Source organism: Cygnus olor, chromosome 6 (genome assembly GCF_009769625.2).
Source record: "Cygnus olor isolate bCygOlo1 chromosome 6, bCygOlo1.pri.v2, whole genome shotgun sequence".
Taxonomy (NCBI): domain Eukaryota; kingdom Metazoa; phylum Chordata; class Aves; order Anseriformes; family Anatidae; genus Cygnus; species Cygnus olor.
The window spans coordinates 922-285296 of record NC_049174.1 but is presented as its reverse complement, the minus strand read 5'-3'; the positions used below and the strand labels follow the sequence as shown (position 1 = coordinate 285296).

Below are 284375 nucleotides of genomic sequence, written 5' to 3'. Positions count from 1 at the left end.
CATAACCTCTCTTCAGAGGAGTTGTCTGTCCCTGATTATGAAATAAACTATTATATGTTCTTTTAAAATATGTTTTAACCGTTACCAAAACAAAAGGAGATTTCTGACAACAGAAAGTACAGTTTTCTCTAGTGCCTTCCTCTGTAAATGCCATTATGGTAGCTAGAACAAAACATAATCTATGAGTGTAAAATCTTCACAAAATCAGTTTCATTAGTATAGTGGGGCCTTTGTGTCCTGAAACAGAAACCACTATTTGGTGAACTGGAATTTGATTTAAAAAACATACCAGCCATATATGAAGTGGCTTATACCAGAACTGCTTTTCCAGCATTGTGAAGTCATTAAATTCCTGAAAGGAAAAAAAAAAAAAAGATTTTGGCATGTTTTCTTACTTGCAGATAAGCTCAAACAATGTCTTCTCTTAGTATGTTTCCCTATGATTCGCTTCATACTTCAAGAAAAGTAAAAAACAAAAAACAACGACAAAAAAAAAGAAAGAAACTAATTCTAGCAAATGTTTGTTAAAAATTATGCTTTTTTTTTTTTTTTTGGACAATGATAACTTGTTGTGGTTTAGCCCGGCTGGCAGCCAAACACCACACAGCCGTTCGCTCACCCTCCCCCCTCCCTCTCAGGGATGGGGGAGAGAAACAGGAAAGTGAAGTCTGTGAGTTGAGATAAAGACAGTTTATTAAGACAGGGGAAAGAATAACAATGATAATAATAATAATAATGATAATAATAGTATTAATAGTAATAATGTGTACGAAATAAGTGATGCACAATGCAATTGCTCACCACCCGTTGACCGATGCCCAGCCTATCCCCGAGCAGCCGGCCCCCCCCTCCACCCCGGCTAGCCACCCCTATATATTGTTCAGCATGACGTCAGATGGTATGGAATACCCCTTTGGCCAGTTCGGGTCAGCTGTCCTGGATCTGTCCCCTCCCAGCTCCTGCTGCATGCCTAGCCTGCTCGCTAGCAGGACAGAGCGAGAAGCTGAAAAGTCCTTGGCTTGGTGTAAGCACTGCTCTACAACAATTAAAACATCAGCATGTTATCAGCGCTCTTCTCATTTTAATCCAAAACATAGCACCCTGCCAGCTACTAGGAGGAAAATTAACTCTGTCCTACCTGAAACCAGGACATAACTACAAGGAATAATAGATCTGTTTTCTTTAACAAGGACAATCTATGCCATTGATGGAATTTTTATTGCCTTTTTTCCATTAGGATGACTTCATTTCAGCCTTCAGACACATTGAATGTCAGAAAAAATGCTTTGTCCATAGTGAATTCTGGATTGCAAGTCCTCTTCAGTCCAGGCACAGCCACAATTGTAGGTTGAACTATTTTATATGGAGGCATTGGCTCAACCACACTCAGTGTAAGAAAGTCCTGTGAGAAGCTAGTAGGAAAGTACTACGGATGTCTTAATGTAATTAAGCAAAAAGCAGGAGTTACGGTGTGATGTATGGGGTCTGTTGGATTCTGCTATCATCAGTTTCTTACAGTGTCTCTTTTACCAGTCCTCCTGAATAGGTTATTTCTTGATATAACTTACTCTGATTTACTTACCACTTCCAACATACGTCGCAATAGTTTTAGCTGTCTTTTATTTCTAAGAGGTGTGGATTCATGCTAACCTATTCTTCTACCAGGCAATGGAATGATCAGATGCTGAATGAAACTTGCAAACTGGTTCTGAAGGAAATTTCTCTCCCTCCAACAGCTCCGAGTGGAAAAGTGGAATATAAATGAACTTTGCTTGTCAGCTTCCTATTCAGACTTTACCCGGAAGTGTTACATGGTTTACATAAGATGGTAAGGACTGGACAAGAACTGCGTATCCACATAAGCATGCGGGCTGCAGTAAATCTCTGCTTTTTTAAATATTTGGGAATGGGAGATAGGGGGAGGATAAAGGTGCTATGCTTTATTTCAAAATATGTGAGGGGAAAAGCTTTACTTTAAAAAATAAAGGTCTGACAATACTGCTCTGACGTCACCTTCCTTTCAGTATCGCTACAGGTATGCTGAACTTTCACGGGAGAAGAAGAATGCTTTGGGAATGCTACAAAGGGGTGTTCCCCAGGGTGTCCAATTCTATCAGGTGAGGTTTATGTTGTATCTGTAACTGCCACACACTATCTTATGACAGTATGAAAAGGACATGCAGCTGGCACATGATAATGTTTGCTCAGTAGAAGATTTCAGTTTAAAAATATCTAAAATTTCATCAAGAAATTTCACCCATATCTTTGTTTTGTTGCAAAATCAAAAAATAAAAAATAAAAAATTTTGCTTAGTATCAGTTTTTCACCAAAAACTTTCAGCTTCAGCCAAGAATTTGTACTGTTCGCTTTTGAGAGATTGACTTTTTTGAGAAGACGTGTTTTACAAAGGACTTTCTACTCAGTAAAAGCCCCCCCCAAAAAAGCACAGAAGTTGGAAGACTTTTCCTGTCCCCAACAATAGTCTGTTTCAAACTGATGTGAATTATCAGAAACTCAAGAACAGAGAGTACCAAAGCTGTATTTTCATTAAGTATGACTGAAGTACTTTCAACTCCAGGCTCTTTGAAGTATTAGAGGGATTTGATGGGGATCTAATTAGCAGAAACCTGGATGAAGCTGTTTTTTTGTTCTAGTCAGCACTGTCCAGAATACAAATTTACCTGTCTCCTTAGGAAGATGGACAAGAAGAATTTAGAGATCTGAGTATAGCCGTGATTTCAGATATATTTTCTCCGAAGTAAACAATGTGAAACATTATTTGTTTAAAGCAGTGTTGAAGCTGAAGTCTGCGAGTGTGGCTTGCTTGGGGTGCTATCAGAAGCAATACAGACCCAGCAGACAGGCTAGCTAAGATCCAGAAGGTTTTAGCTCTAGTTTGCCATAGTTCCACTGTGTGAACAAGTAGTTTTGTCCCTTTTAAATCTCTGTATCTGGATTTTTATTTTTTGCCCATTTATTTGTTGCAATCTTTCTGTGGAAGAGTCTGCCTTTTACTAGAGATTTGCATGGTATCTAATGCAATATATTTCTTTGACCTCAGGCAGAACACTTTAGTGCCAATAGAGCACAAACTATAAAACTGGAATTAATACTTTCTAATGTTTCCCATTAATATTGTCATAAAATCTAGACCATTTTCACATGGATTGTATCACAAAATGATCACAGAAAATGTTTGTAAGTCTTTATAATTACTGTGCTGTTCTGAAGATGACGTTCCTATTTGCAGGATGTTGACCCTGGACAGACTCCACAAAATCCTGTGGGATGTCCCATCATGAACCAGTCTGATATTAAGCATGCCACTGGTGAAGCAGTTTACATTGATGATATTCATCCAGTGGAAAGAGAACTTTTGCTGGCTGTGGTCACCAGTATTAAAGCCCATGCAAAGATTATGTAAGTATGAAAAAACTATATACGCAAACGGTTGTTTAGAGTATTCTCTATTTTTAATGTCTGATTTGGCCATATAATGAGGTATGCATTACAAATGAGTTAAGAATGCCCTTACCATGTGCTTTAAATAATGTCAGATATGGACAGAAGAGTCTGTATTAATGCATTCACCCCTTTTAGTTCAGAAAATGTAGGAAGTAAATATGTTCTTAAATTCTGAAGATACTGGGACTAGAATTTAAAGAGCTATTTATGCAGTACACACGCAGATGCTCATACTTTTAATTTTTTTTGCAATATGCTAATCAACACTTTTCCAATTTATTCTCTATGTAAAGGTTTGTGGTGAGAATACCAAGGGGATTATTTTTCTGTCCTGAAGTTTGTGAAATTACATACACTAGAGAGATTTGTACAGTGTATGATGGTCATTTATGTGTGCGCTCTACTTTCCAGGTCACTTGAAACATCAGAGGCCTGTCAGGTGCCAGGAGTGGTTGATGACAGTAAAAGATGTTCCAGGGCAAAATGGCAATGATGAGCAAACATATGCAGAAGACAAGGTATTTCTTAATTTGGAGGAGTGCCTGGACCTTTTGCTTCAGTTATATAAAGGGAAGAAAAAAAAAAAAGGAATGGAGTTTTTCAAGTACTGAAATATACGGGACCTGGGCAGCCAATGTGACCATACAAAATGTCCCAGGCCTCATGCTGTCTGCATCACAGGTGACACTGCTGCCTGGTATTTGCAGTGGCACAAGCATAATTCTTAGTGTGTTGCTCTTACCCCTCTATTCTTTCTTGTATGAGTTTCACTCATTTCTGAGAATAGACAAGGAAAGCAGTCTGGGCCAGATGGGGTTTTACTTGACACAGCATCTGGCCACCTCAGGACAGCCACAGGGAAAATGTTTATGATCACTGATGTCAGCAGCATTTTTCATGCTGGAGATGTTGCAGCAGGTGAAGGATGCCAATAGCATTTCTCATCTAATGAAGTTAAGTCTGCCCTGGAATAGTATTCTTTGAGCAGAATATAAATAGTGGCATTGGAGCATAACCTATTTGCACAAAACAGAATGTTCCTTCTCTGTAGAGAAACGTAACCACTACTTCCCCCCCCCCCCCGCCCCTTGGGTAATGTACATTGGTGTGTGACAGATGATTTGCATTGGACAGATAATCTGTGCTGTGGTTGCAGAGTCACTGACTCAGGCAAAGTGTGGAGCTAAAAAGGTGAAGATAGTTTATGAAGCCATCTGGAGCCAATTCTGGCTATTGAGGTAACAATCCATCTTCTCTTCCTTGTTTGATAGATCTCTTAAGTCACCTCATTCACTACTCACCTCCTTGTGCAGATATTTGCCAGGCTTTGGATTTTTATTTTATTTATTTATTTATTGGCTTGAGATGTGAGTTTGTTTCCAAAGGTGAAATGTAAAAAGTTTATAAAAGTCCTCCAAAGTTTTATTTTTAGAAACATAAAAAATTCTTGTTAGGTACCTATTCATCCAGTATATTAGAAGCTGAAATTTGTAGATTTAGGTTGAGATTGCAAAACAAATATTCATAAAGCATTAAGGGAGCTGGTGGGAGCCAAATTCCCAGCAGGAGTAGATCAGCATAGAATTAAATTTGAAAGCTTATGTTTGCAGAGGCTCTGGAATCCTACATCCAAGTTCTGAAAAGCTTCAAGTCTGGCACATTTTCAGTAGCAAGCAATCTGATTCTAAAATATTTTCAAGGGCTCTGAATGCCATTAATAGGTATTAAGTATTTCTAATCTAGGGGAATGACAAAATGAGATGAACAATGAAAAATAAAAAACAGAAGCTCTCTGATAATGAAAGGGGAACAACTGTCCTGGTCTTTCTAATACTTAGCTGCAACCATCTGTCCATCTGAAAAAAAGGATCATGCAAATGATTAAAGATTGTACTATATAAAAATCATATGACAATTACAATTAGCATGTTTTGTTTTCATTTCTTGCTGTAGCATGCAATAAAACACAATGCATACATTACTGAAGAAAGGAAAATAGAAAAAGGAGATATTGAGAAATTATTTCATCAGTTAACTTAAATCCTAGAAGGTAGTTCATGCATGCAGTGCATCAGGCAAGGGAGGGGAGTCATGCTAGTTCAGAATCTATTTTCCAGCTGGTAGCTGAATTCAGATTTCTATTCTCTTCTCAACTAAACTTACTCTTGGTGATTTTTTTGCCCCTTAAGAAGTAATGGAGATGAAATGGCCACATTTAATGAAGCTTAACTATCCCCTGCTAGGAATTTTTCCCAGTGCTTCACCATTCCTATGATTAGAAAGATTATCCTCATGACTGACTGAATTTGCTGCAAGTTAAGTACTACTACTTGTTCTCTCTTCCGTGGGTGTGTAGCACAAGCTATTCTCTTCCTCTTTGTGGTAGCTTTCCATGAATTTCAAGATTCATGTATTCCTGCATTTTTTTGGGTTGAGCCTCCTCTATATTGTCAAACTCTCCATGCAAGTTCATGATTTCTGATAATTTTTTTCTCTTTTCCTTTGGACTTTTTCCAGCTGTTCCTCATCCCATTGTATCATCCTCTAGTGGATTCAGTTCTGATCCCTACTACTTCTGTGTGAATGTGTGTTTTAGGAATAACTGCTAGGGAAATTTTGTCAGACCTAAGGATGGCATAAAGGAAAGATCACACAGAACTGACAGAATTAGTTTTTGTTCTGTGGTGTCCTGACGGATTCCCCTCTCTGAATGGAAAATTGTACAAAAGGAAAGTGTTGGATAGAAATGGGCAGAAACAGTGAAAAAGGAGAAGGACATACTGATGGAAAGAGGATAAAAAAGAAACTAAAAAGGGAAAGCATTCCCTCACAGAGTGATTTAGAAGAGAATAGATTATAATCATATTATAACAGATGAGATACTGCCTCCTTAAAGAATAAAAGGCGTCAGATATTAAGTAGATTTTGATCTTATCCTGGGGAAATAAAGCTATACAAGCTTTAGGTGATTGAATAATTTTCCCCTAATAAACAAATGGTCCCAAAAATTGTAAACCTGAGATACAAAGAAACCAGAAAGAAATTAAACTTCATTTTTCCTTCTGTGAGAGAATGCTTTTTCCCCTGATACATATATATACAGGAAAATATAAATTCTCTCCCAGTTCATTTGAAATGCAGCTTAGATTTTCCTATAATTACATACATAATAGGTGAATTGCACCTGGGAGAACAGGAAACCTTTTACCTGGAAACACAAATAGTGTGCTTGTTATTCCAAGAGTGGAGGATAACGGAATGATGTGTCAACTCAGCGTGCAAAAGGCGTACAGATAAACGAAGTATTAAAGACACACGTTTCTTACCTTCCTAAATAACTTTAAAGCTGAACTACATCTGGAGTTACTTTCAGTCTTCTGCGCTTCTTTTTAAACTCTCTAATGCTGTTCCCAATTCAGATTAATTGACTTGAATGGTTTTTTTTAATGAAAATCAGAGGCCTCACTACTAATGATGAAGCTGAATGTAACAGTAATTCTCCTGAACAGGATGCTATTTGCATTATCCAATCCAGTGCAGGCACAAATGAGCAATATTACTATGGGATGGACAAAGGGTGTCTTAGATAAATAATTTGACTTTAATCTCACTGAGAAAAGACTAATTATGTGTTAGGTATACTGGCTGTATGAATTATATGCAATAATGTGGAAAAAAGTTAAGAAGTCCTAGCTGACAGCAGAATTGAATTGCAACTCCGTAGAAAAGAACAGTTTCAAAGAATGTATGTGATTTCTACATGTTTAGTATTAGCTTTTGCAGTTAATTACTGGCTTGCATTTTTTACACTTTCCCTGTCAGCCCTACAAGTTAAACCTCTATTTGCATTTCTGGCAGCACTGTCTGAGGAAAAATTTTCAGAATGCAGTGGTCTGTCAGCATTTTAACTTAACTCTCTACTGTGCTGTAAACAATCGCTCTGTTCCATTCAGTTTGATATACCAGTGGATGCTTTATATCTAGCTGCAGATGAACTTTACCATTCTATATAGAGTTTATCACATCTGACATCAAAAAGTCAAACTAGTTTATGGAGCTATTGTTCCATTTCCAATATTCTTTAAAGACTGGATAGTGCTTTCATTAGCATCTCTGCTTGTTTGAAAGCCTTTTTTTTTTTTTTTGTATCTACAGCAACTCCAGTTTTCTGCTCAGCATTCTTAAGCCTGTTACCTTCTCAAATATAGTTAGCCATGGAAAATAGGCATTTTTAATGTACTTTTGTATGTGACAATTCTTAACAAAATCCTGGACTTTCACTTTTGCAGGAATTAGTGGCTTCAGCTTTAAACCTCCAGTCCAATAAAATTATGTGCTATGTGAAACATGTTGGTGGAGCATTTGGTGCCAAGATTACCAAGCCTTCACTCTTTGCTGTAACTGCAGCAGTGGCAGCCAACAGGTAAATTAATCTAACTAATCAAATGAAGGATTTAACTAAAACAAACCAGAGATGACATGGCTGAAGTAAAAAGGAACATCAGACCTGAACCCTGCCCGGGAGGTTGGCTTGAAGACATGATCTTTCTTATCTCTTTGGCAGTAAATCTTGGATTAAGACTTGAAAATTATCTGGGCTTCTGGCAATGGAATTCACTTACTATCTGATAGTCAAAAAATGGTGTTCATGCAGTTTCTCTTAGGGCTGATCTTCAGAAATCCCAGCTTTATCCAGGACTTTTCATTTAGATATTCAGTGAAAGTGTTTTTAATCCTAATAAGTAGGTGTGCTCACATCAGCCCATTGTGCCATAGTTCTCCTTTACTCTGGCTTCCTTGCCATGTAATGTGCATGCTTCATGGAGCTTGCATCTTCCTGTTGAAAAGCTAAAGGCAAGTCCCTGAAAAGATCTGTACCCCTGCCTTGTTTTTGTAGCCAAATAAAATAAAATCTGCTAAATCAACCTAAATTAATACATGGTAGGTTAATAAGAAACTCAAACATAGAATGGACTGATTTACTGCCGCCAGTAGGAGTTTGGCCATATATATGTAATATCTCTGCAATCTGCATGGATAGACTGTAACAGAAGTAGAGTTTTTAATGTTTACTTTAGGACCAGGCATGCAGTCTGTTTTGCCCTTGAAAGAAATATCGATCTGTTAATCACTGGTGGACAGCCCTAGCCTTTCCTTTACCTGAATGCAGTAACTGCAAAAACTGCATGAAAGTCTATGAATTGCTTAACTAGTTTAAGCAAAAAACAATCCCTTGCGAACACCACTCATCTTAGCCAGGCAGCTATAATAGGACTTAGCAAGCAATAATGTTCATCATCTTTTATCTTCCTATTCTTGATCCTGATGGAGCTGCATCAGTTTACATCAGTTAACAGTTCGGTTCCCAGTTGTTTTACAGTTTTCTGTGATTGTTCCAATTTAAATACTATGAGATAAAGCATTAAAATATAAAACCATATATAACTTTTTCAAAGAAGAAGAAATCAAAACTAAAATTAAATTTGATGCATGTTTCTGAACATATAATAAGACAAATATATGCACCATTTATTCATTTTATTCTGCCATATGGGTGATGAAATTATCAGGATGAAAGGTGATTACCAAATCTTCAGAAAGCAGAGTAAGCATAATCATAGTTAATATTTTGTTTAGTGATTTTATTGATCTTGTCATCTTCCTTATGGTCTCTGTTCATGCGGAAAACAGTGCTGAACAATCTTTTCAGATTCTGTGTGAGTAAAAGTATAGTCAGTGTCTAGGTGGGAAAATAGCTTTGTGGGCATCTGAGGCATTCTGGTGATTTGTGGCTTTTATATGTATTTTGCTCTCGGTTTGTGTATTCAGATCCAAACTGATGCTATCCTTTAGACAGAAATGCATGCAGGTCTTTTTTTCCAATTTGGTGGCAAAAAATCCCTTGTGTTCTGTAGTCTGAATGTCAGGCTGTATTTGTTAATTGGTTAGCTTATTTATAAAGAGCAGCTTGAACTACATGAGAGGAAAGACCTCTCATGCAATGGTTGCAATATTACAGGTTGGATTTGTGAATGTTGGTAGAATCATAGCTGCAGATTTTCAGTGCTATCTAAATTGTGGCTTTTCAAAAGATGAGTCTGAGTTTGTAAGTTCTTCACTGATAACACAATGACAGAACTGGTCACAAAAAGAAAATAATAGCTCTCTGTTCCAATTTATTTCTCTTAACAAAACACCTGTTCTTGGTAGATGCAGCTCTTACCTGCCTAAAATAGAAATGCATCTGTGACCCAGATATGGTTTAGAAAATACCATAAAGGAAATACAGTATTTCCTGTCAGGTGATATTGGACATTGAAAATTCAGGACATAAAAAAATCAGATCTGTTCAATGAGGACAGAGATACAAGAGGTTTTATTAGGCAGCCTATTATGATAAATTTATCCATTAATTTCCCCTGAAACTGAAGGTCTGATTTTTTCCTCAGTAGTACTATTGTAATTCCTATGATTTATATGCAATTTCTTTGATTTAAAGGCAGTTTACTTACATTAGTGTAAAAAAAGGAGAGCTTTCAGGCCTCCTGAGTATAGTTGTACTCCACCTTAAAGCAATTATATCTTGTTGGTGTCTTGAGTGTCTTTCACAGCTTTCACTGTCTCTTTAAAGGAAATAGAACCATTTGAACAACTATAATCTCTTATTGCGGGTGATTGAGTACATTGTGTTGAAAGTGGACAATGCATTTACAGCACCATGTAAATTTGCTTACTGTTTAGGTTAGGGAAATACACATGTACAAAGGAGATAACCTAACAGGCTTCAAAGAAGAGTTTGATGTGGAGAATCTGTGGAAATGTTGGGAAGAATGTTTGGACAAGCCTGACGACTGCAGCCAGAAAGCAATGGTGGAAGAGTTGAACAAGAAAAATTACTGGAAAAAGAAAGGGATTGCCATTGCCCAAGTTTTCTGTTGGTTTTAATGTGAATTATTTTCACCAGGTAACCTCTTCAAAATGGTGCTTTTACGATCTTAGATCTCTATTTTTCTCTCCAAAACCAGGAAGCATAATCTCTACAGGCAGTAGTGAAAGAGAAAAAGAAAAGAATTCTTACTTGCTAGACTAACATAAAATATCATCCACTGAGGTATATGTACTCCTTTTCAGAAAGATCACTGTATGCAGCTGACCTCTTCATAAATGCTAACTCAGTATAAGAATATTCACCTCACAGAAACCTGGGTTTCTGGTTCCCAGCGTGCTATCTTAACCCAGCAAAAAGCTAAATCATTAACTGTCAAAATGTGGAACTTGGAACCTTCCGTAATCTAGTCCGTAATGAGGGAAATGACCACTCCTATAATTTAAATAGCCTCTGCTATGTAATAAGTTAAACCCTGCTACTGGAATTTCTTACTGCTCAAGATGATCTGTTTTTCTGGGAAAATTTTTCAAGGCTTTGGTAGTTTTTAAAGTTTGTTTTTGTTTGTTTGTTTGATTTTGTTATTTTTAATTCATGCCTTGAACCAAAAATTCTTTCAAATTGGTTTCAGGTTCAGACAAATACTATAATTTGTTTATGAAGAACAAATGCATGAAAAAGTAAATCCACGTGGTTCATAGCTCAATTTCTTTGTTGCATCTCTTGATTATTTCTGGACAAATTCATAGATTAAGAGCTCAGAGAGAGATTCATATATTTCATTCAACAATGGTCTCATGGTAAATAAACACTGAATGTAGGGATCACAATTCACTTGATACAAAAGATCAATAAGAGGCATAAATAACAGTTACAGTTCACAACTCTTCAAAATAAAGCTCAGGCATTGTGCTGACTTTCCAAAATCTAGATCTAAATCTTAGAGAATAGATTTATTGTTTACTCTGGTCTCTGTGAGGTGAGACTGACTGACATCAGCAAAATGTTACCTGATTGCAAATGTCACAATTTGGCACCAACAAGATCACATGACCATTATTTCTCAATGTAAAATTACTTAAAAAAAATAAAAATGTTTCAGAGGCACTGTATTTCACAACACCTCTTGGGCTCCCGTGTTTGCTCTCTGAGTGTCGGGATCTGATTGCACACTGCACCAAAATGTCTCATTATAGAATCTCTAATTCTCTTTCATATCCACTTGTTCCTTCATAGGTTTGGGTTGCTTGTTAGGGGATTGATTTCTTTCATCACCATTCCTTTGGAAGTTATTTGTACCTGCTTTTACCCATGAATGAAAGTTCATTACTTCCATTTCCTTCTGCTTTTTGCATTTCCCCTATTTAAAATAGCTATTTACTGGCACAGGGCTGCGTCAAAGTACAAAGTGAATCAGGTTCTAAGCCTCTTGACAGCCTACAAGAGAGAATGGAAAAGTTGTTGTCATTGCTCCATCAAAATTATATACTGTGAACATCAGTTTTATTACTTCCCTCTGTGGATACATGCAAACAAAAAAAGTTAGGACTAATCCCTTGGTTTCAAAAGGCAAGACTACAATTCTGCTACTCTGTTTTAAAAGAAAAGTTCTGTAGATGTTCATATTAGGAGATAACTTGTCATCTGTCCAAAATGCCTTTGAACCAAGTTCAAAATCTGCTCTGTTCTTCTCTTACTGAGGACGAGCAGGGAATAGTATCTGGGGTTGCAAATATGTTACAACTAGAGACAGCATGTATGTGTTCACCCAACTTAAGAAGAAGAAAGATGTGCTTTTCTGTTATTTGAATGAATTACTGTGATCCTTGCAGAACTCATGTTAATAACTACTAGCTCATTTAGAGTCCACCTAGAGTAGTGAAATTTGTTATTGTCAGACTATTGGAGAATTTCCACTCGCTCTTAATATACTAATTCTTGCAAAATAAATCTCTTTGCCTTCTTCTTTTTCTTACGCACCTTTGTTCAGTGTGGTAAGAAAATCACTATGTTTCTGTGTCTTCTCTTTAGGCTGGTGCTCTTGTCCATATCTATATAGATGGGTCCGTACTAGTCACTCATGTTGGAATTGAACTGCATCTAGAAATTCACACTAAGATGTTACAGGTTAGTTAGTTACTATCTGAGAGTAAACAAAATACAAGAAAGATAACTGAGCCAAAAAGATGAACAGCACTAAGAAGTGCAACAGAAAAATTCTATAGGTATAAGAAAGCCAAGTTTAATGTTGGATAGTTTCTTCTGAGTTACTGATGAAAACAAAACTTGGGAAAAATATAAGCTATAAACAAAGTGATCTTTCAAGGTCTGGATATGAGCTGAACATCTTCATGGGATCCATCACTGATATCAGGATAGCTAAGGCACAGACAATATATGCAAAAAGGATCCAACATTTTTTTTGCAGAGGGAGACGAAGTGCTGAAAATTTAACTTTGTAGTATATACAACACTGATGATAACAGCAGACCATTTTTATGCATTCTGGTGTAAATAGTGACAAACAAAGCCATGTGCTAAATAGGTAATTTTGGAGCTAAAATGAGACCATTCCTTCAAAATAAGCTGAATATTAGGACACTGTGAAAAACAGTGAAGTGGGAACACAAACTAACAAAGCCATTTCAAATGAGCTAGAAAGGAAAACATAAACATAAGATTTGAAAATCCATGAGGAAGAGCAATTAACTGTTCTTAAAACCTGATTGAAAAATTTCTGTATGCAACTAAAACCTGATCTAAGAGACTAAGATACTAACTCATTAATGGCAAAACACATAGTATTGCATTGTGTTATTTTATCCTATCTTCTGACATCTGAATTTAATAATTATTTGATTTACAGAATAATTGCTAAGGAAGACTTCAGCATTGTCCTACTTGTAGTTTTACTGTTTAATTAAATTAGGTCTTTTCTCTGTGCACATATATAGAGAGAGATGAATGGCAATGCTTTTTTTTTTCCAGCCTGAAACTACCACTTCAAGTGTGACTAGATATCTTTTTGTTTACTTTTATTACAGATTGCCAGTCATGAACTGACAATTCCACTGTCATATACACACTTCTGCAAAACAAGCACAACTGTATCTAATGGCAAATATACAGCAGGATCAGTTGGAACAGAAGTCAATGCAAGCGAAGTAGAGGTTAGACTTATTACCATTTTTTCACATGATCATCTGTTCTGTTAAATAATGAATTCCCCTCTAAGGTTTTGTAACTTCATTTTTTATTTTTGAGCAGCCTTCAAAAATCATCAACTCCTTTATCTCAAAGTCTTTCTTGATAGCTTTTTTTTTTAATGCACAGTTTAAAGTAAGGTAAATTATAGAACACAGTTAAAAAGGGTTGCTTTGTTCTTTACTGTATCGGTTCTACAATTTTTTTCTTTTTAGTTTGAAGTTAAAGAAATGTATGGATCTATCTTCACTTTATTCTGAGCATTTAAACAAAATTAAAATGAAAATTTAGCATAAGTTATATTTCAGGTACTTTTTAGTAATCAAACTGAAATGCTCTTATCCACTTGAATGCTTTAGGACCAATTATACTTTCATTTATTTCAGAAAAAAATCATTCAAACCAGTGGCTTTCTATCTAGTAAATCAAAATAGGAAGGGAATTAGGCCCTTTGTCATCTTTTTGTTTATGGTTTCCATGATTGCCTAGTGTATGAACATTTCAGTTAGGCTAGAACAGATGCCAATGCAAGTATTTGCAAAAAGTGCTGCTTTGTAGCTGGCAGTTAGCAGAGGAAAGGTATTGCAACTAAACGAAGAGAGTCATGGCATTCAGAATGAATTTGATAACCCAAGTCAACCTTTCTTTGAGTTGTTACCAATTAAGGGTAAAACAGAACATGTTGAAGGAATATTTAACAAATTCACTTCACTAAGAAAGAGCTTGTATTGCTTTGAAAACAGCAGGTAGATTTGGTTTTGTGGTGCCTAGCTTTCTTCCTATTGAGGGTGCTTGTCAAATCCTTTGGAAGTGCTTGGTACAAGCACGATCATCAGCAGTTGCAGAGCAAGTCCTTTTCAGCATAGATACAAACTTTGTGGAAAATTTAGGATTTATTTATTTTACAAGTAGCTAGAGCCTCTATTGTGAGGCTGCATAGTATACTTACCCCCTCTCCCCCAGGCTTGTAAGGTAGTCATGTACCTATGGAGACTTGTAGAAAAGGTGGAGGATATGCCTGAGGCGCATCAAGTTCTAAGACTGATGCAGATGGTTAATCAAAGACAGTTTTCTCAAGCCTTGTAAGAAACAACTGAAGCATTTTACCTTTTGAAAACAAAAGAACATAATCCTCAGCCTAAGGCACACACCAGATGTGTAATTTTTTCATAGTTAAACTATGTTTAAATTATGACAAAATTACAATCAACAGAAAATGGGCCTGTACTGAAAAATGCTGGAAAAGTCTAGTAGGTGGTGTGTGCTACCTGTGCTATCTATAAACAACCCAAGGAAAGAGTACTCAATTCATGTGCATCTTTTTTTTTAAAGTGCTACAAATGCTGTCCAGTGTGCAACCCAATGTGAGTATGTGTATATAAGAATACTAAGTGATGAAGTCCGTGTTTTGAAAGAAATAATGTTGCAAAGATCCTGGATTCAGAGTTAAAGAATGTTTTTGTAAATAAATGTGCTTGTAATGAGGAAAAAAGCACAGAAAGTGGAATATATGTAAATGTGCCTTGGCATATGATTAGGAAAATTGTTTTGTGTCTATTATATTACATAGCACTGATAGACACCGCTGCTTCCCAGTCTCTGAGAATGGCACCTTTCCCGGAGCAATTCCTCCTTCTCAGACAGTCTGTACCTCTTACAGTTCCTTGCTTTTGCCCTTGGTGGTGGTATCTTCAGGAAGTTTCTGGTTCTTAGGTACCCTTAGGCAGCACTTGCAGGAGGCCAGCAGTGCCTTCCAAGGATACTCCAGGTTGCTAGGCCCAGTTCCCCAGCTGGCAGGCATTCTCTTCTGCCAGGCTTTTAGGAGACTTTTGCTGTCAGCCTTTTTCCCAGTTGGGCCAGGTCACCTTTGTGGCTGCTCCCATCCCCAACAGTTTCCCATTCCCATGATGTCTTATCCCCCAAATGACTTCTCGTCCCCAAGTCTTACTTGGAGACCTGCCACCCACAGCTGTTTCCCATCAAGAGCAGACATCCCCAAACCAATTTGCGGCACGGGCAGCAGGAGAGGGCTGTGTTCAGTCCCCCCCTGCTGACCGATGCAGGAATAAGTGCAGGCAGAGGCCTGCACTTAGAAGACTCAGCTCTCTCCACAAAGTCCAGGCTGAAGAAGGAACACGGGGCCCCAAGTAGAACTTAATTAAGTTAGCTGAGTTTATAAAAGATCAAAACTGCTGAAGCAGTTAAACAATGACTGAGCATGTGCAAAAATGGAAAGGCGAGAAGTACAAGATGAAGAAAAGTATGAGCCTTCAGCAGAAAGCCCCCAAAGTGCGACCACCAGAGGTTACTGTGCCTACGACAGTAGGAGGGACAATATGATGATTAGGTCTGAGAAACCATTAACATAAATCCTGCCCCTTTCTTGTGAATTGCATGAATATGCATATCACTGTACCATAAATAAGTACTTCTTGTCTTGCTTAGGTGTACGTGTTCGGCAGAATTATCCCCCACATACCCATCGCTGTTAATAAAGAATACCTGCTTTCTGATTCTCCAAAACGAGTCTTGGAAAGTTACATTGCTTTTTGTGTTCCACCATTGATAAGGGCACAATAAGAAACTAAGGAACAACTTATCACCTGGGAAAGTGGAAATCGGCCAAAGACAGTGGGAACATGCATAAGAAATCTGGGATTGTTTAGAAAAAATCAGGAAGTCATGCTGTGGAGGGGCTGCGCTCCCTGCACCTGGGTGAGATGCTGCGGGACCCGTAGCTGGAGGCGCTCCTCTGCTGCTGCACAATAACTCCAACCAGTGCTACAGGCTGGGAGATGAGTGGCTGGAAAGCTGCCTGGCAGAGAAGGACCTGGGAGTACTGGTTGATAGTCGGCTGAATATGAGCCAGCAGTGTGCTCAGGAGGCCGAGAAGGCCAACAGCATCCTGGCTTGCATTAGAAACAGTGTGGCCAGCAGGGCTAGGGAAGTGATTGTCCCCCTGTACTCGGCTCTGGTGAGGCCGCACCTCGAGTACTGTGTTCAGTTTTGGGCCCCTCGCTACAAGAAGGACATCGAGGCCCTGGAGCGTGCCCAGAGAAGGGCAACAAAGCTGGTGAGGGGTCTGGAGAACAAGTCTTAAGAGGAGCAGCTGAGGGAACTGGGGTTGTTTAGCCTGGAGAAGAGGAGGCTCAGGGGCGACCTTATCGCTCTCTACAGGTACCTTAAAGGAGGCTGCAGCGAGGTGGGGTTTGGTCTATTCTCCCACGTGCCTGGTGATAGGACGAGGGGGAATGGGGTAAAGTTGAGCCAGGGAGGTTTAGGTTGGATATTAGGAAGAACTTCTTTACCGAAAGGGTTGTTAGGCATTGGAATGGTCCGCCCAGGGAAGTGGTTGAGTCACCATCCCTGGAAGTCTTTAAAAGATGTTTAGATGTAGCACTTAGTGATATGGTTTAGTGGAGGACTTGTTAGTGTTAGGTCATAGGTTGGACTTGGTGATCTTGGAGGTCTCCTCCAACCTAAATGATTCTATGATTCTGTGAAGCATCTAGATCCTATCTGAAGAGACAATCCTAATGGCAAATGGGAAGACTGGATGAATCTCTCTCTCTTTTTCTTACTATTAAATTGTGATGAAACCATGGGTGTAACGTGAAACCTGCCATTGTTCTGGAGGGAGGAAGGGGCTTCCCTGCCTGAAGTAAACTGGAAGAGAAGAGAAAGAAATAGTGGAAAAACAAGTAGTGCAACACAATGTCTTAGTAAATCTGGCCAGCTTTAGAGAATGCCTTTTGCAACGTGTCCCTTTCTAAGTGCCCGTCCAGGGCACGTGGAAATGTAAAGCTTTCACTTAGGCCTTTATTTTCTTTAAATGATTTTTTAAAGTTTCATTTTTTCTTCAAATGTGATAAAAAATATCAGAACAAATTTTTAATTTTATTTCTTTAATAATGAATATACCTCTTAAAGATCAGTGAAGCTCACAAGCGGAGCATCAGCCTTTCAGCTACAGGCTATTTCAAGAAAAGACAGTTGTTAATCTTTTGATCTCTTGTCATCAGAGGTGCCACTTTGTCAATATGTTGCAGGAAGTATAAAACTGTTTCCATTCAACCTTTTCAAGGCCATATAAGATGCAGCACACAAACAGATCCAACAGACCTCATTTGGAAATGCCTTGTAGGATTAGGACCCTGAACCTCCTTGTGACTTTTTCCTGATCAATTTACTCTACCCCAGAATTGCTGACTGAGGGCTAACTCTTAGCTAGCTGCAGGGCACTGTTGACTTCAGCTGTATTAAGAAATTCAAATATTGTGGAAAAAATGGACATGGACATGTCTCTTATATCCTTGTATTATAAATTCAACTAGCTACATCTGCAGACAAACTGAATAGTGACAAAAGCAGTCTCACTCAGTAGTAGTTTGTAAATGAGAAAGTAGTGTTGAACTCAGAAATGCACAAAATATGTCATTTCTTTGCAGAGTCAAAAGAAACACTCCTAAGAATATGACCTAAATGCAAAAGCCTTTCTTATCCTGTTTATTTATCCTACTACAGGCTCATCCTTGTATACTTGCCCTTTGCCTAATTGTTTATGTTCATTTTGCACATTCAAGGATTGCCAAATCTGTCAAATCATTCTTTCTTAGCAGTTAAATGCTATGTTCATCTTGCACCAGTGTTTACTTCACTACTGTGATAGCCCAGAGGGCTACTCATTAGCTATTCCTTCCTACTTTAGGTTGTCCTGTGGTATTCTCTTCATAGCCAACCTATCAGCTATTTGTGTCTGACAGGTTTTTCATCTAAAATAAATTTAATTAGCTATCTGCAAATCTTTATAAGAAAATATTAGACTGAGTAGACTATTTATGTGGTAGTCCCTGGGCAAATATCCTCTCATTGGTGTTCCTGTGACCAATAAGCTTTAATCCAGTGGATTTCACTCAACTCATTTTTGCCAAAGCAAATCAGAGGCAACTGCACTAGTTACAGTGCGTTTAGCCAAGAATAAGAAAGAGTAGAACTTGAGCCAATGAAAATATTTGTGTAAGTCAGATGAGGACAGCTTGGTCCTATTTTTGTCTACGTTGGCTAACTTCTACTTTTGAAGGAAAGGTCATGTGTAGTCTTAAAAAGTCCTATTCTCTATACATATATATTTATGTTTTGAAATGACTAAAATGACTTTTGTAAAAGTATACCTCTTTCTTTGTGTGGATTGAAGGGGCCTTTATTCAGGGAGTTGGTCTTTATACATCAGAAGAAATCTACATTTCCCCAGCTCACTCTTGGCCAAGATACATATAAAATCCCTACCATCTGTGACATTCCTGAGCAGTTCTGCGTCTATTTACTTCCAAATTCACACAACTGAATTGCTATCTATTCATCCAAGGTAAACATGCCAAACTCACTGTTTTCAAGCTCACCAGGTGTTTCTGCTGCAAAACCTTAGGTGGCTGTAGGGTATGGTAGATATTTTTTTCCCCAAAGTTATTCCAGTTTCAGCTATGGAACAAATTGTACTTAAATGGTGAAACACTGTTGTTCTGAGTTTTTGGACTAATTTTCTTCCCATGATTTATTGGCCTTAGAGTAGCACTTAAAAGCCCTAATCAAAATTGAAACCTTTTTGTACCTAGCTGCTGTGGTATGCATTGAAAATGAGAGTCCATGCAGAAGAGTTTAAACTGCCTGATAGGAGAAAGGATGGAAGGAGGAAATCCTATGATCCTTTTTAAAGGTGGAGAAGTCAATGAGATGAATGAGAGATTATGTGACTTTCTAGAATCTCACAGAAAACCTACAGGAAGAGAGCCTAGTTCTTCTATTAGCCGTGGCAGAGCACCAATCTTTGTGTTTTAAGGGTATGTTATTCTCTGAGGAGGCACCCAGTTTGTAGCCTCAAAGCAAAAGCAAAAACTAAGTACCTCAAAATTAAAGGTGAATTAGAGGGGTGTGTAGGCCTCTGGCTACTAAAAGACAAGAATTGCCACTGTTACAGCTTTGAATCTAGAGTAAGTATGATAAAGTAATGGGAATTTCCAGAAGAAAGTCCACTCCAATTGCTTACATCCTTACCTGATATAAATGAATAAAAAAACCCTCTTCTACATGAAGAAAATACATATAGAAAAAGGACACATTTATTTTCAGACTTGGATGGCACAAACTTCATCCAGCAAGAGGGGCTAGGAGAGGCTTTCTTCCTCAGTTTGATTACTTTGATACAGAAAAAGTAGTTTGTGAGAAGTCATGAATTATTTCGTGGTTATATAATGTGACAATTGTAGTCCCAGCATACAGCTTTTTTGATAGTGTAGCTACACTGTGAATTTTAAAATGGTTCCCACCAGGCAAATCCAGCCTTCATGGTTTTCCAATTTGAACATTTTCAGAGATGCAAGGAAAGATGTTGAATCTGGATGTACTGGACTTTGCCAAATACTGAGCTGATGTGATTCAGTGTAATTCAGATAACTATGGTGGAGATGTGATAGTTTAACTCTGTCCAGAGTTTTTGAGCCTGTCTTCTAACAGAGCACGGGCGAGGCTGGACTCTTTCTGGGAAGCTCATTGTTTTTTGCAAGATGTGATGCAGTGGCTGTTGTACGGAAAGAAAGAGGACTGCCCATGGACTTCAAACTGAGCAGCCCCTTGACCATTGAGCGGATTCAGATGGCCTATAATGATGTCTTTACTGAGATGGTAACAGTGGTATTCACTGTACAGGCCTAAACTGTCCACCTCCCTTCATATAAGCTCATTCTCTGTGTCGTCATTATTATTAAAAAAAAAAAAAGAGGCTAGCAATGATTCTTCTCATTTTACGATCTACTTCCAGCTAGGTTTATGAGAGCCCTCAACCTTGACCTTTGGGTCATGCTCTCTCTTCTGTGTTTTCTGGAATGAAGTGGACACTGAAATGATGAGGCCTAGGTAGGACAATGGCTTTTAGGTACTCCAAACTGTTTACATGCTTTTACTAAGGCAGAAAATAAGCATTTTGCATGTTATATCAGGTACCGTAATTACTTTGTAGATTTGATGTGTAGGTTTGAGAACTGTACAGCTCTCCAGTTTGAACAGCAATACAATGCCAGCTCCAGCTGATTTTGACAGACCCTTATCTTCTAGTATCTTCTTTCTCATACAGATGAAGTAAGGACCCACAATGGTACATGTCTATGGAAATTTTCTCCACAGTCACTGAAGTTATTTGGATAGCCATCTGTGTACTCTGCCTCTGCTTTCTTTCTAAAGTAGTACCTTTTTGTTCTTGTATCTTGTCCTTTTCTCACTAGGATTTGGCAGGACAGAACAGTAGCTGCTAGAGAGTACCTCCTTTTTGTGAGACTTTGAGGTAGTAGCCAACTTTCATCCCTCTGTCTGACCAACCCAATGATGATCATTCAAAAGAGTTTCTTCACAAAGGAGGGGAAGATGGGAATGATCAAATTTTTTACTGACTTACTAGCTTTAGGCCACTTCAACTGGTTTTCCACTGCACTCATCCTTTTGGCATTCTAAAAGTGGATACATCTGGTGTTGCTTAATACATTGTCACTTGCCCAAAATTTCTGGTTATTTAGAAGTCAAAGGAAAAAAAAAAAAAAGAATAAAAAAAATGAAAGGAGTAAAGCATGGGAGAAATTATCAGACAGATACATAGCAAGGTTTTAGCAGCCTTTCCCGACACAATCCATGTCCAGTCAGAAGCGAACTAGACTAATGAACTCTGTGGTATAGAAAATAGGAAACACCAGACCAAACTGTGACAAGACACTTTAATTAAATCTTTCAACTTAAATCATTCCCCTACTGAGAACATATTTAGTGTTGCTGTGTTTTGACCCAACTTATTTTTGGTAGAGCTGATGAGCCAGAAGGCTGTAGCCTGTGCTAAACATGAGGGACACCTTTCTGGCATAAAGTCGGAACACAGGGCTGCACAGAAACTACTTTCAGATGTTCTCTGGGTATCTGAAAATCTTCTGGTACTCAAGAAAGCTATTTCCAGTACTGTTTTCAAGTTAAAAAGTGGTACCATACAGTACAATATTTCACTTTTATAAAAATAAAAAAATAAAAAAAAATCAAACCATCTTTGGAAACCTAATCAAAAAGCCCTTGGAGTTGAGTTTGAGCAACAGTGTTTTACCACAGGCTGAAAATTTCTTTATGAAAAGGGACTGAAGTTGGCTCAGGCAAACCTGTAGGCACCTCTCTCTTCCAGTGGCAGCTAGCTAAAGACATCCTGACCTCAACATTACTGGAGGTTGGGGCTGTGAATTCCATACCCATCCACTTTTGCTTCTTTCTGTGCACAATATCCCTTGATCAAGTTTTTCACAGTGATAGAATTTCTCATATTAATAGAAGTCATAATCAAAATCAAGTACCTTTGTTGTCTAGGTGTTGTGCAAACACTTAGAGTTTAAATGAAAGTGCAAGTTTTTATCCTGTCAAAAGGAGTTGATATTTTATCTCCAGAAATGCCCTCAGAAATGTAGGATTTCCTTGCAGACATCATGGCCTTTACAATTTAATGCAGTTCCATCAAACCATGTTGCACAATGGAGCCTAATATGTCAGTTCCTCCTATAAGATATCTGAAACTTTCAGGCTGTGAGCTCACCTGTACTATAGAGATATGTTAATTAACTGTTGAAATACAACTATGCCACAGTCAACTACAGGTAAGTTGGTTGATTTCACAACCCTTAATAACATGAGAAAGTATGGATTTGTTCATGCAATGCCATTTAAATGGTTGAAAAGAAAGCATGCATTTGTCAATTAGAGAAAGTTTTCTTTCCACTTAGCAAAATTATGTTTTCTTTACGTTTTCTTTCAGATTCCAAAAGATAAACCTGGAACCCGGTAAGCCATGGGCCAATGATATATATGCTAATGTTGCTTTTCTAAGTATGAAATAACCAGGTGATTCCTTCAGCCACTTACTGACTGAAAGCATTTCTGCAAGAAAGAAGTAGAACTGTCAATGTATCAATATTACAGTAGATCAGAGTTCCTAAGAGTACATATTGCTAAATGTTTTCTGGAAAATGATATGTTATTACTACCATAGTAACCATAGTTAATAGTCTCGTATTGCTTTTTGCTTCCTGGCAGTCCATCTCAGACCTGCTATGTACCGTGAGATCTCTCTGAAACACTATGAATTTTGACCTCTCTCAGAGCTGGAATAACATCACTGCTATCTATTCACTGCATTGTCAGTGCTCAGTCCTCCTCTCCTTTGCCTTACCCACAGTTTTGCTCCTTCTGTACAGTGAAATGGTGAAGTGGGATACAGCTGATGCATTCACTTGTAGGGGAAGAGAGGGCACCAGGTACAGGAGGTATTCTCTACCTACCTAAATGAAATATTTCGTTTTGAAATGGGGTTGCCCATTGCAATGATAAGCAGGTGTGTGTAGCAGACATGCAGCAGGTGACTGAGAGGAAAAAGCTGGAGGGGAGTAGGGCTCAGAGGAAGCAATGACAGTACAACAGTTTGACATGAAAAACAGATTTATTGTCTCATTGTTTAACTCAGCTGTGCCAAACAATGTGTTCCTGGCACTCTGAAATACATCATTTTAAAAAGGCGGTTTTTAAGTGATGCAGTGGTAAGCTACATGAATCTTGATGGAGTATGTCCTCATAAGGAAAGGAGATTGAGAAGCAAGTGTAAAGATGTTTCAGAGAGAACAAAGGAGATGTCTGGGCAGGGCTGAGCTGACCCAGGATGGGTATCCATACAAATGTATATTTTGTTTTCACATTTGATAATTCAAAGTAATAAAAGTAATAGTAGTAATGCATTTAACAATATCATTTACCCAAAACACTAACATAACTCTGCAGAAAATCTACAGGTATTGTATTAGTTCAGATCCTGCTCTCAGTTACATAAACATATACCTCTAGGCTAACTTCATTTACTTTTATGGTGAGACTGCAGGCTTAAGTTAGCACACTGTAGAAGAGTGTAACCTGCACGCAGCATCAAATACGCCATTTAAGTCTGTAGTGGTACAAGTTTTTATTCCTTTACAAATAAAATAATATTGCAAGTAATGAGAAAATGGATTGCATATGTCGGTAAAGTTTTCCTTTTAATTTCTCTTCATAAATGGAGACAATACATCTTAAAAAAAAAAAAAAAAAGCTCAACTGGCAATATGCTTTGCAATTTCATAATCTGAAAGACTTTAGTTTCTGCAGTCAGGTCCTTAATATGTCTTTGTGCTCCTGTCCTTAAAATGAGATTTTCATAGTCTGTGATTTATCATCTTGGCTTTTCATTTAATTGTAATTTAGACAAATGCTCTCATTTTAGAATGAGTACTAAAGCAATCAGTGCCTTGGGATAAAATGAGTGAAAACTACTTGCAAATATTAAGGCGAAAATCCTACCTCTGAATGAGATCTCACGCAGGGTATTTTAAAATGTGATATTTTGGGGATTTCATTGGGCTGTTAACTGGAATTTGCATAAATATGTCTGTCTTCAATAAAAGCATACTTGTAGGGCACTGTCCTGCTATTTGTGACACTGTTCTTTAACCAATTCTGTTTCAAGGAAAAAATAGCAATGAAAATGGTGTGAGATGAAATCTGGCTCCTATTGACGGTAAGAATGGCCAGTGTTTGGACTTAACATTCAAAATGTGTGACTTGACGAGCATGGTGTTTTTCCATTAATCTGTCGCAGTAATGAATTTCATAGCAACAGATGTATTCAGGAGGCTTTGTAGCACTCTTGTCCTACATCTATAAATAAAATTGTCTTTTCAAAAATCAAAGTACCAAACATACTTAAAAGATACTATTTGCAGAGTATTTGCTCAGGTTGTGTGATAAAAGCCTTGTCACCACAACCAACAAGGAGCCCAGAGGCATGAGGACAGGCAGGGGAACCCCAAACACCCTGTTGGAGAAAGGAGGCCCCTACCCTGGCTATTCTTGAGGTTGTCACAGGGAGGTTATTACCCCCATGGGCCATAGGGATGCCCAGTGTGGTGACTCTGCAGGAGAGGCTGTCCAGAACACTGCCCAGACCTGGGAGGGTTACAGCATAACACAGTATGGGATTTAATATGGGACGCAGGGAAAAGCACTGGGGGTATGTACAAAACTTACAGTGGTGTGATTATGGGAGGATTCAAAGGCAGGGTAAGAGACTCAAGGTTGTTTAGGGAGGAACAAGCATAGGAAGAGTAGGTAAAACAGGCTGATATGAGTAAATAGGCCAGCACACTTGTCTGGTTGTACTCTGTGCCTGATCAGCACAGTCTGTCTGTAATTAAACTCCATGCCTAAGCATTTTTTTGGGTGAGGCTTTCATCATTTTGCATACCTGTGTGTGTGTCTGGAGGTCTAAGTGCCAGAAACTGAAATCAGACCAACAGGCGTACATGTGGTGCCAACAACTGGAGCGAGCAAGGGTACATCTACCAGTGTTATCACTAGCAAATATTGAGCTGGATTGACCAGCTGCCTGAGTGGAATCCATAGTGCATGGGTGTGCATGGCAGTGTGCATGGGGAGGTCTGTGTACCAGCAACTGGCATGGGGCCGTGGGCCTTGGGGGCTTGTTTGTCCAGGTGCCACCAATCTGGGAATCTAGATCTGGGAATGGATAGACCTGTCTAATGCCAGCTACTGGAGGGGTCTGTGTTGTATACCCTGAGTGTACTTGTCTTGTAGAATGAACAAAATATTGATTTTGCTTTTTACAAGTTTTATCCTAGTTTTTACCTGTGAGGGTAGTGTAAATAAATGAATGTTGGGTTGGGTGACAGTGCAATGCCTGTAGTCCGCAAAAACAGACAGCAGAAGGTAAGTAGCCTTGCTGGAGATACAGCCTGAATTTAAGATAATCAACTGGATAAAGCAACAGGATTAAATGCAAGTTAGCTAGTTCTGCTTGGATGAAAGAATGTCACAGATAAAAGCCAAGATTACTATTTTCCAGGCTTTAGGTGTAATTGCTACCTCTTATATGAATAGGTAAAGAATGCTTATTTGTTTTCCTAAACGTAGATATATGCCAGAATATGGTTTTCAAAGGTCACTTAGTGTGTAAGAGCACAAAAGGATGATACATCTCCTTGCTTTCTTCTGAATATTTCCAGTGTAGCTGGGAGGTGCGACAGCCTCCTTGCTGGGCCAGATGAGACATGTAAGATTCACAGCCAAGAAAATGTTTTTTGGGGATAAAAAAAAAAGAAAGGGGGCTAGCAACAACATTAATTAAAGATATGGCTGTGCAGGTGATCCCACTTTCCCTTCATAGAGCATAATGACTTGCTCTGTTTATACGCCTGGCAGCTTAACAGTTCAAGAGTTTTAGCCAGGAGAACATTATACGTTACACGTGGTGGAAGGTTGGCAGCTGTGCGAGGTATAGAGGGAAACTTGTGATCTCTGGGTTAGTTCACTGGTTCACCACTTTGAGGAACAAACAAATGAGTGGTAGTTGCTTCTTCTGTCCTGCATCAACATGGACAGCATTGGACTGCATTCAGTCTTGCAGACATCTCCAGTTAAGTGTTGCTGTGTGTGTTTAGCAGCATATGATTTTTTAACTTTATATTAACATACTGGTTTTGTTTATGCTGTCTTCTAATAGACAGACTGGTCTACAGACTGAAGATAAGAAGGAAGACAAGGCCTGCAGTCCTGGAACTCAGAAACCTGGTTTGAAGTCATATGTGAGTAGCTTTTAACCCATAATTTTGTCTATCTAGACTGGAATACGTGGACTTTTTATAAGGTGATATTATAATCAGGATCTGAGGAAAGAAGAAATTATGACAACTGTAATAGTAAATTTAGGAACTAATAGTGCAGCAGGTATTGAATTGACATAGGTGTAAGTGTGCCTTTTGGAATAGTCTGCTCTTTTTATATATATTTACACACTGTATATAGATTTGTACGGCACCTATTGCTAATGTTAATCAAGATCCTGATAAAGAACTGAAGTTCTGGGCATGAACTTAACACAGTAATCATTAACATTTCTGATTTTCTGATCACTCTAATATACGCATTGAGTAAATTGTACGAAACAGCTTGTCACATCTGAAACTGGAATATTTAATCCATTTGAAATTGAGAATAGGGTCTAGGCTAGCAGATTTTCTGCCTGCTATTCTCTATTTGGATGATCGAGAATAATGGCTTGACATAAGCTTTGTATAAAGCTGTTTTACCAGTCTGATTTTTTTAAGCTTTAATCAATTATAGGACATCAGCCCCTCCACAGTCAGTTTACCTTGGCAGGGAGCTTTACAGCTTTTAACGAATAATCAGGTGAGTGGGAAAGAAGATACTATGACTGATATTTTTCCTTTCAAAAGCCACATTTCTGCTCAAGTAATTCTGAGTGAAATCTTACAAATATTGGAATCTGCCACAACCCTCCCTGTGCTATTAATAGCGCCCTATTTTCAGCCTCGATGTCTTAACTACTGTGCTGGTATCTCATTAGTTATTCTAATTACTGCTGTTTGCCTGATTGTGCAGGCTTCCCGTTTTTACACGTTTGATCAATTTGCTGCTGAATATGTAAAGCCTGCCTCAGCGAAGACCAAAACAAATTACATAACTTTTCTAGCAGCTTGGAAAAGAGACTGCGTGTTAGTGCTGCTAGATTTATGAAATGCACCCGTCGCACCGCTGGTAAACAGCTCTCCCTGCACGTTCTGGGGGCAAATAAACAGCTCTTTGCCTGGCCATCAACTTTTACGGGAACAGTCGAGCGCTAGGACAGCGGCTGCCCCGCTGCCGCCGGCCTACTGCCGTTTTTTTTAGGGCGGCTTTGCAGGGTAGCCTTTTCCAGCGCCGCGGCTGCTGTGGGGCTGCCCGCTGTACGGGGGCGCCCTGCCCAGCCCTAGTGGCCGGGTCCTGCAGCTGTGCCGGGCCTTGCCCGCCCGCCAGGGGGCGCTGCCCCGCGCTGCTCGCCTGGTCCCCACCTGCTGGGCTGTTCCACTCTCCGCGCTGTCGCGAAGAGGGCCGCAGCAGGCGCCTGCCTGCGTGTGACGCGAATCACGAGGGCGGGGGGAGCGGGCGCGCTTACTGCCGGCCGGGGTAGGGGGGGCGCGGGCAGCCCCGCTCAGCGGGAAGGGGGTGCCGCGGGCCGGGCGGCGTTAGGCGACGGCGGCTCCGCAGCGCGGGGCCGGCCGCTGGGGGCAGGCGGCCCCGGCCCTTGTCCCTGCCGCCCGCCCGGGCCGACCCCGTGCCGCCGCCCTCTGCGGCGCTGCGCCATGGTCCGGCCCGGGCGGGGCGCGCCCCTCCCCCGCCTTTTGCGTCGGTTCCGCCCGCAGGATTCCAGCCGCCGCCGCTGCTCCTCGCCGCAGCTCCGGTCCGGGCCGCTCGGGCGTTTTCTCTCTGCCTTAAAGTCGGTGAGGAGCCGGCCGCGGGCGGGCGGCGCCGCCGCATCGGGCCCGGCCGGGCGAGGCCGTAACGGTGGCGCCGATCGCGGGGGGCTAGAGGGTGGGCACGGGCCGCTCGGTGCCCCCAGCGCGGCGGTAGCGAGGCCGCCGTCTCCGCGGCGAGGAGCTGGTCGCGGGGCTCGCCGGGGGGGAGGCCCGGAGCGCGCCGGGCGAGGCGGGGCAGGCCCGGCCGTGGCCCTGCGGCGGGGAGAAAATGGAGGCCGGGCGGGAGGAGCGGCGGTGCCGCGTGCGGGGCCGGGCGGCAGCGCGGCGGCGCGGGGCGGGCCGGGAGGGGGCGACGGAGCCGGGGCAGCGCGGGGCGCTGGCGAGCTGCTGAGGCGGGCTTTTCTCTGCTTCCGCACAGGGCGTCTTTTATGAATCAAAAGCAGCAGAAGCCGACGCTATCGGGCCAGCGTTTCAAAACTAGAAAAAGAGGTAAGCCGGGCGCGCACCGCCGGGCCCCGGCTCTGCGCCGTGCGTGCCGCCTTCGGTACAGAGCTCCCGGTGAAAAGGCGGTTCTGTCACTTGCCAAGCAATGCCTTTATGCGCTGCTTATAAAGGAGACCACACCGAACAGAGTCTTGATACTGACTCCGGCTGCTGGAATGTTCTGTGCACAACTCCAGCTGCTGGAATGTTCTATGCACAACTTTTTCCTTCCCTTCCCTTCAGAATGTAGCTGCATTGTCATAACAGTGGCTTAGGAAGCAGTTATTCTTGACCTATAGTGAGTGTATTTCACGTGAAAGCGTAAGCGCCCAGTACTCCAAAATCATAGGGGAACTCCAACACAGGCTTGTTGTAGGTATTGCATTCATCCAAGGAACATGTAACCTAGGAGGAATTTCAGTGTTAGCTGCTGGAAAAGAGTTGTATTGCCCTTTTAATTCTATAAGAGTACTTGATTTAAAAACAGAGAAACAAAAATGAACTGAAATATGCAAGTGCATGTGTCTGTATCTTGCATGGTTACCCGAGCAAGCAGAGTTACTGACTGAAGAGGTGTAATGAGTAATGTGGCATTTTTTAGTTACTTGTTTTACGTTAAAGAGGAAGTGAGGACAGTTCTTACAATTTCTGTTTGATCATGTTTTATTAGTATGCAGGCAGTGTTACAGTTCACACTGACAATGGTAAGAATGCTTCGAGCACTGAAATAGTAATGAAGAGGTACAGAAGTACACGTTAGCTTGGAGAACCTACTTTAATGTTGAAGTAAAAGTATCTGAAAAACTGTTGAATTGAGAGAATGGGATTTGGTTGGTCTGACAGACCACATGCTAGCATCCTGGATTTTTGTCTCTTGAAAGCATTGAACCACAGGCAACTCTGAGTAACGAATTTCATAAATCTATCCTGGAAAATAACTGATCCAGTATTTTCAGACTTTCACCCAACTGTTAAAGACATGTTGAAACTTGCATTGAATGTAAGGACACTAATGTGCTTCTTACAAAATAGTTCATACAGATGCTAACAAAACTAGCTAAGATGTTACAGACAGTGTGCTAGTAAAGATTTGCAGCTGAGCTCTTTCTTTGGAAGCTTTTCTTCCCATGGTTTGCATAGTCTAAGGACAAATTTATTCATAGAATCATAGAATATCCCAAGTTGGAAGGGACCTCTAAGGATCATCAAGTCCAACTCCTGGCACCGCAGAGGTCTGCCCAAAATTTTAGACCATGTGAGATTAGCAGAACTGAAGACCTCTCTCATTTTAAGGCTATTAGTTATGTGAGTACGTTTGTTGCATTTTAGCTGTTCCTGTAGTGAAAAGGCTACTAATCAAGTGATTTATCTCAAATGTGAAAATGTATTCTGCTTTAAAATGATAAAAAAGATGCTGATTAGGCATGCAATTATAATGCATAATTTCATATTGTTTTTCTTAGTGAAAGTACTGAGAAATTCAGTTAAAGGTAAATAAGGAATGTTTTAGCTTTTGATATCCTCGTGCCACCCCTTGAATGAGTAGGGAAGTGAAAGCACCAACATTTATTACTGTCGTGTTGGCCATTTAAATGCATTTTAGGCTAGATTCTTAAGTCACTATTAGTGTTAAGAATGCCTGTTGTCTTCTGGAATACCGTTCCAGAAGACTGGAATGATCTCAGTTCTGTTTAACTTAAGGCTTGCCAGTGTCTGCATTTGTTTTTGTTTTTATAAAAGAACAAACTCCTCATGTTTGAATACCAAATAAATGCGTGTGCCGACTTTAGTTCAGGAAACACTTGGTCTTCGTCTTTGCAGATGAAAAAGAGAGGTTTGACCCTACCCAGTTCCAGGACTGTATTATTCAAGGTTTAACTGAAACTGGCACTGACTTGGAGGCAGTAGCAAAGTTTCTTGATGCTTCTGGTGCAAAACTTGATTATCGTCGCTATGCAGAAACACTTTTTGACATCCTGGTGGCTGGTGGAATGCTGGGTAAGTTCCCTTTGATGGGGCTGCTGTCAGCCTTTATTTACTTTACTTTTTATAAAAGCTTGCTGTTTTCTTTCACCGTAAAAAAACCTCTTCTAAAGAGCTTGTTGAATATGTAGATCAGGGTTTGAGTTATCTGTGGGAAACCATGTGACTATGTTAGGGCCTAACTAAGCAGTCTGATTATTGTAGAAGCACTCTGTATACTGTACCATGCTTTTGCTTGAATTAGTTTGCATCCTTGAAAGCATAGACTATAAAAACTTGGTTTAAAGGAAAGTATATTGGCTGAGAGTGGAACTTTGTGTAAGAGTTCATTTCTGCTAATGAAAAATGGGTGAATGCTAGGTTCAAATGCCTCTTCTGTGGTTGCAAAGCCAGTGGTGTTGCCCTGGAAGATTCTGACATGATCCTGTGTTTTGTGCACCGTGCCCTGTTACTCTGGAAAGTATTGTTTACGGAATTATCAGATGTGCTTAGTTTTGGAAGTGCTGTTCTAAATTGTGTTGTTGGCAATTGTGAGGGGAGGGCTTAAGCTCTTCTAGTAAGAGTGCGAAATGAGGTGGTAGCTAAGTTGGCAGAAAACACAAACTGAGGAAGTGAAATGTGATGACTAACGGTGTTGTAAACTCATATCTGTATTTTGGTGTAAAGAGTAGAAGGGATGCTGACCCACCAGGTAAGAAGTAAATGAAGCTTAATGAGTTGAAAAGTGCTAAGAAAGATGCAGTACTTCTAGATTTAGACTATTAGACCATTTGTTTCTTACTTTCCTGCTCTTCAGTGAGAAGGGATTCAAATGGCAGAGAACCATGTAGAATACAGGGTGTGAAGAGTTATGTTGTCTGCCTAGCCTGAAAAAGTACGTTTCAGATTGTAGCATTTGTTATGCCATAATTCAGGGAAGGGGAAAGGACTTAAATGAGAAATTTGGCAGTTGCAGAAGACTTTCTGTAATATAACAGAAATAGAATTCAAATGACCTAAATGCAGAGGGGACAAAAAGGAAATAACTGATTCTGGGCTACAGCCAGACTGCATGGCAGTTCTGCAGTGGAGTTTTTGGGAGAACATCTTTGCTGCATGTGCAGGTGGTCTTCCCACTGATGAGAACTGTTAGGTGGCTAGCTCAAACAAATGCTGAAAAACAAGGCTTTCAAAATGGTTTAACTTCATGAAGTACACCGGCTTATCTGAATGTCATGTATTGGAACTGTGTTATGTAGACTGAAGTTACTGTGTGATGTTCGTTTTGGCAAGAGACTCTTTTCCTTATGTTAGAAGAGCTGGCTGCATGAGAAACTGTTGTGACTTACTTGGTTATTGTGTGGACACTGACATAGAAACCAGCATTATCGCAGAAGATGCTAAAAATTTGCCAGGAATAAGCAGCTTTAGTGTTTTCCTTTAAGAGAAGAAGAGCCTGTATGGTCATATTAACTTGTCTGGCCTTAAACAAGATGTGTTGGCAATCCATTTAGCAGTAGGAGGTTGGAATATTTATATATTCATATCTAAGCTACTGATTTGGAGTTCAGTGCACTTATAGCAGTAGAGCAGATGGAAATGTGGGGGTTGTTTCTCCAGTGATCTGGTTCCATTCATCATGAAAGGACAACGCATTTTGCATATTACAGGTATTTGAATTCTTACCAGGGAGTTGTACCACTAATACTGAAACCCTTCTTTAGCCCCAGGTGGTACCCTGGCAGATGACATGACACGCACAGATGTCTGTGTATTTGCAGCACAAGAAGACCTAGAAACCATGCAAGCATTTGCTCAGGTTAGTTCTGAAATCAGTACATTTTAAGTTAAACTGTTCAGTAGTCAAAAAATGAGCTGTTTGTGTAGTTGAAAGTTCAGGTAAAATAAAAATTTATAGCTTTTAGAAGCCTTGTGCCTTTGTGCCTGGTAAAATGGCACTCTTCTAAGCTAAACTGCTCTAAAAGAGTTCAAACCAACTGTACTGAGCTTGATTTTTAATTCTAACTAAATGATAATTCAGAGCAATTCAGACACACGATCTCTTTTCAGGTTTTTAACAAGCTAATCAGGCGTTACAAGTACCTGGAGAAAGGCTTTGAAGATGAAGTCAAAAAGGTATGGAGTAGTTCCTTATTGGCAGAAAGAAAAGCCTTTAAATTCTGCTAGTTAATCATTCTATGCAGAATTATAATATACAACAGATTATTAAAATAGGACAGAATCTTGTTGTTGACAGAATAACAACAAGCTTGTATGACTAGTGGAGAAGGCTGCCAGTGTACTAGCACTGATGCTGGTTGAGTAGCTTGACTGAAACAAAAGTAAGCGTCTAGCCTGGAGGTAGCAGTTCTTCTTCCTCTTGCAGTTGCTGCTGTTCCTGAAAGGGTTCTCAGAGTCTGAGCGGAACAAACTGGCCATGTTGACGGGTATTCTGCTAGCCAATGGGACACTTAACGCATCGATTCTCAACAGTCTTTATAATGAGAATTTGGTAAAAGAAGGTAAGTGTTGTCCAGCCCTTCTGTTAGGGGAAGGATCATGGGAGACAGAACGTAAAGTATAAGTAGGTGGAAATTATGATGACAATAACACTCCTGCAGCTCACTAACTTCATCTGGTGATAGATTTACTTCAGAATTAGCAAAGGTAAACATGTTAGCTCACAGTCTGGAAGGTCTTGCTGAGACTATAGAAAAATAGAAAAAAAAAATATAGAAAAATATAGAAAAAAAAAAAATATAGAAAAATAGGCTCCTTCCTAAACTGCAGCAAGGAGAGTTGAGCTTAGTACAGGGAAGCCTTTACAATGCTCAATTGTGAGAGAAGTCCAGCAGGCTGGCAGCTGTGGTGTCCTTGGACAGAGGTATTGCAGACTGGGCAAGGGCTACCTCTGAGCACAACTGCTGCTGCTTTGAGCTGGGGTGTGACAATGTAGATGCCCTGTACTCGGTCCCTTTTAGTTTTAAATTTCAATACTACTACTACTGTTTGTGTCGCACAGGTGTTTCTGCAGCTTTTGCAGTCAAGCTGTTCAAGTCGTGGATAAATGAGAAAGATATTAATGCAGTGGCTGTCAGTCTTCGTAAAGTAAACATGGATAACAGACTGATGGTGAGTATCCCTAAAACTACTGATGTGCTCTGAGGCCAGTTTGGTAAATAGCATTTACCAGTAAAGTACTTGACAAGTTTCTCTTTTGAAAGAGTTGTTGTAAACTTTGTTTTCAGGAGCTCTTCCCAGCCAACAAACAAAGTGTTGAACACTTCTCCAAGTACTTCACTGAAGCAGGACTGAAAGAACTTTCCGAGTACGTTCGGAACCAGCAAACCATAGGAGCTCGGAAGGAACTGCAGAAAGAACTTCAGGAACAGATGTCACGGGGAGATCCATTCAAGGATGTAAGTATTTGTAGGCAAGGTGCACATGTGATTTCCTTCTGTAGGAATTTAGCTCAAATTATGTGAAATGCAATGGCATTTAATACCAATCTGAAGAGGATATATGCCTAATTAAATACTGAGCTTAGATACCTAGTTCCCACTAGCCATTACAATTAGTACCAGGGTGGTTTAGTTCTGTAGTTTTCCTTAATGTCCTGAATCTGGCTGCACTGAAGGCTTCTGAACCCAAGTTTTAATTTAGCTTAGTGTCATATGTGACCTACATGGTGACTATTTTGTCTGGCAGATAATCTTGTACATAAAAGAGGAGATGAAGAAAAACAACATCTCAGAACAGACTGTGATAGCCATAATCTGGTCAAGTGTAATGAGCACTGTGGAGTGGAACAAAAAGGAGGAGCTGGTAGCAGAGCAAGCCATTAAGCACTTGAAGGTATTGTAACCAAGCATGGGCTTTTGCATCTGTTGGGTAGGGCGTGGGCTTCCTTTTAAGCTTCACTTAAAGTGAGTTGAATCCTACAAATACCGTAATTCAGAGACAGCATTAGATGAGGAATTTTTTCCCTTGCAGCTGTAGAGTTGTAGTCCTAGTTGTTGAGGTATAAACAGTATGACTTCTGCAGGAATGCTCCTGGGAAGTGGGTGGGAATTGCTTCCCCGGTATGTGGGTTGTCAATTTTTAAGCAGTGGCTGATAAAAACTGAGTGAAACCAGTCTAGCCAGGCGATAGATGCTAAGGAATGTTATGTGTGTGTGTGCCAATTTGTTATTCCTGTTACAGCAATACAGTCCTCTACTTGCTGCCTTTACTACCCAAGGTCAGTCAGAGCTGACTCTTCTGTTGAAGATTCAGGAGTATTGTTATGACAACATTCATTTCATGAAGGCCTTCCAGAAAATAGTGGTGCTGTTCTATAAAGGTAACTCCCTGTGAGATTCTTGCTTTTTTTTTTTAAGCCTGGATTGCAGAATGGTTCCATCCTGGTAAGGCTTTTAGGGAAGATCAGTGCTATGACACTGCTTTTCATTAGCTGAAGAATTTTCTACTGTCAGTTTGCAAACATGGAGCTCTAAAATGCAAAGGTAGGTGCTTCAGTCTTTGGCACATGGGGAGTACTCCTCTAGATAAGAAGGATGTGTACTAGACCAAAGCTGAACTTGGATTTTAAGACTCTTTGGCATTTAGAACTTATGGAAGGATTGTAGTTGTGTGTTATTCCTAGTTCTCTGTCTGAACAGACCATAAATGGCCAGAGACTAAGACCACCAAGGTGTTCTGGGGTGCTATAGGGCCTCTGTTAAATGGCTGTTAAGAAGGTATTACTCAGAAACATGCTTGTGTACTTGTAGAACACCACAGAACAGGAGGAAACTTGTTAAACTGATTATATTGTATCTGTAAAATGTAAAACAATTAAAAACAGTTCCTGTGGTGTCCTTTGGACTTTAAAAAAAAAATACGCGTTCTTAGCTGTTGAGTGAAGTTTTCCTGCATATGGAATCTCAAATAGCTAGATGCAACGCTGAGAACAGCAACCTAGCTGAAATGCATGGTTCTCAGAATTTTAAAACAGGAGGTTCTCCTAGCACAAGTATGTCCAGCTGTGCCCAAGGAACGCGTGTTGGTGGAATTTCTAGGGGAGGCATCAAAGATTGCCAGTTAGGGGTTCTCGATAACTGTTATTTGGCGATCAGTACTCTTGTACATCTTACAGCTGAAGTTCTGAGTGAAGAACCCATCCTGAAGTGGTATAAAGATGCGCATCTTGCAAAAGGAAAGAGCGTGTTTCTAGAGCAAATGAAAAAGTTTGTTGAATGGCTCAAGAATGCTGAAGAAGGTAACCAAACCTCACAAACTCTTCCTCTTCATTTTGGGATGCTAGGTGTAAGAGTGCTTTGTTTTGTGGGGTGGGGGTGCTAACTGATCGATCCTCTGGGAGGAGTGTCCCCACTCTTGGCTAGAAAAGCTCCCTGGTGCAGTCACTGTGGTTTGGCAGCTGTTGTGCAGGATGCAGGGGCCTCAACAGGTGACTGGGGAGGAGCTGACCTGGGGGCAGCCTGTTGAGGTCCTCTCTCTGTTGCAGAGTCGGAGTCTGAAGCTGAAGAGGGTGACTGACCTGTGACACTGTCCTCAGTAAAGCAAACAGGAGCTGTAGATAACCGTCGTGTCTCATGTCCTTCTGATTCTTACATCCTACCTCCCTGTATCAAGCATGATATAAGGGCTCATGGCAAATTTATTTTAACTGTTTTCTATAGTCATTGAAATACTGGGTTTAGTTTTTAAAACCATGTTTTAAGTAGCTTACAGGAGTTACAGATTTGACTCTAACCTGCATTTGTCCTTTCAGTTATATTCTACCTCCTGTATTTTCTACTGTAATAATGTAATTTAAGGCCTTCCACAATGAAATCCATTTTACCCCTTGGATTTTCTATCTATCTGCATTTGAGTAGACATGATTTGGTAAACGAGATTTATGGCAGTTCTGTTTGCAAATTAAAATGTAAGAAGCCTCTGATGTGAAGAGGCTGTGGCTTGTGTGGTAACTTGGTGTGATACTTTAATCCATACTACATGCTTCAAATAACCCTTGATTGTCCATCTCCTCAAGGACTTTGTCAGCTCTTTTACTATACTTCCAGCATAAAGTAATGTTCTACTCCAGCTACTGGGAAAGGCAGCTGCCCTGCTTCTGGGCGCTCAGTATTCTACAGCATAGAAACTTCTAGTGGTGAACTCTTGTAACTATGGTGGGGTATGAAGAGTGGCATCTCTGAGCCTGCTGGCATAGCTGGTGGCCTAAGTTCCTGAGGGGCAGCACAGCTTGTCAGGCTGTCTTATACCTGGGCATCAATTCTAGGGCTCTTGCACTTGTCAGTCTCTTTGCAACTTCTCTGCAAGTACAAGCAAACAGTGCTGTCCTGAATGCAGCTGCCAAAGATTTTTCTGGAGTGCTGGCTGAAGCTGCTAACAGTGCTGGGGCAAGGGCGTGCCTTGTTACACGTACAACTGCTGCAAGGTAAGATGAACAAAATCCTATCCCTGCACCCCTGCCCCCAGAATGAGGTTATTTTATGCTGGCAGTTGACACGTTAAGATCATTTGCTTACCAAAACTTGGTCTGACTTCTTAAGGGCAATTCTCAGGACAGCTCATAATTCAGGAAAGATCTGGTAAAGGCTAAGTATACACTGTTGTAAACTAAAAAAATCAGCATTAACTGAAATACTTATAAGCAGAGTACACCTATTAAAGTAAAAAAAGAAATGGTGATGACAGTGCAATCTGTTCAGTACTAAAGTGATCTTCCTTAACTTGTAACTTCAGTTTTTTTAAAAAACAAATAAAAGCCATCCTTAAACTTAATGGAGAGGGTTGTCTCTGTTCTTAGCCCTCCCACCCCCCAAAAACATCAGCTACACAAAACAGTAAAACGATTTGAACTGTCCCCTCTCCCTCGGTGTTCTATGATTCCAGGAACAATTCAATAAAAAACGTAATATTGTTTTTCCTTTTTAGGAGAGGTCTATTTCATAAGATGGATGGTGCTCTTTCCATGTATTAATATAAAAAAATGTATTGAGATTTTATTAAGGAAACACGATCAGGTTCATCAGCATCTTTTTCTTAAATAACTTTTATGTCAGCAGCTAAGTTAAACTTAATTATCCAAAGAGAGGCATTAATACAAAATAGGGCATTTACAAAGTAACTGTACACAATAAATATTTAAAATCTTTTATGTTTCTTTGGTGGACTGATACCATCTGTATCAGCATGCTCAGCTATCGGAGACAGCTCATTTTTTTCTTGTTTGAAGGGGAAGAAAAACGGATGCTTTAGTGCTTCTTCAAGAGTAATGCGTTTGGCTGGGTCATACTCCAACATTTTTTGTATGAGGTCAAAGAGGTTCTCATGGTCAGAATCCTGGCATGTCATGAATTCCTTCATGAATAAAAGACAAAATTTTTTTTTAATCTCATAATTACAGTTCCCCTTTCCCAAAGCATTTTCCCTTCTGTCATTTTACCTTCAGTGGCTTACAGCGTCTAGAGACATATCTACCAGCAGAACTGTGTTCGTCCCAATCCAGCTGGTCACGATGGAAATATTTGCGTTTCCTCGAACAAATGAATCATGATTTGTTACTCAAAAATTCTGTTTTGCCCCCTCCCAAATATGTTTATCAGCATGTTACTCACAATGGAAAATACCTACGTGGGAATGTTCCACATTTTAAACATAAGTTCATCGGTTTGCCCTTCTCTTTTCTTTTCCCTTTCCTTTTTTCCCTTGTCTTTTCCCCTTTTTCTTTTCTCTCATCCATTTTTCTCATTCTTTCCTATTCCTTTTTCTTACCCTTTTATGTCTTGTTCTTTGTCTTGTCATGTCTTTTCCCTCATCTTTTTCTTTTCCCTCATCTGACTTGTCTTTTTTCCTTGTCCTTCCCCTTTTCTTTTCCCATCTTTTCTTCTCTCATTTTTCTTGTCTTGTCTTCTCCCTTGTCTTTCCCTTTTTCTTTTCCCTTGCCTTTCTCTTGTCCATCTTTTCTCTCCTTTTTTCCTTTTCCTTTTTTTACCTTTTCTTTCTTGCCTTGTTACTTCTGTCTTGTCTTTTTCACTCATCTTTCCCTTGTCTGTCTTCCCCTTTTCCCCTTCTTTTCCCTTCTTTCCCTTTTCCTATCTTTTACCTTTTCTGTCTTCTCTTCCCTAGTTCTTTTCCCTTGTCTTTTCCCTTTTCCTTTTCCTCTTTTGTATTTTTCACCTTTGTCTCTTCCCTTGTCTGTCTTCTCCTTTCTTCACTTTTCCCTCTTTTCTCTCTTCCTGTTTCTTATTTATTACCTTTTTTGTCTTGTTGTGTCCCTTAGCTTTTCCCTTTTTTCTTTTCCCTTTTCGTATCTTTTCCCTTGCATTTCTCTTGTCCGTCTTTTCCCTTCTTGTCTTTTACCTTTTCTTTGTTGCCTTGTCCCTTGTTGTCTTTTCTCTTACCTTTTTCCCATCTTCTAACGTTTGTCGTCTTTTCGCTCATCCTGTTCTTTTCCCATGTATGATGACTTTGTCTTTTCCCCTTGTCTTGTCCCTCGTCTCTTTCACCTTACCTTTCCCTTGTCTTTTCCTTTTTCCTCTTCCTCTTTTGTATCTTTTACCTTTTCTTTCTTGTCCCTTGTATTTTCATCTTTTCCCTCTTCTCTTCTCCCTTTCCTTATCTTTTACCTTTTTTTCTTGACCCACCTTTTCCCTTTTTCTTTTCCCTTATGTTTTACTTTTTCTGTCTTGTCTCTTCCCTCATCTGTCTCTTCCCGTCTGTCTTGTCCTTTCCCTCATCTTTTTCTTTTCCCTTGTCTTGCTCATCTTGTCTTTTCTTCTGACAGTCTTTCCCCCTTTTCTGTCTTGTCTTGTCCCTTGTCTTTTCCCTTTTCTTATCTTTTTCTTTCTTGTCTTGTCCCTTGTCCGTCTTGTCCCATCTGACTTGCCTTTCTCCTTTTCTTTCTATCTCGTCTCTTCCCTTGTCTGTCTTGTCTTTGGTCAGTCTTTCCCCTTTTCTTTTCCCTTTTACCTTTTCTGTCTTGTCTTGTCTTCCTCTTTCCCCTTTTTCTTTTCCCTCTTCTCTCTTACCTTTTTTGTCTTGTCCCTTGTCTGTCCTGTCATGTGTCTTTTCCCTTTTTCTATCTTCTACATTTTCTATCTCGTCTTGTCCCTTGTCTTGTCTTTTCCCTCACTTTTCCCTTGTCTTTTCCCTTTTCTTTCTTTTTCCTCTTTTGTCTTCTTTTGTCTCATCTTGTCCCTTGTCTGATCTTTTACCTTTTCTGTCTTGCCACCTCCCTTGTCTTTTGTCTTTTCCCATTCTTTTCTCTTATTTTCTTTCCCTTGTCTTTTCCTTTATTTTCTTTTTTCTTGTTTTCCCTTGTCTGTCTTGTCTTTTTCTTTTCCCTTTTCTTGTCTGCCTTCTCTTTGTCTTTTGTCAGTCTTTCTGCTTTTCTGTCTCGTCTTTTCCCTCGTCTCGTCCCTTGTCTTTCCTTTTTCCTTTTCTTTTACGTTTTCTTGTCTTGTCCCTTGTCTGCCTTGGCTTTTTCATTTATTTTCCTTTCTTTTCCCTTGTCTCCTTTTTCCCTTTTTCTTTTCCTCCTTTTCTTGCCTTTTTCCTTTTTTGTCTTGTCTTTTCCCTTCTCTTTTTTCCCTTATCTTTTACCTTTTCTCGTCTCTTCCCTCGTCTTTGTCTTTTGTCAGTCCTTCTCCTTCTCTTTTCCCTTTTAACTTTTCTGTTTTCTTTTGTCCCTTGCCTTTCGCTTGTCCGTTTTTCCTTTTCCCTTTACTTTTCCTTTTTTGTATCTTTTACCTTTTTTTCCCTGCCTTGTCCCTTGTCTTTTTCCCTTTTCTTTTCCGTGGTCTTATAATTTCTTTTTCACTTTTTCTTGTTTCCTTTTTCATCTCTTTTCCCTCATCTTTTTCCTTTTCCCTTGGATGACTTCTATTTTTCCATTGTCCTGTCTGGTCCCCTCTCTGTCTCTCTTATCCTGGCTGGCTGTCCCTCTTGCCCCGCCCATCTGTCCGTCTCTCTTGTCCTGTCTGTCTGCATCTCCTTTCCTGTCTTGTCCCGTCTGTCTCTTTCATCCCGTCTGTCTCCCTTGTCCTGTCTCTTGTGTCCCATCTTTGTCCCTTGCCTTTCCCTTTTCCTTTTCTTTTCCTTTTTCATATTTTTTACCTTGTCTTTCTTTTCCCTTTTTTTCTTTTCTCTTTTATTTTCCCCTTTCTTTTCTTTCCCTTTTCTGTCTTGTCCATCTTTTCCCATCTTTTTCTTTTAAATTTTTTTCTTGTATTTTCCATTCTCTGTCTTTTCCCCTTGCCCCTCTCCCTTGTCTGTCTTTTCCCTTTTATTTCCTTTTACCCTTTCTCTTTTCCATAGTCTTTTTCCTTTGTCTGTCTTTTCCCTTTTTTTCCCCTTTTCCTTTTTTGTATCTTTTACCTTTTGTTCTGTCCCTTACCAAACTTGTAAGTATTTTAATTTAAAAATGAAGTCATAAAGGTAAAATGTACTTACCTGGTTTTCTGTATCATGTGACTAGGCAAAGGCCCCAGTATTCGCTCCATCATTGCCAGGTGCTCTTTGCTGTCATGGGTCTGGAGGAAAAAGAACAACACATTTACCGTCGTTGTTAGAGGAAGTTACCATGAGCCACAAAACAACACTCCTCCAGCTCTGGACTATATATACCTTGCAACCAATAATCAATTTCTGATTAAGGAATAAAGAGAGCCTGTAGTTATCTGCTACCTGAACTGAGTTACAATGTACTTTTTTGTTTGTTTTCCTCTTTTACCCTGCTTTGCCCTTTTTTTTGGTTCATAAATTTCACCTTCCAGCACTACTGTCAGAACAAGCAGTTTGCATGCTTGAGTAATACCTGATGGCTCTGAGAAGAAACCTTGTTAGTCTCAGTAGAGTGGGATAACCTTTCATCAAGCTGGCTACACTGCTTACTGTATATAACCTGTAGCCTCTTCCAAGAAAGCTCCTCTTCTCCTCAACTTGGCACCACAGACCAGTACAGCACAGTATCTTGCACACCCCCCCATTCCACTCAATCAATGTCTAAAGGGATTTACTAAGTTGTGCTGCATCTCTTTGAGGTTCAGGTACCTACCGGAAATACAGTGAATCCCAGGTAGTATTCTATGAGGATACAACCAATGCTCCAAACATCACATGGCTGTGCCCATCCCAGTGCTGTGAAAAAAAATTCAGAAGCTCATTTTTACACTGTACTACAAACAGCTCAACAGCTTGAGCAAGCTGTATTTCTGGAGCACAATTCTAGTTAAAAGGTAGCGCTTTTCAATAGCATACTAAAAATCTTACAGATGAAATCTCATCAACATGACGGACTACACAAAGCTCGTTTCCACTATGAAAATAGGTAGTACTCCACCTAGCCAGGCTTACCTGCCTAGCCAGGCACATTTATAAACAAGACCTATTTTTTTTTTAGTCAGTTTTCCCATATGTGGTTCGTGCTTAAAATTATCAGCATTGAATTAAAAAGCACACAGTTCCTCTTGCACTGAAGAGACTTCTACTGACCTAGAATAACTTCAGGAGCTCTGTAATGTCTTGTAGACACCAAAGTACTGTGATGCTCATCATCGTATGTTGCACTCCCGAAGTCCACAACTTTGATGTCCGGATTTTTCAGTGTACGCTCATCACGTTTCTGAAATTAAACAGACAATGAGATTCAAGTGACAAAATAAACCCAGAAGGCTGAGGGGGGGATAGGGAAGATGACAGCAACTTACCAGTTTGGGGTTATACTCTTCTACATAATCAGACTTCACAAACAAAATATTTTCTGGTTTGAGATCTGTATGTGTCAGTTTGTTCAAATGCAAAACTGCAAGATAAATATCGTTGTTAGCAAAGTCCGTGAAGAAAATTTAACGAATAAAAAAAGGAATATACTTACAGTTCACAGATTTGCATATCTGATATGCCATCTGTCTAATGTGGTCCAGTCTAAATGGCAAAAACCCATTTTCCTTAATGAAGTCATAGGTACTGAGTCCCAGTAGCTCAAAAACAATGCAGACATGTCCATGGTGCTCAAACCATTCTAACATCTGGACACAGCGACTGCAGAAAGCAGGAAAACATACGAATTTCAACACTTAAGTTACATAATGCTGACACGTATACATCATATGACATAGTCAACTATGGCCTTTTAGAGGCTTAACATTCCCCTGCGTGTACACTAACCTACTTCAAGTAGCAGAGCTTCAAAACAATCAAAAACCCCAACAAATGTTGGTTCCAGGTGAGATGCTCCAAGTTCAGAATACAAAACTTTTCCTGAACTGAGAAATTAGAAACAGGAGGACAATGCCAATAACAACAAAAAACTTGCTGGAAGCACTGAGACCCCTTGCGATGACACTTAAAAAGCAGCCCTGGGAGAACTGATTAAGCTCTTCTAAACCACACAACAAGAACATTATAAGGGAGGTAGTACTTCCACTTGTGATAAATCTGCTCACGCATTAGTACAACTGCTCTCACTACAGCAGACTCCTAAATCAGTCTCACAGGTCTGAGGAAGATCATGTGAAAATTTGATCCAATCCAGAACTAACAGCTAGCGCCTGGCAAGGCTGGGCAGCCCTGTGCTGCACGAAAGCTTGCACTACCAGAGTGGCTGGTGTACAGCTGTACACACACATGCAAGAATTAGACCAGCCTTTAAAAGAAACAGCAAGGGCCCTCAAGATCTCTGAGACAGAAAGGAAGAAACCTGGTATGATTTAGGAAAAAATATACTCAAAGCTACTATTTAGTGAATTTGAGTTTGCGGTACTGAAAGTAGGGTTCTTGTTGTGTTTTGATTTTTTTTCTAAAACACACACACTATAGAAAATTAGAGTATTTTTAACGCCAAAGTAACGTACAGTCGTTTTTGTATACTTACTATGTATTGCTGGGATCTGATGCATTTAAATGTTCCAGTACTTGTATTTCTGAACGTGCTGCTTCGGAGTACCGATCAACGTTCTTTACTATTTTCACAGCTACATGTCTACCTCCCCTGAAATACACAGGTTTTAACAGTCACTAGAACAATGAGTAGTTTCAACTAAGAGTATTCAGTAATTACCATCATATACATTGTTTAATAACAAAATTAATCGGTGAACCTTATCAAGACGAGAAAGCATTTTTAAGTACATACTGACTCTCAATTGAAAAAAAATTATATACACAAAAGCACAACTAAAACTTGGTCTCTCATCAACTATTCATTTCTTAAACTTACTTGATACTTTGTACGTTGGTGGTATTCTTAAAGATTAAAATACTGATTTACCCCATATCATGTGTTTATGTATGCTGGACTGCTATTGCAGGAACTTCTGCCTCTTGCAGCCCAACACGACTGTCAAAAATGACAGGTTTTCTTCAGTTAAGTAACAAAAATTGAACTGAGATATCAAATGCCTTCTACACTAACCAGAAGACAACCAACCTAGTTTCATACTATTTTACAGAGAAAAACTGCCATCAAACAAAAATGAATTACTGATTTATAATATACTCTTAGAACCCAAAGGGCACTGCTTCACTGCAGATGATACTTGAATGTATGCCACAAAGTATCACAGGCCTCCTCCCTACTCAACAGAAGCATGGAGGTGCAGGGCCTGGGACTCACCTTCAGCCAAGTAGGTCTAGGCCACCCACCAGTCAGCCCCTTACCCTCTGCCAGGGACAAGTTCTCTGGCTGAAGATGCACCCAATGGCACCTCCACCAGTCCTGCCTAACCGTTAAGTCAAGGTGCTCTTTCTGCCACGATGTGCTAACATACATTTGGGAACAGCAACAGGAACGCTACCTGGCCACTAAAAGGGAAATTGTAATTGCAATTTTTCTGCAGTAAATGATCCGGCAAGAAGGCCTAACTGCAGAATGGGTTAAACTGGCTGGAAACAGAAATGCCAGGGACGGAGTGACTTCATGTAAGGGAATGAGGTTTCCCTTGCTGATAAGAAACAGTCGCAGCATTGCATTGTAGCAACTACAAAATGCGAATACTCAAGGCTCCACTTGGTGAGCAGAACTGGCACTGAGAAATGACCCAGATGACCCAAATGCCAGGCTAAGACTCCCCATGCCAAAGCTCACAGGACTGGGGCTGGTGCAAGTATATGTGAAGAATCATGACGCATCTTCACAGACCCCTCGTGGAACTGCTTACCGCAATAGTCCTCTGTCCAATGCACTGTTCACTTTTATCTTTTTATATTTAAGCACAAACGTGTGCTCACATTGCCTCAAGGTATACAATAAAATTTTTCTAACACCATACCATGTACGCTCCAAGGAACATGCAAGAAACCTTCCCCAAGGGGAAAGCTGAGTTAACAACTCGAACAGTTTGATCTCCAATTCCAACCACAAAGCATTCATAATTCCCATGCTGATGCCACTTATAAATCAAAAAAACCCTATTGTCTTGTTATGTCACAATGTAACGAAATACACAGAGCAGTACATGAGAAAGTAAAGGTAAACTCACAGAATCAATTTGAAAGCACCTCATGATATTCATACTGTGACAGTATCAGCAAGAAAAATTACAGGTATTTATTAAAAAAGACTTACGCTTTGTGATCGATGCATTCTACTACTTTTCCAAAAGCACCTTCACCCAAAGTAGCAACAATCTCATCTAAAAAGAAAAGGACTGTCAATCGCACAAGTTGTGAAGTTACTCAGCCATTAAAAAAACAAGCAAACAAAAATAAAAACAAAAATAAATACTATCACTGAAGATTATTCTAGACTGTGCATCTTTAAAAATGTAAACATCTAGTTTGAGAGATGTTACTGGACATCTCTCATCAAGGCACATTTACAGGGATCTCATTCTAGAACGTTCATTAACTTCATTTACTATTTTTGGGGGAAAAAGGGGAAAAAGAAACAAGAAATGCATTTAAGTTCTACAGAAAAAGAATAACAATCCCCCCACAGAACAAAACAAAAAAAGACAGAAAGAAAAGACTTCCAAAGCCCCCTCACATCTTATGCTAAAAGAAATTACTCTATCTGAAAAGTTAATAAGTTTTGAAAAATAGTCTATACATCTTGCACTTAGTACGTCTCCACTCTGACAGATCAGGTGACCCTCCTCATCATCCTCTACACTCCTGGATCTTTTCCTTCGATGACTCTTCTGGAACGGCACCAAGATCGTCCAGCCAATCAATAAACCCGAGTCAATTCAGGTCAGAATACGAAATTCATTCAGCAGGGAGATATTCAGGCATTCAGATACACGCCAGGCCACAAACGGTTGGCAGGAGCAATTTCAAATTCAGTCCCCAGAAATTCACAGGGCACATAGTTTATGTTACAGGAGAAAAACATGGCAAGGAACAGATTTTCAGATAAGATACTCAAAGTGGCAAGGCAACAAAAAATTACAACACAATTGTTTTTCTTTTAAAAGATTGGTTCACTGAATTTTGCTTTAGGATTTCAGTGTCCTCACTTCTTATAGCAAAAAGATTTAATAATTATCTTATATAAATTACCCTTGTGGGCAAACTAGAATACCCACCTTAAATAAGTTTAAACCTCTGGTCTAAATATTTAATCACAGTTTTGTGTTTGTTTATTCTTTTTAATCACAAAAATAGCATATCTATTTACTTTTGTCTGCCTCAGCTGAAGATATTAACTATAAATCCTACCTTCAGCTTTTTTAACAGTTAAATATATGACAAAGTTCAGAAAAACTACCCTTGCTACTGGACAGTTTTCGTAGTTATCCGATTCTACAGACTTTCACCGAGACCTAAAACATCTTAATCAATACCAAAAAAAGTGCAAAAATCTGACATCCTTGCTATTTCAGTGATACTTATTCAAAAGCAAGTTTGAAAGCTTGTATTTGGATTTTTAGGTAGGGCTCAAAAAAATAGTTGACGTAATTGTAAGTTTTTAAGGCATGAAAGTGATGCCTGTATTTCAAGTACTCCAATTGATGGTTTTTATTCATTGATCGGCTCAAATATATCCAATGAACAAATAGCAAGACTATGTTCTGTGGTATCACAAGCATACCTACAAACCATATGTTCTCACTAAAGAGGAAAAAAAAATAGCAAAAAAAATCTATTAATATAAACGAAAGAACTAATCTATAAATATTATCGACAGACTTCCCCAAACCCCCTCAATTACTACTGCCCAGATGAGAGATTATTTTTCTAAAATACAAAATCCTAAGTTAAAATTGGTCATACCACTTGTGAATGATGATGACAGGCACTGTGATGTGTCTTGTATTTCCTTTTGTAACTACTCCTCCCACTATATCCCGATGATTTGCTACTATGGTTGTGATAACCACTTTCACGGTCTCTGTGATGACGTCCATTATCATATCCTTGGTTGTACTCGTTTCTGTATTCTTCAACATAGCGTCGTTCATGATGGTCTCTCTCATTTATGGATTTGGATTCTGAACAGTTACTACAAACAAAAGATTAAGTAAACCTAATTACATAACTTCCAGTATCTCTATCAAGACAGCTTTTTGTTTTAGGGTGTAAGACACCTATCTTGAAATATCTCCAACTCAAAAAATGAGTATGTTATCTGATGACCAGATCAGAATAGTAAAATCTTGAATCACGTCCCTACTTGTATCAGAAATCATAATGTTATTTACCTATCAGGAAGTTTAGAAAGATCATGTTTGAAGTGCTTATTCTCCTGTGTACCACTAAACGATCTCCTCTTCCTCTTATGACCACTGTCACATCTTCTGCGATCCCAACTTTCTTTTTCATCCCAGTCAGGATAATTAGTTTGCCTGGAATGCCGCATCTGTAACTGAAAAAGTATTTTGCTCTTTGAAATAGCTTCCATAGACAAGCCATTACTATCAAACTGAAAGTATAATGACGATTTTTCCTCAACTACCCAACTTTCATTTTTTCCCTCCTTTCTCCACATCGTTTTAAAATTCAATTCATTTCAAAATGACTATTTTGGTATGTGAATAAAACCCAGTAAGCTACCTCTTAAAAATGAAAGCACTGTGGACCAGGTACCAAACACACACTGAGAATGTTACTTCTGCAAAGCTGCTCAAGCACCCTCGTTTATAATAAAAGGTGTGTGCACTGGGAAAATGGAAAGCTTATGTGTACTTAAAAACACATACAAAGCACTGGAATAGGCTGCCCAGAGAGGTTGTGGAGTCTCCTCTGGAGATATTCAGAACCTGCCTAGATGCCACCGTGCACAATGTGCTCTGGGTGATCCTGCTTGGCAGGGGGTTGGACTAGATGATCTTCAGAGGTCCCTTCCAACCTGGGCCATTCTGTGTGATTCTGTGTGAAATATTGCCCACTGTGCTTTATAAAGATTTCAAAGAGTCTGTCATGAACTTCTACCACGCTTTTCTGCAGATTCCTGGAGTATTTCCAGTGCTAACTCGAAGTGGCAGTAAAACTCATGCATCTACCAGGTACTTAATTACTGGCTTTCTAAAAAACGTAAGTCTCTTATCAAACATCTTTTCCTTCATTGTCCGATCGTAAATGGGTCACGGCTCGCCAGATGCGGCTCGGGCAAACGCGGCGGGGTACCGCAGCAGGTCGCTGACGCCTGACGACGCCCCCGGCCAGCTCGGCGCCCCCAGGTGACTGAGGCGCCTGTCTCAGGGCACTCGGTGGCTGCCATCGCCCCCGGGGTCCCTGCCCCAGGACGAGGCTGTGGGCTCCGCTCGGCCCCGCGAGGAGCTCCCTAAGAGCGACGGCCACAGCCATTTTGTCGGGGCGCGGCACTAGGCGCGGGCAGACAACATGGCGGCCGAGGGGAGGCGGGGGTCCAGCGCCCACCCGAGTCGGCGGGGCCGAGACGAACCACGCGGCCACGGGCTGCCCCTCACCCCGGCAGGAGGCCTCCCCGTCCCCGCACTGCGTCGGCGTCCCCCGGGCCGCCCCCAGCCCCTAGGCAGCTGCGGTGCGGCCGCGCCCCGTCCCATCCCGCAGCTCGCCCGCGTCCTTCAGCTCCCCCCCGCCGCCCGGCAGCGCTGCGCCCTGCCCGCCCGACCTCAGCAACTCGGGGTGCAGCCGTGCTCGGGGTACCCGCTGTGCTGCTCGGGGTACTCGCTGTGCTGGGGGTACCCGCCGTCCTCCTCCGAGCTGCCGCGAACCTCCACCACAGCACCGCCGCCGCGCCGCAGCTCGCCACAAAATGGCGTTGCCAAGGAACCTTCTGGAGCGCGGCCGCGTCACACGGCGGGGCGGGCCGGGCCGGGCCGGGCCCAGGCAAGGCGGGCCCGGCGACAGCGGCCCCTCAGCAGCCCCGCGACCTCCTTGCTGCCCAGGCCCCGCCGGCAGCGGCTTCACGGCAGCTCCTGGGACACCGGGTGGAAAATTTTGGCTCTGCAAGTAGCCCCGGTGTAAAAACCTTCCCCTGGGCTCCTGCCGAGGGCTTTTCAGCATCGCGTAGCGCGACGATGAAAACAATAAAGCTAACCCACTTTTAAGAGTGACCACCAGAAGGCTGCTTTTTGTGACTCTTCATTGACGTCATCATTTTTGCTCCTTGGCAAGAAAAGCCTGATTTTTTTTTTTTTTGCCTCTCTACATGCCCAGACAAATTGTTAATGCACATACCCAGTCAGCTTTAAAGCAGCACAAGTTTAAAGTACCACTGGTGACTAACAAATTACAGCTGTCTCTATTTTTAATGCCAATCATTTTTAAATGTTTTTAATCAAAATAGTTGGCCACCACTTTTTTTTGATGTGTCATGGAATCTTTTACTAGCTTTTAGTCATGTTTTCAAAGCTCGGTGGAACATAAATACCCACTGTAAAACAAAATAAATACAACTCTTTAAATAAACATACAGATCAGCCTTCTATGCCCACAAGACAAAAAAAAAAAAAAACCCTCCCACAAAACGAAGCCTTGCTTTCCTGCTCACTGCAGGCACGGGGGAGCAGTTGTACCAGACAGCCCACCTCCCCCTGGGTTCTGCTCACCTTGTTCTCATGGCACGAGCTCCGCCACCCATCAGCCACCACCTCAGCAAAGCTATCCAGTACCACACCTGAAATTCAGTTCTCCAAAAGCCCAGCTGTCCAACATCTTGTCTGCCATCTCATTTATGTGGGAAAAGCACACCTAAGGATAAAGGAGTCCTGAAACGCTGCAACAGTCTATGCATATCAGTTCTCTAAACCCAGATATTCCTTTATTCTGGGAAGCACTAAACATTCTGAAACACTTCAAAGCCTTTATAAACGACCCTCCTCGCTTTTAGGTCTTTTTCTTTTTTTTTTTTTTTTTTTTTTTTTTAATTTTCCCCAACTGACCCTATAGCTGTATGCAAGAACTAAACTGCACATATGCTGTACCCATCAACCAGCCCAAAAAATTACACTTCCACTCATGTGTCTCTCTTTCTTTCAGAAGTGGACGGGACCAACCCCACCATTATTTTTCCTGTTGTATTCCAAGTTCCCATGGAAGAGGTTCAGAACCATGAACAGGAAAACAAGCATAATATGACTCAAAACAGGATGCAAATCTGTCCCATGAGATCACTCCCCTTTCAATATGCAAGTTTAGATAAAAAAAGAAAGTATCTAAATTTATGTATCATGCAGAGAGCAAATTGCTTGCTGTTCCTGTATTTCACACATTCTATAAATCAGTCTTTTTGTGGAGGTAAAAAGCAGACCTGAAATTTTACTGAGTTCAGTGCTAGATGTCAGCATTTTAAATTAGAGGAACTATTAATTCCTCTGCACTGTAGGCAAATTCTCAGTATGTATTTCTTTCTGCATAACAGTAGTGGCAGTGTGTCAGCCCAACATGCAGTTGCCTGCTTCTGTCTACTTCCTGTTGTTATGTGCTGGTAACATGAAAAAGACAGGAAGAGCACAGAACTAAAATAATGAAATCCTTTACCTGACTGACTGACATGGTAGGGTAAAATGTAGGAAGTCTGGAGCAAGGGCTAGGAGCTTTACGCAATACCACATACCAAAGAGGCACAAAATCTCTTAAGACTTCTGCTGACAACATTTTGGCTCTTTCAAATGTCTTTTTTTTTTCTTTCCTTAAACACACACCTGAACTCCAGAACAATACTAAGAGATGCAACAGAATGGATGTATTCCTCATTCATTCATCCATACAGAAATTTTGTCCCAAAGAGAGGGTACTGATCTACTCTGGTGGACACTAAGCCTTTGCTCGTTAACTCCTCAGAAGCCTGTACATGCATACCTTTGCCTTTCTCTTGCAAATAATTTCACCTCTTTATTTTAAAAGGCAGAGAGATGGATGCAGAAATTGTGGGTGTCTCATATACGGTTGGAATTGGAAATGTATACTCTCACCTCTCTGTATTATAGCCAGAAAATGGACCTCTGTGGAAACAAATTGATTTTTCCTGCTTCAATAAAACAAACTGATGCCAAAATGCATTTTTTAAATCTACAACAAGGAGGTTTTCAGGGAAGAACAGAACACTGCTTTGCCTACCATACCCAAGGTGGAGAACTGCTTTTCTGATGCATTCAAATTGCACTTTTCCCTGCTTAAGTCAGTTTATTTTATGCTTACTATACTAAGTGAACTGAGCATTGGATCAGTAATATACATATTCGTACATATGTATGTATTTTATTTTTCCTTCTGTGCACTCAATATCCAGACATTTCTGTACCTTCTTGCAGACTTTTTTGAGTCCAACAACATCTGGTCTCAAACAGGACCAAAGAACATCTCTCTCTTATTTGTTCTTCAATATCACCTTGGCCATAGTATCGTTTATTATTTTGGGTATATCAGTATATTCTTGGTTAGAAGTCTGACCATAACCTTTCGGTCAATACTCTTTGTTGTGTTTACCCTCTACTGTTTGTGCAATGATGTGATGAAAAACAAGTTATAGTAAATCCATGGTTACCTAGTTTCAAACAACAGCTATATAAAGACACAAACACTCACTATTTCATTCCAAGAGTATTGTGCCAGAGGCTAAAGCAATTGTTTATGATCTACCTTCCAGGGAGGCTGAAGAGGTTACCATTCCAACACACGACAGTGCAAGAGCAAGAACTCCTCTAAATGTTGTCTTTAATCCACTAGCAGAGAAAAGTTTCCTCTATCTGTAACACTGCTTTCACCTAGGGGAAAAAATTACATATCTTAGTGAATTTTCTAAAAAACTGTAAAGTAAGGAACATTAGAATTTACATGGGAAAGTTACAGAAAACTGACACTATGAAATTGTAGCAAAGCCCATTGTTTCAACACAGTTATCACAGTGAAAGACAAGGCAGAAAACAAAGGTTTGCAAAAATATATGTATTTTTGAAAGTCTTTTCTTGTTTTACAAGTACAAGAAGCAAAGTTTAAAAGTCAAAATCAAGGAATATACTCTGGAAAAACTGTCTTCTGAAGCATGAGACTCCCTTATGACAACTCCCAAACAATGTCACAACATCTGAGAACCCTGCATTCAATGACCAAAGGTATGATCAAGGTTGAGTAACCCTTTTTAATGACACTCTAAACACCATAATCACCCAGCAGTCGACCTGACCAATCTCTAAAGAATGCATCAAGACTGTTTGTGGTTACACAGCAAAAGGGTTGGCATGAATTGTAATATCTTTAATGCGAACATCATTAAGAGGTCGGTAGGTTTTCTCATTCACAGGCAGCTTTTCCAGCTCATCCAGGGTCTCCAAGCCATCAATAACTCTGGAAGAAAAGCAGAACTGCTAGGAATCTCCTTCTAATAATGATTGAACTTTCACAATGGATGTATCTCAAAACACTTCACAGTTAGCTAGGTATCACAGTACAAAGACTCTGCAAGCAAATTATACAAATAAGGCAGCCAAAACTTTATATATGGCATATAACCTATTTTGAAAGGAAATGTTAATCATCCATAACAGGTTCTGATAAAAGAACGAGTAATTTCCACTGACCTGACAACATCGTATTTTCTACCAACCACATCTCTGTGAAGACCCTGGCTGCACTTCCTTGCAGGCAGGACTGACCAGTCAACTGACTGACAAGATACTAGCCAAACCAAACCTCACTGTGAATTACTGAAATCCCATGGCTGGAAAATCAACTTCCAAATGTGCAATTATAATTACTAAGCTTCCAGCACAAAGACAAGATTGGAAAGAACCAATAACTGTGTAAGTCTAATGGCACAACTGTGTTTAGGCTTTCAGATGCCCAGTCGGGCTGAAGAAGTGGTAAGAGGGATTATTCTAATAAACCTCTCACCTTTTGTGTAAGTCTTGGCAATTTATTTCCCAGTAATGGACTTTGCAGAAAACACATACCATTCACAGTTCAATTCACTGTCACATTCATCAGCTCTTTGAATCTTGGATGCTGAATTGTGGGATGGAGCATGGACTACATATTCTGTTCTGATTCTGCAACTGGGTCAGGAGTATCTTAAACTGCCACAGAAAATCTGGCAAAGTTAATCTGTCAGCGCCTCTACTCTTTTCTAAGGAAGATGTCCAAAAAACCCTTTCAATCACTTCTAAACAAACTCAGAAATGAAAGGAACACCTATGCTTATACCTGCCTATACCTTCCACCTGCCTATATACAAAGCAGGTGGAAGGAAATAATATTTTTCAATTTTCACCAGTTTCCTTTGAATATTTAAGTCTTTGAAAAAAACAGCTTTTTCTCAACTAGATTCACTTGCATGCTACAGACTTCTTAAGAACAAACAAAAGAAAAGATATTACCATGATTTTGAGAAAGAAAAAGCAGCATTTGAAAGACTCAAAAATTAAACATTTGCTTTAGGGATGGTATATTATCAGCAGCTTCTATTAACATAATGTTTTAAAATAATGATACATCTTAAATAACCTAATCTAATTTTACGAACTGCCAGTTCCGCAAGTTTTATCTGCTCAACAGGAAGTTCCATCTAAATAGAAGTATGACCATGTCAGTACTGCACCCATCCACATACCTAGTTCCAGATCAGACTCTTGCTTGTCAATAAACCCTACAACTGTGTATCCAGTTATTTTTGAGTTTGCTAAAAATTAGGATGCACCCATTTGGGCACAGTACAAAATGGCAAGCAGGAACAACTAGCTTAAAAAAAAATTATAACAAAAAAACTCAACCCAGCTCCATTCTTGAGGTAATTTTTAATATGCCTATTTCAATTGCATTCCCAACTACTAAGAAAAATGGAGCAGCATTTTAGGATAACTAATTCCGGTGACAGTGCAAGAGCATACATTTACATATACACATTGAATATTTTAAAGAGCTTTAGAACCCAAAGTTTCTAAATTTGTACTGCATCTGCCCTGAAATATTCACATCCGTCACACTCTATGGCTAGGAGGCAAATGGTTGGATCACTCACTTCCCAAAGACAGTGTACTTCATATCTAAGTGTGGTTGCTTGCCGTAAGTGATGAAGAACTGTGATCCATTGGTATTTGGGCCATTGTTCGCCATTGAAACCACCCCACGGACACTGTGCTGAAAGAGAAAAAAAATCAACATGAATAACCGCCTGTGAAGGCAGGACATCAACCTGTACCAAGTGCTCAGTGACTTATTGCTCTGCCTCAATGTCATTATTAAAACCCATTCTTGTTAATACCACATTCTATCACAACCCACGTTATAACAACTAGCTCCTCCAATTTGCTTTTACATCAAAAAATTATTTCTTTGCCTTTAGTGCATGAAAAATATTTTGTTAAAAATTGCTGCTTCTGTTCTCAGTAATGATAACCCTCAAATCTAACTTGCTAAGTATTACAGTGCCTGTTTCTATTTTAATAACGAGCTTTCTATCCCTTCCCTCTGGGATTATACTTTATTTCACAATTACAAAACAGGTAACTAAATCCAGCACAACACTGATCACTCTCCAGCCTGTAAAGAAAATTAATCTGAAAACGTAACTGCATATTGAGAGCACAGAAATACCTTTAGGTATTCACTGAATTCATCTTCAAACTTCTTACCCCAGATGCTGTTACCTCCTTTCCCAGTACCTGACAAAGAAGAACCGCAATATATTAATGATTTTCAGACTGGGATATGCAGGAATGAGGTACCATTATAAAATTTTAAAACAAAGGTCCCAGATAGACTCTATTTTGTTTGAGCCAGCGATCCTGTTCTCATGGCTTGATACTGAGCAGAGCCAGAACTCTATATAAAAATACTGATATATCCTCAAATTAAATTCAGTATGACTGCAGACAGACACACAGTTGAATCAGACATTCTCCTAAACAGTTAATAGCATCTGGGACATCTTCCCAAATGCTTTAGAGGCAGTGTAGCCTTCCAGCCAGAAAACAGAGAAACCACGATAGTTAACTGCTACTAGTCATATTTAGTGGAAAGAGCTGAAAAAACTCAAAATTTACAGAATGCTTTATTACTGCATTATATTATTTAGAACTGGATGCTCTTCTGTAACCTCACCACAGGAAACTTTCCAGTAAGCTCATATCATTAAAACCTCTATTAACAATACAATAATCTTTTTTTTTTTTTTAACATTTTGTTTCTATAATTATTGATATTTATAATTTATTTATATTTCTTGATACTTTGTTTTACTTTTATATAACTTTACTATAGAGAGACATTAACAGAAGAATTTACCTAATGGATCCCCTGTCTGAACCATGAAGCCCTTTATATTCCGGTGAAATATGCAGCCGTTGTAGTAGTTACTAGCACACAGAGCCAGGAAATTCTAAGGAAATGAAACAAATTGTATTAAAATATTCAGAAATAATGTCCTCTGTTACAAAAAAATTACTAAAATGCATTGGCAAGACTAAGAACACTTTTGCCTCTGCTTTGCACTGTGACCATGTAATGGCATTTGTCCACTGTCCAAGACTATTGTTGACTATTAAAAAATATAAATAACACTCAGGCCTCTTCCTTCCCTCTTCAGAGCTTGTCATTGCTATAAACAGTACCAAATGCAATAAAAATTATCTACAGGCTATATGGAAGTGAAAAAGGCAACGGTGAAACTGTTCACAGATAGCATGATCCAGGAGACAGATCTGATGAGGGATTCATAAATATTTTCTTTCATTTTGTGCAGGAACATGCATTTCTTTGAAAGGATATCTACACCTCACATAGCTTATGAAACATAATTTGGATACCTTTATCCTTACTGATAAGTACTGGCAATTAGTTTGCATGGAAAATGCCTTTAGAGAAAGACAATTTCACTTCAGTTCAAAGATGGACTGTTCAGAATCAAAGAAGCAGGTTTTGCACCTGAGATCAGGAAAACTCTGAGATATCAAATTTCAAAGCCTCAAACTAAAATAGTACTTAATCTGGCTTAAAGAAACATTAGAACTACAGAATTACAACATGAAGGAAAAAATAAATTTACAAGTTACTCTGCCATACTGACTGCTAAAACTATCTATGGATTAAAAAGTCCTGTGTGGCACCTATCGCCAAAAGAGAAACAGCTGTAAAAACACAATAAAAGTATTTTACAATATCTATTTCAATAGACTGCAGTTTGTGTTTAGAGCTCCTATTTCTTTTGTTTCCTATAGAAGAAGGTTATGACGGGTTAAAGAATCATTAGGTGAATCCCACAGAGTATTGCCACAGAACAGTCATACTCAAATTATGCTGGAGTTGCTCCTTTGACACTGTCACAGACACAAAGGATTTTAAATAAAGCTTTACAGCACAAGGCCATCTGACTTGAGGAACAAGCATGAGGACTGAAACATGATCATAAATATCATTTCCATTCAACATTTTTATTTTGTAAATGTGTTGTAATTTTGTAATCAATAGCTTCAAGCCTCTCTTTTTTTTCAATAAAAGTAACTGATTTCAATTTAAGCTAGTTATTCTTACTTTTAAGGAAAGTCAAATCTGACTCATTGCAGGCAAACCAAGGCAAATATGGGAATCCCAGGCCATAACCCATGTTTCACCTAAAGGGCAAAGGGCAGTTTGGGATACACCAAAACTTGGAGATAAGCAACCCTTAGCCAAACCTTATCTGGCGAGAAACAGGCAGCAAACCTTTAGGCACTATTACACAGCACCCAAGTATATGCTGCACAAGTTCCACACCAGCTTAAAATGCTAATATTCCATTATATTAAAAGATAAACTAGGACAGTCATTTCACCTTCTCTGTGGTCTTCACCCTTTCTAATGCGTTGCTTCAACACTAGACAGTCTCATTCCTGTTATTTGACTTACTTCACAAGTCTTCGGTGTACGCTCACAAAACAATTCAATTTTAATATCTCCTACATCAGTGTGCAGCGTGACAGCCTGAGCAAGAGTAACAAAAATAATTAAATCAGAAATTAAATGCTAACAGTTAATAGACTCAGTTTTATTTTCCAGTCCTATCGAGAGCATAAGCAAAATCCCACTGCATATAACCATTGTTTCAATCTTTGGCCATAGGCAAGGCTACTGTCGCAAACCTTTTGCCATCACCAGAAAACGCCAGTTTCATTTAATTTCAGGACAAATCAAGTTTGCCATTGAAATGCAGAACCTCTGATTCATACTGTTGCAATCCAGAAACACATTATTCATCTGTGAACTGGACCTACACAGTCACTTCACTGCAAATTTGAAGAATCGAGGTAATTATCTACTTCGGGAGGCCACACTGTGGTGCACATACCTCACTAGTTTACAAGCAGAGGAACAAGTGATGGGCACTACCTGATTACAGCCTTTTGAGCAATAGGATAGTTCTGAATGGCATTACATATAGTCTGCCCTTACAAACAAATAACTGTACAAAATCACACACTTTTCTTAAGAATTTATATGTAGTCTTCATAAAATTTAAAACGACAGTTACCTAGCTACCAAGGCAAATATATCTCTCTATATGCCCAATATATATCATAGTGCTTCCACAAAAAGTGCTGAGCTATGTGAAAACAATTACTGTAGTGGTATGCTAGGAATAACTGTACAGAAAAACTAATAAAAATCAGCATCATGATGATACTGGCCTACTGTTCCAGAAGTATAAAAGCAAAGCAGAGAAAATAGTTGTCTGCAATATCTTTGGAGACGTTACAAAGGTATATATATAGTTTAAGACAAATAGTCCTACCTCTAGTTCCTGATCTGCTAAGCTTTCAAAAGCCTGCAAGTATCTATACTTGCAAGTATACTTACAAGTATCTATGTTACATGCACTCAAGCAGGACTATGAGCTTGCAACTTGAACAATGTCTCTGTGGTAAAAGAAACAAACTGGACTATGAAGCATTAGCCAAGCTAGGATTAATATTTACTAACTGAGAGCTGAAGTCCAATTATATTTTAGACTGATGAAATTGTAAATTAACCCATTTCCCTTTTCACCGTATCTTGTACAAGTCTTAGATGGAAACCTGCACTTTTCATTAGAGATTCTTCACAGCATCAGAGTAAAATACGTAATCCTTTGAGATGCAGAACTGCTATTCACTTTCCAAGAAGCGAACATTTCAGAAAATATAAAAATATATAAAAAGTGCTATTGTTCTCACCATGTCTGCTCATCAAAACGCTGAGGTAATTTTGTATATAGCAATTGCCTGCAAAGAAAACGTGAAATTTGTTTTGTTCATTTTTCCCCCCAGCATTTTCCAGTTCTTTCCGATTCTGAAACATTTGTGTGGTTATGAGCTTTTTCACCATAGTTTTACAGTAATATTCAAGTGACTCTGTGGATAAACGTCTTACTTGCATTAAGCAACCACCCAGCACATAAAGAACCAGAAACAACAAAACAGCTTAGAGAAAGTGTGTGTGGGGGAGACCACAAAAAAAAAAGCCTTTCTTCAGATGAGTTTATACTAAATACTTACACCTTTTCTAAAGATTATAGTTTTATAAATAACGCAGATTCATTGAGAAAAAATACATGCCAGTATCTATATAGAAGCATGATCTCAAAGCCACCACCTGACAGGCGTCAGAGCCTCCAGCAGACAGGCACCTGCATCCAAGCACAGGATCCAAGGTGTTTTTTTTTTTTAACTTAATAACGACTTTCCCATAAACCATTCGGAATTACGATAATAAAGACGCAGCTGTGTGAAAATCAGACTTTTACACGCCAACTTCTTCTACCTTCATACCTCCCCCCACACGCAAAAAAAGAGGCCAGCTCTCTGCCTTGGCAGGCCGTCTCAGGTAACCATGGCGCCCGCGGCGAGCCCGGGCCAGCCGCCACGGCCGCTGGGGACGGCCACCAGCTGCGGAGCAGCAGGACCGGGACCCCCACAGGGCCCGGTGAAGCACCCCAGGGCCCTGCCCTGGGCTCCCGCCTGACCCGCACGGCCACGCTCCGATCCCGCGGACTTAGGGTGCTTCCACAGAACCCCCACCGCCGCAGAGCCGCGGCCACGCCCCTCGCCTCAACCTCCCGGGTCGCTCCCGCCTCGCCCCGCTACCGCCTGAACGCAAGGCCCGCAGCCCCTCCCGCCCCGCACCTCACGCCGGCGCGGCGCAGAGGCGGACCCCTGCCCCAGCCACGCGACGGAAGGGGCAGGGCCCGGCGCAGGCTCTGCCCCCTCGGCCCCAAGCTGCTGCGGCGTGAGGTGAGCGGCGGAACCGCGCGGTTCGAGGCTGCCCGCACCTCCGTGAGGCAGCGGGGCGGCGCTCCGAGCCCGAAGGCTCTGCCTTCGCGGCCCGGCAAGTACCCGCGCTCACCCCCCGGCATCTTCTCCCCTCTGCAGGTTACCCGCATGCTGCAGCTGGTGAGCCGACCTCTGTCTTGCATCCGTGTTGCGGGCCGCTTGCCTTCGCGCTCCCTTATGAATCTCGGGGAACTCGTTTCTGCCCTGAACGACTTTGCTTCCCTCTCCCTGGCTGAAAGCTGGGACAATGTGGGGTTGCTGGTGGAACCAAGCCCACCGCACACTGTGAAGACCCTGTTCCTCACTAACGACCTCACTGAGGAGGTAATGGAGGAGGCAGTGCAGAAGAAAGCAGACCTTATTCTTTCTTACCACCCCCCTATATTCACACCGCTCAAGCGAGTAACATGGAAGACCTGGAAGGAACGGCTGGTGGTCCGAGCTCTGGAGCACAGAATCGGGATTTACTCCCCACACACGGCATATGATGCCGTACCTCATGGCGTCAATAACTGGCTAACAAAGGGACTTGGTGAGATTCTGTTAAAAACAAAATATTGGTTCAAATTACTCATCAGTATTCACCATGTTCATCAAATTATTCTATGGGGGGATCTTCTCATTTTCCTTTCCTCTAGTTCTTGCAAATATGATTTGAGTATTTTTAAAAATTGTTATTATAGTACTTCTAAGTACCCATACCATATTTGAGGAAATTCATCTTGGTGAGGAATACAAGATACAAACACTAGATGAAATTTCCAGATGCATGGTTGTGTTATTAGATATAGCCAGAACTGGTGCAGCATATTTATTGTCTATCTTGGTTGAAGAGTGTAGACGGCTGACTTTAAATCATTGTCTTTATAAATTAAAGTACAAGATATCATTGTTTCTACAGGCCTTAAAGTATCTGAAATTTTTAGATTTTTATTTTATGTTGTGGCTAATAAATGAAAATAACTGTGTCTTATCCAGCCTGCTTTACAAACCAGAAACTATTTTTTTTTTTGGTAAAATCCTTAGGATAAAACTTGAACAGCATTAAGAATGAAAAATAATATATATCCATCAACTTCTTTGCACTTAAAATAGACTGTGCTTAATGGAGACAACAGGAAAAGAGTCCTCATTTCTGGTCAGGGAAAATAGATTCGAGTGCAAAATTTTCTCAAAGGTGCATGTCTTTTGGATATATGCTAAATCAGTATCTGCTACATCATCCAACTCTCTAAAGCTGCAGTCCGGTGCTGTTTTCTCAGGTGCCTGTAATTCCATCCCACTGCACCCATCAACCTCTCCAAGCTATCCAACTGAAGGCACTCACCGAGTAGAATTCTGTGCGGACACCGCTGAACATCTAGAGACAGTGCTCTCCAAAATCAAAGACGTCCAGGAGATCTTCTGTCTCACTACTTTCCCTGTCAGGTATCTGTTTCACTTTCTAATGTTGTGTTTTTTCTGTTGCTTGAACTGTATTTTACTGTTGTAACCACTTCATTCCTCTGTGCATTGCTGCTATTTTTTCAGCAACAGATCCAGAAACTTACAGGATAATCATCCCCTTCTGATCAATCCATGTTATACTACATGGTAACTAATTCCATGTAGCATCACACGAATTAGAAGTGGTAAAGAAGAGTGTTTACAAGAAGTTTAATGAGGACAGCTGAGTTAAATTCCTGTATCTGTTTACTCCAAGAAAGTAGACTACACTAGACTATTACCATGTCTGGTGTCTATTTTTTTTCCCTTTCTCTCTGGTAGAATACCCTCTCCGTGGTAGAACAGCTTTATTTTCTACTAATACGATGCTGAAATTTTATCCAGTCTCTTAGTAAACACCAAGCACATCTTTCCTCAGGGTTGAAGGTAAGGAGCAAACACGAGTCAGTCTGAACTGCTCTCAGAAAGCACTGCTGGAGGTGGTGGCATTATTGTCCCAGAACAGCCTTCTTCATCACAAGACTGAGATTCTCATATTACAAAAGGTAACAAAATCATGTATTACTTCCAGTGAATGTACTATTTGTGTGAGCTGACTGTCCTAAAAACTTAAGTCCAGCATTCACTGGCATTACAGGTTTCCTATGTTACCTGCCCGTGCTCTGAAATACTAGCCTTTGGGGATTTGAAGCCATGGACATTTTCCCAAACAATGAAAATAGCTGCGTGGTCTGAACTAATTCTAAAATCAGTTCCAAGAGCTAGTCTAGTTATTATGTTACATTTAAGAACATCACATACATGTTTCTTCATAAAGTACAGAGGTATTCATCCTTAACACCCAATATACTCATTTTTGTACATTAGGGAAAGCAATGTAAACTTCTGGAGTCAGCTCTCTCACAGTAATTTGAATTTCTTTTCTCCTCAGCCTCTTCTTCCACATACTGGAATGGGACGTCTATGCACACTGAGTAAACCAGCCTCCTTGTCAGACATTATCAAGCGTATCAAAAGTCACCTAAAATTACCCCACATCCGCCTAGCCCTGGGAACAGGCAAGACACTAGGTAAACAAACCTGCCAGTAAGACTGCCCCTTTGAACTAGTATTCCAGGAATACAAGTAGTGTGAGTGTATGTGTGGGTGTGTAAAATATTGCTGCCTTGGATAGGTTTATTTTCAAGTAGTATGAAGCACTGTTAAAGGCAAGAGTCAGTGTTTTAGATTTTCTGTGATACAGTCATGGAACAGGAACATCATCTGTATTTCTGACTGGCGATTCTGTATTATGCTGGTTGTCAGTGCGAAGGAGGGATACCACAAGCTGAGTATGAGACATACTTTTTCATAATTCCTATAATGACTAAGATTTCCCTCCCCAAGATACCAGATGCAAGTGTGTACTACCTCACTGTATGATCCCTTTTGTGACTGAATGTTAAATTTAAAAGCACCTTAAAATAATAAGTGCTTTGTGGTATCCTTCTGAACATATAGCCATCCATGCTTCGATGAAAAAGAAATGGTGACAGAGAAGGCAAACTATCGTGGCTCAAATGGTGGTCACTACTAAATCCTGGAACATGTATCCTCTTATCCCAGTTACCTATCCAAGATGCATAACTAATAGAATTTTTGAGAGCAAATTTGCTGAAAACTCTTTGCATTGTATGAGACAAAAGTCTTGTTACAAGCTTCCTATACTATCAATTGCACTAAAAACAAAACAAACCTATTTTGAAACCCGTCATTGTGGTGTGGGATTGTAGTGTTTGATTCCAGTCAAATCAACAGTAATTACATGGCAACATACTGTAAAACCTTAATAGAATTTGAAAATTCTTTGCCCACCCCACCTCTTGTACTGAACATACTAGATATGCACAATTAAATTCCTTGTCACTACCACATATGTAATAGGTTGGAATCAGCAATCATAGCAAACAGGCAAATTTTTTATGATGTGGAGGAGCTCTCAGTTTGCAATGAGACTGGCCTTCTGAAAGCTAAGAATTAGGAACCAGTTATAAATCAGAGGGAAGATGCTGCCTTAGTGGCATCATTAGTTTGGAAAACAAACACAGTCGAACTTTAGAGTCCTGGAAAAAGTAGCAGCGAATTAAAGAGTTCAGAAACGCAACCAACAACACCTCACTAGAGAGAGATAAGCTGCAGTAGCCAGCAACAAGTCTCCATGCTGGAGTTTTCCGCTAACTCTCACAATCCCTTGTAGAAAAATTTCTATGCATCTTCTTGGTACATAGAGGATTTTGCTTACTATCAGAGATGCTATGGGCCTATGACTCTTTCAAACTGACAAACACATCTCTTCCTCCAACAAATTTACATTGGCCCTAAAATCAAGGTAGTAGTTATTGTGAAACACTTAATAGCAATATTGATGCAAAGGCTGAACAGAGAGAAAGAAGTTTAATTGTGGCACCTTGTATCCTGCAGATTCACCAGTGAAGAAAGCTGCTCTGTGTGCTGGTTCTGGGAGCAGCGTCCTGAAGGGAACGGAAGCTGACCTCTACCTCACAGGTAAGAGATTATGTTGTTTCATTATCTTTATAAAAATAGGCACTACGAAAAAAGAAGAAAGAGTTGACTGTTGAAAGGTGTGGCCAGAAAAAGATTGCCTGTTAGAACTGAGAAATGATCAGTTACTGGAATGGCAGAGTAACACTAAAGTAGAGGTAACATAGATCGGATGGCTGTATGGCACACTGATGGTTATTTCAAGTAAACATTATTAACCATGCATGATTTCAAAATCAGTGTTTGATGGAAAAGTCTATTGCAACCTTCAGTGTGTTTCTCCTTTGGCAAGATACAAGGCATTTCCTCAGTTCCCTACAGAATTCCCTGAAGGAAGATGGAATGTAACAGTCTACAGAATCTTCCACTTAATGACCATAATAGTGTATCTGACCAAAGGGATACTTAGTCCATTGTCTTTTTTCTGATAGTGTGACAGGTAGTTCCTACAGCTTGCTCCACAATGCAAAAGCTGCCTTGCACTCTGTAGTACTTAATTCAAGCAAGCTCTTTGGCAAGGCATGTCCCATCTCCTCCTTTATACATAGCACTGCAGAGCTGACCCTCACACAGCTTCTTGACAAGCCTTCCTCAGTTGCTACCCTCCATCAACAGCAACCCTGTTGAGTAGATGCATGACATCTAGACAGTCCACTTCCAAACCACTCTGCACACTTATTTCCTGCCCTAAGTGGCAAAATCTACTATTATTCAAAGAGGGCATGGAGTTTCTGTGGTTTTGCTCAATTGTGCACTGGGGACATCAGCTGAAAGTCCTTCAAGGGACACTAGAGTAGGAGTGTGCCATGTTCTTACACTGAGCAGATGGCATTGCATCCCTCCTTATGGGCTACTTCCCCTGTTGCATCTTCCCAGTTTCTAATTAAGATTCTGCATACATTGCAAAGAAACGGCTTCCAAAACAGTATGCAATCTACCATGGTATTTCTTTCTCAAAATGGCAGGAGAGATGTCCCACCATGATATTCTGGATGCAGTTGCCAACGGAATAAGTGTTATTCTGTGTGAACACAGTAACACCGAGAGAGGCTTTTTGTCAGAGCTGGGTGACATGCTAACTATCCACCTACAGAACAAAATCAACATAATTGTGTCTGAGAAGGACAGAGATCCCCTCCAGGTGGCATAAAAAGAAAAGGAAAAGAAAAAAAAGGGGTGAGAACACAATCAAGAGTTTCATACTATTTTGCACAGACCTGTCCAAACGCAAGCTTAATGAAGATGCTCCGAATTGGTTCAGTATAGGATTGTATTATAAGTTCCCCCAAAGTCTGGGATATATGTTATGTCAGATACCTAATAAATGCTTGTTTCTAGCTACTCAAATATGATTTACTCAATTACTGGGTTGCACTTGAATAAAGTTACTGTTACTACATACTCTTATTAAATATATTTGATAACCACACCACTCAAGGGTTGGTTTGGGTAGAATATGAAAACCCGACTTTTCAGTTTCATCCTACTGTGGTTATGTCAGTACAAGTCACTGGCATTTTAGCTAGTAAAGCTCTTGATAATAGTTAATGAAAGGGTATGGATCACTAGTTTGCATTAACAGTTTTATTAAGACACAGCTCATATGCAAATACAGAGCAGAATTCAGGCATTTGATACTAGTATTCAATTGCAAAATCTACCATTAATGCAGCTTTAAGGCTCTTTAACAGAGGAACCCTCAATTAAAAAACCTTTGGAAGTTTTTTAATAAGCTATAACTCCCTTATTAATGTTGTAATTAATTTAATGTACTTTTTTTTTTTAATAAAAACAGCTTCTATACATATGGCTCTTAATTACAGGATTACTAAAAGTGAACAAGTAGCATTTCCACCATCAGTAACCTCTTGGGAGTTTGGATTGTGTTTTTTTTTGCTTTTTTTTTTTGTGTATTTCATTTTTTGAAAGAAAAATCTACCATTTGAATATCTTACCAACTCTGGATTATGTGCATACCAGCAGAATATTTAAACAAACTGAAAATACTTCCATCCCAAGTTTGTAAAGATTTCTTTACAAACTACATCTTTTTAAGTTGAATAAATAAAATGGGCTTATTTGGCAATGTCTTTACTGTGCTGCACACAGCAACTCAATGCATTGGAGTCCTGTACAACCCTAGGGCTTTGAAGACCACATGAAGACTAAAATCATGGAAAAAATCTGGGAAATATTTCCCCGTAACTTAGATATCTCCCTCTTTCAGCTAAGAAGGTAACTGAGGACTATGCTCCTCCTTAGTAGAGCACTACTAGAAGTGCCCAAGAGAAATGTCAAGAAGCTGCTCTGTTATTCAGACTTTCCCAGTGGTCCTAGACACTGGCTCCAGAACACTGATGTGATGTTGTGATCAGAGGCTTTCTGCCACATTGTGTATTTTAATACAATGTAACATCACCATTAAAGCATTTTAAGCCCCCTCTGGTATATCTTGTTTTGCGTTCTTGTTCAATGAAACAACTTCAAAACACGGAAATAGCCAGCCTACTTCATCTAAAGAATATATTACTTGTTCAGTCTTCTAAGGTATATAAAAAAAAAACAATCATTCTTATCAATACCATGAAGACCTTTGACTAAGCTGAGAATTGAAGCAGGAAGAAATTCCTTCTTCCCCAAATAAAGGAGGGAACTGTACAACTGATCCCTCCAAATAGTCCAGAATTGCTACAGAAGACAAAAATGCCACCAGATCTATACCAAACAGCCAGTATCCTTAGTATATGCACTGAATGCAAGAGGGAGAAAATCAATGCATAGGTGGAATAGTCATCCAGACAATCTGAAATCAAGCTGAAATACTTTAACAAGAAAACCACAGGAATTAATTCACAGTTATTTTCTTCAGCTTTCATGCTTGCATCACAGTATCAGCCAATAATTGATTCGAAGGTAACCTTTTATAAGACAAGTGGTGGTATTTCCTGCACTTGTTTTTGACTTGTATGGGCATCACTTGCATGATACTCTACCAAAACCATTAACTAATAAATCAGAGCACTTGTTCATGAACTCTAAAGCTAACTTACAGAGCTTGGGTAAGACACAATGCCTTGATCACAGTTTTAGTGGTTCTGATAGTAGCCTAAGTAGCAGCAGGCAGGATCTGATGTGTTTTGCTAAGTTTGGAATTGCAGCCGGTAAAACACAGATGCACATAATGCCAAAAGAGGATGTTAGTTGGAAAACGTTCTGTAGAAGGAAGGTGGAGAGTACTGCTAGCATGTACCAGTTTTCCCCCATCAGACTCTCCAGCAAAGTTAAATAGTTCTTACACTGAAGAATCTAATTGACAGTAGGATAAGTAGATATCCTGTGTTTTCCAATACAAACCAAAGTCAGGATGTAAACCTCTGTCCTGTGGCTTCTGTCAGTGAGGGGTATACCAGGTAACACCTGGAACACAGGTGACAGTATTATTCCATGTGATGCTTTGGTTCTTTTTTAACGCTATATACCGGCATTAAAAAGCAGGCAAACTGTTTGTAATTTTGATATCTTAAAAGACCATAAAATACTTTTGCTAATTAGTTTGAGGTCTTCTGCATGCTGCATGAGGATCTGCACAGATATTTGACATGATAATGAAAACGAGGCTTTCGCATAACTGCCAGAAAGATCTCTATCTTCCTATATCATAAAAACATTTGTGGAATACGAGACAAGCTAATGAAAATTAATAAAGTACTTTATTTGGTTGATATGTACTATTACAACATTGAGCTGTAACACAGCTACCAAGTATTAGACATAATGAGTCCCTGAAGTCTGGCTGGCAGACTACAGTTGATGAAACTATAGGACTTACTCCCACATACCTGAGAAACACAATGAAGAAAAGCTGCAAAACTTCAGCAGTCTCCCAACCTCTAAGGGCTACAAAAAGGGAGAGCTTGTAAGTGGCATTTAAGGCCTCCTCCATGATCAATGGACACTTCTGATGTAAAAAATACATATATACAATCAAGCTTTTTAAAAATAAATAAGCTTCACGGACTCTTCACATTCCTGGATTGCAAGTTGGAAAGCAGATGAAAGAGGCTGGATTTTCTCAACCTCACCAAGAGGCAACGACTTGAGTCCATTGCAATTTTGATCACCTAAATCCGCTTATAAAAGAATTCTAGCTTGGGGAAATCCTTCAGTTCTGTCGCCAGAATTTAATAAGTTACCCACAGTATCCCTGTCCCGCTCATATTCTCTTCCTTGTGCAGTCAAGGCAGGTCTCTTAGCATTATAAATCTTTACTTCTGTACACACTGGAAGCCAGTCTTGTCTAATTGGTAAAGGAGTACCAGAAAGCACTCAGTTGAGAAAAATTGCATCACGAATACAAACTAAAGCTCTGACCATCTGGTGGTTTGCACTTCCCATGTGAACTGCTCCAACCAAACCCTCATGTCTAGTGAGGTAATGAGCAGAAGGCACAGAGTTAGTTTTCCTGACTGTATGGTTGCCTACATAGGTACAAAGGTATCATCTGAGCTAAAAGACAAAGCGGACAAATCTAACTTCAGAGCAAGAAATACCTTGCTTACAGAAGTCATCATTCCAAACTACCTGAAGTAGCTGAACAAGAAGCACTGTTCATTACAATTATACATTTCGGTAAGTAGTCCAGCAGTTTTGGGGTTGGAAAGAGAGATCTGAGTATATGCCCCTCTCCAGCAGCCCTTGAGAGCAATTGCCGTAGATGTTTTGGGAACAGACAGACGTTATACATCTTCATCCTCTTTCTCTAAGAAGTCGGTCAAGGTACTGTCATCTACAGGAATTAATAAGTACTCCACACCATCAGCTCCCTGAGAACAGACATGCAACACACATTCTGTTAACACCAGTGCAATGCAAGCCACTAGATAGCACTGCTATGCTGACATGTACTTGCAGCTGGGGTGAGAGCTGTCCAGCATTCACAACAACATTTCTAAAACCAGGAATGTTTCCCTAGAGCAACACTGGAAATGTACAAACATCGAGAAAACTCGAAGCTTCTGGTGGGCTGTGCTATTCTGTCACTACATAGCTCCTCAACCTTTGCTCCCACATCTAGCACTGCTATACTGCCTCATTATTAGGGCTAGCCTGTACTCTTCTAACATGCAAATATAGGTAACTATGTGAAGCAGACTGGCAGCGTCCAGAATCCATTACTTCTCAAGGTCTTCAGGAAGTTGAGTTCCACAAAAGGCCTGTAGGTTGCAGAGTAACCAAACCACAACACATTTTTACAGCCCCCTATCCACGTGAAGGGTGTTCACAGATTGGAGTCATGAAAAGAGCTGCAATTACACAATTTCAGCCTTTGCTAGTCCCCAGGTGCTTCGAACAATACAGCCTCACTGTGAGCTGCAGACTTGTGTCTTAGGAATACTTCCAAGGAAGCAAGCAGTGTTTTGTTTAAGATAGCTGAATTCCCAGAATTATCTTCTTCCCCTGACTCACCCGTTTGGTCCGGATGAGCTTGTGGTCCCTGAATTCTGTCAACTGTGCCCTGAGTGTCAGGTCACTGTTTACAAGGAAAGCCTCCCGACACTGCTGGTAGAAGTCTTGGAAAGAGAGGCCTGGAGACAGAAAAGGGCAAGAATGAGAAACTGAAGTGGTAAGTTTGTCCCATGTTTCCAGGTCTAACAATACGTGTTATCTCCACCTACAAATATTGCTTTGGCTTACACCACAATGGCTACAGCACCATCCTCACTTTAAGTACACAACAAAGCTAGTATTTCAGTAATCAACAGAAAAATATGATTTAACATTCCAGTCACCCTGTCTGCCTAAAAGAATTTTAATAGGACCTTAAATGCACTTCTCAGCATAGTGCACCTTTCAGTTTCCAACTCTTCTATCTTACTTCTGTCTTTCTGAACATTAACATACTGCTCATATCCTCTGCAGCATCTGTTAGAGGCAATGACAGCGTATTCACATATATCCTAGGAAGCAGGTACACATCAGAGGTCATCTAGGAGCAGCATAGGAACTGAATATCCTCTTTTCCCCTAGTTTATTAGGTGCTAGTATTGTGCAAATTCATTTTATTCCCTGATTTTATTTTATAACTCCAGTCTCCCCTGAATGGTCTCAATAATGCCTAAACTTGAAAGTAGACAACAGTAAGAGGAGATCCTTAGGATCCAGCCACTCTATTGATTTCCTCTTACGGTGAGATTCAGCACCACTAGAAAGATAGTCTATACCACTAAGACTCACTGAACCAACAGTTACAGCTCTTCTGTTGCTGATGATGTAACCTGCATATCCAAAGCCAGTGCCACTGTGACTGAGCTTGCAACACCACCACTCCACTCCAAACAGATGAAGAAATGGTCCGTATGTACCTGGGTAAGATGGGTTGTCCTTGTTCTCCAGCTGGTACTGGGCAAGCAGTCTGAATATCCCCCTAAGTGAAAGGAGATGGGGAGGACAACAGGAAAAAAAAAAGGCAAATATTATATTTCCCTCACGACCAGGACTTGGTGCATGCATCTAGTCATTGGGTAAAGCTTGCTATCCAAACTGTTCATTTAAAGTAAACGATCACATGGAAACCAGGTCCCATCCTTTTAATCTTGAAAAACGCTGTCAGAAAACAGGGATTGCCTCCTGCTAGGTGTATACCTAACAGTTAACACAGAAGACCAGAGTAACCTACTATGGACTGGATCCTCAGTAGGTGCTGTTGTGAAGTGTAACAGTGCCTTACCTGGCATTCAGTGTGAGACTGCGCAGGACATGCATTAGGGAACTCAAAGCCAAAGATCCAGATTGCTGTACTAACAGTGAATTTTCATAAGACGTTTCTTCCACATAAGGACTAAAGGTGGTTGCCTCATACCAAAGCCAATTGTAGAGGCTTTGCTTTGCTTGATCCCACACTAGACAGAGAGGAAAGAAAAAGCAGACAATTAGTAGGTTTAGTTTTCTCAGGCATTAAGTAAGCAATATTAAAATGTACTGAGATCTACTACAATATTTGAGAAAACAATGCATGCTTATGAAATTTGCAGTACATGCACCCAGATAGTCACAGTTCAGGCAAGACAATTCTCTGCAACAGAACATTTGCATACATTCCCTTTTCATACCAGCTTCATGGATATGCTGTAAATCATTCCAGAATCAGCAGTGTGCAAAGAATTTCTGGCTGATAAAATTGTTCAGATGCAGTGACAGGCATAACATTTAATCTCCATTTCAGTAAGTCCCTAAGTCAAAGGGTGCCAGAAGCCTGGAGTCTTTTTTCTTTTTCATATATATATGTGTGTATATACATATATACATATATATATATACATATATAAAATAATCAAAGAGACTGGTAGTTTTCAGTATCTTTATACAGTTTTGCTTCAACAAGGCCACAGTCCCAATCAGGGCTTCTAGTTGCTACAACCATACATACATCACCAGGTCTATTTTGCACATCAAGAGTAATACGTGAGCTTATGAAACACACTCAGCAGCCCCGAAGTAGAATGCAGATTCTTCTCTTTTTGCTACATCAGGCCCAAGGGGACTCACTGAGGGGAGCATTGATGTGATCAATAGAGGCAATGAGGTAAACGCTAGGCAGAGAGGACAACTGTGCAAGGATCTGCTGACTTCTCTCTCCTCTCAACATCTGGCTGTCCAGGTTATGAATAAGGACATAGAGCTCCAAAGATGAATCTGTAAGGTCACAAAAAACAGCAGAGAACCAATCAAAGAAACTGCACACAAAGTGGTTTCCCATTCCCAGTGCAGCCTAGGACAAATATGTTCCACCACGCTTCACATTCACCACTCCATTATCAAATAACTTCCCTTGTACAGCTTACATTGATCCCTGTCCCACACTTGGTGTTTCTGAGCAGCTGAGAGGCTTTCTCTCAATTCACTGTATTGCAGTTCTCATCACAGCTACTATTCTTTCTGCATCTAAAGTTTTTAATCTTAAAAAACTTTCTGCTTGCTCAGTGCCCTTCCAGGAGTCACCTATGGTTTTCAGTGATTCCTGTGATTCAGGGTCATTCAAACATGCATTAGGAGGGAAGTCTAAGCACAGTTTGTTCAGCTGCTTTTAAGTTGCATGACTAGGATCCTTAAGCCCTTCCTCAAACAATGAAAACACATCTTCTATTCTATTCAGGACTGGATCCAAAGCCTACTGAATTCATTAGAATTCTTTCCCACTGAGCCCTCAAAGAAAGTTACAAAGACTGAGCTTGGATAATACAAACCGTAGACGTTAAGGTTCCCAACTTAGCTTGTTGCTGCTGTAGTCATCCCTAGGGAACAACTGTTTCCTGAGTCCAGAAATAATTAAGGAAGAGTAGCTAGTTTTTGTGCAAATGAATACATACTTGGCTATCACTGGAAACCAGAAGTTCCTCAGACTCCCTGTCAGATCAGCTATAGTGTAGTACATGAAACCGATTTATGTAGCTTCAAAAGGGTACTGCCATTAATCAGTCTTTTTCGCTCAGTCCCACCAAAACCACTAAGATAGGGATGGAGAAAACATTTAAACACCACCAAAGCCTTGTACAATTAAGATTACATGGCAATTTTCCATGTAGAAATAAGCAATACAACCTACAAACAAAGAGAATTCACCAAGCACTCAGTGTGGCAGTGCCCATTTAACTTGGCTTTTTGAAACCATTTTTAACCTGCTTGTTTGACGTTGCTGTCCTTTATTTCATCTTAACATCCATACGTGCATATATTAAGCTTACATGACGAATGCACTAAATCATGTACATTTAAGCATTAATCCTGCCTATAATGAAATTTATGGAAAGACACCTGCCCCAGGGGATGATTTTCCCAAGGGGCTCAAGGGACTTGGTATCCATCAGCAGCTGTCATTCCAACTCTTTGTTCTGTTCATCTCAGCAAGGTTTGTATCAGGTCCTCAAGCAGCCACTCAGAACCATGTTCCCTCATATAACTGGAATTTACCTATCCTGTCTTCCACCAGGGAACACATGGCTACAGAGGCACCATATGAGTAAAGCACAAAGGCATCATGCTAAATGCAAGAAACATGAGCATTTCAGCTTGCTAAAGGGCTGAGTAGCCTCTGACTTGCCAGAATGCTCATGTCCTCCTCCTCCTCTTTCCACAGAACTTAGTGTGTTAAACACTGACAAAGATAACAGATTGGGATCATGTGCACATGATCCTGGTGCACATTTTCAGAAGTAGCATAAACTTCAAGACTAGAAAACACTAGCTACAGTAGACTAAAACTGTAATAGCATATATGAAAACTGTGAGCAGAGAAAATGTCCAGGCCCTCCTAACAGTAAACAAACTCTGCTGTTTTTATGTACAAAAATTAGTCATTTTACCTTCTTTAAACCTTTTAATGATGAATTCAAGTTGGTCAAGGGGGCTGCGAAAGGTCCCTATATGGTCCAGTACCTCTTCTGTGATGGAGTTGAGAATCTGAAACAGAAAATAGCAGAGTCACCCACTGCCCCTTCTGAAGGGCTCTGGCACTGAAGAACCTAGTGCAGAATATCTGAAAGTTAGCCCTTTACTGTCATGATAGAGATACTCTGATTTTTACCATAAAATTCCCCAGTCAATGTAAGCCAAAAACTGCTACTCTTTTTCAAAACAGTGACATAAAATAACATTTCAGACAGATGAATATATTACTGACGAGAATCATAGCAATTCCTTCAAAAACGCATGGGCTCATTTCTTTAAAATCTTAAAAAAAAAAAAAAAAAAAAAGGAACTGCTCTTCATTCAAGAGTCTACTGCTATAAAATGCAAGCAGCTCTCCTTAACGTTTTACATTGAAAGATTTTAGAGGTATCTGTAACGCAGGATGATTAGGTAAACATATGAGCTTTTTCTTACACTTACAGATCTCACAGTGATGCTAGGGAAGTATCCATTAACTACAAGGTGAACGGAATCCTGGAGCATAGAGATGCGAAACTTCTCTAACAAATCATGCTTTGAGCCCAGTCCATAAAGCACGATGTTGAAACCCAAGCTGCAGGGAAGTGAGCAAATACACTGAATCAAAAAAAAAAAGTAAAAGTCCATTTTTAGGTTTATACATTCACATTTTCATTAAGCAAAATGATTGATTGCAATCTTGCCTCTAAAATTGTCACATTTTTAAGGAATTCGTCAACTCCAGGCTTACCTTCAGCTCACAGCTGACACATAAGGTTATCTGCAAGATATCCAAAATGCAGCACGTGCATCCTAGTTAAAGGAGTGTTTTAGCAGACTAGAGGACTACAAATTTAGCAAAACATCTATGGAAGAAAATGGTACTGTCCAAGAGTATGAGACTAGAACTACATCTTCAAACTAACAAAGACTAACAAAAATTCACATTTACTCCCTCACTATGTGATTATATTAAATGTTTACTAGGGGTCACAGTCACTAAAAGGAAAAAAAAAAAGCCTGCAAGGTGATTTTCTACTATTATCCACCGGCACAATTTTACCGCAAAATCTGTTTATTCTCATATCCCTTCCTTATCCTGATTATTACATAAAAAAAGCATAAAAAGAACATGGTAGGAATTCACACATCTTTACTTTGTTTTGAGGAGCAGGAAAAACATCATATTCACCAGAAATAAGTGTCAGGTTGCTCAAACAGCACTGGATAAAGGTAAGGTGTTGAACAACTGTCACTGACTTCAATATTGTGTATGGATTTGTTCCTTTTACCCTGCCACATACAACTCTAAGCATTTTTCCAGGTCACTGAGTCACAGAGAACTCCTCCTCCAGCAAGTCTCCAACTTTCAAGGCTTTTCATATGCTCTGTCACTCCCTATGGAGCACAAATTCTCTTTTAATCCACTCCCTTGCAAAGGGCTTTCTCCTCATGAGCATCTGCTCCTGCGCCTCAGTACTTAATTTCAGAGTTCGTGGCTTGTCTTCTCTAAGACAGAGTCTCACAGTTCTCTGTACTTCCCCATTTAATTTCTTGCTTACTCTTTTCTCCTTTCCTCCAAGATACATGCAAACCCAGATAAAATTAATGCTAACATTTTCAACAGCATTAAGGTTTCTTCTTACCTAGACCATTAGGTACTATAGAAACTCAGAGTTTACTGCTACACCACTAAGGATAGCCACATGCTGAAGAAACTGACAGTGGGCTACTCACTACCAACTATACTGTTGAAAGCATAACCTGCTGTTCAGAAATGTCACATTTCTCATCATTCATGTTCCCTATTTGTAAATGCCCTTTATCTTGGTTTACAGAGGAACAAACTAGTGAGGCAGAACGTAACCTCATTTCATCAAAATAATGAAATCTGCATCAGAAGAAGCATGGCCAGCAGGTTGAGGGAGGTGATTCTCCTCTTCTACTCTGCTCTCATGAGACTGAACCTGAAGTGCTGTGTTCGGCTCTGGGGCCTCCAGAAAAGAAAGACATGGACCTGTTGCAGTGAGTCCAGAGGAGGGCCATGAAGATGATCAAAGAGCTGGAGCACCTCTCCTATCTATGAAGACAGAGAGAGCATAGAGAAAAGAAGGCACTGGGGACACCTTATAGTGGCCTTCCAGTACTCAAAGGGGACCTACAAGAAAGATGAAGAAGAGACTCTTCATCAGGGAGTACAGCAATAGTACAAGGGGTAATGGTTTTAAACTAAAAGAGGGTACATTTAAATTAGACATTAGGAAGAAATACTTTACTATGAGGGTAGGGAGGCACTGAAACAGAGAAGCTGTGGATGTCCCATCCCTGAAAGTGTGCAAGGCCAGGTTGGATGGGGCTTTGAGCAAGCGGGTCTAGCAGGAGGTGTCCCTGCTCATGGCAGGGGGGTTAGAACCAGATGATCTTTAAGGTCCCTTCCAACTCAAATCATTCTGTGATTCACTTCAGTTCAAGAAGTTAGTCAGATATGATTTGGTCTACAGAAAATTTTATGCAAAATAATGTCACTTAATTTTAAATTAGAGCAATCAAAATAAAAAAAAAATTCCTTATCTCATCCCCAGGATGTTGTTGATATGAGGGTAAGTTTATGGCAATGCCTGTTTGCTAGGTCTCTTCAGCGGCTCTCACTGTATACTTACTGTAATTGCAACATCCACTTGGAAAACAGGGACTCATATTGCTGGTTTAGCTCTTCAATTTCAGCAGCATACGCAAGGGGAGACTTTTCCAGAAGGTCATGCAGTGTTTGCTGTGTTGAGAAAGATGTAAGATAACAGTAATTCAAAGCTGAGAAAAATAGAACATATGCTTGGAGTCCTTACAAATGCCCCTCTAGTATGTTTTCTAGCTAGAGGTTAGAATGGTTTTCACCAACAGTGCACTCAACTCATGTTTCTCCATGTACACCCCCTTTGAGGACTCTAAAAACAGTTTTGCTACTGAAGAAACAAAGCAGAAAGTAAATGACCTTAGTATGGGAAATGGCAGCCAGACAAGGACTAGAACTGACGTCTGTGCCACTACTGCACCATGTTTATCTCCTCCTGCTGAGTATGGGAATACCACTAAGGAAATAATGGACATGCTTAGAACTTAAAACAGCATCAAGCACGGTACTAGGGAGATACCAACACCATAACTAAGTTCACAGGAGCAAGGACCCCAATCAACATGTTAGCAATGGTTCATGTTTGTGTTTGTAACAGAATGCTCATAAACATAATCATAGAAAAGCACAATACAAAACAAATACAGCAGAGAAAGAAAATCACAACCGTAGAGAAAGCGTTATTTCAAAATACCAAGAATCAAAGGATTAATTCAGCTTTAAAGATGTGCTGGGATGTTGGTGTTTAAACAGCACAGTAGCATGACAAGTGACATCAGATCTACATTGGCCTCCCTTTCTATTCAATTTTAGCGGCTTTGCTTTTCACTCCCCTGCAGTAGAAGACAGCTTACTCTGGAAAGAGCACAAAAGGCAGCCGCAGTATACCAAACGTAAAGCATTGAGAGACAACTGCTAAACCTTCACTTTCCTTGGCGCCAGCAGTAGATTTAATACTGAAAGCCTTGATTTTGGTCTGGAGCTGTTATGAAAGAACTTGTTAAAAATCCAGATGTTTCTCTGGGTAGCAATTCTAGACAATACTAGGCATCAGGCAATTTGCATATATGCCATCTTTTAAAACCCAGATGGGTGCACAGACACAAGAGCAATTTGCATGTTTTACATGCTTCCCTGGTTCCTGTCTGTACATACCTGTCTCTCTAAGATACAATTGCTTACTTCAAACTGTGTGTAGAAGTGGCATATGGAAAAAAAATGTAGTAATTCAGTCACCACAATTAGACAGATTCTGTCTTCTAGGAACTGGAAAGGAACAAAGTGCATTTCACAAACTAGGTGACAACATTTAAAGCTGCCCCAATCCTGTACAGGGATCAACCCAGTAATGCACAGATGAAAAGGGCTCTCTCCATCTCTTCTACACATTATCAAGACCACTTATAATTCCCCATAGCATTTCATTGACAAAACATTGGTTTGATGATAATTTTTAGTGTACGTCCCTACAACTCCGCTTTTCTCTCCTCCCCAGAAATCAAATTTTAACCTGTTCTCATAACTGCAGCTTTCAACTTTCTCCCTGCATTTTCCCTACTGTCTCAGGTCCCAACAACTGGGCAATAGCCCACTGTCACTGTCCCTGCTTAGAGCAGGAAGGCATAAGGGAGACACAACGCTTGAAACGCTACCTAACCCCTGCATAAATCAGCATTACCACCAAGAACATCAGCAGCAGAGATAAAGTGAAAATAGCAACATCAGGCAATTTTGATGGGAGAGATCTTTACCAAATAAATCAAAAGCTCTGTGAGTTGTGCAATTCACTCTGAAGCGTACCTGATTCAATCTTCTCTTCCGTAACTTCTGCAGTGTTCGATCCGAAGTGAGCACTTTGGAACTACTGTGAGCTTCAAAGTATTCCACCACCAGGTTGCTCTAAAAATGGACAGCAAGGATCAGCCACACCTCTGCTAACAAGTTACCCCTCTCCCTTTGTACCCGCAAACATGTCTGAAGACAGTCAGTATGAGACACAGAGCAAGAACGAACAGAAATCCAGAAGACGTTTGTAAACATGGTTTCTACAGCAGCATTCTGCCAAAGCTAAACATTCAGATGGTTCTTTACCAGAGATAAAAAGAGAGAAGATATTCAGAGGGAGCAGAACACAGCAATAATACAGGGGGGAGATCCCTGGTGCTGGAGGGAAATAAGATGACAAAGCTGAACACCAAGCCAGAAAGTAAAGTGTGATTCTTTTGGTGCTACAGGAGTCAATTTCTTCATCATTTCTTAGGTCTCCTGTTTCACAGACATCTTAGAACATGTCATTCTGTAGCTGCTGAGAATACAGACTGGATTAGCCCATAGGCTCACATGATGCCCATCTAACAGGGATTGCTCAGAAATACAGCAAAAGCCGACCCAGCTGGTTTAATTTGAAATGAATCTAGCAGTTCTTCTCTAGGTGCAGTCACTGACAGCTTATTGTTAATAAACATCCCTTCACTCTTGCTGGCTCAGGAGTACATTTTCTGCACGCTCACCATCTTGTCCTTTTTTTTGGTTACTTTTTTTCTGGAAGGAGGTGTAGATGCAACCTTAGCTTTCGCTGGTGTCTTTTGACTTGATAAAACAGTGCTGACTTCTTTCTGGGTTTCTTCATCGTCCTCCTCCTCTGAGCAGGAAGCAGAATATTCACTTTCACTTTCTAAGTAAGCATCTGGAGCTGAAGGATAAATTTAAGGTTAAAAGCTACCAATGAATTCTTACATGTAACACATTTTGCACCATCTATCTCTCACATATATTCTCTAGGTGTTTTTCAAGCATATGATTCCTAAATGTATTTCATAGAAAAGTAACATCAATGCTTACAAGGACTACAAACACACACAGCCATTTCATTCCGTTTTCAACGCAGAAATTGTTTAGTAAAGCTCTGTAAAGAGATATAATCCTACCCTAAAAACTGACTAAAAGTAGATAATGTATTTCCCTATTTTTCTTAGCACCTCTGTATCAGTTTTCCCAAATGCCAATCATGCAAGCTGAGTATCTTCTGGTTCACACCCTGTAAGAAAGGTTTTGTAAAACACCTCTCTCAACAATGTTGATTGAAGAACACAGACAGAATCCGTCTCAGTTGTGGTCTTTCAACACAAGAAGAAAACGAACGTGAAATGTCACACACTGAGCTCTCCTCTGCACTCATTCTGAGCACATATAGCCAGCCAGTTATTAAAAATAATTTGCCACAAATGTCCCAACCATCAACAGAAAGTTTTATGACTTAGTTCAAGCAATTATACCAAACTGAAGTGTCAGCACAGGTAAGATAACTCGAAATTTTTCTTCTTCTGATCATGTCTCTGAAGCTCAGCAACTAGGTGCTTCTAAATCCTCCACTCCATTCCTATGTAGCAAACTTCTGTACGGAAAAGGTCTGCACAGGCTTCCCTGAGGACGTTTCTATACACTATACAGGATGAATCAGGCTGTTTCAGTCAGTACACTGCTACAGGCAGAAGACCATAAGCAGGTGAAGCACTCTCCTCTGAACACAGTGCTTCGCTGACTATAGGAGCTGACTACAGAGGTGTATCTTTACCTGCTAGCCTTTTGCGGAGTCTGTAAGGTGTGGTAGACACAAAATCATTCTTTTTACTCTGTAACAAGAACAAAAAAGGGCATTAGAAGAAGTCACATATACCTCCCCAAAAGAGCCCTTTGCTAAGCGAAGCATAGAATCAGGCTTCATTTCCAAGCTATTACAGCTCACAAGAAACCGGGAGAGCAGAGGCAATAAGTCTGTAGAGTTCTTATCTTGCCATTCACAATTAGAGAGAGGTAGGATCAGGATGCAAAAAGGGCTTAATTCTTTCAGCTAACGTCCTGAGGTGGACTGTAGAAAACTGAAATCTCCAACCAAGATGCTAACTTTGGCCCCTTCAGAAGAGTCACACTGAAGAAAGGATGAATTGGAAATGCTTCTGCTCCCCTGAGCAGTCATCTTCCACATCACAATGTCTACACAGGGTCATTTTGAAGCCCACCATAAAAACTCCCACTCAGAATATTAAATCCAAAAGGAGTACAGAAAATGGAATCTGAGCTGCCCAAGGTCACCAAGTTGCAGTGGCATGTCTTCCTTAAACATGTACAAAGCACACGCCTGACAAAGACACCAGATCAAGTTTGCAACAATCCAATCAAAGTGATGTGGTATCATCAAGGAGTGAATATGGCATCCCAAACCAACATCTCTTATGGGAATCTCCCATCTGGGAACCTTACAAAGGAAAAGCTCTGCACACATTTCTAGAACGATGCTATGATGTTTTAGAAAGCCAGCTGTTTCACAGCACTCTCTCTATAACCACAGCTGACAGGTGTAGACTGTATGTGTCTGTAGCATCACAAAAGGAGACATCAACTGTCAAGATATCTCCCCCGATATCACAATTCGCGTGTTTGTTTCTTTTTAAAATAAACCAATGATAATTTAAGAAACCGAACAGCATCACAGTTCTTGAATTCTGGTTCTAACAGCACTGCTATCCTTATGGTTAGGGTTGTTTCATCCTTTAATGAGAAATGGAAAGCTATGAGTTTAACTGCATATTAAGAGATTGTTTAACATCCTCATTTGTGTAATGCACAGAAATAATCTCCATCCATACTAATTAAGTTGTTAAACCCAGTGATCTGCACACTGACTCTAAATTCCATCGTCTTGATTAATGGTAGTTCTGGTTCTCACTTGAGCTACCCCTGCCCACTTGCATTAGCGGAGACAGAGACACACCTATAATAATGTGGGTGAGGTTTTTCAAGATCCATACTTTCCAGAACTGTAGTAACTGGCTAGTTCAAGCACTAAAGCGAATTAAAAAAAAAAAAAGTCACCACTCACCTTCTGCTGAACTTTGTTTGAACTTGAATGTTCTGCAAGACAAGAAACAGCATAACAGAATACTGCATATTTTCAACAGCAGCACATTAGAAAAATAGGCATCCACTATTCAAAGGTACGCTGCACCAGAGTATCAGCTCCCTGAGTGGTATGAGGGAAGCTCTTAGTTCCCCACAGGTAAATAATGAGATATCAAAGTTAGTCAATATTATTTTCACAGAAGGCAGCTTTTAATTCTGGTCACAGCTCTGGGAGGCCCTCAGCAGAACAGGTTGATAAAAAGGAGTTAAATGTTCCCACCCAAGCTCATCAGACTCCATTTCTGAGTACAAAGTAACGTGCTCTTGCCAATCTTGATCCACACTGACTCCTTGCACCTTTATTTCTCCCTACAGCATTAGGTGCTTGAAAACTAAATCATAAATTGCAAAGTTACATGTGAACACACATGCAATCCCACCCACAACCCATTTGGCACTCAACATACCAGCTCAGCTCAAAACTCAAGTGCAAGCAAGCATCTCTGTTGAACACGGAGGAAATGGTTAAGTGTGACAGCAACAGATGAGAGAGAAGTTACTGTTTTATCTACACCAGCAGACAGAACATAAGCTGCAACAGCCAGGTGAACAAGATGCCACGCAAATTCAGCCTACAAATTTGAACTGCCCAGAATTCTCAGGCATGACAGAATCTGGGGCTCAAGCATCTGCTTTACCACACAAAGATGAACATAACACCTATTAACTCAGCTTCAGTTTCCCAAAGCATCACAGAACTTACTGCTGCTTTGAGGGGTTTTGGTTGTCTTCTCAGGGCACTCAGAGTGATCAGATGCAACACTCTGTCCTGGTGTCTGGGCTAATTCAGAGGCTGTAGGGTATGGAAGGGAAAGAAGTTTCACATGTCAGGTACAAAACTTCTACTTAGCCAACAGTTAGCCTAGCAAACAGAGACAGTTTATGTAGGAGAAATCCCCTCCCACACAAAGCTAATACTACCTTTTTTTTTTTTTTTTTTTAAATAAAACTCTTTGCTATGCATCGAGTTACTCTCATACATCCTTCTAAGATACACACATAAAATGCCTGCCATCCTTTGGCACCTACATACAAATACTTCTCCCAGCATTAAAAAACTTCTACTTTCTCTTATGTATTTATTCATTATATGTATCTCTTATCCCCAACATGCCTTTGCTTTGCCCTAGTGCTAAGCTTTTGTTTCTGAGGAAGACTGATTCAGAGTCAGATAAAAGCCATAGTAATAGTGCAAACATATCTTTTGAGTGAACAGAAGAGTCAGATCATGTTCACAGGGATACTCAAAAAGACCACCAGCCAGGACAACAAGGAAAGAGGAAAACGTACCCAGCTCTGCCATTTTGTTGGAGCATTTGGGAGTTTGGAATGAGTAAACTTCACCACCACCTATGCTTGAGCCATTTTCCATTGAATCTAGAAACAGAAATATTACCTGAAACCACTTTAAAAGCACTGGTACATTTCCAACCCAAGAAAGATGGAACACAATACCATGGGGCTCAAAGACCTCTTTACACTGCAGGTGTTATAAGCACCATTAAAAAGAATCCTAGAAATCATTATCTCCTCCTCTACTTGTTACCACCAGCATATCTAGAACTAAGAGCCTTCAAGAACAATTTCATAAGCATTGTACAGGTTTTTAACGCTAAAAGAATCTTCTGAAGTAACAGCTGTGTTAGGTTTTCCCAGCCAATACCTTGAGCACATATGCCTAGGGCAGCAACATAGTCCTCTTCCAGGAACTCTTGAGCTTCATCATCTGAGAGAGTATCGAGCTTCTTCACAAATCTCTTCACATTGACTGTCAGTGGAGTTTTGTCTTTTCGTACTTTAATACCTAGAATTGTTATAAAAGCTTTTACTTTCTATGATTTCGATTGCAGTAGCATGCAGCTACCCCCTTAACAGACCAAGACACTGTTGTGCAAAGCACATATAAATACAAAGAAAAGATTTCCTGTTAAAAGAAGAGATGGTCTGTGCCATGGAGGTCAGCTGACCGTAAAGCAATTAGGGGCACCTTTACCTTTTGTGGTAAAGGCTTTACCTTTTGTGACTAGACATTGAAGTCAATTGTGAGGACGTGATCCCCATTTCGACACACACCTGCTTCCACAGATTGGGAGAAATGGCAGCGACACACACAGTAGTTCCAAATGCCACGTGAAGAAGGTGACATTTAGCGTCCCCTCTCTTCCCTAGGAAAACGGAGCAAGTCTAAAAGACCGAGCCTGTAGACTGCCAGTATGCTCACAGAGGAATTTAGGCTGAGACACCTCTGGACACTGTCCATCTGACCTCCTTGCTCAAAACACGAGCAACGGCAACGTTGGCTCAGAGTGCTCCGCGCCTTGTGCAAGTAAATTTCGAGCATTTTGCAGACTAAGACCCCAGCCTTTACAAGCGGTCAGAACTGCAGCCACAACTCCCCGTGGCGGCCGCCTCACGCCCCGTTTTGAGGTGGTTCTCGGGGCCTGCTGAAGCTCGGCGGGGCGGGAAGCGAGCCAGGCGACGCGCGCCGCTCTCGCAGGCCGTTACACACACGTCTCTGTGGAAGCACCAGTGCTCCCCTCCAGCCGCAGCTAACAGCACCCGCCCCCTCCACGTGCCGGGGCAGGCACAAACGGCGGAAGAGGCAGAGGGAGGAGAAAGCGGAGGCGGTGGCGGGCCCTGGGCTGCCAGCAGCCGCCCCAGGCTGTTCGCCCCCCCCACCCCGTACCTGCGTCGTCGGCGATGTGCCTCAGGACCGCCTCGTCGGGCACGAACTTGACTTGCAGGGCGGCGCCGCCCTTGCGCTCCGCCTGGCTCATGGCGGGCGCCCCGCGGGCACCCCCAGCCGCGGCCACCCGGGCCTCACAGCTGCCCCCACGAGGGCCGGGCCCCTGCCCCCCACAGCCCTGGCGGCTACCCGCGGGCTGCCCACTGCCCCTGAGACGGCTGAGGGGAGGCGGAAGCGCGCTTACGCGCCGCGCGGTGCTGACTGACGTACGTCTCTGCCAACCCGCGCCCCTCTTCTCCCCAGGCCCGCCTGCCAACGGCGGGAGAGGGGAGCGGGCGGGACTTCCGCTGCCAGCCACGCGCTGGGGCGCCCGGAGTTGCCGTGGCGACGCGAAGCCAACGCCCCCCGCCTCAGCTGACGTGCCCAACGCACATCTAAGTTACAAATACATACATAAATAAAAGTCAACTGGCACCCTACACAGCTCTGTTCAGAAACAGCACGATATTTATTTAACATCTTTATATATTTTTTTATATATATATATATATATATAATTTTTTTCTGCATTGCAGATTGTGTCAAGTTTTATACATCTCTATTTACAATGATTTAAAATAATTATATTTCATCTCTGGCGGGTATTTACAGAGTCAATAGTAACTACATTTCACATTTCAACAACAGTCAACAGCATTAACCAGTAAGACAGGTAAGATAATGGCTTACATGCACCAATAACATGATCTTTGATACGTGCCATCTTCAGGTCTAAGAATGAAGATTTTCCCTGGTCCCAGGTTAAAGGACATCATACCACACAGCAGAGGTCGTGGTTACTAAAAACCTGTTTGGTTTAGTCCCTCACCAGTACCGCATCCTGAATGCCTGGGGTTCACACCAACACGCAGGGCTACCTACCCTGGTGAAGAGAGACTTGCGCTACTAATCCATGCCCTTTTGTCCAGCCTATTTGTCCACAAGAAGTGGGCTACTTGCTGCTTATGCTCCTTCTATGACAGAGATAAGATTACATAAAGTAGTAAAAATCCTCAGAAACCTTAGTTCAGAGAAACGAACCTGGTATGACAGGAAAAAGTAAGAAAATAATCTTTTAACCCTTGCAGAATGTTTCTTTTTGCTAGTAAAATTGACAGCATATCCTGGACAATACAGAGCAAAAAAGATTCACTGTAAAATAGAAGAATTACAAATTTTAAAAATGCAGCATGGGGTACCTCGATTTAGTTTTATAGCAAATAAAAGCCACTCTAGTAAATCTAAAATGTATTAAGAGTATCTGATTTAATTATTAAAAATCTTTATTAGCTTTTTCCTGGAATCATTGATATGGAAAAAAAAATTAGATGACTCAATTCTATTTAATCATATGGTATTTCTTCATAAATAACCAGCTAGTAACATCCATCCTAAAAGTATGCACCTTCTGCAAGTAAACAGTAAAAAGTCTTGTTTCAAAGTAATCATTGAACATTGTCACACAAAAAACACACAGACGCACCCCAGTACTAGCAATCTATTAACACTTTGAGAAGTGGTTTATCTTCAGTGATTGCTAACTCACATCTACTGTATACTTCATAAAGTTTCTAATACTTGAATTTTTCATAAACTAACAGCATGGAAGTTCTAACACAATAGGAACCACTTAAACAGAAAGAACAGTGTCAACAGCCAGTATTTGTCATTCTTAAGTCCTACTTATTTTTAGAACAATTTTTCTTTGAAAAGGTTGCTTCAGTCATACTAATTTGTCTGTTTTGTGATCAGTTCTGGGAAGGATGAGGACTCAAACACACAGGACAGGATCCACTACCAACCTAAAAGAAAGATTCATTCCGTAACAAAGCAGCACATGGTCACTTTACTAGAAAGTAATCACAAACAAATCAGAAATCTTCCCTAATCACTTTTCCAAAAATCAAAAACCTCTGTGAAATCTATACCACATTTTAACGGGTAATTAATCATCTTTTCAAGAGTCAAAATTTGAAGTAGTTTAAAGACTACCAAAATGCAAAGACACTCTGCTCTAAATCGCTTACGTGTTACTGACTATAAAACACTGGGAGCTCACAAACAAGTAATTGGTTAATACAACTGGATTTAATCACTTTGCCTGTCATGCACAAGCTAAAATGTAGGCCAAGGTTTCACTGTACAGACACAAAGTTTTTACTGTACATGTGTTGTCACTAGCAGCTCCTCACAGGAATAGCTTAGTAATCCTTTATGATAGAACAGATAATTTATGGACCCGTTTTTGAATCCATTTGGTCCCCCAAATGTTATGTTTTGTAAAATCTGACGACCACAGTAAAAAAACACGTTTTTCTACCCTAAAGAAAATAAATGAAATAACAAAAGCAGAAATTATTGTAATTTTTTACATTAAATGTCTAATAAAGTCATATAACATGGGACAGATTTTTACTAAATCCATTCCTGACAGCTCTGAGGTACCTTAGACTTCTATAGTTTGCTTCTGAACTTCTAATGTATTAATGACAGCAGGCCTTGACACTTGCCAAACTTATGAGAAAAGTTTACCTGAAATGGCTACCTGCTATGTTTTGAAAGCTTGTTCCAAGACTTATTTTAAAATAAAATTTTATAATAACTAAGTGGAAATCATCATACATACCAGTCTTGCAAAACCCATTTACTGCTTTCTTTCATAAACTATTAATGAACCAAGTTGCTCACAGCTCTCCACTGTTTTCCATCACTGTATAAGAGGCAGGTGAGTATTTTTAGCTCTTCAGCTGGTCATGACATGCAAATTTGACAGACTGATGTATGCATTCACTAACACAACACTCATGCTGGTATCTGTTCCTCTAAATCATCTACAAAAAAGCTTTCCATAGTTAAGTTTACTCAAGTGACAGTGGGACAACAAATTAATATTAGTTCAAAAAGTTAAGAAAAATTTCTCTTAATTTAATAAGAAAGAGAAATTAAGGCCCACATACTAGAAATAAACAGCATTTAAAATACTGGAAAAAAAATAAAATGTTGAACATTTTGATATCAAACAAGAATGAAATACAAGTACATTCAGATCAGCCCTCTGCTTATGATGCTTGGAAAGGAATAAAGTTTTGTAACTTTATCATCCTAAACAAGCCATTAAAAAAAAAAAAGCCATGTTTACCATTCCAACACAAACTATTCCAATGATGTAAATGGATGTTACAATGAGATGTAGCTAATGGTTTTAAGTGCTACATTAAGCATGCCACGGTAGCAATATCTTTGGCAATGACAGAATTGCAGAATTTAAGGATAAGACTATCAGATTTACAAACATCAGAAACATCTTTTGGTTCACTATGCAGCACATCCATTCCATTCAAGCATGTTCAATTATGGTTTTCCACACCTCCTCCAGAATTATGAGTATAGTATCAAGTTTGTAGTGCTTGATTTTTAGAATTTTATTCAAAAAGTTATACTTGGTTCCTACTTGCTCTTCAAGTTAATTTAAATTTGTAAGCCTAGCCAAACAAAAATTTCTGCTTTGTGAGCAAAATCAAAACACCTGAACACTTAAAAGAGATGGTTATTGGTTCATGATAAAATAGGAAAAGTTTAAACTCTTATGTTAAAATACAACCATGGCATAAAATAATCTACTCCAAAACTAATTTTTCAAAATACAATTCTCTGAACATGTTATACATTAAATGTTGAGGAAAAGCTCCCTGGAGCTATAATTTTCCAGGAACACTAATAATGTTCATTAAAGAAGTAAAACAAACCACATACTATCTAGAGACAGAAAGGGGCAAGAGTTGGGGCCACCTTACTACTGAGCAGCTTTACCACCATTAAGGTGCAGACTTCCCCCTTAATCTTGAAAAATATGTTCATATTTACATACAGTATAGACACAGTTGAGGCAATTGATTGTCAACACGTGACAAATGTATGTACCTACCCACACACAAGTAAACCTCACATGGTGAGAAAAAACCCTGTCCCTGTAAACTCCAGTATTCATAAGTAGTGCAAATAAATACGTTGTCAGAAAACTTTTTTTTTCCTCACTCTTTTGCTGTCAAAACAAATGAATTTAATTATGTTAAAGCTAGCAGGAGTATGTTGGAAATTTTAGATTTAAGTAATTGAGACCAACACGCTTGCACACTACAAGTACTACATCTAATGCTTACTGGCTGCAACAACGTTCAGCATTACAGAATGAAGCAGGCTGCTAAAATTTTTCTCAAATTCACATCAGAAAGGGTGTTCAAAGAAATTTGCACTTAAAACAGACAGTGATATAAAAAGTCTCCAAATCGAAAGAATAATAAAGCCATTTAAAACTTCATCTTGCAACATTCATTGTTATAGGCATTTTTACCTCACTGTTTTGCTGCCCACAGGATGAAAACAAAAAGAGGCTCAACATTCAACCAAAAGCAGCTCAAAATAAACCCCTGAAAAGGCTAAGCAATGGGGTTGAGTCAGCAACCCCAACATTTTATATTTTCTTATTAAGCCCAAGAAAAATGAGTGGCAAAATGGCAGCATAATATGGTAAAAACTTTATCAAGGAATAATTAATTTATCCCTACTTACATGTGTATATACATCTATATATATCCCTCAGACCTCCTCACCTAAGAATTAAAAGTATGTGCACACATGCACATGCACAGGGGAAAAAAGAAGTAGTGTTCTGCTTTTTGACCTTCTTGTATAATGCTGCAGCTGCGCTGAAATGGTGCAGAAATCTAGATCTAGTGTCTCAGGTTGAGTACCAAATGTTCTAAAAACAAGACACAGCTGAGTGAATTCAGGATAAAGATGTTTAAGTCTAGATATTTGTCACAGGTATGAGAACATTTGAGCATGTTTTGTACTTTGTTTAGTATTTAACACATTTTCATAAAGAACACATTATTCTCTCAGCCCACATCCCAGACATTTCTAATTTTATTACTGCCAGAATACTTTCAAGTGTACTGGGCATCACTGTATAAAGTTTCATTACATCTTGACACACCTTGGCATAGTTTGAGACATGTAGAAACATTAAAGATAAACGTGATAAACAGCACTGGCAAAGCCTGTTATTTCAGCTGTTTTGTAGATGTGATGACTCATTTTGTAAGACATGTTGATCAGCACATGTCTGAAGAACGACAAAAGCTCCCACAAATGAAACACTGCACTGAAATGGTAATTTTGATAAGCTATGGATGTAGCACATAGCAAAAACTATATATAGTTTTTAATAGAGATAAATTTTAACTCTTTTTAAAGCTTCGTGCAGGTAGGAATATATATACACAAGAAGAAAACAAAATACAATGCATTTAACTATAACAAAAGGCACATCATCAACACAAGAACTGCAAAAATATTTTAAATTATAATTTGACTAAAGATTTAACTACAAATTTATACATGTACATTTGACTTCCCCATCTGGAGTCAGTGGGTTGGCTCACTTTCCTGAAATAGTTTAATTGTGTGTAACCCCACCCATAAGGGTATAAAAATTGTTTTGTGAAATTTGACCTAATTTAAGCGTCCAAAAACATCTATAGGAATGTTTATAATGGTAAAATCAGAAACTAGAGAACCTTGCTAATGAGCAATCCCATTTTTTAAAGGCAGAGGCATAATAAAAGTATAGTAATTCTTCAAAATACAGCTGATAATCCCAACCTTTTCTTTCCCAAAGATTTAAGCTAACCATTTGGTCCTTACCAATTTACCATGATGGGTCTTAAATAAAATTCCCTTTATGATGGTCTCTACAAAACAAATTTGCATTTTTAGGAAACAAACTAGCAAGTGAATTTCTACACAACCGTGACCTGCCAATTGTCTCCACCAGCAAAACTTGACAAAATAAATTAAGCAGAGTCAAATCATATATAGCTTTTGACATTCTTACAGAAAATCCCTCAATTTAATCTCACCTTTACCTTAGTTCTATCTCTGGTGGCCTTTAAAGATTAGCTTCAATTTTGAAACAGTAAGGCTTTCTTTCTGATGATTCTATTTACTCTAACTAAATTTCTGCATCAGTCCAGCTGCCATTTAATTCACTTCTTTATGAATGTGAGATCTGAAGATTAGACTGCCAAAGTGACTTGTCAAAGCACAAAAACATGTCAAATATTTAAATGAATTTTAATGTAAATTTGAAAAAAAAGTTCCATCTGAAAGAGGCTCAAAAGCAAAAAAAAAATACCAGCAATGTTACACCATGTTATTGTCCTGAATTTCTGACTATCTGTCATTCAAAGATAACCTGCTATTTTTAACAGCTTATGTTTACTCTTCACAGTGACAGTGAAACCTAAGTGCCCATGTGAAGATTGTAACTTTTCTGTGCATTTACAATTTGTAAACTTCCAGGATACCATACATTACTTAAGAATACAGGATGAACTTTCCCCTTTGCTCTCTAGTAATCCAGAGAGAAAGAGAGGATGACAAACATTTTCCTATGTAATTAGAAATGTGCTTCCACGCAGTGTTCTGTAGCATAAGTACCAGCCAGTGACCACTGCACACCAGTCATATACATTCAAGGCTTGGCTCAATGACATGAGTTTTGCATTTTCTAGAGAAGGGGCCTATCCACTAAAATAACAATTAAAAAACCTAACATATTAGATATACCAAGGCAATGAAGTGTGATCCTTCTGGAAAAAAGGACTATCAGTACCCCTTTGTGCAAACGGTGTTTCTAGATAAGCATTTCACATTAAAGCTTCAGTGTTTCTAGCAAACTATTGTCTCTATCCCTGAGACAGCCCCTTAAGAAGATGGTCTGTCTGGACTGCAAGATTCTTAAAGTGACTCCATGATTGAATTTAGGGACACTGAGAAAGCAGCTGAGAGAGTTGGGGATGTCTAACATCCATGACACCATAGAAAGCAGCCTGAGAAATACTCTTTACCCGAATACACCTTTCATCTCAGTGATCACCACCTCACAAGAAAAACAACAACAAGAACACCAATAACAAAAATGGAGCAAAGCTAGCCATTAGTTCCTGGGAAAGTAGTGTCTCCCTCCCATTTACAAACCAAATTGCTTTAACAGCATGATCTTGTCTAGATTTTAGTCTACATGCAGAATGACCCTGTGTCCTGGAAGGGAAGACATGTAACATTACATATGGCTACAACGCCATTAGAAGTGCATTGTAACCTACATTATCTACTTACAATCCTCTCTCTGAGGGAAAACAACTTGTTAATATGCATGTCTCAGTTGCTGAACATCAAAAGCTTCTGGGATGAGAGACCGGGGGCAGGCAAGAAAAATCTACCCTCATTTTAATGAAAAAGTGCTGTAAGCAGCCAGGAGCAGCAATGACGATCCCCTCCCCAGAATTGATTGCACAAACTCAGAGAGGTCCAAAGTCACATCAGAATCTCTGAGGCACTCCTGGTTCTGAGAAAGAAAAGTCATGATCCAGTAGTCTTTGCAGTACTGTAGACCGAGAAAACGAACCCGTTTCTATTTCTTAACAGAGCCAAAGCATCATCTCATAGGGATCACATTCACCATTTCCGTTGGTGTCTCCAGTCTCACAGTGTTGAAATGGGACTGATCAGCCTACGATGGATTGCACGTCACCCAAGGAGAAAGGAAGGCATGGAAATAGGCATACAGTACATTATATACTGCTTCACAACCATCTTTACAAGGGGGGGAAATGAAGGTGAGGGAAGAATTATTGCTGTTTCAGTAATATGGTATGATAGCTAGACCAAATCAAACAAGATCACAACAGTCAGTATTTTCACACTGCAGGATGATGGTTCTTGTTTTGCCTAAGGATGAACTTGCCTGGGGATTTAGGGGAAAGAGGGAGTCCTAATGAAGGGAGATAAAGTTACACCTGGGATATCAGCTGCATATTGAAACTTGGAGATCGAGACTGCTTTGTTAAGGGAGCTCCTGGGGGGAAAAGATCTTTACCTTCCCCAGCTTGGCCTAGTCGGTCCTCCTGTAGGCTGATAGTTGAAAACCGATTGCTGTTGCCAGCGGCTAGACTGGTAACACCTTCTGTACCAATGCCAACACTGGAGCCTGTTTGACTGCCATTGACGTAGTCAAATGATTTACTGGAGGAAGCACTGGCGGTCCTGATCAGGCTCAAACTGTTGGCTTTTGGCACCACCTGCCCAGCAGGCAGGCTGAGGTGTTTCTTAGTAGGTGTCATCTCAATTATATCTGTACCAAGGTCAGTGGATTGGTGTATGTACTGCTTCCGAGCTACTGAATCTCGAGGGCTCTCATTGGATTTTGCTGCAGAAGAGGTTTCTTTATCCTTAGCAGAACATCCACTTGCTGTTTTCCTTAAGCTGCCCTTCTGGGATACAGATGATTGAGGTTTGGTCCCAACTGACTGGCTGCTGAGGGAAGCTCCTGATGAAAATCCTTCATCAGCATCATTAAGGTTCACAGATTCCTCTCTTCCATTTACACCTTCAGCATCTATTAATAAAAAGGGAACAACCAAAAAACCTCAAACCAATCAGAACACATAGTAAGCATTCAGGTTACATGAATGCAGAGATACACACAATGTCAAAACAAATGTCATTTGCTGATCCACCTTGGTTTCAACTTGCTTAAAAATTCCTGATTCTCGGTAAATAATCTTTCTGTCATATAGCAGAATAAGCGAATCTGATGATAAAATAAGTACTTCTTGAGCTTCATTTGCCTGTCCTCTACATCATTTTCATCAGTCAAGAATATCTCCAAAAGTATATCTATAAACACAGAAGAAGAATAAGGCCCCATTTAGCTAATTTTAGTTCTGTCTGCACGTACTGGTGCCAACATGTTTTTTGTTTTAAAAAAGAAAAGTGAAATATGTGTGTGTGTGTGTGTATATATATATATTATATATAAGCCTTTCAGACTATTTTTATCTTAGTTTGAGGCAAGATCTGAGCACGTCCAGGAAATCTTCTGGTTTGTGCTGGGTAGGCTTCAGAATTAGGTTAATTCCTAGGCCTGCAACAATGCTCCAACAGAGATAGAAGGCTTCTGTTGTGTGTAGTTGGCACTTGAAACAATGTGACTATACTTTCTATTGGAGAGTAACCTAATTCCTAGCTCTCTCTCTCCCAGAGCTCAATCCTCTCTGCATTTCCAGCAATCCTATCCAGGTCCTTCCATCACATTAGCTTTAATCTCAGATCAAGATTTTTAAGAGGAAAAAAAATCTTGTAATAAAAGAAATTTAACCTTTGAAACACTTCAAGTTGTAAAAGAGGCTTTGTGTTTTGGAATGGTATTTTAAAGAAAAAAAGACTGACAAGCTTCCATCTTAAATCCTTGTTTTCAGTCTGATAATTTGATTAGGGCTGTAAACAAAGACTTTGTTGTGGTTTTTGTTTGTTTTTGTTTTTAAATCTTAATTCCAGTCCTTTTTCTAAACTCCAAATACTCAAAACAGGAGGTATTGTTTCAGTAGAAAACTGAGCCGCATTTAAGTTTCAAAACTGAAAATGGATCTTGGGTTTGATACTTTGTTTCTTGTTTTATGGGGTAAAAGTAGTGGCAAGGATCTCACAGATTCTAACATTTGAGTAGAACCTGGTCCATTCATACTGATTGCTAGCAGAGCACTACAGAGCATTTTACATTATGGCAAGCAGAACAGACACAAAGTCTTCAGTGTTTCTTCCTCTGTGCAGAAGGAACATGGGCTGATCCAACCTCACGTTTCTCAAGTGTAAGGAAAAAAAAAAAAAAAACAAAAAAAAATAAACCAGAAAGGTTTTAGTATTCTTTTGGTTTTAAAACTATGTTTCTTTTTAGGAAGCTTTGCCTTGGAATTACCATTATTGTGTATCAGTTTACAATGTTTAGCCTGCTCCAAATCAGATCATGCTCAGGCCTCTCTCACACCAATGCAATGTGAGATTATTCTGCAGTTTTATACAGTTCTACTTGACTCAGCCTTCAAGAAGCATAAAGGTTCATGTTACTACTGTCTTCCTTCCTCAGCAAAGCCATTAAGCTTAGAAAAAAAAAAGAAGCTTTTTAGGCTTTAACAGCCATTATTAAAGTGAAGAACACTTTACTTGCTTTAACTTCCTGTATCCATATTTAAAATGCATATACTTTTACTCCACTCTGTTTGGTCAAGCTAGATCATCATCTTCTCGTTGAGACATACATGTATTTTCTTACATTAGACAGCAAGATATTTTAGTCAAAACCCACCACATCTCCATTCCCCCCAACCTTTCCATGCATAATCAAAGACGCTAATAAAAGTACAATGTAACTGGAACATACTAAAAGCAAGAGCACTTTTTCAATAAACCAACATTTATGTTTCTTCATAATCATGCAAAGCTGGATGAAAGCATGTTTGGTTACAAGCAGCAGTAGCAGCAGCTGAAGTCCCCTCTCAATCCCTTTTATTCCAGCAAAAGATGTGTAACTTGCAAAATAATGTCTCCAGACAATACTGCTAAGCTTTTCATTATTACAAGAACACTGCTTCTTCAATGCTTCCTCACAGTTCATGTCAAAACATTTCTGAGTAACAAAATGCTAAAACTTATGTTCCTAGTCAGGGACACTGAAGCAAAGGAGTCACACAGAAAAAGTGGCATTTCATCCACAGATTTTAAAAAATAAGACTGAGAGGGGTTGTTGCAAGCTTTTGGATGCTGCAACTATATAAAGGCCCAAGCAGCTCAGCAGTGCTCAAAAATGAAGAAGATAGAGAATACAACATGCAAGAGAATTTCTGTCTAGTCAAATCCATGTAGCTACAGAAGTTCTCAGTATGACTGAAATAATTCAGCAAACACACTCTTTTCACAATACATGTTATTTTTCCTCTAAAATCTATCCTCAGAAACAAAAAATATTTCAATCTTTGCATACTCTGGGGGAAAAACAGGGTGAAGTCATAGAGGTTTATACGTTTGTTTCCAGTAGACCAATAAGATGATTTAACAAAAAGAACCTAAAAGCCTACTCCTCCCAAGTACTCTCTACTATAAGTCCAGAAGAGAAAGAGACAGCGCAACCTAACAGGAATCCCATTGATTGCACTACAGCGCATCTTTTGGATTCTCACTCTTCTTTATCAGAATAAATCTCTCTCCAAAGAATACATAATTAATGCCAGTACATAATTAACCCTGTAGACAGAGATACAACATTCTTCACTGTCTCAAAATAGTGCACAGTGGTAGCTGCCACCACCCAAAAGCAGAATACCTTGGTAAGGTATTACTGAGTCATTCTGGAAATCTTCTGCCTTTTTTTATTTATTGGGTCAAAACACTGATGTGAAAAGGATTTTATTACAGTTTTTAAAGTAACCTTTATTCTATTTATCCTTTCCATATCTGAAGTTTGAAGAGTCAATGAAAATGATCAGCATTCTCATTATATCATTTGATATCAAAATTATATTTACAAGAGGAAATTTTCTAACCAAAACTTGGTGAAGTCAGCATCAATAAAACAACAGACCACTCTGTCTACACACGATTCTATACTGATTATCAATCCAAACTCCATTCCTGGGCCTTCTCCCACATGCTGTCAACTGGCGGAATTCAATTTGCCCAAGCACATGGTTATATACTGCCAACATTTAAAGAAGTGAAGTATATTCAACCAATTTCAACAGAAATAAAGCATGTGGAGTTATGACTTCTCCAGTAACATCTCGATATAGGTGTTGAAACAAATTAAGACTAGCAGGCCACATCAACTTCTTTCCTACTTTCTGTCTCTCCCAGAAGGTTCTCTGCAGCTGAGGACTTCTCCATATCCTTCAGGTCATGCACATGCAAAGTTTAGTAAAATGAAGTAAGACCAACTGAACCAGTGAAGTTAGAAGACTACTTATTTACTGAGCATGCTCAAACTCACTATGCACCAAGGAACAGATTATAAATTTTTATGCAATTATCTTCTACTAAAGCATGATGTCTTAATTATTGTTTGATAGCACCTCTGATTAAGGGAAAGGATTCTCTGATAACATTACATTAAATCTCCAAGTTCTCCAGAAGAACAAATTTGAAGCCTATGTAGCTCCTATCCAAATCCACAAATAAATCTTGTTTATGATCAACTGATAGGCCTATAATTGTTGGAAATACCAAAACTGTTTGATAGACTGTTCAGATGGAAAAGGAGACTTAAAATAAGAAAACACTTGAAATTACGTTAAGTTTATAAGAAATTAATTCTCATCACTGAAGAGAATTCATGATCTAAATTCAGCGCTCAAATGCATGTTTTTGTGGAATAAAGATGAGAACATTAATAGATGAACTTAAGCAAAGTAAGTATCTGCCAGCTACTTTATCTGCTATTGCTGGTTGCAGAGCAGACATACGAAGCTCTACAGCAAAAACTGAGCAAAAAAGCAAATACTGTTTCTCAAGTGTTCAGAAACATGACAACCTGATTTATTCTTGAAAACACATGATTTTTCTTTTCTCTTTTGATAATTGATTTTAGAGCAGCCAGGTCATTCATGTAAACTAGTAAGTGTGTGAATCTTCAGTCAAAGAATGACTGGCAAATAAAAATATCACCAGTTGTGAACGTCTTAGATAGGCTTGTCTTTGCTCTTGGAAATTTAAAAAAACATGGACTAACAAGACACTATTGGAACTAAGTTGTAGCCAACCAAATATGGCTATACTCTATACTGTCTACTTTTCAGGACTAGATTCATGTTTATCTGGTGCATTTTTTCCTTCTGAATATTAAACATGCTCAGTAATAGAAAGTTTCCAAGCAATCCCAAAGCTCTTGGCTATTGCCCCTGTCATTTTTATTTTATTTTTTTTTGCCATGCCAAGCAGTCTTCCACCACACAGATGCAAGCCCCAGGCCAGCCCACGTGATAACAAAAGGTAGTACCTGACCTGATGTTAGGTATATAGGGGATGCGTGTATTGCAAAGAGAAGCTAATACACCCTGGGATAGCGGAAACACACACTAGAATGGAAAGAAGTTCTGCTTGGGGATAGGGAGCCAGGATCCTCCTCCAGCAACTGCCTCACTGACTTCTGCCTCCTCATCTCTGTCCTACCCTCTGTTGTGGCTGCTGCCAAGGTGGGCTCCAGGAAGCCATGCTCAGGGGTCCTGCGCATCAGCACCTCCCCCTCTTGCTCACGTTTGATCCCTAGGTCTGTGGAGCCGTGTTGGATCGGTGAGCCAGGTATGCTTGAGTCAGCCTCGTTTGAGAAGTCAAAGCCATCTGGGATTCAACATATAACATTTTAGTGCTTTTCTATTCCTTTCTTGGCATTCCAACCCAGGCAGGGAAAATAGAAGATTTATGCGGACATGGAACAAACAACGAAACACTACCCATGCTTAGTTAAGTTCGTGAGAACATCCACAGAAAGGGACAAGCGGGCTATGCTGTAGACCAGAGACTTGAAAATGAATGTAATGGCAACTACAGTAAAGACAAACGTGACCCAGAGTCCTGAAAACAGAAGACAGCTGCTTCTTGTCCTGAACATCCTGATTCAGTTGAAGACCAGAAGTCATTAAATCCTTTGGCACACGATATAGGAAAAAAAAAAGTATCACAGGAAAGATGTAATACTTGTTTTTTAGACTCTTGTACCCCCAGTTTATTTTTAGGTTATACTACTTTTTACCTTCTGCCATTTATGCAGCTTTTTAAAATCTGTTGAATATATGCAGAGACAAAGTTCTGTAGGCTTGACAAAATGAATTCAAAGCAAGCTTTTTGCTATAGCTACAACGAAGATTTCACCATATGAAAGTAAACATTACTACATATTTACTGGTCTTCATACAGTCAAGCACACTTCTATATGATCTAAATATTCACTGAAGAAAAATAAGGTATAATTCTGAACTATCCAAAGCTATTTTATGATATATCCCCTCTGTAAGGTGGGCCATATGATGCTAGGAATACAATGTTCAGCTTTTCCATCTCCCATTGCCTTCAGTGGTTGTAGGTAACTGGAACCCTGTCAAGGTCTGAATAATACCATTCATTCCCTCAGCTATTTATGATGTCGTGCAGCTAAGTTTCAGAGTGGATCAAAGAAAGAAGTCAAATTATAAACCAAACTCTGCCACTACAATTTTATGCTGTGCTACACAGAGAAAAGTCTTAATGAACTATTTCCAGCCTCTCCATTTATTTATTTAGTACCTACCTCAGGGGTTATCACCAAATCAAAACAAAACAAAACATCCCAAACCTTCATGTTCATGCAGTGCTCTGAAAATGTAAAATACTATACATTGTTATGGAGTATCACTTTTCAAAAGAAAAAAACAAAAACAACCACAACCAACTGTTCCGCAAACATTCAAACTCAGAAGCCATGTAACAGTGACGATGAATACAGTATGCTACAATATTTGCTGTCAGCAGAGAAAGCTCACCTTCTCTCCTCCAGCGGTGACGACGGATAGAAGCTGTTGTAATGGCAGTCCGAGAAATCCTTGGCACTGTTGGAGTAACTTCTACTTTCAGTACCTTCTGGCCTTCTTGTGATGCATCAGGAGCATCAAAGGGCAGTGAGTTCTTCATGGCATTTGCAACCTAAGATGAAAATAAAATGCTGTACTACTACCATCCTTGACTGCACAAATGGCAGCTTTAGATCTCTTTGCTGGATCCAGTACAGGAAAAACAACCAAGAACTGTCAATTATGCCAGATCCCATCCAGACGGATAGCCCCATCCCCAAGATTCACAGTTGGTAACTAAGCTGGGAAACTCATCACAAGCCTACTCCCAAAAATACAGTTGAATTTTCTCTACTTTTACTTTTTGATGTAATCCACTTTGTTCCAGGTTTGCCCGTGTACAGAGAGAGGTAACAACCTACACCAGAAATTCTCCATCCAAAGAAGATTGCAAAATGACAAGAAAAATACCACTTGTGTCGTATGACGAGAACGGTCACAAGCCGAGCCAATACAAATGGCACGTGGCCTCATACATGGGAGACACAGGACCGGTTTCCTTTCATGTCCCGTTTTCCCCCTCATTCCCTACCACCCCAAAAAAGGATTAGACTCTTGCAAGATTTTAAAAGAATTGCAACCTAAGCAATGGGCGTCAAATCATTAAAATACAGTGATCTTTACAGATCTAATTTTTATTGTAATTGTAATAGAGTAACATATTAGAGTAATATGTATAATATTAAAATATAGATCTAAGTATTGTACATATAATATTGTAATACAGATCTAATTTTTATTATAAAACCAGATGCTTTGTTTTGCATCTTTGAGATACAAAACTCTTTTGGCGTTGATGTTTTAACTGTACCTTTAAATTTACTGTAAAATGCTCTGTTGGATTAGAGATTTACTATTATTAAAGCATCTTTCAATTAATGTTTCCTAGTTTACAAGTAGATTGTTCTAGAAGTAAACTCATGTAGCAGCTCATGATAAGCAATTTACGTCTCTGTGGCACGTGCAGTATTCAGCAAAAATAAAGCTGCTATACACAAAATATGTTCTAAAACTTCAGAAAAAATGTCGAAGTGAACTCACCTTGATTTTCCAATCTTATTGACTTCATACAACCAACCACCATTAAAAACTTTAGAACATTTTAAATTTGACATGTCAACTTCATTCATAGATCTCTTATATTTCACAAATATTTGACTTGCTACATGCTCCTTAGTCCCCCTCTAAGGGGGAACACAATAGGTAAAATAAGGTCAGAGACAACCAGACTTAAAATAAAACAAGCATGGAAAATGTATCTGGTTAATCTCTATAAAATCCTACCTGCCAATAGCTGCCACAATAATTTGGGTAGTCTATTCTCCCAATTAGAGTTTACAAGAAGCATTATGAAAAGCAACTTTACATCATCTCCTTCTCTTGCATCAGAAAACGAAGTTTAAAATTAAAAAAAATCAGCAATGGAATTTCGGAGATCAGAATTCACTATATGACATGAGAAACATATCTCGAATATATACGGTCTGCATGTCTCAAATACACACGGTCTGCATGTTAACCCAAGGCAGGGGCATGTAAACCCTTTTTAAAGATACAGATAAGACTATAAGGTGGCAGTTCTGTCCACCCAAATGAAATACAGATCAGCTTTAGAATATACGTCTTTGCAAGATATTCCATTTTTCTGACAATGCATGAACTTTCCTTCCTTTCAGGACATATTGTTTTTCTGTTCTGTAACACAAATATGATCAAGCTTTTTTTTTTTTAGTTGTATAAAAACGTGTATCTAGCTGCTGGAGTTGATACAACTGTTTAGCACATGACTACAATCAAGCATTTCCTAGTTTTGTGCTGTAAGCAACATTTTCCAATGCTCCTCTCAACCTAGTGAAAAAATTAAGATGTGTTTAAACTTCATCAATGTTGTCTTGATATTCTGAGATTCCCAGAGGCCTCAGAAATGTGAGGGACATCCCACAAATTCCTTCAATTCCTAAAGCCCACATACACTAAATCTGCTTCGCTAATGAAGTCATCTTTACTTAACATTTGCAAAAACACAAGCTAGGAGAGATCTACTAAACCAATGGAACAGATTCTATTCGCAGAACTTTCATTGTATGATTTGTCTTGTGAAGACATCAAATAATGCTTGATTAAAAAATAAATTGATGCATACTATATGCCTTAAAAGCTCTGATTTACAAGTGTTTATCAGTACCACAGTAAAGTAAAAGTGACTTTCCCGTAAGTTCTAATAGGCAAACCATCCAGCAACCATGTGAAGAAATGAAACTCATTCAAGCATTAAAGCGGAGATGACAGGACGTTAACTAATCAAAGACTTTTCACTTCCTGGGAAGCTGGAATGGCTGTCCTATAGTCGATCCTGACCTTCTCCAGCTGCTGCTGTGATTCTGTAAATCCTCATTAAACACTTTCTCCATTGACTTCTTGCCCGACTTCTAACCAGCCTAAACATTCTTGGCACCAGTGTAGAAATGCTCTTTGTCATTCTGCCTTCCACATGCCCACCTCTGATTTGTCCTTTGCTAGTCAATTCTCTCAGCCTCACCACAATTGCTCTCCTATTCACACACAGGCCTTTTTCCATGCTGTCCTCCTGCAGTGGTACAAACCTCAGTGCTTTCACCCCATCCTTGATCTCATAAAAGACTTCAGAAACTAATTTCTGCTGTACTGACCCAAAGCAGATTAAGTTCAACTATATACAGTGGTTTATCTTCCAATCCTCTCCTTTACTAACGTTTCACCCTCTTTTGACAAGTACCTTTCTCAGTATACAGCATTAAAAATATGAAAATTAGTAGATTTCTGCATTAGAACCAGAGAAGTGACACAGCACTTTTACTCGAGGAGCTGTTTAAGAGCTGGCCCTTTTTAACAGCACAAATCATACTTCTGGGGACTGAGAAGAATCACATTGAAATAAAGTTCATGCAACTGTAAAGCAATCCGAACAGACAGTTTGAATGAAACACAGTCATTCTCCATCAGGAAAAAATGAAAAATAAAATCTGCAATACTTCAGGATGGAAAAAAACATTGCTTTCATTACATTTTAGGCTCCCTAACAACAACAGGCACTAATCCTGTACTAAAAGGTGGGAAAGCAAACCAACAGCAGAATTCAGATTTAGCAAGCCACATCTGCAACTGGCAATGACAAAAGAGGACTGGTTTCATGCCAGATAGCCACTCTTGCCCACCAGAAATAAGCTCTGACAAAAAGAACATGCAATAAAAGCAGTAAATACATAATAAAAAAGAACACTGGATAAAGGTGTTATTACAACAGGGACTTACTGATCCATGCCTCTATGGACCAGGCTAAGAACGCCTGTGCATCTCTGCGCTGAAGTAAAGGATTTCCTTCTGAAACAAGTGCAGAAGCTTTGTGTTCAGAGGAAGACGTTATTTGACTGGAACTGAGCTACTCACTCCTAAAGTGCAGCCTACCTTAGCAATAATATTGAATCACTTTGATTAGTTTCCAACTGTAGAAACTTTCAGTATTCGTGACTATAAAACCAATATCCAGTATTTGTTAACAGATTCCTTCCTTCTACCAGAAAAAGCTTTTCCCTTGCATTAATTCCTGCCCTTTCCAGTGCAGTCTCTGGGTAATGGTGAAAAAATGGCTTGGGAGACTGCTTCTATATCACAGACACTTCATAGATTCCTTATGCTGCTATTTCAGGATTTATTTTTATTCCACAGGCAATATAAACCTATTTAAATAAGAACATGGATTTACTATATTGTCAAAAATATTTCTCCAACAGACATACCCAAACACAGGAAGTGTGATGTTTCTCATTGTAATGACTGATAGTATTCTCATAATTACATGAATAGCCTCAGTACAGATATCTAAAAATAATCCTGCCATGGAGGATTGCCTAAATATTAAATGGACTTCAAAGAATTTGCTGCTGTTAGGCAATCCTAGGCAGAGACCAAACTTTAAATATATCTGGGATGATGCACAGATGATATTTTATTTGGTGCCAGTAACTGCAAGAGTTTAAAATACAAAATTTTATGTAGCTAAATCATATACATCTCCTGGAGACTACTACTAGGTAAAAGGACTCAATATTTGAAAAGGTCAAACGGTTTGGTTATACAGCATGAGGCCATAGACATGCAGGTCATTTTTTAATATGAAATGATAATTTATTAATGCTGCTTTTCAAAAACTGCAGTGAAACAAGATGGGAAACAAGGCAAAGATCAGGGCAAGAAGAAAACACACAGATATGCCTGCACATGTATGCATGAAAACCTGACAAGTGTGCAAGTGGAAAAAATTGGTGATACCATGACATCGCCAAAAAACAACAGCTTGGAGTGGCAAAAGTATCTTTTTAAGAACAGACATTCCAGAAGATTCTTACAATTAAAAGTCACCTCAAAAGACAAACTGATTTTAAAAAGTCCTAAACAATCAGGATTGAAAATTGTCCTATCATCAATTGAATTAGGTTCCAGATCCTCCTACACACCTTTTAAATGTTGTATTTTGATAGGGTGGCCTCATTCAGCAGTTTCAATATTTAATTTAAAACTCTCCATCTGATGGAGCAATGAGTCATTTCCAAAAGGAATCAGCTATTATAATAATTCAATGGATACCAGCCATTTAAAATGCAGAACTCTCAGAAAGCCTGTAGATAGTTTTTACAGCCAATATTAATTCATCAAGAGAATAATTTTACTTAACTTATTGGAGGAGAGAGGCATGTCAGACTGCCACAAAAAAAGGACTTTTGCCAATCCACTCCTTTCTCAGCTATATAAAAAAAGCCTTGAAATTCTACTGTTGGTAGTTTATAGGAGGACCAAAGGCTTCTGGCCACAATTCTGAGAAACTGAGATTATATTCTATTCAACTTATTTTCTCCTCTTTACTATTCTTTCTTATTTTAAGTCTCATTCCTACATCTGACAAAAAATAAAAACCTTCCATTCCTACTTCCTTTGTCAACCTCCTCATCCTCTCCAACCACATGGACCTACATTCAGCTTAGTTTCACCTCTTTCCCTGCTTCATTTCTTTTTTTTTTGTGACTGGGACAACAATTCTAGTGAAAACTGGGGGTAAAAAAGACAATTGATCATAAGAAAACCATTCTATTGATGCTCCTCTAAAGGAGGTAAAGATTAAAATGTGTGACTTTAATCAATCAAAATCCAACACTGACTCTGGAGATAAAACTCTTCTGCACTTTCAGCTCTATCCTGTTGCTGTTTTTTCTGCTGTGTTATCAGTTAAACCACAAAACATTCTAAACCCGTCTGAAGGTCTAGAAGCAAAGAATATACCTGTTTGCAACCAACGTCCTATGACATACGACCATTCAGTTAAGCTTCTTGGAATCACTCATTAGTAGCTGGTGCTAAAACAACAAACATTTTGATCCAACTGTACAACATTAGAAAATCCTAGCTTTCTGCATTAATGAGCTCTAGAAGACCCCAACACCCTAGCAGATAAAGCATGGTATAAATAGCTATGTTAAAAACACCAGCTGTTAACAACCACTTGTGTTTGGGAATGCAGTAAACAGCGACAAATGCTTTCATTACGAGTCCACTTCAGAAATGCATCCATATTCTTCTTAATCAAATCCATAAATTTCAATAGATTTTTTTTCTTACCAACAGAGGCTGTGAGTAAAGTTCAAGCTGTGCTCTGTAAATTATGTCCTCCAATACCTCCTGACCAAGATCCCATTGACCATTATATCTAAAAAGTAAAAAAAGAAATTTATCTTTCGTATCTTTGGAACTCACTGGTCTTTTTTTGCTGCCCAAATACAGCTTTTCACTTCTTATGTGGAAAGTTCATCTGTATACATCAAACTGTATACACACCCAGCCCCTCTATTTCTTTCAGAAGTATGGACAGAGTTTTGTATTACTCTTGTTGCTGTAATGAAAAAGGATGCTCCCTGACACCTCCAAGTGAAAAAAATGTTGATACCATAATCAGGACAAACTTAAAGAATAAAAAAATGGGTCAAGATATAAAGGTTTACAATACTTAGCAGGACTCAATTTTAATCAGAAATAGATCTTTGCTACCTCAGAAGCTACCGACATTCGAGAGGACTACACTTCAAGTTACCGTGGCAGCCAAGCTCATTATGCTTTTGAACAGAAGGTTATCTGAAGGTAGTGGAAGCTTAGGAAAAGATGATGCCAGGAGCCTCACTCGCTTCAGCACCCACTGCTGGTGTTTCACCACCTACTCCAATGCTTACAGAGATACTCACAAATTATCAGTTGGCTGACTGAGCAAGTAATGGGAAATACACTAATTTGAGTTAGATTCCTGTGTCCTAAGAGTTCAACTCATTTCTTTCAATTATAAAAACAACAAACGCTGCTATTTTAATTCATGTAAAACTAGCCATTTCTTCTTTTACAAAAAAAAATCTACTTACATGGCATAATAGACACCTGTGAGCAGCTGCACCATGAAGTCAGGGTCCAACACCACTCTACCACAGTGTTCTTTCCAGCGTTTCTCATGCTGCCGTGGAAATCCACTCACACACAGCCTGAAGAAACATACCATTGTAACAAAATGTTAACCCCAGAAATATTACAAACATCTTTACATCAAAGCGATTTCCTTTAATTTTTAAAAACTGTTTTTCAACATTTAAGTACACAATATAGAACACTTATGTTGCTCTTCCAACCATTAAAACAGTTTTAAAAGTGTCTTAAGAAATGACTTGCTGATAATCCAGAGTATTATTCCCATATAGCCATCAGCTGTTTTCTTCAAATCATAACCAAAATGAGGCAAGACATTCTCTACTGCCAGCCACCAAATACAAGGCTCTCCCAGAAACTCAGTAACCTAAACTAATTTTCTTAAAAGGAAACAGTTCAGTGGTATAGAGAGACAGGTCATCCCCCATCTAATGTATACTGACAGCATGCAATTACCTTTTACCTTTGGTTAACACAGATATTGTATTCTTGAGAGCTATTTTCAGCTGCCTTCTAAAAAAAAAAAAAAACAAACAAAAAACCAACCAACCAACAGCCTTCTGGCCCTTGACAAAGTGTCTGCTTTTTATACTACATAGCACTGACTCTACAGTTTAAAAATAAGATGAATTTATTCAGAACTTTAATACCTGAAACTCACATGTGGAATGTGGAAACAATACATGGCTACTAATACATTTAATGTACATTTACTGTTTCTCTAACCTATTTAGGATTTTGCTCATAAAAGAAAATAACAAGCAAGACGCCTTAAAAGCAACAGACATGCTAAAACACAGCATTTGATTACCTGTTTTCCATCAGACATCTGAACATGTAACTTCTACACAGCGCAATGATCCAGTAATGCCTAGATTAGTTTACCCCTTTAAAACTACCAAAAGGGATTGCATGAACTTCGTGAACACAAACTGACACTGATCAAAACAGTGAATGAAAATGCCAATTAGCCACCAAAAAATCCAAGAGGTTTCAAGGGAGGGGGGGGAGCAACCCACCTCTCACAAAAAAAGTATTTGTGTGTTAATGCTCTTTCCAGAAAATGACACCTTATACTTGTTTTTTGATTCTTCAAACAAAGATGAGCAAATGCATCTGGTAAAGAATAAAAGCTAATACCTAAAGGATCTCCCAGCTATCATCTTTAATCTAAAACCCATGCAATTTATTATTTTGAAACATGTTTTGCAGCCTCAGTAACAAAAACCGTGGCCCAAGTTCCTTTCTAGGTGACAAGCAGACAGTGCCACAATGAAAAGCAACTACCAGCTTGATATGGTTGGTGTACTCTTTCCACCAAGGCAAGCTGCATAGATCAAAGTATCCCAATGGTTCTGCAGGCTGCACTGCAGACCTGCACAAAAGCTTTTAGAAGCTTCACAGTTACACAAGGAGGATCCCAGAAGTTTCAGTTTCCAGGTTACTCCGCTCTTTGTGGAACAAAGTGACTCCTGCTTTAGGCATCCAATAACTACATTATAAATTATTATAGAACCTGTGAGTGTAATAACCAGAATACAAGTTAAAAATGAAGTTTACAGTAAAGTTTCAATAATGCATGCTTAGAAGAGCAACAATGTGCATAGCTTTAGCTAAATGAATACAGTTCTGGAAGTTGTATTTAGAAAATTAAGGAAAATGACTACAACTCAATAACTCAAGTTGAAAATGGATTCCTTTAATGTGCATGTTACAGAACTGTGACCACATAACACAGAAGACAAAAACGTGCAACTTTTACTCAATTCATCATAAAATAATCTCATTGTTGTAAATGGTTTGTTGCATCCAAACTATTGTTGCTGCTGCACTGTTCCAAACAATAAAAAAAATCCCTAGCCTATAAAATGTTCCCTCTACTCTCTACTCAAAGAATAGATCTGATTTTCAAATGCAGGGAAATTGAACACACTTGCCAAATTCAGCACAGTCATAACTCAAATGAAGACGATGGAAGCACACCAAGAATTAAACCACTGCCATCAGAAATTAGAGGAAGGAAAACAGACTATCATCTTAATTAACTTTGTGTGTGCATTACTAGAGAAAACACATTATCAGAAACTTGCCTGATCCTTTTTTGCCGTGCAACTGAATTGCATGTAATGTTTTTCTTTTATGACAGTATTGTGCTGAAGCAAACAAGCTAAAAATCAAACATACTTAAAGAGATCGCTCTGTTTGGGGATAGCAGGGAAGAGAATTTATCTCATTTTAGACAAAATTGCTTATAGAAACAGGCAGATGGGAGTATCAGAAATACTTGAGATTTTCAGAGCATAAAGCAGTGATCTTTGCCAACCAGATGCTTCTAAGACTATCCAAGCAGGAGATTATGTAAAGGACATGTATAAGAGTTTGAGAATTCACAGTACTGAATTCTCCAGAAAATGGAATGTCATTCCCACTGTGGAAAGAAAGGAAAAAAAAATAAACGAAACTAAAGCCCAGGATATTGTTTAAGCACTTTATATAAACCATTATTGGAAACAAGACACGTTTATATTTGGAAGCAGAGGAAGCTAGATGCATTCCTCACAAGATTTTAAAGCTGATCATACTGAAAAGTATTAGATTTACCTATCATTCAGACAAAGACAAATCAGTGTGAGCAAAGTTTTTTAAAAAAACACCTTATTTTCTTCCTCAAAGAACAGCAACAGAAAAGTTACGTAACTGGAATGAAACCCAATGCAGCAGTAAGATAATCTACGTGTTTTATTTATATCCAAGCATAGCATCAAATCTGCAATTAAGTTGCAGCAGGACTGACTAAAAATTACATGTTTTAGGTTATTAAATACAAGTAAATTCATTCTTTTTCGCTGGAATAATATTTAGAAATCTAGATTTACCCTGCAAAACTACATCAAAGGCAAATGTCTCACCTGGAACCCATCCTACAAAGTGATTGGTAAGAAGAGGCAGGCATATAGACAATAGCAGAATTGTAGCACAGCATGAGAAAGCTCAGCACCTCGAACCTGAAAAGAAACAAAACTCAGTCTCAAAACTGCCTCACAGGAAAGTGTGTCAGAAGTAAACACACAAATCCTGAAAACCTCTCCCATTATAATTCACTAACTTGAAATGGGACATTAAACCTTCACTTTAAATTGTTATTACTGAAAACCATTAACCTATGTAAGAATTATGGAGGGAAGAGCATATGGCATAAAATTTGGACAAAGAGCTACAGAGCTGGACAAATCTGTAACACTTAAATTTTTTTTTTTTTTAATCATTTTTTCCAGAGCTAGCTTTAAACACAGGTAAAGCTGAGAGTCACTAGAACAGCAGGGCATTGAAACAGCTAGTCATACAGCTCAGTCTGCTCTTCAACATGCAAGGGACCTGGCTAAAAATGCTGGCTACAGTGACTAATGATGAGTAGACTCCCAATCTTCCATGTCCTCAGGCAGCAGAAACAGGAAATCCAGCTTCTAGTATCACTTATCCCTAGTTCTATCCGTGCACTCAGCTTCATTCCCCTTTTCCTGTGGAAAAAGCAGTCCCAGTCTCAAGCGAGAGTTGATTTTTATTTTTTTTTTTAAACACTTCCAGGAACATTTGAGTTGACAGGAATAAACCCAAAGATACTCCTGACAGACACAGCAATGACAAAGAAGTTACTCACATCTAAATTAATAGTAAGAACACATGAAGTTCAACGCAAAAACAAAAAATATACCTCAAGACTACTAACTTGCTCTCTAGCTTTATTTCTCAACATTTAGCGCTTGGAAAGGACCAAATACAACCTATTTGGTCTTAATGTTTAAGGACTTGTTGACTGCTTAGCGAAGTACCTTGAATGTTACACTACATCTGATACCTACCGGTTCTGTGCTGTGAAGGTTTCTCTTTGAGGATGAAGATCACTGTAAACTACCCTGATGAGATCATGCTGACAGAGAGCTCCTTCAGTTAAAGCCATGGATCCAATTGTAGAAGGCTAGAAGTAGGTGATGGGAGAGGGAGAGTAAGTAAACCATAAGTAAAAGGTCTCCAAAAGCATTAAAACTCCTAACCACCCAAGCCAAAATACACACTTGTCTTGTGATCTATAAAAAAGAAAATTGTTTCAGAATACAGTAAATCTAAAAACATTATCTGATTTCGTTATCATAAACTGCAGTAGAGGTGGTGAGACTAGTTTTCAATTTTGATTGTTGCATAGTCATCTAATTGCACAGACCTCTTGTACAGTAACAGTAGAGAAAGAAAAACATGATTCCAAATTCAAACAGTATTAATGAGGAAATAGACTTCTCTTATCATAACACTTAAGAAGCAACCCATCTGCAACTACAACACAATTAACCTCTGTTCAGAATGGGCACTGTCAGCAAACATTTTTTCAACATTTACATTACTTCACTATTGCTATTATTGAATTGGATTACATTAATTGCTGCAAGACAGTGACATCAAAAACACAGTGCAACAGGGTGCACTTAAAATGGTCTGTTGCATCAAATGGATGCGGTTTTCATTGCTCTAATAGATCCAGGTCTCATTTACCATAGCAGTTCTCTTACCTCATGATATATGGAGGGTTTAGATAATGAAGGGATGGTGAAAGATAAAACTTTGTTGTTTCCATCTTTGTCAGCAATTTCCTGCATTTAAAAACAAACAAAAATAAGCAACAAAAAAAATTAAGTCAGGACATGGAAACTTATAGAACTCTTGAAAGGTATTTAAACAGTAGGAAGTTAGTTGCTCTGATCTAATAAGACTGTTAACACTTTAAAGTCTGTGTTTGCAGAGTATCAGCAAATCTATACACATTTTAAAAATGGGAAAGACCTCTATCACAGACGTCAGTTAAAAACATCATTGGCTCCTAGATCATCGTGACTTCATCAAAAAGCAAGAACTAAAAGCTTCTCTAGCCCACCTTTACATTATAACATTTATTTATAATAGAATTGCATAGTGGAGCAAAGCTAAACTTTAAGCTTGAAAGATACAGACACATAAGAGCTGATGAGTCACTTTCTGACAATGGCCAGCACTTCATAATAAATGCACCGCAGAGAAAAGGTGAAATCAAGGGGACTGGCAAAGCCTCTTCAGGCATTCTATCAGTAAGACATATACAGAGTGTTTTCTCAAAAGGCTTCCAAAGTGATCAGATTTTATAGTTGCTAGGCTGCTATATAAGCAAACCCAACGATTTATAAAGCCAGTACTCTAAGAGCAATTACATAAGGTTGTACCAAAAAGGAGTCTAAAACCCTGCCTTTTCACTTTGAACTGTAAACTACAAACAATGAGCTAGTCATTCAAGATTACACAAGAACCTAGTCCAAAGTAGTACGGCACTCAGAGTAGGCTTTAAGAGTCACAGTAGGAAGAGAACTGATGGAATTTCGCAGAATGAAAAAGATTTATCATTGTCTTTCACCTTCCATAGATTGACAAAGTAACTTCACTCCTTCAGTATCAGTAGATGTGCAAAGCAATAACAACTGAACCAACGAAAAAAAAACTTAGAGGTAGCTACTGTTCATTTTGAGGCCTCTTTCTGAGTTTGGAGAGAATGAAGAAATTACTGTCCTTAAATAACATTAATCACCAACATGAGTTTCAAAGGAACTACAAAAGGACCTCTATGAGAAAACTGATGCCAAAGACAAATATTCAACCCAACAAACAGTACCAACAATTAGCAAGCCATTTCCATTTTTTTTTTCCTATCAGAATAAATCTAAAATAATTGGATTTTCCATTCCAGTTGTTTGAGCTGATCTAGACACATAGCAAGAACTTTTAATTTTTTAAAGAATTTCAGTCTCATCATGGGTACAGTTAAAAGGAGTGGTTCACTATAATAGTAGAGAGAAGGGCAATGTTTCAGTGTAATATGCTTTCAAGTTAGATAAAATGGAAATTCCCATCAGAGAATGCCTATCTTAGCAGTATTTCCAAATTTGTTAGTCTCATAATATGAGTAAACATTTCCAGGATAAGGTAAGGATATAAAAAAACAACTGTTATAACCAACAGCCAAACCTAATCTTCTACAGTTACTTTTACTAATTCTTAAAATCATATTTCCACTCAAGACAGCTATCTGCCTGAACTGTATACATGCATGTATTCAAGTGCGAACATGCACAGTAGGTTCAGCTTCAAACTGCACTTAAAGACCTATTCAGAGTAAGCTGGGGTGGTGTGGGGGGGAGGCGACACAGGAAGATTGACCAAACATATGCTTGACAATCAGGTCTGTAGAAAGCTGTATGTTTCACCATTAAAGAGGAATACTTCATTTTCTTACATGTTCTTACAGGTATGTAACACTAAGAAAGCCCATGAGATAATCCTTTTTAGTTAAAATGTCTGTCCCAAAGGGATTTACAAACGATAAAGAATGTCTTTGCAAACACGTTTTTTTTTACTAAAACTTAAGTAAACTATGCTTTTTTTGTATAGATTAAGTGTGTTTTCATGCAACCATATTATAATTTTAATTATGTTCTTCTAATATTTTACTTTATTCCTACTGGTCAGTGATGGAAAACTTCAGATCAAACCTTTCCTCATCCATCCTCACTTACCAAGTTGTAAATGCCAAGCAGCAATGCTTCAATGCAACCATTACTTTGCCTATCCCTGCTGGCAGTAAGACGCAGATACACCCAGATCAACTCTGGCAAAAACTGCAATGTGAACCTCTTCAGCCGAACTTCAGAACTGCGATATAGTTCAAAGAGCTGGTGGCAAACAGGCTCCAGGAGCTGTGAAAAGGCAAAAAGGGTAATAAATTAACATTAGGCTTCTCTAACAAGGGAGAATGCAATAGCAAACATAAGGGATATGCAATGCAGCCATCGCAGCCAGTGCAGATGTTCCTTGATGTCAAGTAAATGAACGAACCAAAACAAATTTGTATTCCTTTTAAGGAGATCTATAAGTAGTAAGTACTTTTTCCCAAGGAGAACAAGTAAGCAGTACTGGGAAATGAGAACACTATTCTCTAGGGCTGTCAGTATGAGAATTATTTTGTACACAGGTACTAATTAAAGGCGTGTGACAGACTTGTGGCTTGAACTATGCACACCATAAAACTTTAATAGCACATTTGTAAGGTTTAGAAAGCTATAAAGGTTGAAGATTAGTAGCAACTGCTAATGATCAGTCTATTGACAGACATATGAATTAAGTTCTTAGCAACTACTTTTTAATCTCAAACCCAATCATTGTGCATTTATTCAATACAATGCAAAACCATTTTCCTGCCTTGAGCTGCCCTTTGGGTTTCAAAAAAAGACCCTTATCAAGTCAGTAAGCACAAGAAAAAACAGCCATTTTAAGAGTCTACAATGCTAAGTCGATAGTTAGAATGCATCCACAAAACTGCTAGTGAACATACAAAATAATAACAACACCACCACAAACACGTCAAACTGTCTCTCCCCTTCCCATAACTAATCAAGTTTTTAAGACCAGAGTCAAGAACTACTAAAACACAACATGTATTCAGAGAGGAATTTTGATACAGTCTGAGAACAGTATCTACAAACAATATTTTTTCCAAGTTCTTAGGAGATGGGATGATCTGACCTAAGGAAAATGTTCATGGGGTTTAATGTCCAACAAACTGAGGTATCCATGTAACCTAAAGAGCCTCTATTCATACAGAATAGTTACACAGTCAGAAGAAAAGAGGCCAGAATATCACATAATTCTCTTTCTAAACAGACATGCTTTATGCCTCTCTCATATACACACATGAAAACATTACACATCAAATTACACACATCACTTTTTAGAATAATAAAACTCCTGCATTTGACCAATATGATAGAAGTCATACTGGTGAGACAAAAAGGCATAAATATGAAATACCCAGTGCAGAGCAAAAGATCAGAGACTGTATGTATGAATCCTCTTTCAGTACAGTCTCACTCCCCAGGGTTATGCAGGTTAAGCCTTTCAGAGAACAAGCGACATGCTTCCTAGATTTTGATGCACTCTTCAGTTAATTTGTCTAATCATCAAAATCTTAGTACCCAGAATTTCCTGTAGAATTCATTGTCACTGCTTTGCTCTGCTGTATGAGGAAGAACTTCTGTGGTTTGTTGCGAACCATCCTCTTAAAACTCTGAACAAGTCCCTTGCTACCAGCAGAGAGGAAGAGCCATTTCTACAAGTGCTTAGCTTGGAAATTCAAGAAACATGCAAGGCCATAAATCTGTATGACTGTAAAACTTCATGTATACTTATTTAGACTTAGGTATTTTACTCTAGTACTTCAGAGACACCCAGCATAAATTTGACAGTAGTTCTATCAAGATAGCTACCTTAAGAGAGCATCAAGTTTACAGTGCCCAAGAAAATGTGAACACGGTTCCATTTCTAATGCACAGTATCCTGGTCAAAGAAGCATGCTATTTTAAACCACTGATTACATAAGCCATAACATCACATCTATGTAAAATAAAACTTTGCTAGCAGACAAATCTCTTCTTATGCAAGGCTTGGTGTAAGCATCTTGAGTAACAAGGCTTCTGATTGACAGCCTAATTATTCTAAGCTAAAAGCCTGTTTTTACAACAGGAGCAAAGGCAGACTCCACATGAGATGGAGGGAAGAAAGCTGACACTAAGAATGCTGACAGAATGAGCGAAGTCCAGTAATTTGGAGCACAAAGATTCTTACAAGCCATGTATGTAATATACCTTAATATGTCATTTTTTATTTGGGATCTAAGTGAAATTAAAAGCCAGTAAATCTTCTACTGCGAACATTTTGACAGCATTGCCTTATTAAGTGCATCAAACTTTTTTTATTTAGCATATTTATTCTGGTATGTCACACATGTATAGCACCTTATGTTCTAAAGGTGCAAAAGTATACTGTCTTAATATTTACTTAGTGCAAATTCCTATCTAAAAGTAACACTATTAAAAGCATCTGTTACAGTAGACATTCAAATCCTCAGAGAGAGAAATGTATTCTCATTTTATGAAAAGCCTAGCACATTTCAGATGGTCAAACAAAAAGTGGTTAATAAATAATTCAGAGATCACTGAATATATGTGTATGCTTTCTTTAAAAGAAAGCATAAACAGAAAGAAAGTGTTAAAAAAAGAAGAAATATGGAAATAAATACAAGCACATCTGCAAGGAGATAAACAGGTGCCAAGATGAGCTAAACAAATATTATCAGAAAGTAGATATATACAGTGGCATTGCTATAAATAGCGCTTCTGTTAGATTAGAAATGACAGTCGCCCAAAGCTGTTTCCTTTTTGAAATTAGTCAGTCTAATACAAATCCCATTAAACAGTGGAAAAGAATAATTTATTTTAGCTGAAGTCAGATTAGATTCTACCAGAGTTGGTTCTACTTAGTTACTGAGTTAATTCTACTTTCTTTCAAATGAAAGTTTCATAAAATTAGTCTTTTAAGTGAGACCACGCTGCCTAGAAACATACAGCAATATCCAGTCACTGGTACTGCAAGCATGTAAATACTGCTCATTTCTAGTAGTTTTCATATTAGTTGTGCTAAAACAGCAGAAATGCTACAACAAAAATATTTTCAAAGCCACAAAGCCACAAATTTTTCCTATCAAAACACAGTATGATCTTACTCCACCTGAAAACACAAAAACTGATACTAAAATAACGAATAAAATGCTTTTATTCCAACCTAATTACTTGGCTTTTCAAAAAAAAAAAAGCCTTTTCCAATGAATTCTCTAACTACAGATGTTCAGAAGACACTGGATAAACAGAGCATTTGTCACCAGTAGTGGATACATACATGAACAGGCACACACTTTTTTTAATCCCAAAGATCTTTCAGTCCAATGTTAAAGTAGACTGAGTAGCGCAGCAGTCAACCAAAAAAATAGAAGCCAAAAAGACCATTACAATCATCTCTCTTTTCTGACAAACTAAAACCAGGCATTAAAAGAGCTCTCCCGTTAGCTTAAAGAGCAATTAGCATAACAATTAAAAATAATATTTTTACTGACTTAGATACAGTAAGTGGCAATGACATAATTTGCAGACTTCATTTTTTACACCTCACAGAGATACACACTAGTCATGTTTTAAGGAAGTTGACTAATTAATAGGTTCAAAGTTTGGCTTATTTTACAAGGTTGCCAAATCTTAAGAATCATACCATCTCATATATTAAAGTTAAATATAACTTGTTATAAAATGTATAACAATGATTGGAAATGCTTGTCTTTTTGATGAATTCAATCACAGTAGAAAATAACGTGCTCATTTTAGGCTTAAGTATAACATGAAGGATGAAATTAGGTGTTATTTCAGGAGTACTAAGTCTGGAAATTGCTTGGCATTGCAAAGGTGATCTCATTTTTGTTTCAAGCCGAGCTTTCCAGGTTAAATCTAAAATAGCCACACATGAATAGTCAATACTTTAATTTCACTACTGCATTAGCTTAAAACTTATAGACCATTTATGTCTATAACCATAAACCAACTCAAAAAATTATTAAACTATCTGAAACACAGTACTTCCAAAGCACTTTACTTTAGAAAGCAAATGTTTTGCAAAAAAAAAAATAAAAAAAATTACTCAGTTAAACAAGCTACTTATGAGCAAAATCACTCTCTCCTCTTTATATAACTTGTATTCCAGTCACTATCTTTATTGTATTAAGAAAAACAGAGAATTCCATAAAAACTAGAAAGTAACAATGGTATTTAACTTGACAGTTTGCTTGCCTTCATTTCTTAGCTCTGGAATTGGTAGACAGTGTCAAAAAAGAAACAGTTGCTTGTTTTGGTTCTTAAACATGGTAGAACCACATTAAATGAATAATACCATTCTTATCAAGATAGTACTGTGATTCTAGCAAAATTCAAGTCTGCCTAAACAGCAGCCCCTTTCAGGAAGTTTTAAACAACTTTAAACTTTATGATTAAGTTGTACTAAAAAAATTACTTGTCCATCATGTTAAAGAATCCAGCAAGTAGGCTATGGTAATGGTTTGCCACATAAGCTTTATCTTCATAAGCAATCAGTTATCTTCCTAAAAAAAATAAAGCCCTATATAAACTACTTGAAAAAAATCTCACTTAAAGCCAAGTATTACCACAGAATTACACAGAGTAACAAATTTATTATATACCTTTGTGAGTGGTTTTTGTGTGAGGTTATACTCCTCACACATGCAAGTTTCAAAGAAATGTGACAAGGAAATACAAAACGCCTTAACAAGCAGAACTTTAAGTTAGACTTCTTTGAGTTTGGGATTGCGTATCTTATACTTGAGTTCAGAATCAGTCCCAAACAGCAACAGCAGTTTCAAGAAGCATCTGTGTGCTGTAATTTAAAACTCACCTTCAGATCCTTAAGATGCTTATTTTGCAAATCTGGTTCTTTGCATCATAGAAAAAATAAACAAATGCTTATTCTCAGAGCAAAGGACAGCATCTACATAGTCAGAAGTATATGTACACACATACATATGATAAAGGACAACAGCAGCAAAGGTGGTTTCAAGTTGGAAAGAATAACAGCAGTTTCAGTACAAAGAAAAAGGTCACTATGCAAATTATTTGTAACACTGCAGTGACATTGACACCTATGAAGCATTATTTATTACATGAGAATTATGTAATCTTTTAAGCTCAATCACGCATTCAGCTTCCAAAAGCAGCTGAGCTTTTATTATATTTAGGAAAATAAAAAGCTTCCTTGCTGTGCACACTTGCCATTATATTTACAAATATACAAGAAATCTCGGAGGATAAATATTTTGAAGCATTTTATCTAAAGCAGTTTACACAGCAGAGAGTGGTATGCTTACATAATTTATTTAGAAGTTAAATTTCACACACTTTCCCAGAATCACACGTAGTAGAAGGCAATGGAATGGAAAGCATAGTTTTACATCGTGCAAAAGGAATTATGGATGGGGGTAATAATTTTTTATTGTACATACATATTCACATTTTGGGGCCCTGGTTCCGCTCTTGTTTACAGTGGTATAAACCAAATTTCTCAAACATAATACTAGTAATAAGCAAAAGAAAATCTGGTTATTTTAATTGCATATAGGATTTAATAAACTGATTCCATCTTCCATTGTAATAAGCCACCAAGTAAGATGCACATAGATCTTACTGAGTTTCACTGTAAGGTCTGCTTTATCTCTGATGTAGCAAGTAAAATTTAGAAGACAGCATCAACTGTATTTTTGGGAGCAGAGGAGGTTGCGTCTCAGCAGAAAAGCATTAAAGTGAATGTCAAAATAGAAGAAGTAAAAAGAGGGATAGTACCCAATGTTAGACCACATCAGAAAGATAATTCTTCCTTTCCATCTCCACTTTTTAATTACGCTACTTTTAATTGTAGAAGTAGAAGCTGTATGAGTGTTAACCTTTATTTATTTAAGTGTCCTACCTCATTATTTGGGTCTTGAATAACTTTATAAAGAGCTGGTACCAATGTTTTTTTTCGGTGCAATGTAGCTGCATAGCTGGAAATTTGTGTTTCAGGTAATGCCTAAAGGGGGAGAAAGAAAAGGGGGGGGTTAATCTGTTAAATTGATGCTTCCAAGTATTAAAGATCTCCACAAAAGCATTCAGTCTCACCCCAATATCAAGAACAATTCCTGAAGCTGAGTAAGTTTTCCAGACTTGTAATCTAGTTCATTCAGTACCAATTCTTCAGACAAACTGCATTGGGGGGCAACACAGCAACATTCAGGGCTAACTTCAAAAGCAGTTTCAAATAACTTTTATAAAAAGCATTTGATCCAGCTTGAAATGAGGATTCTCTCTTTTCTTGATATTCCTTATTTAACGGGCACTTTTCAAAGGCTTAAATAAAATTCGCGTCGATTAACCAAGAGGCATGGATAATGCAAAATGAGCACAGACAGCACCACCAAGGAATTGCATCTGTAGATTTTGCATCCTTGGCTCCTCAACAAGTTTCGAACAACACCATGTAATGAATTTTTACATACATATGATGTAAGGAATTACTAAATCTTAATTTAAATAACATTAATTTTATAACAGGCATGAAATCCAGTCTTCCTGTTTATGCATTATCCTGTATTTCAGCCTAATTATAAACAAGCAAAACAGCTGAAAATACTTCCGATTCTTCATGATAGAACAACTCATTTTAAGCAAACTATATGTAAAAACAGTCCAATATTTTATTTGATATTTTTAAAACCCCAAACATTTCTACTAAGTTTTTAAAGGCAAAATAAAGAAGTTGCTCAATCAGAAATTTAGGCAATATTATTCAGCTGTCAGTTAAATTCTGTCAGCTTGATCTACACTGTAAGATATGCTTTAAAAATCACGTTGTTATGGAAGACAAATGTTTGGCACTACAAGAACAACTAATATAAATCAACTGCTATTAGAACTATGCATCGTATATTAGGTACCAGTTGACATATTTACATAGACCTTTGCATGCTTCATTCATTATAAAAACTTGAAATATAGTATTTAAAATGTTACTAATGGTACAGCTATCATTCATCTTCTGAGCTCACCTTGAATTCTGACAGCCATTCTTCCACCACACCTCGTTCTGATCCCAACATTTTCTTACTTCTATAGCTTCTCTCTTACCTTTAGAAGAGAGAAGAGAAGAGAAGAGAAAAGACAGTAAAGAAGATTTCTGGCAGAAAAACTTAGTTTTGTAAAATCCTACCTCAATGAGAAGCTATCAACAATTTCACAGTACATTTATATAATACCCAACAACAAGAAAAAACTGCTGCACATGAATGAGGGAGGTGGAAAGAGAAGGATGTGGTGCTTCAGGCCAAACTGTACATTATTTAAGGCAAATGCATCATCTATTCTTGCTCCCTTACCAAATACAGTACAAAGAAAAGACAAGTGGAGCAAAATAAATAACATCATGGAACAAACCACGCAGAACATTGTAATGACAGTTCTAGATACACCTCAAAGTAAAACAGTTTCATAATACCAGTTATTAGAAATCCTAATAGCAGAACTTTACTCCTTAAAGCTTTTTCTTAAGAGAACTGTGCAGCTTAAAAGAAACGCTTCAAGATTTAGCCCTTCTAAAAATATGCTGGAATGCTGAGAAATATGCAAACAAAACAAAAAGAAAACTTCGAAGGACAATTGTTAGTATTATTTTCCATTTTATAATATAACGGAAATACTGTAACATCTTTTGAATTTTCACAAATTGCCTGCAAGCTTTCAAATCATTTCAGTCACATCCTTATCTTCTCGGGCTTCACTTCCTTTGCATAGCTTCTCTCATTAAAAGAAAACATTCAAATATAAGATACCAAAACCTGCATTTGAAGTAATACAACCACCTGTTGAGAGACCTGTCATAAATGGCAAATGTGTCCTGATGATATATAAGATCTGAAAAATTAAACAATGGGTCCAAACCACATTTCTTTTAAGTATAATTTGCTTGAAAGTTAAAAATCAATTTCTTCAGTTTGCAGCAACAGTATTATACAATTTCACTCAGGAAAAAGTAAAAAATCTAGCAAAATCTGTTCTAACTACAGGAGAGGCAGAAGACATGGAAAAACAAAAGCATGCCTTTGCCTCTTCTACAGACTTCATATTGTCTTGTACAGGAGAGTGTGCATGTGTGTGTTGGCAGGAATACTAGGAAGAGCTGTGGTAATACTTATATCAGCTGACACCAGCATCATGAAGACCTTCAGACCTAACAAGCAGCAAACAGGAAAGACGAAGAAAAATGACATGTAACAATGACAACATTATACTCTCAGTACACAAAATTCCCTTCCAACATTCTTTGCCGGGTGATTTATTTGACTATCCCAGTTAAATAATAAAAGTTCTCCCAACTCCTTTAGATTACTTTCAGTACTGTGTTTCTGACATGGTATACATACACCTTAAAATTCTGATAGCTTGCAAAAGACGAGACATTTACATGAAGAAATGAGAAGAGCCTTCTTCAAGATACAAAAGAAAAGAGCAAAAAGATTAAGGTTACCAAAAAAAAGATACAATGTACAACCTCTGTATTTTGGAAGAAAATTATCTTGTGTGTATATATGAGCTAGCAGGGTTTTTTTTTTGTTTGTTTTGTTTTTTAAACACTGCATTACATTCCTAATCATATAGTTAACTTCACTACAGAGTTGTATACAGCCAATCATACAAGTAACTTAACAGGGTTTTGAGCACTGTGTGCAGTAAAGAGCCTCCTTTCAACAGTTGCTTATGGGTCACAATGAAAAGACTGAACTAAAGCTCTTACCCTGAGTATAAGATGACTGAAAAAAATCTTAACGGGATTGAAGTTGTTAGGTACTCAGATGGACTTAGCTTAGATCTTCAATCTACTGGACTTCTTACTGCTAAAAACTATGAAAAAACTAGCATTACTGAAATCATTTTCCTTGCTCAAAACTATTTGTTGTCTTAACTCTCAGACAGGATCTTTGATCTACTAGCCAAAGGGTAAAGGAGAGCCAGAGAAATTGTTACTCAGAACTTTCTGAGGCCTTTTAAACTCATCTGGCCACAGATCTCAACACGTAATTCTTGGGTAACCTTCCCAAAAAAGCAAAGTAATTAAGAATAGTGACCTGAAAAGGGGTAAATTGAGGAGACAGCAAAATACAAGGGCTTTTTAAAGATATTAGACACAAGAAGGTGGTGATTCTCTTACAGTTTCATCAAAAGTTTGGTTTTGACAGGACCTGCAATTAAACAACTACCTAAACAGAAACAAGACAAAAAGGGACACCCTATTTCAAGGGATACTTTGATCAGATTTTTGTTTGCTTTCTTTTTTTTTTTTTTTTTTTTTTTTTTTAAGTTGATACAGGTACATAACAGTTACATGTAACAAAACTGTCACACATTGTCAGGTATCTTTATCACTTTTTCCTAAAAACTACAAATGTTTAACAACTTCAAAGCACCCCTTTAAAAATAAAATAATAATTAAAACTTTTCCCCCCTTTAATACAGTCACCTTTTCCTTTTAGCCTGGGATGGGGAAAAAAGAGAAACACTTCCAAAACCAGATGATAACAAGATAAAAGGTATTACTATTATCTTTAATTCCATAAACTCACTCATTAACTACATACAAGTAATGTTAAGAGTATCTGAAGTGCTACTATTTGCAAAATTTGTTGCAAATTTTACAGGAAAAAGGCAAGTAAACATGAAGTGAAATCTACTTTTTACAATTTTCTCTCAGGTGTGCTTTGAAAATTATTTAGGCTCAAACAAAAGTTATGGGCTTAGTATACAAGTTACACCATGGAAGTCCTGTGATGAATTTCAAATAGCTAGCCTACATGATTGAAATCGCACATTCTGGTCTAAGAACATTTTTCTTTTGATTTCTGAAGGAAAATTTTTACTTAAGACCAGGTCAACACCTGATAAATGGAAAACGAATTGAAATGCAACATTAAAATTGTGTTGGGAACCTATAGTTCACGTCATGCAACTTTGTATAAATGAGACTACATGTACTATTTAGTAGGGCCCTTGGCAGCTAGCAAGTCATTGAGACTGGGTGTAAGAATCTGCCTCAGATTTCTAAAGCATGTTTAAATATCCTAAGAGATATCAGATTCAGAAGTAACAACATTAGATTAATTTAAATTCAAGTAGCACATGGATGACTTACTTTAGCTGAAATATTGGTAAATAATACTTTAATATAACAAAAAACAATTAAACAGATCTCTGCAAACAAAGGTTTCTGAAGACACGGCTTTCAATAGAGAGGGAAAAGATACCAGTTATCAGAATGAGAGATGTATATATAAGTTAATTTAAAACATTACCAAACAAGCTACTGAAGAAGTTCATATTCAGTTCACTTGACCCAGAAAAAAAAAAAAACATAATCTACAGGAAGTGTAACATGCAACTTTACCTCTCTTTAAAGAAGTCAGTTTTCTAAAGGAGGAAGTGGAGGAGAAGTGCAGTTTTTCAGCCTGGGATGCATTTGTCAAGTCTTCAAATACTGCCCTGTTTTCTGAAAGATAAAAAGCAATTTACTATTAAAAATACAAAAACAACAACAAACCCTCAGTATTTTAACAGAGGGAAAAAAAGGGAGGGATTGCCTATATTAAGTCCAGAAGGAAGTCTTTCCTACATGGAAAGCCCTTACATATTACTGGCACATAGTACTCCATGCATACTACAAAGGAAAACTGAAGCATTATTTCTTATGAAAAACAGTGCAAGAAAGATGCAAGATAAACAAAAATTTTCTAAAAAATTAGTCGAATCAATATGCTGACTTCGGAGAAGATGTCTGTTAAAAAAAAGGTACAAATCATAGTTGGAATATATTAAAGGTTCTTCCTTGCTGTTACTGTTCTTAATACATATTTGTTACAGAACCAAAAATTCCAATAGCTTTGCGAAAAATCATACATTACACTAATGTCCACATTTAGGAGCAAGATCCCTTCATGCTGAGCATTAGGCTCACCTGTGTGCCATTTACCTTATCTAAGTAAATTAGAGTATTTCAGTATATGGAGACCTCTATCAGGAAAGTGAAGTAAATGAATAACGTTCAATCATACCTAACCTGCTATCCCCAGTGTCAAAACCAAAGGTATATAACCTGTGAAGTAACCAGGTGGAACCTTTTCAAAGCTGCAGTAAAAAGTTAGAAATCACTTTTTCTGCATATGAATTTAAGTCTTCTTGGCCCCAGAGCAAGACCCCACAGGTATATAGCAACAAATCAGACAAAGGAACTTCTATTTCTGTACAGTGTTCTACTGTAAACAAAAGGACTCAGCACAAACAGATACACACGGACCTGACTGGAACATCAGACTAAAAAATTCTTTTACTTGAAATGAAATATTTTATTCACCAGTTTGCAGGGTTTGGGGAATTAAATTTAAGTAAAAGATATATATTTTTTTAAATTGCATAGCCTCACAATGGAATGTGGGGATTCAAACTGCTTTACATATGCAACACAGTAAGTAACTATTCTTAAATCAGATACTATTATCATCTGTAACTCATGGCCACCCTCACCCTCCAAACAATTACTTCCATTTGGAAGACCCTGTTAAAATCTGGAGGCATGTTGCTGCTCTCCTCCAGTGCTGCATAAATCTCAAGAAATTACATCAACTCTCTATGAAGTTAACTATTTCCTTAGGGAACCCTTGCAAGAGGGAATTAAGATTATGCTTTAAAAACGAACAAACAAATAAACCAAGGCAAAACCACACACGCTTCTTTACACTCCAGTGAACACCAACAGGTATGAAACTGCAACCCAGCTCCAATATGAGAGCAAAATGCACACAAAGCTACACTAAGGACCAAGTAGCATTGTATATTTTAAGTATTCTTTACCCTGTAACACTACCATTCAGAGCAAGACCACAAGGAGAATACTGAGCAGGCTCACTGTTGCAGAAGCAAAGTGCTCAAGGCTATCAAGGAAAAAAAAGCATCAGGCCAGTAAAGATCTAGATGTTTGGAATAAGAGAAGAACACTACAAATAAAGTGAAATTAATGAATTTGAAGTATCAGTGTACTGGGTCTGGCTGGGATGGAGTTCACTTTCCCTGCAGCAGCCCATACAGTGATGTTGAAAGAGGGAGTTAAGAGAATCTTATCAAGTAGAGAAAACGCTGACGGCATTAAACTAGGATGCTATTTAGTGTCTTTGCTAACTATGGTGCATTGTGCAAATTAACTAAAGCAAGAAGCCTTGGGCCCCTTACTAAGGTCAGTCTCCGAATAAGAGTGTGAGTCTATCTTAAGAAGCTGGTAGAAATTGGTCCTGCGGATGGACAAGAGCCAAGGAGCAACTGAGGCTGCACAAAGACAAGAGGTCAGCTAGCAGTGACGAGGAAGAGTCACCAACCTTCATCCCCACGACCCCCAACGACCACTACCAGGAGACACTGTGCAAGCGCAGATGGGAGGAGTTTATGGAAATGACTCCTTGGAACTAATTTTAATATGAAGAGAGGACAGGTTATGAATATGTATAGGCGCATTGTGAAACTTCATGCATACGTAACTCTTTGCTGCATATAACCATGGCAAATTGCCGCGTCAGGCGCGCATGACTTCGGTGGGACTACCCCCCGTGCTGCTCAGCGCTGAATAAACATACCTACTTTACAATCTTATTGATTGTGGAGTCCGTTTTCTGCAAGTCACTTGTAGCTAGAACAGCACTGGTATCACACCAGTGTGGTGTCTATTGCTGAGCAGTGCTGACACAGCACCAAGACTCCCTCCAAAGCCAGCAGGCTGGGGGTGGGCAAGAGGTGGGGAGGGGACATCAGCAGGGTAGCCGACCCAAACCGCCCAAAGGGATGCATCTCTACCACATGGTGTCACGCCCAGCAATAAAAGGAGGGAAAGAGGAATGAGGTTCTCGTTATGAAGACACCTGTCCTCCCAAACAACCACTCCTTGTATTGAGGCCCTGCTTCCCAGGACATGGCCAAATATTAGTTGTTTTTCTTCCCTCTGTGTTTCCATGCAGCCTTTGCTTGTTTTCCCCCACAAACACACACCTTCTTTTCCCTTTAATTAAATTATCCTTATCTCAACCCGTGAGCCTTTTTTTCCCCCCTTCTTTCCAGCATACTTTCTACCCCCGCCCTTCTTTTTTTTTGAGGGGGGGGGGTTGCAGGGGTGAGACAGCAGCTGTGCTGGAGTTTAGCTTCCCAGCAGGGTAAAACCACCATGGTCTGCAATTCTCCTGAGTTAGAATTTAGTCTGGCATATCTGAAGAAACTATGAAAATTCCAAGAGGTGCAAAAACAATTCACAAAAGCCTTACTGTAAATGTTATAAAGGTCCCGATGTTACTATCGCAGTAAGTAAAAACCAGTATTCTAATGGCATAACACCTAACCTACCTAAGAAATGAACTTACAGAAAATCCACATATAGCTGGTGGTCAAACAAGTCAACTCACAGTTGACGTGTTAAAAACTGAATTTGCGTTGGTGTCAAACTTTAGGTGCAACTTCATATTATAGTTAAGGTCACCTAGCAGCTATCTACCATGAAAAGGAAAAGTCCACCTTCCCCACCAGTATCCCACATATTTCTGTCCCAATGTTTGGGCCATGCATCTGACCTTCAAGCAAACTCCGTTTGGAGACCTCTTCTAGTGTAAGCCAGCTTCAGAATCAAGGCTGTAACTGCTGCCTAGGAAAGCAGATGTCTAGAAAACAACTGCTGAAAGACAGAGCTTGTGCTACGCCCTGGAAGAATACTGACAGAAACAAAACCCAGTGCAATGTCTTATTGTATATGATGGAGTAAGATTTTACTCATCCCTGAAGAAAAGAATATTGTATAGTGCTTTTTGTCTATTTTCTTACCTTAGGAGAATGCGGCAAAACAGCTTTACACAACAGATCTTTTTGTGCCAACTCTACTGTATGATCCATCCACTTTCACTCAGTGAAGATTTCCTATGCTGCCTTGAGTGGCTGCCTATATAAATACAGCTAGCTGTTCTAATGCTTTCAGAATATTTTTGTCAGCATGTACATTAAAGACCAATAGCATAAACTATATCCCAGGATGAAAAGCACCCTAAGTGCCACCCTTGCACCACATTTACAGAAAAATGTAAACACAAACTATTTGTTTCTCCAAGGGTACATCTGCAGCCCTCCTGAAAGACTTTTTCAGAAGTTAAGGCCTGCTTTGCTCATGTGACTTAAAAAGGATGTAGGCAAGCAGCTCTGCTGTATCATTTCAGAAGTAGTCCACACCTATTTCAGCCAAGATTGCTTTCCTAGTTCAGCTTTAGGACAAGTCAACTCTTCCCTTCAAACTATCCACCTGGATGTTACAAACATTTTTAAGGACTTGCACAAACACTCAAGTTAGTCAGGATATGGATTACAGCACTGACTCCCTATGTGAGCACTTAGCAAAAGCTCAGTGCCCAGTGGCTGTGCCCACCCTGGAGCCAAACCGCCCTGGTGGAGCAGCAGACACTTCACCAGGCTGCACCCCACCAGCTAGGCTACACCTGACGTACTTGGACACTGTCTAGAGAGGAACACAAGCAGAACAATTGTGTGACTATCTCTGCCTGACATGCAGACTTGCTCTGGGATTTTCACGTGAGCATCTGTAAAGCACACCTCATGCTTACATTCACTCCCTGGTTTGCTGTGCCCCAACTAACCTTTGGAGAAAAAGAAATAAATACATCAGGTACCACAGGGGTGTGTCTCTAAAACAAACTGGTTCAACAGCATTAAATCCTGTGCATGTTTATTCAAAGCTGAAGCAGCCTCAAATAAGAGTACCAAATTTCATTTCCAGAGTGTTCATGTCTCTCCCAAAGCAAACAAAATACAGTGAATATAACATATTTCTCATGTTTCTTTTAAATACTTTTTTTTCCCTACTATCCCTCAAAAGTTCTTATGCAGGAACCATAATAACTAAACAGAAATTTAGTTATTAATAGCAGCGATAACTAAATATACTCAAATATTTTGACATAAGGACTGATTGTTCAGATTCCTTAAATACCACACAAGCAAGTAAGTTTAAAATCATATTAAAGCACTGAACAGTAGAGTTCTAGTTGGGAGCACAGTCTCTCAATGTTAAAACCAAGTACAAAAAAGTAATTACTGAAAAGATTGCCATAAAAGTACTTAAAATCACCTTCATCATCTGATCCTGAACTGGTTCATTTGGTAAAAAATGGCAGAATATGAGACATATAGCTGATGAATCATTAGACCTGGAATCTTTACATTTAACATTGAAGCTACAAAATGCTGCTCTCAAAGGAAGTCACAGCCTTGCATTGTACTTCTGCAAATTACAGTTGAGATCTAAACAGAATTGTACGAAGCAAAAGGATTCTCCAAACTAGCTCATGCTATGCACAAATAATTTAAAAATATGAAATCATGGGTTTCCCATTTTGAAGAGTCCACTCATTCATCATTCGCTATTCTTTTCTTTGAAAATATCAACATCTGTAATAAAACGTATTACAGTAATACACTACTGAAACAATAAAATGTAAAACTCAGGTAACTATCCAAGAATTTTTGAATTCTACAGCAATATATATATGAGAAAGGGTTTATTCAACTTCTCTCATCTGAGAGCACGTGCTTCACTTACATTTAAAATGTATTTACAGCCAGTACCCTTTTATTATTACTTACCAGGCTACATTTAAACTACTAACCAAGACCAATTTGCAACAGAAAAACAATTAGCCAAATAATCAGAGCCAACACTGGCAAAAGAGAAATAACAAGCTATTACAGTGGGGATTTAAAAAAAAGAGTGCTACCAGTTAGATATTAGTAATTGTTGACACCTAAGAAGATATGACTATTCAAGTATGCAGTGTCTGGGGGCTTTGTTGTTGTTTATTTATTTATTTTAAAGAATCTAGGATTTTAGGCTTCAAAACAAAGGGTGTAGTGGGGTGCAGTTACATAAACAGGACACACATTTCAAGAACAAGTCCACTTTCTTGCCATTATATACTTACTAGACATCACAATTTACATAATGTAACTAAGTCACAGCTGCACGATGAATAACAAAGTTGTAAATTCTGACCTCAAAGTCTATGGCAAGAGTATTATGCAATTAAAATCTGGACAAGGGAGAAATCTCAACAATAAGAACAAAGGTTTAAGTGGCATGGTGTCTCTCCATTGTCACTCCTGCAAGAGAACCTTACTGTCTGACAGTAGGTCTAAAAGAACAGAAAACACAAGTATCAATACAGCTTGTTCTTCCAAGTTATGTATACGCTCTTCTCATATCTACAATTCATTATTGAACATGGAAAGAAGTATATTTAAAGAAAGACTTTTCCCTGCCACATCTGTAAGAAAGTAGCATGGAAAGCAGCAAGAAAGGATCTTTACTTTCAACTAAATCAACATTCTATTCCTTTGATCCAGAATGTTCTTAGGTTCATAATAAGAACACTTGGTTTAATATAATTAACACTCTGGGAAGCAAAAGAAAGAAAAAGAAATGACAAAGTGGTTGAACTACACGGGAAACATCCTCCCCTCTCCTGTCACCCCATTACTAGACTGTACATGACCTCTAGAGAAAGGGAACTGGGCAACACGCTGACAACTGCAGAAAACAAAGCAATTTGAACTTCTCACATTGCGTTATTCCTGAATGCAGAGTTTTAAAAGATTGAATGGAAAAAGACTGGATAATACATTCAACCACTTAATGAAAACATCTGCTAAGGAATTTATAAGCTGCCAGAAACGAAATCGAGGTTTTTAACAGCACGAAAGCAGTGCAAAGTAGTTCTGAAAATATGTAAGCAGAGCATACAAAATTGATAGCATGCCCTTATTTGAAATACTGGCCCACATTTGATTCAAGCATCCTGAAAGAAAATATGTATCAGGCAGAAAAGCGTTTGAGAGGCAAGTAATGAGGATAATGATAGTGAAAAATAACTTCTAACCTTAGATTAAAGATACAGGAGTAATTTTTATAATTCAAAGGGAAAAAAAGAACTGCATGCCTTAAAAGAACTTAATTCCAACTGGTATGAAAGGTAGAATTCTGTAACAGAATAATACAAAATAAAACATTAAAATGTAACAAGGTAGAAATGTTAGACTCCGGTATACTGTTCCTTATAGTAAGAGTGGGACTCACCATAACATATCATGAGGACAATACGAAGAGATTTATATACATATTTATAATACCTGTTCTACATTATTACTTTTTTTTTTTTGAACAAAAAGAATAAAGCAGAAAACTTAATGGCGTAAGCTAGTACTTAACTGATATGCTTCACAAAACATTCTCCTAGGAGCATCTTGTTCCTTATTTGCTCAGAATATAAGCATAAATATCTTTATCCAGCTGCAGTCAGATTGCATGCTAGACTATATTAAATAGCTATGTTATGCTCTGATTTCCACACTGGAAAAGGGATTGACTCTAAGGCTGGTTTGATCCCCATAGAAAACAAGACTAGTTTTTATAATGAGGACATGAAATGCAAACGCGAGAATGTTCAATTTTGGTAACCACAGGCTTCTATGAGAAAAGTTCATAGATTACTTCTGGTATTGATTTAAAAGTATATGCATTATTATAATAAACACATCATCACAGATAGCATTACAATCCCATTCTATCCATCTACATAAATATATTCTATAGCAATCATCTTTAATATACACTTATATATGCCGCCATTTTGATAAAGGCATCAAAAATAAATTCAAAAACTGTTGTCATCAACAAATCAGAACCACAACCGCCACCTGGCATTAGAAAGAGGTACACTCAATCTGTCAGAACTGTCTTGGCCATAACAACTCCATAGCAGAGGGAAACGGAAACTTCTGCAAGGTATAAAACTGACGAGGACAGAAAGAAAGAAAACATTCTCTGGACAGTTATTAATTTAAACCATCAGTTCAAGTCTTCTTTTTAATAAAAAAAAGGAGTTGGAAGACGGACTCTTTCTAGGTAATTTAATTGTCAGCTTAAGCAGACAGACATACATCCCAACATTAAAATATAAATACTGACATATTTATTCCACATGTGGGATTTAGATTGCAAGCCTTAGTCATGCAAAACACTCAGATAAGACATTACTTCCTTTGACTCAGTAATGGTAACCAGGCTAAAAAGAATTGCTTTTCGGATACCAGCAACAAAGACAGTTATATGGAAATGATGCAAGGCAGCCCTACCACAGTAAGGCCAAAGATTGACAACACTCTTGCAAACTTTTATGATACCATACATCCACAGGGTGAGATGTTTCTTGTGACAAGGGTCAAATAAATTTCAGCTGCTGTCAAAAAAGGTATAAAGAAAAGACACATCCCATCTGTCCCCAAAAGCCTCCAAGTCATTCTAAGACCTAGACCATCTACTGTGCCTTTTCAAGCACCAGAAATCTGTGCTGCCAAGCCCTCTATCAATAATTATTACACTGAAATTGTGCTTTGCAGATGCAAAATTTTGGTAGCATGCTGAAAGCCAAACAATTAGGGCAGTGTGAATGAAAATATGAAAAGACACTTTATAGCACAGTTTAAAAAAAATAAAGGATTATAAAGCTAATATTTTCACTGCATTGCACAGAGCAATTTTGTGCAAAGCTGAAGTCAGGTGAATTTTTTCCAGAGGAAAAAATTAAGTCCTATTTGTCTCACAGAGTCTAAGGACCTGAAAAAAGCCACAGCCATACCATGTACATTTGTAGCTAAATCTCTCTCTTAGGAGTTCATGCAATGAATGTAGCGGAGAAAGAGAAGAGTTAAGACAACTTAGGACGTGGAAAGAGACATGTATAAGTACTCCCTCTGCTTTACCTATGGGATTTTGGTGACAACAATGTATTAAAAGGAGTTATCCTGCAGCCTTAAACACAGCAACGCATGCATTAATTATTCTATTATGAAGACTGGACACACACACACACATATATAACACCCACATGTAGGTTAGTCATAGAAATGTTACCTTATACATTCTCTCAGCACCAGTTTCCTTCGAAGCAACTTCATACAGTCAACCTACACTAAACCTAAAGCATTCTCTTGTCAGGATCCTGTACGATAACCCATCCTACACTAAACAATACAGGCTTTCCTCCCTTTGCATTAGTTCATATGTAGTAACTCTTCCTATGCTAGTTTGTCTGCAACTCATTAGTTTCTTCACTTACGAAAACATTTCCATGCAAACTACTTTTCGTGTAACCCTACCTCTCCTAAGCAACTTCTTGGTACAGAGTTTTGGTTCATAAAGTAAATTAAATCAAGAAAGACTTTGCTAAAAGATAGGAAACACACAGTAAAAATGTAGTCTGAAAAAGCTGTATGTATAACAGCAGGCTTACACTTGCAAAACCACAGTTACGGAACACTCAGTACTAAGTACTAAAAATGAGCAATTATGAGTTAAATCTTGAGATAGAATTTCTTTGGGAACAAAAACAAAACAAAGACAAAAAACCTCAACACACACTTTAGAACAAGACTGCAAACATTACGCTGAAACAGACAGCAATCTTGCCCACAAAGGAAAGAAATATGAACTTGTTTCTAAGCAGCTTCCCATTTTTGAGCCATGACATTCTCCCTTGACAGAAACTAATGTTATATTATGAAAACAGCCATCAAAAATGAAGTGCTCTATCAATTTCAGACCATTAAGATACCAGCATATATTTCTTGCTGCAATGTCTGCCTCCAACTGCAATTCACCCGAACGAGAATTTAGCTTACACATTCATGAATTAATTTACCTATCCTTCTTTCCTCTACCCTAAAAATTCCCAAAGAGAGCTGACACAAAGGATCCTCTGTCATTACCTGTGCTGAAAGATTCTATTATTTCCAACTTCAGATGGTAAAGTTTTCAGCTCTATGAAGTAGAACGTAAGTAAATGAAGCTGGGTTTTCAGATTCTCCCGCCATCATTACACTTACCTACACATATCCGTAAACTGTTAAACAAGTGAATACAAATTTATTTCAATTATAGCTAAGATAATGTATCATTTAAAGAATAGTATTATGACATTAAGAATACAAAATTCCAACATACAGTTTCAAAATGCCAGTTAAATGTTCCTAAGCATTAGGATATATTCCTTTATTGCATGTTCACGTAAGTTTCTTATGTGTGACTCAGATACATCATTCGCACTTAAGATGTAAGGTTTTGAAGGATAAAATTCATTCTGATTGATGTTCTGGCCTTGCTTTTCCAATAGAAATTCCTAGACTTCAAAAAAGCAAACTGAACAACCAATATACAGGTACATGAAATATTACTGATCTCAACACTGCTCATCAAGGTAACAACTTCATTACAGCACAGACATCTTCCACTTGACCCAATGGATTACATGAGGCAATCAAAATCTGCATGTAAACTATGAAGAGGACTTAAGACACACACACAGGCTGCTTGCTCTTCTCAGGTGGAGCAGCATAGCATCAACAATCCAAAAACACAAGATATGCTTCAGCTTTCAGACTCAAAACTGCTCAGAGTATAGCTGCCTTATATTCGTTTTCTGAAAGTTAGAGAGGGGGTCTAAGAACTGCAAAGAACAATCCCCCAAGATGAGAAGAAAAATACTGTTCTTTTGTATTGGAATCAGACCAATCTCATTTTATGAAACAGAATCCACAAGTGATAAGTAAGATACGTTCCTGATCATCTTAATTCTGGACAACACAGATCCATCAAGAACTACCTTAACATGAGCTATCCACTCAATTGACCCAATTGATTAAGGTAATTGTCCTGTATAAATTGATGCCAGTGACCAAACCTATTAACTTCAACAGGATTCCTCCAGAGCTGGAGGTTATACGGTCTTTGATGGACTCTCTCTTTCACGGAAACCAGGCAAAGAAATAGTGCCTCTAAAAAAAGCACAGCCTGTTGTAATTATCTGATAAAAATTCTCATGAAACTCTGAAATTCAGCTTACTACGGTCTGGCATTCTGTGGCCTATCCAATGGAATTATAAACTCTGTGAAGCAACTGTATGAGAATTAAAACACTAGTAAATGTAAACCAGTACTAGAGCTACACAAGTTTCCTCTTTTGCTTTGGTATGTGTTTAATAATTAATCTTCACTGTTCAATAGTTAAACACAATGCACAGTGTTTATACAGTCGTTATTCTTTTACTCTTAAACTAATGTTAGAAAAGGATAGAGATGGACTGGTCCTAGGAAAGAACTGGTTAATATTTTTAGTGTGAAGTGGCTTATTTATTTATTTTTTTTTAAATAGTGAGGAGCACTAAGTTACTAGCATACTGGGACTTTTTATTTATTTGTTTATTTAAACAGAAATTTAAGTCTTTTTTTCTGGGGCAATTTTTTATATACAGTCTCTTTAGGAATGTAATCTAAACCTAGCACAAATAATTTACATCAACCAGATCTCTGTTAGGCAACACTTTCTTCAATGCTTTTCTTTTATCTTAGCTGTAGATCAATACTGGGGGGGGGGGGGGGAGGATTTCCACAACTTTTTCTGATGAAACACTAAGCAGCTTAAGCAATTAAGAGTGTGATTTCTACTGAAACAACCCTATTCCCCAGATCAGCCACTGGTGAATTCCGTAAAGGAACAGAAAGGAGCAGATGGGGAAAAAGAGAAAAAAGAGGAGTAGGGGAGAGGGATTAAGTGCATCCTGCTATTTTCATGAACATTTTCTACACGTAGCCTGAACAAAATTAAAAGGCTTTGTCAAATAGTGTCCTAGTGTACTTTCAGAAGGCAGGAGTCTTTCAATATTACCAAAAATTAGATTTAACAGCACTGAAAATTCATGCAGCTAGCTTCTGAGTAACGTTCCTTCTGTTTATGGTTGGTGTGGAAGGAGGAATGGAATTTCTTTACAAGTTGTCAATTTTACAACGTTCTAGGTTTTCAAATATATTTTCTTGCATCCATAAAACACAACAGCAGGAATGCTAACTGAGGACTCAAAGTTCTAAAATTCAGCCATTTTTACATAACCTCACCCATACACAGAGAAGCTCTGGGGTTTTGTTTGTAATACTAAATAGTTCTGCTAAAAACTGTCTTCAAAAGCAATGGTAGAATTATGTTTTTTCTTCCCTCAAGTCTTCCTGAGTAAATCCACCTTTGGAAAAAGACCAGAGATGGCCTTAAATGCAGACATGTCAAAGAGTTATACTACTACTTTTTGAAACATTAAGCAAAAGGGTCTTCTTTAACAAATTCTATATAGCACATCCACTTGAAATATAAACTTATCCACATGAAATATACTCGACGTACACAGTTTCCTTATTCTTCTACTGGTAAGTCATGCTGCCCATATAGGTAAAATTTCTGACCTTACACTTTTTTTTAATTATATTGGCAATACAGAAAATTTAGTTCATCCTCTTCAAATACATCAGAAAAAAAATTAATCAAAGCCTGTTTTTAATTAAACAGCCTTTTAAATACATCACTGTTCCATTTCCTTATGGAATTGTGCTGATAGGAATAGTGAGCGCATACTGAAGTGCAAGCACCAGGCACCTGAGATTTTTTGGTTATACGTTTTTGCTGCAAGGAATATACTCCTCTAATACCCTTCATACATCATGATTCAAAAACAGGCATGGACAGTCTTTCAAAGGCAACTCAGACAGAAGGTTTAGGAACACTGCGGTTATTGGCATGCAGACAATGTACCTGCACAGCATTGAGCAACCTCTTGAAAAGTAAGGTTGATAAGGTGCACATACCAACAACACCAACAAAAAGTTCAACTCACACAGTCCAAGTGTGAGTACTTCAGTGTGTGAGAAAACTGCTCTGAACAAAATACAAATCCATACCAGGAACCCTGGTACTTATAATTATGTACACACTTGTACTTAATATGATTATGCAATAATCATTTCTTATCAGTGAGCAGTAGGAGTTTCATACTTGGGGCAGAAAAAATCCTTATGCTTTTTGCCTTATCTTCCAGCTATTCAACTGGCATAATAAGACGACTTTTGTAGCTATATTTTAATGATTTTGTTTCCTAATCAGTCCTGTGTCACTTGAGTAACTAAAACCAAGAAATAAAGATCCTAACTTCAAACACTGTCAAGCAATAAAGAAGTAAATGCTAAAACTTTTTCTTTTTCATAGATACAAGGCAATTGCACACAAAGACAATTTACTAATAGCAATATTCCATATTTCAGAAAGCTGTACAGTCTGCATTCACATAGACAAAAATATAGTCATCACAATCTTACAAATCAATTCAAAGCCAACACGTTACTAAAGCAGAATTTCCCAATAGTTTACAGAAATAGCAATAAAATAACTATTACTGGAATTCTGTATAAAGACAAAAGATGCAGGAAAAAAATATTTTTGTCTATCAAAACCTACCTGTTGGAACATGATTTTGAAATACCTCAAAACTTGCTAAAGCTGAAAACTCTTTAAAGTGTGATTAAGGTTTCCTAACCAGCACAATAATGTTGATTTATCTGTCCCTCCTCTCTCCCACATCTCACAAAAATCAAAAAATTTGTATTAAAATAAGATATCAAATACAATGTCTGGTATGTTTTCATCATGGAAGCATTAGTAGAAGAGATAAGCAGTTGACTGTCATACCCATGCATATCTCCACCAGCCAAATGTGGTAACATTCCTACAAAACGTTTTGGTAAAAGGACAAGCAGCAGTGCTAAAGAAGTTCTTTTCCAGCAGCTGGCAAAAAAAGGAAAGCTGTATTCTCAATGACCAATAGATCATTTTAAAGCTTTCTGCAGCACACTTTAAGTCTTAATTTATTACATGAAATAAATATCTAGAGGCATCCTAATCTTTACTCAAGTTTCTTTGAACTTTCTTCTACTTTTCTCACATTAAGTAATGTTTTGTCTTTAGCATTGATCAATATCCTCAAGTCTGAGGAAAAGGGCACAAAGGAAACAAACCAAACACAACCTTTGCACATTTGGTTAATATACATTGCTAAATAAAGATGGGGATGAGGGCGAGGAGGTGGAGGGACGACAACACCCTGTGACAATCAGCACAATACTTGATTACACAATTTCAGCAGCAGCAGTGTCAAATAGTACTGCCCACTGACCCCTAACTCAGTCTGGAATACATCCACAAACCTTAACCTGATTAGGAATTTGTGCACAATTGTGAAATTCCATAGTTGCACATTTTTTTCTCTGCTCTAGCATCATGAGTTTTATTCAAGATAAACATTGAAGTAGCTAGCAAAAAAAAAGTAAAATACAAATACAGTTAATTTTTAGAAATTATTATGGAATTTACAGGAGTATTTCCAACAGTTTTGGGTTTGGTTGGTTGGTTTTTGTTTTTAAATTCCAGAGATTTTATTTGAGCTAACTTGGCAAGTTAAAAATCAGGCATAAAATGCCAACATTTTAACTTCAATTAAAAAGGAAATAGGTACAGTAGTTTTAGATTTTTCCATATAAACTCTGAAAATTAACTGCTAAAAAAAACATAGTAGGCCTGTTGCTAGCAAGGATTTAACATACACAGAACTTAAAAAAAAAAAAAGCACTCTCTCAAAGTAAGGAGTTCAGTGCAGTGACACCTGCAAGTCCCAAAAGCATCTGCTCTCTTCTATGGCTGAAACAACTAATAAACCAACAAAGTTTCATTTCTGTATGTACAAAGAATGACCGCGTGTGTATTTTCACCACTGATGCAGAAAAACAGACTTTCCTTTCTTAGTCATTTCTCAAACCTGTCCCTTGGACATGAAACTGTGCCTAAACCATTCACATTGCAGCAATCAGCTGAACAGGCTGGGCTAACAGTCAGGACAAATTATTTGCTCTCTCAAGTTCTAACACTGTTTATGGTGAGAAGATAAAGAAAATCTTGTTTTAAAGGAAGAGTTGCTGTCACAGAACATCTATGAAATTAAACAGCTCAGAAACACAGTTTAATAAACGCTTAGCTTAAATTACTTTGATATTTTAGGTATTTCTTCTTTCATTCAATTTAGCTTCCACCCCAACATGCTCAGCTCTACTTGTTTTTCCATAGGTAATACTTAATTGTTTAAGAGACTTTATTGCTTAAGAGACTTGCACGAAGTTCTTGCTACTCTGACAAGGCAAAGATTAGTGCTGCAGTCTATTGCAGTTCATTAAGCTACAAGAATGGCTTGCATGAAGCCTGACAAAAACAGCACCTCATTCTGTTATCTTCCAAAAAAATTACCAGAAATGTAGTTTAATAAATTCCAGAAACTTAAGGATCTTACTACCTGAAACTAATGCGCAGATGCAACATTGACAAGATCAAGTTACCACCACATATCATGGTTTCTCTCTTACAATTATGAAATAGAATGGACACATAATTAGCAATCTAAAAGAAACTTTTGAAGCCTGGTAATTTTGACTAAGACCTGCTCTATGCCAAGAACAAGATGCAAACAGCTTAAAAAAAAAAAAAAAAACAACTCCACGCACATAAGGAACTAGTCATTTTTCCTTTCCACATCTAAACTCCCCTTGGTCTCCTGTGTCCATGTTTAGCTCATGCTGTTCTGGCTCAACTGAATGTCTTTAAAAAAAAGCAATGGAAAGTTCTCCACTGGTTACCCATACAGAGGAATAGAAGCTTTTGCTAGAATAAATCCTTCATCAGCATGCTTTACATTTCTATGTAAAAAGGCACATTATTATTACTTAACAGATTCCTCAATTGCTTCTTGTGTAATTTCATTGAAGTAAATGGATTTTTACCAACCATCTGTCTATCTCATTGCTGTTATTAGAATATTGAGTTTGAAAATATACTAACATACCCTCCCCTTACCCTTATACTATTACTGTTATACTATATACTTTCTAAATCAAATTTTCTACCTTGTGGCCCTATTCCAAATCAGAACAGAGGCAAACATGCAGAGGGGCTGGTCTCCAGCCTCTTCTAAAGCTCAGGGTATTCTCAAAACTGAAGGAGACAGAAAGAAGAAACAGATACCAGAACTCTCAGAAACAGTACGCACATGCCAACCCATCTGAACAAAAAGGAAATAAATTTCTTTCACTCTTTCCAGATATAGACTAGTTCCCCTCACCTCTAATATATGCCAAGGCAGGGCAGAAGGGAAGACAACCCCAAATACATCTACTAAATAGAGAGAATGGGAAGAGAAAAAAAAATAATCCCCAAAGTACCAGCACTGCCCTGTATGAATCAGCAAACTAGTCATACAGCCTGTACAAATGTCCATATCATACATCTCACTTACAGATACTTCAGTGGAACAGTAACATATAACTATTTAAAGAACTCACAAACCACACAGAATGTAGACACCAATAAAGAAGACCTAACCTTTTCAGTTTACTGAAGAATCACAGTGTCCTGGTTTCAGTTAGGACAGAGTTAATTTTCCTCCTAGTAGCTGGTAGGGTACTATGTTTTGGATTAGGATGAGAACAGCGCTGATAATATGCTGATGTTTTAATTGTTGCAGAGCAGTGCTTACACCAAGCCAAGGACTTTTCAGCTTCTCGCTCTGTCCTGCTAGCGAGCAGGCTAGGGGTGCAGCAGGAGCTGGGAGGGGACAGACCCAGGACAGCTGACCCAAACTGGCCAAAGGGGTATTCCATACCACCTGATGTCATGCTAAACAATATATAGAGGTGGCTAGCCGGGGTGGGGGGGCCGGCTGCTCGGGGATAGGCTGGGCATCGGTCAACGGGTGGTGAGCAATTGCATTGTGCATCACTTATTTCGTACACATTATTACTATTAATACTATTATTATTATTATTGTTATTATTTTCCTGTCTTAATAAACTGTCTTTATCTCAACCCACAGGCTTCACTTTCCCATTTCTCTCCCCCATCCCAGAGAGGGAGGGGGGAGGGTGAACGAACAGCTGTGTGGTGTTTGGCTGCCAGCTGGGTTAAACAACAACACACAGTAAAATAAAAAATATAATAAAGTTAGCTAAATTACTCAGATTACACACAAGAACATAGACTTAGCATTTCTGGACTGCAAAAATCAGTTATTTTCTAACTCTAATCAGTTATTATCTAACTCTATATTGTGTAAGTACTCTGTCCTGCAGAAAGAACCCCCAAACCATGCACAAAGAACAAATTCTTGGAAGAGAGTTGTAACAGGTTTCAACTGCTCCATCAACCTCCATCAGGTCTTGTGTTGAACAGCATTATGTAGCCAGGGAATTTGGCAATTCCCAATATTCCATACTGGGGGAAAAATAAAGTTTAACACTTTGCAATAGACATTTTAGTTCACTACCCAGTGCAATCTTCCAAATATCTCTGGTTCTCTATATTCCAATCAAAAGTAAACTAATACTTTCGAACCATAGTATACATATTGCTTTACAGAATAATACTAAGAGGTCAAAGCAACAGAACTGACATAAGCAGTGGCCAACAGGAGCAAGCCAGACTGCCTGCAGAGCAGAAATCAAAGAAAAAACAAAAAGGTGACTTGACAATGACCGTTCTTTTACAAATCACCCAAATTGTGACTCCTAGTTAAATTTCTATTGAAGTAGGTAACTAAGTCAGTTTTATTCCCCAAAGCATTTTCAAATAGAATCTAGATGAGAAATACAGGACTTTAGAGGAAAAGGATATCTCATGGCAGCAGAGTAACACTGTAACAGAGTTCAGCCTACTATACCAGAAAAGTGCATTATACCTAGATTACACTACAATGGCACAAAATAAAAAGATGCAAATTAGTTTAAAAGTAGATACATGATTTATTAAACAAATATGTTACATAACCACATAATTTATTACTCCTAAGACACTATATATGAACATAAATGCCATACAATAAACATCTGTAACATACCTTTTCTAAGTTTTTTGGCTCCAAGGAAAACTGAATACATAATGAATTTGGGTGTAGTGTTTTATATTTGACAAAAAATTTAATGCTAACAGAAGAATGACTAATGGCCACACTGCAATTCTCCTTATAATACAAAACTTTTGTTAATTATTGATAACTTGCAGCATGTGTTGGAACAGTTTGCAGACTGTGTATTATTTTGCCCAGCACCCGATCCTGATCTATGTTTATACATTTTCTTCTCTGTGGTGCTGGCAATAGAGAATTTGGTTTTACTATATAACAACATTCTATTTCATCAGAAGTGCCCCTCTACCTCTTGACCTCATGCTTCAAATTTAAGGACTAAGGTCAGAATTCTATAGGGGGGGAAAAAGAATCACTCACATATGTATGTTCTGTGATTGAAGTTAAAAAAAAAAAAAACACATTTCAAATTATTTGTCTTGTTAATAAAAGCATGAATTATCCAAGAAAAGGTAGAGAGAAAAGTTCAACCAACTAACTAGGTTATCTTCATTTAGTGATACAAGCACAAACTAAGAACACTTTCACACTCAAAATATTTGCATCTATCTGCACATATACTGAAATATAAGAAAATCCATTTAAATGTAAGAAAATAAACTTATTCAAAGTGAGGTGGTTTAAACACTAGAAGAGGTTACCCAAAGAGCCTGTGGAGTCTCTGCCTTTGGAGATATTCAAAAACTGAGGGGACAACGTCCTGAGGAACCTGCCCTAGTAGGCCCTGCTTTGAACAAAGGAGTTGAACTACATGATCGCCAGAGGTCCCTTCCAACCTCAACCCTCCAGTGATTCCATTATTTAAGAATCTCGGTTTCTGCCAAAAAAAAAAAAAAAAAAAAAAGACAGCAAAAGAAAGGTTCAGGAAAAATAAGATTAGTCAGATAATGCATAACACCTACAAATATTTCCTAAAGTCATCATCACTATTTTACAGTTACCTTTAGAGCCTACATGAAGTGTCTGAGCAAATTATGCAACTCAGAAGTTAATGTTTGCTTGAACAAAATTCTGCATGAAATTTTATCTACTACAAGGTAACAACTGCAAAGGAAGCACAGCTAAAGACAGCATTAAATAAAAATTACTTCTTGTAACTATACCATTTGTAAATGAAAATACCTGACTGAAGTAGCAAGTCAAAACCTACGATTGATGACTGTCTCTGTCTGGTTAGATCACTTGCTCCCCAGGAGTCACAGGACTTCTTCCGAAATGGTAACTCCTATGGCAAAGATGGCCTTCACTGGGAGTCAGCTGAGGAAGCCTTCAGCTTCACTGCCAGATATTAGTTTATATCTTTACACAAAGGAACAAAGAAAGAAAATGAAAAAATGAAAGCTAAAATTCTTTTCCTGCCCAGGCAAGTATTGACTGAACATATTAGCTTGATTTTAAAGATTCTAAACTCATATCAAACTGTTTGGGAAATAGCCAAACAATTCTGTCCCTCCTACTACAGAAAACAGGGGTATCATATGAAGTTCTCAGATAACAGGTTCAAAACAGAACTAAGGAATGAGTTATTCACACAATACAAGATATATGGTGATGCTTGTTGATTCAAAAACCATACACGGACTCAAGAGTTTTAAAAAATTAGGTACATTCATGGAAGAAAAAGCTACACAAAACATTATCCCCACTGAGAGAGCTGACCTAAGAAGTAACCTGATACACTTGCCTATAAAAAAAGAATAAGAATAGAGCATCTGCTGTCAACTACTGCTTAGCCCTGGGGAACAAGCAGGATTGAAACAATGGTCTTGTCACATACCAGGATCCAAGAGCTTTAGACTTCAAGATAGGATAGCAGATTAATCCAGTACAGTTGTTCCTGTGAAGAATGATCTCTGGATTGCCAAAATACAGAGAGAAACTAACAGTGTTGCAAGAGCACATCACTCCTCCTAAAGACGAGTGAAACAGTGGTTTGACATTATAATACAATCCATGAAATATTTAGCTCTACTGCAGCCTGAGAAGGTAACTTACTTTCCCGCCTTTCATAGCCTTTTTTTTTAAAAAAAAAAAAACAAACAAACATCTAAAGAAACCAAGGTGGACTAAGGAAAAACCTTTTTCATCATTACAGCAATTAAAGCAGGAATGACAATTTTATTTGAACAACAACAGGCTTCCGGTGAAGTATAAATAACCAACATAGAGCCTGAGAAAGTAACATGCAATTTCAGGAGAAAAATACGTAGTATTTAGTTTTAAGCAATTCAAGTATGTATTAACACATTAAGTGGAAAAAAAAAACAAAACACACCTCTTGTCATGTCAAAGTTGAAAAAAATTCAAGTCACTGTCTGTCATGCAGCTCTCTACTCCAGAAACTAATCTGGAAGAGCATACTACTCAGTACAAATCACTGATAAGGAGAATGTTAGTGTGCACAGGCAGAGAAGAATAGTACCAACAATTAATCTGTTAATCTAGAACATACATCAACAAAAAGTTCTGGAAACACAGGCTTCTGAAAGCTATCAAGAAAGCCTTGCCACCTTCCCCTAACCTACTAACATAAGCAGGAACTCCAGCTAATCACAACTAGGGTGGCTGGATAGACACTAATGTAACTGTATCCTAGAACACTTTATTTTCAGAAATTATCACCACCATGAACAGTAGCAAAGAAAAAAAAAGCAACTGAATTAACCATAACAAGTACTGATTATTTGTACACAGAATCCCAATGACCTTCTCTTCCTAAAGGATATCCAGTATGTTCTACATAAGACAAAAATTTCTCTTCTTTATGTTAACTCCTTGTCTACACTATAGTTCCAGCCCTAACAATTGAAGTTTACTTCTCAAAAACAGGCTATAACAAGACACTGAGGTCCCTTAAAATTATCTAAACTCACTTATTTGGTGAAGATACAGCTTCAGAAAGCTTTCTATATCCCCAAAACATCACATCCCCCATATCTGCAGTCTTTTATTTTGGAAAGAAAGAGTACAGCACATACTGCAAGAAAAGGAAATTTAGGAAGCAAGACATTAAGCAATCTCACTCTAGAGCAAATCAATAAACTGCACAAAGTTAGTCCTATCAAGAGGTTTTATGTACTTGGGTGGGGGGAAACAGATACCAAAACCTTGTTCAACCCTGAAATTTGCAGTGTATTTGAAGGTGAATCTTGCAGAGTGTACTCCGCCCCTATAATTCTGTTTGACTACAATGAGTCACACAAAGTCAATCCGCTGTGATCAGTACTGAACGTAGAAGCTGATAGGCTTGGCAATATCGGTAAAGTATGGCTTCATGGATAAATCATCAAGCCATACTTAAATACACTATGAAAAACAAAACAAGCAAACAAAACAAAACACAAGGCCATGACCTTACCTTTTTCCATCACAAAGAAAACTATTTTGTTTGGTATCTAACGTGTTTACAGATCACTGAAAAATATTTCAGAGGAAAATATCAACATTCCACAGCAACACTAGATACTGAGCACATAGCCGGTAGCTTTCTGACACTACAAGAAAGGAGAAATACTTCACAGGTATCAGACAGATCATTGTCCATGTGATGGAGATTTAACTCCCTGATACCCAACAGATAAAGAATCCTTCCCCAGTTCCATCCTCCAACACGTTACAAAAAAACAAACGCATCTCCTCTCACTCTGACATTGTATCTTGCAGACTTTACCTCCCAGGGAAAAACATTCAGTGCTGAAACCAGACAGAGGCAGTCTGGATTAAACAGATGGCACAGTATTTAGAACAGTTTCACTGTTAATAACACGATAATGGCATTCTTCCTGGAACCCTTCTCGTGCTCTCCCAATATCCCCATAAAAAAAATGAAACCCAGAAACATCTTTTCATCAGATACTAAAAACAAAAATCAAACCTGCAGTCTGTCCTAAAATTCTGTCAATACCATGTTATAAAACAGGGTTTATTCTGATTCTTATAAGCATGTCAAAAATCAGTATCCTGGCATTTCTGTTATGCTATAAATAAGTAACATTATAGTAGTATCTAGAATACAGAGATGGTGTAAGCCTTTGTAAGTCAGTGACTGAGTGGTTGTCTTTATCAGTTTCTTTCCAGATAAAGGGCACAATGTACTCAACCTCGAAGCATACATAAAGAAAAAAAATAATTATTCAGATAGTCACGCAATCAACACTTCATAATTATATAGCCACAGCACGCCAAACTCCAAGCTCTCCAGGAACAGGCACTGGATGTAACGAAGCAGTAACCTCAATGGAAACGCAGGTCTCAAGAAAACCCTTAACTTCCAGTTACCTTTCAGCGCAGTTCCAGAATTTCAGGCAGCCTCCACGCTTCTCCTACGGAAACAAACAGCGATGCCCTTTTAGGGCGCATCCAGCGGCAGACCCCGGGCGGGCTCACGAGCACTCACGAGCACCCCCAGCAATCCCCCAGCTCCTGCCCGCGACGAGCAGAGCCCCGAGAGCGGGCAGCGGCCGGGCGGGGGGCGCGCAGGCCCGGGGCTTACATAAGCGCGGTGCCCTGCGGGAGGAGGCAGGGGCGGCCCCACTCCCCTCAGAAAGCGGCGGCGGCAGGGACGGTTCGCGCACTCGCAGCTCCTGCGCGCTTCCGTCCCTGCCGGGGCGCCGGCACCAGCTGACGGGCAACGTAGGAGAGAAAGGGAAGGGGGCGCTCGGTACCGGCCCGGCCGAGGCCCCACCCACCGCCACCCAACAGCTCCGGTCCCAAACGGAGCAGAACAGCCCTACCGCTCCTTCACCTCTCCTCCAGCCGCTACCGACCCCGCAACTCAACAACGCGCCCGCCCATTGGGCCGCTTCCGCTCCCAACAAGCCCCGCGCTGATTGGCCGCGTGCTTCCCCCTCCTTTCGCCCGGCAGGAACTGAACTGAACGGAACGGGAAGCGCGCGGAACTCTTGCGGCCGGCCCCGGCTTCTGCAGCACCGGTATCAGCCGCTTCCTTCCGTTTCTGGGTGGCTGTGTCCTGGCGGCCGGGCACGGAGCGGGCAGGTACCGGGGGGCCGGCAGCGGGGATCGCGGGGGCACCGGCACTGGCCCGCGCCGCTGCCCGCCCTCGGGCGTGCCGGTGGGGCTGGGGGCTAGGCGTGTGCACAGAAAGCACTTTCTGAGAAAAGGGCAAATATTTGTAGGAGAGGGTTTTTGTTTGTTTTGTTTTGCTTTGGGGGTAGGGGGTAGCTAGCAATAGACTGTGGTACAGCTCTCGTTAAGATTTTCTGCTCCATCGTTCTTGCCCCTACAGCCAGGGTTCTTTAGGAGTCACAGGCTTTGAAGCTGTGTTTTTAACTTTCCTGAAAATGAAGAGCATTGCATTAGCTCTTCGCTACTAGATATGTGTCAAGATGGGAAATTCACGTTATCTTCTTTTAGCCTTTCGTGGTCTTACTGAAAATGTTAACGTTCCCATCTGCCTTTATCAGTTTTCTAATGAGAACTAGTATTTTCTTGTTTTTTCCTGATACTACTTAATATAAGAAAACTTACGTAGCTGCTTGATGAGCATAATGGTGGTGACAACTTACAAGGCAGCAACACTCTAGCCTACAATATACCTGCTTAGATAATCAAATGAATTACTTATACCTTGGAAATCTCTTAATCTGTCACTTAAATCAGGGCTTCAGAGCACTTTCAGTATAACAACATTAATGTAATTTGATACAAACAAGCTGTTGTTTTTCCTAGTTTAACAAATCTGCACGTTTGTTTCTTTAAAACTCACAGGAAAAAATGTGAAGTCTATCATGCGCTTGGAGCTGTGCACCTAAAACTTGTAAATTATATGTCTTCTTCGCATATGATAACTGTAAAAAAAAAAATAATAGGATGAAGCATATATTCCATAAAGATGAATAAAATTGTGCTCTTTCTAGATTCTGAAGAATAAGTAGTGGCCATAGTATTGTACAGAGACAGAATGTAAGCTTGTCCAAGCTAATATCTATTACCAACCCTAAAAACCTCATAATCTTTGAACACACAAAATTCTAAATGTAGTTGTATCTGCATCTGTAGCACAGTTTTAAAGACTATGCCTTTTGTATCCTGACATTTTAGAACTTAAAATTCTCAAATATTCTTAGTGACTGCAAGAAATAAAAGCTGTTTAAGCAAATGTCAAAATCAGGCAATTCTTGCCTACTTTTAAAGAAGATGGAACATCAAAATATGAATTTAAAAAAAGGTGCCATGTTTAAACAAGATCAGTATTCATACAGTATAAACGTTGACAATGCTTTAAGAAATGTGACTTTTAACAGCTTCCAGTCCATGTGCTTTGTACTAGAAAACAAGATAGTTTCATCACGGGGTGCTTTAATTGATTATCCATCTTTTTTTCTGTTAGGTGTGTGTGTGTTCAAATTTTGAGTCAACAACATTAAATTCTTATTCTAAAGTTTCAGCTGATGCCACCAGTTAATTCTTAGTTTAGTATTAGCACCTGAGAAATGCTAGTTTCACTGTCAGTACTGAAGATTGAAGGATTGCCCTGGGCTACAAAATACATACTGCTGCAGTAACAATACTGCCCAGCCTTACATAGTGTTCTTAATTCTTTGTTTGGTTAGCCAGCTCAGCTGTCTAAGATTTAAGTCATTGTTTTCTTGTTTCTTTCTGCAGTGGATAATAAGGATGTGAATGGAAAGTTAACAGTTCCTAACTACATACCTCACATTGGTATTCCCTACTGCTTTTATGCTAAGATCGAAATAAGTTTAAACAATACTACAGTCTATAAAATGGAAAACTTGCCATTTTTAACTAGTTTTTAACCAGTTAAATGTTAACATTTTTAACATTTTTAACTAGTGTGCATAATATCTGCACCACTTTATTAAAACAAATATTGCCTTTAATTGGAAAAGTCTACTTTTATATTTTCTTTTCAAGTAGGTTTGACCAAACTTATTACTAAAGAGATGGTGGAGTGCGGGGGATTTAAAATCTGATTTCTGTTGTAATGTGAACATTTTCTAAGTGTTTAATATGCTGTTATGGCTGGATTTAAAGCTAGTAGTTCTGCATGGTTTTAATATTTGATATATATGCATAAATGCTTGTAGCAAGCTACCATTGGATAAGGATTCTATGATTCTGTGATTTTAATGTCTACTGTAATGCCCTATTCTTTTATATTTACATCTGAATCTTCTTCTACTTAATTTTTTAAAATTTGAAATTGAACTGTGACAAGTTAGTGTACGTACATTCAATTACATTGTTTGAGTAATTCAAGTTCTCTGACGTCTTTGGATTCCAGTTATTTAAAGGAGCTGGGATAAGCCATAATATAACAGTATTCTATAAATGTGCACATAGGTCACTAACTAAAAATTACTTGGTTTTATATTCTATCTAGGGTTTTGTAGTTATAGAGTTAGTTTGATACCTCTCAATCCACATCACACTTTCAAATTCTAAATATACAAATAAGGATATTTTACTGGCTAGTCTCAACTAAGCCATTCATTACAATCATTACAAGTAAAATATCTCTCCAGCCAGTAAAATAGTCTCAGCTAAGCTAGTCATTACAAGTCTCAACTTGTAATACAGTTTCTTAAATGACATATTAAAAAAAAAAAAAAGTCCAATGTGGAGTATTTAAACTATGATTCTGAAATATTTATATGTGACATGTATATAGGCACTCTGATATCAAACTTGGATGAACTATTATCTTAGCCTCCTACGTTGTTTGATTTTCTTCATGTTCCTGGGCAATGTTTGTGTTATGCTATGCTATGTATTTTAAGGTCCATATTGATGGTCTTTTTATTAGGAGAAAATAAATCCATAAATAACATAATGTTGCTGTTAATTCTCTGGAAATGGTTTTATATGAAGACTCTTGCCTTTAGACAGGTGGCTATTGCTGATAATAAATAAACCAACCATGCAGGTTTTCAGACAAAATAGTCAACTGTTACTATATGGGAAATAATACAGTCCAGCACAGTTTGCTTTACTGTTCTTTATCACCAGCTTCTGAAATGCTGCACAGTCTCTTAGCTCTTTGAACAAAGGTGCACTGTTCACAAAGCAGAAACTGGTGTTTTGTAGGATTTCTTGTAACCTCCTCACTCTTCCTGTACAGGATATTGGTCCTTGTGTGTGGAAAATAAGCTGGACTCCCTGAGAACTAAAAACTCCTTATCTTTTCTTTTAGGTATGGCGCATGGAAGTGAACGTGTCCATGGCCAAACAGAACTCCCCGACTACAGGCAGTGGAAGGTGGAGGGTACTCCACTAGAGGATGTCCAGAAAAGGCTGGCTAAACGTGGTCTTAGGGATCCATGGGCTCGGTAAGTGCAAGAGCCTCAAAAATTATCTTGATATGTTGTCTTGTAGCATCAACTGGATTTTGTCATTGCAGACAACACTTCTTTAGTAAAAATTGTGAAAATTCATCTACAATAAGTAAATTAGAATTTTAGTTATGTCTTTCCCTCTTTTGCAGAGGTCACACACTGCATTACCTTGACCAGCCTCTGCATTTTTGACAGGCACCCTTGTACTTTGTGGTGTTTCCTGATGATACAGATCAAGCATAGTGACCAGGGCCTCATCCACCAAAGCACTTAAGTTATGTTAGGTTTTGCACATGTGAGTAAGACTATCTTTTTTCAGTGCAGAGTTTGTGTGCTCAGATGTTGTCAGTGGAACTTATATTCTAGAAATAGGATTGCTCATAAACAACAGGAGGCCTTTATTTGAAAAGAAGAAATATATTAACACACAGTGTGGAATTTGATTCAACAATGCATTTCATTTTGCTAAGAAACGAACGTAACATGGAAGGTAAGGTAAACTTACATCATGGAAGATGAGATTTTTACCTCTCAGTTGTCCCGTTCTACAATGAATGCCACCTCTTTTTCTGCCAGAGCAATTCTGGATCATTTAAGCAGCTATAAAACAATGCTTAATATGCGTTCCCCCATCATAAACTATGTAAAATTTTGGTTGAGTGCTCTTCAATCTTGGTGAATAAAACAGTAGATGTTTTGTGCTGTGTAATTCAGTTCTTCTGTAAGAAGAAAAACTACATGAGCAACTTCTCCGGGAGCATTCATAGAAGAGGCTTTAGCTGTTAGCACTTCCTTGTAGTGATAATAGTAATCTCTTTAAAACTTTTTGCATGCTATAACCTCTGGAGGAGCTTGGGGTTGATGGCACTTTTTTCCATCTCTGTAGCAAATGTACATTAATGTACATATTCCATATGGAATAAGCTGTGTGAAAGATGTCATATTTGGAAACCTACATCTTTTTCAATAAGTATCCTGTAACAGCAACTAGAAAACACTCCACCATGCCAATATTCTTTCATCCTGAGTCACAGAAACCATTTGCCCAAGAGAATACGATCTGTGAACATAAATACTTGACCCCCTTGTTAAAATCTCTATCTCCCACCAAAATTATGGTTCTGATTTTGTTTGTGTCTATGTAAATGTGGGTTTTTTTCCTTTTTCTTAAAGACTTGGTGTCCTTAGAGACTGTTTCTTTTCTATAGATTTCTGTAGATTATGCTGGTTGAACTACACAGCATAATCTAGTGGTTGGCTGTAGTCAGTCACAGCAGTGACTAACATTACAATAACAATGCATCAAGAACAGTGAGACAAGAGGGTCAGCTTTGTAAATATTCTAACTTTTTAGCAGAACTTATTTTCATCTGTATAAAATCAGTTTTAGTAGACTTTTCTGACTTTGCCTAACATAGTTAAGCATCGTGTTGTATAACGAAGTGTCTCCACACTGGGATGTTTTCTATGTCTGGAAAAACTTACCCTTCAAGATTTAATTATTCTAGAGGTTGTATAGCACAGTGACTAGTCTTTGTAGTTACTCTATCCCTTACAAGTCAGTGGGTTGATTTTGATTCAGAGTGAAAATATGCAACAAGTTTGGGGAGATGAGTCGCATACTAGAATTGTGTTGTTTGTTGATGTTATTTGTACCTCATGTAGATTAATATGTGTAGCAGCTTAGAGTTGATGTCATTAACTTCAGTTACCTCAATACTTAAATGATAGAAATGTTACAGTCTCAATGCATATCTAAGTTGAATCAAGATTTTTTTCCAAAGAAAGATATTCTGTTATATTTATCACAGTGGCTCCACTGATCCTGTTCTATTCTTTTGGTTTTATTTCTCTTTTAGTAATGAAGTCTGGAGGTATATGGGTGGCTATGCAAAACCTGTCACCTTAATGGAAATCTTTACTAGAGGACTCAAGTGGGGATTTGCAGCTTTCGTGGTTGCTCTTGGCATTGAGTATACACTGTTTCCCCCAAAGAAGAATGGAGGCCATCACTAAAGGTCAAATATGACAACCTGCTGCTTTTTCATTACTAAAATGTACAGAAGACCATTGCCCATTCTGTACTTATAATATGCGTATTAAAGTATGTCACAGGTAAAAAGCATGTTTCTTTGGTTTTATTATGCTTTTATGAAAGGATCAAAAAATGTAGCCAGAGCAATTTCCTCAACTTCTGTCTGCAGAAAGAAAACAAGATACACACATGCTCTTGGGCTTGCTGTACCATCTTTTAAAGAACAGGGGAAACTGTCAGCCCAGTCCTTCAAAGTCCTGCCAGCATTCTATTGAATCAAGAATGTGTGTTGCTTTTAAGAGAGAGACTGTATTGTATTACTTAAAGATTTAATAGCTATTATTTGCTGGTGGTCTTGCATGACTTATCATTTCTTAAAAGTATAACTTATTATTTCCTATATAACTTTTCTCTCTAAATAAAAAATATTACCGTAAAGCTTTAAAAAGTACCGAACACTGCCTAAAAGTATATGAAAATACCAAACCTTACACTTAAACATATTGAAGAATTAACTAATTTGCAGATACTACTCACCAAAATAAACTGTTCTGTGTAATATCCAGAAATTAAAACTTACTGCTCTGCCATATTTACTAAGCAAATGGGTACGTTTCACTCAGCACTAACTGTACCTTATCCTAGTACGACTTCTGATATACTTTAGCATAATTTAAATATGTGAAAAAAAGAGAACTCATTTTTCTGGTATCCAATTTCAGTTGTAAGTTTGCATTAGTACAGATTCTTTTATACCTATTCTTTTATATTTTTTGTTTTAAACGTCATTTTTTTCCTTGCATTGTACAACAGCTTCTAGTGTTTTTAGAATGCCTGGAGTGAAAAATATAGTAGAAAACAGCTTTTTGGCAGAATGTCCTCTGCAGTGTTCAGAATTAACACTGGGTAGATATCCTATTTTAAATATTTCTTATGCCCTTAGTAACATAAGGAAAAGAGGGTATACTATCTGTTTTCAATCCAGACAATGATGTCTGTGTCACTAAACAGAAAAGCAAAAGTGATGAATTTTTAGTACCACTAGATACTTATATAGTTACTTTCACTGTGGAGAAACTGGAAAGTTTTTTGAAGTAATGTCACAAATTGCAGGTTTATTTAAAAAAAAAAAAAGGCTTAAATATAATTTTTTAAAAAGTATTTTTACACAACTTTTCTGAGTGAAATTTTACCAGTTTTATTTTTAGAACCAATAAACATCTGGTTTTGTGGCAGCTGTACAGTGTTTTTACATCTCTGCATGACATTGTTCAAGGCTCTTTCATTGGTGTGTTGCTTACTTTATTTGGACCAAAAGATGTAAAATACACTGATACAAATCTAGTTTGGCTGACAAACTAATGCATTCCTCCACAACTTTTTTTAAACATCATTTTGTTTATTCAGAGTTTATTGTATATTACTGTGAGAAACACTCTGTAGTCAATAACATAGGCTCAGGCAAGGATCTCAGTGAAATAGCAATTTTATTCGCGATTGCCATGGCGGGCGTCCCACAAGCAGGAGCGCACCTACTAGTCACACAGTACAGTTTATATACTTTATTTCTCGATGACTGGGACCCTCCCCTGTTTCCCCATAGACTGGGTAATCCAGGTTCACAACCTATCTGATGCTTCAGAGACAATACACGGCCTTCAGTTGCTGGCCTGTTAATTTTCAAATTTCTTTCTACTTTTTTACTGTTTGAAATGGTAATGTTTCTTCACTTATCTGACTTGACACCGTGATTTTCACCTAATTGCTCTAAGGAGTCTGGTTGTCTTTTTTACAAGGTCGTCTGCTAAGTTTTCTTATCACTGCAAGCATATCTCCATACCACATTCCTTACCTTTAAACAATGTAACTCTGTGCAAAAAGAACATTCCCACATTACCAACATTTTACATAGATATATTGAGCATGTTCACTGTTACACTGAATTAGTCTATGTAATTTTCATATATTTATGAATTAAGATAGTATCATTCAGTGATTTAATAGGCAGACAGCATTTTAGTCACTGCCCTAGGCTGTTGCCTTAATTTAGGATGAACATATTTTGCCAATGTTGTAGAATATACAAATCTCTTAATAATTATACACATTCTACTCCTATGAAGATCATTATTTCACATGTATAATACTAACCTTTCCTGGCAATAGACTATTTCCTGCCAGCCTCACAGACGGAAAAATATAGAGGTAAACCTTACTCATCTGAAAATCTACTTAAGTCGTCTGCGGTCGATGCGCGTACAAACTACAAGATTACCCCTCAGCCCCTTTTCCTCACAGTGTTTCCGCCACCCCCCCCGCCTCAGCGAGCTGGAAGCCATTTTGTGCGTAAGGGCGGGGACTGCGCGCAGGTGACGTCTCCTTTCTCTTCAGCTCGGCCGCCATTTTTGGGGGGTGTATGGGGGGAGGTGTTTTTGCGCAACTCTCTTCGCTTCCCTGAGAAATACTGCAAAACAAAACCAAAAGCGTAATCTTTCGTTCGCCTCGCCCCAAAATGGCTGCAGTAACGATAAATCGTAAGAGTTGACGATCACGGCTCGGCAGATGAATAATGAGGGTATGACGACTGAAACCAGTGCTCTCGTCCCCCAGCGAGGGGAGATCTCAGCCTTGAGCAGTGACTGCTGCCATCTACGCGGAGGGATGGCTGTAGTCGCTAATAACCTTAAGACGCGTGAGCGAAAAGCACTTTAAAAAGTCACGCTCTGAAACTCGAATGAGAAAGACGATAGTACGCACGCACAATTTCTTCCGCACCCCGGGGAGCTGGAAGCCATTTTGTGCGTAAGGGCGGGGGCTGCGCGCAGGTGACGTGTCCTTTCGCTTCAGCTCGGCCGCCATTTTGGGGTGGGCAGATTTTTGTGCAGCTGTGTTTGCTGCCCTGAGAATTACTGCAAAACAAAAGCGTAACCTTTCATTCACTCGCCCCAAAATGGCTGGAATCACGATAAATCGTAAGGGTTGACGAACACGATTCGGCAGATGAATAATGAGGGTATGGTGACTGAAACTAGCGTCTTTGTTCCTCAGTGAGGGGAGATCTCAGCCTTGAGCAGCGACTGCTGCTATCTACGCGGAGGGGTGGCTGTAGTCGCTAATAACCTTAAGAAGCATGAGTGAAAAGCACTTGAAAAAGTCGTGCTCTGAAACTCGAATGCGAAAGAGAAAGAAAGGCAATACTACGCAGTCAGGATTTCCTCCGCCGCGCTACTCGAAACTACGCCCGGTATAGGGGAGCGCGTTGCTAAGTGGGCACCGCCCTTCCCCCCTTCTCCTCTTCCTCCCAATGCTGAACCTGCTCCCGCTGCTGTAAATGAGGTATCCCGGGTGCGCTTCGGTGCGTTATACCTTCATCTCTTGCTTTTCCTGCGTACTTTTTCCTGCCTGCGCCTTAAAGGTAGGCGCCCCAACCCACTATCCTCCGGCATCGGGCCCTCCCCCCGTGCCCAAGCCCGGGCTCTCTGGGGAGCGGGCAGGGCTGGCCTTCGGGCGGGCGGCCGGGCTGAGCCGGATGTGGAGAGCTCGCAGCAAGTGGGGCTTGAGCCCGTCCTTGCTCGTGAGGAGAAAGGAAATTCCGATACTGCCTTTTTGCCTTGCAGAGCGGAGACTCCTTTCTCTTTATTTTTCAAGTGTGATTTAAATTGACGTAGTTAGAGAATCTGCATAAACTCGCTAGGGTAAAGCCAATTTTATTTTTGTTGGTAGTTTGATTTTTGTGTGTGCACGTTTTGTGTGTGTGTGTCGTGTTTTGTTTTTTTTTTTTATTAGGATGACTGGGGTGCTAAACTGCTCCATTATTAAATGGAAATTTGTGTGGTCACTACTAGTTTACACCGATGACTACTTAAGCCTAATACAGTAATAAGAAATGTAAAAGTTACTGTGGGATTTCCCTGTTTTCCCTGGATATCTCCTACCATGACGTACTCGTTCTTTTACAGGGAAGCTTTAAAGTTATGGAGCATGCTCTGAATCATTTAACATGGAAAAATGCTAGATTATACGGATTCAAAAGGCAGCTAATACTGTGGTTTCACCACCTCTACCTCATCAAACTAAGCAGAATGGAGAAAGCACTAAATGTAGCTATAGTACCTGCTGTAGTAAAGTAACCTACTCTCCATCTCTTGTGTAGGGGCTTCCACATGAGTTCATCTTGTGGAAGAAACAAAGAGCATTTCCCAAATAACCCTGCCCACTGATGTTATATATCCTGTTTTTGTTGCTGTAGAGATTGTTGTGAAATGTTAAAGAAACAAATGCTGTCTGAAGTGATAGGCTCACTGTAGACAGAGTGTAAAGTATGAAATGGTTCCCAAATTCTTTTGAAAAACCTTCCCTCTTAATCTGAGGCATGATAGATGACCTTATAATTAATACAGGACACTATGCTTTGCCTTGCTAATCACACTGGTATTTGTATGCTGTGCAATATTTGTGTTGCAGTCATGGGAGCAAAGGTTTAAGCATGGTTTTAAACATCAAAGAGTAAAATTGCTTGAGCAATGTATACATCTCCAGTTGTTAATGCCAGCAGGGAGTTAGTATATCCTTGCATGTCTTTGTGTATGAAGTTTTAGTATGTTGTTATTTGCTGCATCTTGGGGGAAATAAAAGAAATCTGGACCTGATTTTGGTTCAGTTCTGTATGAATTGTGGGCAATGTGAAAAAGTTCAAAAATAGGAGTGTAATTAAATTCATTAGCTTTGTAGAAGCAGATTAACATACTGGTGCTTTTCTATCTTGTTTGTCTAGTGTAGAAGGGAAATGCCTTGTGCTCTAAGAAGTAAATATGTTTGCTTATAGTCTCAGGTTTATCTTTAAAAAAAAATATTTAAATCTTGTTTACCAAGAGTCAAAAGTCAGTGCAAACTTTGACAAATAGACCAGTCACAGAGGTGTTTTCCTGTGCAGTACATGAGAAATTCATCCATAGGTGTCAATTCAACTTTAAAATTGTCAGTTCTGTTCAAGAAAGCCTCAAAGTTAATGAAAAACAAAATCTGGTATGTAAGTGCACTTTGATACTAACCTCCTTGAGTTTTTCTCTCAGTCCTTGTTGGGGGATGGGAGGACTGATGAGTCACCCTAGAATCAGTGGTTTTCTCCATAGAGACTTCGCAAGTATTTCCCAGAAGAGCTCTTCCTTGAAAAATTGGGGCGAGAGTGAGCTAAAATAGCTAGACTTAGAGAAAACTGTCCCTTCATCAGTTATTTTCCCTCACTGTGCCTGGGGGTTTCCTTCAAGTACAGAAAAGAAAGAGATTTGTTGTTGTTGTTCCATGTGTAGACCTTTATTCAACCGCTAATGTTACTGTTAGTATTGGTGGTGGTGTTTGACTTCAGCTGTTTGGAATGATTCTGGATCTCTTTTAAAATGAGAATGTGTAGTACTCTAGGTAATTTTTTTTAACCATCTTCCCACTTCATAAGCTTTGCATTGAAACACCAAAGACAAAAATGTTAAGTATTTTCTTGCAGCGATATTGGCAAATCACGTGTACAAGAACACACAATCTACTGGGGTGGCTTTATTTCTGATGAATATAAACTTTTGTTTTTCCTTTTGAGAAGCTAAGCTGTTTTTTTTTCCCCTCTCCTTCCTGTAAGGAATTTATATTCTTTGGCATTCAGCAACTCTTGCACACTGCCCATGAGATCTGAATTGCAAGCCAGACTTCTGGGTATTACATTGTCATTGCATACCTCTTTTTCTTTATTTGTTTCTGTTGCAGCTGTCATAACTGTAACAGTGATGTTTGCAAAGGTATTCATATCAGATTGAAGGGTGGTGCGTGAGGCCCTTCATCCCTTATGGTGAAGTTCATCTGCCTCAGCTGTATGCAGATGGAATGTATCAGGCTTATCTGAGTAGTGTGATATTACTGCTATCAAAACGCGTTGTTTTTGGATGCAAAGTTACAAATTCTGTTTCAGATACTGAAACACATCGTTTTGCTCTAAGTCATTGCCCATTTAGAACCCCATGGGGGGAGTGAGTGCTATTAACCAATGATTATGTATGCACAGGTGTTATTCCTTGTATTTGGTGCATCATTCCTGGTTCACTGGATCAATGGATTCATACAGAAGAAAGAGGGATCCTAGCTCATTTTTACTTGTTTTTTTTACCTTCACTTTACAAAACTAAGTAGCAGTAATTTGTGATGTTGATATCTGACCAACAGCAAATGAGCTGATACAATCAACTGTTTATGGACCATCACTGGAAAATACTGGTTGCAAACTATTGTGTGCTGGATATGGATCAGTGATACAACAACAATCAAATGACAGTTTTTCAGTGTCCTTATGGATAGGATTGTGAACAGGTAAGAGAGATTCAGCACTGGAAGTATTGATCAATGTTTTTTTTCATAATGAGGATGTGATTTATATAACGGAAGCTCACAAAAATAAATTGTATTTTTTAAAGGCAGATTATTTTTAGATAATACAAATATTAATTTTTCATGTCTAAAATCTTAACTCTAGGAAATACCGCCCCTCCACACACACATGCACACCTCTTTTCTTTTTTTAATATTTTTAAAAGATTAGATAAAGATAATCAATTAGAGTTGTTTAAAAAAGTTTATCTGAGATTTCTGGAATGGCCAAAAGAAGTGGCATTTCCATCTCCCATTAGAGTGAGTCACACATATGACTTACTCAAGCTCTTTTGAAAGTCCTGGCTGTATGTACCTGGGAAATGCTTTCATATGGGAGGAGGGTATCTGCAGCCTTGTTACTGTCAGCAGCTTTTGAATGCTCTGTGTATCTGAAAATGAGTCCAGGTGGCCTCAGTTACATTTTGAGGACTATTGCAAATACGTTCTGTCTCATTTGCACTGTGGTATGTAAGTGTATGAAAAATCCACTGCAGTCCACTGAACTCCATAGAAAATACAACTCACTAAGATAGGTGTAGATAAAGAGAGACTTTGCCCTAGGAACTTGAATTTGGTTTGCTCTTTCAATGGGTAGTGGAACCCAATCTATGGGTTTAGTTGAACTCAGCTCTTACACATTTTCTGGGGAAAGTCAAGTAAGAGTATAGAGTTCTTCTTTTCATTTCAATAGCATTGGAAAAAAATGTTTGTAAGTGAACTCATCTACTTAATGCATGGACACAATATGTGACATTGTTGATATTGACTTCCAAACTGTGTAACAAAGGGCGGAAACTGCTTTAAAAATGTTAACCAGGTCTTAGCATCTTACAATGTATTAGTCTTTGAAGCCATACTGGCTTTTGTTTTACAGAATGGTTTACACAAAACTGCACAGTGTAGTTACTGGACTCCTTTTAAGGATTAAGATTTATCTTCAGATTGCTCGTTTCACCTTTCTCTGTGTGGGTAATGGGGATCAGAGAAGAATAGAATTTCCGTAGTTGGTGGCAGTGGAAACTGAGCATAGCACCCTAGTTATTTTGTTAATCACAAGGGTGGTTTTTCTTTCTTGTTTTGAATTTTCATTTCAGTTTTTAGTATGATAAAACATAAATGTCACATGAAGAAAAAGGTGGCCTGTGGCTTAACTATACCTTCAGAGTTAACCACTTTGCATACAGAAGGTTGGATTTTTTTTTCTGTGCAGTTGGTTCTTTGACATTTTTGAGCATGGAGAGTGCTGGGGGAACCCTTAGAACTCCATGAACTTATTCAGAGTGGAATCGCTTTAAATGATACTAAGACAATCCATTCGTTCCTGGATTTAAAGATAATTAATTTGTAAATATATTACATTGTGAATATTTATTTTATTTTGGCTTCATTTAAGGCAAAGTGCCTACTTGATAACATTGTTTTTATATGTGGTTTGCTTGTTGGTGTTTTTATCGTTTTGTCTACAATGGGTGGTTACACTACCTCTTAGCTCTCAAAACACTTCCTGAAAAATGTCTTAAGACTTCCAGTGCAGAAAAGGTAATGGTGGGCAGGAGGGTGGTGGGTTGTTGGAAAGGGGTCAGAGCTTTAGACTTATATTGCAGTGGAACTTCACTCTTATTTCCAGAAGCAGTTGAAATATTTACGCTCATCAGCAAGCTGATGACTTTTGTTTCACTTCCTATGGAATTTACAGGCTTGAATTAAGGTAATTTTACTGTAAAAAGAACTTCAATTTTTTCTTACCAGCATGACCTACCAACTACTTTTTGTTCTGTAATGAACAGCTGGGAGAACCCCTTGAGAACGAGAGGTCTGTATAGACTAAGTTGGCTTTTTAGTTGTAATTGAAGTATGTCAGATAGGAGAGTTATCAGTGATCTTGTGTAGATTGCTGATTTTAGAGAGTTTTAATTCTCTTCCACAGAACTACTTATGTAAAAATGCATCCAGTTGTGACTGAACACCAGATAAGTGCTGTGGTAGACATGGGCTTCATGTCATGTTGGCTTTCTGTTTAAAAGACAGAAGGCTGGCACTTCTAAAGGGACAGTGACAAAGTGATGACCAAGTGCCAAGTGCCAGCTGTTCTTATTCACCAAATTGAAGAAGAATTGGATAAAGAAGAAGGTGAGATAATGGTTTTCCTTTGCCGAGACCTTGTTCCTGACTTGGCTACTGCTGACCTGAGAGAGCTTTTGATGGCTCTGAATGAGAGAGAGAAACTATCTCTTCTTGGATTGTCTGAGCTGCTGTACAGGGTTAAGAGGTTTGATTTGCTGAGAAGGATCTTGAAGACTGAGAAAATAACAGTGGAGTTTAACCTTGCCAGGAGTCCTAGACTTGTCCCCGATTACAGGTATCTATTTCAGATTATAAAGCTACTCTGTTATTTTAAAAATTCATGTGTTTGTGCACTTCTTGGTTTGCTTGTTTTACTATGTCTTGAAGGTAAAAAAAAAAAAAAGGCAGAAATGCACATCATACAAGAGTTAAAATGAAAAGAATGTCTAGTTTAATCCCTAAAGTAAGCCTTAGTAACTTGTTAAAAGTAATGGCATTAGAAGCATCTATCTTCACGCAATTTGTATATGTTAATCAATGAAAATCATAATGTTTGTATAGTTCTAGATCAGTAGATAGAAATGATGCTTTATAGGAACATCATTAATTAGTGGTATTTTCTTTTCTAGTTTGCTTTTTGCACATAGCCTCATGATACGTCTTTTTTCAGGTGACTTGTCTCTTACTGCTCTCTTCTCTTTAGTTTTAAGAGGCTTACATGAAGGAGGTCCAGTGATCTCCCTTGAGAGACTTCAGAAATAAATATATGTAATCATAAGGAAGATTTTTCTGTTGACATTTAATGGAAATAAAAAAAAAAAAAGCAGCATAACTGCTAGGTTAAAAAAAGTCAAAGATGTGTTATGTTGTCTTATATTCTCTCACTTCATCTCTGTTGAAATATTAAGGAGACTTCTGTTTCCCCAGCAGTCAGTCTGAGTTAACACAAGTGCTGACAAGCAAGAGTAAGTATCTTATAATTGGATCTTGGAGCAGGATAGGCTCTTTTCCTGTTGTTTAGTTGGGAATAGTACATTCCCACTGGAACGTAGGAAAAGTTGGGTAGTTAAACAAGGGTAGGATTTTGCTGAAAGCTAAACCTTTAGTAATGTCTCAACTTTATTTCAGGGTACTAATGGTAGAGATTAATGAGAATCTGGAAAAAGAAGAAGTGGGTTCTCTTGTTTTTCTACTCAGAGATTATGTACCTCGTATGAAATTGGCAAAAGATAAGGTAACATCTTTCTTCTGCTCTTCTTAAGCAGTAAGAGATTGAAGTAAAAAGCAAGGTAGCTAGGAGAAGAGACGGTACTACAAGGGGTAGTGAGGCAGGAGTAGATAGAGGTCAAGTGTGGAAGGAGTAGTTGCTTTTATTTCATTCCTTGTTTTTTTAATGCAAGAAAATAAGCTAAAGAAATGGAGAGAACAGTGAAGAGTTTCTGTAGTGAATGGTGTTAGTGTAAACTTCACAGGCAGAAGGCAAAAATAAAACCTTTCTTCAGTGTTACAGATCTGAAAGCTCAAATATGTAGAATTTCAAACCAATAATAGTATTAAATGTATCTTGATTTATTACAGCACTTACTATGTTTGTGCTCTCCTGTTCTGTTTCATTTACAAAAGAATAACTTTAATAATAATGTCATTCTCTATATGCTTGTACTTACAATATTTGTTCTGAGTGCCCTGAGAAAGCACAGATTCAGTAGAGAAGATTCAGAAAGCTTGACCACTGTGCACAGAACACGGAAGACTTCTGTCATCTTTTTCTGAGGGTGGTTTACATTGTTTGGTTCGTTAGTTGGTTAGTTTTTACCAAAGAAGGGGAGAATACCTGCAAATTCCCCAAAGCTTTTCTTACCTGTTACTTTGTGGCGTATGAGGTGACATTCCATGTGTCTGGCTGGCTACATAGTAACAAGGAAATGCCAAACTGTTTACTCAAAAACTTAGAATTGCTTTTAATAATGCCACTTTTTAATTTTTATCACTCCTGTGATAATACTAAGAATTCTTGGTATTTTTTCCAGATAATCCCTTCTTAGTGTTTAAGCAGTAATGTGTCTAGCTCCTGAATATTACAACCTTTAACACCTGCCCACATTGTTTGCTGGATTTCTTTTTAATGATAGAGAACAAATTACTGAGATATATTAGGACTTGGGAGAATGGCATGAAGCTGCATCAGAGCAGGTTCAGGTTAGATGTTAGCAAAAGGTTCTTTACCACCTGGTCAGGTGCTGGAACAGGCTCCCCAGGGAAGTGATCACAGTACTAAGCCTGCCGGCATTCAAGAGGTGTTTGGACAATGTTCTCAGAAATAGTTTGATTTCTGGGTGGTCCTCTGTGGAGTCAGGAGTTGGACTTGATACTCTTTGTGGGTTCCTTCCTATTCAGGATATTCTGTGACAACAGTTTGTTTTTCTGTTGCTCTTACAGAGTTTTTTAGCTCTAGTGATTGACTTAGAGAAACTAAATTTGGTGGCTCCAAATCAGCTGGATCTGATAGAAGAGTGTTTCCAAAGTATTCACAGGATAGACCTGGTTAAGAAGATCAAGAAGTACAAACAAGAAGGTAAAATGATATTTTTGCGCTGGTTAGTCTTGGTAATAATTATCAGATGTGCTCTTACTAAAGATGAAATTACAAGGCAGAGTATTTGCATGCTTCAGGGGTTTAGGCTTTTCAAACAGTTAATATATCACAGCGTATTTCTCTGTGTGTTTCTGTTAAATTTTCAGCTTTTATGTCCTCCGTTCATTCTCAGCCAGTGTATGTAAATGCACTTCAGGCATCTCTCCCTAATCTCAGTCTGATTGATCCTCCTTACAATTCAGAGGTAAGTATAAAATAAATCAGACAGATCTTTTATTTCTAAGTATTGCAAGACATTGAAAGGGGATTCATCTCTGCAGAGCCTAAGGAATGAGAGATTGCTAGTGACAAGAACATTATTTGGTTTATTTCTCTGGTTCCTGTTGTTTGCTGGGTCTAAGGCCTGATTTAGATTTTCTGACACTGGGAAAGATCTCCTTTAGGGAGCTTCTGTGGTTTTTGTTTTTTTTTTTTTTTTCCTATTCGTTGGGAATACGAAATCTATATCTTAAAAGCTCTTTCTGCTACTTTGGGGTTTTGACTGTTCTTTGCAGAACACAGTATTCTTCTTCGTACTTGCGGACTTTGCAAAATCCAGGGAAAATAGCTTTTAAACTTTGTTAGCAGAAGGTTACAGCTTACTTTTTAATGAGAGCTTTTCAGATGTTGTGTTTGTTTTAATCTAATTTTAACCAAAGTCTGTCAACATACCAAAAGTCATCCACCCAATTACTTTGAATCAAATCCTATTGTGTGCAGTACTTTTTATGTTTGGGTTAGATCTGATGTTGTAATAACGTGACCTTTCTTGAAGTCTTTCGCCTTGCATAGAAATGTTTTCTGAAATACATCTAATAAATATATATGTATAAAGCTTAAATACAAAACAATATTGATGTGATTTCTTTTTACTAACAAAGAACAGCATTGTTTTCCAAACTACTAATGGGAAAGAGTACATTGACTATCTATATTGTGATAATACTATTTTAATTTCCTCTTGATTTTGGTGAAAGTTCCTCCTTGCTGCTATATAGGAAACAAAATTCATATCTTCAGACTTTTCTTTATTATTTATTATACTACTGTAGGGAATAAACTTTCTTTGCTGTTCCTAGAAAACTGGTAACTTTTTAAAGACAAAGGGTTTTGATTTGTTTTCTTTCCTATTTTTTTAATTGTTGTTTTGTAATTCTAAATAGCAGATGGATGTGAACACAAAATATGTAATTCTTTTATTGAGGAAGATAAATATTACTGGGTTGTACTTTTGGAAGATACAATTATTTGTTCTTGAAAGACAATGAAAATATACCACTTTCTTCATTTTAGATCAAGAACATGAGCAAAGAAAAATCACAAAATGGACAAAGCTTTTTTCAAGGTAAGAGCATCTTACCTCATCTTTGCTGATCTAAGAGACAGTTAATTTCATTTATTGAAAGAATGGCAGTTTTTTGATAGCTGTCACTAAACCAATTGATGTCACCAGAAGCAGAAGGTATTTGGTACCTCTACAAACTGGGCCTTGTCTTATTATTTGTTCTTGTATTTGTTTTGCTTGTGCTGCCAGATTTTAAAACTTCCTCGGAATTGTTGATGCCGTCCACCTCCACAACTTTTTAACTGAATAAATAGTTTATTAATAAAATTATGGAAGAGGTTGTCTGGCCAACTCTGGAAGCCAGTGTAGTGCATCTATGCTCATTAAGTTTTGATGAAGTCAGGAAGTTGTCCAGCAAATACCGTGTGTGTGTGTTGACTTTTAAAAGAATAGCTGACTGACTTCTCAGCATAGGAGAGAGACTGTGTGTTTGCTCGTTTTTTTTTTCTTCCTCCTAGTCACAAGTAATGTAGAGTGCAATCCAAGTAACATGTCAGAAGTGAACATTTTTGTTACTTTTATTAACTTTAGTACCATACACAGAAACTGAGGAAGAGAACTGAGAAACTGAAGAGAGAACTTGACCAAACTAGATAGGTTTCTTTTTAACTGATCTGCTGTCAAAGAAGTATTACCATTACCTATACATTGAGATTACTTCTGTATGTTTTAACCACAGAAGAACCAGTCCACATGTCCATTCAAGAATCAGGACCAGCATCTCATAAGGTAAGTGCTTATGCATATGTATATGTGCAAATGTGATAAAAACCTCTGTAGGTATTTAGCTCAGTTCTCTTTAGGTTTCATTTGAGATTTCCTATAACTGCATGTTACAGGAACAGTGTGTACATCCATATGTTCCTTGGTGATAAAGAGGTTCTTTGAATTGCTTTTGCAGAATATAGTTTTAATATAAAATACTTGCTGATACAAGATAATACTGCAAGCAACTGTGCAAAAAGCCTGTGCACAAGGAACTGCATATTCATGAGCAGAGACTAAGTCAAAATCTGTTTGAAATCAGACCTCTTGCATTAGAAATGACAGGGCTTCTTTCTGTGTGGTCAGTTTTGTTTTTTAATTCTTTTTTACGCCCTTGCTCTCCAGATAGGAGAAAGATGTGCTTTGTGTATTAGTAATAAGGATAGTAAGGATTAATAGTAGTGGTTTTTGCTAGCTTTGCTATATGTCAGGAGCAGGGAGTTACCTATAGCAAATTGTTATGTGTTTAAGGAGAGATGGATTGTGTAGAGTCATTGCAGGTTTTTGAGGAATGAGGAGGCTTCATGCTGTTACACTAATAAAATAAGGAAATTGTTGTTCTGATGAGCAATGGCTGTTGTACACCTAAAGAACACAGAAGTTCTCTACATTTGTCGCGTTTGTCACTTTGTCATGTTGGCAATACGAAGCTTATAGCTCCCAGCATCTTAGTAGTGGTTACACTTAAAGAAATTAATTTGGAAGGACTATAGAAGGATCATTGCTTTCATAGACCAGGTCTTTAAAAAGCCCCTCCGCCCCATCCAGCTTTTTTTTTCCTTCACCATTTGAAGGTCTATTCAGAATTCAAGTTTACTCTCAAACTTCCTTCTCTCATTCGTGGTCCAGTCTTAATCTTTGTTTATGGACCATTAATGTAATAAGATTGAATACTAGAAGAATACAGAAGTTAAGCCTGTGCATGAAATAGGGAAAAACCATGAATCTGTGTCTCCTGAATTTTTGTTGCATAGGTAAAACATTAAATTCTAGTAGGTAGGCTTCTGCTAGCTACTCTGTGGGAAAATTAACAAAATGTGATTGAATAGGTCAGAAGTAGTTAAATTTGACAAAAGAATCAAGTCTGTAGCTTGAGGGAGTGACATAGTAACTTGGTACTTGTCTTTCACTTTCCTCAGGTGTTAAATGATCAGTACAGAATGCAAAGTCAACCTTTAGGAATATGCCTGATCATAGATTGTATTGGTAATGACACGGGTAAGTCTCTGGAAATTGAAGTTCCTTATCCTATTATTCTCAGATAATTGTAACAATTTAGTACAAAGAATATGATATGTTTTCCAGCCAAGCAAGAGTGATGTTGTCTAAGATAGTTAATCTATCAATTACAGTAAGTCTTCTAAAGCAGAGTTGGAAGGCCCAACCTGAGAATATCTAAATGAAAGAACTTATAAGGGAATAGAAAGGGGGGGAAAAATGATGTCCAGAGAGACCAATAGAATACTTAAGCTACAGTCAAAGAGCAGGTTAGTGGCAGAGATGATAAAGATGATGTTTCCCACCATTCAGCAAAAACAAAACTGTTACTGACTTGAAGAGTAATCATATTGGACACCACAGATTTTGAATAGCTGAAGGCACGTGCTCCTTTATTAATAATGCACCTACTCCTCTGTTACATCTTGTACAGTTTAACTGAAATTGTTACCATAATTTTAGAGGGGAGGGAAATTTGTGCATTCTTTTCTTTCCTCCCAAATTAGTTTAGGGGGGAAAAAAAAATGCATCTAGAATTCAAGGTAGTCAGTGCTGTGGTTAAAATGAATTTTTGTGATCTCCTTTGAAGAATCCAAAAATAAGATCCTCGCATAAGCAAAAAACAACTGTACCCTTCCCACATCCTCACCCTCCCCAAAAAAACTCCCTCTCTAGGTCATTGGAACACAATGAAGCCAAAAATAAAAATTGAGAGAATGTTTGCAGATTATTTTTAATAGGTTAGGGTAGGAGATGTAGGGGAGGGGGGTTTGTGGGCATATCTTTTCACTTCTAACTAATGTTCCAAGCAGACAGACCAATTGCTATTACTGTTGCAGTTATTGAAGAGAAGTGGGTGCAGAACACAAACAAAGTAAAATTTTACTGTCTGCTTGATAATAGTATTTTAGGTAAACTATTTAAAATAATGGTTTGCCCGTAGGGTATCAGGAGCTAAACAGGTTCACAATCCTGCCATGCATGGAGACAAGGGAAGGCACTGAACCCACTTACATGTAACTGGGAAACATCCTTTGAGATATGTTTTTCTGTCTATCCCAGCAAGTTTATAAATTACCTCTTTTGCAAAAGGGGGGAGTGGAGAACAAAAATGTGTAGAAACTAAGTTGTTCAATCTAATATAGTTCTTCTACTCTCAAAAAAAAAAAAGTTATGCTGACTTTGCCCCAAGTGGAAAAGAAAGGAAAAAAAGAAAACATTTCTTGCCAAGAAATGAAAGATTGGGTTGGGGCTCTTGAGATCAAAAATTTTGTTCTGTCCTATTGCCTGCTTCTGTTCTTCTCCCCTCTTCTCACTTTCATGGTAGCTTTAGTGAATAGACTTTTTGATTCAAAAAACTTACGCAGCCTTAATCTGGAAGGCAGCATGGTATAGTCTGGTCCAGTACCAAAATAATTACTTAGTTCTTTTTCTTAAAAGTAAATACAAAAAAAAGTACTGCTTGAGAAATGTCACTGTAAGGAGCTTAAGAAGACAGGAAATTTAAAAATTGCCTTGTTTGCAAAATTGCCTCTTTAAATTTCTCTGATGGGATGTGAGCATGTGCTGAGCTGAGTTATTAAATAGGAGTATTTCATTATGCCAGTCCTGAGTTTTTAAATAAAGCAACATAGAAGTAGACAGGGCACATACACTTCAGAAAACAGGAGGTAAAGAAAGAACTATGTCAGTTCACAGTCAGACATAAATGAATTTAGGTCTCCCCTTCCTCTGAAGGCACGGATTTTTTTCACGTGCAATGTACTGTGTAGACTCCTTTGCAGTAATTGCTATGAAATAGAAAAATGCTCACAAACGAGAAATAAAATGTGCTGTTCTTGTGCTTGTATAGGCACTTCAGTACTTTCTCAAGTAAAGGAAGTATAAATGTGAAGGAGGAAGATCCTGCTGACTGGAAATGATAAAAATAGGCCAAATGTTCAGCATCTGGCATGCCAAGTTTACCTTTAAACTATGGCTTTGCTGCTGTTGTCTCAAAACTACCCAAACCAAGTCTTGATGTGCCTCAGTCTCCATACGTCTGCATTGCATGCAGAAGGAATTAAGCCATGTTCGTGTCTCAGATTTTAAATGTTGCCAGTCCATCATCAGCATTTTAATGTGGTAGAAAGCAAGACTTCACTGAAATACATTACTGTTCTAGTGAGATTCAGATGAGGTGCAAGGCGTATGACATTGTTTAAAGGAATTTCTAGAAATGCATTAACTACTTGAGACTTGTGGAGTCACTTCTGAAGCCTGAAAATATCAAAGAGAGAGAAGAGGGCAAGGAGGAAGTTTGGAATTGTATCTGTGGTATGCATCGGAGTCTGTAGGTATCGCAGGATTTAATATGAGGAAGCTGAACTAATGATAAATGATGTAGGAACAAGGATCACAAAATTGAAAATGCCCAGTACAAACAATGTGAATTCATCAGATGTTGATAAAAGTGGAAACCAGAATACTCCTTGCTGTTTTTTAAATCGTCATTGGCTGCTCTTTTCATTTCCATTTAGAAATTAGTTTTTATCCTTATGTTGTAAACAAAAGGAGAGAAGGTTATTTTTTTTACATAAATTGGGGAAAATCCTCAGAAGTCGCTGGTGGTATGTTGGGGAATGATTGTTGATCTAGGGATGCTGCTACATGTAATCCCTTGTTTTGTCTCGTCTCAAGGTAAAACTGCTGTATCTCAAACCTTTACCACGTATAACTTCTGATTCATTGTTAAACAAAGATATCAGCTCTAACAGTTTATTGGGTGTATTATTTTTAATTGTGACACGGTGTATGTGTGGCCTAAAGTTACATACCAAGGATTGTATCTTTCTCCGTTTACGCCAGCACTAGTGAGGTAACTAAATCAGAGGAAGAGCACTCTTGTTTTGCTTATGTACTACTGCCCTCTAATGGATGAAGTGCTTCATCAAGTATATAACTCCTAAACGGTACTGAGTTACTCCAGGGTAAATACCTTTGCAATTGATCCTGTCTTCCACCTGAATTTTCAGAGCATATTTTTTTTGTCTAAAATAAAGTGTATTTTCCTTTCAACTTCAAAAATATCCCAGACGTTTATTTTGATTTGGAAGTATTTTACAAATATTTTATCAAACTAACAGAACTGGAACAAAACCCAGTAGTTTCTGTTCATTAGCTTGCTATAATGCAGAGTTTGTATCTACCCTGTATTTTACTGAGGTAAGTTAAGAGATGCGTTCTATGTTTTCACTGTGTGTTTCTTGAGGACGACAGTGTGGGAGTGCAACTCCTGCTTTGCTGCCAGTTACCTCTGAAATAGCCTTTGCTAATTAGGGATCATTAAACATTTGAAGTCAAGGAACAGTCTAGTTTCTCGTGCCTGTAAAGCATTTTGCATAAAAGTGGTACTTGTTATTTCCTGTCATTATTATCAGAAACTGTGTATAGGTGATGTATATGTGGTTTATATTAAAGATATGATGCTCCAGTTATAAGTCATAGTAATAACTTGTGGTTCTCTGAATGTGTAGTTAGATACATGTGGTTTTAACCAGCTTGCATCTGGTTTTACTCCCATATTAATAAACATCCAAAGTAGTTATTCAAAGCATATTATACTTTCCTGCAGCACAAGTTTAACACAGTTACAATAGATTTAATCTTGTTCTTTTTTGGCTGCCTACAGTTTTAATTTCTAATATATTTGAAAAAGTTCATAGTTGAGCATTTTATTCCTGAAAATGCCATTCTGTTACTGTAACATACTTGTTACAGTTTTCCACCTGGAACTCATGACTTTTAATTTGATTTTATATAATAGTAAGCATAAGTGACTGCAGAAGGTTCCTTTTTGACTGATGAAAGGGAGCCTCTGTTTTTTTTAATCCAGTTCTGTGCATCTGTAATAACCATTCAGAGTAATTTTTGAAAGATAAAAAGTTGAAACAAACTTCCCATGCTATACGGTGCACTCCTTACGATTTTCAAGAATGTTCTATGTGAAGCATTTTCTAATGTATTCTCTTGCTTGATATTTTAAATCCTAGGAATCTGGGATATTGGCTCTAAATGAAAACACAAAAAACTCTGGAATTAGGAACAAATTACACACTACATAATAGTGTCTTTGCTGTCAGGATGTGCATAACTCATGTTAAAGACAACATGCATATAGCACTGTGTATGTAATGTACTTTGCAATCAACATCAAGTACTCCTGATTTTTGAATTATTGTGATGAAATAAACATCCTATTTCCAATACTGAAATACTGTAAATACTGTAGTTCTTCTGGATAGTTGCGACTGAGCCTTGATATGCTGTGATTTAATCACATCTTGCTTTTTTCAGATGTGCTGGAAGAGACCTTTAGAGGCTTAGGCTATGATGTTCGTTGCCACAGACATTTAGATATGGATGCCATGAATAAAACATTGCTTGAAGTTGCAGGGTTACAGAAGCACAGGAGTTGTGACAGCTTCATTTGCATATTGGTCAGCCGTGGAAATCCTCAGAGCATCTTCTGTACAGATGAGACTTTTACTGGATTCCCTTTGGAACAAATAAAGAAATACTTTTTGGCAGACTCATGTCCTGAACTCCGAGGAAAACCAAAGCTCTTCTTTATTCAGAGCTATATTGTTCCTGAAAATGAGCAAGAATGTACTAGTCTGTTGGAAATAGATGGAAATGATGATAAAATGATGGCTAATGCAAAAATTCCTTTGAAACTCACTATTCCCCAAGTAGCAGATGTCTTTTGGAGTCAGTGCAAGGTGGATGTGTCTACAATAGAAAAATCTCCAACTTCATCCTCATATTATCTGCGTTGTCTGGCTGAGCTACTCCGTAATCCTCATAAAAGGTAAATAAAACATAGGAAAAAACTTTTCCTAGGGCAGCCTACTGTCCTAGAGAAAGAGATAAGATGAAATTTAACGTTTCTGGTCTTGCGAAGTGCCTTTGTGATGTCATATGTTAAAGGACAAGCGTACCTGGTCCTGGAACAATGTCACAGGAATGTAGTCTAGAGTGAGAGTGAAGCTTCTGATTCTGGAGAGTAAAATAAGTGTATTGTGGCATGGAGGCTTGTAGAGTGAGAAAGAAAGAACCTGTGCTGGGTAATGTATATTGTTACTCTAGTGTTTAGTGCTTTAGGCAGGATTTGAAATCTTCCTTTTTCCAAAATATGAGGTGCACACCAGGCTTCTGTCAAATTGAGAATTGCCTCTTAAATCATTAAGAATGGATTTGCTTGCAAATTAAGAAGTCAGTGTTCAGGAAAAAGGCAGTTGAGAGGGGAGGATTTTGTCCTTTTGTTTAGATACAATTCACCCATGCTTTAGGAAGCCACAAGATTGCCAATTTATAATCTTGAATTAAAACTATCAGAAGATGTTAGTCTATCTAAAGAGATTATCAAAAGAGATCTGAGCAAAAATCAGATATGCTTAGATACATAACTTTAGCAACAGTGATTTTCTTTGTTTAACTGACTTAACAGGGAGCTAGCAACTGCTTTTCAATGTAGTTGCAGGTTAAGATTTAGATCTTTTCACAAATCCTTGTAGAGAAATCACAGATGATCATGATGTCAGCATAACCACTGTGACAATGGTGATTTGGGATATAACATTTCCAAAATGCATATTCAACTTCGTGTTTTAAAGGTGTAACATCTGCAATAAAGAAACTTTCTCCTTGTCGAGTCTATAGTTATCTTCTACCTTGTGGATTCTTAAAAGGTGTCTTGCTTCCTTGTCTAATAAAAAGCTTTTACTTTTGTTGCTGCAGGAAACTGTCTATATTAGATATCCATACGGAACTGAACAGAAAAGTCTATGAATGGAATAAGACCACAGACCCAAGCCAACAATATTCACTTCTGCTCCAGCACACACTGAGGAAAAAACTTTTTCTTTCTCCCACTTAACCGCTATTGGAAAGAATATGTTTGAAGTAGCTGAGAAATGCTTACCGTGATCCACTTTCACCCACACTTTAATTGCATATGTATCTGAAGTGTCTGTTGCTTCTAAACCCAGTGATTTAGAAGCATTTTGGGTTGTTAAGGCACTAGATTTTATATTTTAATACAAAGGGCTCTGAAAGATTGGATAATAATGACAGCTATTGCATAGACCAGCAACAGACCATACAACCAAGTGCAACAGGTAAACAGTGTATAAAGAGCTCTAAACTGTACAGTTGGGTTTTCTAGGGGTTTGTGTTTTTAGTGTTTGTATTTTAGCACACCTGGTATCAGTGAATGATCTAGGCTCATATTTTGTTGCTTAAAACAACCAAGCCAGTGCAAAACATTAACAGTTTGCACGCTGAATTTCAAAAATTGACCAGGTACTTATTCACAGCACTTAATAATGAAAAATACGACAGGAGAGGATGCCTACCCAGCAACACCAGTTCTTTGGTAACAAGTTCTGACTTGTGTGCCTCCACAGACTTTAGCAAAACGTAAGGAAGAGAGGGATGGTCTTTTAAATCATTTGGATTCTATCTGTCTGGTGTATTAGAAGCTGTGATTCACCCATAACCCTGTGTCATCACTACTGTCCACAGCATACAAGAGTTGTATGTTAATAAATCAGACAGTCTGACATGATTTGTGCTGTTTTCCGCTGATGCAAAAATGAGTCTACATGCGGCAGGGTTTTATGGTTGTCTGTGCAGTTTAAAAAAAAAAAAAACGGGGGGGATTGTGGCAGATGCTCTGTAGAAGCTGAAGCATATTTCACATGTGTGGCACCAGGCATAGTTGTAAAAGTACACTGTTGTTCACATTTGAACCAAAACGTAGCAACCATTGCCTGTTAAGACCAAATTAAATTAGGTTTACCACTCCTCACACACATCGCTTTTGCTTATGGAAAAGGGTATGTTGTCTTCAACTGATTTCTTTTTTCAAGTTGCCCTCATCTTCCTGGAAAAGGTAGGAGTGCAAATTGTAATTTTTTTTTTCTCTAGTGGAGTAGATGCTTTACATGAAGAGTTCAGTTGACCTGCATGCTATATAACAGTAAAACCTGGATGTGTTGTATTGAAATTCATTGAGGATAAATCTATGGCATTCTCTTCCCTACTTAAATAGGCTAATTGCAAACTTTTAATACTATATTATAGTCTCCTATGCAGAAAAAATAAAATTCAAGGCGTTGGTGTGCCTTCCTTGATTTCTAGTGTAATTACACCATATGTATGCTAGTTCCTTGAGCAAAAATATGGCAAAAAGGTTTATTTGCTAGTGCACCTGCATTTTATTTGAGCAAAAAGCAGGTGTGCTTTTTATATATCACTTTACCAGCAATGTTTTTCAGCATAGACCAGGTCTAAAAGGTAGCTAGCAGTAGTGTGTTGTTACTAACTACGGTAGCCATGGCCACTAAACTTACCCTGATAGCAGTGACTTTTTTATCCCTCAATATTATGCTGTACTTCTGGATGTTGGCTTGACATTGTTTTTAATATCTTATTTTTTTAAACAGTCTTCTTGTATTCAGGAAAAAAAATCAAAATAGTTTTCAGGTAGCTTCTATAATTGAAAATAAAAATCACTTTTATTTGGCAGAAGAGATAACTAAGTCTTGTAAGCACACAGGAACCTTTTTCCTTGTTATGTGATGTAGGTTCAGTTTCTTTCTGAGACTTGGTTTCCTAAACTGCTGGTTGATGAAGATTTTTAGAATGTACCAGGAAGAGAAACACACTGAATAGGCTTTACCTTACAATCTTTCTTTAACCATCCATACAAAACATTAAGATTACTATATGTATTTATTTATATTAATATATAATTTTGTATAATGTATATAAAGTATGTTTTATATCATTACAATTAAATCTTAAGGTGGTGTCTTTTTTAATTTTGTATTTTGTTTTATTTACATGTTAACTATAGAAAGTGAATTCACAGTTGTGATAATTTTTTGCACAAATCAGAAAAATACTTTGGCTGTATTCCAAGCCTATGCACACCATACTCTTCTCTTCCCCCTTCATAAGCTATAGTGTCTTTGTTAATTAAAGTATATGGGAACTTTTTAATAGCTTTGAATTGGGAAATGTAACCCAAAATTGTCTGAAATTATGGGTACGTGTATTACTTGTTACTATAATTTTATGTAATTATAAGGCATAAGCATAAGAAGAAAAATGATAGTAAATCAACTTTCTCAAAATCCAGAGATTCTCTAGAAGCTTGTTCTCTATAAGCATTAATGTAAAAAGTATTAAATCAAATTTCATGGTGTTATAGATCTGGAAATAAACACGTCATAGTGGTGATGGGAAAGGTCAATTCTTCCTTTCAGTTTCTAATTTGTAAGAAAGGGTCTGTTAAACTGGTTCTTTCTATACACTAATTCCATATTGCTTCTCTCTTTAATGATAGTTTGTCTAAAAACTATGTTCTTCTGTATTATACACACAGACACAAGTAGAGAACTTACAGCTTGTATGTGATAAATAATAAGAATAGAACTCATTTTTAACTGAATACTTCATAACTGACTAGCATACGATACTGTATAGCACACGTGTAATTTTGAAGTTCTACCTTGCTGATCTTTGAGAGGGTAAGAGAAGGATTATCAAATGACAGATCTGCAATCTTAAGAATTCCTATAGTGGCTGGTAAATGAAGCAAATGGTATGAAACAAATACAGACTCTTCTGTGGCTGTAGAAATAAGGTGTGATTCTTAGTTGTCATATATGTGTATGTGATGTTAATAAATGTGATTCCTCTCAGAAATTAATTATTTTCCCATTTTCCTTACTAGCCTTTACATGTGATGAGCACTTCTGCTGCCTTATAGACACCAAATGCAGGGAGAACGGAACCAAGAGGAGGCAGAGAGATAAGGGAAAGAAATACTGAAAGTTCAAGCAGAAACAAGAAGGGGAATGGTAGGGAGAACCAAGAGAAGAAAAAATAGGGAAAAGAAGATTTGGAGGAGAAATACAGCATGAATATTGGAAGGAGAAAGAAGATAACAGGAGAAAAGGGAGAAAGGAAGTAAGAATAATAGTGGATATCCTTACAGGATTTGGCAACTTTTTTATTTTTTTGAGTGTTTGAGTGATGCTAAGCCTAACTACTAAATACTACTGAATTTACTACTTACTAAAATAGTAGCAATAGGATATGTTCTGTTTCTGAGAGTTTTGTGACAATGTAGGTTTCTGTTGGGGATAGACATGTACATGCTCTTCATTTTCCTGTATAACAAAGTAAAGTCCATATCCGCTTTCTTAGGAAATAAAGAAGTACTGTTTTGAAAACTGTAGAGACCCTTGTAAATAATCCTTGCAGTAAAAAAGGAAAGGAGTCACTTTGCATTTGGCCACTCAGATCAGAAGCAATCACAACTCTTTAATGACCAAAAAGTTGTGGGGATTTGTGTTTCATGCAGCATTCATGGGTCTCAGATACTGAATTTTTATTCTGGTGTCTTGACCTTCAGTAGTTTCTTAATCCATAGCAGTACTCATTCTGTAATCATTCATCTAAGTAGTATTTATTGCCTTGATATCTCATTCAAGAGTGAAGAGTGGGAGTGAAAAGTAACATCGAAGTAATTACTTACTGACATGCAGGAATTTTGTGATGTTGTTTGTTGTCTGTCAGTTCTCCTGTAGATTTTTGTACTCCCCCATTATGTGGTAGGAACTGTTTGTTCTTTCTGCAAGGTGCATCTAATATTCAAGTCTGGAAAGTGAGTGGATGCAGGGCGTGGGTGGCATCAAGCTGTACATGCATTGCAGATGGGTAGGTTGAATGAAATGTCAATTCATTAGCTAAAGAAAAAGGGGATAAATTAATTCTGGTTTTAAGCTGTTAGCACAGGACCATAAAAAGCGACATGCTAGTGGAATTTCATGGTCATGGGCTACCAAAACATCTAGTGTTCTGAACCTGCTGTTGAACGAGGGAAAGCAAACCACGCCGCCTCTGCTCCTGCATTGTTACTGTGTGGAACAAGGCTGTCAGCCTCACTGCTCCGTGGCATAGTTTCAGTTCCAGTTTCTTGATAGCTGAGAAGGAAATTCCTTGTACTCGTGTGTGTGCTGTATATATGGAACATGGAAAAGAGAATTGGTGAATATAGATGATGCATTTCCATTGTTTCAGAAGATACAACGATGAAGCAGGAGATTTTTTGATGTTTTACTCTGGACTTAAGTAGTAGCATGACTTTTCTCAGCCACCTACACTGATATGACTGAGCCATAAATGCAGTTTACTTTGTACTGTTACATGAATTACAGTGTATGCCAACTCAGGATTCAGAAAAGAAGTTACATTTAAGAGGAAGTTAACACTGTTCGCAGCTGAGGATGCAGCATTCTGTATGTTTTATATTCCCTTTCAACTCTGTATACAAAGTAACGGTGACCCCCCCCCCCCCCCCGTTACAGATATCCAAGTCAGAGAAGCTTTTTATGACACTGAGAATTTTTTCTGGTATCCATGGCTTTAAATTTCTGACGTGCAGTATGGTGTTGCTGAGAAACTGCTGTGTGGATGATGATGTGTAGTCTGTCTGCTGTCTGTCTCATGTTCCATTTAAACTGTATCTCCCATACTGAATTATTTGACAGTTTTTGTCTCTGGTTAATATGGTATTATTTTTTTAAGCTTCTATGTTAGTAAGACAGTGAAAGTCTTCTAGGAATTCTTCATGGATTGTGTCTGGTTTTATATATGATGTATTTTTTAATTTGTATTACTCTGAGAGTGTATTTTCAGTTCTTAATGTGTAGAAAACTTAAGAAAGCTGGTCTGAAGCAGTGCCATTACTAAAATAGTGTCACAATTTAGCAAAATTGGCTGTTACTACTAAATTAAAAACGTTGGGTTTAGATCTGATTTTTCAGAAGAAAATTCCTGCATCTGATTGAGTATCTCTGTCTCTCCAGACCAGAGTAACTCTTGAAATTCCTGGCTGACTCACATGTAGACCTTTTGCGGCTCGCTAAATTTGGCTGTCCCATTGCTACAGTTCTGTAAAAAGGAGCTGGCTGCATCAAGGACGGAGAGCTTCAAGAAATAATGTAGTGCTTGTCTGTGTGCTCACAGCAGCTACGTGCATGAGCAGCTCACGCATGGGCCTCATCCCACCCGGATGCGTTGACCTAGGGGTGTAGCGTAATGCTGGTGTCACAGGAGTTGCGGACAGAGCTGAGAAGGCTGCACTGGGCAGGGCCCCTTCCCCTCTTCCCCTTAATGCAGCAAGGCAGCAGCAGGGTCGGCCCAGCACACAGCCTGCATTGAGGCACCATTTCCCCAAGCAAAGGTCTCAAGCTGCTGCTCAGTGAAAAAACCGGTCCTGTCCCATCTTTCCCATTCAATCCCCCCATTATTTTCTTATGAACTTACTATTTTCACCTTTGGTAGCCAGCCGTTTTAAAGTAAGAGTTACAGCTCACTTCTTCCCCCCCCCCCCGCTGTATTTAACAAAGTTCCTCGGCTGGGGGGGCAGGGGTAGGAAGTTGGCGAGTCCCGAGGTCGGCTGCTGCCAGAGCCCTGGGCTGCGTGGCTTGGCGTGCGGCCTCCCCGCCCCGAGGGGAGGGGAGGGGAGAGCGAAGCAAAAGAAAGGAAGGGCCGCCGGCCGCTCGGCCGATGCCTGCGGGGCGCATGCGAGCAGGCAGCGGTGTTGCGCGGGGGGGACGTGCTCCTAAGGGGTGCGTTCCCTAGCTCGATTTTGTCCCGCTTTCCAGCACTGCTGCCGGCTCCTGGCGGCCGCAAGGCGTAAGGCTCCGCGCCTTGCCCCGCCAAGGCCCGGCGCGGTGACTCAGCACTTGGGCGCGGGCCGGGGCCGGGGCCGGGGCCGGGGCCGTGGCCGTGGCCGGCCGGGAAATCGGGCAGGCAGCGCTGAGCACCGCGCACAGGGAGGGTAGCAGCCGGCAGAGGGGACGGGTGCGGGGGTTTAAAAGGTAAGACAGGAGTGACCGAAATGAAAAAAAAGAATGCTCCTCCTTCCCGGTATTGTGCAGTTACCACTGGGAGCTGAATACTCCCATTGTTTATGGGGCTGTGGGCCGAGCCTGCGGTCCGTGTTTTTGTATTCTTCGTAAGTCCGGCAGCGCCCCAATCAGTAAAACATTAGAGGAAAAAATAGTAACTTGATAATCCTCGTAGTTTATTTTATGTGATTTTCCTTCCTTCTGGATATATCTCAAAGCATAAATTAGAGATGCAGATTTTCTGTGTCGTTTCTTCTGCACTTCTAGCTCTAGCTGAAAACGTTAGGGTGAGCCGTGACAAACCTTAGGGGTGGGGAGATTCTGGCCCCGGCATGCCTTTAACATCGGGGGGATTTTGTGTGTTGTTTTCAGTGGAATAGGAATTGCTTTCTTGTTTTCCTTCTTTGCTTTACAAGTCACAACGTTTTATAAATGACTCATGAAATATATAAAGTGGTAGAGAGTTCTAAAAACACAATAGCTGTAAACTGAACAAAGGTTCAGGCAGTAAGCTGATAATATCTCATCTCATAGTGGTGCTGGGAGGGAGGGAGGGCCAGCCCAATCTGCCTTCAATACAGAGGGGGGAAAAAAATAGGTTATAGACAGCTGCTAAATGCAGCTCACATTAAGTGGTCTTGAGGGTATTCAGAACTTCAAGCAGGAAAGGTTTGGAGTGTAGAGTCACTTCAAGAGTGACAGCAACACATACTTAAATACTATTTTAAAGGTAGATGAACAAATTTGTTCTGGATCTTGCTTCAGTTCTGTTTGCTGATTAAGTGATTGTGCACATGTCCTATACACCACTCGACTCTGTTCTACTAAAACTATGATTTTTTAGTTTAGTTGAAATCATTGGTTACAAATTCTGAATAGTTTGAACCTGGTATATATATACACTTGTTGGTTTAGGCAAAAATCAATTTAGCCTAAGTTATGCTGCTGAATTTAGTTGATTAACGCATCTGGACAGGGTTTAGAACTAGCTTAGCTAAATTGATTGAAGTCTGATTTATTGTGAAGTGTTACAGTTTCCGTGTATAGATAACTAAGATCCAAAACTTCTGGTGGCAGCTTGTTTCTTAAGTGAAGAGGGTTTCACAACCTATAGGGCTTAATAGGAGGAAAGAAGGAATGTGAAGAACAGTTACTGAACCGTGGGAGAGTAAGGTTGAATAAAGGAAAAAGCAGTCTGAGCTTTTTCTTTTTACATGGGCTGTGACTCCTGACAAGGGACAGGACAGCATGCGGAATTCTAGCCTTCTGTCGAACTACTTGTCTGAAATGTGATATGGTGCTTGTATCCTAGCTGGGTGCCAAGATTTGGGGATTATATTTTCTACCTGTCCCTGAACACAAAACTGCAGCAACCTCTTTTCTGTGCCCCCAACATGGTACGATAGTGTTTGTGGTTTGCTGAGCTGTCCTCCCAGATGCTTCCAAGGCTTTGAATTTGGATGTTCTTTCCCCACTCCACTTCCCTGATTGTTTTTTTTCTCTTGTGCTCCCTCATTAGCTTTGCTAATTCCAGCTGCTCTGAACAAAGACTAAAGACTTGCCTGCTAGGGCAGAAGGCACTGGAGCACTTTCTTAAACAAGTTTCCCTATGTAACCTGTACAGACAGAAAAGAATCACCTAAGTTACACAGAAGTTGGTGTGGTGGAAGGGTGATGAGTGTCTATTAAACCTCAGTAGGATTGAGTTGCTTCTACAGAGCCTATTTAGATTGAGTGCTACTACATTTTATTTGACATTTACATAAGGGAGGCTTTAGGTCTTTCTATGCCAAATGCAAAACAGAGTTTGATGGCAGGATATGATTGGGAGTGGATGGATATTCCACGGCTTCAGCTCAGTGCCATATTTGGAACAGAGGAACACCTTCCTGCCACAGCCACAGAAGCGTGAGCCTTCAGACTGCAGATCAAGGAATATCAGTGATTTTACCACTGCACTCTCTCCACTGAGAATTGTAATATGTTACTGCAGGGACTCTTCTCACCCACCAATAATGGAGAGAAGCAAAGCTCTAAATGTTAAAGATGACTGAAAGAAATTTTAAAAACTTAGGTTGGAAGGGACCTCTTGAGATCATCTAGCCCAGGTTTCTGCTCAGCACAGGGCTAATGCCAAAGTTAGACTGGATTGTTCAGAGCATCTCCCAAATCTGCTCTCTGTAGTTTTGTGTTTGTAGAAGGAAGTAAGTTTCAAGTTGATTTAAAAGGAAACTATCTTTTGCAGAGAATTCAGGTCTTTAAAACAGCTGTTGGATGAAATCTCGCTACAAGGATTGTTGAAGATCCAAGTGTTACCAACATTTGATTTCGACTTTCAAGCAGAGAGACTGTCAGCTCCAGCAACATGGGGGATGGTGTCAACTTGCAGTTCCGTCAGCAGCTTCTGCTCATTGATGGAAATCTGGGGGCTGAAGATGTAGCAGCTTTAAAGTTTCTGTGTACTGACTTGATCCCCTTCAAAAAACTGGAAAATGTACAGTCTGCAGTGGATATCTTTCAGCTTCTTATGGCTGAAGATTACCTTAATGAGGAAGATACTTTCCTGCTAGCTGAACTCTTATACAGGATTAAATGTCATTTCTTGCTCCATAAACTTGGCTATACCAAGGAGAAAGTGCAAGAATGTCTGCATGAGAAGGGAAGAGTGTCTCCATACAGGTAACTTTGCAGTGGGATTTTGTTCTCTTTATTACTGCCATCTGTACCATGCTGTTTCTCTTTCCTTTAAATTCTCTGTTTGCTTTTAGTTTCTATACCATCTTTTCTGCTTTTGTCTCACTGCGTCTCTGTTACAGGCAGATGCTGTATGAATTGTCAGAGAACATTACCAATGAGATGTTGCAGGAAATTGTATTCCTCCTGAGAAACCGTCTCCCAAAGCGACGTAGAACTACTGTATGTGAGAAGAAAGCTAAATGTGTATATGGCAGGGAGGGAATGAATGTTGGGGTGGAGGTGGAATGGGAGGAAAAACATAAAGAGAAAAGTCTTTGACAGAACAGGGCACGATCTGCAATTAGGTCAATTATTTATAGGGTTAGCAAGGAGGAAGCTCCTTCTTCCTGTGATGTAAAATTGACTGCTAAGACCATGTTGGTAGGAGGCAAAGCAGATGATATGATTTTTTTCAGTCAGACAGGGCTGAGGCAAAAGGTTTTAAGTTCTAAAGAAGGATAAATATATTTCATTCTCTTTGTCAGTCTGCTCTAGAATTGCTGATTTTATTGGAAAAACAGGGCCTATTAACTGAAAACAATGTACAGATGCTGGAGGAAGTCTGTATGAATGTTTCACCTGATCTCCTGGAAACAGTTAACAGCTACAGAAGGGCAAAAGGTGAGATACTCAGAGTCAGGGAATAGGTTTGCTAAAATGCAGAAAGCTCTACAAGAGTCTTAACAACTGAACCTCAAGGTTCTATGTGTGCTTTGCTGGAACAGGAACTAGAGTGGGATTATCCAAGTATCTTCACACACAAGTTTGGCATAATGGTCCCTAACTTGCATTTCTGCAATATCCTCGAGTAGGGATGTGCTTGAATATCTGAGGCCACACAGAGCAGTCCAGCACATACAGAACAGGCCGGGAAACTAAAAATCCATTTATAGTTACACCACGCTCCTCAGTTTCCACGTGAATAGCATTGAGATGATTATGACGGTCCTGTAAAAGGCACTTTGTGATATATAAATGTATACTACAATAAGGCAGTTGTCTGCTAGTAAGATGGAAAGGCAAGTCGTGTGCATGTTTGTCTGATTCCTGGTAAACTTTATTATTAAATGTGTAATTCACGTTCTCGGGGGTTACGCTGTGGTTTCTAATATTCCTTCATTTAATGTCCTGTGGAGTGACTATAAACATATTACAGAAAAGGTTCTATTTCATTTTATTTTAGCACTGGGGAAAAAAATCTGGGAAGTATGAAGCTGTCTCCCCAGTAGGTGCAAGGGCGCTCAGCACTTCATGAATTCCAGTCCCCCCTATTTCCTGAGTGTGTTTCAAAGTTGCTTTATATTTTAACGCACCTTTCACTAAGTGTATATCTGCATTTGCCTTAATGTGCAGATTCGTAGTCGTTTAACTAAAAGGCACTTGTTTTCTCTCATTTACTGTCTCTTTTTGCTCTTTTTAGTGTCTCTGCCTCAGCAGGAGAATACTCTGCCAGTCAAGGAATCTTCAGTGTCTCACACTGTAGGCATCAGAGCATTGAATTTCCCACAGGTACACTGGAGCATACGCTGTCTACCAGAGTTTTAGTGGTGGTGGTGTTTCATTTTTTTTTCTGTCTTTATTTTGAAACCATACTGCCTGTGAGATCTTTCAGTAAATCTTCCCACTTGATTTAGGAAGGGAAAAAGCATATTTGTTTAGCATGTAAGAAATATAGCTGCATATAACATCAAATAGTGGAATTTGAAATACTACTGTTGTTCATGTACAACTGGGGAAAAAGCAGTATTGGGAAGAAAGATGAGTGAGGGAGAGTGTAAAGGCGCCTTCTATAGAACAGGTCAGTCAGTGAGGATTTCTAAAGTTTTGGCTGATTGTCACTAAACTATCTCTAGTAGTTAACACCATATTTTGATAATCAGTTCAGACTGCTGCTTCTAAAGGAAGTCATCCCATTTTCTCAATGTACCAGTCCTTAGTCCGTTAGGTCCTTCTTGTAGCTAGATGATGAATCAGGTTAGGAAACCTAACTTATCTGGGATATAACCAATCTCTCTTTTGGAGGGAAAAGGAGAGGAATGGAAGTAGTTCTATCCCAATTCTAAATGAGGAAAGCCAGTGAACGTTTTGGCGATACTTCCTAGAAGTAGGTATTCTGGTAGACAAGAGATAAGGAAAATGGCCTATTTAGTATCATGAAGGGCTTGCATTATTGCAGCTTTGAGTTACAGTTGCTCTACTTGTGAAGAGGATTTGGGAAAGCTTTCGTGCATGGCACTTAGCATGGTAAGAAAATTAATGTAGCTTTATTAAGAAAACATAGATTCAAAAAAATTTGAACAATTTACTATCCAAGATAATTAATATGGGACCATGTTGGACCGTTATTTTGTTTGCAGTGAATGCCTACCCCTATATTTAGAAATCATTTGGAAGTAAAAGAAAATTATTTGCTGTTTCCCTTTATCCTTAAGAGAAAGTACTGTTGTTTGTAGCTCCATGAGATTTGCACTAAGTGGAGAAGTCTTTAGTAATTTCATTATTAAATTCTTTGCCACTTGTAGGAATTCAGTATTTTTTCTACCCACTACTTAGAAAACTTTGGTGTTTATTAATCCTATTTTGCTAAAATCACTATGAAAATGTATATATATGATGATTTTTAACATGTTGTTTCCCCCACTCAAAAAACAGGAGACTTCAATCAGATCTGTCAGTTCTAATGTCAACGGTAAGACTTGCTGAAAACATCTGTTTCTTGATACCTTTATGTTTAAAGTTACATGCTTTTATTTACTCTAGTAAATTTTTAGCATTTGGTTTAATGCAACACGCTTATCTTGCTATCTCCTTTCGAAGGGTCTTTTGCTTTCTGCACTAGTAGATTTGAAGGTTTTCTGTTCTTATATAAATGGGAGAAATGAAAATTGGCAAATCCTGTGTACCTTGTTAGTCGTTTACTAGAAGCTATCAAACATATTTTTTCCTAAGTGAAATAAGGGCTGGTCTGATTAGTAGAAAAAAGATTGTTTCCCAAGAATTAAAAACAAGTGTTCTATTTAAATATGTCTGAAAGGACAAGAGAAGGGGACACTATGACTATAAAATTGAAATGTTAATTTTTTGTGTGCAGGACTTTACCTCGGATTTCTTTTGCTTTATATACAGATCATTATGCTGAAGAACCTTGGAGCCTTTGGGAGCATGTTGGAAATGTGCACTCCATACCCAGCAGGCAAGGTTTGTCTTCTCTTAAAGTTTTAGTATTAAACTATTTTTATTCCACACTGTCCAGAATCTAGTATGTTGTTTAAAAGGACGACGCCATTTATTGTAGTCCTTTCTGCCATACCTCTTGGATTCTTATAGGGGAAATGAGAAAGCGCCTTGGACTTCTTGTCTCTCCATTCCAGTTCCCTCACTAAAGGAAGATATCAGGAAGATCTATGCCCACTCTTCCAGGCATTTGCAGAACGACTGTTTAACTAAGCAGAAAATAAAAGGTCTGAGGACAGAAACAGGCAAACAAAAAAATAGCTTTTGTTCCTGGCACCTTTATTCACTAGAGAGAGCATAACATGTATGGTTTGCACATCTTCCAGTAGCTTGCTGGAGTAAGTGAAGTTACTAAGATTACCAATTCAAGGAGTTGTTAGGTGTTGCACAGTGGAGAGGGATGTTTTGAGTGCACTAGGTAGCATATGATTTGTACAAGAGGAGGGGAGAGTTTTAGGGCATTCGGAAGGAAAAGTAAATAAAGTTGCCATAAATAAAGTTATATTTTGGATTAGATCTCTGAAAAGATTCCTTACAAAGAACGGGAGATAGTTTACATCCATCTTTGTGACTCCACAACGGATGTTGTAAAGTATCGCAGCACAACATTTGCTCTTTTCAACTTTCAGTGTCTGTTGAGGTACCCTTGAAAGTCTATTTGAGAGGTATTATGAGTGACTCAGGAACAGAAAAAAAATCTATAATGGGAGCTTCAGTAGTAACATAGATCCAACTTACAATGCAGTTTATTTCTAGTTATTTACAAATGAAAAATTCATTTGACTGTCTCAGGTAGAATCTGTCCTTGTAGCCTAGATATCTTTGTTCCATAAAACAAGTACAAATGGAAACCTTGCCTTTGTCACAAAAATATATGTAATAAAAATAACTGGAGACATGTCCAGAATAGATCCTTTGTACATGACAATGTTATCTCATACAGAAGAGTTATTCCTTTCAATGTAACAGTATTTGAAATAATAAAATTGTTGTACTGTAGTTATACTCCTTTTTGCTACGTACACTAATAGTAGATTTCTCCTCATTAATATTTATACTGTTTTTTCCCTAGATAACAAAGCGGCTACTCTTACACAAAGCTTGTCTAAAATGAACCTGAATCTGCCTAGAGAATTCAGCAATGTAGAAAATGAATCCAAGGTTTGAGATAATCTCTTAAATCCTTCTTTGTGAATACATAGGTGCATGAGGTCTTCATCCCTCTAATGGCATTTATCATGCAAGAACATGTGAGATTTCTATGTGTCTTATGAAGTTTGTTGCAAAGACTTTGTAAGAAGGTTAAAAGAAGGCAAGTGTGTTCAGTAAGCTATTACAGGCATGTAGCAATCTTCCTCGATAAACCAGGGGTCATGGTTTAGAAGGAAAGATCCCTTTTGTGAGATACCTTCTTAGAAGACTTGTGTGTACTCTTGTACAGCAGTGTAATGAATTCTCCCTCTGTCTTTTTCCTTCTGATAAGCACAGATATTGAGGGAGCAAGTCGTTGCATTTGTTTATATGCATTTATATACATGAGTCCAGAGAAGGGCAACGAAGCTGATGAGGGGTCTGGAGAACAAGTCTTACGAGGGGTGGCTGAGGGAGCTGGGATTGTTCAGTCTGGAGAAGAGGAGGCTCAGGGGTGACCTTATCACTCTCTATAGGTACCTTAAAGGAGGCTGTAGCGAGGTGGGGGTTGGTCTATTCTCCCACGTGCCTGGTGACGGGACGAGGGGGAATGGGCTAAAGTTGCACCAGGGGAGGTTTAGGTTGGATATTGGGAAGAACTTCTTTACTGAAAGGGTTGTTAGGCATTGGAATGGGCTGCCCAGGGAAGTGGTTGAGTCACCATCCCTGGAGGTCTTTAAAAGACATTTAGATTTAGAGCTTAATGATATGGTTTAGTGGAGGACTTGTTAGTGTTAGGTGAGAGGTTGGACTCGGTGATCTTGGAGGTCTCTTCCAACCTAGATGATTCTGTGATTTAATTTCTTGCAGTTCTGTGCCATAATGTATCTTTTCATCAACTGATGTTCAGGCTGCTGTAGCCAAAGTACTGTTTGCTGCTGTTGAAGTAGGTGATAGAGTACTGCCTTCGTTTTTTTCTGCTAAACTGCACATACCCACGTATTCTCAGTTGTCCTTTCTAGTGAACAGAGAGGAACTGAAGTGGTGGAACTTTATGATTTTAACCTGAGGTTGGAATTGAAGGGGTGGTACTTGTAATTTCGGTGACTTCTCAGTTTTTAAAACATGCTTTTTTAAAAGGGGGAGGTAACTTTTAAGTCTTAGCAAAACTGCTAGTGTGGCAGGTTTGTGCACATCCATGATCTCTGTTCTGTTTGCATCCCTTTCCAGTGGATCAGTATGAACCACCTGCTCTAGGTATTCATTACCACTCAAAAACTCAACTCACGTGTCTAACATCATGCACGCAGAGGCACCATTGAGTTCCAGCTTTCCAAAAATAACCCAGAGTCCTAGGTGTCTATCATTTTTTGGATGCCAATTTTGAGACATGCTAAGGAAATAGTTACTAGAGCTTACACATCCATCACTGAAGTGTTGAAGAAGTTTGGTGAGGCTTTAAGCTTTTTTCTTCTCCTTTCTACAGAAGATATCAAGTTACAAAATGGATGGCCCAAAGAGAGGATTTTGTATTGTTATTAATAATGTTACATTTGATGGGGTTCTTCAAGAGAGGAAGGGTTCTTCTAAAGATGCTGGTAAGTTCCTGAAGTGAGGTTTTTGGAGGGTTAGTTTCTCTGTTTCCCCATGTAAGTTGATTGTCTGGTACTGCTCTAAATGTTATTGTGTATGTTTTAGTAAGTATTTTTAAACAGTAAAATTTTTGATTTTGTTAAATTATGTCACTTGTGTATCTTGGGGGGAAGAACTAAAAGCTGAGTAACCACTGAATTTCTCATACAGTTGGATCATTCTTAAATCATTTTTAGAATCCCTTTTTATTTAGTCTTTACCTATAACTGTAAAAAAGAATTAAGACTAAACCAACATTTTTGTATAATATAATGCAAAATTCTTTAATCAACTCTATGCATACTCTTTTATTCTATTCATTCTATTTATCTTTTGTTTATTAAACTCTATAATAGTCAAAACTGCAGTTGGAAATAATGATCTGAGGAAGGTTTTGAAAGAGTTTCTAATCTGAAACTCTGGGGGGATTCGTAATATTTTCAGGTTTCATTTGTGAGCTCACTTAGTGTGTCATTTTATAATGTCATTGTATGTTCTGAGCCTTGTCTGGAAGGATTCAGTGACAGTGTTTGAACTGATGCCATCTTACTCTGTTAACCTTTATTTGATACTAGTATAAGGATGAATCTGCAGAAGTATCAGGGTGTGAGGTCTTTCACAGTTAAGATTAGCTTGCATGGTGACCATAAAATAGTTTTCTACTGCCTCATTTTTTCTTTTTTCTTTGATTAATTACAGAGGAGCTAAAGAGAGTATTCACATGGCTTGGTCTGGATGTGAAGACTTACATAGATCAGACGTCTGAGCAGATTAAAGAACTCATGGAAACGTGGCAGCAATTGAAAGATCACAAGGATAGGGACTGTTTCATTTGTTGTATTCTATCTCATGGAGAGTCAGGAGCAATCTATGGGAAAGATGAAGAGCTTGTATCAATCCGCATGATCATGTCCTACTTCACTGCCAAACAGTGTCCACAGCTAGCTGAAAAACCCAAATTATTCTTTATCCAAGCTTGCCAGGGTAAAGAGATACAGCGTCCTGTCTATGTTGAAGCTGATGCACGAATTCCTGACTTCTCTTCTACGCAACAGAGCCTTTCTCCTTCTGAGAGTATTCCTGAAGAGGCTGACTTCCTCCTAGGCATGGCCACAATTGATGGATATGCCTCTTTCCGGCATGTTCAACAGGGTACTTGGTATATTCAGGCCCTGTGCAGCAAGCTGCAGTTGTTGGTACCAAGGTAAATACTTAATTACTTAGCTCTTCTTTGAAAATATGGGAGGAACTTCCCCCCTCCTTTTTTTTTTTCTCTCTGAAGTCATATTCAAATAGGAACAGCCCATGGACAAAATCAGTTAAACTGATGATTTGTTCACTCATCTTTGATAAATTTACATTAACACCTCTAGTACCATAGAGACTATTGGGGCGATGTGGAGCTTACTGTAAAAAAAAAAAAAAAAAAAGAAAAAAGAGAAAAAGCCACCTCAAAACTTCTGAATCTCCAATCTATATTCTGTTAGCCATCCGTTTCTTGAGTGGATTTAGATAAAAATATTGTTACATCCTTTTACATTACTAGTTGAATCAAGCAAGGCTTGAACTCAAATGAGATCAAAAGAAGGGAAATTTGGAGAAAAGGATGTTTTTTCTTTTTATATTATAAAAGTTTGTACTATAGTTTCTAGATGATCAGAGAGGTGTTACATGGAGAAACAATACCGTCTGCTCATAATTAAATCTTTTTCTTCTTATTTTTTCCTTTCCTTTTGGCTGCAGGGGTGAAGATATTTTGTCCATTCTTACAGAAGTTAATGAAGATGTGGGCAGGCGTGTTGACCGCTGGGGGACAAAGAAGCAGATGCCTCAGCCAGCTTATACCTTAAGAAGAAAATTTATATTCCCTATACCTAGAGACCCTCCTCCTTCACAGCAATATTGAGGCTTTTTAAATACATACTTTTGTCATCACATCTCATTTAAATGCAATTCACTGCACTGCCTGTTTAAGGCAGTTACTCAGACTTCTCAGGAGCTGTTAGTGTCAAGGCAAGGCCTTTTTTTTTTTTTTTTTTTCCCCTGCAAAGAAACTGTGAGTATACACAGTTAATACAATCCACGTGCCAGCTATTTAAATAACATATATATACACAGAGTTTTCAAGGTTGGGAGAAGCATGTTTCTATCATGTTAAACATTTTTGTGCCTGCAGACACAAAAGCGTATGTCTGTCAGCATAAGGGTTACATGTAGCTTTCTATATATTCTTTATATATCTAAACCAGGATGTTAGGTTTAGGCTCGTCGTGTTTTATTTTGCATGCTAACAATTTTTAAACCTACCTCTAAAACCACTAGTTTTGTTCACAGAGAAGGACAAAGGAGGGAATAAGAGGAGAAAGCTTAAGTAGTAGACAGAGAAGGATTTCGTTCGTCTCTAATTTAAATTACTTTTAACATGGAGAAGCAGGTAACTCTTGAAATCAGCAATTTGTTCAGCAGTGCTCACTGATGCCATGTAATAGCTAACATGAACTTCACGTACAGTGGTATGTTTCCAAAATTGAGTATAGCCAAAATGCTATAGAACTCCCTCTGTGAAAACTTGTGAACTGTCATTTCTCCATCACTTCTTGGAATAAAAGTTAGGGTAGACCAGTTATGCACTGTGAAATGATGGCACTCAGCTGTGTATCTGCATATGTTCATCAGATTGATTAACTTAAAGCATTACATTTTCTGATTTCTCATTTTAAGGTCTAAAATAAAGCTGTATAAGGACACAAGCCTTCTTCTTGATTAAGCTTCTAACAGCATGTTTTAGCATTAACTGAAATAATATAATGTTATTCTGTTATGATACTATGTGTATCTGCGTCCTCCTCTTTGTTACTGAATTAAATGTATATATATTTTTTAAGAGCTTGGGTAGACATAACATTTGCAATGGGCTAACGTTTATCCTTGTTTCTGCCTGCCTGCTGCACTTAAGAATACAATAGAATAGAATAGTTTGGTTGGAAGAGACCTTCAAAGATCATCTTGTTTACCTGGCTGACCACTTCAGGGCTAAGCAAAAGTTAAAGCATATAGCTGAGGGCATTGTCCAAATGTCTATTGAACACTGACAGGCATGGGGCATCAACCGCCTGTCTAGGAATTCTGCTCTAGTGTTTGACCATGATAAAGAAACTTTTTCTAATACCCAGTCTGAACCTTCCCGGTGCAGCTTTGTGCCATTCCCTTGTGTTCTAGCTTTGTTGGTCTGCATGAATCAATGGGAATTTAACTGCTTCAGGTTTTAAGCTGAAGTGAAACTTTGTTTCAGCAAAACACTGATTTTTTTCTGCATTTACTAGCCATAAAATAGCTTGAAACTTAGGGTTAAGATTTGAGATAGCACAGTTGAGTGCTATTGGAAGCAATTTTTAGTTTGCAGTATAAAAGATTTTTAGGAAGGGAGTTTTTGCATCATCCAAAGCATTAAAATACAGCCAATCTGCCAAAACATGTCGGTTACTTTTTATCATGATGAATTGACAGGTGTGTGACCCATAGCATCCTATATCTTATGAATTATTGTCACTGCTACACTTGAAGTCACACTTGTGCCACAGATAGAAAATGTTTTGTCTGTTAGTAGAACATATAACAAACTTAACAGATTGAAGTGTCTGGCTCAAAATTGCTATTCGGACTTGGTGCACTCTTCTTTTGTATGTTTAGGTAACAATTGAATTTTATCAATACAGAGTAAACACAACAATCTTGACCTTGTTTTGGGGGATCTTGGTTTCATTCTTAAGTTTGCTAGACAGAGAACATCATCATGTTCTCTTGCTCTCTCTGTAGGAACCTCCGCATGGATAGTCTCCAGTTAAACTGTGGGTGGATAAACACAGCCAGGAAGAGTTTAAGCTGACTTCTGCCATGAGTTCCCTGGGGAGAGGGATCCACACTGTGAAGTATAAAAGACTGGTGAAGTCTCCCTCGCTCCTAATAAGGCTTGTTCACACACAGGTTACTGTGTCGTGATTTATAGTATCCAGTGTGAAAATTGTGCTTGTTTGTGTTGAGGTTTGTGTTTATATGGCTGCACGCTGTAATACTTGGGTGCACCCAGTGACACTTTGTCAGGACAAGCCTGCAGGCAGGAAAGGCTTAGCACTGTAACCACAGCTGCCATTCAGCAAGGTTTTTAAAGTTTTCACGTGATCTCCTGTGGTGTAAGACAGCAGTCTGAAAGTCTTGGGTAAAAAACACCCACTCTTTCAGCAGCTTAGATGTTAATCACTGCTTGCTGTCCATGTTGTACTCTTTCAGTGTCTCTCTAGGAATATAGAGCTTGTGCTACAAAGAAATCAGCCTAATCCAACAAAAAGTGGTTGGTTTCTTTAAGGACTTGATGATGCATACAGAAGCATGTGTACATATGCATGCTTGTCACCTACAGAATTAAAGAAGGGTTGTCACTTGTGCAATTCTTGTTTAGACAGATTGAAGTGGAAGTAGTGTAAAATGAGTCTTCCTGTGGGGAAGATGCGTCTTTGGAAAATCATGATCTTAAAGGAGAGTTTGTAACATTCACAAGTCCTATCCATACTGATTCTTTTTTTTTTTTTTTTTTTTTTTGTAGGAGCTGTTTATCCTGGCTTTTGCCAGTAGCAGCCAGTCACTACAGTTGCTAAGTAGTCAGTAGCCTCAGCATTTTTGCTTCCTCAAGGCCAACCTTTCTGGGAGAGCTGGATTTTTGGTAGGCTGCTGTACAAAGAATTGGCTGGGTCATGGAGACAGTTCTATGGGAAGCCAGAGGAACAAAACGGGTGCAGGGGAGCTGTGGGAAGTTGAAGGGACTAAAGACTAACAAAGGAACAGGAATAGTTTGGTGAAGGACAATAGAGGAAGAAATAGGAAGTGAAACAGTAGAGACAAACAGGAAGAACAGTGCCAGGAGGGCTGGTCCCTGAAACAGCTGCATGACGGGAGAAGCCTCTGTTTGGAAAGAGCCATCTCAGGCCTGGTCTTGTCTGCAGATCTTTTTCACACAGTAGTGATCACAGCATGTTTCCTCTTTAAACCTGCAACTGGAGTCTTGGTTCAGTTAAGACACAGAACAACTAGTGAAGGAAGAGAGAGTGAGGCATGGGATGACTTGGAGACAGAACCATTCGGGACCTGAAGATCAGATAGCACTTGTGATGCTGTTCCCAACCTTTGGATAAAAGGAAGACTCATGCCAGTGAATCTCGGACACATTTTCTGAACTGTTATTAGCATGTGCCTTTTGGAAGGAGTTTGAATACCTCATTCTGTTGAAGGGTATGTTATAATTTTGAGTTTATAAAGGTAGATAGGTTGAAATCAATGAAGGTAGTTTTAATTGCAAAATTTGAATACATTTCTGCTCTCCTAACTCTCTCTCTTCATAATGCTTGAGTTCGAGCTTCAGACGTGGACAGAGAGGTTTGGTAGCTGACTATTCATATGTTTGCTGCTGCAAGGAGAATACTGGTGACCAGCAAATCACACTGTGAACTTTACCATTGAAGGCAGAGTTCTATGCATAAAGAGGGTGAAAATGCCAAAAGTTAAATATTACTTAAATTATTTTGTGAACAGGAAAGTATGTTTCAAAGGGATGTTTATCCTTTCGGTTTCCTGTATTCATCGAGTACTGCTACTGAATTTGGTACTGATATTTGACTTGTTAAAAGTAGGCTGGGTAAGCTGGAGCTGTACTTTGGAGAATGGAGCTAGGATGTGGAAGATCTAGTGACACAGCAGGATAGTGGGACTGAGATATCTTTAAATGGGAAGATGTAATTGATTCATGCCTCCCCACCATCTTTTAATTGGGATTTATAAGTAATCATAATGTACTGAGCTGTGCCATATACCAGGAGTTCCTGGCTGTGCTGCTTAGTGTGTCCCCTTAAAACAAAAGCAAACCTGGTTGCTTCTGTGGTTTGTTTACAGTTTTTTCCTACAACCACTGTAATCATTTCCTGAAACCGGAACAGTGGTAAGTGGAGAAAGAAACTGCTGCATAATGATCACAGCTTATTGCTTTGATATAACTAACTTATTGTAAGTCATGTGACAATACAGGCCATAGTACAAAAGCAAGTACTTTTCCTGGAACTTCAGAGACTATGGTTGTCTTTCACTTTTTTCAGAGTTATTTCAGCAGTCCTCCAGCCTGTCCTCCAATGTAAGTGTAGTAAAATTATTATTATTTATGGTGTAAAAGAAACAGTTTGCTTGTTTTATCAGTTGTGTCTTTATTTTAGTGAAGTGGAAGAAGACACCACAGCTAAACATTGTCTTAGTGTGCTCCTGTATTTACAGACAGGCTTAAACACTGTGTAGATGGCACATCTATACTAATTGCAAAAATTTTGCAGGTTTGAAACTTATTTTTTGATTTTCTATTGTGCTCAAAAGTTGGATACATATGCCAAGTTTAATATTTTTAAAGCTGATAGAGTGATGAGTGGTGGAGAAGGAGGATGATACTTGATGTTCAATGAAACAGAACTGCTGACAAGAATTCCCCTGGTCTTTTTGAAAACGTTGATGTGATGATCTGTATTTGATTCGAACATTACCGATTGAGATTAGATTTTACTTTATGAAGATAAACGAAAGCAGGGAGAGGTGCTTTGGTTACATTGACCAGCATCAGAAGCGGTATATAAGAAAAGTAGAAGGCAGCTATCTTAGAGAAGTTCTGCTCATGTGGGCTGTAAAACCTTTCTCTTTGTTATGGGGCAAAACCTCGCAGTCTTATTTACTGCATAGTCTGTATTTCAGACTGTAAGTGGCTGTTGCTCCCAAATGGAGTCAAACCTCCAAAAGAAATGGCAGCAGTCTGCCAGGATTGTTTATCTGATACATCAGTATATCCAGGTGTGGAGACACACCATAGGAAGCAAGAAGGATCTGTGACTTTCTTTGTCAATTTCACTTATGCACAGTTTTCAATGCTCTCCATTAAGTCCAGAGAACCAAGAGAAAAAAGTGTCAAAGTTATGGTGGCAGGACAGCATCTGTCTACTGAAGTATTTTTGATTACATGTATTTATTTTGGGCTATTCTACATGACATGACACCTTTTATATTTGTGGTGTTGCACTACTGTTACTGACAAACCAAATTAAATTTTCTCTGTGTTTAGATCCAAATCCTGACGTGAAATGAGTACAGACTTCCGCAAACTTCTTTTTGATGTTTCTGAGGCTTTGGCCACAGATGAACTGGGGGCTCTGAAGTTTCTCAGCTTGGAGCATGTCCCTGTGAGGAAACAAGAAGCTATTGAGGAGCCCAAGGCTTTCTTTGAAGTTCTTCAGGAGAAAGACATGATCAAAGTGGGGGACCTGTCCTTCTTGAAGGAGCTGCTCTACCGGATCAATCGGATAGACCTCCTGGCTGGCCAGCTGGGCTCCAGCCGAGAGGAGATGGAGAGGGAGCTTCAGATCCCAGGCAGGGCAAAGGTGTCAACGTACAGGTATGCACAGTATTAGTAAACCTTTGCATGCAAAATGTACGACAGTTCTGTTGTGTACTGTCTTGTTCTCTGTAGTGTTATCTTACGAATATCCCAGAAAAATTGAATTTATTACAGCATGACTTCCTGCCCTTGTGAGTTTTGAGACCACATTTCACATTTCTCAGTTCAAATGTGTAGTTGTCATGTTTACTTTTCCTAACTTCCTTAATCAGTCTTTTTCTATCCTTTATCGCCAGACAGTTGCTATATGGAATTGCAGAGGACTTAACTCCAGAAGATGTCAACAGCGTGAAATTCCTGCTGCAAAAACAGATACCAAAGAACAAGCTCCAGGATAATGCTGTAGGCAAAGTGACCTCGATAAGTTTCTTGCAAGGCTAGCTCAGAGTCTGGCACTTGTAAGATGGGAAGAGGGAGAGAGCAGTGTGCTGTCACTAAAATTCTGTTGTTTAAAAATTTGTGATATTAGCTGACAGGTGCTCTGTGACAGAAAGGACCCTTTTTTCTTAGTTTATCTTTTCGCTGACCTTTTTGCTCTCCTTTTCTCATTTAGCTTCCACCACCTGTCTCCCTGTCTTTTCTTCATGCAAAATTCATCATGCTCTTACTTTCTTCTTTGCTTGGCATTTATAAGACATTTGTGCACACGCTGTATCTAATAAAAGTAATGTTTGCTGGAAGAAAAACAATGTTTTGGAGATAGAAAATTGAGTTCTAACGTGAGTTCCAGCACTAATTTTTCGTGTGTCACTGGGTACATTTTTTTTTCTTCATTGTAATTTGATGTAATAGTATTTTGTTAACTTCCCCACAGAAGGATTAAGAGGTTTGGTGAGCTAGTTTAATATCCATTTTGTAAACAACAAACAGTGCTATGAAGGCACTTGGTATTACCAAGAAGCTTCCTTAAAAGTTCTATTTGTGTTGTGGCACCTACTGCAAAATTAGCGGATTTACCTGCAACTTGGTGAACTAAACAGCTTTAAAAAACGAAGTCATCCTTTAAGACATTTCCTGCATTAGAACATGTAGAGTGGTGCAGCTAAGTGGCTTTCAGCAATTCATCTGAATGCAGAGGCACAACAGGATGTCGTATTATTAACTGCATAAGTGCTTTGCACTTTGAAACACAGCAGAATAACTTAGCCATAGGCAATTTCTACCAATCCAGTCTTTACTCTAGTGATGTGTTTCTTCAGTTAATGAAGTTTGGAGCAAAAATAAATTGGTCTTTAGCTTAGGTCTTTAGGTCTCTGGGAATGAAGATGTCATCTTCTGTTCTTTGCAGAAGTGCCAGGTACTGCAGTTATTGAAGGTCATGTATGAGTTTGGATTCTGTGTTTTTGTTTTACCAGTCAATGTTGAATGTCTTAGTGGAAATGGAAAGAAATGGAATAATTAAAGAAGATGACCTGAGAATTCTGAAGGATATATTAAAGGGATTTAGAGCTGACCTAAAAAAAAGAATTGATATCTATGAAGAAAAAACAAAAGGTAAACTATTTAATCAGCTGTTTAAGAGTAGAACTGTTTTGTGATTTTTTTGTGGCTCGATCCTTGGGATCTTAGGAGTCCAGAGATAAGAGACATCTTACAATATCTTGGGATAGGCGGAACAGGTCTTGGTACCTGTGGTTTCCAATATTCTCTGCTAATTCAGTATCACATCATATCTTCTTGTACCTCTCTGTGAAATACATCCTGCCCTTTGTAAGTGGTCTGCATCTCCTTTATCTTTGCTTTAAGTGCAAAGGAAGCAGTGCAGTGCTGGTTTTGGACTATAGCTTTTCAGCTGCTGAAAAAGAAAGACAATTGGCTTGAGGAAACTTGTTTTGGGAGGTTCTGAGCATTGTTTTCTGTTAGCATGCTCTTTTCTCTTATTTGAAGGAGAAGTCACTGGAGACCAGGTACTTGGCTAAAATTTGACTATTAGCATTCTATATCAGATGTGAAATGTCAAGAACTTTCGTATCTGGGCTGTTGCTGCTGAGGTGGTGGCTTGTGACACCATATACACGCCTTACTCTTTGGGACACGAGGTGTGTCAACCATCAAAACGGGAATCTACTAAATGTTTCCCCAGAACCTCTTTTCAGTTGACTCAGGATGTGTGTTTCCTTAGACATATCTATATAACCATGGAGTTACTGACTATTTTCCCCGTGGCATATCTTTTTGCTGCTGGCTTATGCTTGTGTTGCTACAAAAGCAGAAGAAAATTGTCAAGGAAGGCTAGCATAAACAAGCCCTGTGTCGGTGGAGTGGCTTTTTAGTAGTATTGGTATGTTTTGTCCCCCTTGATAAGTAGAAAAAGAGCACATCTATGTAACTTGTAAAAGGGGTATTGTGATTTATTTCCCTGTGCAGACTCATGGGTTTGATGATTTCTTCTCTTATTTCTGGCAGTTGTATTCAAAGCAGTGTTTTAGTGTTTTGAGGAGATCTTCATTATGCTGGTGTTCTGTCTCCTTGGTGTGTGCACCCAATCAAAGTCCTCTGGAGAAGGGGCCTCAGAAGTAAATGAGCTGGCTGTACTACAAAAATGGGTCTCCTCTTTGACTTACATATCCCATAGTAGAGATGCTAAGGGATGGCTTGCTTGGGGTGATCATCACATTCAGACTTCTGTTATGTGGCTCTTGCTACCAGTAAACGAACAGAGAAGAAATGGAACAAGGTACAGTCACTGTGAGAATGCAGCATATGCCATCTCCAGTCTCAAGTTTCTGTGTGCGCTCAGGCCCAGAGGTCCACTTTTACTTAATAACTGTAATTTTGGGAATGTCTGGTTAGGGCTGCGCAGTCTTAACACAAATGTATCATTTGTTCCAAGAGACACTGCACAGCTTCACTGACGGGCAGTTTGCAATACTGGAACCCATTCATGGCCCAGCCTCACCAGTGATAGTGAAAACAACCCTCCACCTCACTCCCTGAGCTTTTCTTTTTTTGGTGTTGAAATATGAAAAGTGGAAGATTTATCCTTTTACTCCTAAAATGTTCTTTTTATTTCCCTCTTAGAAAATGGTTCTAAGGAAAAACTCAGCTATCCAATCTGTGTGTCTCTGCATCCAGCAGGACAAGGAGCAGAGGGTGGGACACCACACCTGGTGAGGAATACTTCAAGATTGCCTTTAAAGTATTTGTCCAACAGGTGGGAGCAGGGAGCATAATTTTTTAAGACTAAGCAGGTGGAAGAGCTAAAAGGGAGGGATTCTGGCTTCATATGTTGGCCTGGAAAGAATTCCTGTTTTCAAAACAAGATCAAGCCTTGTCCTTTGATGAGGACCTGGCTGTCAGCAACCTTTTAGACAAGAAAGGAAAGAGTAGCTGTCATGGGAAGAAAAACAGTTTTAAAAATAATGAAAACCAGGACAGTCCAGGAGTATCCTGGATAGATGGGAAGGGTCCTGCAGCATCTGCTACCTCACTAGAAAGTCAGGACTCTGAGTGAATGGTACGGTTCAGGAACTTAATCCTCCACATGTGCAAATTTGTGTTTCTGGACACTCACTTTCTCCCATTCTAAAATCATATCCTAACCACAAAGAGAGAGGAGGGTTTCAGGAAGAGCCAGCAACTTCCTTCCCCCTGGGCTGACTTGTACTTTTGAGCTTTTTTATTTTCTTGTACCTTTGCCCTCATGATTTAGGGTGTTTGGCACTGCTTTTTTTTAATCTGGTTTCTTTGTTTCTACAGCTTGTGGAATCATACAAGATGGAAAATAACCCCCATGGCTACTGTGTGATTCTTAATAACCACAATTTTAAAAATCCATGTGAAAGCAGAGAAGGAACAATAGAAGATGGAAGTAAGTATATTTTAAATCCAATTCCTAGTTTGTTCTTTTTTATTACCTTCTGAAAGAATTATCTAATCTTTCCTATAGAATGATCACTTTCACTTTCCTTTGCTTCCAGAGTAACTGGAGTGACAACTACCGTAGAACTGTAGAAATTCAAAATAAACCACTTCCAACAATTTAGCTGATGGCTTTAAGAAGGAAGATCTTGCTGTTGTAGGTGAAAAAGCATCATCTTAATTGGTCAGATTTACTGAAAAGTGAAGGAGGGATTGATGATCTACCTTTTCACTTCTTGATTGCTTTTAATTTTTACCTATCATAGAGTAACACTTTAAAGTCCTTAAATTCTTGTAATGTTTTGTTTGCATAACTTACTGATTGGAGGGTATAGCTTGGACATGTTGCCAGCTGAGAAAGCATTCCAGTTTAGTCAGTATGGGCATTTGTTTGCAACAATGCTCAAATAAATGCAGTTATTTTACTGCTTTATAAATTTCCTAAAAGGCCTGTCTTCCTGCAAGTGTCACTTGTTTATTTTAATAAACTAAAAATCTGCTTCATGAAAGCACACATCACTGTTTTTAACTCCATCCAGCCTGTCTACAAGTTTCTTGCTTCCCAGATACTTTCCACCTACGTAACACTTAAATCAATATTTGCTGGGAAGTCTGTGTAGTACTCTGTCCTTGCTAGCATGTTAGCAAGTTACCCTGCCTTCATTCTTGCTGCGTCAATCAGTCTCACAGAGTGAGGGATCTACTTCATTTAAGTATGGCAGAAATCGTCATTCTGAAGAGTTATGTCTTCCTTAACTTTCTAAGGGTTGTTCTTATCCATCTGAGATCTCTATGCAACGTTCAGTTAAAGACTACTTAAATAAAAGTAAGCTTCACTAAACTGTACTGATTAATTGGATAATCTGAAACCTGCATTTGTTTTAGATAGCGTGTTGTTGAACCCAGTTGTATTTAAAAGATAAATAAATAAGTTAGGCATTTGTGATTTTCTAATTAGACTTGGCAGGCTAAGAGGCAGTCAAGTGAATTTATTGGTGGGATCTGAACACTTTGTGTGATACCTGTTCTACCACACAGAGCCTGATGTTTCAGCATCTTCCTTGTCACTGTTTATGTTTACCAAGTGCCTTCTGACTTTCTTTCCCAGAGGCTCTGAAGAGGGTCTTCAAGTGGCTTCAGTTTGAGACAGTTGAGCACATGGATCTAGAAGCAAAAGAAATATATGAGACAGTTAAAGAATACAGCAAAAAAGACCATAGCAACATGGACTGTTTTGTTTGCTTCATTCTTTCACATGGTGAAAAAGACAAAATAAAAGGCACTGATCATGAGTTCGTAAATATTAAAGATTTACTCACCTGCTTCAGTGGATCTAATTGTCCTTCGCTTGCTGGCAAACCCAAGCTGTTTTTCATCCAGGCTTGCCAAGGCTCTGTAGGTCATCCAGCTGTCACAGTAAAAGAAGACTGTTCTGGCCATCTCGAGATGGATGCTATCCCTCTGCCTTCCATTCCTGACCAGGCTGATGTTCTGGTTGGCATGGCTACTGTGGAAGACTTTGAGTGCTACCGCTGTATAAAGACTGGCAGTGTTTACATTCAATGCCTCTGTGACAAGATGAAGTTACTCTGCCCACTGTAAGTACTATTCTTAATTCAGGTGTAGATTCAGGTGTAAGTACTATTCTTAATCCAGGTGTAGATTCAAGATTGCGATGCTGGAACATTACAAATAAATAAATGTGTTCATATATGTGCATGTTTTTTAACATTTTTTGAGTAATAAAGGATTTTTCTTCTAGTGACACCTGATAAGAGGCCAGTTTGTTGGTTGAATACACAGACAGAAGATCGGTATTCTTTAATCATAATTTTCATTGTTGCCTCTCTCATAAAGTTAATTTAGAAGATAGAATTTTTCTCCAGATATCACTTTCTCATGATGTTCAAAGGGCTTGGTGAATGCATAAATTAGGTTCTGTTTCATTTCAGTGTGCTATTCTGACTGCAGCCAAAGTAGAGGACTGTGTGTGTGTGTTTGTATAGTGATCCTACATAGAGGTTGCTTTTATTCTCCCAGATGTACTGAATTCTGTGGTTTCACAGTGGCATGTGCAATTTCAGTGACAGGCAAGGTGAAGGGAAGATACTAGTCTTCCCTGAGATCTCACTTCACTGAAGCAAACATAGATCAACTTCTTGGCCTAGCAGCAAGTACTGTGTATTTTAATGTAACTTTTCTTTGTTTTTGTTCAAGCCGCAAGGATATCGTAACCATCCTGACAGAAGTGAACAAGGAAGTGGGAAGAAAAGTATTAAATGGATGGAAGCAGATGCCAAAGATAACATCAACCCTGCGGAAGCAGTTTATCTTCCAGATTCCACAGTGCCAGTCAACAGAAAAATAAGAATATACTCGGTTAAGAATAACTTCTGGAATGGGCTTCCACAGGAAATTCAAGAGAAGTTGCAACAGAAATTGTCTAGATCTGTGTAGTTAGTCCCAGTCCTGCAAGGGGCCGTATGACCCAAATTTTTCAAATCCCATGTTTAATGAATCTTCTGGAACTTGGATCACTAGCAGTCTGCTCAGGCAGTGGAGTTTGGATCGCTTCAGCCCTGCTTTCAACTGAGAAAGCATTTCCAAGCAGTATGATTTTTAAGTGTTATGGGAATTGCCAATAGAACTACCATAGAATCATAGGTTCATAGAATCATTAAGGTTGGAAAAGACCTTCAAGATCATCTGGTCCAACCATCACCCTACTACCAATGTCACCCACTAAACCATGTCCCTAAGCACCAGGTCCAACCCTTTCCTTGAACACCCCCAGGGACGGTGATGCCACCACTTCCCGGGGCAACCTGTTCCAATGCCTGACTACCCTTTCTGAGAAGAAACGTCTCCTAATTTCTAACCTAAATTTCTAACCTATTGTTTCTGTCTCTGTTGTTAAAAGAGAGTAAGACCTTGAAATCCAGATATATTCAGAGCATCAGATCCGTTCTCAGAGACCTTGTGTGAAGTTGTAACTGTATCATGCAAGGAAGTACCCAGAAGTGAGTAATTGCCTAACTCTGGAAACTGCATAGTTCTTCACAGAAAATAATGTCCCTGTCCAGAAGGACCAAAAAAAAAAGATGATGATACAAGTCTGATTGTTTTCCTCCAAGTATTTTGTTTTGCTTTATGTTACTAATTTACTTGGCTGAACAGCACTGCTGGTTAGGATTTTTAATAGTAAGGATTCTAACTGTGTTACTTCACAGAGCACTTAGGGAGCAGTCTGTTTTGGAGGGCTGATGACTACTGGAAGGAAGGTGCCACTCCATTAGATGCACAGTTCTGAGATGCTGTCCCCTCCTGGCAACTGTACCTCCTGTGGGCTCTTAATCTCTGTTGGAATAAATACTGATGGTTGTCACATCACCCTCGGTTGTGGTGTGTTTCTCTCTTAGAGGAGCTGACTGGGGGACAGTCAGCGCAACAAACACAACAATCTTCTTCAGCTGAAGAAGTTATTTTTGCTCTCATTGAAGTATGCAATGGCAGCCACCCTGAGAGTGTGGCATATTGATATCCTTTCATTATCCTTTCATTAGAGATGGTAGAAAAGAGTAAATTAAATTCAGGACATTCATGATAATGGCAGCTGATGCCATGTTCTTACCTTGCATCTTCAGCAATGTGTACATGGTGTGTGGGAGCTGCCCAGGAGTCTAACAGACACATCCCTTCTAAGCTTTATAACAAGGTAAAGGATGGATATGAGACAATACGTAACTTCTGCTTTTTTTAGTTTGTGTTTTTTGGAGATCTGTGTTTAAATGTAGTGCAATAGTTCTTTATTCGTTACTGCTTGTCTTCCAGAAGTGAGACTTTTTTATTTCTAATTCCACAAAATATGTGGAGCATTTTGCTTCAGTTACTGGTTTTCACCTTCCAAGTGAAAGGGAGAATGTCGGTTCTTAGAGTCAAAGCTCTGTTCATACAGGCTTCATAAATAGGCGTTACTAGCACAATGTAAATGAGAGTGCTGTTTGTGGCAAATGCTAATAGAAGATGTTATGATACAGCTCTACGGATGACATTTGGTTAACCATCTAGGAAAAATGCAGCAACAATTTATTTACATTTTTATAGCATTTTCATAAATGAGACCTTAATATGAAGTTAGTAGTTAATTTGCAAATGCTGTTTTACGATATGGAAATGTTGTTTAAATGAAATCACTGCTTCCTCTGGGAGAAACTTGCTGGAAGGTGGCAGCTGTTCCAGTACAATTAAGAGAAAATATCACTGGTATTAGTTAAGTTGTGAATCCATGGTATTTCCATTTCTTCATACTTTTATGTGTCCGAGTTTAGTACTCTTAGAACAAATTCATTTAGATACTCCACATGAGGAGGGTTTAGTGTCTAATATCAAATTTACCTATTTGTTATATTTGGTGTTACATGGGTTTTTTGAATGATACAACAATATACTGAAATCACAACATGAGAATAACACAGCAGTTGCAATATACAGTTGAAGCTGAATACAATACAAATGCGAGATTCTCATCACCAGTTTCCACATGCTCACTGCCATGACACTGGCTGTCTCTAGTTGATAGGAAGGAACGCGTGGCTTGAAGCCAACTCAACCCCATTGTTCTCTTCAGTTTGTTTAATCACTTGTGCAGTTTTTATACTTTGTGTTGGGCTGAGCCACGTACAATCCCCTCTCTATGCTGGTCTGGCTAGCTCAGGAAGACATTGTTCTTTAATTGTCTCAGGCAACTTGATGACTCACTGGTGCAGCTGTCTTGTCTAAAACTGAGGATATCCTCCAGTCTCCACAGTGTTGAGGTAAGTTCAGCTTTCTTTACGATATAAATACTAGCTTGTACAAAAAACATACTTGCAATGAAGACTTCAGTGTAACTATCTCTATTTTTTTTAACATTGGCTTGTGCTACAGACCGTGTTGCAATGTTTTTTCTAAACAGAGAAGGGGCAAGGGCAGTGAGGTGGGGATGAAGGGCCGGGGGGGGGGGACGTGTTGGAAACTAATGTATTGATAGTGGGAAAAGAAGTGACCATGGACAAACAGATGAGGAGTAGTGGCAGAGAATAATGGTCGTTGTCTGTTCTTGGACACACTATCCAGGCCCAGCAAGAAGAATTAGGAGCCTTGATTCATACCATCCTTGGATTGTGGCTCAGATATAATCTAGTTAATTCCTTTGCCTTGTTTGTGGTGAGGCTGTCTGTCAATTATTGTTACAAGTAATTTCAGGAAGCAGCTATGCTGTGAATTTTTATGTGACTCATGCAGTGATCAACAAAACCACTTTCCTTCTTGGGTTGAGCAACATATGCTCATACAGGCCTGCAGCCGGGTGGACGATATGTTCTTTTATGTATTTGTTGCCCCGCCCCCCCCCCCCCCCCCCCCCCCCCCGAACTGAAAGGTAAGAAGGAAATTTGAAGGCTCTGCAGCTTTCTGACTGTTTTTCCTCTGTAGCACAACTTGGAGAATGGTGAGGGGCAATTACCTCTCCTTTCTGAAGGCACTCAGCTATAATTATTCAGTCTGTCCTCCCTTTTCTTCACCTCCTGTCTGGGAGGCAGACTTTTGTACTGAAACAATACTGGCACACAACTCTGTATTTTGTTTTCAGCCAGTAGAAGTGTTAACACCAGGAAGTGGGCTCAGAAGGTTGGCAGGAAAGCAAGGCTGATGAGTTAAAACCATGTAGGCTTAAGTTGCAAGCGGGCAAGATCAGAGTGACGCTGTTTGAAAGGGGAAATGCTTAGAAGAGTAGGAGAAGACAGAATGCGGAAACTGTTATTCAGAGGCACAAATCTCTGCCCTCTTAATTTGCATCTCCTTACCTATTCGTTCAGTTTAACACCAGTTTCCCAGAGAGCTGTGTACACCCCCCTTCCATGGGAAGTTTATCATTCTCTCTGCTGTAAAGATTTTAGGGTCACCTGGTAATCTGCCACTATTGGGATGGGTTAGTGGTACGTGTGAGGAGCCTGCCCGTGTTCAGATCATGGCCTGCTTTCTACCACTGCATGGGCTGCTGTAAGTACATGTTTTCCCACTACCTCTATAAAGGTTCGCTCTTAAGTTTTCAAAGTGGTGTAAAGTTAGTTAATCTACTGGGGAGTTTTGATTGTTTTCTTTTAGATTTAACTGCTGTCTGTGTCTGTTGTCTGTAAGATCAGGGACTTGAAGTCCAAGGAGACGTGGAAATAAAATCCACAACATTTAGGAGATACAGCTGTGCAGCAGAGAGTCCAGAGCTAGATTTTTCTCAGGAAATGTTCAGTGTTCAGCCTGTGCTTGCTGCCTTTTTTAATTCTGACCTACTAACTAACTTGGGAACACGTTCTCTGGAATTACTCAGATCTGCCTTTTTTTTCAGCTAGAGATGTGTCAAATTATGAACAGATAACAGCATGTTTAGTTTGCAGTGGCTTTTGTGCAATGTGCTAAAAAAAAATATAGTTAAGATCTTTGGGAATTCCCAGATACTCATTTCTGTATTTCCTTTCTGTAGTCGTGCCTTTACTTATTGCTCTGTCTGTTCTATTATTGACAGCTACAGGAATTCCCCAGCCCCCTGATGTGACTGGGCTTTGTGGTTCCAAACTGTCATACGTTTCTAGCTAGATGGAAAGTTATTCTGGACATTGCTTCTGAGCTTGGCTTAGGTCTTTTACATTAGTTTTATATTCCTCTAGCCACTTTGTGTTTAGGCCTGCTTTGTTGTGGCATATCAGTGCAAAGAGAAGGATCCATACCTCCTGCAGTCTATTTACTAGAAAGAGCATGTTTTAACATGACTTGAGGGCATGTTAGCTCATAGGCTGTTAAAAAATATCTTGCTGCATTCAGGTTACTTCCACCTGTGACCCAGCTTGTGTGCATATTGTAATCAAGTATCTTGCGTAGTGCTTTGTACATTGATAAATGACTTCATAAATATTTCTGCTTAATATATTGCCAAACATGTTTTTCCTTTTTTTAGGGGGGGTGGGGTGGGGTGGTGTCTGTGTGTCTGTTTTTAAATCAGTGCATACCTCGTTTGACACCTTGTTTATTTCTTTGGGGACTGTGGATGCTTGAGGGTGGCTCTCCTGATAAGGTGTTAATGTTCAATTTCAGAAGGATGAAAATCCAACTAATAAAATCTCCTCCCTTCCGTTGTTGTGAAATACCATCTATGCAACAGAAGGTGTAACAGAGGTTATGTAGCATTTTAAGGTCTCACCCCATCGTGCTGTGCTCCTATAAGCCTGTTGCTAAAAGTCCTCAGGGCTCGGAGGGAAGCTGGTTCAATGGCCAGTGCCTGTTAGGGTATAGAGTCGACCACCTGAACTGAGTGTGTGTATTTCCTGTCAGTGTCCTAGGAACAGCTCGTGAAGAGGAAGTTCATTTGTGGCATTCTGAACTTCTTTCTGTTCATGTTAAAATGGCGATGAATTGTTAGTGCCCTTAAATTAGAGAGGTGTGATTGCAGCAAATGCCCAGGCAGAGGGAGCTTCTGACCTGCACAAGTTCTTTTTTTTTTTTTTTTTTTCAAGAATGTACTCTTTCATGGCAGAAATATCTTGAGATGTGTGAAGATAATGGCGTGGCTTGGGAAAATATTTTATTGGCAAACTCATCTTTGTATTTTTAACCCCTGAAGTGTCACTCCAGCAATTAGTTTTCAAGTGGGCTCAACATGTATTTTTTATGAAGTACTTGAAAATGCGGGCAGAGCTCTCATTTGCTTCCCCCACCAGTTTCCACCTACTGATTTCACTGAGAGGATGTATGAATTTTATGAAGCAAAAAGAGAAGAATTCAAACAAGCAGGGGGCAGCTTTAATATAAAAGTGTGCAGCACATTGTATTATGCATGTAGAATGAAATCAGTCATGCTATGTAAAAGTCACTTTTCCTGTCAGTAGTACATGTTTGAAGTTGTATGAAAACATCCTTTTTCTGCTGGAAAAAGAAGACCTATTTGGTATTGGTTTTTTGTTTTTGTTTGTTTTCTAACAGTAAAGAGGGGTGTATTAGTATTTCGTGACAATGGAAGAAAAAGAAATCTGAGGTATGGTGGCTCCCAGGCTGAAGGGAGGAGCTTGCCCAGCAGTGACACCCAAGGAGATGAGCTCATGGGAGGTCAGCTCTGGTGGATGGTAACCAGGCCCTGTGCTCTCCGCCTAGTTGTGCCAAGTGTATGGTAGGGATTTTCTGCTTCCTCAGAATGTTTCTATCTTTTTAAATAGTGCTCCATAACTGCAAACAGAGTGGGCCTCAGGTGTGTCTGAGAGAGCTCCTCTCTGGCAGGCACACAGCTTTTAAGTTAAACTGGGGAGTTTCTAGTTAGGAATCCAGAAAGAACTACAGCTCCCAGTGGCCCACGCGCCACCTCCCTCCCATGCCCGGTGGCAGACGGAAGCACAGCAGCAGCGTTGAGAAGGCCGGCGGTGAGGAAGTGGTTGTGGCCTGGGCCTGACTGGGCCATGGAGTTCTCCAGACAGCTCTATGCAATCAGCGAGGCGCTGGACAGGGCTGAGCTGGCGGCTATGAAGTTTCTCAGCTTGGAGCATGTCCCTGTGAGGAAGCAGGAAGCCATTGAGGAGCCCAAGGCCTTCTTCCAGGCGCTGCTGGAGAAAGGCATGATCGAGGCAGGGGACCTGGCCTTCCTGCGGGAGCTGCTCTACCGGATCAATCGGATGGACCTCTTGGCTGCCCAGCTGGGCTCCAGCCGAGAGGTGATGGAGAAGGAGCTTCAGATCCCAGGCAGGGCACGGGTGTCACCGTTCAGGTGAGTGGCTAGTGGCATGGGTTCACCAGGTGGCCTGGGGTGGTGGTAGGCTAAGCCTGGCCCCGGAGCTTGCTCTCTGGGATCCACTGACCTCAGGTGGGTCAGTGTAGGTTTTTTACCAATGAGTTGAACACCAGGCTAAGGTTTGGAAATACACAAGCTCCTGCGTCTTTCCAGGGGAAAGCAGGTATAAGCAGTAGAGAAAATAGAAATTTCTATCCACTAGAAGGGAGAAAACGAAGCTGCACCTTTCTGAAATAGTTCACAGCTTATCATGGTCTTTCCCCCCCTCCCCCCCAAGTGCTGTGGGCTGTAGTAAGTGACTGGCTGTGACTCTGTCTCTGCACTCAGTACTAGAAAGTCTCAGTGCAGTTTTGATTTTAGGAAAACACAGATCTTTTTAATTACAGCTGGAAATGGAATGGAAATGATTTTTGGCTGTTCACTGAGATCCCCTCACGCTAAAAAAGAAAAAAGGGGCCCATGTGCTTGAGAAGGCAGCACAGAGGAGACCAAGGGGACAGTTGAACAGTACCGTGCCAAGTTGCGCTAAGGAGCGTGCTAGGGAACATGGTGAAACAATGTCCTCCACTGCTCTTTCTAGGTACCTGCTCTATCAGCTGTCAGAAAACATCACGAAAGAGGAGATGAAGTGTTTCAAATTTCTTTTGGGGAAAGAATTACCAAAATGCAAGCTAAGCCCTGAAACTGTAAGAATTGCTTTAATCATTTTTTTTTTTAAATTATTACTATAATGCATTGTAGCATTGGGGTTGCTCTGTGGGGAATGAGTGTCACTAAAACTGAAAAGACCGTAAGGAAAAGGGTGACCCTTTCTGTTCTGTGCTAGTATTAACGTGTAGCTCTAGCAGTAGTCCTACAGCCCAGAGGACATGGGCCAGCCCTGGGACAGGCATGACACCTTCATGCCCAGGCTCCACGTGAGACTGGGAGACTCAGTGGCTTTGATCTGTAGAAGGCTGCTGAGCTCATTCACTAATCTTTTCCGACTGATTTTGTTTTGGCTGCTTTCTAAGCCAGTATCAAACATAGAGAATCACCCACTGTAGCTATTACTTCATGATTTGGTTCTGTTTATTTCCAAACTCAGAATACAGATCTAGGCAGCAGGTCCTTACCTGAGCTAAGACCCAAGAGATCTTACAAGAACTTACAGAGATCCAGCTGCTGTTACACTGTATCAGCCTGCAATTCTGACTGCCTAATGACAACTCTTTTAAAATCTTACCTCTTTTCTTAGAGTAAAAACTGTGACCAATGAGTGGTTAGCTGTTCTAGTAAATCCATGGGGTGACCACTGTGCTCTGCCACTCACTGTTTGGCAAGAGCTCCTGTCCCTTAGGTTCCCTCTTGCTTCAGAGAACTCTTTATACCGTACTTGCATTGTTATACCCATTGTTGCCACTGCCTGAAGTTGGTCACTAGCGTGATGCTTGTGTTTCAGCTGAGTGCAAAAAATTGCCACTGTAAGTCAGCTGAATGAAGGGAGTCATAAAAGTTATCCTTTTTTTTTTCCCTCCTGTGTGATCACCATTAGCTCTCCTGCATTAGATCTCAGCATTTCTGAGCAGTGTGAGGGAAATACGCATGTTGAAAAGATACTTTTATTCAGGCTGGCTTGGGTGCACATGCACATGCTGCAGCTTCCTTCCCAGTAGCAGCATGAATGTGCCCTAAGAGCAGACTACCTTTCTGATTGCCCAGACAATGCTCGACGTTTTCACTGAGATGGAGAAGAAGGGGATTTTGGGAGAAGACAACCTCACTGTCCTGAAGACTCTTTGTGAAAAAATTGACAAGAGCCTGTTGAAGAAAATTGAAGAATATGAATTAAACCTATTTGGTAAACTAAACCAAAACAAAACAAGGCCTCTTTCCCACAAGTTTTATTCTTGAAGTGACACTTAGGTGTCTTACAGGACTAATAATGAATGCTTTTCAGGTGAAGAAGAGATGCTTGTAACAGAAGGACAGAGGAGCAGCACAGGAGTCCCTGAAGGTAAGTGAAACTCCTTCAAAAACGAATCTTTTGCTTTTCTCCAGCTTTTGGACCCTCCACATCACTTGCATCTCACTTCTTTACACATGTGTCTCTCTGAAAAGTGATCAGATATGCAGCTGTTTACTAACTCATCACAGTACTTTTAACTCCCTTTTAGGTGATTTTTCTTGCTGTGGTTTATAGCTAACAAGAACAGTCATTCAACCACAGTTCAGTATTTTCAGAGAACAGTTCAACTCTTGGAAGTACTTGTGAATAGAGAATAGGAACAGAGATTCAATTCTTTCTCTAATGTTATGTTCTCTACTTACGCATACTTTCTTTATGTGTATTCAGCCTGTCCCAGATTGCGGGCATCATGTGTGGCACACGATTCTCCTGGCAGTTGTGATCAGTTTTCCCAGGTAAGTCAGTACGTGTCTTAAAAATGTCATAATTTTGTCTCAGAAGAGATCATTCCTTTGGGAGGCAAACAGTTCTTATATGCACAGCCTGTTAAAGGCGCGGTCTAGAAAAATAAAAATGCACTCTGTAATGTCCCTTATTTTGATACTAAGTCATGGGCAGAACCTGCTGCAGTGTTAAAACAACAAAAAAGCATTTGTAAAGTAGCAAGGTAAGCCAAGTTTGTTATACCAGGAAATATGCAGTAGGTGGATGACTGGGCCTGGAAAGTAGGTGAATGCAGCACCCTTTGTGGGCCGAGCATGATGAAGGCTTGGAGGGGCAGGGTGCTGTTGTGCAGCACCAAAGACTCCCAGAGGCGGTGGAGCAGCAACTTGCCACATCCTGGGAGCAAAGCTGTGCGGGGAGAGCTGCCCAGCGAGGCCAGTTGCCTCCTTACCCCTCTGTGCCACAAGCAAGGGCTGAGAAGCAGTCACAAGCAGTCTGTCTTTCCAACAGCTTGAAGCTTACAAAATGACCAGCCGACCCCGTGGAGTATGCCTGATCCTGAATAATCACAATTTTGCAAAAGCCAGGAAAGAAGTCCCAGAACTCAAAAAGATGAATGATCGGAATGGGACAGACGTGGATGCAGGTACAGTGAACATTAAAAGGTGACTTTACATATCTTCACTTCAGGGAGAGTAGACTGACTTAAAAATAGGAAACTTTGTATTGTGCACTAGGTGTTTGAAGTTCAAGCTTCCATTTCTAGTCTACTTTTCTTGTAGTGACTTGAGTTGCATACTACTTCTAAAATCTGCAGAATCAGAAGCAGATTTGCTGCAGAACCAGAATTTGGATTTCAGTTAACATCCAGCTTAAAGGGAAAAAAGAAAGTTTTGTGGGTGGCATGGAGTTTAGGGACTCTATTATGTCGCTATTCAGTGGCCCTGATTTTAGCAGGCTGTCCTGCAAGAGTAGCGTAGCTCATTGCAGGTCCTAGGATCCTCAAAATGGGCATATTTGCGCTATCTAGACCAAGAGATAAAATCCGTCAGCAGGACTTCGCTGATAGAATTTAACTCTTAACTTAATTCAAGAGTCAGAGTGCAAGTAATCTTCTTGTGACACAGGTATTACCCAAAAATGTAATGCCTCCGCTCTCGGGGAAAGCAATAGCAATGTTTGACACCTGTTGCGAGAGGCAAAGACTAGCTTTGAAAGTTGGCTGGGGAGATAACAGCTAGTTCTGCACTTTTCCATACGAAGGCAATACTAAACAGCAAAATCACAAGGAAGGTTTGTAATGAGGGCTAAGGGAATTTGATACAAATATGATTAGTGATTAGACTTCTAGATTATTTTCAGAGCAGGAGTATAACTACCTGGATAGTAGTATAGCAGGATTAAAAATAAATGGCTTCCTCTAGAAACATAATTTGCAAAAAGAGTCCAGTTTTTATAAGACTGCTTTAATCACCCTTCTGTTTACTTTCCAGCTGCTCTGAGCAAAGTCTTCAGCACCCTTCATTTTAAGATAGAAGAATATAAAGACCTCACTGCAGAAGAAATCCGTAAGATTGTGAATATCTACCGGTGCAAAGATCACAATGACAAAGACTGTTTTGTTTGCTGTGTTCTCTCTCATGGAAAAAAAGGCATTATATATGGTGTTGATGGACAGGAAGTACCTATCCAGGAACTGACCACTTCTTTCACTGGGCAGAATTGCCACTCACTTGCTGGAAAACCAAAAGTCTTCTTTGTTCAGGCATGCCAAGGTGATGCTCGCCAGAAAGGTGTAACCATTGAAACAGATTCTGGAGAGCAAGATTCTTCTCTAGAAACAGATGCAAGATTTCAGCTTGAGTGCATCCCCTCAGAGGCAGACTTCCTCTTGGGCATGGCTACCTTGCAAGACTATGTTTCCTATAGAAGCTCAAGCCAGGGGAGCTGGTACATACAGTCACTATGCCAGCACTTGGAGAACAGCTGTCCTCGGTAACTGTATTTCCATAAACTACTTTGTGGCAACACTGTATTTTTTTAAATTCTGAATTACAAGAGTTCGATTTGAGTGCAGTGGTAGATGATATGCAGTGGCAGTGCTTGCTCAGAGTGACAACAGCAATTTAGAACAGAGTAACACCATTTATATTGTTTAAAGCAATTTACCTAACTGCTTTGAAGCCTCTTTAAAACCGGAGCTGTTAGCACTTGCATAGGTTATGATATATGAGAATGCAGTATGTTTTCTGATGTTAAATGCTGCTATAATACAACATTTATTTTTGCAGAGGAGAAGATATTCTCACCATCCTGACAGCTGTGAATCAAGAGGTGAGCAGAAAGATTGACAAACAGAATGCAGCGAAGCAGATGCCACAGCCCAGTTTCACACTGAGGAAAAAGCTCATCTTTCCTGTCAACTAAATGAGAAAGAACAGCAGAGCAAGAGGAGCTGCAGCAGCTTTAAACAGCTGGTATCAGCTAAGAATTTGGTTAAACATAATAGACTTTCAGTGTCTACTGGTAGCACAAATGCAAATGTTTTTATTGATAATAGACAAGGAGCAAAAGTCTTAAGAACTTAGTATTAATTTGTATGACACTTTATACCTGAGAGCATCTCACCTGGTCTTGAATTTGTAGTTTACTAGCATAAAATACACTCAGGGTCTTTTCAGCTGTACCACAATTGCTGTTTCTTTATTAAGATATATTGCAAATGCAAGTTTAAGAAGACAACAGTTATAAAGCCTTGTGTATTTTATACTGACTTCTCTAAAATAAAAGGGGGGGGGGCTGCTGATTTTACAGGATACACACATCAGTGTGTTTTGTTACTTTCTCCCCTCCCTTTAAATCGTTTAGGTTTAGAGTCTTGGTATTCCTTAAGAAAAAGTCAAGAACTTGTCCTGCAGCATACTTAGCAGTTCATAGTTGCGACCTGCATTTCAGAGTATTCTCTACCCCTAACATCTTTACATTCAAATCAATTACACAGGTGCAGCTTTATGCTTCAAGATGTTCACTTACCTTGCTGACCTTTGAGTCACAGTTGTAGGCATAGAAAAAGAAGAATTTACTAGATAAGTGAACAGCTCTTTAGAAACATTATATTGCCTATATTGCCTCTGTGATTAGTATGTGCACAGAACAGGGATTTTTCACAAGCTTTGAGTAAAAGCTAAAGCTTTTTTACTCCCTTTATTTTGTCGGATTTTTGTCTTTTTTTTCACATGAGATGTTCATTGTTACATCCTTGTTACAGATTTCAGTGTTAGTAATTGTATCAACGTAGGTGATGATTTAGCTGAACAGATAACTCTTCAATGGAACTATTTTAGGAGCCTAAGTCCCTCCCTGATCTCCTGTACTGAATATTTCTTCATTCTTTGCTAACAGTTTGTGTCTGTAAGGATAAGGGAAGAGTGATACTTGACTGATAAAAATGAGAACCTTAAATGGCAAATGCAGCAAGCAGTTACAAAAGCAGGAAAATTTGGGAGTAACTTCCAAATTCTGGGAGTAATTTTCCCAGATACTTGTTGATACTTGTTTAGGGAGTCATCATGAAACCCTTGAAAGTTGTGCTGAAGCAAGGACTAATAGACGAGCGTCTACATACAAGCTGTCTATTTGGAAATGTCTAAAAAGATGTAATTCAAGAGAAGCCAACAAATTATTTTTCTTTAATAGAAACTATAAGCAAACAAGCATATTATTCTGTTAGCAAAATAATTAATGTGACCTGGTTAATGTGGATTTTCATCCACATGTACTTTTCAGGACTTTACCTGTGCTCTTCATCACACCTGTGTTCTTCAGCAACTTCCAGTTCTGTGCTGGAACCCTGGACTCCCTACCCCCCCTGCTACTCTAACTACCCTGCTTGTCACACTGTAGATCAGCCCGCTGGGGATCAGGTACAGTCAAATTACTGAACTCACACTGTTCCCTTTCCCTTAGAGGTAAAGCTTGATCTTCTTTAGTCCTATGGACTATACATATGGACAAAATTTAAGTGAGCCAAGAGATTCTGAATTCAGGAGTCTGACTGACAGGATGCTCACGAAGGAAACTTTTTCCTTAGGAATCAAAAGGAAAAGATACAGCAAATGCAAACAGTTGGCTATGCTGAGGGAGATAGTTACTCAGGATTTCATGGTGTAAAAATAGGGGTGAATTTTCCAGCAAGATTAATGCGTGCCATAAACAAGGTCTTACTATGAATCTCCTCATATAATGAGTAATGAATCCGATTTAGCAATTCTTCAATTAGAAGTCAAATCTGTAAGTTTTCAATCTTTTCCACAATTAGTCTCCTGCTATAAAGCAACTGCCATCTAGCTAATTCACGAGGAATCCTTGCAGCTCCACAGACTTAATTATTCACTACACTTATTCACGTGAAGGAAAAAGGAAATCACCTCTACTTCTAATGCTTCTGGTATGGTAGCAAATACGTAAAGCTACATGACAACCACTGGACAGGCTTCAAAGGGCCTGTGCATGTTGCTGAGGCACACATATTGTGTGGTCTTAGAGGCACTCCTGCCACTGTGATGGCACACCAGGCAGTGACAAGCGTACTGCCATTGATGGGCCAGAGCGCACACAGCAGAACATTTACAGATTTTAGAGTATTCTAACTTCATGCCAACTCTCGTAGGTCTCTGCTCACTAATTCTGTACTTACCTCAGGATAACATTTTCATCAAGGAGCAGTTATCTGGTGTTGTTCTTCAACTGATGTAATGTTCTGCTTGATGCTTCTCTTCTGCAGTAGATATTTTGCTTTCTTCGTGGAAAAGGAAGGGAAAAAAAAGCAGTTAGTTTCTTTTCTTTATAAATTTGAGCAACATCACAATTGGTAAATACAAACAGCAGCAAATTGTTAACTTGATTTGTGACAAACAAGTATTAACAAATAACAAACACAGTTACTTTGACTCCCTCCTTGCTTCCCTACTCACTTTTTTTTAATTACTATTATTATTATTTATTTTATTTTAAAGGAGCAGATTGTTAGAACTGTCACCCAGAAATAGTCTAAAATAGCCTAAATTTCAGAGAGTGAGGACTTCCCTTTATTCCCCCTTGTATGCATTTGCAGGTAACACTCTGGCAGTACAGCCCTAGGTAGACCACCATGATCTTTTACACCAACATACAGCTTCCTAACAGCTAATGGACAGGGCACTATTGCAGGCTGCCAGCATATCCTCTCTTAAGCAGATTTCCTCAGGGAAGTGAGCCGATTAGCAATATGCTAAATTTGCTGTAAGTTGAAAGAGAAAAAAAGTGGGACAGTGAAATACAGAGCCTTTCTTGCACATACAGAATAAGAGTCAGACCCACAGGAAGCAAACATCCACACTGCAACAGCTCCCAAGATTTTTAGGCTGTCCTTACACTGAATGCTGTAGTATCTGTAGCCTCCACGGCAGGGGAGTGCCCAGATTATCATTCTTAAAGAGTAGTAACTTAGGGGTGAAAGAGTAGGGCGCCTTAAAATAAACAGCAGACATGTACCAGACATCAATCAACACACTCACCCTCTCCCTTAAAATATGTGACTCCACCCCTTCAGGTATGTTTCCTAGCTCCATGAATTCCTGCTTAGGACATTTGAGACCCACTCCCCAGTACATCCTAGAAGTGCTGATGCCAATGAAAGAAAAACAAGTATTGCAGCTTAGGTGCTTCAGTTTAAAGGGAATTCCTGGAGAGAGAGAGCTAAAAAAAATAAAACACCAAAGCCTATCATAGCAATGCTAGTATTTTCCAAGTGTATTTGTTTGAAAAATCCCTGTTACTGCCTTCTCCTACCCCACTCCTCAGCTCTGCAGCATTCCCTGCTTCTATTTTTTCAGCTTGAGGAGTTAACATCTTCCTTGGACTATGGGCCATGCTGTATCACGTGCCAAGACAGTGTGCGACAGACCAAGACTATGACCTGCCTTGACTCTTTGCTAACCTTACAAGTACTAGCAAATTCCTGTTTTAGCCTGGTCTTACCAGAGTGATCATGAACCTAGGCACTGGCTTAGTCAAAAAGCATCAAAACTGATATATGCGATAAATGGAACTATGATTTACAGGTGTCAGTTGCTGGCATTCGTCTTGCTACTGAGAGGAAAAATATTTTATGAAATTTGAAAGTATGACAATGGCTGCATTGCATTAACTTCCCTCACAGGCCAGACAAGGGAGTAGAACCTCTGCAGATGTCTTATTTGCACCTTTGTTGAGTGCTACAGTGTTATCTCACATGCTTCTCCTACCTTTCTTTGAAGCCCATTCTGGCCATCCTGCAGCATGGTCCCACGGCTTCAAGTTCCTCTTCTTTCTCCTTGAGATCTGTCTCCAGCAAATCACACAGTGTCATAGGATGAAAGCACATACCTCACCACTCTGTCTTATAGCCCTACCCACTCTTCTTCTGCTCTCCCCAATGAACCCTTGGGGCCCATTGAGTTACACTGCAGGTACCAGAGCCTTGTGCCCAAGCCCCTTACAGTATGGATTAACTCCCATTCCTAACAGCACGTCTCCTTGGCTAACTCAGCAATGCAGAAATAATACATAGCTTCCAGCATAATTACCCTCTCACTCAGCACAGCAAAGGCTAAATGTCTTGGATCGCAGTGGCTGACTCGAGGAGACAGCCCTTCCTGGAGGCAGTGCCATGAGACTGCTCTCCCTTTTACTAACTGACTAGACAAGTCCAGCTTCAAGTTACAGGAATGGATCCTGCCTGCTGAAGAGTTCCACTAAACTACTGTATCCTTCAGAAGACCTAAGTATGTTATATGTTCCTCAGGCTGGCCAGCTGGTGTCAGCCTTTATGCAGCCAAAATAATGCAGTTGAAGATTATAATTACAGGTGCTCTAATGTTTTAGGGTAAAATATTTGCGTGTTTCTTTTTTTTCCTTTATGAAGAGATGTTTTAAACCAAGTAACACCAAATTACTTAATTACAGCAGCACGTGGTGAGGGACCTGATCAAGCTGCAACATGAAGTGTTTGATGACTCATACTTAAGGTAGACACAAAGAAATCCATTTAAGCAAAAAATCATTTTTGGCCTATGGTTGCTTTCTAAGGGGTGTGTGTGTGCCAAAAGCTCTGGGACACTTTGCCCAGCCTCCCTGCCCTTCAGGCTGGAAGGCACACTCCCTACAAGCTTTATGTCGAATACCCCCAGCCAGTTAGTAAAGTTGTGCCACTCACACATCCAGACCACACAGGTTTTCTTACTGCTTCTAGAGCCAAAGTTGCCTTCTGGACTTCTGCAGCTCTTCTGTTTTCTCCAAGTGTCTTGCTCATGGTGTTTCAGAAATACCTGCAGAAAAAGAAAAAAATGTGTGTAAAGCTTGTGCTCATTATTCCTGCCTGAAGTGTGCTATGAGATGCAAAAAAAAAAAAAAAAAAAAAAAAAACCACACACACACATATATATAAATAAAATAAAAAATGAGTTATTTAAGGTATTCTAGCTGTGTATAACAGCAAACACAGATGGTATTTGACACTTTCTGCACTCCCTAGGACTGTAAGGCAAAACATCAGAGTCTGAGTCATTGAGACACTGGCATAATGAAAAGGGAGAGAAAATACTCTTGCCAGAAATAAATAAGAGAACCAGTTGTGAAGGTAACAGAAGACTAATTTGTAGTGCCTTGGCAGTGTCCTTAGAATAGCATTTGTGACTGGGAGGAAAAAAGATGAATCAGTACTGCTGCATTTGTCGTCCTTGCAGTGTCTCTAGTGAGAGAACACAGCTTTAATACCTCTTTTGAACAGTGGGGAAGGAAACAATTGCCGAGCGTGCACAACCCCCTCCCTCCTGGAGCACCAGCTAGGGGGAAGCACTAGCAAGTGGTGCCCCACAACAGTCAGACTAGGGCAGGATGTACAGATCAGTCACTCCTCCAGCACCAACTTTTCAAACCTTGGAGGAAACGTCTGAATGAAATGCAGGTATGAAATATGATTTCGTCCCAAAATTTCAGTGAATTTGTTTCCAAGAGCAGCTAGCAGTACAGAGCTACCACAGAACAATGAGACACCCTTCAGGAAGATTACAGGGAGATGCTCTTTATCCTGTAGGAGGTGGTAGCCAGACGCAATTTCCAAAGCCTTTACAGCAGCCTGGGGAACCCAGAGAGGAAATACTCATAATTCATAATTTTTGTTCCTGATTCTGGATAATAATATTTACTCTAACAATGGGGATGTGGATACGGAAACACAACATTTAGCCCTTAAGGTGAATTTAAACCTTTAATCACATCTAAGCCCTCAAAACCAACCAAAGAAACCAACATAAACCAACCTACGATCCTTCTCAGGAATTAGTCAGTTGCACCCATGTGACATTAAAAAGATTTCTATGCCATAATAGCAGGCCCCAAGACAAGACCAGCATGTATCTCAGCAAAATGAAGTATTTTGTACAAGATTCAGCCTATTACATGATGAATTCCTAAGCCATGGAAATAGTTGCTTGGTAGATTTGCCTGCTTCTCCTTCATGTTTTCTACGGAAGGATGTGAGATGGGATATATTGATTGTATGGTGGCATGTCAGTTTGGGGCGATGAATCAGAAACACTTCTCCCTCAGACACCAATTAAACTGTATTCTTCTACTATATCAGTACATAGAACAATTGTGAAGCACGAGAGAAGTAAAACTGACAAAAGTTGTCAATCATGAAGCAAAAAGCAAAAGCAGGTGTCAAACTGCTGAGTGACTGGGTGTCCAAACATCAGCCCTTACTGACAGCCAAGAGATGAATTTTGAGAGTGGCAGTTCTTGAACAAAAACAATTTGTCACTGACCCAAGTGATGAATAAGCCACAAGTCCAACAGCACAAGTTGGCTAGCAATCACCTTCCATGATCCAGCTAAGACTATGGCACACTCCTAAATAATGCAGAACAGATCAAGAGCTTAGAGTTACCACAAGATGTCACTCAACTGAGAAACAAAATAGGGTACTGATGCAATCTGTATATCAATCTATATATTGCCAATTGGAGCTGCAGCTGGAGCCATAACCCACATGTGCAGACTTTTATGCATACATCCTCCAGGCAGGGAGTTCATTGCTGCAAGTGAGCCTTGATGATAGCCTATAATCAATGAGAACTGACAGATCTTTCAGCCTGTGTTACTAAAGCAAATTGTAACACTGTTAGCACCAGGAGACAGAGGGCAACAGCCCTGCCTGTGGGGCTGATGCTGAGCACCCCATTTTCTTTAAATGAGAAAATTCCCTGAAACAGCATAACCCTTATCAACAACCACTCTCACGTTAACATAACTTACATCCAGTTTGATAAGCCAGAAGGAAATCAACATAACATTATTAATTTAATGACTCAATCTGGAACTGCAGAGGATTTTTCATAATAATACTGAATTCTGTGAACTTAGCAGCCAGGATGCAAAGATGTTGACTGTTTTCCACCCCTGGTATGGATTCCTGATGCACTATGCACAACTCACACAAGCACAAAAAGGAACGTGAGCATTCAGGACATTAAAACTTAAGGCAGGTGGCTCTAAAGTAAAACAAACAAACAAACACAAACCACAAAAGAGCCTACTTCCAGAGAAATAAGGCACATTTGAACAAAGACTGGTTTTGTCTGGGACAGGACTTTGGGAGCTCAGAAAGTAATAGAAGAGACACAGGGATGCCTGTGTCCTGTAATGCTCTATAAAGCCAATCATCAAGTCTCAATAGGTCCTGGAGGAGTAACGCTTGAATTTTTTTAAAGTGGAAGCTTGAAACAGGTTAACAGTTTGCATCAAGAGGACACTATCCATTTTAACTAGGCAGTAAGAGCATATCCTGTTCACAAGAGAAGAAGGTAAAATCAAAGGCTGCAGTTCAATTATTTAACGTAGGTCCCACCTCCTGTATGATTGCCTGATTAAAAACAGCTTTCAGCTTTAGGTCCACACCAGGCCTCAGAAAAAAAACCACAGGTTTTAGTTCCAGAAATAACCCGTTCAGTACATTATACAAAGAATAGGAAGTTGGGATCCTCAAAGCTGCAGTAGGTTTGGATAGTGATCAGAAGCAGGAAATCTGACATCTCTTCTGGTAAGAGTATTTTTTCCTTCTGGAGCATTTTTTCCTTCATGCCCTTGTACTCACATGAGGGTGCTTCCTGCTTTGCTTCCAACAGCCTCCCGGATGGGAGCATACCTCTGCAAATGAAAAGGGTTCAGAGCTGCAGTCAAAAGTTACTTAGCATCCTTAAATGTTTCAGTCATCAGAACCACAACTGTATTGCTAAAACAAAACCCTCCTGTGCTGCAGGGTTGGTGTGATCAGCTATAACGGAGGAGCTTTGCAAGGTACTAGGGGTATACTTTGTTATTTTAGTAATTAAATGTGGAGTTTTGGGCCAGCAGTGAGCAGGAACTAAGCAAAGATCATTTAACACCTTACAGCTTCAAAAGACTGTCAACATTAAGACAAGGTAAAAAGGCAAAACTCCAAAATAACTAGAACGTCAAGAAATTCGAGTGGAATGAGGAAAGCATTGCATTTTGCTGATCAGACCAGCTCTAGTACAACATCAGTAGTGTCAGCACTGTTTTTCTGGTCACTGGCTGAATGCCTCAACTATGATCATTAGGAAACAAGGACATAAACTTTTGAGGTTAGGAGGGGAGGGGGCTGATCGTTCAGCCATAGAAGGGCATGCAAATCTTCAGTGCTACAGTGTGCCTAGCACACTACTGTGGTCATTTAGGGGACTCATGGTTGGCTGCTTACGTTTCAAAGAGTCTATAACAGAAACCTGTATTTTGCTCTCTTTTTCTCTTTACATATTTGTTTATTACATACAAATGCCAGAACTAGTTCTTTCAGATATAATTCTGGATGAGTAAAAAGAAAGACAATACGCTAATATCTCAGGGGGGAGGGGGGGGGGGGGAAGGATCTTGTCAGAAGAATTTGGATTCCTTTTCAGAATCCTTCCCTATAATATGGATACCCAACAATATGGACAGAAGCAGTGACAGAGTTAACTCTTGCTGGCTGTCTAAAACTTGGATAAACATCGACAGCTGAAATGTTAATACAAGGAGGTCATAAATATCATACAGAAAAAGAAAATTACTGTTATGTTTTTTTAAGTCAGATATAAGACCAATATTAAAATAATACAGTTCGAGAAGGGCTGTATGAATTTGTTATATTAAACTATAGTGTAAAGAAAGTTTGACAAAGGCATATTTTTGTTTGGTATTTTCTAAGACATCAATATGAAAGAAAGGGCTTTAAGAGGGGTCTTAACCAGTTAGCGGGAGCCACCTCGGAGGCCGGAGCTGGCCAGCCTTGTGCTGCCCTTACTGCACATTACTGAGACACACCTGAGCTTTCTGTTTAGTTCTAGCTCTTTTTCTGCAGCTTCAAAGGGGTTACAACTCTTACTGGGTATTGAGGCAAGTGCCCTAGGTTGAAGAGCTGCGGCACTTCCACAAGACCACAACCTCTAGTTAAAGCAAGGTTCCAGTTACTATGGGCAGCCAAAGCTTTTAGGGAATTATATTTTTAGGGGTTGGGGGCAGGGTATAAACTTCACCTTTTTTCCATGTGGGAAAGCATTTAATCTTTTATATTGAGATCTCTCCTCTTTTAAGCAGATACTAACTTGGACATCCTGGAAGGTTTTGCATAAAGCAGAAAGTTATTTTGGCTTTCTACGGTCCTTAGTAAACGGGACCTGATTTTAAAATAAGAAATAGTTAGAATTATTTATGCTATAGATAAACCACAATTCACAGGAAAAACAACAACAACAAAAACACCATGTACTGTTTCCCAGCTTTACACTGACAAATCTTTTAATTGTTTTTGTTTAAAATTATGTAGGTTCTTTCATCTATTATAACCTGTACACATTAATATGGACTCAGATAGTTGATCCTATGCAATGATGTTAAAAAGGCATAAATTACTGTCCATCATGGAGCTGCTAAGATAATCTGTTAGTGCTCTCTTAGCATGCCCCAATCATGAGGTAAAAGGTATTAGCCTAACTTTTTTACATTTTTTATATACAATACTTCACATCAGCATGTATACTCTATGATATGCAACTATTTAAAATGTCTACAAGAATCTTAACACGTAGGCATATCATTATTTGTTGAATTATAATGCTACCATATAGAAAAAAAAACTCAAATCCCAAACTGAACAGAGCTGAGAGAGAGAGCATTTTGAGAACAGCAGATGTTAAGAACTTAAAGTCCTCGTTACTCCTACTCACGTTTCTTGCTTACCTTGCCCAAGTCTAGCAGAGATTTACTACATCTCTTACCACTTTTGTTGCAAGGATTCTGGTAAACACTGTACACAGAGGGAGTCTGAGTCATGACTACCTACTAGGAATGCTGTTAAAAATACTGAAAGAGAAGTGAGGAGGATTCAGTATTAGATCTGTTGTTATTTATTTAGTGCACCTTCCTCCATTTTCTTAGAAAGCCTCATGTTGTCACAGCAGGTACATTACTGAAGGTCAAAAGTCAGTTATTGCATACACATCTGTAAATCTTGTTTGAGCAGCAACTGCTGTGTGTCCAGTAATATTTCTTCAAAATTTGTTCATAGAGGAATGGATCTAATATGATGTTTTGGGCTTGTGCACAAGTACTAGAGACTAGTCTTTTCTGTAAACAACTTGCAATATATCCAGTTTGGTCACATAGGTAATGGTAGGTATGAATGTATCGAGTGTTTTACAGGTTCTGCAGGCAGATGCCTACTTTCAGCAGTCCTAAGAATTAGCTACTTATATCAATACAGATAACGAATTGAGAGTACAGATCGACTTTATATATACACCAAATAAAAGTGAAAATGATCTCACATATTTTAATACCCTTCTTTGAACATGAGCGTCAACTGATTTAAAAAAAAAAAACAACACTAAAATGGCGATTCAACTTAATAAAAGCAGTAAAGCCTACTCAGTTCTCCCCAGCTCTCACCCCACAAGAGCTACTAAACATGCATTAAGAGATAAGCAAGATCTACAGGTGCTGAGTAAGCAGAAGAAAAGTCTGTCCTGCCAACTATTAATGTAATACCAGAAAGAGTGAGGGTAACTCCCAGCAAGAGTCCTACAGGGTCCTCACTAAATCCTGCCCTGCTGAATCAAAGAACTTTTGTAACTGAACTCTAATGGCTTCAATTTAACTCACTTCCCAGAAGCCCAACAGCATCAGACCTTTCCCCTTTTTACATCTAAAGTGCTAGAGAATAAGTAAAACAAAACAAAACAAAAAAAAAACAACACAGACTCTTAAACCTGAGAGTGTACCCGCTTAGAACAAAGCTGGCTGGGCTCAGCTGGCTGAGCCATTGGGCTCAGGTGTTTCAGGACAGATGAAATCAACAGAAAAGAGTGGCTACTTTTCAGGGCCTTCTTCCCCCAAACTCACCTTTCTCTCCAGTGGCAGTGGAATCCCTCATCCCCCTGAAAACTGGAGAAGAACTTTAAAGAGTACGTGCAATGTTTTACTGGGCTTTCTGAAGGATACAGAGACACGTTATGTCAGCAGCTGAGAAGCTAGGAAGCCCAAACCTTAAGGAGAGAATGACTAAAATACATAAACATCATCAAATCAGTGTTTATATATGTATGCTTTGTTAACATCACCATGTTATGTATGTATGACATGTATGACAATAATAGGAACTTTTATCTGTCTAGCAAATGGTGTAACACAGCACAGCACAGAAAGTGTCCCAGGTTTGTTATGGTGGCCTATTATAAGGATGTGCAGCTATCAGAGACTGCATCATGACCAGTTCAACCCTCAAGACATCCAACTCAGGCTTCAGCATATGAAATGTTGAGCTGAAAAGTCAGCTTCAGTTTGACAAGTGTGCAAGTCTCATGTTAGAAAAGAAAGAAAGCTAAATAAATACAGGATATATACTGTAGGATAGTGGTGGTTCCCGGTTCCTTGAAATGTTCGACACACAGACTACTAGAGGAACCACTGCCAGTAATTAAGTTAGGTGAACCAGAGTAAGAACCCGTTAGTTGCAAATCAATGCTGCTTCCATTCTGTACCATGGAAGGAACCAAGTATTTTTGGGAAAATGATAAGAGCCTTTCAGCCAGAAAAGCAACTGCAGAAGTGTGCACTGGAAGTATGCACAACTGGAGGCTGACATGACAGACAAAAATTTGGCACCAATGCGCAAAGGGAACTTCAGTGATACCTGCACAAAGGCAGTATTCCTCAAGGGTAAGTAGCTTGGTTTCAATCTCTCCTCCCATTTCATGACAAATATAGAGAAGGGCTGACATAACATCAGCTACTAAGACAGAAAAACAACAGCATTGATCACACACTTCTCTGTGAAAAGACCCAATCCTCCCTTGAAGGCCTGAAGAAAACAAGGGAAGAATATACACTTCCAAACAGGAGACCATAAATGCAGAACCCCTCCCCAACCTAATGGATACTTAAGTCTAGCAAAGAAGTCCAATCTCTTTTCTATTTTTTGCTAGTTGACACCATAATGCTAGAACATATTATGTGCTGTAAAATGACAGGAGAGAAAAACAACTACAAGAGTAACAGAAAACACGAGGACATTCATTTAAATTGAGGCTCACATTCTGTCTAGAAATTGATGAGCGATTCATGAATTTCTGTGAAGTTTTTCATTAAGTAAAATGCTTTTCAAAATGCAGCAGAAGGTACTCTTTAAGTGTGTTTTTTCTTTTTTTTCTAGATTTAACTATCACACTTTTACATTGCAATCAAAGTCTAACTGCAGGTTGTATTGCACATCTATACTACCTTTAATTGCTTAGGTATAAACACAACAGCAAACAGCCTAGCACAGCCTGATAAAATTTTTGAATCCATTTGTCAGATAGCTTTTACAGACAGTGCTGTGCAGATACCAGCTCACCAAGCTTGTGCACCAGTCACTAAATTCCAGCTGATTTTTAAAAAGGTCTAATTTTAGTTTTGTTAAAGAACGTTGCAGTATAGGAGACGATACCTGGAATAAACCACACACGATGACCAACATATTGAAAAATGACGTTATACATGTTTATTATGAAATTTACATTCCACTATGAAACAACAGTAAGTGCAAAAAGCTGATGAAAATAAAACAAAAACAAAACAACAACAACAAAAGTTCCCAGACCATTCGAAAACATTGTGTGTAATCCTCTCGTGTAACAGTCAAAGGAGGCTCAAACCTAACATTCTCCTTCCCTCTCTGCTGCTCTTTAACTTAAAGTAGACTTTTGGCTTCATCAACCACAGGTATTTCAAGTGTGCAGTTACCTCCAAGTTTATCAAACACAGTGAAACTTGAGCTGTATGTCTCTAAAACTAGAAAGCTATACAATTGTACTTGGTTTAAGCCAATCTGAGTAAAGGTAAAAACTACAAGAATTTCTCTCCCACTGTCTTGAAACTTTCACAAACATGGGTAATTCCTTTCTTTGTAACGCCTATTTTTGTCTCAAACCTGCAAGGTAACAGAACCTTTGCCAAGTGCATTTCTCCATCAATTCTCCATTAATTCACTCAACCAAATCACATTTGCACAGGACAAAATGATCTTATGCAGGAGCTCAGTCATCTTAGTCACGCGAGTTCATTTCATCTCTTGTAAGAGGCAACAAGTCAAATCAGTTCCTAGAACGATGGCAACTTTAATATATTGTCAGAAACATGTACGTTATTCAAAAAAAGTTTGTCTTCTATGTTTTGGCAAAAAGCAGTAAACTTGGAAGAAGTGGTAAATCTTTCCCTGTTGCTGCAAGCCAGACACATGCATACAAAATGCACAACAGAATTTCAATAGCACTGTGCCACAGCATCAAAAACTGGATAAACGCAACAGTATACAAATTCTTTCATCATCTTCCTGCCTTGTGTAAAGTATCCGAGAATACATTATCCTACAGAAAACAGACAAACAAACAACCTTGCGACATATCCATAATACAGTTTGAACTGAACCAGTTTATATTGCTAGGCTATGGAATACGGAAGTGTCCCAAAGAGTAACATGCATTTAATTAATGTGCTGTTATATCAATTTTAATGGAAACCTGGTCTGCCAAAGGAATTCTGACTTAATTGATTTGCTGTTTATGTTGATAACACACAGTGATCAAATGGCTGGAGTTAACTAATGAAGCTAGTTAGAAACACAGTGATATACCTTTAGAAATTGTCTGTCACTTACTTACATGTATTCCTATAATAAATGTACATAAAATGGACATGCTTTTGACACATTATATACTTCTCTGTTTATACCAAAACTGTCTAACCTTTTGTCAACTCATTCCTTAGTTCACTGGAGAGCAACATTACCTCCTCCCAGCCCTTTCATTCTTGCCTTATTTAGCTAGGTAAGACCCTGTGCACAGTTAAGGAAGTACAAACAAATACTTACACAAAAGAAGTAAATATTTTTCATTAAAAAAATATTAACCCATATATAGTATTTTAAATAAAATTCACCTTTTATAAGTTTAAGTTTTTGCTTAGATAGCAAAAGGCAACTCCAGGAATTCCTGAATATTTCTGTGCGCTGCTGACAGACAAGTTTCTGTTGAGAATCCCTGTGCAAGTTTGAGGTGGTTACTCGTTTTAATTTTACAAAAAAAAAAAAAAAAAAAAAAAAAAAAAAAAAAAGACTGCTATATCAAAGAGTCATCATAAGATCTATAGGGATGTACAAGCAGAAGGGCCACATATAAATCAGTTTAAGAAGCTTTGTTTTCCTACCCTATTCCACTCAACCCTGAAGCAAAAACAGTGCTGATTATTTTGATGTGCCATATGCCAAATGCAAATCAGTGTAATTATACCAATGCTTCACACCATGCACCCAAAAAGATACCAGCCATTATGTTCCACATACACTGCAACAGCCAAGGTAAATGTTGACTGTTTTATCTAATTGTATGAAAACAAACTTTAAAATCATTTAAATATGTACAGTGAAAAATCACATACAGATTAAGAATCCCTTTCCACTCTGGTCACTAGCCTATTCCTCTAAAGAACTTGGGGCAAATACTTTTTCTTCTTTAAGTTACCTTACAAATCTATTGTAGATTATTCAGTTATAACTAAAAGCTTGAACAGAAAGGAAACCAAAAAGCAGCATGGACAATAACACTTCACTGAATACCACTCAGAAATCAGATTTCTCCAAATGATTTTTCTTTTGGGACAGAAAGCCTGCCTTAGTTCTGTTCAAAAGCAGATTCAGAACCACTCTCCATCATTGGAACACGGGATTCCAACAGATAAAATTGATCTGTGTTCATAAAATGCTACAAAGAACACTAGCTTTCACCTCTTGTTTCTGAATATAGAATGGTAAATTTTGCTCTGAAGGAAATCTTTTAAACAAAATCCTGCCTAAAATCAGAAATACCTGAATGAAAGGCATGATGTTTACTGCAAAACTCTAAAATGTATAGAATGTCTACCTGTCAAGAGAAGAGTCAGATTACTGAATTTTCAAGCATTTAAGTAAATGCTCTCTGCGTATTTCAAATAGAATTGAAATAATTGAATTGAGCACCTAGTTTCAGTGTTGCAAAAGGAAATAAAAATATGCCTGAGATTTTTTTGTATGTGCAAAAATACCCTCATTTAAAAAGATGCACGGGACACTTCGGAAAGATTTCTTAGCTTGAAATTTTCACCTAATATATACTTTTCTGCTTCGTAATTCTTATTCATTGCACCTCCCACTGTATGCTTCAGAAGCTCTGGAAAGAAATTAACTTCTGTTAATACCTCACTAGCACAATTGCACTCTTAAAAGACAAATGCTGACCACATATTTTGGTGTTCATAAATATAAGTACTATTTTCTTACATAGAATTAAAGGTTCTCTCACCTGATTCTCAATGTGGGGAGTTCAAAAGAGTATGGTTTCTGAACTAGAAAATACAAGAATCAAAAATGTCCCAAGTTTTTGCATTTGTTTGCTATAGAGAAGAACTTGGACCAATGATGCTGGTCAGACTGATCATTATTTTAATATTGTATTTAAATGATATGGTCTGACTGCTAACAAATAGTAAAATCCTATGGTCATATGGCAGAAAAAATAGAACAGCACCCGTAAGATGGTTTTACAAATACAGTTTAAAAGGTTGAAATACTGAGAATGTCTACAATGGTCTTTTATTTAAGCTAAGACAGATGCTGAAGGGATCACAAAACTAAGCTTTGGCTTCTTTCTTTTCTTATCTTCCACCAAAGCCTTCTTCCTCAAACCTAAGCATTGTTCTCTTCTCCTTGATCCCAACACTTCTCTCTCCCCCATCTTTTAACATGCACATGCCTTCTTCAACTCTTCTATAACGCACCTAACCATGCCCATACTGGATGTTTATCCCTCAAGTATTATTTACTATGCTAGAAGTCCATACCAGTCAGTCCTCCTTTAGGATATCCATTTTTGACGACTGTGTGCAGATTGGAGCTCCCAGTGCTCCAATCATGGCTGGAAGACTCTGGTTTCTTCTCAGTCCTGCCATTAAGTTGCTACCAGCATTTAAAAACACAGCTGAGTCCTGCCTCCGCAAGCTAACCTCTGGCCCCTGATTCTTCCTGTGGTCCTCTGTCTCAGGGGGCTTAACCACCCTGGCAATACCCAGCCTCTTCAGCCTGTCCACTAGGTTCATCTTCAGCTGGCCTATGTCTGGAGCGTTGCGGGAGGGCTTTAGGCCATACATTTCCTGCAAGAATGTTTCTGCTGGTCGGGAAGCCAGGAAATTTTCTGAGTGATGCACTCGAGGCTCAAATGGTAAAGGGGAAGGACAAGGTGAATGTGAGGGAGAATTGGGTGGAGTAGAAGGAAAAGGGACTGTTTGAGGGGGCTGTAGCAAAGGCAGTTTTTCTAATAGGGGGCTATCATAAACCTTGGCAGAGATGCCTCGTTCTTGCAAAAGCTGTGCCAGACTGCTGGTGCTGCTGAGGGTAGTAGTTGAATCTCCTCTGTTGGTGAGAAATTCTCCAATATTAAGCCTGTAAGACATGGCTGGAGTGCTCACTACTGGATTTCCAGTGCTGCTGCCACTATTTCCAAGTGAAAATGGGGCACACGTGGAGCTGAAATAAAATAAAAATGAAACAGAAAATACACACATTAGACATCTTCATACCTGCTTGACTCTGTATGTGCCTTTTAGTATATGAAAGAAACAAGAAAAAGAAAACTATTGTTACTTATTCTGTTAACTTCAGCTTTAGTAGTTTCAGTATTTGTGTTCTGCAAAATATCTAGACAATATTGGTTGACAGAGGGGTTTTGGTGTAAGTACCAAAGAATTTATTTTTCATATATAATTTTTAATGTCTGGCCATGGAAAGGAAAAACTCCTGATAGGACAGGGAGTAATGTTTTTAAACTAAAAAAGGGTAGATTTAGATTAGGTATTAGGAAGAAATTCTTTACTATGAGGGTGGTGAGGCACTGGCACAGGTTGCCCAGAGAAGCTGTGGATGCCCCATCCCTGGAGGTGTTCAAGGCCAGGTTGGATAGGGCTTTGGGCAGACTGGTCTGGTGGAAGGTGTCCCTTCCCATGGCAGAGATTGAAACTAGGTGATCTTTAAGGTCCCTTCCAACCATAGCCATTCTACGGTTCTATGAAAGAAAAATAAATTGTTATGACAAGATTACGCCAAGTGTTCTATAATCAAGTTCATTGTTGTGTTTTACCTTCTGTTTAGAACCGAACTTAATTTTTGAAGTTAAGGTTAGATATGATAGCATAAAACTTTTCAAGACCAGCTGTCAGTTCAGAGCTTTTAGGTGAACGTTTCATAAAACAATTACAAAGGCATTTAAGAGGACAAAACACGGAGAAACTTCGCTGAAGAACACATTAGTTGAATTGCTAAATTTCCAGACAATGAAACCTGAATACCCAAAGCTACCTATGATAAAACTCTAACAAGTGGCACATTTGGATGAAAGACCCTGTTGAATGATACTAGCTGTAGTATATCACACAGATACTAATCTTTATTTCCCATGTACAAACACTGCAATCTCTTCTGCTCTATATTAACTCAGATGATGCTTCCTGAAACACTGAGTATAATTATGTTTTCTGAAAGGACATTTCTTGATGGATACTGGACGTTGGACATACTTAGAGGACCCTTAATAGAAGAGATTAATAACTTAAAAAATGCAAACAAGTTAAATCAGGACTTGCAATTTGAATTGGACACTTGACCCACTTAAACTGGTATTCTGCTTTAAAGAGCACAACCAGCCAAGCCACAATGTATTCAGCTAATTGTCATGAAAATCTTAATACTAGTCACTTTTTTTTTTAATTTTACACAACCAGAAATATAAACTGTGCTCAACTATAGTGTATTAGATAGAACATCGACATCCAGCAAGTGTATTAGAACATCGACATCCAGCAATAACTTAGTTTTTAAAAAGGACAGAATAAAACATATTATGACAGGGTTTTGTTGTTGTTATTTTTGTTTTAATACAATAGGTATATGATACAAGGAATTTGCTATTTTAAGAGTATAAATTTGCTTCCTTTAAGTTACCTTAACCTATTCTAACTCTCGCTGTGGAGAATTTCTAGTTTCCCCTTTGTAAATACAACCATTTTTATGTGTAACTTTTTATGTGCTGCCTAACTGTCTTGGTATTTTTTAAAACTTGTTCATATATCAGAAGACAGAACACAATTGTTCAATCCCACGCAGCAATTCTTAGGATGTTATCATACCTGGGAGTAACTTGGGTGATATCAGATGGATGAAGGATTCTACATGTAGTAAAGGTAAATGTGGAATTTGTTGAAGATAGACATTTTCCAGGATTTGAGGCTGCAATGTAGAGAATTTACATCCTGTGAGACTGATTAGTACTAATGAAAGCAAAGTTTAAGATGATGCTATTAGCATTGCTAATCTTTTTGTTGTTGTTGTTGTTTTGTTTTGAAGTAAAGAACAAACACAACAACAAAGACATCATTGCCCCAAGGCCAAATATTTTCCATTGAGAAAAAGATACTACAATCAGTTTATTTTAAAATCCATTTAGTTACTTGCTTTATGCTTTTTTTCCCAATTTAAGATGAGCTGAAACTACACTCTTCAAACGTTAGTAACATTAATAACAACAGACGCCAACTAGCACTACAAGAAACACTAACATCCAACCTGAACCTAAAAGCAAGGATCATTCTGCACAGACACAGGCTTCTAACCTTGCAAAATGCTCTGAAGATGAAGAGAACTGGAAGCAACCGTACCACCTGTATGAAATTGTATTTGAGCTAGCACTTAGTTTTATGCAGTTCCATACTACAGTAATTCAAAGTTCTTGGAGGCAAATTCCTAAACCAAAATAAATGTTAACAAAGTCCTGAAAAAAAAAGTCCTGAAAAGAAATTTCAGTCTGAAATCCCACACTGTAATCAGACAACTCAGCACATAAACAGTGATGAAGTCCTTGCAAAAAAAACAAGCAGAAATTGGCATGCAAAAGGAGGAAAAACCACTAACTATGCTTCTTACCAGTGAGTGGTACTGCTGCTGAAGTAATAGGTGACAGGAAAATCCCTGACTCTTGCTTTGACACTGCACACTTCTTTTTCTCCAGAAAGGATGGTTGCACTTGAAATGTTATACCTCCTTCACCTTCTTCCTCATCATCCTCCTCCAAGTCAGAGATGTGGTGCACACTATCATCAGTCAGAGGGGTAAAACCTTTTGTAACAACACCTGGTCTTGGGTCCAGAATGGTGCCTAGGTTGGGTCGAGCAAGCTGCTGCCAGTGAAACAGGGTCTGAGATCCTGGTGTGTCAAAAGAAGAGTTCCTGAGAGCCATTACTTACAATTACATTGAGTTACAAGAATGCTTGTTATAAAAATTTCAGCCAACTGGAGCCAACATTGATACACATAGTGTGCTTGGATGGCAATGCCAAGCACAAGAAAAAGCCTAACACTTAGCACCTTTATAAGAAAGCCAAGTACAAAGCAACACTCTGGTGAGCTAGCTGGTACATAGCCAGCAAATGCTACTTCTTCCTCTTATTACATATCACATCTACCTGTACACACACCAACAATAATTTAGTTGGCAAATTAATGTGAAATCTTTTTCTGCTGATAGGAGAAGGAAGATCATCCTCTTACCTTCAATGGGCTTGACAATTTGCAATTTTTCTGGTAGGAGGACACGGAGGTTACTAGAGCTGGCAGAGAAATCAGTGAATTCTGAGTTTGTACCCAAGGAAAAACAGCTTTCTGTTGGTGTATTACTACCACTTGCCCCTTCTTTCTGCTCAGCCAGCAAATGCATTTTTCGCTCCCATTCCTCCTCAAAGAACTGCTTCTCACTCAGGTAGTTCTGATGACGGAGGGAGAGCCTGTGCAGAGCTGTGACTAAGTCATTGTCTCCAGGGGTTCCTGGCTGGCCACACTTATGCGTGCTCCTGTGAGAAACATGAAGTAATAATAGATATTAAGACTACCAAATTAAATATTTCTCTCTTTTGCATGGCAGAGGTCCAGTGTGGATTTAGCTTTAAGTCACTTAGTTTAGAAAGACAACAGACTGTGTTTCCTACTTCAAATTCTTCTCAGAGCTGCTCCTCTGGGTCATCTGTGTGTGGCACTCCGAATGTAAGCCAGACTGAAAAGGCTTTGCTGTCATAACAACACTTGACCTATTAGAACCAGGAATTGGTAATGGGACAGAAAAGGAAGACGAGTGTCCACGAGTGACATTAGCAACCTTGACAGTGTCGAATACTCGTTTATGTTGACCCCTGCAGGAAAAATCAAGGAAACAAACGTGAGTTTCAGAAACATTTTTTAAAGGATAACAAAGTTTTGAGCAACAGATTTGCAAAAGATGGCAGAGACCAGACTAAAAAGATTTAAGCCCAGAAGAACAGGATTGCCTAACACACCCATGTTTTAGGGAGTACTGCTCTAATAAGTGTCTGAATTACTACTCACTTTGACCTGAAAGAACAAAACAGTCTATTGATAACCACCTGATAAATTTCAGGAGCTTATATTTAACTCCTGCTCAAAAGTAAAGTCTTCAGGAATACGTCTTCAGCTTTATAAACTGTTAGCAGTCTTTCAGCTATAATTTCATTTGCCGGAGATTTTTATATAAGCAGTAAAAGCGATAAAACTAGTGCTGTGTATCAGAGCATCTGCATCAAAAATCTCAGAAACTGAAGAATGAAATAACATTTTAGCAAATTCCCAACTTCCTCATAGAATCAAATAATAGCAGGTTTTGAAGTTGAAAAGTTACAAATACTGCAAAGAAGTTACAAATACTACAAAAAAAATGTAGAAAATTTATCATAGAGTGAACATTCACATTTATAGATTTCCAGAAACCAGTTTCACCTTACTTAATACAAGCACATGAAAAAGTACTGAAATGACACACACAGATCTAAAAACATACTTCTGCTTGGATAGAAGAGATTCATCACCCTGACTCAATTCCTTCCGCATTGTCCCTTCAATTTCTGCTGCAAGGGAATCCTAGAGAAAAATGGGAACCAGAAGAGTTGACATGTTAATAGAAATCTTCTTCCTAACAATTTTAGCAGAAAATATCTTTTTAAAATACTCTAAAATTTCTTTTTTTTCCCCTCATTATTATGTTTCACACTGTGTGTAATACACAAACCTGTAAGTCTTTGAAGGGGGTGGCAAGCAGGAGAATTTTTACACCATAATTACACCTAAATATAACTGGTTTGGGTTCAGTTTTCATTTTAAAAATCTGTTTTTTTTTGGTACTTTTAAAGTTAATTTCTTAAGTTAAGCTACAACTGTAAGAGCACTTCTTACAAGGTCAAAAACATACATGAAGGATTCTGTATATGCAGAATGATCAACCAAAGCCTGACAAAGTCCCAGCACAGCCCAGAAATTTGTGAGTACACTACTCAGAATATACCTGACACTTAGAAGAAGAGGAAAATAAATGCTTTTTTTTCCATTGGTTTAGTTATCTTCAGCAATTAGCCTAAGGTTATATATTTCTGATTATGCTTAAAATTTAATCTCACAAGATAAGGAGATGAGGAGACAAAATTACATCATAAACTACATAAAGAAAGAAAAATACGGTTTGAACTCTCTCTCAAAAAAAGGTTTGTTTCTTAAAAAAATGCTGTCAAGTTATAAAATTTAATACACATATACTGGCATAATGGAGCACTAGCTATTGAACATACCAATTCCTGTACTTAACAGAAAAGTCATATAAAAAGGAAAAAACATTTTAATATCACAAAATGGTAAATGAATGATTAATCTACTAAACATTAAATTCTCAGAAGTGTACACATTAAAGAAATGAAAAACTGTTAGCTCAGCTCCTTTGCCTATTACAAAATCATTTCCACTGCAGCTCCTGTAACAGCTGTTTTACTCTTACAGTTCTACGCTATTACAGGCCCTATATGTGCCAGTAGGTATACACCATGCTAGCAGTATTTATTACCACAGGAAATGCTCCACATGACTGGGGATGGCAGAGACAAGCAACAGAGCGGGCTCTGCTGCGCAGCAACTTCACTTCTTCTTGTGATTCATGCAATATCCCTAGACACTCTGCATTCCGATCTTGCAGCTCATGTAGCTGAAAGAAAAAAAAGTATATGTGATACCATTAAACTTCAACAGAAGCAAATAAAATACACAGTGAAGCTGAGTAACTCCTACAGAAACCAATATAGATGGGACTATAATATTTCTCCCATTGCACAGCACACACCATCTGGAATTGGAAGCAGTAATAGACAATGCTCAGCATATCACCCATACCAGTTTTAGTTGTGACACATATATACTCAAGAGTATAAAATTCAAAGTAAAATACCTTGAAAAACTCTGCAAATATTGATGCAAAAGAAGCAGAAGAGAATTTCCTTAAGATCTAGTGAGCTACAGTATTGATATAAGCAGCAATATTCACATGAAAGCACTCCGTTTCTCATAACTACTAATAACAACAAGATTTACCTAGTCTGAACACCTTGTATGCCTTTCAGACTCCTGTGAACTACAAAAATATTTGTGTAGACTTAACTAAACATCGTTATTCTTTTCCCCCTATCATTTGACTCCAACCACAATGAAAAATTAGAAGTTTTAAATAATTAGAAGTTCTTGCTGCTTTTATGCTGGTTTCAGCTGGGATAAAGTTAATTTTCTTCCTAGTAGCTCGCATGGTGCTGTGTTTTCTATTTAGGATGAGAATAACGCTGATAACACCCTGATGTTACAGTTGTTGCAGAGCAGTGCTTACACTAAGTCAAAGACTTTTCAGCTTCTTGTGCTGCCCAGCCAGCAAGGAGGCTGGCTGTGCATGAGGAGCTGGGAGGGGACAGAACAAAGACAGTTGACCCAGACTAGTCAATGGGGTATTCCGTAACATATGGCATCGTGCTGAACAATAAATATGGGGGGGTGTTGGCTGGCGGAGGGGTGTGCTGCTGCTTGGGGTCTGGCTGGACATTGGTCAACTGGTGGTGAGCAATTGCACTGTCCATCACTTGCTTTGTATGTTCTTTTATCATTATTATTTTTCCTTCCTTTTCTATCTTACTCAAGTTTTATTTCAATCTACAAGGTTTTTTTAACCCTTCTTTTTTTTTTTTTTTTCCCAATTCCCTTCCCTATCCCACTGGGGGAGTGTGGTGATGGGAGTGATTGAACAAAATGCAGTGCTTAGCTGCCTGACAGGTTAAACCACAATAGTCATTTAGTTTTTTTTCCTCTTGTATTCTCTTTACCCGCCCAACCATCCATCCATCCATTTACCCATCCACCCACAAAAGCCTTAAGTACCTCTGCTGTCAGTTGTCTCTGAGCATCTTTGGAAGCTTGTAAGTGAAGTTTCAGCTCTTCCTTTTCAATCACATGCTGAAAGCACAAAAAAGCGCTAATTATTTTCTTAGCCAATTCCCCTAAGGAAGTTGATCCTCTGCCATACTTTCCTGAAACAGCCACTTTCTTGTGATATAACCCCTGGTCTGCAAGTAAATTTTTACCCACTATAAGCATGCACATATGTATGTGAACGGTACACACACACACACACACACACACACACCCTCCATCAGCACTCCCTTACTTCTTTGAGTTTATGCTGAAGATCAACAATCTGAGACAGAAGGGATGAGATCTCTTCCTGGTAGCGAACCAGCTCCTCACTCTTCTCTGACAACTCCTCTGTTATTCTGGAAATTTGAGCATTTGTTTGCCCTACAAGATGTAAAAGCAACTTAGAGGAAAGGAAAAGGAAACAGAAAGGGAAACAACTCGCTCTCCCCAACTAACTGAAACAAAAAATTATCCTCCCCAAAACAAACAAAGGCTCACCCCCCCCCCAAAACAAACAAACAAACAAACAAAAGAAACCACACACACCAGAAAAGATCAACCAGATAGTCAACAACAATCTGCAAAATAGCTGATATTCTTAGGAAGTTAATTCAGAGTACATATGAGTAGGAGCCTTAGAATATGCACAAGGAAATCAAAAAGAGAAGGGATAGGTAGGAAGAGAGAGAGTTAACTTCAAATGCAGGTGTAATATATTAAGAGTTGAGTATGCAGAACCTGACATACATAGCACAGATACGTGTAATGACCATAACATAATCCAAAGCAAGCTGCTATAAATTATTTTAAATGACATAGAGCCTCATGAGCAGGGCCAGACTTATTGGAATATGATGAAGTCAGGTTCTGATTTGATCTTGTTATTAACTACCATTCTCTGTAAGCAAAGAGATTTTGTCACACCTTCTCAACATAACATACACCTACTTAGCTTTTGATTTTGGTGACTATCTATTCCCCAAAGTACCACTGCATACAGTTTTCAGTGTTTTTTTTTTTTTTTTTTTTCCCTTTGAACATCTCATGAACTAAGGTGACAAAGCACCTCAGAAAGCTGAAATATTTTTGAACTACAGTTGTAGTTTCTTGTGCACTTGACCTGAAAGGATAGCAAAGTCATAGTAAAGTCTGATCGATCTTGCATAAAGATGGGACTACATATTTAGAAGCATAACCTTTAAGCAACAAAGTATCTATCTTATTTATTTCTAAACAACAGAAAATCTTCCATCAGTGCTAACCAAGTTAGAAAAATGATTCTCTAACAGTGCTAAATATTTATTTTTTAAGATACTGTAAATTAGCTAAATATACCCTTTCATTGATAGCGGTTATTGTACCTCAGATTTACTATAGGACTGAAATTACTGAAGCTCATTTTTCAGGGATAACTAAGAGAAGGTTTAGGCACTAGATGTTCAAATACTGTTTTGCTTTTGTGAGAAACAGGCTGGATACTCACGGAGCTCTTTGACACAGTCACTGACTAGCTGCTGTTCCTTCTCTTCATACGTAATGGTTTCTGTCTTCAGATGGCAAGCCTTCAAAAAAAAATTATTGGTTTTCCAATTTCAGTTTATCCATACATATATTAATGTTACATGTTTTTATTTTGGATATTGTTACAATGGAAGAATTTCCCCTCTCTCTCTAATTTCTATGCATCTCTCTGTCCTTACTAACCATTTTTTTCCACCATAGTTTGTTTCCCTGAATTGTATAAGACTTTTGAATAACAGACATCCACCCACAGACACATGAGCAAAACCTGATCTCTCTCATGCCTCTACTAAAATAAAAAATTTTGCAGAAATATGTAATTTGGTATGGAAATGTAAACCAACACAGTAATCAGAAGTAAGCAACTGAATTTGCTTTTGAGCTTAAGGCAAAGAAACTTTGAAAACTAAATTTTTAGCCAACTCCATGACAGTACTGAAAAGCTTTCAATAGAACAGCTTTTCCCCGTACTCTTCAACTGTTTTACTTAGACTGGAAATTTTCTGGGCCAGAGACTGTATCACAATAGGTCTAAACAACATCGATCATAGTAAATTCCCATCTCCATTTGGACTGTCAGGATGATTCCTGATATTAAACTTTGCACACATAAGCGTGCAAGTTCACAGGACTGCATTTGACTCACCCTAGTACTTAGTAATGGTGTTTAAAGATTGTCCAAACAAGCAGAAGTGCAGCTACACAAGTGTAGATAAACACACTTCTTTATATAAAGCTGTTACACAAAAATAAAAACGTGCAAATACAGGCTCAATATGATTGAGGCTACTTCAAGTCAGTGAAGGTTATGTTATATCACAGAATGATAGCAGTCTCTTTTTAATTCCATTCTTTCCCCCACTAAGATAGATTGAATTCACCCCTGGTCCATAAAGTTCTGTAATCATATATGGGGTTAGGAGCATAATAAAATAAATCTGACCTTTCCCTCTTTCTTTTCTATTCAGCACTACTGAATTATCCATTTGCTCCTAAGAGTTTTAGGGAGTATGTGCATCTCATTCTGAATATTTTGGAGACAAATCAAGGAGAAAAGAGTGTATCTTTTCACATTAAAGAATTCTAGTTCTCACTGTATTGTTGTAACAAGCTCAAAAAACTTCAGACAAATCACCCAGCTTTCTTACAAAGGACACCCAAACTTTCTTAAAAGGAAAAAACAAACAAACACACACTTAACTGATTTCCTGTTTTACAAATTCCACTTTCCACCTCCAAACAAGAGACATTGTGCATCTGCAGATTTCAAATCTTGTAACCATTAGTTTCATGAGTTCTATAGCCATTTGTTTTGTCTAGCCATTTAGTCCCTATGCTTGTAAAGGAACACTTACTTATATTAATGTTTTATACATGAAAGAGACCAATTAAAATATAGAAACTAATAACATAGTCAGAACTTACTGAGTCTCTACGAGGATTTGAATGGAAGCTTATTAATCCTTAAGACTGAATATACGTTGACAAAGATGTACTGTCAACTCAAAGTTTGAATTCACAAAAGACTGCTACTAATTGCAGTCAGGTTAACACCAGAACTGGTCGCACAAACTTGAGGACCTGATGGGTCCAACTACTTTTGCTGGGTGCTCACATAGGTTCCCCTATTTCATCATATACCACAAAGGTATTGAGAAAGGAGTACCTGAGGACTCAGAAAATAATGAATAGTAGTAAAGGAAACAGAAGGATGTGGAGGAAAAGTGTTTGGATATGATTTGCATACAGTGAAACAAAATAGTTATATATTCTGAGAGAAGCCTAGATGCTGCATTTTTTTTTTTTTAACAATCCCAATTTATCTCATATCCAGCATATAAGGTACACACTGTAAGTCAGCTATACCTTCGATCGGAGAGCAAGGTTCTCCTCTTCCAGCTCCCTGAGTTTATCTTGCAAGATATCCAGCTGCAAAAGACCTTGTGATACACTGAAAGACTCATTGAAACGAAGTGGTGTAGAACAGCTGGAATCTGTTTCACTTTCCTCAGAAGCAATTGAAACAATACGAAGTAGGTCATCCTTCTTCGATAGTTCATGCTGCAGCTGGTTAACCTAGCACAAAAGAAGATCACCAGCTTGTCAGTTCTTGGACCATGAAAGCTGACTGAACTATGGTAATTAGGAGAATGTTTTCTAAGTATACTTATGTAGTTTGAAAGCAGCAATCAACTGTTTTCACAATGAAATAATATGTTTTTATTAATCCTCTTCTCATCATCATAAAGAGATGGAAAAAAATGAAAAAAAATATTCACTCACTTGATCTAGAGTTTGTCCTAACTGTTCTTCTAGTGCTTCATTCTGTTCTGTCAACAGCTGGTTTCGCTTAAGCAGGGCTTGTCCAATTCGAGCTGCCAGTTCCAGGTCCCGGTCCTTCTGCTCATAAAAAGTGTACAAGTGTCTACTTTTAATCAGATAAAGTTTTAATACAGTGTAATTTTAGATTTTCATAGCTACTGTTTAATGCAGCACTCTGAGATCCCTACTCACTCTCAAATGGATTGCTTCTGCAACACTGATAAAACAATAATGTTTCATCCTTTGGATCCAAAACACATCCATAACTATGCTGCTCTTCCACAGTCATTGTCGGTAACAGGGGGAGGGCACCTAACCTGGGTACAGTACTGGTGAAGTTATATGGGCTCTATTGTGTCATTCCAAGAAGTCGTGTACACTTAGACCTGTTGTCTTTCAAGTGACAGATTCTCCAGAAACAGACTGCTTAACTGGAATAGTGATGAGAAGGTAAAAGCCAAGTGGCACTGGGAAAGCAGAAGAAATCTTTCTTTCTCATTACATGCTAGCTCCTATGAGGTATCCATAGTATTGCTAAATTTTGTTTCTGAGGTGGTGCAAATGACTGGACAGCTTCTCGTGACCCATATGTTTGATAAGCAGCTCCTGAAAATAACTGAAGCAAAAATTCCAGGAGCTGAATAATTTCCTCAAATACATGTCCTCAAATGTATTCACACAATTATATTACAGAGATGAGCATACCTCAGCTAGCAGATGTTTGACCACGTCAGTGTCACTGTAGGTTTTCTGCTCCACATTATCTGTGCCTAAAACTGAGAAGAAAAAAGCATACTTACTGAAGTTGCTTAAGTACAAGAAGACTGCTTGGAAGGGAGAGAACTAAAACACAGAGGACATTGTTTGTATATGCTCAAATACAGCAACTAGTTGTGGAAACTAGCAGAGGTTATCAAAATACATCTTAATTTCAGAAGTATGAAACGATGCTCATTTAAGAGATTGATCCAAAGTATTGAGTATTTACAGCTTTCAGCAATATTAGCTAGAAGTTGAGGTGCTTGCACATCCTTCAAATTTAGAAAAAGGAGAAGAATCTCTTTAGATCAACTTTTTGAATACAGATAAGCTATTAAATCATCCAGCCTGCTGGGGAGAGAGAGAAATAATCTATATCCATATATAGCTGAAAACACCTGCAGACTTTATTGAGAACAAGTAGTATTTCAAAAACAGGACTAAGTCAAGAAGAAACGAAGAGCAAAAAGAATTTGTGACAACCCTGAACAAAACTTGGAGCTAAAATATAAAACTCTGTCCTGAGAAACAGAATATGCTAGTAAAGAAGAAATCTGAATTACCTTGTGCAAATTTGTGAGATCCAGCAAAGGACGAGGGAGGAAGTTCAATAAGAGCTACAGTAACAGAAAAGGAAAGACGGGGAAGAAAGAATAAAAAGGAGAAAAAATTAAAATTCAAGGAAATAGTCTACTGGGTCTGGCTGGGATGGAGTTAACTTTCCCCACAGCAGCCCATACAGTGTGGTGCTCTGCACTTGTAGCTAGAACAGCATTGACAGCAAGACTGTCTTAACACACACCCCCTAGTGACCTAAACAAACTAAAGGGATTTTCCATACCATATGACAGCATGCTCAGCAATAAAAGCTGAGCAGAGGAAAGAGAAGGGGGGGGACTCTTGTTATGACTCTTGTCATCTGTCTTCCTGAGCAATCACTATGTGAATTGAGGCCTTGCTTCCCAAAACATGGCAACACATTGCTTGCTGACAGCAAGTAGAAAATAATTGTTTTCTCCCTTTATTTCTGTGTGGCCTTAAATTTGCTATTTTTGCTTTAGGGACTCAGGACCATGAAAGCAAAGAAGGCAGCAAGATAAGTTGAATAAATATGAAAGTATCTACTTCAACTGGAGACATAAGTTAACCTGTTTTGAAACTAATTCTATCATCTCTGCATTGTAAAATTATTATGAGATTATTATGGGATTTGGTCTAAATCTATTTCTGAGATTTTTCTGCCTTGTTGAAACCTGATTCATGCTCTGAGTACATAGTAGTATTGGTTCTGTTTGTTGTTGTTTTTTTGTCTTTGTTCTTATTGAGGGCTGCTGATGTGGTTATGAGATAGAGAAGTGCTAAGCTGAAGTGCACACTAACTATATATGCATGTTATGTAAGCTATGTATATCCTTTATGTAGGTAATGCCCACAGATAACCTTGCATAACATAACACTAAAGCTATATGTTAGGAACAAAAATAAGTTGCATTTTAGTATAGAAGAAAACTTATACAGTCTTGAAAGACAGGAGAAAAGAAAGAACAATACAGAAGAATGAGGTTTACTGAACTGTTTCTCTAACAGTTTAACAGGGAAGAAAAATGAAACTAACAAATCAAACACTTTTTACCAAGTAGATTAGTAGGCATAAAAATCAAACACATGCTATTAAGGAGTGTTGAACTTAAAGCACTGCCATTTGCTAACTCTATTTCCAAGTGGTGCAAAAATAGAAAACCATCCTTACAAAATTTAAAGTACTTGTCTTTGCATTTTGGAGGTCAGTTATACTGTGCCACTTTGACCTTGTTTGCTGAGAGGGCACTCATCTTACTAATATTTTGAAAATTCACTGCCCAATAACCTCCAGCCCTTAGCAGGCAGAATATTATAGCCAGCTCTCCTGTGGTAAGTATTCCCACCAGATGATTTCAAGTAGAAGTTTCTATCCAGTGCTAAATCAGTTTAATAAAGATCTATGTTAGTTACATACATGGTTACTCTGATTGGTAGGTTCCTAAAAACACAAACAAGTATATGTGCTCTGGTAAATGAAATCTCAGAACTAACAGCTTTGAAACTTAGCTCCATACAACTTTTGTTACTTTCTTACACTACAGAAAAAATTTATACATAGTTGTTACAACTCTCTACTGTGAACACACATGTGCAATTTCTGCTTACTCACCTCGCCATGAGAAGGCTGCAAGCAACTCTTCATTTTGGTTAATATTCTTGTTATGTTGTGCCATGTTCCTTTATTCACATATACAAAGTAGTTCTAAAGACAGATGTTTTGTAATTTGAGGTTTCTTATTCTACCAACGTTGAAGGAGAAAATATTCTTCCACCTCACAGAAGACTAGGTGAGTGCCAGTAGGAACTCACACTAAGTGGATCACTAATTAGATCCACCTTCTAATAGGCAGCAGCAGCTATAAAAAGAGGAGGAGCAAGTGCAGCAAGTATTGCATTGCTATTTTCCCCCTAGATGTCAAATACAAATTGACTCAAATGATAAGTTCACCATTCTTTTCAGCAAAAGTTGCAAAAAAATTTCCATTTGTATATAGAGGGAGAGAGAGATGCATAAAACCCCCAAGTTATGCTTCACAACTATGATTGTCACATTTATTCCCAATTCCAGTCAATACTAAGAAAGATACAAACTTCAGCTAACAAGCTATTTAGCAGTGACTATAACTAAATACTAATTCGTATTTCTATCTGTCCAGGACGTTCCCAGTATTCTCCTGTAAGTTACTAGGCTCAGATGATAACAGTTACATTCCTTCTCTTTGTCTAGACAATTTCTAGGGGAAACAAAAAAACATTTCTCTTGAATTTATATGACTCAACAGTTAAAACAGTGTTGACAGTGTTAGTTATACCTAACAGTGATCTTTTAAATTAACGTGATGTATTTCACATCCAAGTTGGGTAGCCAAATTTTAATCTCACATATAGAAGCATTTATGTTATCCTAAAATTCTAAGACAGACTCATTCTAAAGATTCACTTCTGGACAGAAATTTACAATGATAGTTACAGTGCATTTTTAAGAATATCAAGAAAACTAAGGAAACTGTTTAAAAAAAAAAAAAAACACCTCTCACAAGCAGTTCACTATTTACACAGGAGAAATTCCTGTAGTTGCAAAGAACTTGTTGCTGGGTGAAAGAGGAAGACACCAGTTTCTGTAGCATTTTGACAGCCAAATAATCATGACTTAAAACCCCTGCCACCTCTCACTGCTTGGAAATGCAAGCTCACGCTGACTGAAGTGTCTTCTCTTGGAGCAATGTGCTTCATTACACTGGAACTGCAGGCACTGACCAGAGACACATTTGATGTAAAGTTGCTATCAGCACTGACAGACTTTGAACCCAACTCTTTCTAATTAAAGCTTAGAGATAAGTACACACCCCACTGACTACACATAATCACTTCAATTGAACTATAAAAGCGGTCACTCAATATAAAATTATTTGTTTACAATATTATTATCAGAAACAGACCAAGCAATAATCGTTAAGTGGCTTTCAAAATGCTTTCCACAGTTAAAAACAAATTCAGGCATGAAAGTTCAATCAAAAACAAGCTTGCTTTAAATCAGGGATTGCTGCATGTGTAAAAGGTAATATGTTACTTTTACTTAATCATTTGCTATACGCCCTGGGTGGAGGCTGAAAATACAAACAACAAAAAATCCCTGTGCAGAGGTGACACATACGTCAGAGAGGCATTGATTACAGAGAAATACTAAGTTGAACCTAAATACCAAGTTAATTCTCCCAAGTGGTTCCTTTCAATAGAGGGAGGAAACAAGACGTAGCCATTTCTCTAAACTGTTTACAATGTTCCCCTCTTTTCACATGAAAACACTTGAAATTACAGGCAAATTACTGTTTAGTTCTTCTGGCAACCTTTATATATGTTTAAAATCAAACGGTATAGAAGGTTTCTTCACATGATATGATGCCGTTCATTTTCTTCTTATGATCTGCTAGCTTTAAGGATTGCTGCAATCACAACTGACTGGTAGCAAAAAGTTACTTAGTATTTTCAGAACCTGAAAGCAGTGATCAACATCCACATAGTACCCACCTACAGGACATTCACACAATTTGTATCTCCAGAAGAAACCATTAATAGCATTTCAAAAGCAACATTGACACACAACATCAGAACAAATACCATCAAAAGAACCATAGCATTATTAATGTTTGTGAAAACAGAACTGCTGTATACTCCATACCTCTCGTATCACAACTAATCTAGCACAATTCTAGGTTCCTTCCTCTTTTTCACTATCAGATGTTTCCACTCTTATTTCTAAGTGAAATCTAATGATTAGGCAGCCATGGGACATGCTAGCTCAGCTCTTAGAATGGCAGAGCTGAACTACAAGCACTTCCTCTGTACTCAGCTTTTCATTCCACCTCTGCAAAAATGTCCAGATTTGAACACTACACTTAAATATTAACCAGTTTATATTTACATTTTGCTCTTCAATAAATGTCAATGCCAAAAAAAAAAATTCTTAGGCCCAGGTATACTCACTCATGTAACGGAAAGTCTCCTCATCACGAACTGGAGAAGAGATTTTGGGAAGGTGGCCATGGCAGTTAGACTGAATCCAGTCTTGATTTTCATACAGATACAGAGAGTCCACTCGTAACTTGTAATCTGGCAACTGTTCTTCTAGCATGCTCACCAATTCTACCTCAGGGAGGTCCTCAGTGGAGCAGACATCTAAAAGTGAGTAAATGCCACTAACAGTACATTACTATTGAATATGCCATATATTTATTATATGCTACAGCAGTATAGATTCTACATACTATAAAATACTTTTATAAACTTTCAGTAGGTTTGAAAAAATTATTCTGTACTGGACAAATTACCAGAAAACTGATTGATATTGTAGTATTTGCAAATTCCTCATCCCCAAGTGATTCCGTAACTTCCTGCAAAGCTGTTCTAGCCACGGCTCCATCTGACTTCTTAAATACAGTGCATTTAATGAGCTTCAATTTGTATCTTTCCCTGCTTATTGAACTAAAACACAGACCTACATTTTAGCAGCAGTTGATTTCCTGAAGGAAATTCACATACTTCTTTTTCTTCTGTTTATCGTTTTGTTTGGTAGTTAACATAGGCTTGAATAAAGTAAATGAAAATATCAACGGAATACTGCCTTAAAATCAGGCAACTTAAATCCTAAATTCTATTATCATCCATATGGAATCATGCTTTATGTGAACATGGTACCCAAACTTCTAAACAGTAAAATTTAGCTCTTCCTGTTTTTTCCCCTTAGTCTCCTTGAGATTATTGCAAAAAAGGAACATTACGTTGCTAAAGTACTGCACATCAATACAATGATTATCTTTTGAACATGTCCACCAAAGATGAAGACTGTCTTCAGTATCTTTCAATGGAAGAAATGCCAATATTGATAATTAACACTGAATCAAAAACATCTTACAATGGAAACTGATTTTACAAGCTAATTAAAGGATTCACCATTTTTGTTGATTTGCAATATCAGGTAAGCAATACAAAGAATATCAAATGCAAGGCAGTTTTCAGGTTGGTATTATTTAAAATATTAGATACATTCAGGACTTGTAACAGAATTATTTCTCCAACTTACCAGAAATGCTCTCCAAGACCCTATGATCAAAATTCATGAGTCTTTTCTTCACAGTTCACTTCTTTAGAAATAACATTCTGTAGTCAGATTGTGCACTGTCCCCTTATTGCTTTGGCAGAAAGATGGCTTTGATTTACAGAATAAGGGACAGCCATCAAGCTACTGAGATGTTAACAAATCTGGCATCAACTCACTTCTGTACACGGATTCATACTCCAGATCTATTGCTCTCTTAGGACATGTTCATTTCTTTCATCTGACTTACTACTCATCAGCAGAAATATCTATAGGATATTTCATATAAGCTTCACAAGCTTCTCAGCTCAGCCATCACCTAGAAATAAAACAAGAACACCAGAGCTTAACAGATTTCACGCTTTCAAATGAGACCAGTCAATTAACATGACCTCATTTCTTTCAGACTGTTTCCACCCTGTACTACCATTTAACCCCCAAAATAAAAATAAATGAAAAGATTAAAAAAATAATAATCCTTAAACATTACATTATATATTAAATGTGTCATTAAAAATATGCCTTTTCCCTGCAAACATGACATCTCACCTTCACCACTGACTTCGTCAATTACTGTTTGTTTATACCATTCCTCCTCTTCCATATAATATTTAGTATACTACAGGCTCATTCACTGTAATGAGGCACTTTCCTTCAACACTGAAGGACAGCAGCTCCAACTAAAGATAAATTTTCTTCAGGCTACTAAGTGCATTTAAAGCAATGGGTTTTAAAGGCAGGATTTCAAAATCATCATTCTGAACATTAGATTGGCATAAAGAAATTTTACTGGACTGTTGTCTTCAATCTCTTCCACTTTAGAAGTCCACTAATTAAGATTTGGATCTATCAGAAATTTACAATCTTATTACAGACTGATGATCTTCCATGTAAAATGTAAGAGTAATCCTAGACAGAAAAACAAAAAATGCAAGAGAACAAGGTCTCATTTTCCCTCCCTCTACATTCAGTAAACACATGATTCTCTTTAAAGCTTACATTAATTTCAAATTTGCTCTTAAGAGTTTCCCCAAGCACAAACACAAATTTGTCTTGTCATCTGTAGTAATCTTTCATTTGACAAGCTCAAAATGGACAGTGCAGGAGCTTTTTAAAGAAAGCCAAGAGCCTGCCTGTTCATCTGCTTGTACAGTTTAGCAGGAGATCAAGAAAGAACTTTCTTCCATTAAAGTCAGCTTATACTTATGAACAATACCTTCTTCCTTTGTATTTTATTTACCTGTTTTAATTATTATCTATATTAGACACTTACTAAGAACTGTAGGACTGAGATTTCAGATACATTTGTTATTTGAAACTTAATTTGTTATGGGACTTCGATTCTTAGTGATGTAAGACCATTTATTCAATTTTTATACTGACATTCCTCTTGCATTATATTATGTATTTCTGTCAATGATCCCCAGGTCCTTTTCTGCAAAGCTGCTATCCAGACTGTTAGCCCCCAGCATGTACTGGTACACAAGTTTATTCATCCCCAGGTGCAGGACTTTGCATTTATCGTTGTTGAACAAGAGGAAATGCAGGACAGCCTGACTGAACTGAAGAAGCACTTTTTTTTTTTTTTTTTTAAAAAAAAAAAGGAAAGAAAAGAAATGAGGGTGACTGAGCACTGGAAAAGGTTGCCCAGATAGGTTGTGGAGTCTCCACCTTTGGAGATATTCAAAAGCCATCTGGAGATGGTCCTGGGCAAGCAGCTCTACATGGCTCCGCTTAAACAAGATTTATTTCTCAGTTAAACAAGTACTTAAAAGGAAAAAGCCTCACAGCAGTTCTTACTGTGTTTGTGATGTAAACCACGTTTGACATAAGGAAAAACCACCTCACGAGGCAAGGTGGTTTGGGTCTCTTTTTTTTTCCATCAGACATGCCAAGATTACATTCCTTACTTTGCAAGTATGGTATTGAGGGACTTCAATACAGTATTAAATGTTGATCAGAAGGAAGAACAAAAATTTAAGAGACATAACTGTTTAACAAGCAGTTAGATAGGTAACATAATATTAACAGGGAGAAGCTTGCAAGCAGCCTTACTAAATAAACTGAATAAAAATGCAAAATTACTGTTTCTTTTGGTTATTCAAGCTTTAATCTCAAGACTGTTATGCTGCTGTATGAACTATGGTTATGACCTCTACCCTAAACCATATTCAAAAGCTGCCAATTAAACAAATCCAAATCACATTAAAGGAAGAAAGATAGCACACAGTTACAAGACAATGCAGCATTATAGCAGTTGTGCCTAGTCAGAGCCTGAGGCCGGTAATAAATGTTTGCAATGGCAATCCTGCCCCACAGATGAGATATGTCAGCATCCATATGTATGGTTTCCACCTACATTACCTTTGTAGTGTTATTAATGTATAAAGTGCAGTTATAAAAGGTATTAATTAAAAGCAGTACAAAGAGATGGAAGGCATCCCAGAAAATAATCAGCACAGGACACACAAAATCAGTTCTATTTCTAAGCAGAACTCTTCATGCAGCACAGAAGCTACAATTCCACAATAAATACCTTAATCCTATACTCGTTTTGCACAGAAATCTCATGGAAGCATTGTAACACCAGAGTTGTCTGTGTCTGATAAGGTAGATGCATTGGGCTGTGCAACCTACCAGTAGTAACTATGCCACTTAAGCATCAAAGCAGCACACTTTTGATAAAAATTATTAGAGTCCAGAGCTTACTTTATTGTTCATTATTAGTGACTGTAATCTCCAAACTTAAGAAAGTCCTGTCTGGACTAAAAGATCAAATTACTTATTTAATAAATAACTGTAAGTATTCTATACAAGTCAACCCTGATTAATATTCCAGACACATGAAAGTGAGGAAATTTGTAACTAATACCTGATTTTTCTTGCTTTTTTCTCCCTTACAAAATTTATACTCTTGTCCAATTTTAAAAACAATTAACCAATGCAAGGCAGAATCCTTCTTTAATCTGTCACTTCTGCAGCTTTCTAGGAAGGCAAGGGAAAAATCAGAGGAATGGTCAACATGAGCACAATATTTCTTATCAATTGACACTCAAGCTTTTATTGATTTTGTTTACCTTAAATAGTCATATGACTTGAAACAGATTTACCTGAGAATTTAAAGACTGTCATTAGCAAAGACATTATCTCTGCATTTAAGTGACATCAGAAATGATGGAGACTACTGAGACACAAGTGGCTGAAATACTTGGAAGTTTCCAAGTGCACGTATATAAGGCCAAAATTCTGAACAGCAAAAAAAATCACTTATCTACTGTCTGTGCTTAGACTAACTTTCCAAAATGATGAATCAATGGCAAAATTTATAAAGCTGAAAATTCCTGTTCTACTTGATGAAAGTTACTATTCTTGCATACTTATAATAGATGCAAGTATTTCTCTAAAACAATATAAAAATATTATTTTCAGTAATAGTAAGAACATAAGGAATGGCTGCTTTTGCATGAAGATTTCATTTTTTTTTTTTTAATCTATGCAAGGAATGTAAACGCAAAACAAAAAACAATTGAGTCATATCCAATTTGCGCTATATATAGTTAAGTTACTATCTATATGTGTAAGACACAGTTCAAATACCGGTGCAAGTGTTTTTGTAAAATAAAACAGAATTAGTCACCCATATTCTACAGGTATAGTCATAGGTACAAGCTGATGAAAATTTTCACATGCGGACTTACAACTTCTCCTAAATAAGCAAACTAGAAATAATATGAAAGTATGCAGTCTTACTCTGACATTTTATCAGCTACTATTTTCAACATTTCCTATAGTCTTACTGTCACATTTACTTATATGTGTATTTATAACTAGTCTGCCTCGAGTTTCGAAGATTTCTTAAGTGTCACAGAAGAAATTTGATCTAGTACAGCAATACATTTCACAAACTGTATTCTAAAAATTATTTCCATTTTATAACCACGTGACAGTGGATGATATTAATCCAAGTCAATGTTTTATTTATATTTGGTTAATCACATTACAAAATATTTCCTCTGTATTTTTTTAAACCAAAACCTTGACAGTCTATAAAGAAAACAAACAAACAAATGCTATACCATGTGTACTACGGTTACTTTTTCATAACTGTTTAAGTTTGTTATTATGCAATATAATTCAGAAGACTTTCTATCAACAGAGAGCTCAAATTTGAATTAACTGAAAGCTGAGATGAGTTGCTTTTACAATTGGAAATACTAGACAAACAAATATATGTGTACATTTCTTCATGCATAAAAACTTCAAAACATATTCAAAATATGTCATCTTTTTTGACATCATCCAAACTGAAATATAAATATACTGTTATTTCCTCTGTTTTCTATTTGAGAGCAATTGAATCCTCACCATCACTTGGAAAGACTAAACTAGATTTGTTCCTCTGTGCAATTATAGGATACGAGACAACAGGCCACAACTAACACAAATAAAATTTCAACAATGAAGAAGATTCTAAATTAATTTTCCAAAAGGAAGCCAAATGAATGAGTCAATTACTCTAGAATTCTGAATTTTACTGTTAGGTTAATATATAATATAAAAACAATTTTATCAAGTCATTAAACACACAACTTTTTATTACTACAATTGAAATGTTGTCAAGTCAGCTAGTAACAAGAAAAATATTTTGCATTTCAAGGTTAATGAAACAGTTCTATTCTTATAGCAAACATGACCACACTGAATTGCTGCCAAAAACATTCCTGGGACTGCTGCTCAGAGGCAGAGACCAAATCCTCCAACAGTACATAGCAGGAGATGGAAGACGAAGTAATGTATACTGAAAAACAAGTCTGTGTGAACTTTTTCTATCACAATTAACACTTGCTGCATTCCTAGCATCAATGTTGCTTTCAGCCATTACTGTCCCTATAGAAACCTAAATGTTTGTTTTTCTCTCATGTAAGGAAAAAAAAATCCTTTTAAAGAGTAAGCAAAAACAATCCTAATAACATACTACTAAATAATCACAAGCAAACCTTAACTATACACAGTAATAACCTCAAGAAACTGATATATGAAAAGAACTCTAAGAAAACAGAATAAAAATAGAACCCTGTGCATGTCCTGGATTTTTTTGAATTTGGGGTGGGGTAAGGGTTCAGAGGGAAAGCTGGAGAACACATCTTGGAAAATGACGAATATCAAGAGGGTCACGAAGCTGGCCACAACAGTTCTCTCAGGCTTTTCATCCAGACTTAAGCCAAGACAGACTCACTTTAACTGTATGAAGTTCAACAAGGCCAAGTGCCAGGTCCTGCACCTGGGGCACAACAACCCCAAGCAGTGCTACAGGCTGGGAGGTCAGTGGTTAGAAAGAAGCCTGGCAGAGAAGGACCTGAGAGTATTGGTCGATAGTCGGCTGAATATGAGCCAGCAGTGTGCTCACGTGGCCAAGAAGGCCAACAGCATCCTGGCTTGCATCAGAAACAGTGTGGCCAGCAGGTCTAGGGAAGTGATTGTCCCCCTGTACTCAGCTCTGGTGAGGCCGCACCTCGAGTACTGTGTTCAGTTTTGGGCCCCTCGCTACAAGAAGGACATCAAGGCGCTCGAGCGAGTCCAGAGAAGGGCAATGAAGCTGGTGAGGGGTCTGGAGAACAAGTCTTAAGAGGAGCAGCTGAGGGAACTGGGATTGTTCAGTCTGGAGGAGACTCAGGGGCGCCCTTATTGCACTCTACAGGTACCTGAAAGGAGGCTGTAGCGAGGTAGGGGTTGGTCTATTCTCCCACGTGCCTGGTGACAGGATGAGGGGGAATGGGCTAAAGTTGTGCCAGGGGAGGTTTAGGTTGGGTAGTAGGAAGTACTTCTTTACTGAAAGGGTTGTTAGGCATTGGAATGGGCTGCCCAGGGAAGTGGTTGAGTCACCATCCCTGGAGGTCTTTAAAAGACATTTAGATTTAGAGCTTAATGATATGGTTTAGTGGAGGACTTGTTAGTGTTAAGTCACAGGTTGGACTCGGTGATCTTGGAGGTCTCTTCCAACCTAGATGATTCTGTGATTCTGTGACTTTTTCTCCTTGTCAGTCATTTACAATAATATGCAATTTCCATTAAGGGGGAGGGGGGGGGAACAAAAACAAACAAACAAACTAACAACTTAAGTACAGGTATATAAGCTTTATGCATATGTGTACATGTATGCTGCTGCATATCTCAGTTTGATAGCAAGGTTTTTGGCAAGTCCTCCATGCTTGGAGGTTGTCTATACCACCATTACCACACAATGTAAAAATAACATATCCCTAATAGAATTCTATCTTCAGCTGAAACGATGAATGCTACCTACATGAAATACCCATATCAAGTTTTATTAATTACTACTTCTTTTCCATAAATGTACAATCAAAACATTACTACGCATATACATTTATTTCTGCAGGTAGACTTTATTTCTTCTTTTAGTTATTTTGTTTTTTTAAGAAAAAAAGAACTGTCATGAATCCAGTATTTGTTGATTAGGGAGTATAAAAACGTGATATACACTCATGAGGCAAGTGCTGTGCTAGTATTTCATTAAAAGTTTGTTAGAGGGTTCTTTAAAAATTGAATCTTGTTGTCTATGAAGTATACAAGTATACTTCAAATGAACGTAACATTTTCCACTAAAATCACTAATGTTTTCAGGTTGTTGCACAGCTGAATTCAGTCAAGCAAGTGATTTAAAGTTCTTAATATATACCCCAGCTAGTGCTCAGCATTTTAACAGTTATAATTCTGTATTTATTAAAATAAACCAGACTTATCTATAAGACCCAGTCACCAGAGTACTGCTAGCAATCCAACTAGATAAAAGGATCTGTCATCTCTTTTGTAAACATCTCTATGAAAATGTTATTTTTGTATCTTCTTGGAAAACTATCAACAAATCACGTTTATCCCTCCTAAAATATTGCCTTTCAACTGCACGATATTCACCACAGCAAGGCCTCTATTATATTAGATGTAAACTATCAACAGAAAAGCCTGTGATTTTCCAGCACTCTACTCCTTAAGTTATATTTTCAAATACTCATCATAGAAATTTGATAAACTGATACAGTTCTAACAGAGGACACCATCACTAAAGAGCTGTCAAATTTCAGGTATTAGTAATTCATTGTTTTCATATTACCTTCTATATTAAAAGCACAATTAAAAGGAAGCAAGCAAGCAAACAAAAAAGTATGCACACTTTCAGTACAAGAATGAGGTAAACAACCTACTTAACTTTCCTGAAATGTATATATACCAACAGCAAGAAAATAGAGATTCAAAGCAAAGGCAATGTAGTCAAGAAACACAATAGTAGAAATGAATATTGAGCACACTTATCTGGTTGAAAAGCATTATTTACTAGTCGTCTACAGTGCATTTCCTTTATGTTTCTTCAAGTCCTTCGAACCAGTGTACCTCCAAACAGACAAGATGATGTCTGGCTGTACCAATACGAACAGAGTGCCAAATACCTTCACATCTAAGGTATCACATTACCCCCAGTCTGCGCATCCAGTCAGGTAGTCTTAGCTGTGGACGAGAACTGGAAAAATGGAAAAAAGACTAACAGGTTCTCCTTTAGACAATGGAATTAATGAGATCCAGCTTTCCATATATCTGTTCTACTTTTTTCCTTCCTCCTGCTGACAAAATAAATTAAATTCTAGTTATACTATGACTAGCGGTGAAAATATATGAAAAGAAGAAGATAACAGATGAACTTCAGTATTTCCTACGTAATATTCTTAGCAGCAAAGCATAAGTAATTAAATAAAATCAGATAGCTGCAGGCTTTAGTGAGTGGTTATCATTGCACCAAAGACCAAAATCCTAAGAAGTCAACAAATTTTTACTTGGAAATACATCTTTATATAAAAATAACAAGTATATGAAAGCTAACCTGCTATGCTACCTTGTAACACGTTGTGTCAAAAGTTATTTCCTAGTAGAGTAGGTATTTGCATTGCATTCTCACAATCAGTCAACAGTATCTTTGAAAGAACAAAAAAGTATGTTTTCAACAGCCTATAGATCGATTCCTTTAATAAATAAATAAATAAATAAAGGTTGCAACTCCATATAGCACTTTTTCACTAGGGTGGCTGACAGGAAAAAAGCTATTATTACAGTTTACTCAGAAGATCAGAATGCAACACTATAATTAAAAAATTTATGGAAGCCAAAATCTCCTTGCCCTCAAAACCATATGTATGATGGACCACAATTAAAATTTCATCAAGCTTTGTCTTCTAAGAGCAGAAACATGAACTTCCAAGCAGAGCCCACATGATTTAGAATCCATATTTTCATAACACAGGAAACTAGAGAGCATGCTGAAGGTCACACCATCTGCCATGCCTGTAGTCACAGCCATCACTAGCAAGGATCTAGCACCTGACTGCAGTCTAAGCATATATATTGAACGGATAAAGCTTTAACATAACGCATATCTACATTACCACCCGAAAACAAACAAACAAACAAAACATTTCTGTCAATTGCAACACAGGAAAGGATGAGGAATTCTTTGTTTGCCTTCCCTCCCCGGGAGCATACACCATACGTGAGGGTACGGCTCGCCCGGAGCCACAAGGCCAGACGAGTGGGGGCCCAGCCCCGTGCTCTCACGGCACGCCAAGCCGCGACGCGCCCCCCGCAGCGCCCCATGCCCAGCATGTCGGCTGCTCCGGGAGAACCCAGAGGGCGCGGCGGTACCACAGCTCAGCGGGGGACGGCCCCAAGGGACAAGGGAGAGAATGCGGCCCTGAAGAGGTTAACACGCGGGACAGAGAGAAGAGACCAGGGCGACTGTGTCACCCTAGCTCGGCGCCGAAGCCCTCTTACCCGCCCCGAGCCTGCTCCGACGCTCCACCCCCCCGCCCTCGGCATCCGAGGTCGACGGGGACGCCAGGCGGCAGCCCCGACGTAATCAGCCGGCGTCTGAAGCAGGGCAGCGCTAGCTTCCACCCGCCTGCGGCCGCAGAACTACAAATCCCAGCAAGCTGCGCGGCAGGGCCGAGTCACCCGCCGCCGCAAGCGGTCAGCCCCGCGGTACGCCGTGCCGCCTCCACCGCCCCCTGCGGCTCCGCTTGGGCTAGGAGCGAGGCGGGGCCTCAGGCTGGCGGCGGGTAGGAACGGGTGCTTCCTTCCCGCAGGGCTTCACGGCCGTGCTGGGGGTGAGGGGGCCCCGGGCCGGTAGCGCCGCACCCCCAGCCCCACTGCGGAGGAAGTCGGGCGGGCGGGGAAGGGGGAGCGGGGGCCTCCGCTGCCGCGCTGGCAGGGGCATAGGCAGGGGCAGCCCGATCCTGGCCGCCGCGGGGGGCCGGAGGGAGGCGGGGGCGCCGCGGGGAAGGCGCGGCGCACGATGAACAGAGCAAGTGGGGAGCGGCGCTGCGGGAGGCTCCCGGGGTCACCCTGCCTCGGGGTACGTAACAAGGAGCTGCTGCGGCCGCTCCCGCATTCGAATGCCAGCTGCGGCCCCGCGGGAACAGAACCGCGACCTGCGGTTGAGGTACTTGGGCTTTGGGCTGCAGAGTCTCCGCAGTTTGCAGTTTGTGTTTTCCTGTGAATAGATCAAACTGCTTTCTCCCCGCACTGTTCACCGCATCTGAAGCTTTGGCCAAGCTAGGATGAATGTGTCAGTTCAGCTGTGGGCTGCTGCTCTCACGATCTACAGTACAAAGAAAGACTGTGTTGTGGAAAGAAAAATGTAGAAAAGGTTTTGGTAGGGACGTGACCCAAAATCATAATGAAAATGGAAGCAATATTAAACTACAGAAGGAAAAAAAGAAAAAACACCTTATTGATGTTATTTGAAAAATGTGAATCACAGACGTATCTGATGGCTGGTCATACCCTTTCATACCTTTGAACAAATTCTTCAATTTCACTTTAGTATGTTCTAGTTATCAAGACTTTATTCTTCAGCCTAACTTTTGCAGATTCATGTTCCAAGCAACAGAGTAATTTATCTTGTATGATGGCATGAGATTTCTTTCTTCCAATAGGAGAAGGATACTATAGCTGTTACAGTACTGGCCAATGTCTTGGGGCATTTGCATTTTTTTCCTACCCTGCCACAGACTTCCTCAGTGAAGCTGGGTAAGTCAAGTCCTGATCCTTGGAAGAAGCCAAATACCTATTAAGGATCTCTTTTTGTCTCCATTTTTCATCTTTAAAAAGGAATTACTTCAAGCAATTTTTTTAGGATAAAGATATTAAGGATTAGATATTTGGCAGTGGATGGGTGGTCAGTGCTTGTTAGCTTTTCAGACTGTTGCCTTGATTAAACAGTGTACATAATTTAAATGATGGATATAATCAAGCCTATCTCCTTGATACACAGAATGATCAGTCTCTGATGTAGTAGTTCACCATTTTAAAGTTAACTTTCAAGCAATAATCACGTGTTAAGATGGAATTACCTCCCTTGGTGGACTTTATGTCATCTGCCAAGTAGGATTCTTCATGGTAGAAGACTCACCTGTAGATTATCAGGTAGCTAAAGTAAATTAGTTAGTCTCACTTTACACTTCAGAAACCTGATATGCTTATTAGACAGTCATCTCTCTCTCCTCCCCGTGTAAGCTTTCAAAACATTAGGCAGAAAGCAAGTCTGCTAGGGGACTTGCAAAGTGGCTACTCTGATCTGTGATGTTTGAATGCTGATTCTGTAACCTAAGTAATGTGAAAAAATTAGTTGTTTTCCCTCCTTTTCTTACTCGAGTTCCCTACAGTAGTATTTGCACTCTGTGTTTCACAATTGAAAGAGTAATAGCTTTTGGCTTGCTTTTTGTGAGCTAGTTCATCTGCACGCAGCTGAGCTGAAATATGACTAGTACAGCTGTGCTCCTTTAAAACAGACATTTTTTTTTCTTTCTTATGAACTGCTAGTGGTTCATGAATCTATTTCTTTTTTATTCTCTGCACTTATGCAGTTAACTTGTAATTACATTGCTCGTTCAGAAATGGTAATAGGATTTCTTAACCCATGAATTAAAAAGGAAAATTTTAGTTGAAACGTACGTTGCATGCTGCTTAAAGGTTTGATACAAGCAGGCCTTCCCAAACCTGCAGAAGTTTGTGTGTGTGAGATAACAGAGGAATGCCTCAGCTCTGATTTAAAGAGAGACTGATGTTCGTCACATGTTCATGGACAATCTTATGTTGTTGCTACTTTAATTTTTCTAGGATAAATGGGTGTATATGACTTTTCCCCTCATCTAAAGCAGTTCCATGTCTTGTTTGGTAAGTTTGTATTTAAGAATCTTTGACCGTTGTACCTTGTTACCCAGTCATATCTGAAAGTGAGAAAGTTCTGGTGAAATGTCATACCTGAGGGGATTTCCACAGTGCTGTTGTATCAACTTTCGGGAAAGGAGACTGTTTAGTTCTGGGTCTGTCATATGCTCTGTGTTGTTTCTTAACTGCTTGTAGTGGAAAACTTTCTGAACTTATAGGGATTACTTCCGATGCTTTCCCCTTGCCATGTTTAATAAATTGCAGCAAGTCCACTAACACTCACTTGTTTCTGTTCTCGAGGACTGTTCCTGTATTCTACGTACACCAGTTGAGTCACTCAGACCAGAAAAGCAATCTCAGAGCAGCATCCATGAATGCCTGGTAAGAAGAAAGAAAAAAAAAATAACTGGCAAAGTTAAATATGAAGCTGTACATGTGAAAAATTATCTCATTAGGGGGCACATCTTAAAAAAAATAACCACAGTACTTCGGGTCTTCCACTTCAGAAGAGAACTATAGGTGACTAAGTATTACTCTTAATCTTGTAGTAGTTTAAAAAAAAAAAAAAAAAAACGCAGGAGCTTATTTATCGAAGTCTCAGCATAGTGGTAAAAGCACTGTCCTGAATATTCTGACTTGAGCATTTGATCTTAACATTCTGATTAATGCTATTTCTGCATTTACTTTAAACAAATAAATGTACACAGTAATTCTGAGAACTGTGTTCTTCCTCACTGTTAGGCTGATTCTGAACTAACCTGGATTCCCCCATCTACAGGAGAGAATGAAATGATATTTTGTTCTTCCAATGTCTCTCACTATGAACTCCAGGTGGAAATAGGTAATATAACCATACCTTAAAATATTTCTTGTTCTTGCAGATGCATTCTCTCGCTAGGTTATTGCTAACTGCAATAAATATTTATTAAGTTTGGAAAATGTATTATCAGCTTACTAGAACTAATCTTGTATCTACTTAGTTGAGAGAAGTACAGAACAGCTCTCATGTTTCAGTTATCACTTGTTTTAAAATATAAGAAATTAACAGTTATCTGAAATTTTCTTTTGATGTTTGTGCATTTGGACATTAGTGTTTTTTTTAATATATGGTATGTGAACAATAAATACAGCATTAACATCATCTCTTACCATTTGGCTACTTGAGTTGATTGTCCTAAGGATGTCTGCACTGAATCCCACTGTGCATGTGTGTTTATTCTATATTCTAATGTGGATGCTAAAAGTGATGTAAAGTGTAACTGCAAAGTGATCTCTAAATACGAAGAAAATTATGTGGTAGATTATTACATTTTCCATTGTTAAGGTATCCACTTCTGGTTTCAGGAAGGAGATTCAACAACTTAACTTCAGTCTACCTTGCACGGCATACACCTACAGGCATGCAAGTTGCTGTAAGGATCACAGACCTAGAAAGTTGCTCTGAAGAGCATTTGAAAGCCTTACAGGTAAAGCAACAGCACTTCAGTGCCAGTTTGGTGAAGATACTGATGAACACATAGGAGTTTACTAAACAGAGGTAGCCTTCGTGTTTTTACTGGGTCATTTAGGTCAAGTTTTCACTTCAAAGGCACAACGCGAGGCATGTATAAATTTGAGAGTTGCTTTCTGAAGAAACCATTGGCAAATGTTTTAGAAATACTCATAATTGTACAACTTTTCTTTTGAAAGGCATTTTGTACTCCACATTTAACAGCAAAACTTCAGACCATGAATAAACTAGACTTGACTTCAGACAAACGCAGTCATACACAAGCTATTTGGATTTCTATTGCAGGCTACGCACATCACCTGCAACTCAGTATAAATGCCCACAGGGAACAGTTCTTTCTACTGCTTACTGACATAATTAATGCTCTTAGTAAGACAGATGTCTTGTGGTTAACATATCCATTTTCATTTAATTCCATAGAATGAGGTGGTTTTATCCCACTTTTTCCAGCATCCCAACGTAATGACGTTTTGGACTGTGTTTACAGCTGGTAGTTGGCTTTGGGTCATTTCTCCATTCATGGCCTATGGTAAGGACTGTTAACTGCAGTTTAGGAATAGTAACAAAAAAAGGACTGATACAGTTTATGCCACACAGTTCATGAGTGTTTTTTAAGCATCTCCTGTCTTGTACAGAAGAAGGGAGTGGAGCACACCTTCCTAAACCATTTGTTTAGAGAAGCCTTCTGTATATCATCTTCCTCCCCAGCAAAGATTGGCATTTGAACTTAAATTGCAGTTAATCCTAACAGCCACAATATGTGGAATGATAACTGGGAGATGCATTTGACTTTACAGAATTTTTAATTTTGCCAACAGAAAACTTGTTTGGTTTCAGTGCAGGTTTGGCATAGACTTTCAGTTACCCAGCGTGACTTGACTGTGATCTTTGATGGATGCATCAGCTGCATCCGTGTAAGTTTTCTTGATGTATCATAGGCAGTATAAAAACAAGAATACCACTCTTGTGAATGCATACAAGGAAGCAAGCATAGACAAATAGTTTAACAAGGCTTGTTAGACTTAGATAGTTGTTAGTGTTTTTTCTCCCTCTTCTAGGTTCTGCTAGACACCTGCTGAAGACTTACTTTCCTGAAGGAATGAGTGAAGCTTTGATAGGGAACATTTTGTTTGGTGCAATCAGAGGATTAAATTACATGCACCAGAATGGCTACATTCACAGGTAGGAGAATGTCAGTGCCATAGGTAAGAATCACATTACAGCATCTAGTTTATTAAGAATTTAGTTTCACTTCAAAACCCATTTTCATCTCACGTGTTGTCTCCTTTCCTTTTTCTGTATTCCTTCTTATGTCACACATAGTGCAGGAGCATTTTTTTTTAATAATATAGCAGAACCAAGTTTGCAGAAGCTTAACAAGAACAGATATCCACAAATTGTTTAAAGACAGCTGGTACAGGGATTGTATTTCTGTAACATGTCCTCTTATTTCAATCATTGTGTACATTTGTCTGGCTTTATGTTTTTGAAGCTGAAGAGAATGAGAGTTGTAGAAGTAAATTCCTTACTTTACACCCTTTGCCAGAAAGGAAGGCCCTTCTCCAATTTCTGGCAATCGGTTTTTCTTGCTAGCCTCTTCTCTCTTTTGGGGTGTATCAAAAAAGACGTACTGAGTGAAGACCTTTCATGAAATTAATCTGATAAATAGAACCGAATGTAAACATCTCAATGTAAGTTAATGAAATAGGAAAGCCTTACTACTTTAGTGGTGCTTTGAGTAATGTGTAACTAAAATTTACAACTTTGTGTTACAGGAATATTAAAGCTAGCCACATTCTGATTTCAGGGGATGGACTGGTTTCTCTCTCTGGTTTAAACAATTTATACAGTTTAGTTAACAATGGACAAAAGTCAAAGGTGGTATATGATTTCCCCCAGTTTAGTACGTCTGTACTTCCTTGGCTGAGTCCTGAACTACTGAGACAGGTCAGTATAAATTACACTTCATTCTTCCTATTTCAAAGTTACTGGAAGTACTCAACTTCTAGCTTAAGTCTGCTTGTTGAAGTGCAATAGAAGCTGTTGAACTGCAACTTCAAAACAGAACAAAACAGATGTGCTGAATTTGTAGTTTTCCTAAAGAGAACAGGTTTTAAAGCCATTAGTAAGGTGGTGCTGTACAACTGAATCTCTTCACCCGACTTTCTTCCTAAAAACTAGTGCAGAGCCTAAAAATTCTCTTCAGATTTTTGAAAAAAGCCTGAAGTTTCACAATTTGTTGATTGCCTCAATCCTATGTAGACTACAGGATATTAAAATCTTGTAATATGTAGATGTATTTTTGTCTGTACTGATCAATAGCTTTAGTGATGCAGTAGTTTTATTCGTCTTACAGGATTTGTCTGGGTATAACATGAAGTCTGATATTTACAGTGTGGGAATCACAGCATGTGAATTAGCCAATGGACATGTTCCATTTCAAGATATGCCTCGCACTCAGGTATGATGCTGAACTAATCTCTACTTCAGAAAACTCAGATTATTTTATTTTATTGAGAGAAATCAGTACTATTACTGATGAAATGATGTCTGCTTTTAGTTATTTCGAACATGCATGCTTCTTGCTAGATCAAATAATCCTTCAATTTATGAAGTTTCATAGTGTAGCCTGTGTAGGTCTAGATAGGTGCTGGAATCTTCTAAATGATGTTCCTTTCTACTAGATGCTGCTGCAAAAACTGAAAGGTCCTGCATATTGTCCTTGGGATATAAATACCTTCCCCCATGGGGAATCCAGGATGAAGAATTCCCGATCAGGTGTTGATTCTGGAATTGGTGAGAGTATGACACGCACAATGACCAGTGAAAGACTAAAAATTCCCTTTTCCAAAACGTTTTCCCCTGCTTTCCACAACTTGGTAGAACTTTGTTTGCAACAGGACCCCGAGAAAAGGTAATGTTCTCATAAAAATTAATTTTCTGTCACTTCAGTCTTAGACTAAGTATAGCTCACAGTTTAGGATACAATAATTAGTTGAATGCTCTTAAAATCGGAATTTCAGACCAGAATTACTCTACAAAACACTACACTTAACATTGGTCTTGTACTTTAAGAACTATTATGCCTGGTAACGGAACTGTGCTTTTACAGGCTTGACATCCCCCAGGCCTGAATCTCTTACAATGAGTGTACTTTGTATAGTGGTTCAACAAGTTTAATTTTTAAACCTGCACTCTGTCCAAGAAAAAACAACAAACTGAAGTATATGTTTTCAGTACGATGTCTTTTCTGAATGAGACGTTAAATTCTTTGTTAAGCAGAAAAATGAAAAGAAAACTAAAAGTAAACTGATTTGTTTAGTAGTGTCCTTGCTATAAACTGAGGCACAGAGTTTAAGAGTTCTGTGCTGCCTTTCTCATGCTTCACATTTGTTCTATGGACAAATAACCACACAGCTGAAACTGATTTGTCAACCTAGCCCCTTTTCCAAAAGCAGTATTTAACTTTTCAAAATGTAATTGTATCATTAATTTTGTGTTCCAGGCCATCAGCAAGCAGTTTGCTTTCGCATACGTTCTTCAAGCAGGTGAGTTTACTAATTTTTTTATTAAATGACACAGCTATAATCTAAAGTCACAAAATTTTAGAGTTGGATTATGGAATAATTAGATCAGCTGAAAGCAAAAAGCAGCAGGTAACAGCCTATTTGCCTCAAACAGTTTTTATTTTATTATAAGTTGGCCTAACTAATAAGAAAATTGGTTAATATTATTGATTTAAAGCAGAAGGACTGCAAAGCTAACGTGATCAGTTGCTGAAGACTAATTCAACTTTCTCTAGAGTAAGGAAAGGTAAACCTCTTTTCCTGTTGCTTTCAGTATTGTAAAATGCAAGAACATGGCTCTATGATTTCATGTGTTTTTAATGGTCAGATACAAGGTTATGCAGATTTACAGGCAGTCCTTTTTTGTTTCTTTTCTTCTTTCTAGATAAAAGAACAAACACAGAGCTCACTACTGTCCCTGTTACCGCCTCCTATTCAAAATAGTAGATCAGAGCTCTTGGCACTGCCCTCAGCAACAGCTGGGATTGAACTTGGATGCATTACTACAAATCAACATGAAACAGACTGGGAATTCTAAGCAGACACCAAACAATCATACCTCTCCTGTGCTTCAAATAAGGAAAATGTGATTTCTACTTGCTGCTTTACTTTGTATGGTTAAAATACGATTAGACAAGGTATACTTGAAAATGCAGTTGAAGTGGCCATATTTCATTAACTTAATCCCATCTGGGCATCACGAAGTGCAGTACACCTCACTTTCTCTGACCACAAGGAAAACTGTATATAGAGAATGACTGACCTCTTATCTCCCTCCTTCCAAATATTTCTTTAAAAATACAGCAGGAGCCCTCTTATTTGTTGTCTATAATGCATTTTTTTTAGCTCACATTACTGCAGATCAATTGCCTTTCTGAATGCAAGGCTTTGTTTTTTGTCTACAGCCTTCCTTCAACAATCTACTTGTCTTTTCATTATCACCCAAATGATATGACAGTAAGGAGGAATCCTCTACTGCAGAAATTAGCTGATGATACGAAAAAAAAATTTCTCACACCTCCCAGAAGACATTTTTCTCACTTGACATGCTGTCAATACTTGCCAGTTTAGCAGTCCATCAAGTCTTTCCTGCAATTTTAATATTGCATGTTGCCCAGAGAAGCTACTTGAAAATGACTCATACTCTTGCATTTGTCTACAGTTTTAGTACAAATTTGTGCTTTTGCATCTGCATTTATTGATGTCTTAAAAAAAATATATATATATATATCCTCACTACATTTTAGGAAAAAGTTCTGTCCCAAAGTACCTATTACTGACTAGTTCTGACAGAAGTGAAAGTGTATAGATACAGAATGGATACATTTTGAGTTTTTAACTTATACAACATTCCACTGTTAAGTACTTGAGTCTTACACAGCTGGGCTTATCTGCAACCAGCCTTGAGAATACTTCTGCTTTGCCAGCAGCTTCCCTGCAAAGCCTTGAAGGCAAAATGACCAGAAGTCAAGCCTGAGATGCATGAATTTCTAAATGACCACACTGAAGTATTAATAAAAAAAAATCAATTCTACTCACTATGCTGTGAAAAGAGCTCTCATAATTCAAAACATAATAGGTAAAACTAAAATTAAGAACCTTTCAATAAACTTACCTTATCTGCCTCCATTTGTTTCTGTACTTCTATTTTCACCACAGTTCAATTATACTAACAGCTTATTGTTACTGCAAGAAATAAATTTCATATTTATGTCAGCTACTAGTTAAGAAAATAGTTATTTAAATGGGTAAGTTATTCTAGTTAGTCATAAAAATATTAATAACTTGTGCACTCTTTAGAGAAGACATTAGTCTTACATGAACCCCATAAGGTTCTTAATTCCTAACCACTAAGAATTTTAACTTTTAAAATAAAATACAGAATCTACAAGTAATTTTTAAGTAACAGTGTACATAAACCCCAAGTCAAACAAGTGAAAATATGAATGAAGTTGTATATATTTCAATTACAGACGTCTGAATGAATATTATTACACTTAAAAAAAAAAAAATGCAGAAAATTTCATACGGCTGAAGTGCTAGTGTTTGCAAGCTCATTTGAAAGAACAGTACCCTGCAATCCCTCTATAAAAATAAACTTGAATACTAATAATGAACTTAAGACTGATTTAAACAACCAAATATTCCAATTGAGTTACTTTGCTGCTATCTTTCTTTCTGTGGAAAAACTAGAATTACTTTTTTCTAAATACCGTTCCAGTTCATGTACTAATGTAACTTTTAAGAAGAAAGTGAGATGCAGTATTATAAGTTAAAAAGCTCAAAATTCTTACTGTTAGAACTGCTGCATTAAAAAAAAAAAAATCAAACAAAAGCAATTAAGAGGCACTGTGACTTCTATTAATTTTTAAAGTAACCATAAATACTTGAAACTAGTCCCTGAATAAGTTTACTGAAAGGTTCGTTGTAGTTTTGCTCATAAACTGTGATACTTTCCTCTAAAGAATAATGCAAAATACAAAGCATCAGTTAACACCAAAAAAAGTGTAATCATCATATTGTTGAGGAGGTTTCAACTACCTGGCACCTGAAAGCAAATTCTTGGAAACAAAACTGTGTTCAACTGGAAATCTGAGATACGGTGCTATGAAAAAGTTTTTGCATACAATTAGTGTTTTCAAAATCTGAGATACATGATCTGTATCGTTAAGATGCAGGTTGTTGGGACTTTCTATTCCAAACTGACACACTTCTCAGCACAATAAACCTGTTATTTCTCAGAGCACCTGTTTATTTACTTTTACTCATACCAAACGTGTTACTAGCATATGAACTAGAGCTGAACTTAGACTTGAAATTTTCAAGGAATATTGTATTTAAGCTCCATGAGATTTTTTTTTCTTATACATTTACAAAATGTTTTCATGATCAGTGAAACAAATTGATAGCTTGGTTACTTTTGGAGTTTTGATACTCGTAGAAATGGAACACAAGGTTTTTTGCTGCCACCTTTCTTTTTGCTAGTATTTAACACTACATGAAATAATGAAATACCTGTCACAATAGAAAACTTACATTAAGTAATATTATCCTGGATATGTGCTTAATGCTTCAGTGCTGTTGAGTTTTTTTACTGTCTTGGTCCAATACCACAGGAGTTTGTGAATGCCTGAATGGATGAGCATAGGGAAAAGTGTGATTTACTCAGAATAAACTTGATGTACTACATAAAGTTCTTAAAAAATTCTCGGTGCAATAAATACCCGTTGAAGAGATGATAATTTATTCCAATTGATACTACTAAGGAACAAAAGATTACAAAAATTACCTAGTTTTACCTTACCTCTCTCTTTTCCCTATCCCTTCCTTCTCCTCAAGCATGGTGTAAGCAGAGTAAGCCTAGAAGACAGGATGAAATCACGGAAAATCGTTTGAAAACCATCGTTCTGAATGTCTCCGACAAGAGGGAGGAACTAAATGTAGGTGATTTACATGCCCTGTTTTTCATGCTAGTAAGTAGCTTTGCTAAAGTATATTAGGTTGTCTAATAAACCTCTAAAACAACTAAGCTAGCTGCAATGACCTGTCCTGATGATGGTCTTCCCTATCCTGTGTGACTGAGGAAAAAATACTAGAATTCAGTGATACTGAGACATGGGGTTAGAAATTAGAGGGCGATTGATTAAGAATGAATATGTAGGCAACACTCATTGCATAATATGTGCTACGTTTGCTATGTACTGTGGTTGTGCTGCGCTTAGGCCTCGAGATAACAGGAGACCCTGGGACCCCGAGAACTGGATCAAACTAAACTTATGGTTTGGACTGTGACCAAGGGCTCAGAGATACAGAGGACTGTTTGTAAAAGGACAAGGTAAAGAATGCCAAACTTGCAAGGCCTCGAGGTAACAGGAGCACTTCGGACCCCGAGAACCGGATCAAACCAACATTATGGTTCAGACAGTGACCAAGGGCTCAGAGAGCATGCACAAGGAAACGACGTGAAAAGTTCAACTCTGATGAAGACATCTTACTTCATCCCAACGACCACCCGGACGACCACCAGAGAGCACTACGCAAGCGCAAAAGGACTGATAAGATAATTAGCATACGAAGCGGGGCTAGGCGGAGCTAGGAAATGAATATGCATAGATGTGCTGCAAAACTTAATGCATATGTAATATTTTAGGGGATAAAAGAGAACGCGAGTGAGCAAATTGTTGCGTATGCATTTGGGAGCTACCCCGCATGCGCCCGGCGCCGAAATAAACTACATACCTACTTTATAACTCATTTGCTTTTGAGTTGTAGAGTTCTTCCGCGAATCAGGGGCGCCGCGCGGTCGGCGGTTCCTGGGGAAATGGCCCTTGTGCGGGGGGGTGCTGCGCCGCGCCGTGCCGGACCCGTGCTCCGCGGGGCCGTGGGGTCTGTCGGTGGCAAGCCCGGGCAAAAAGGGACGCGAGAAGAAGGGATAGCACGGAGAGTAGAGGCGGGGAACGGCACGGTGTGGGGGCGTTCCGGAGTCCCCGCGGGGTCAGGTGGGCTGCTCCGTCCCGAGGCATGCTGGGAACTGTAGTCCTTGAACTACTGTAGTCGTTGAACAGCCTCCCCGTTGTCGCTGTCGCTTTGGCCCGCCTAAGACGTGTCACACCCCTGTGTGTTCTCCTGGGGGGGGTGACAGCTCAGCCTCCGAATCCTTACTGAGGAGGAAGCCGGGGGAGAGAGCGAGCGAGAAGCGCCTGAACCGCGAAATCGTCCCGGCGGCACATAGAGTGGGAGCTGCGGTGTGTTCTGCTGCCCGGCCCCTTTCTTAACCTGTCCCCTGTCCCGTGGAACGGTGGGGAATGGGATGGCGCGGGGCGGAGGGGGGACCGCTGCTCGGGGCGGGCTGGGCGTCAGACAGCAGGTGGTGAGCAATAGCATCGCGCATTGCTTGCTTTGCAACCTTCCCTCATCATCGTTACGATTTCCCTGCCTTCTTTGTCCTATTAAACTGTCGTTATCCGAACCCACGAGCTTTGACTTTTTTTTCTTCCCGAGTCTCCCACGGTGGGGAGAAAAGCACCACTCAGCCATTCGCTCTGGCCACCTGCCAGGTTAAGCTGGAACGAGAACACAGATGGGAAAGAGTAGAACGCGCGCCTCCTTGTTTGGCTTTCAAAAGGAAATGGACTAACAAGTTACTCTAGCGAACGGTTTGGGGTTGATTGGGCAAGTTCTCCTGACTTTGGGAACTTGTCAGGACTACCGGTCTTCTCTTTCTAATGTTATTTTTCATAATACTCACCGCAAACCGTTGCCAAATTTGAAAAAGTTACAGGGAGGTTGCCTGTGATATCTTTGCATCTCTCTGGAAAGGGGGTTGTGTTACGCAGAGGTGTGACTCTTTCTCTGTAATCTCCCGTCAAAACTTTCCGGCTAAATGGATCCTTCAGCCCGTTGGATACGGACGACCTGCAGGGTTGTCTGCCATTCCCACGACAGGGATAGCTGAAGAGTGGGTACCGAGCGGGAAGGAGATCCGAGCGACAGCTAATGTTGCTGTCGAGAGCACCGTGGGATGGGAGCAGCTGGGGACAGGACGCGGAAGGAGCACTCGGTGAGAAGGAGCTGCTCTGGAAGGTGGAGGCAGGCAGCGACCCAAGAGGACCAAAATCAGCAGGGGGGAGGTGGGATCGGGGAGGAGGGGGGATGTTAGGAATGTTAAGAGAGGGGGAGCAGCCGACAAGAGCGACTTTTGCCTTTCCTACGGAGGGAGATGATGATGGAAAGCCTGCCCTGAGGAAACGCTTGCCATTTGCCATTCAATCTGTAAAGCCGTGCACGCATCTTCCTGTGAATGGTTGCACGTGCGTGGCATTGCAGGCCATTAGCTGCTTGGGCAGGGATCTCTCCGTGCGGGGCGGCGAGGCCCCAGGAAAGCCATTGTCTGGTGGAAGAAAGCCCGGGGGGACTTCTCAGAGGTAAGAAGCCTTCAAATGTACGGGGACTCCTAACTCACGCGCCGAGCATGCGAGACAAATGTCCATGGCACGAAGATTGAGGACGACTTCTCAGAGGTAAGCAGCTTTCCCTTTGTTTCCCCATCCTCTCAGGAGCCCTCCTTACGTTCTTTGTGTACTCTTGAGGCCCACAACACTCATTTTCTCCTTTACTTAGCATTCCTAGTCCCCACCGTGGGGAATAATTGCCTCAGGTGACCTGAAAATTAAACTGATATTCACATTTTAAAGTACAGCACTGAAGAAGCTTCCAGGGTGGAGTGTAGCTGTGCTACATAAAAGATCCCAAGGCCTCCAACCTTAGATGTTGATCACACTGGCGGAACCTGGCATGCTGACTCTAAGAGGAACAGCAGTACGGAGTGTAGAGCGGAGCAGAGGTGCTGTGGCTAAGCTCTGTGACGAGACGGGAACTTGGTTGTTCTTGTGCATAACCAAGATTGACTTCCAGCAGAATAAGAGTGTTATTAATGGGGTGCTCTCAGACCCTGAGAGCAAAGATATACTCGCCTTGGAAAGACCCTGACATGGGGCGGAAGCAACGATAGAGATGGACAGTTTTACCTCAGGGCCACCGAATTTATTTGGGCAAGTTCCAGAACAAATTTTTGAGCAATTCCAGTCTCTGGAGGAGGTGTTTGTGTTCCTCTTGCAATATGCAATGAGAGAGGACCAAGCATACCCGGACCTTCTTAATAACAATAATAATAAAAAAAAGTTAAAAAAAAAAAAAAGGCAACACAGGGGCAACCTCTGCCCTAAGTTGTGTAAACGCATAAAGCTGTGAGTGGCGTCTTGTTTTTGTTTTTTGTTTTAGCTCGCACATCAGCGCTGCTCCGGGAAGCCCTGACTGCCGCTCTGCTTCCGCGCATGCGCGGAGCCGGCCGGCTCGCCTAAGGAGGGGGAGCCGAGCAGCGCCGCAGCAACCCTGCTCGCGGCAAGATGGCGGCGCTCTTCTCCGGAGCGGGAGCCGAGCCGGGACGGGACGGGACGCCGAGGTGCGGTGCCTCCCCGGGAAGGGAGTGGACGGGACGGGACGACGCGGCGGGCGGGCGGTTGAGGCGCCACGCGGTCGGCGGCTTCTGCGGAAAAGGCCCTTCTGCGGGGTGGGGGCGGCGCCCCACCGGACCGGACCGGGCGTGCCGCGGGGTCTGCACTGCGCGGGGCTTCGGGGGGCTGGGGGAGAGGGGGGGTGGAGCGGCGGGAGGCGGTGGGGAGGAGAAAGGGCGCCGGGGGGGGGCGGTTGTGTGTGCTTGGCCGACTCCCCTCTGGGTTGGATGGACTGCTCCGTCCCGAGCTATGCTGGGAGCTGTAGTTCTGTGGTGCCGGGCGGCCACGTGGGCTCCGGGGCGCGCGGCCGGTCTTGCCCCGAGCCGGGGCCGGGCTGTGCGCGCCGGGAGGCGCAGGTTGCCGCTGGCTGCGAGCGCGGTTGCTGGCGGTGAGGCGAGCGAGGGCCTTCGGGGGTGCCTCCTCGGAGCGTCGGGCCGGGAGGGGTGGGGGCTGCGGCGGCCGGGCGCGGGTTCTTGCTGCGCTTGATCGGTGGACTGTGCCTCGGAGGTTTTCCTCTCTCTGTGTTCTGACAACCGGTTCTCTTCTTTTTCTGCAGTTCACCAGGGCAGAAGCAGCTCCCCACCTCTAGGACCCCTGTGGGTTTTGTTGCCGAGCGAAGGTGGTGCACCGGGTTGATTAGAAAAATTGAGATAAAGAAGGAATAAAATGTAAACGGAACATTATGTATAGGACAGGAAACAGATGTACGGACAATATATTTTAAACAGGACATTGGAGGATGATATATCTCCAGCTGGACGTTGGAACCCAAGATAAGGAAATAATTAGCAAAAACCAGACCTTGCGGTTAGGAAGAAAGCAAACTCAGCAGAATCCTGACCAAGGGTGAAAAGTACACTGTGAGGAAGACTTATGGCCTTCCTCTCTGAGACCACCACCCACAGCCCGACGACCACTGCCCAGAATTGATGAGAGGATCTGCGCAGATGCAGGACACAAAAAACTAATTAGCATGAGAAGCGAGAGTAGGCGGGGTTAGATAATGAATATGTATAGGCATTAATAAAATATTTATCACTGCTGTATAAATTTGGGACGGCTTTTCACTTCAGATATGCACGATAGGTGGAGACATCCGCCGTGCATCCCGCGCTGCAATAAAGAATATACCACTTAAAGAAATTGGACTATCGATCTTTGAATCAGGGTAAACCGAGAAAAGCTGCAGCTGGCGTGCTGCAGTCGCAGGTTTCCCAGGAGAAAGAGCAGCTCGTCTGTCCCGACTGTCCAGGTAAGTCATAGCGATCTTCGGGTGAAATCGAGGTGTGAAGGGGATTTTGTTGGCTCTTTCAGATAGCTGTTCTTACTGAAGATCCCATTGGTTACAAAAGGTTGTAGTAACCTTGCAGTTTCTACGTTCTGTAGTGTCTGTAGCAAAATATACTAGCAGATAAATAAATGAGCAGATACACATACACGTGACTCTACAGCTGAGATTAAATAACGTGCACTTTTTCTGTGTTTTATCTTTCAAAGCACATTGTTGCCGAGCGCCTGAGCTTTTTGCTCATGTTACCGAGGAAAGGAATGGCTGCGCTTCTCCCCCCCCCTCTTTTTTTTTCCTCTCCTCTTCTCCCTCAGTGACGGGGACTTGGAATGTTTTTCTTGGATGTCCACGTGAAAACTAAAAAAAAAAAAAAAAAAAAAAAAATATGCTGATAGTGAACACTGACAGAATTGGGTGACTTTTTCAAGGTAGAGAGCAAATAACATGGAAATTTCTAGTACGTTAGTGTTACTCTGTTAACAAAACTGACGTACTAGCTGCTTGCTGTTCCTAGTTTTTTGGTTTGGCTTGGTTTTCCTTTCAGTAGTCTCCCCAAAGGCCTTTGTGCACAAAACTTTGTCCCGCTTCAGCTTTAAGAATTATCCTAGAAATAATGAATAAGTGCTTGCAGGGCTTTCCAGAATGCTAGTTGTGGTTGGTCAAGAAAGACTTGGGAGTCAATTCCTTTCACGGAATCGTAGAGTGGTTTGGGTTGGAAGGGACACTTAAACATCATCTAGTCCATCCCCCTTGCCTCGATCAGTGGCATATTTCACTAGGTCAGGTTGCTCAAAGCCCCATCCAGCCCAGCATTGAGCACCTCTAGTAATGGGGCCTCCACAGCTTCTCTGGGCAGCCCGTTCCAGTGTCTTACTACCCTCATCGTGAAGAATTTCTTCCTTTTGTTTGATTTAGATCTGTCCTCTTTAAGTTCATAGGTGTTGCGTTGCCCTGTCACTACAGGCCCTGGTAAAAAGTCCTCGCCTGTCTTTTTTGTGAGTCCATTATACGTGTTTAAAGGTAGTAATGAGGTCTCCCCAGAGCCTTCTCTTCTCCGGGCTGAAGTGTGACAGAGCCCTGCTGCTGGCTTGCAGGTCAGTGCTGAGCTACCGGAAGGAGGTTTTTATGTACTTTTCCACTTCCTTCAAAGGGAAGTTGAAGCACAGACAAGCTGACTGAGAACACTCCAAAGTGGTAGACGTGAGACTTCTTGTAGGACGCTAGCTCTTTTCCCCTGTGAGCGGAAGGAAAGCTTGTTCGGGCACAGCTAGCTATCACAGAGGGGTGCAGCTCTCTCGTTACCACTTCTGCTGCCTCCTGAAGCGATCCTCTGCGCTGGTCTGATATCCCTGCCTGTCTGTGGCAAAAGAGTTTGTCCCCCAGATTGTAGAAGCAGCATGGTGCAATTTAGGTTTTGGTAGGTATTGAGGTTGTATCCCTGAATTCTCATCCATCTCAAGTGTTGTGGTTTAACCTGGCCGGCAGCTAAACACCACGCAGCCGTTTGCTCACCCTCCCCCCTCCCTCTCTGGGATGTGGGAGAGAAATGGGAAAGTGAAGCCTGTGAGCTGAGATAAAGACAGTTTTTTAAGACAGGAAAATAATAATAATAATGATAATAGTATTAATAATAATAATAATGTGTACAAAACAAGTGATGCACAATGCAATTGCTCACCACCCGTTGACCGATGCCCAGCCTATCCCCGAGCAGCCGGCCCCCTCACCCCAGCTAGCCACCCCTATATATTGTTTAGCATGACATCAGGTGGTATGGAATACCCCTTTGGCCAGTTTGGGTCAGCTGTCCTGGGTCTGTCCCCTCCCAGCTCCTGCTGCACCCCTAGCCTGCTCGCTGGCAGGACAGAGCGAGAAGCTGAAAAGTCCTTGGCTTGGTGTAAGCACTGCTCTGCAACAATTAAAACATCAGCATATTATCAGCGCTGTTCTCATCCTAATCCAAAACATAGTACCCTACCAGCTACTAGGAGGAAAATTAACTCTGTCCTAACTGAAACCAGGACATCAAGATACTACCTATCCTTGCAAACCTTGCTTCTCTGAAATCTAAGTCGTTGTCCTTACCCCAGTAATACCGAAGGGAGAAATGCACCATTGAGAAATTATCAGAAAGACAGAATCTGTTTTGGCAAGCCTCTCTCCCTTGGAATCCGTGGGTTCCTTAAACTGGCCATGGCATGAGTATTTGAAGCAAACGCTATCCAAGAAAAAAAATTATTTTATCTCTCATTTATCATTCTGTAATAGTTCCAGCTGACTTTGGTGACAGCATAATAGCGAAAGTGATTTCACTCTCTACCAAATAAAAACATAAATTACTTCTTTTGACTATCTTGAAAGAATGGTACTAATAATAAATAGGTGGGAAAACCAGAACTGTTGCATTTCAGGAATTTTAGGTGGCCTGAGAAACACACAGCATGCACTAGGGTAGCAGCACAAAAGTATCTCAAAAACGGGCTCCTGCAAACAGAAAGACCTTTGGGAGGTCAGAGTGGGCTGACTGAGCCATCATTCTGCCTTCGTAATATTTCATAGCAGTTTTGCGATACTGCATGTCTTCAGCTTAAGGAAGACTTTTCTTCCAGGGATTTTCCCTACTGCTTTTACTTCAAACATTACCAGGAAACAAAGTTGGAAGTTCTCACGTGTCCCCTCAAGGCTAGGAGCTGGTTACCCAGCAAGATGCTTGCTCGAGGCACGGGCTCACCAGCTGATTAAATAACTGTCCTGGGGCAGGAGCGTGTGGGACAAAATACTGCAGACAGCACAATCCACGCGTTTGGTTGCTTAATGCCACTGATCTATGCTTTCGTAGCAGGAATGTGTCAGAAGTAGCAGTAATCCAGGGAAATGACGCAAACCTGGACGTAGGCAGTCAGCTTTGTGAGCAGGGAGTGCTGGCGTGGCCCTGCTCCTCTGACTACACCTGTGTGAATCAAGTAGGGGAAGTGAGTATGGATGTGGTATTTCAGCCCTTTCAGGGAGCTGAACATCACCTGAAAAGACGATGACATCCCTGCCCTGAAGGACCTGCCCACTGCAGTCTGTAGCATTGTGTGCATTTGTGTGTGCATTTGTGTGTGCATTTGCACACACAAGCTTGATGGGCCTGAGAGTAGGGGACTGTGGGATGCTGGGGCTGGGATTTGATTTGGGGGTTCCCGCCACAGCCCCACGAGCTCATGTGTTAAGTTTAAGCTTGGAAATAAAGGGGGAGTGAGGGAAGAAAAAAAGCAAAGCCTTGCAGAGCCTCAGCTCCACTGAGGAAAGAATAACAGTCTGTTTGCTTCTGGAAGAACTTCCCACTGCTGAGGATGGATGGGGCGGACCCCAAAAGCTAGATGGGATTGTGTGGGATGGTGATACTGCCAGCAGGACTCCACAGCTGACGATAGACATCGCTACTTTTGATGACCATCACAACGGAAAATGCTCGTTTCATTCAATTTGGGGAAGTCATGTGAAACTCGCAGACAGAAACAATATCAGTGAGACTCTGTTATGCAGTCATGGTGAAAGCTTAGCATAGCGAAGACACAGTGTGTATTAGGTAAGGTGAAAAATGGAGTCACACCTCCAAGAAGTCCCAGTTTGTGGTCTTTTTTTTTTTTGGGGGGGTGGGGGGGGAAGCGGGAGAGAGACGAATATTACCCACCAGAAAGGTGACCAAATCCATGCCTAAAAAGGTCAGCTGCTAAAAGCTTTTATAAATGATCTTTGCACTGCAAGTTTCAGTTTTCATGAAGCCAAGTTGAGATAAATCCGAAAAGTTCTATGGGTTTAAAAGAACACTTACTAAAATTTTCTTGTCATTCACAATAATAATGGAGTGAGTGAACTTGTTCCACACAGTGACTTTACTTTTTTTTTTGTATTCCAACAAACTGTGTACAATCCCAGGAGCATAGGTACAGTCTTGTGTAGCATTGTCTTTCTGCCCCACCACTCTGATATCTAACAAAGTAATACTTTCTGGATGTTGTCTACGAATTCTTTCCTTCTGTACGTAAGAGGTCGATGCACATATTGCCTAGTTTGTCATAGAGCATCGCTGAAGTACTGTTTTATTTGTATTTGTGAAGACAGCAGAATGAAAGACAGCAGCTCGGTGACTCCCACCGAGATGGTCATTAGGATAAAACAGTGAAGTTTCTAGCATATATTAAAAAGCCTGGAGGAATTAGCATAGCTTGCAGGAAAGCGTGCTGGAAAGAGATGATATTTGAGAGCAAGCGTGAAAATGTTGTCTTTTTACCAAGAATGATGAGAACTGATGCGCCCGCCCTGTGTTTGGATAGGTGAGTGAGTGAAGAGGAGCTGAGCATAGAGTTTGCAGGGGAATTGGGAAATGAATGAGATAATTTAATCTCTTTTCCGTGCAAGTGTGTGTTTTTTTTTTTATCCCATACTTTTGTTATTATCCAGAATTTTTAATATAACTCTCTATTTTAACTGGTTTGGTTTTATGGGTAGCAGCTAACTATAGAAAGAACTAAAATCCTGAAGTATCCTTGGAGCCACTAACTCTACCTCTTTATCTGTTCCCTAAGAAGATGTCCCGGATTTAAAGATGATGTGTATTAAATGAAGTATGAGAAGAAACAGCTTCTTCCGACACTTGCGCTCCTTTTCTTCAGCTCGTGCAGAAGGCTGACAGCCTGTCTCACTCTCATCAGTGCTATCCCACCAGCTCCTTTAGGAGCTCAGCACCATGTTTGGCCTGTTCCGATCTCCCAGATCTCCTCATTTCTGTGCTGCAACACCACCATCCACAAGAAGTCAGGTAGGATCTGAAGACCTTTGACATTGCTAAAGAATAAAACCTCAGCTGCCAGTTTTAGCCCTTTGTGTTCCAGATGTTTGTTTTGCTGGATGATGGTTTCATTTTTGATTTTGTAGTATGTTCTTTGTAGAGGTTATTTTAAGCAGACAAGTAGGTAGCCTCCTTCCTTCAGTGGAATTGTGCGGGTTTTAGCTGAGCTTTGCACATCTGAGCAATTGCACAGTGGTTGTTCTGGTCTTGATGCATCTCTAAAACCTTAGTCTGCCTCGCCCCTCCTCTTTGTGTATTAAGATACACATTTGTGCAAAAGTTATGTACGCTGTGCATAAGATGCCCAGCGGTTATGGGGCATTTTCAGCGTTTCACAGATAAGGCTCCATGTTTACTTAATCACTTAAGTGTAGTCCTGGCTTTAAGCGTAGGTGTAGCTAATGATGGTTACTGAAGTGGTTATAAAGTTCAAAATGTTTGTGTATATCTATATCTATATAAATATATAGATATTTATACATACATATGTGTATGTGTGTGTGTATATATATATATATATATATATCATGAAACTGAGTCTGTAGAGTAAAAGACTTATCTGCTTGTTGCATATATTCATCTATCAGCAGACTCGTGCAGGCTGATCCAAACTGGGTGCTGTGCCTTTTTTGTTGCCTGGAATATGCAATCTGTGCACCTCAGGTGTACCTGGTCTATTAACTCTCTCTTATATTGTGCCACCTCGTTAATATCAGTGGATGTACCCAGCACCACCTTGGGGCTACACATAACGGGGAAATTTCTAGTATGTTAATGTCACTCTGTTAACAAAGCTGACGTACTAGCCGCTTGCTGTTTCTATTTTTTTTTGTTTTTCTTTTCAGTAGTCTCCCCAAAAGTTTTTGTGGACACGTTGTGTATCTTTTCTGTTCTTCCAGGATTCGTTTGTCAGGAAAGACGACCATGAAATCCGAGGGCTGTGGACAACCATCTACCAGATGGTTGTTGCAGATGCCTTTGGTCACGTTATTTGTCCTTTTAGCTCGCCTTTTCCTTTATCTTGAGTTGAATTTTTTTTGCAGCGCTATGTTTGCAGTGGTAACATTGCTGCCGAAGTGTTTTCGATTAAAAACGATCTTAACTGTAATAGTGAATTCACCGAGTGTGGCTTTGTATAATGACTCCCACGATCATAACATTTTTTTTCCTTTGTCACAGAGAGGAGAAAAGCTCTTTCCAGCGAGATGGAGAAGGAATTAATTATACCTCTGCCTCATCCTGTGAGACCAGAAGACATGGAGTAACTGTAAGCTGCGATTCTCAGGAGACACTAAGAGTCTCGGGTTCCTTCTCTGCCTGCCTCCCAAGGCCTCAGGGATGAGAAATCCTAGGCCTTATGTTTTTCCCTATGAAATACTGTCGTGTTAAGGGGCGTAGCTGACTAACTGTTACGGGTCTGGTCGGATTCAGGTTACTGAACTATCACGGTCACGGATTCACCAATAACGTAGCACATCCTTGGTCTAGTCGCATTCAATGAGAACTATCACGGCTAGGAACAATGCAATGAAGGGCAGTTTATTACAGCAACCAGGGACACAGGTTCTTTGGATTGCCGGAGATAAATTCACTGTCCGCAAAAGCAAGCGAGCACGCATGAAATACACAGGTACTCGTCCTGGCTATTAATGCGTTAAAAGGCACAAAGGCTCTAGAGATTTCTAAGTTTCCATGGAGACACCTGGTACAACCAAGTGTTCAAATCTTACCCCACGACATCCCAATGCAAGGGGAAGAGAGGTTCAGCCCGTCGACTGATCCCGGAAGTCAGAAAGGTATCCTTCGTGATGGTATCTTCCCTAACATCCCCTTTCACTTAAGCCAATTTACATTGTCCGCTGATCTATTCTCTTTAGTGACCAGTGATAGGACCTGCAGGAATGGTGTCAAGCTGCAGCAGGAGAGGTTCAGGCTAGACATCAAGAAGAGGTTTTTCACTGAGAGGGTTGTCGCGCAGTGGAACAGTCTCCCCAGGAAAGTAGTCACTGCACCAAGCCTGTCGGAGTTTAAGAAGCGTTTGGACTGTGCACTTAGTCACATGGTCTGAATTTTTGGGGTGACCTGTGTGGTGCCAGGAGTTGGACTCGATGATCCTTGTGGGTCCCTTCCAACTCGGGATATTCTATGATTCTATGATTATTTTCTGTCCTTGTAGGTGGAGCTTGAGTGACTCTAGTCAGGCACGTCTTGGTTATGATTGGTAAAAAGTTATCTCGCTTTTGTTTAAAGGAGAAATTCAGAGCGCCTGCTCAGTGAGGGGTGGTCGCACCTTGGAGGCACGGAGCTTTTGGGATGGAGGTGTGTTTTGATATTATGATGATGATATAATGAGCAAAAGTTCAGTAGAGTACAGAGTTTTTTCAAAAACATGACAGGTCGTTGGCTCAGGGTAGCAAACGTGCAGCTTATCGGTCTCGGTGCGCACAAGAGCATCGGGTCCCCATCTCGTCACAGAGCCTATCTGTGGTGTCTCCACTCCGCTCTACGCTCTGTACTGTTCCTCAGAGTCAGCACACCAAGTTCCCCTAGTGCGATAGCATGTAAAGTTGGAGGCCTAGGGAACGCTTAGGTAGCGCAGCTACCCTCCACCCTGAAAGCTTCTTCAATGCTGTACATTTTCTTTAAAATGTGAATATTAGTTTAATTTGCCTAGTTACTTCAGGCAATTATTCCACAAGTACCAAAAGCAATATTGAGAAGCCTACTTCCAGCATCTCTGTTGGTAATAATAGCTTCATACTTCTGTGCTTATCCTCGTGGCTTTTCCTTTTGCATACTGGAAAGGCAGAGACTGTTCAACAGAGTCATCTCTGATCCAAAACTCTGATTTCATCCCAAACCAACACTCTCTGATGTCAGTAAGAGTAAAATTGCTATTACTCTTGGTCGTCCTGGTTGTCGCAGTTGTGCCTCTGTTGGGCTCTCTTTCGAACCCTGTCGATCACCCCTGTCCTGCTCCTTGCCCCCTGGGTGGTTTTTCTGGCCCTCTGCCCCGCTGGCTGTCCATCCACCCAGTTCCTCTCTTGCTGCTTGTGTCCCGCTTGTGCCGTTTTCCTTTGTTTTTTTTCCTCCTTCTGTGCATCACAGCCCATTTCAGCAGGAGGCAACCGTTCCCCATGGGATGGACGCTGAGAGGGACGGACAGACCTGCTCGATGCCTGAGCCCCGCAGCCCCCCAGGGGAAGGGGAGAACGTCCGGGCAGGGAGTTCCACCGCAGTCTCCCTGCCAGGAGTCTTGCGCAAGAGTTTAATGAAGTTCGCCTTCTGGTTTGTGCTGCCCTCTGTGTTTGTGGCCACTGTAAGTGGCCGTGTTGCTGGGTGCAGGCTCCTGGGTGTGGAGGGGGCAGGGGCTGGGGGGTTGGCCCCGTGTTCGTTGTCTGTGGGGGAGCTGATGGATACAGACAAGCGATCTGGGTGTGGGGGCCACCCTGCTGGGGAGGCTGCAGGCTTGGGGGGGGAGTAAGGGCAGCAATGGTGGGGGGAGGCCTGTGCTGTCTTTGCTCCCTGGGCCAGGTGTGCTGGGGCTGGTGTGCTCAGAGGGAGTGATTGGCGAGTGTGACCTGGGTTGCGGCTGCTGCGGAGGAGCAGGTGAGGGAGGGACTGGGGTCCCTGGTGAGGGGGAGGGAAGGGTGAGGGAGGGACTGGGGTCCCTGGTGAGGGGGAGGGAAGGGTGTTGGGGAGGCTGGGTCCTGCGGGATCGGCGGCTGGGGTAGGGAAAGCTGCGGGGGGTAGGCGGCAGGTCAGAAAGCACAGATCTGGCTCTGGGGCAGTGGCTGGGAGCATCTTGCCCCAGAGCATGCCGGGAGTTGTGGTCTTTGGGCTCCGAGCTTCCTGTCGGCCACTTTGGCTTCTGCGGTATGCTGGGAAATGTCGTTCCACGTTGCTGCTCGGCTTCCAAGCCGGGAGCAACACGGAGACAGGTAGGAAGGGCAGTTGTTTCCTCCGCACCAGCGGACCGGGGTGCGTCTTTTTGCCGCTTCCGTGTGGTTTTCCGTGCGGATCCCACTGCTTCTGTTAACGAGAAAACGTTTTGAGAAGCCGTGCCTGCTTCCACGCGTGCGTGGAGTCAGCTGGCGAAAAAGCAGTACCTCCGGCGGGGGGCCGGCGTGCATGCGCAGTAGTGGTGTGTCGCCCTATGCCGCCACCTGCTGCTGGAAACGTGATACTGCAGGCGGAGCGGCTGGGTCAGGGAAAGCCCCGGGCGGGGGGTGGGGAGGGGCGTCGGGCTGCAGGTCAGGAAGCCGGGGGCTGGCTCCGGGGCATTCGCAGCGTCAGGTGACCTGAGGGTCTTGCCCTACAGCATGCTGGGAGTCGTGGTCTTTGGGTTTTGAGCTTCCTGTCGGCCATGTTGGTTTCCATGGCATGCCGGGAAATGTAGTTTTTCACACTGCTGTTCAGCTTCCTAGCTGGGAAGGGCACGTTGCTCAGGGCACTTATTTCCTCCCCGAGACGACGTGGGGTGCATTTTTCTGCCGTTTTCATTTGTGGTTTTCCACGCAGTTCGCACCGCTTCCGTTATTGAGAAAACGGTTTGGGAAGCTGTGTCTGCCGTTCTCAGGATGAGGGCGGTAGCGCCCTCTGCCACCACCTGCTGGCGAAAAAAATCAGTAACGCAGGCGGAGCCATGTAGGACTTCTCAGAGGTAAGAAGCCTTCAATGTATGGGGACCCCTAAACTTGTGCGCCAAGCCCGCAAGACAAATGTCTGTGGCACGAAGATCAGGGACAACTTCTCAGAGGTAAGCAGCTTTCCCTTTGTTTCCCCATCCTCTCAGGCGCCCTCTTTACGATGCTTGTACACACTTCAGGCTCACAACACTCATTTTCTCCTCTACTCAGTATTCGTAGTCCCCGCCTAACCCCCCTCCCCCCCCCCCACACTTTCCAAGGACCTATGTGCTCTCCTCAGGTCCCTCCTGAGGTCCTACAGGTCTTTTAAATCTGCTTAGTGTCCTTTCCAGCTTGTACTGTGCCACTATTTTTTCCCTGCTCCTTTTGAGAATGTCTGTACCCTTCTCAGATCTCGATTGGGTTGGCTTTTTTGGACCCATCTGCATAGCCTTTTGTTTTTTAGATAGTCTACTAAGGTATGTTACTTCTCCTGAGTTATTTTACTACATTGAATTGCTTTTTTGTGGTTTGTAATCTGTTACACTCCTAGATTATTTCTACCTATGTGAAGAAAGGTTTCAGCTAATTACAGTCAAAAACAGTTTTAGTTACCTACTTGCTCATATTGTCATTTCAATAATCAGAACTGAAGCAAAAGCACAGGAATTGTTGCTTTTAGTAACACTCCACACACCATTGAGCTAAGCCAAATAAAAAATGCAGCTGCTGCTCCTCCTGCTCTCTTTATCCCTTCCTGTGCTTTGCCCCTCCTCTTTCCCAGGTGATTCGGACAGGGTGCCGGGTGGGGCCTAATGGTATATGAGCAGCAGGTGTCCTATATGAGAGCTCATTCTGCCTGAGCTGCTCTTTGGGGGTAAGTGCTTTGTTCTTCCTTCAGTCAGTTGCAGGGTTTTTTTTTTTTGGGTGGGTCAGAGTCTATGGGTTGATGTGTTTCCAAGTTGAAACAGATAAGTACATCTATTTAAGATAATGTCTAGTAGGCTCATTTAAAGTAAATTAATCTATATTAGTAGTAGGTGCCTGTATTGCATGCGGCTCTTCTTCAGGTGAGTAATTCTTATAGCAATTCTCATAGTATAAGTAATTCTTTTCCCGTGTTTTGTTCATGGTGTTTGTAGCATGCCTTTTTATGTGTGTGTTTGGCCTGGAGCTGTCCTGCCTGGCAATTAGTGATGGTAGCTAACGTGGTGGTCCATCAGTAGAATAATACATATAATACATAATACAATACAGACCTGACTCTTTTGGGTCTCTCTCTTCTGGTCTGTCTCTGGGTGAATACTCAAGCTCTGGGCAGCTGGCACAGAGTCTTTTTTACTTTTTTCCAGCAGTAGGTAAACCTTAGGAGGAACCAGTCAAAGGAAACAGCACTTTCTGGAACTGTCAAGTTCTTGTTCGGCAACTCGGTGACTGGTTTGATCTACTTTTCAGATGTAGAGGGAAGCGGACTGTTGTCTTGAAACGATAAAATTAAAAACGTGAAGTTTGTCAAACGTGGCAGTGCCTGTTTACAGTCTGTTTATTGCTTTTGCCAGTGGTAGATAACACTTACAAGGAATCGGTCAAAGGAAAGACTGCCTTCTGGAACTGTGAAGCTCTGCATTGGCAACTCAGTGACTGGCTTGACCTACTGTCCAGCTCCAGAGGGAGGCAGACCCATGTTTTGAAATAAAAAAAAATATGGTGCCCCTCTATGGCGCCCAGAGGACCGCTGCTCTGTGGTGCCCAGAGGGCCACCACTCTGCGTGGCAGTTAAAAGAATCTGATTTAGAGATGGAGAGCAGCAGAGGTAAAGCAGCTGGGAAGAGATAGGTATTGCAGTAGGTAGGCTGTGGTTATGAGGTGCCTCAGGACGTGCTTTTCGTCTTGTTTCTGCTGTTCCCTTGTGCAGTCTTGGAGAGGTGAATTCCCCATGTCCTGGAGTGGTGCAAAAAGGTGAGAGAGTTGGTCGCCCGGTCAGTTTCCTTCACCAAAGGTGAGGCAAGTCTTTCAAGAGAAAGCCCGGTTGCCTGTGCTGTGCTCTGCACGGTGTTGACCTAAGCCAGACCAAAAACAGGGCTGCTGTTCCTCCTGCTCTTACTTCCTCTCATGTATGGCTCCTCCCCTTTCCCAGGTGATTGGGTTTGGGTGCTGGGCGGGGCCAAATGGTATATGAGCCCCAGGCATGCCATTAGAGAGCTCGTTCTGCCTGGGCTGGTCTTTGGGGGTGGGTGCTTTGTTTTTCCTTCTGTCAGTTGCAGGGTTCTTTAGGCAGGTTGGAGTCTCTGGATTTTGAGATTTTAAGTGTTTGGAATTCACTTAATAGAGGGATATTTAGCAGTGGTTGCTGGCTCACTTGTTTTTGGGATGGTGAGGTACACTTCTGTTTTTGGGTTATATTTTAATCTCTAGATGTATCAAACCACTTGTGTAACTCTCCAGGGGACTGAAATGAGCTTGAGTACACACTGCAAGAGACTTGACCACACAGGTGCAGTATTACCAAGAGGCTGAGCAGGGTAATATCAGAGTTACCTTTTTCACCTGTAAAGGATAAGTCTGTGATTACTGCGGTGCCCTGCCAGGCAGGGTTTTGTGGTGCACCGCCCAAGCAAAGCATTTCAGATAGAGCTGGTGAGCAGCTGAGGTAAAGGAGCTGGAAAGAGAGAGGGGTGTTGCATCAGGTGTGCTGTGGCTGTGTGGTGCCTCAGGGTGTGCTTTTTTGTTGTCTCTGCAGGTGCCTAGTGAAGTCTTGGACAGGCAAATCCCCATGTCATAGAGTGGTGAGGGAAGGTGAGAGTGTTGTCAGCCTGGTCGTCCCTTAACCAAAGTGAAGGGAAGACATTCCAGTGTTTCTTTCTCAGGGTCTGAGGTGAGGCTGTTTGGGATAGATTCTTACTATCTTTTATCTCTTTTGCAAGCCTCATCTCTAGGTGGGCTTTAGCCTTCCTCGTCGCGTCCCTGCAGGCCCTGACAACGCTTCTATACTCCTCCCAAGAGGACAGGCCTTTTTTCCACATTTCATAGACCTTCCTCTTCCTTTTGATCTTATCGATGAGCTCCTTGCTCATCCACGCAGGTTTCCTGCCCCCCTTCCCCGATTTCCTACTCTTAGGGATGCACCAATCCTGAGCTTGGAAGAAGTGCTGTTTAAATGTAGCCCAGCTCTCACAAGCACCCTTGCCTTCTAGCAACCTAGCCCATGAGATACTCCCAAGCAGGTCCTGGAAGAGGTTGAAGTTGGCTCTCCGAAAGTGCAAGGTAGCAATCCTGCTTTTAGCCTTACTTCTTCCACCAAGTTCCATCTTGAACTCCACCATCTCATGGTTGCTGCATCCCAAGCTGCCCCCAACCTTCACATCCCTAACAAGCCCATCCGTGTTGGTAAGGACAAGGTCCAGAAGCACCCCCTGCCTCATCAGCTCCTCCACCACCTGTGTCAGAAAGTGGTCTTCAATGCATTGCAGGAACCGTTTGGACTGCGTGTGCCTGGCTGAGTTGCTTATCCAACAGAGAACAGATAGAAGCATCTGCCACATGGGGTAGGTAAGCGGCTGATGTACAGGAGCAGATGAAAGTAACTGTCCTAAAGCTGCTGTTGCTTTTGCTGCTGTGGTTGCTTTCTCTTCTGTTTATCAGGTGCCACAGGCAAGGAGGGCTGTGATAGTCTTTAGAATAGGAGCAAAGCAGGTCACTTGAATGCTGTGTGGTTCCTGAGAAAGGTATTATAGAGAAGAAAAGTTGTCTGGCGTGGCAGTTCCTGGTGGCAGACTTTTTCTGCAGGTGAAGAGGTGCCTGAAGCCCCATCCCATGTAGCCTGAGCACTCCTTGCTGAAGATGAAGCCTGCTTGCCACCAGTTCCCAAAGCTGGCTTGAGGCTGAAATGCTGTGTCTGTGTTTGCGTTGGAGTTGCGCCTTGGTGAGTGTGGGGATGGGTTTTAAGTAGGTGCAGCAGAGGGCCAGGATCCAGTCTCCTGTAGCGTATTTTGCTTGGTCGTATGGTCCTCTAGGTATTCAAAGCTGAAGCAAAAGCCTGGGGATTGTTGCTTCTAGAAACACCCCAGTTCTCTTGTCTGCACTCTGCATGGTGTTGAGCTACAAACCAGATGAAAAAAAAAAAAAAGAAAAACACAGCTGGTGCTTGTCCTGCTGTCCGTCTACTTCGTTGTTTTTTGCCCCTCCCCTTTCCCAGGTGATTGGGTTTGGGTGCTGGGCGGGGCCAAATGGTATATGAGCCCCAGGCAAAGCATGAGGGAGCTCATTGTGCCTGGGCTGCTCTTAGGGCTAAGTGCTTTGTTTTTCCTTCTGTCAGTTGCAGGGTTCTTTAGGTGGGTTGGAGTCTATGGACTGATGCGTTTCCGAGTAGAGACTGGTACACACATCCTTTGGAGGTAAGGACTAGTAGGACCTGTTAGAGGAAAGCAATGTATATAAGAGTAGGTGCCTTTATTGCATGCAGCTCTTCTTCAGGTGATGAAATTGTTAGAGCATGTTTAGGGATAGGATGGTAATGTTAGCTTGTGTGTTCTAGGTCCCTTAGGATTTTCACAGATTGCTGGGGCTTACTGTGAGTCTTGGCCTGTATGTGAAATATTATCCAAGTTACAACTGTGGTGGTAAAGTGGTGGAGCAGGGTTTAGGAGAAATGGATCATGGAAGCTCCCTGTGTAAGCATGTATCTGAAAAGAGCAGCAGTAGGCAGGTAAGGTGTAGCCTTTTTCAGGGTTAGGGGCAGTTTGTTATATTTCTGGAGCTTTTGCCTGCGGTTTGGCTGGCTGTAGAGTCTTTAGACCTTGCAGCCTTCTAGATTTTAAGTGCTTGGAATTCACATAATAGAGGTATATTTAGGAGGGGTTGCCGGCTAACTTGTGCTTGGGAAATGGTGGGGTATGGTTCCTGTTTTTGGGGTTCTCTTTTAATCTGTAGATATATCAAGGCATTTGCATAACTGTCCAGAGGATTCAAAGAGACTCTCAGTATGCATGGCAAGGGCCTTGACTGCATAAGGGCAGTAGAAGGAAGAGGCTGAGCAGGGTCACCTTTCTCAGCTGTAAAGGATAAGTCTGTGATTCCCCCTGCTGGGGCTGCTGTGCATTCATGGCCTTTGTGGACCTGAGGGTGTTTTTTTTTTCTGGCTCTGGTCTCTGTGCTTGAGACCTCTGTAAGGAGCTGTACTGTTTGCGTGTCCATCATGGGCATGACTTTCTCTTTTTGTTTCTTGTAGGCCAGGTCATGGGCATGGACTAAGCTGGCAACTTGAAAGAGGCACGAGGGTGAGTGGATGGCAGTGTGGGCCCTGAGTTGGTGGGTGGATTGTGTTAGTCTGTTTGGCCTGTCGGGCAGGCTTTGCAAGCACTTGGGACAGCATTGTGCATGTCCTGCCACGTTCCTGAGGGGAGTCAGCGGGTCCAGTTCCTGAAATGCTGACCCATCAGCATAGGCTTTTGGTTTTCAGATAGCCTACTCAAGTGTATGATTTTTGCTGTGAGTGATGTTATTTCATGGAATTGATTTTTCTGTTTTGGTGTGTAATCTGTGATGCTCCTAGATTTTTCTTCCTATGTGAAAGAAAGGTTTAATGCCAGCTGAAAAAGATGAGTTACTTGCTTGGTCATATTGTCCTCTCAATATTCAAAGCTGAAGCAAAAGCCTGGGCATTGTTGCTTCTAGAAACACCCCAGTTCTCTTGTCTGCACTCTGCATGGTGTTGAGCTAAAAACCAAATAGAAAAACACAGCTGGTGCTTGTCCTGCTGTCTGTTTACTTTGTTGTTTTTTGCCCCTCCCCTTTCCCAGGTGATTGGGTTTGGGTGGTGGGCGGGGCCAAATGGTATATGAGCCCCAGGCAAGCCATGAGGGAGCTCATTGTGCCTGGGCTGCCCTTAGGGGTAAGTGCTTTGTTTTCCTTCTGTCAGTTGCAGGGTTCTTTAGGTGGGTTGGAGTCTATGGACTGATGCTTACCGGTCTCTACTTGGAAATGCACACCTTTTTGAGGCAAGGGCTAGAAGGATCTGTTAGAGGAGAGCAATCCATGTAGTAGGAGTAGGTGCCTTTATTGCATGCAGCTCTTCTTCAGGTGATGAAATTGTTAGAGCATGTTTAGGGCTAGGATGGTAATGTTAGCTTGTGTGTTGTAGGTCCCTGAGGATTTTCACAGATTGATGGGGCTTATTGTGAGTCTTGGCCTGTATGTCAACTATTATCCAAGTTCCAAGTGTGGTGGTGAAGTGATGAAGCAGGGTTTAGGAGAACTGGATCCTGGAAGCTCCCTGTGCAAGCATGTATGTGCAAAGAGCAGCAGTAGGCAGGTAAGGTGTAGTCTTTTTCAGGGTGAGGGACACTTTGTTATATTTCTGGAGCTTTTGGCTGCGGTTTGGCTGGCTGTAGAGTCTTTAGACCTTGCAGCCTTGTAGATGTGAAGTGCTTGGAATTCACGTCCTAGAGGTATGTTTAGGAGGGGTTGCTGGCTAACTTGTGCTTGGGAAATGGTGGGGTACGGTTCCTGTTTTTGGGGTTCTCTTTTAATCTGTAGATAGATCAAGGCATTTGTGTAACTGTCCAGAGGATTCCCAAAGAGCCTCAGTATGCATGGCAAGGGCCTTGGCTGCATAAGGGCAGTATAAGGAAGAGGCTAAGCAGGCTCACCTTTTTTATTTGTGAAGGGTAAATCTGTGATTGCAGCGCTGCCCGGGCACATATCTCAGAGCTAACGAGAAGCTTAAGTAAAGGAGCTGGGAAGAGGTATTTTAGCAGGTACGCTGTGGCTGTGAGGTGCCTCAGGGTGTGCTTTTCTCTTGTCTCTGCGGGTGCCTAGTGCAGTCTTGGACAGGGAAATCCCCATGTCACGGAGCAGTGAGGGAAGGTGAGAGTGTTGTCAGCGAGGTCATCCCTTATCGGAAGCAAAGGGAAAGACGTTCAGGTGCTTCCCTCTGAGGGTCTGAGGTGAGGCTGTTTGGGCCAGAGGAGTGGTGTGGCAGGTGGTTGCTTGCAAGCACAGTGGTCATTTTGTCCTTTTGTGTTGCCAGGTGGCATGGGTGATGCTGTCTACTCCTTTTGAGCTTGGATCTAATTTCCAGGTACAGAGGCAAGTGGACTGCTGTTTTAAAAGGATAAAATGAAATATGGAGTCACTTCTGTTGTTGAGGGATGTGTGCTAATGCTGGCAGCTGAATGTTTATCTTCTGTGTTTTTCTTTGTTCAGGCGGAAACGCAGTGTGCGATACAGAATGTCATGACCCGAGCTGCCTCTGGAGTGACTCTGGTGGGCGATGAAGAGATGCAGCAGTTGCTTTTGGGGTGCGGTTGTCACTGCAGTTACTTTACTACATCAAATAGAGTAAAATTCCAGTTTGCCTTTTTGAGGTGCTGTAAGTGGCTAAAGAGAACAGATGGAAGCATCTGCTCTGTGGGGTAGGTAAGCTGCTGAGGTAAAGGAGGGGATGAGAGTAACTGACCTACGGGTGCTGTGGCTTTTGCTGCTGTGGTTGCTTTCTCTTCTGTTTATCAGGTGCCACAGGCAAGGTGGACTGTGATAGTCTTTAGAATAGGAGCAAAGCAGGTCACTTGAATGCTGCCTGGTTCCTGAGAAAGGGTTGTAGAGGAGAGAAGCTCTCAATATTTGAAGCTGAAGCAAAAGCCTGGGGATTGTTGCTTCTAGAAACACCCCAGTTCTCTTGTCTGCACTCTGCATGGTGTTGAGCTGAAAACCAGATGGAAAAAAAAATGGAAAACACAGCTGGTGCTTGTCCTGCTGTCTGTCTACTTTGTTGTTTTTTGCCCCTCCCCTTTCCCAGGTGATTGGGTTTGGGTGGTGGGCGGGGCCAAATGG

At 39.5% G+C, this 284375-nt stretch overlaps 13 protein-coding genes, 2 long non-coding RNA genes and 1 pseudogene across 100 annotated transcripts; 9 read left to right on the top strand and 7 right to left on the bottom strand.

Annotated features, from left to right (window-relative positions):
* The window catches only part of LOC121072173, a 37385-nt pseudogene extending 14864 nt beyond the window's left edge, over positions 1-22521 (top strand).
* Positions 22522-27792: 5271 nt separating this feature from the next.
* On the top strand, positions 27793-37154 carry BZW1 (basic leucine zipper and W2 domains 1). 3 transcript variants are annotated; one of them, XM_040562456.1, is made up of 12 exons: positions 27793-27941; positions 28340-28410; positions 30226-30402; positions 32091-32185; positions 32437-32502; positions 32753-32888; positions 33389-33498; positions 33615-33785; positions 34075-34221; positions 34570-34708; positions 35504-35626; positions 35873-37154. In XM_040562456.1, the coding sequence occupies exons 1-12, from the start codon at positions 27808-27810 to the stop codon at positions 35902-35904; spliced, it is 1401 nt and encodes a 466-aa protein (XP_040418390.1). In that variant the 5' UTR covers positions 27793-27807; the 3' UTR covers positions 35905-37154. The 3 variants fall into 3 exon arrangements, with proteins under 3 accessions (XP_040418390.1, XP_040418391.1, XP_040418392.1); XM_040562457.1 differs by having other exon boundaries at positions 27807-27945; XM_040562458.1 differs by lacking the exons at positions 27793-27941; positions 28340-28410 and having other exon boundaries at positions 30325-30402; positions 32091-32096.
* A 202-nt stretch (positions 37155-37356) lies between these two features.
* CLK1 (CDC like kinase 1) lies at positions 37357-51502 on the bottom strand. Of its 9 annotated transcripts, none has more exons than XM_040562427.1 (14): positions 51385-51502; positions 49353-49494; positions 47022-47185; positions 46594-46822; positions 45428-45518; positions 44945-45011; positions 43253-43369; positions 42254-42420; positions 42087-42181; positions 41872-42001; positions 41435-41517; positions 40831-40910; positions 37823-37913; positions 37357-37737 (listed from the first exon to the last, which is right to left on the bottom strand). In XM_040562427.1, the coding sequence occupies exons 3-14, from the start codon at positions 47177-47179 to the stop codon at positions 37522-37524; spliced, it is 1524 nt and encodes a 507-aa protein (XP_040418361.1). In that variant the 5' UTR covers positions 47180-47185; positions 49353-49494; positions 51385-51502; the 3' UTR covers positions 37357-37521. The 9 variants fall into 9 exon arrangements, with proteins under 9 accessions (XP_040418361.1, XP_040418363.1, XP_040418359.1 ...); XM_040562429.1 differs by having other exon boundaries at positions 47022-47179; XM_040562425.1 differs by lacking the exons at positions 49353-49494; positions 51385-51502 and adding an exon at positions 48413-48606.
* A 178-nt stretch (positions 51503-51680) lies between these two features.
* PPIL3 (peptidylprolyl isomerase like 3) lies at positions 51681-58968 on the bottom strand. 6 transcript variants are annotated; one of them, XM_040562473.1, is made up of 7 exons: positions 58875-58968; positions 57927-57974; positions 56623-56697; positions 55024-55117; positions 54334-54401; positions 53759-53877; positions 51681-52089 (listed from the first exon to the last, which is right to left on the bottom strand). In XM_040562473.1, exons 2-7 carry the CDS (start codon positions 57927-57929, stop codon positions 51963-51965), a joined length of 486 nt encoding a protein of 161 aa, XP_040418407.1. In that variant the 5' UTR covers positions 57930-57974; positions 58875-58968; the 3' UTR covers positions 51681-51962. The 6 variants fall into 6 exon arrangements, with proteins under 6 accessions (XP_040418407.1, XP_040418412.1, XP_040418413.1 ...); XM_040562478.1 differs by having other exon boundaries at positions 58715-58930; XM_040562479.1 differs by having other exon boundaries at positions 58799-58930.
* Positions 56562-68556, top strand: NIF3L1 (NGG1 interacting factor 3 like 1). Of its 8 annotated transcripts, XM_040562419.1 has the most exons (10): positions 56564-56696; positions 57926-57973; positions 58714-58982; positions 59121-59553; positions 60284-60449; positions 60886-61012; positions 61399-61537; positions 62928-63011; positions 63974-64184; positions 64832-65449. In XM_040562419.1, exons 2-9 carry the CDS (start codon positions 57928-57930, stop codon positions 64156-64158), a joined length of 1449 nt encoding a protein of 482 aa, XP_040418353.1. In that variant the 5' UTR covers positions 56564-56696; positions 57926-57927; the 3' UTR covers positions 64159-64184; positions 64832-65449. The 8 variants fall into 8 exon arrangements, with proteins under 8 accessions (XP_040418354.1, XP_040418355.1, XP_040418356.1 ...); XM_040562420.1 differs by lacking the exons at positions 63974-64184; positions 64832-65449 and adding an exon at positions 68475-68556 and having other exon boundaries at positions 56562-56696; positions 62928-63053; XM_040562421.1 differs by lacking the exon at positions 63974-64184 and having other exon boundaries at positions 56562-56696; positions 65118-65449.
* Positions 66700-83047, bottom strand: ORC2 (origin recognition complex subunit 2). 3 transcript variants are annotated; one of them, XM_040562411.1, is made up of 17 exons: positions 82706-83047; positions 82093-82184; positions 81683-81823; positions 81310-81396; positions 80723-80812; positions 79940-79971; positions 78635-78692; positions 77571-77752; positions 76861-76959; positions 75092-75201; positions 72894-73026; positions 72368-72464; positions 70554-70700; positions 69736-69907; positions 69371-69432; positions 68475-68593; positions 66700-67831 (listed from the first exon to the last, which is right to left on the bottom strand). In XM_040562411.1, the coding sequence occupies exons 2-17, from the start codon at positions 82163-82165 to the stop codon at positions 67745-67747; spliced, it is 1689 nt and encodes a 562-aa protein (XP_040418345.1). In that variant the 5' UTR covers positions 82166-82184; positions 82706-83047; the 3' UTR covers positions 66700-67744. The 3 variants fall into 3 exon arrangements, with proteins under 3 accessions (XP_040418345.1, XP_040418344.1, XP_040418346.1); XM_040562410.1 differs by lacking the exon at positions 82093-82184 and having other exon boundaries at positions 82706-83041; XM_040562412.1 differs by lacking the exon at positions 82706-83047 and having other exon boundaries at positions 82093-82198.
* Positions 83048-86773: 3726 nt separating this feature from the next.
* Positions 86774-143041, bottom strand: FAM126B (family with sequence similarity 126 member B). Of its 13 annotated transcripts, XM_040562397.1 has the most exons (17): positions 142687-142922; positions 142473-142516; positions 139972-140104; positions 139317-139493; positions 138836-139011; positions 120664-120765; positions 117278-117356; positions 116161-116262; positions 110325-110504; positions 108297-108377; positions 107595-107710; positions 106644-106739; positions 103677-103793; positions 102889-102976; positions 97153-97312; positions 95807-95974; positions 86774-91205 (listed from the first exon to the last, which is right to left on the bottom strand). In XM_040562397.1, exons 7-17 carry the CDS (start codon positions 117326-117328, stop codon positions 90601-90603), a joined length of 1764 nt encoding a protein of 587 aa, XP_040418331.1. In that variant the 5' UTR covers positions 117329-117356; positions 120664-120765; positions 138836-139011; positions 139317-139493; positions 139972-140104; positions 142473-142516; positions 142687-142922; the 3' UTR covers positions 86774-90600. The 13 variants fall into 13 exon arrangements, with proteins under 13 accessions (XP_040418331.1, XP_040418341.1, XP_040418337.1 ...); XM_040562407.1 differs by lacking the exons at positions 95807-95974; positions 142687-142922 and adding an exon at positions 142939-143001; XM_040562403.1 differs by lacking the exons at positions 139972-140104; positions 142687-142922 and adding an exon at positions 142939-143001.
* Positions 143042-143056: 15 nt separating this feature from the next.
* Positions 143057-148631, top strand: NDUFB3 (NADH:ubiquinone oxidoreductase subunit B3). The gene is made up of 3 exons (XM_040562481.1): positions 143057-143189; positions 146368-146503; positions 148369-148631. The coding sequence occupies exons 2-3, from the start codon at positions 146370-146372 to the stop codon at positions 148523-148525; spliced, it is 291 nt and encodes a 96-aa protein (XP_040418415.1). The 5' UTR covers positions 143057-143189; positions 146368-146369; the 3' UTR covers positions 148526-148631.
* A 1484-nt stretch (positions 148632-150115) lies between these two features.
* Positions 150116-151448, bottom strand: LOC121072643. 2 transcript variants are annotated; one of them, XR_005821347.1, is made up of 2 exons: positions 151306-151448; positions 150116-151008 (listed from the first exon to the last, which is right to left on the bottom strand). It is a non-coding gene; the product is annotated as an uncharacterized LOC121072643 (long non-coding RNA). The 2 variants fall into 2 exon arrangements; XR_005821348.1 differs by having other exon boundaries at positions 151302-151441.
* CFLAR (CASP8 and FADD like apoptosis regulator) lies at positions 150961-171730 on the top strand. 18 transcript variants are annotated; one of them, XM_040562440.1, is made up of 11 exons: positions 150961-151880; positions 154594-154895; positions 156883-157314; positions 158148-158253; positions 159459-159594; positions 159762-159859; positions 160948-160999; positions 161679-161728; positions 162904-162982; positions 167318-167831; positions 168761-171730. In XM_040562440.1, exons 3-11 carry the CDS (start codon positions 157019-157021, stop codon positions 168897-168899), a joined length of 1470 nt encoding a protein of 489 aa, XP_040418374.1. In that variant the 5' UTR covers positions 150961-151880; positions 154594-154895; positions 156883-157018; the 3' UTR covers positions 168900-171730. The 18 variants fall into 18 exon arrangements, with proteins under 18 accessions (XP_040418374.1, XP_040418377.1, XP_040418370.1 ...); XM_040562443.1 differs by having other exon boundaries at positions 151007-151119; positions 154752-154895; XM_040562436.1 differs by having other exon boundaries at positions 151007-151899; positions 154752-154895.
* On the bottom strand, positions 169666-174503 carry LOC121072644. The gene is made up of 2 exons (XR_005821349.1): positions 174365-174503; positions 169666-173052 (listed from the first exon to the last, which is right to left on the bottom strand). It is a non-coding gene; the product is annotated as an uncharacterized LOC121072644 (long non-coding RNA).
* A 36-nt stretch (positions 174504-174539) lies between these two features.
* Positions 174540-186429, top strand: LOC121072631 (caspase-10-like). Of its 3 annotated transcripts, none has more exons than XM_040562414.1 (11): positions 174540-174669; positions 177197-177630; positions 177768-177867; positions 178173-178308; positions 179108-179196; positions 180340-180376; positions 180814-180885; positions 181994-182082; positions 183539-183650; positions 184384-184888; positions 185428-186429. In XM_040562414.1, exons 2-11 carry the CDS (start codon positions 177317-177319, stop codon positions 185588-185590), a joined length of 1617 nt encoding a protein of 538 aa, XP_040418348.1. In that variant the 5' UTR covers positions 174540-174669; positions 177197-177316; the 3' UTR covers positions 185591-186429. The 3 variants fall into 3 exon arrangements, with proteins under 3 accessions (XP_040418348.1, XP_040418349.1, XP_040418347.1); XM_040562415.1 differs by having other exon boundaries at positions 174549-174669; positions 178209-178308; XM_040562413.1 differs by having other exon boundaries at positions 174549-174921.
* A 1191-nt stretch (positions 186430-187620) lies between these two features.
* Positions 187621-198409, top strand: LOC121072637 (caspase-8-like). Of its 3 annotated transcripts, XM_040562461.1 has the most exons (9): positions 187621-188967; positions 189825-189859; positions 190826-191155; positions 191395-191500; positions 192514-192652; positions 194180-194268; positions 194858-194969; positions 196128-196617; positions 197237-198409. In XM_040562461.1, exons 3-9 carry the CDS (start codon positions 190845-190847, stop codon positions 197385-197387), a joined length of 1398 nt encoding a protein of 465 aa, XP_040418395.1. In that variant the 5' UTR covers positions 187621-188967; positions 189825-189859; positions 190826-190844; the 3' UTR covers positions 197388-198409. The 3 variants fall into 3 exon arrangements, with proteins under 3 accessions (XP_040418395.1, XP_040418393.1, XP_040418394.1); XM_040562459.1 differs by lacking the exon at positions 189825-189859; XM_040562460.1 differs by having other exon boundaries at positions 187621-190052.
* Positions 198410-200684: 2275 nt separating this feature from the next.
* On the top strand, positions 200685-209424 carry CASP8 (caspase 8). Its single transcript, XM_040562455.1, has 9 exons — positions 200685-201058; positions 203030-203801; positions 204406-204511; positions 205527-205665; positions 205765-205821; positions 206161-206228; positions 206728-206863; positions 207711-208212; positions 208509-209424. Exons 2-9 carry the CDS (start codon positions 203497-203499, stop codon positions 208642-208644), a joined length of 1449 nt encoding a protein of 482 aa, XP_040418389.1. The 5' UTR covers positions 200685-201058; positions 203030-203496; the 3' UTR covers positions 208645-209424.
* Positions 209425-213152: 3728 nt separating this feature from the next.
* TRAK2 (trafficking kinesin protein 2) lies at positions 213153-252948 on the bottom strand. Of its 19 annotated transcripts, none has more exons than XM_040562379.1 (20): positions 251307-251396; positions 250363-250453; positions 249935-250005; positions 245344-245456; positions 242457-242790; positions 241361-241552; positions 237358-237411; positions 236741-236811; positions 235997-236113; positions 235580-235789; positions 233676-233754; positions 232443-232573; positions 232157-232231; positions 230808-230945; positions 229758-229837; positions 228895-229095; positions 228461-228759; positions 227837-228115; positions 227044-227143; positions 213153-225388 (listed from the first exon to the last, which is right to left on the bottom strand). In XM_040562379.1, the coding sequence occupies exons 5-20, from the start codon at positions 242491-242493 to the stop codon at positions 224710-224712; spliced, it is 2742 nt and encodes a 913-aa protein (XP_040418313.1). In that variant the 5' UTR covers positions 242494-242790; positions 245344-245456; positions 249935-250005; positions 250363-250453; positions 251307-251396; the 3' UTR covers positions 213153-224709. The 19 variants fall into 19 exon arrangements, with proteins under 19 accessions (XP_040418313.1, XP_040418311.1, XP_040418314.1 ...); XM_040562377.1 differs by lacking the exon at positions 251307-251396 and adding an exon at positions 251019-251145; XM_040562380.1 differs by lacking the exons at positions 249935-250005; positions 250363-250453 and adding an exon at positions 243021-243380 and having other exon boundaries at positions 251307-251422.
* STRADB (STE20 related adaptor beta) lies at positions 251477-260404 on the top strand. Of its 10 annotated transcripts, none has more exons than XM_040562462.1 (13): positions 251505-251590; positions 252470-252563; positions 253653-253709; positions 254004-254084; positions 254445-254544; positions 255048-255169; positions 255634-255742; positions 256272-256395; positions 256989-257160; positions 257570-257674; positions 257898-258127; positions 258719-258761; positions 259165-260404. In XM_040562462.1, the coding sequence occupies exons 3-13, from the start codon at positions 253698-253700 to the stop codon at positions 259315-259317; spliced, it is 1251 nt and encodes a 416-aa protein (XP_040418396.1). In that variant the 5' UTR covers positions 251505-251590; positions 252470-252563; positions 253653-253697; the 3' UTR covers positions 259318-260404. The 10 variants fall into 10 exon arrangements, with proteins under 10 accessions (XP_040418397.1, XP_040418406.1, XP_040418396.1 ...); XM_040562465.1 differs by having other exon boundaries at positions 251558-251638; XM_040562467.1 differs by lacking the exon at positions 251505-251590 and adding an exon at positions 251784-251886.
* The last annotated feature ends 23971 nt before the right edge of the window (positions 260405-284375 follow it).

What these genes read in the sequence shown, in the direction of transcription:
- PPIL3 (XM_040562473.1), bottom strand. An exon ending in GTACACCGAAGACTTGTGAA is followed by an intron (nt 55,118 to 56,622) that starts GTAAGTCAAATA and finishes TCATTTCCTTAG; the next exon opens with AATTTCCTGGCTCTGTGTGC. An exon ending in AAGTACACTGTCTTTGGGAA is followed by an intron (nt 52,090 to 53,758) that starts GTGAGTGATCCA and finishes CTTTTCTTCCAG; the next exon opens with AGTTATTGATGGCTTGGAGA.
- STRADB (XM_040562463.1), top strand. An exon ending in CAACAGGACCCCGAGAAAAG is followed by an intron (nt 258,128 to 258,718) that starts GTAATGTTCTCA and finishes TTTGTGTTCCAG; the next exon opens with GCCATCAGCAAGCAGTTTGC. An exon ending in CGCATACGTTCTTCAAGCAG is followed by an intron (nt 258,762 to 259,164) that starts GTGAGTTTACTA and finishes TCTTCTTTCTAG; the next exon opens with ATAAAAGAACAAACACAGAG.
- CFLAR (XM_040562440.1), top strand. Translation starts at nt 157,019, where the DNA reads ATGACCAAGTGCCAAGTGCCAGCTGTTCTTATTCACCAAATTGAAGAA. An exon ending in AGACTTGTCCCCGATTACAG is followed by an intron (nt 157,315 to 158,147) that starts GTATCTATTTCA and finishes ACTTTATTTCAG; the next exon opens with GGTACTAATGGTAGAGATTA. An exon ending in CAAGAAGTACAAACAAGAAG is followed by an intron (nt 159,595 to 159,761) that starts GTAAAATGATAT and finishes TTAAATTTTCAG; the next exon opens with CTTTTATGTCCTCCGTTCAT.
- LOC121072637 (XM_040562459.1), top strand. Translation starts at nt 190,845, where the DNA reads ATGAGTACAGACTTCCGCAAACTTCTTTTTGATGTTTCTGAGGCTTTG. An exon ending in GCAAAGGTGTCAACGTACAG is followed by an intron (nt 191,156 to 191,394) that starts GTATGCACAGTA and finishes CTTTATCGCCAG; the next exon opens with ACAGTTGCTATATGGAATTG. An exon ending in CTATGAAGAAAAAACAAAAG is followed by an intron (nt 192,653 to 194,179) that starts GTAAACTATTTA and finishes TTTCCCTCTTAG; the next exon opens with AAAATGGTTCTAAGGAAAAA.
- LOC121072631 (XM_040562414.1), top strand. Translation starts at nt 177,317, where the DNA reads ATGGGGGATGGTGTCAACTTGCAGTTCCGTCAGCAGCTTCTGCTCATT. An exon ending in GGAAGAGTGTCTCCATACAG is followed by an intron (nt 177,631 to 177,767) that starts GTAACTTTGCAG and finishes TCTCTGTTACAG; the next exon opens with GCAGATGCTGTATGAATTGT. An exon ending in CAAAGCGACGTAGAACTACT is followed by an intron (nt 177,868 to 178,172) that starts GTATGTGAGAAG and finishes TCTCTTTGTCAG; the next exon opens with TCTGCTCTAGAATTGCTGAT.
- FAM126B (XM_040562394.1), bottom strand. Translation starts at nt 117,328, where the DNA reads ATGTTGGGATCAGAACGAGGTGTGGTGGAAGAATGGCTGTCAGAATTC. An exon ending in CTTTGTAGGATGGGTTCCAG is followed by an intron (nt 103,794 to 106,643) that starts GTGAGACATTTG and finishes ATGTTTCTTCAG; the next exon opens with GCTGTGTGTGAGTGGATTTC. An exon ending in TCACCGCTGGAGGAGAGAAG is followed by an intron (nt 95,975 to 97,152) that starts GTGAGCTTTCTC and finishes GTTGAATCCCAG; the next exon opens with ATGGCTTTGACTTCTCAAAC.
- CLK1 (XM_040562427.1), bottom strand. Translation starts at nt 47,179, where the DNA reads ATGCGGCATTCCAGGCAAACTAATTATCCTGACTGGGATGAAAAAGAA. An exon ending in GTCATCATCATTCACAAGTG is followed by an intron (nt 45,519 to 46,593) that starts GTATGACCAATT and finishes GTGCCGTTCCAG; the next exon opens with AAGAGTCATCGAAGGAAAAG. An exon ending in AAGAGTATAACCCCAAACTG is followed by an intron (nt 42,002 to 42,086) that starts GTAAGTTGCTGT and finishes GTTTAATTTCAG; the next exon opens with AAACGTGATGAGCGTACACT.
- TRAK2 (XM_040562382.1), bottom strand. Translation starts at nt 242,493, where the DNA reads ATGAATTTTGATCATAGGGTCTTGGAGAGCATTTCTG. An exon ending in TTCAGCATAAACTCAAAGAA is followed by an intron (nt 232,232 to 232,442) that starts GTAAGGGAGTGC and finishes TTGTGCTTTCAG; the next exon opens with CATGTGATTGAAAAGGAAGA. An exon ending in AGCAGCAGTACCACTCACTG is followed by an intron (nt 227,144 to 227,836) that starts GTAAGAAGCATA and finishes TCTACATTGCAG; the next exon opens with CCTCAAATCCTGGAAAATGT.
- ORC2 (XM_040562410.1), bottom strand. Translation starts at nt 82,796, where the DNA reads ATGAGCCAGGCGGAGCGCAAGGGCGGCGCCGCCCTGCAAGTCAAGTTC. An exon ending in GGAAGAGAAGATTGAATCAG is followed by an intron (nt 75,202 to 76,860) that starts GTACGCTTCAGA and finishes TTCTCAACACAG; the next exon opens with CAAACACTGCATGACCTTCT. An exon ending in CATTAAAAGGTTTAAAGAAG is followed by an intron (nt 70,701 to 72,367) that starts GTAAAATGACTA and finishes GTGACCTTACAG; the next exon opens with ATTCATCTTTGGAGCTCTAT.
- CASP8 (XM_040562455.1), top strand. Translation starts at nt 203,497, where the DNA reads ATGGAGTTCTCCAGACAGCTCTATGCAATCAGCGAGGCGCTGGACAGG. An exon ending in GCAAGCTAAGCCCTGAAACT is followed by an intron (nt 204,512 to 205,526) that starts GTAAGAATTGCT and finishes CTGATTGCCCAG; the next exon opens with ACAATGCTCGACGTTTTCAC. An exon ending in TTGGAGAACAGCTGTCCTCG is followed by an intron (nt 208,213 to 208,508) that starts GTAACTGTATTT and finishes TTATTTTTGCAG; the next exon opens with AGGAGAAGATATTCTCACCA.
- NIF3L1 (XM_040562416.1), top strand. Translation starts at nt 57,928, where the DNA reads ATGTCTGCTCATCAAAACGCTGAGGTAATTTTGTATATAGCAATT. An exon ending in TAATTTTGTATATAGCAATT is followed by an intron (nt 57,973 to 58,796) that starts GCCTGCAAAGAA and finishes GCCACGCCCCTC; the next exon opens with GCCTCAACCTCCCGGGTCGC. An exon ending in AGCTGACCTCTACCTCACAG is followed by an intron (nt 63,012 to 63,973) that starts GTAAGAGATTAT and finishes TCAAAATGGCAG; the next exon opens with GAGAGATGTCCCACCATGAT.
- NDUFB3 (XM_040562481.1), top strand. Translation starts at nt 146,370, where the DNA reads ATGGCGCATGGAAGTGAACGTGTCCATGGCCAAACAGAACTCCCCGAC. An exon ending in CTTAGGGATCCATGGGCTCG is followed by an intron (nt 146,504 to 148,368) that starts GTAAGTGCAAGA and finishes TTTCTCTTTTAG; the next exon opens with TAATGAAGTCTGGAGGTATA.
- BZW1 (XM_040562456.1), top strand. Translation starts at nt 27,808, where the DNA reads ATGGTCCGGCCCGGGCGGGGCGCGCCCCTCCCCCGCCTTTTGCGTCGG. An exon ending in GGTGGCTGGTGGAATGCTGG is followed by an intron (nt 30,403 to 32,090) that starts GTAAGTTCCCTT and finishes ACCCTTCTTTAG; the next exon opens with CCCCAGGTGGTACCCTGGCA. An exon ending in AAGCCATTAAGCACTTGAAG is followed by an intron (nt 34,222 to 34,569) that starts GTATTGTAACCA and finishes TTCCTGTTACAG; the next exon opens with CAATACAGTCCTCTACTTGC.